This window comes from Ranitomeya imitator, chromosome 4 (assembly GCF_032444005.1).
Source record: "Ranitomeya imitator isolate aRanImi1 chromosome 4, aRanImi1.pri, whole genome shotgun sequence".
Classification (NCBI taxonomy): Eukaryota; Metazoa; Chordata; class Amphibia; order Anura; family Dendrobatidae; genus Ranitomeya; species Ranitomeya imitator.
This window is the reverse complement of record NC_091285.1, coordinates 672,176,349-672,464,706: the sequence shown is the minus strand read 5'-3', so window position 1 is coordinate 672,464,706 and position 288,358 is coordinate 672,176,349. Positions and strand designations below refer to the sequence as shown.

The window sequence follows — 288,358 nt, the reverse complement described above, 5'->3', positions numbered from 1 at the left end:
GCAAGCCAATCACTGCAATGCCCTTCTCTAAGATGGTGGGGACCAGGACCTATGTCATCACGCTGCCCACACTCTGCGTTTACCTTCATTGGCTGAGAAATGGCGCTTTTCGCGTCATTGAAACGCGACTTTGGCGCGAAAGTCGCGTACCGCATGGCCGACGCCGCACAGGGGTCGGATCGGGTTTCATGAAACCCGACTTTGCCAAAAGTCGGCGACTTTTGAAAATGAACGACCCGTTTTGCTCAACCCTAGTGGATACCAGTTGGGTTTCAATGTTTTTGATCTTGTCTTGTGTGGAGATGATCTCTTTATGTAGATATTAGTGTTGAGCATTCCGATACCGCAAGTATCGGGTATCGGCCGATATTTGCGGTATCGGAATTCCGATACCGAATTCCGATACTTCCCGCGTATCGGATACCGGAATCGGAAGTTCCCAGAATTCAAACAGAACGCAGCAGCCAATGAGGAATGATTGGAAGTGTGGGCACATCCTGTTTAGCATGGTGGGCATGTAAGTACTGGCAAGGCTGTGATTGGCTTCTGAAATGATGTCACTCTGCACTATAAAAAACGCTGCCGCCATTTTGCGCTCACTCTGCTGTGATTTCAGTTAGGGACAGGACGCTGTGTTCTAACTGAGGGCCAGTTGAGCTAGCTAATTGCTTTATTTTCCTTTCCAAAGGCTAATTTAGCAAAACGCTGTGTGTTCTTCACTGTTCACCTTGCTCTTGCCTTGCAGCGCTGTTTTAACAGCGTTCTGCAAGGTCTCTGTGTGTGTGTGTGTGTGTGCAGCTCACTCTGTAGTCTGTGTGCAGCCATATACCCGGTTGTATTCAGCTCAGGGGGGGTTCACACTGCCTCACACAGTTGTTCTTTTTTGCTCATAGTGCAGCCTGCTGCACATTTTTTCTCAAATTTCCTATTAGTGTTTTTCCACCCGTCTCCAGCTAAATTGTGGAAATACACTACATAGGATAACCTAGAGGGGGGTTTTTGGGCCTTGCAGCGCCGTTTACGGCTGTCTGCACGGTCTCCGTGTGAGCCCAGCTCGCCCTGTAGTCTGTGTGCAGCCATAGCCGGTTGGATTCAGCTCAGGGTTCGTTACTGGCTCATACCTTGAGAAAAATTTTCCTTTCTTTCAAATAGTGCAGCCTGTTTAAAAATTTTAAAAAAAATTCCCTATTAGTGTTTTTCCACCCGTCTCCAGCTAAATTGTGGAAAAACACTACATAGGATAACCTAGAGGGGGGTTTTTGGGCCTTGCAGCGTCGTTTACGGCTGTCTGCACGGTCTCCGTGTGAGCCCAGCTCGCCCTGTAGTCTGTGTGCAGCCATAGCCGTTTGGATTCAGCTCAGGGTTCGTTACTGGCTCATACCTTGAGAAAAATTTTCCTTTTTTTCAAATAGTGCAGCCTGTTTAAAAATTTTAAAAAAAATTCCCTATTAGTGTTTTTCCACCCGTATCCAGCTAAATAGTGGAAAAACACTACATAGGATAACCTAGAGGGGGTTTATTGGGCCTTGCAGCGCCGTTTACGGCTGTCTGCACGGTCTCTGTGTGAGCGCAGCTCGCCCTGTAGTCTGTGTGCAGCTATAGCCGGTTGGATTCAGCTCAGGGTGCGTTACTGCCTCATACCTTGAAAAACAATTTCCTTTTTTTCAAATAGTGCAGCCTGCTTAAAATTTTTAAAAAAAAATTCCTATTAGTGTCTTTCCACCCGTCTCCAGCTAAATAGTGGAAAAACACTACATAGGATAACCTAGAGGAGGGTTTTTTGGCCTTGCAGCGCCGTTTACGGCTGTCTGCACGGTCTCCGTGTGATTTAAACTAGCTCTGTAGCCCGATCTGCACAAAAAAAAAGTAAAGTTCACCAAACACAACTTAACACTTGTGTAGGCCACATTTGAAAAATAATAAAGTCTAGTCCACACTTTACAACATTAGTGTTTCTTACACCTGTTAGGAGGAGCATTTCAGGAATAAGCACGCTAAGGCCTTAGTACTTTTCTGCTTATCTTTATCTGTCAACCAAGATGAAGAGGGCAGGGAGTAAGGCACGTGGGCGTGGGCACGGAGCAGGGAGAGGAGCAGGGAGAGGACGTGGTGATTCTGTGCCTGCTGCGGGCGCCGGTGACTCGTCGTCACTCAGTTTCAGCAGGGAACAGTCCTTCATGCGCAGCTTTGTCGGAGAGCGCCGTGCACCGCTGCTGCGTGAAGACCAAATTGAAGCCGTTGTCGGGTGGATGGCAGCTAACGCCTCGGCATCGACTTCAGTTAGTGCCACATCCTCTCAGGCACAGAGCACTGGAGAGCAGCCATCTGTCTCTTCACCACCTGCCAAATTGGCCAGGCAGTCAGAGAGCCCAGGACAGGAGCCGTCTCTACTTCTGTTCTCTGAATCTCTTGGCTTGGAAACAGGGGGCCAGCCAAGCAGCATTGGAGAAATGGAAGAAGAGGCAGTGTGCAGTGATGCCCAACAGCTTTTTCTCTCTGACTCTGAAGAGGCAGGTGGGCCAGTGCCTCCGGTGACCACAGCGCAGTACGCATCTGATGATGAAACTCAGGTGCCGCTTTCTGATGCGTACTGTGCTGCCGAGACTACCCAGGAGGAGCAGTTGGTGGCAGAGGGTAGTGGAGATGATGAGGTCCTTGACCCATCGTGGCGTGAGGAACAGGAAGGTGGTGGGAGCAGCTCTGAGGAAGAGCTTCCCCTTACGGGCCAAAGAGGGAGAGGGAGGGGGAAGACTGCGGAGCCTGTAGCCTCCACTTTGGCACCCGTTAGGAGCCTGTCTCTTTCCAAAGCCAAAAAGGGCGCTCCCAAGACTTGCAGTGCCTGGTCCTTTTTTGACACAGTTGCAGATGACATTTGTTTTGTCAAATGCAAGCTGTGTCATCAGAAAGTAAAAAGAGGTAAAAGTGTCAGCAACCTCAATACCACAAATATGTGGAAACATGTGCGGACCAGGCACGCGGTGGAGTTACAGAAACACAGTGAAGACGTAGGCCAACCAACAGCGGCAGCTACCACCTCTTCATCTCGTGTTGCCTCTTCCTCCACTGTTGTCCAGAGACCTAGTGTAATTCCACCCACAGCACCACCTTCCCAGTCATCCTCACACTCCCAGTCTACTCTACAGCCATCGGTAGTACAGGCATGGGAGAAAAGGCGGGCATTCTCGGCCAACCACCCCCGAGCACAGGCTCTGAATGCAGGCATTGCCAAACTGTTGTCCCTGGAAATGCTCTCGTTCAGGCTGGTGGAGACTGACAGCTTCCGTGACTTGATGGCATTGGCAGTCCCACAGTACAAGGTGCCCAGCCGCTTTTACTTCAGCAGGCAGGCTGTCCCTGCCCTGCACAGGCATGTTGAGGCAAACATAAAACATGCGCTACTGAACGCCGTCAGTAGCAAGGTCCACCTCACCACCGATGCGTGGACCAGTCAGCATGGACAGGGGCGATATGTTTCCCTCACTGCCCATTGGGTTAATGTTGTTGAGCCAGGTACAGATCGTGCGAGTGGCGCATGACGTGTCCTGCCCACTCCAAGGATTGCAGGAATCCAGTCTGTACGCATCGACTCCTCCTCTTACACCAGTTCCTCAGATTCCTCTCTGCAGGATCCGTCACAGTCCACCTCCACATGGACCCGTGAACGTTTACCTATGACCGACATGAGCACAGCTGTGGCCAAACGTCAGCAGGCCGTCTTGAAACTAGTTTCATTGGGGCATCGAAGCCACACAGCGCAGGAGCTCTGGAATGCCATCAAGCAGGAGAGCGATGTGTGGTTACTGCCAGCGAATCTCCAGGCAGGCATGGTAGTGTGTGACAATGGCCGAAATCTGGTGGCAGCTTTGGCCCTTGGCAACCTCACTCACATCCCATGTCTGGCACATGTGCTCAATTTGGTTGTGCAGAGTTTTCTGAGGGACTATCCGGATCTTGATGCCCTGCTGCACAAGGTCCGCCTAGAGTGTGCTCACTTGCGGCGTTCCAGCTTGGCCAGATCCCGCATTGCTGCTCTGCAGCGCCGATTCCGCCTTCCGGAACACCGCATCATATGTGACCTACCTACCCGGTGGAATTCCACGTTACATATGTTGGAGCGGTTGTGTGAGCAGCAGCAAGCAGTTATGGAGTACCAGCTGCATCAGGTGCAAAGAAGTCGCAGTCAGCGCCGATCAGACTTCACAACCACAGAGTGGGCCACTATGAAGGACGTCTGCCAGGTTTTGCGTCCTTTTGATTATTCCACGCAGATGGCAAGTGCAGATGATGCACTAGTCAGCATGACTGTCCCCCTTATCTGCCTGCTTCAGCAAACTTTGCAAGGGTTAAGGGATGATGTTGTGGAAGAGGTGGAGGATGAGGAGTCACCTTTTCCATCAGCTTCTGGAGAGTCAGCGCCACGTGGTTCCTCACAAAGGGGTACGCAGGGGCCAATTTGTGAGGAGGATGAGGAGGAGTCAATGGAGGAGGAAGAGCTCCGTCCAGAGGAGGGAGCGACACAATTGTCCAGTGGTCAGTGTGTACAGCGAGGGTGGGGTGATGACGAGCGGGCAGAGATCATGTCTCAAGCAGGGGACAGCGTTTCTGGGCCAGTTAGCACTCTGCAGCACATGGTGGATTTCATGCTGCAGTGCCTGAGAAACGACCGCCGCATCGACCACATTCTCAACATGCCTGATTATTGGGTGTTCACCCTCCTCGATCCTCGCTACTGGGACAACGTCCAAAACCTCCTCCCTGCGTTGACCCGGGAGCGTAAATTGCGGGAGTACCATGACACACTGGTGAATTCCATCATCTTCTCCTGTCCAACTGAGAGGAGTGCTGCTAGTGCTTTACAAAGCAGCTCAGTGCGTCGAGGCAGTGGGGGAGGCTCTGCCCAAAGAGGGAGCAGAAGCAGTGCCTCTGCCCAAGGCAAGCCCAGTATGGCACAACTCTGGCACACTTTTGTGTGCCCGCCCCAAATGTCTACACCATCACCGGCGGCTCCAGTCAGCAGGAGGCAACGGTTCCGTCAGATGGTGACAGACTACATGGCTTGCCCTCTTACTGTACTCCCAGACGGCTCTTCCCCGTTCAAGTTTTGGGTCTGTAAGCTGGATACATGGCCAGAGCTAAGCCAGTATGCATTGGAGGTGCTGGCTTGCCCTGCGGCTAGTGTCTTATCGGAACGTGTCTTTAGTGCCGCAGGTGGTGTACTAACAGACCGTCGCATGCGACTATCCTCCGATAACGTTGACCGGCTTACTTTCCTGAAAATGAACCAGGCCTGGATCTCGCAGGAATTTGCCACTCCTCTGCCTGATTAAGTAATTGGGTGTCATCCAGGTCTCCTGCTGTGTTCATCTTTCTACCACCTGAACTGCTATTCCTGGGCTCCAACACCGCCAGTTGCGGCTCAGAAGTGCAGGCTGCACAGTAAAAACATACGACCCAGTGTTATTGGGTTTCAGTAACGTCAGCTGATCCCCAGCTGTGTAGCCGGCAATGTGTCCTGCGACCGCCACGCTGGCACAACAACCTAAATGTAAGGGAACCTGTGCCCCACCCACCCCCCATCGTTTGTTACTGAAAGAGCCATCTTGTGCAGCAGTAATGCTGCACAAGGAAAAGGTAGCTCTTTTTTTTTAGCTCCTTGCACACGCAGAACTTAACACATATAAAATGTGTTCACTGATACCGTTATACTGTCCCGGAGCTGGGACTTTCCTTCGCAATGTGACGCAGCACAGCCGTCATTCCTACCCCCTTGGTGCCATGCGCTGCCTCCTCAGCGTTGTTTTAAGCTGTCACGGAGCCTGCGCTGTTCTGTTATCCCTTGGGCATGCCCTATTTGCGCTGCCTGTCTTCTGACATAATTTGGTGTCAGGCTGGCTGCGCCTGTGCGGCCGCGCTGCCCGAGATCCCGCCTCGCTGTGTCTTCTGATTGAGTCACACTGCGGGCCTGGGATCCATGGCCATGCGCAGTGCATATCTTCCCCTCGGGCTCTCGCTCATTTCCCTCCGCCTTCTTTAGACTGTGCGCCGTCAGCTGATCCCTAATAGCATGCCACGGCCGTGACACCGCACAGTCTGAAGAAGAGGGAAGGAGGGGAGTGAGAGTCGAGGATATGCACTGTGCATGTCCATGGTTCCAAGGCCCGCAGTGGGATTACGTTGGACGAGACTGCGAGGTGGGATCTGGAGCAGCGTGGACGCACAGGCAGTAACAGCCTGACACCAAATTATGTCAGAAGACAGGCAGCGCTAATTGGGCATGGCCGAGGGCTAACAGAACAGCGCAGGCTCCGTGACAGCTTAAAACAACGCTGAGGAGGCAGCGCATGGCACCAAGGGGATAGGAATGTCAGCTGTGCTGTGTCCCATTACGAAGGAAATTCGCACCTCCGGGACGGTTTAACGGTATAAGGGGACACATTTTTAGTGTTTACTTCGGTGTTTGCAAGGAGCATAATTAAAAGAACCACCTTTTCCTTTTGCATCGTTAGTGCTGCACAAGATGGCTCTTTCAGCTACAAACGTCTTGGGGGGGGGGTTAAAGGTTCCCTTTCAACTTGCTCCAATCAGGCTTCGGCCTACACTCTGTTCCTCTGCTCCTCCTGCTGTCCCTGGGCTCTAACACCGCCAGTTGGTGCCTGGAAGTGCTGTGTGCACAGTCAACAGTCGCTCCTCTGTTATTGGGGTTCAGTAACGTCAGCTGATCCCCAGCTGTGTGTGCGGCAATACCTCCAATCTGCTCCTCCTGCTGTCCCGGGGCTCTAACACCACCAGTTGGTGCCTGGAAGTGCTGTGTGCACAGTCAACAGTCGCTCCTCTGTTATTGGGGTTCAGTAACGTCAGCTGATCCCCAGCTGTGTATCCGGCAACGTGTCATGCGACCGCCACGCTGGCACAACTAAAATGTAAGGGGACCTGTCCCCCCCCCCCCTAGGCGTTTGTTACTGAAAGAGCCACCATGTGCAGCACTAATACTGCACAAGGGAAAGGTCGCTCTTGAAATTATGCTCCTTGCAAACGCTGAACTACACACTCATGTAATGTGTCCCCTCACACCGTCCAACCGTCCCGGAGGTGGGACTTTCCTTTGTAATGTGACGCAGCACAGCCGTCATTGCTACCCCCTTGGCACCGTGCGCTGCCTCCTTAGCGTTGTTTGATTCCGTCATGGACCCTGCGCTGTTATGTTATCCCTTGGCCATGCACAGTTTGCGCTGCCCGTCCTCTGACATCATTTGTTGTCGTCCTGGCTGCGCCTGTGCGTCCACGCTGCCCGAAATCACACCTCGCAGTGTCGTCTAATGTGATCCCACAGTGGGCCTGGTATCCATGGCCATGCGCAGTGCATATACTAGCCTCTCACTCCCCTTCTTCACGCTTCTTCAGACTAGGCGGCGTCAGCTGATCCCTAATAGCATGCCACGGCCGTGACGCCGCACAGTCTGAAGAAGCAGGAAGGAGGTGAGTGAGAGGCGATGATATGCACTGCGCATGCCCATGGATCCCTGGCCCGCAGTGGGACTACATTAGATGACACTGCAAGGTTGGATCTAGGGCAGCTTGGACGCACAGGCACTGCCAGCCTGACACCTACATGATGTCAGAAGACGGGCACCGCTAACTGTGCATGGCCAAGGGATAACATTACAGCGCGGGCTCCGTGACAGAACCAAACAACGTTGAGGAGGTGGCGCCCGGCACCAAGGGGGTTGGAATGACGGCTGTGCTGTGTCACATTACAAAGGAAAGTCCCACTTCCGGGATGGTTTGACGGTGTGAGGGGACACATTATATGAGTGTGTACTTCAGCGTTTGCAAGGAGCATAATTTTCGGAGCCACCATTTTCCATGTGCAGTATTACTGCTGTACAAGATGGCTCTTTCAGCAACAAATGCCTGGGGGGGGGGGGGGGTTAAAGGTTCCCTTTCAACTTGCTCCACTGCAGGCTTCGGCCTACACTCTGCTCCTCTTTGATTCCCTGGGTTTCAACACTGTCAGTTGCCACCTGGAAGTGTTGTCTACACAGAAAAAACACTAGGTGATGTGTCAGTGGGGTTCAGCACCGCCAGCTGTTCCCCTGCTGTGTAGTCGGCAACGTGTCCAGCACAAGCCACGCTGGCACAACAGAACAAAAGCTGCCACCAGTGCAGGCTTCGGCCTACACTCTGCTCCTCTCCTCCTCCTGCTGACCCTGGGCTCAAACACCGCTAGTTTTTGCCCGGAAGTGCTAGCTGCACAGAGAAAAACACCAGCCAATGTGTTAGTGGGGTTCAGCACCGCCAGCTGTTCCCCTGCTGTGTAGCCGGCAACGTGACCTGCAAACGCCACGCAGGCACATGAACTGAAATTAAAGGGAACCTGGCCCCACCCCCCCAGGTGTTTCTATGTATAACAGCCACCTAGTACAGCAGTACTGCTGCATTTGTACAAGGTGGCTGACTTTTACTCCTTGCCCACGTGGAACTCAACACGTACAAAATGTGTCTCATTGAGACCATTCCACTGTCCCTGAGGTGTGACTTTCCTTTCTAATGATACGCAGCACCCCCCTTGGTAGCGTTTCCCGTCTTTTGTCATCATGGTTAGCTGGCTGCGCCTGTGCATCCGCCCTGCTAGAAACAACGCCCCTCGTTGTCATATTTATTTTGTCAGCGAGGGTGTGGTTTATGGGCACGAGCAGTGCATATGTTCGCCTGTCTTAACTCATCTCCTTCCGCCTTCTTCAGACTGTGCGGCCTCCTGGCCGTGGTAGGCGATAAGGGATCAGCTGAGGCCGCCCAGTCTGAAGCAGGTGTAAGGACATGTGTGAGCGGCAAACCTATTTACTGCACAAGGCCACGAATCACAGCCACGCAGTGTGATTTTTTGAAAACACACTGTGGGTCTGGGATTCATGTCCATCGCTAACCGCAACGGCCGACATGAAATGAGGTCAGAAGACAGGAAGCGCTCACAGCGCATGGCCAAGGGATCACAATAGCGCAGACTCCTGTACAGCAAATAACAACGCTCAGGAATCTGCGCCCAGTACCTAGGTGCAAATTTTGACACCTGTGCTGCGTCTCCTTAAAAAGACAAGTCACGCCTCCACAACTGTTTGACAGTATAATGGGCTAAATAGTGTACGTGTTTTATTCAGCGTGTGCAAGGAGCAAACTAAATAGAGCAACCTTTTACTTGTGCAGCATTAATGCTGCACAAGGTGTGGCTCTTGTACCTTGCAACACCTGAGGGGGGGTTAAAGGTAACCTTTGAAATTGGTTCAACTAGGCTTCGGCCTACACATTGCTCCTCTCCTCCTCCTGCTGACCCTGGGCTCTAACACCGCCAGTTTTTGCCCGGACATGCGAGCTGCACAGAGAAAAACACCAGTCAATGTGTCAGTGGGGTTCACCAACGCCAGCTGTTCCCCTGCTGTGTAGCTTGCATCGTGTCCAGCACAAGCCACGCTGGCACAACCGACCAAAAGCTGCCACCAGTGCAGGCTTCGGCCTACACATTGCTCCTCTCCTCCTCCTGCTGACCCTGGGCTCTAACACCGCCAGTTTTTGCCCGGACATGCGAGCTGCACAGAGAAAAACACCAGTCAATGTGTCAGTTGGGTTCAGCAACGCCAGCTGTTCCCCTGCTGTGTAGCTTGCAACGTGACCTGCAAACGCCACGCAGGCACATGAACTGAAATTGAAGGGAGCCTGCCCCCCACCCCCAGGTGTTTCTATGTATAACAGCCACCTTGTACAGCAGTACTGCTGCATTTGTACAAGGTGGCTGACTTTTTCTCCTTGCCCACATGGAACTCAACACGTACAAAATGTGTCTCATTGAGACCATTCCACTGTCCCTGAGGTGTGATTTTCCTTTCTAATGATACACAGCACCACCCTTGTTAGCGCTGCCCGTCTTTTGACATCATTGGTTAGCTGGCTGCGCCTGTGCGTCTGCCCTGCTCGAAACAACGCCCCTCGGTGTCTTATTTTTTTGGACAGCGAGGGTGTGATTGATGGGCATGTGCAGTGCGTATGTTTGCCTGTGTTCACTCATCTCCTTCCGCCTTCTTCAGACTGGGTGTCCTCATGGCCGCGGCAGGCGATAAGGGATCAGATGAGGTCGCCCAGTCTGAAGCTGGTGTAAGGACATGTGTGAGTGTCAAACATATTTACTGCACAAGGCCACGAATCCCAGCCACGCAGTGTGATTTTTTGAAAACACACTGTGGGTCTGGGATTCATGTCCATCGCTAACCGCAACGGCCGACATGAAATGAGGTCAGAAGACAGGAAGCGCTCACAGCGCATGGCCAAGGGATAACAAGAGCGCAGACTCCTGTACAGCAAATAACAACGCTCAGGAAGCTGCGCCCAGCAGCTAGGTGTAAATTTTGCCACCTGTGCTGCATCTCCTTAAAAAGACAAGTCACGCCTCCACTACTGTTTGACAGTATAGTGGGCTAAATAGTGTACGTGTTTTATTCAGCGTGTGCAAGGAGCAAATTAAATAGAGCAACCTTTTACTTGTGCAGCATTAATGCTGCACAAGGTGTGGCTCTTGTACCTTGCAACACCTGAGGGGGGGTTAAAGGTAACCTTTGAAATTGGTTCAACTAGGCTTCGGCCTACACTCTGCTCCTCTCCTGCTGACCCTGGGCTCAAACACCGCTAGTTTTTGCCCGGAACTGCTAGCTGCACAGAGAAAAACACCAGCCAATGTGTTAGTGGGGTTCAGCACCGCCAGCTGTTCCCCTGCTGTGTAGCCGACATCGTGTCCAGCACAAGCCACGCTGGCACAACCGACCAAAAGCTGCCACCAGTGCAGGCTTCGGCCTACACTCTGCTCCTCTCCTCCTCCTGCTGACCCTGGGCTCAAACACCTCCAGTTTCTGCCCGGAAGTGCTAGCTGCACAGAGAAAAACACCAGCCAATGTGTCAGTGGGGTTCAGCACCGCCAGCTATTCCCCTGCTGTGTAGCCGGCAACGTGACCTGCAAACGCCATGCAGGCACTTGAACTGAAATTAAAGGGAACCTGGCCCCACCCCCCCAGGTGTTTCTATGTATAACAGCCACCTTGTACAGCAGTACTGCTGCATTTGTACAAGGTGGCTGACTTTTTCTCCTTGCCCACGTGGAACTCAACACGTACAAAATGTGTCTCATTAGAGACCATTCCACTGTCCCTGAGGTGTGACTTTCCTTTCTAATGACACGCAGCACCCCCATTGTTAGCGCTGCCCGTCTTCTGACATCATTGGTTGGCTGGCTGTGCCTGTGCGTCCGCCCTGCCCGACACAACGCCCCTCGTTGTCTCATATATTTTGACTGCGAGGGTGTGATTGATGGGCACGAGCAGTGCATATGTTCCCCTGTCTTCACTCCCCTCCTTCCGCCTTCTTCTGACTGTGCGGCCTCATGGCCGCGGCATGCGATAAGGGATCAGCTGAGGCCGCCCAGTCTGAAGCAGGTGTAAGGACATGTGTGAGCGGCGGACATATTTACTGCACAAGGCCACGAATCCCAGCACCGCAGTGTGACTTCAGGAAAAGGCACTGTGGGTCTGGGATTTATGGCCATCGTTAACCGCACCGGCCAACATGAAATGAGGTCATAAGACTGGCAGCTCTAACAGGGCATTGCCAAGGGATAACACAAGAGCGCAGACTCCTGTACAGCAAATAACAACGCTCAGGAAGCTGCGCCAAGCACCAAGGCGTTATTTGGGACACCTGTGCTGCGTCTCCTTAAAAAGCCAAGTCACGCATCCACTACAGTTTGACTGTAGAATGGGCTAAATTGTGTACGTCTTTCATTCAGCGTGTGCAAGTAGACAAATTAATAGAGCAGCCTTTCACTTGTGCAGCATTAATACTGCACAAGGTGTGTCTCTTGTAGTTTGTAACACCTGAGGGGGGGTTAAAGGTTTCCTTTGAAATTGGTTCAACTAGGCTTCGGCCTACACTCTGCTCCTCTCCTCCTCCTCCTCCTGCTTCACCACGGGCTCTAACATCGCAAGTTTTTGCCCGCAAGTGCTAGCTGCACAGAGAAAAACACCCGCCATTGTGTTAGTGGGGTTCAGCAACGCCAGCTGTTCCCACACTGTGTAGCCGGCAAAGTGTCCTGCAAACGCAACGCTGACACAAAGCTGCCTCCAGTGCAGGCTTCGGCCTACACTCTGCTCCCCCTGCTTACCCTTTGCTCCAGCACCGCTAGTTGGGGCTCTAGGAAGACAATCTTTAATAGGCAACGCATCTGGGTTCCAGCACCGCCAGCTGGTTCTCGGCAGTGTTTTTGTCACTGGTACTCCCTCGTGCCAAACCTGGTTCCAGCACCGTCAGCTGTTTCCGGGTAGTGTCAAGCTCACTGAGACGCCTATGCTTGCCCCGTCGTGGTGCGGTCGGGTTAGCCAACTCCAGGGTGCCTCCAGTTTAGGAGCTTCCTATGTGGGCTGCGTGAACTGGTAGTCAAGGCTGGTTCTGTAGTGCCAGTAGGCCCAGCTCCCCCTGTAGGACTGTTGGGGTTCGGTAACTGCAGCTGCCTCGCAGCGTAGCTGTTCTCTCCTCTCCTGTGGGCCTTCGGGTCCACCACCTGGTTCCAGCACCGTCAGCTGGTTCCAGGCCGAGCCTTTGGCTTAGGTGCCTCCTCCTGGGTATCCGAGTTCCGCCAACGTCAGGCGGTCCTTGGTAGTGCGTTTAAGCGCGGGCACCTACAGCTTAGTAACCGGGTTCCAGCACCGTCAGCTGGTCCTCGGTCGTGCCATTGGCTCTTGCACACTGGGGCAACGCATCTGGGTTCCAGCACCGCCAGCTGGTTCTCGGCAGTGTTTTTGTCACAGGTACTCCCTCGTGCCAAACCTGGTTTCAGCACCGTCAGCTGTTTCCGGGTTGTGTCAAACTCGCTGAGACGCCTATGCTTGCCCCGTCGTGGTGCGGTCGGGTTAGCCAACTCCAGGGTGCCTCCAGTTTAGGAGCTTCCTATGTGGGCTGCGTGAACTGGTAGTCAAGGCTGGTTCTGTAGTGCCAGTAGGCCCAGCTCCCCCTGTAGGACTGTTGGGGTTCGGTAACTGCGGCTGCCTCGCGGCCTAGCTGTTCTCTCCTCTCCTGTGGGCCTTGGGGTCCACCACCTGGTTCTAGCACCGTCAGCTGGTTCCAGGCCAAGCCTTTGGCTTAGGTGCCTCCTCCTGGGTATCCGAGTTCCGCCAACGTCAGGCGGTCCTTGGTAGTGCTTTTAAGCGCGGGCACCTACAGCTTAGTAACCGGGTTCCAGCACCGCCAGCTGGTCCTCGGTCGCGCCATTGGCTCTTGCACACTGGGGCAACGCATCTGGGTTCCAGCACCGCCAGCTGGTTTTTGGCAGTGTTCTTGACACAGGTACTCCCTCGTGCCAAGCCTGGTTTCAGCACCGTCAGCTGTTTCCGGGTTGTGTCAAGCTCACTGAGACGCCTATGCTTGCCCCGTCGTGGTGCGGTCGGGTTAGCCAACTCCAGGGTGCCTCCAGTTTAGGAGCTTCCTATGTGGGCTGCGTGAACTGGTAGTCAAGGCTGGTTCTGTAGTGCCAGTAGGCCCAGCTCCCCCTGTAGGACTGTTGGGGTTCGGTAACTGCGGCTGACTCGCGGCCTAGCTGTTCTCTCCTCTCCTGTGGGCCTTGGGGTCCACCACCTGGTTCCAGCACCGTCAGCTGGTTCCAGGCCGAGTCTTTGGCTTAGGTGCCTCCTCCTGGGTATCCGAGTTCCGCCAACGTCAGGCGGTCCTTGGTAGTGCTTTTAAGCGCGGGCACCTACAGCTTAGTAACCGGGTTCCAGCACCGCCAGCTGGTCCTCGGTCGTGCCATTGGCTCTTGCACACTGGGGCAACGCATCTGGGTTCCAGCCCCGCCAGCTGGTTCTCGGCAGTGTTCTTGACACAGGTACTCCCTCGTGCCAAGCCTGGTTTCAGCACCGTCAGCTGTTTCCGGGTTGTGTCAAGCTCACTGAGACGCCTATGCTTGCCCCGTCGTGGTGCGGTCGGGTTAGCCAACTCCAGGGTGCCTCCAGTTTAGGAGCTTCCTATGTGGGCTGCGTGAACTGGTAGTCAAGGCTGGTTCTGTAGTGCCAGTAGGCCCAGCTCCCCCTGTAGGACTGTTGGCGTTCGGTAACTGCGGCTGCCTCGCGGCCTAGCTGTTCTCTCCTCTCCTGTGGGCCTTGGGGTCCACCACCTGGTTCCAGCACCGTCAGCTGGTTCCAGGCCAAGCCTTTGGCTTAGGTGCCTCCTCCTGGGTATCCGAGTTCCGCCAATGTCAGGCGGTCCTTGGTAGTGCTTTTAAGCGCGGGCACCTACAGCTTAGTAACCGGGTTCCAGCACCGCCAGCTGGTCCTCGGTCGCGCCATTGGCTCTTGCACACTGGGGCAACGCATCTGGGTTCCAGCACCGCCAGCTGGTTCTCGGCAGTGTTCTTGACACAGGTACTCCCTCGTGCCAAGCCTGGTTTCAGCACCGTCAGCTGTTTCCGGGTTGTGTCAAGCTCACTGAGACGCCTATGCTTGCCCCGTCGTGGTGCGGTCGGGTTAGCCAACTCCAGGGTGCCTCCAGTTTAGGAGCTTCCTATGTGGGCTGCGTGAACTGGTAGTCAAGGCTGGTTCTGTAGTGCCAGTAGGCCCAGCTCCCCCTGTAGGACTGTTGGGGTTCGGTAACTGCGGCTGACTCGCGGCCTAGCTGTTCTCTCCTCTCCTGTGGACCTTCGGGTCCACCACCTGGTTCCAGCACCGTCAGCTGGTTCCGGGCCGAGTCTTTGGCTTAGGTGCCTCCTCCTGGGTATCCGAGTTCCGCCAACGTCAGGCGGTCCTTGGTAGTGCTTTTAAGCGCGGGCACCTACAGCTTAGTAACCGGGTTCCAGCACCGCCAGCTGGTCCTCGGTCGTGCCATTGGCTCTTGCACACTGGGGCAACGCATCTGGGTTCCAGCCCCGCCAGCTGGTTCTCGGCAGTGTTCTTGACACAGGTACTCCCTCGTGCCAAGCCTGGTTTCAGCACTGTCAGCTGTTTCCGGGTTGTGTCAAGCTCACTGAGACGCCTATGCTTGCCCCGTCGTGGTGCGGTCGGGTTAGCCAACTCCAGGGTGCCTCCAGTTTAGGAGCTTCCTATGTGGGCTGCGTGAACTGGTAGTCAAGGCTGGTTCTGTAGTGCCAGTAGGCCCAGCTCCCCCTGTAGGACTGTTGGCGTTCGGTAACTGCGGCTGCCTCGCGGCCTAGCTGTTCTCTCCTCTCCTGTGGGCCTTGGGGTCCACCACCTGGTTCCAGCACCGTCAGCTGGTTCCAGGCCGAGCCTTTGGCTTAGGTGCCTCCTCCTGGGTATCCGAGTTCCGCCAACGTCAGGCGGTCCTTGGTAGTGCTTTTAAGCGCGGGCACCTACAGCTTAGTAACCGGGTTCCAGCACCGCCAGCTGGTCCTCGGTCGTGCCATTGGCTCTTGCACACCGGGGCAACGCATCTGGGTTCCAGCACCGCCAGCTGGTTCTCGGCAGTGTTCTTGACACAGGTACTCCCTCGTGCCAAGCCTGGTTTCAGCACCGTCAGCTGTTTCCGGGTTGTGTCAAACTCGCTGAGACGCCTATGCTTGCCCCGTCGTGGTGCGGTCGGGTTAGCCAACTCCAGGGTGCCTCCAGTTTAGGAGCTTCCTATGTGGGCTGCGTGAATTGGTAGTCAAGGCTGGTTCTGTAGTGCCAGTAGGCCCAGCTCCCCCTGTAGGACTGTTGGGGTTCAGTAACTGCGGCTGCCTCGCGGCCTAGCTGTTCTCTCCTCTCCTGTGGGCCTTGGGGTCCACCACCTGGTTCCAGCACCGTCAGCTGGTTCCAGGCCGAGCCTTTGGCTTAGGTGCCTCCTCCTGGGTATCCGAGTTCCGCCAACGTCAGGCGGTCCTTGGTAGTGCTTTTAAGCGCGGGTACCTACAGCTTAGTAACCGGGTTCCAGCACCGTCAGCTGGTCCTCGGTCGTGCCATTGGCTCTTGCACACTGGGGCAACGCATCTGGGTTCCAGCACCGCCAGCTGGTTCTCGCAGTGTTTTTGTCACAGGTACTCCCTCGTGCCAAACCTGGTTTCAGCACCGTCAGCTGTTTCCGGGTTGTGTCAAACTCGCTGAGACGCCTATGCTTGCCCCGTCGTGTTGCGGTCGGGTTAGCCAACTCCAGGGTGCCTCCAGTTTAGGAGCTTCCTATGTGGGCTGCGTGAACTGGTAGTCAAGGCTGGTTCTGTAGTGCCAGTAGGCCCAGCTCCCCCTGTAAGACTGTTGGGGTTCGGTAACTGCGGCTGCCTCGCGGCCTAGCTTTTCTCTCCTCTCCTGTGGACCTTCAGGTCCACCACCTGGTTCCAGCACCGTCAGCTGGTTCTCGGCAGTGTCTTTTGCTCTTGTACCTTCTGCTCCCCATCCTGGTTCCAGTACCGTCAACTGGTTCCGGGCAGAGCCTTTGGCTTAGGTGCCTCCTTCTGGGTATCCAAGTTCCACCAACGTCAGGTGGTCCTTGGTAGTGGTTTCGGGCACGGGTACCTCCTGCTTAGTAACCGGGTTCCAGTAACGTCAGCTGGTCCTCGGTAGTTCCATTGGCTCTTGGATCTTCGGCTACCCATCCGGGTTCCAGTACCGTCAGCTGGTTCTCGGCAGTGTCTTTTGCTCTTGTACCTTCTGCTCCCCATCCTGGTTCCAGTACCGTCAGCTGGTTCCGGGCAGAGCCTTTGGCTTAGGTGCCTCCTTCTGGGTATCCGAGTTCCGCCAACGTCAGGCGGTCCTTGGTAGTGCTTTTTAGCACGGGTACCTCCTGCTTAGTAACCGGGTTCCAGTAACGTCAGCTGGTCCTCGGTAGTTCCATAATAGTAGCCATCCGAGTTCCAGTTCCATCATCAGGTTCTTGGCATTTTCTCAGCCTTCTTGTACCTTCTGCTACATTTCCAAGTTGAAGACCCTAAAGTCGACGACCCGGAAGACCACCCCGATGACGACGACGACGACCCGGAAGACCACCCCGATGACGACAGCGGAGACGACGACGGCGGAGACGACGACGGCGGAGACGACGACGGCGGAGACGACGACGGGGTAGACGACGACCCTGGAGACGACGACCCTGGAGACGACGACATGGAAGACCGAGAAGCAGAAGAACAAGAGGCTGCAGAACAAAGAGCAGAAGAACATTAAGCATAAGACTTAATATCAGAGCAAAAGATATTATCTAAATTATATGCAGAAGAAGACTAAGCAGTGTATGGGGGTGAGTCCGTTCCTCCTCGTGGTGCCCCTGGATAAAGCCTGATGCTGCAGGCCAAACTGAACGCGGACAAATGTAACTTTTGTGACTGGCAGAACGGAAGGTGTAATCTTCCAACTTTTATAGATAACAACTACGGGAATGCCTGTCACAAATGAGAATATGATGAAAAAGTAGAATAGGAAGAATAATAACAGTGGAATAAAAAGAATATGTAGAATAGGAAGAATAATAATAGTTGAATAAAATGAATATGAAGAATGTAATACAAAAAAATAGGTAGAAGATGAAGAAGAAGATGAATAAGGTGAAGAAGAAGTTGATGTCAAAGATGCTGATGATGATGAAGATGAAAGTGTGGGAAAAGAAAAAAAAAAAAGAAAAAAAAGAAGGGGAAGGGCATGGAATAGTGAAACATCAATATCTGACAAAATAAAAAAAAAAATTTACATAGTCAATATCTTTGTCACTCCGAACGTCTTAAAAAAAAACAAAAAACATGCTATTCTATTTGATTGGGATAAACCTCTATGACTTTAATGTCTCCGCCACCTCCCCAAATACATCTGGCATTATTCTTAGTTGTTTTCCTTCATGTAGAATGAACCTACAAGGCAAGAAAGGGTTTATTTTAATTCCGATATTTTGGTCCCATTGACTTGCATTGGGATCGGGTATCGGTATCGGCGATATCCGATATTTTTTGAATATCGGCCGATCCTATCCGATACCGATACTTTCCGATATCGGAAGGTATCGCTCAACACTAGTAGATATTCTAATGTGAGAACCATAAGATTAAATGAACATTTATTTAGGATAAGTTTAAATTTACAACAAAATTCGGGAGTGTTACTGAATAGGGTGGGGCGAAGTGATACCCGCAAACCCCTGGGTATTTTTTGTGCTTTAAGATACTCCGTCAAGGTTGCCCCTTGTAGCTCGAGATTAGTGCAACGACGGAGTTCGCGTTCCAGGTCCCAGGTCGCGTTCCAGGCCATATTGAAACGTAGAGAAGCCTTCTGGATTCATGAACATAACACATTGAGTCCTAAGGGACTGAACAAAGACTATGACTTGCAGTCATTTATATAATAAGGTGCTTGTTGGCATCTCCAAAGGACACAATCATATGTATTGTATATCTGTACATTAATTGTATATATCCATAGGGCATAACTATGTATTTTATACCTTGCAGAGTCTGCGCTCATGAAGTATACTGCCTCTGTTCTTTGACACCTACATATATGCCTGCTGATATGAGGTAGTTCGTGATATATATAGTCTGAGTTCAACCATATCTCCGTTTGGCTGAACCCCATATTGGGCCATATAGTCCCTGCTGTGATTCATGTGACCTGAGTATAATTGTGTCACTATGCCGCATATTCTTGATCCGATCCGGCTGGGTAGTATATGTTTTACAAATATTTCTTATGATTGCTGTTCATCATACTAACTATTGGTCTCATCCCCAGAGCCGCCCATATTGACCCTATGATACCACCTCCTGTCACTCTGTCTGCGGTGCTGCCCCTAATCTCCACCCCCTGGAACGCACCAGCACCACCTCTTTCTCTTCCCTGGAACGCACCAGCACCACCTCTTTCTCTCCCCTTGGAACGCACCAGCACCACCTCTTTCTCTCCCCTTGGAACGCACTCTGCCTGAGACCGCTCCCCTAGATACCCGCGCGTCACTTCCGGTTCAGGACTTCCGACTTCACTCCGGTCTCAGCGCGCGCATTTTCCTTCTTATACCGAGCACTATGGACATGAGGGCAGCATTCCGGACTTGCGGTGGATCCCGCGTCTCCTCTCCTACCCTCCGGCCTGCTACAGGCGCGGTAAGTCCAATGGTTCCCAGCACTCGGATGCCAGTGACATTACTGAATCCAGCGCCACTAACCAGCTGTATTATTCTTTTTAGATCGGCTTGTTTAGCCCTCTACCCTCCAGACCCTCCTTATGTTACTTATGTTACTTATGTTAGCGCTCGGTATGTCTCTACCTTTATCTATTACACACTATACCTGCAGACCCTTAGGTCCCGGGGTTTTACTAAAATGATACCTATTCCTTTTTATAGACCGGCTAGTGTCAGCCTCTATTTTACACCGCCATTCCTGTTTACTCCAGTACCGGGTACGTGTCCTCCTCTACCCCCTCATCTATATACACCTTGTATATCAGTGTAAAATACATATACGTATCTTCTCCTGTAGATGCAAAAATCTATATATAAAGGGTGAATAACTCACACCCCCGGCTCAAAATTATAGCTATGTATTTTCCCTCACCGGTTTTTTGCCCCCCCCCCCCCCCCTTTTCGCCATTGCACACTCTGTCTAGCGCCATGACTATATTCCATCTTCACATTTCACAAATTCATATTTATAAATCGATACCATGTTCAGTTCCACGTGCAAAATGTTATGACCATGTGTGTATTATCACCTATCACCAGTCAGACATGTGAGCAATGATATTACATTATAGCTGGGTCACCATCAGAACCCAGATGACCACGAATTTAACTCCGTTTTGTATATACCTTTGTTTTTTTCTTCTTCCCTTTTATGTCTATGCAAATGATGTTGTTGTTATTTTGTTATTTTCTTTAGAGCGCACTGATGAAGGTCTTCACAGACCGAAACGTTTGTAAATATAAATACTGTATGTATTAAACACCCCCCTTTGTATCAGACTTCCTGGAGTGTGCGGAGTATATCTCTTCTATCACAGTTTAAGGTCTGGGCACCTACTGTCACTCACCTCCACCCTGGGCTGTGCTGTACATTTACTTTACTCCAACCCTAACCCCAGCCCTAACCCTAGCCCTAACCCAATCCCCAGCCCTAGCCCTAGCCCTAACCCTAGCCCTAACCCTAGCCCTTACCCTAACCCTATCCCAAACCCTAGCCCTAACCCTAGCCCTAGCCCTAACCCTAACTCCAGCCCTAACCCTAGCCCTAACCCTATCCCTAACCCAAACCCCAGCCCAAACCCCAGCCCTAACCCTAGCCCTATCCCTAGCCCTAGCCCTAACCCTAGCCCTAACCTTAGCCCTAACCCTAACTCCAGCCCTAACCCTAACCCTAGCCCTAACCCTATCCCTAACCCAAACCCCAGCCCTAACCCAAACCCAAACCCCAGCCCTAGCCCTATCCCTAGCCCTAACCCTAGCCCTAGCCCTAACCCTAGCCCTAACCCTAGCCCTAACCTAACCATAACCCTAGCCCTAACGGGAAAATGGGAATAAATACATTTTTTTATTTTTTTTTATTTTTCCCTAACTAAGGGGGTGATGAATGGGTGTTTGATTTACTTTTATAGCAGGTTTTTTTAGCGGATTTTTTCTTCTTCCCTTTTATGTCTATGCAAATGATGTTGTTGTTATTTTGTTATTTTCTTTAGTGCGCACTGATGAAGGTCTTCACAGACCGAAACGTTTGTAAATATAAATACTGTATGTATTAAACACCCCCCTTTGCATCAGACGTCCTGGAGTGTGCGGAGTATATCTCTTCTATCACAGATTAAGGTCTGGGCACCTACTGTCACTTACCTCCACCCTGGGCTGTGCTGAACATTTACTTTACTCCAACCCTAGCCCTAACCCTAGCCCTAACCCTAACCCTAACGGGAAAATGAAAATAAATAAATTTTTTTTATTTTTTCATTTTTCCCTAACTAAGGGGGTGATGAAGGGGGGTTTGATTTACTTTTATAGCGGGTTTTGTAGCGGATTTTTATGATTGGCAGCCGTCACACACTAAAAGACACTTTGTATTGCAAAAAAATATTTTTTGTGTCACCAGATTTTGAGAGCTATAATTTTTCCATATTTTGGTCCACAGAGTCATGTGAGGTCTTGTTTTTTGCGGGACGAGTTGACGTTTTTATTGTTAACATTTTCGGGCACGTGACATTTTTTGATCGCTTTTTATTCTGATTTTTGTGAGGCAGAATGACCAAAAAACAGCTATTCATGAATTTCTTTTGGGGGAGGCGTTTATACCGTTCCGCGTTTGGTAAAATGTATAAAGCAGTTTTATTCTTCGGGTCAGTACGATTACAGCGATTCCTCCTTTATATCTTTTTTTATGTTTTGGCGCTTTTATATGATAAAAACTATTTTAGAGAAAAAATAATTATTTTTGCATCGCTTTATTCTGAGGACTATAACTTTTTTGTTTTTGTGTTGATGATGCTGTATGGCAGCTCGTTTTTTGTGGGACAAGATGACGTTTTCAGCGGTACCATGGTTATTTATATCGTCTTTTTGATCGCGTGTTATTCCACTTTTTATTCGGTGGTATGCTAACAAAGCGTTGTTTTTTGCCTCGTTTTTTTTTTTTTTCTTACGGTGTTCACTGAAGGGGTTAACTAGTGGGACAGTTTTATAGGTTGGGTCGTTGCGGACGCGGCGATACTAAATATGTGTACTTTTATTGTATTTTTATTTAGATAAAGGAATGTATTAATTGGAACAATATTTTTTAATTATTATTATTATTTATTTAGGAATTTATTTATTTTATTTTTTTTATACATGTATTTTTTTTTCTTTTTTTTACTTTGCCCCAGGGGGGGGACATCACAGTAAAGTGACAGATCGCTGATCTGATACTTTGCTATGCACTGAGTCAGCTGACACCCGGCCGCGATCGGTCGTCCTCCCCCGTGAACGCGGCTGATCGCGCTGGACGTACTATTCCGTCCTTGGGAAGTAGGGCCCACCCCACATGGACGGAATAGTACGTCCAATGGCAGAAAGGGGTTAAGGAGTGAAAACTGTACGTGTGGTAAAAAAAGATGAAAATAACCAGTTAATAAAAATAATTACTACAGAATGAAAAAAGAAGACGATACTGACCCACACGGGAATCGAACCCGCAGTAAGGGCGTTATTAGCAACGCAATCTAATCACTGAGCTAACTGGCCAGCTGACAAGATGGGTAAAAAAAAAAAATATAAAGTTACATTTATTCATTTTACACACATATATATATATAGCACCATTAATTCCACAGCACTTTACAGACATTACAGTTATATGAAAAAGTTTGGGCACCCCTATTAATCTTAAGCTTAATGTTTTATAAAAATAGTTTTTTTGCAACAGCTATTTCAGTTTCATATATCTAATAACTGTTGGACACAGTAATGTTTCTGCCTTGAAATGAGGTTTATTGTACTAACAGAAAATGTGCAATCTGCATTCAAACTAAATTTGACAGGTGCATAAGTATGGGCACCCCACCAGAAAAGTGACATTAATATTTAGTAGATCCTCCTTTTGGAAAAATAACAGCCTCTAGTCGCTTCCTGTAGCTTTTAATGACTTCCTGGATCCTGGATGAAGGTATTTTTGACCATTCCTCTTTACAAAACAATTCCAGTTCAGTTAAGTTTGATGGTCGCCGAGCATGGACAGCCCTCTTCAAATGATCCCACAGATGTTCAATGATATTCAGGTCTGGGGACTGGGATGGCCATTCCAGAACAGTGTAATTGTTCCTCTGCATGAATGCCTGAGTAGATTTGGAGCGGTGTTTTGGATCATTGTCTTGCTGAAAGATCCATCCCCTTTGTAACTTCAACTTTGTCACTGATTCATGAACATTATTGTCAAGAATCTGCTGATACTGAGAGGAATCCATGCGTCCCTCAACTTTAACAAGATTCCTGGTGCCGGCATTGGCCACACAGCCCCAAAGCATGATGGAACCTCCACCAAATTTTACTGTGGGTAGCAAGTGTTTTCCTTGGAATGCTGTGTTTTTTGGCCGCCAGGCATAACGCCTTTTTGTATGACAAAACAACTCAATCTTAGTTTCATCAGTCCACAGGACCTTCTTCCAAAAAGAAATTGGCTTCTCCAAATGTGCTTTTGCATACCTCAGCCGACTCTGTTTGTGGTGTTCTTGCAGAAACGGCTTCTTTCGCATCACTCTCCCATACAGCAAGGGCATACATATTATCACAATATTTCTTTATTTTGTAATGGTAATAACATATATATATGTGCACATATTGGAGGGATATAAAAAACATATAATCACAGAGATAAAATCACAAAAATATGGACAAAAAATATATAAGTAGCTATAAGGTATGCCAAAAAAGGGGGTTAATATCAGGACTCTCATAAAAATAGTTCAGGGATAAAAAATAAAATATAATGTGTACCACTAGTGCTAAAAACGATAAAAATATAAAAATATATATCAAAAGTGAGCGTATAACACAAAAATGTCTATGGGGTTTTAGATAAAGTAACCCATGATACAATATAATCTGGCCACATGGCCAACCACCATATGAAAAAGCGCAAACAAACAATGTGGTAGATACCCAGGAAGTAACACTGCGCAAAAGTAGCAATGTGTGAACAAGAGGGTGATAAGGGGAGATGATTAGGAGAGTACCTGTACCTTAATGGCGACACTAGATCCAACCAAAGCGCACCCCGACGCGCGTTTCGGATATAAAATCCTTCGTCAGGGGGTGGCAGATGATAATATGTATACCCCTGTGTTGTGAATTCTGTGGCCAAGCTCCCTCCTGTGGTCGTGAGTGGTACTTCGGCTGGTTCTGTCTATGAGCTTCCTTTGGTGGATGAGAGTGGTACTGCGGCTTCTGAGTTTCCTTCCTCAGGTGATGAGGTTAAGTCGTTAGGTGCTGCTCTATTTAACTCCACCTGGTGCTTTGTTCCTGGCCTCCAGTCAATGTTCCAGTATTGGTCTTGCCTCCTCCTGGATCGTTCCTGTGGCCTGTCTTACTGCATAAGCTAAGTTTTGCTTGTGTTATTTTTGTTTGCTATTTTTTCTGTCCATCTTGCTATATTGGTTTTTCTTGCTTGCTGGAAGCTCTGGGACGCAGAGGGTGCACCTCCGTACCATTAGTCGGTGCGGAGGGTCTTTTTGCCCCCTCTGTGTGGTTGTTTGTAGGGTTTTGTGTTGACCGCAAGGCAATCTTTCCTATCCTCGGTCTGTTCAGTAAGGTGGGCCTCACTTTGCTAAATCTATTTCATCTCTGCGTTTGTATTTTCATCTCAACTCACAGTCATTATATCTGGGGGGCTGCCTTTTCCTTTGGGGTATTTCTCTGAGGCAAGGTAGGCTTATTTTTCTTTCTTAGGGCTAGCTAGTTTCTCAGGCTGTGCTCGAGGCGCCTAGGTCTGGTCAGGAGCGCTCCACGGCTACCTCTAGTGTGGTGTGATAGGATTAGGGATTGCGGTCAGCAGAGTTCCCACGTCTCAGAGCTCGTCCTATGTTTTTGGTAATTGTCAGGTCACTTTGTGTGCTCTGTACTTCAAGGTCCATTGTGGTTCTGAATTACCTGTTCATAACACCCCTGCCATGTCTCTTTCTTGGAGTTAGGTCACTAGTTCTGGTGGTTGGTGTTTCACTGCTTTCAAGTGGTTCCCACTTACTTTACTTGTTTTCACTGGGGTCTCCATAAGTATATATTCAACATATATTTCACCTGATATAAGTATATATTGCCCCTTTAGTGTTAACATTTTCTGTTTAACATATATACTGTGTTCTGCACAGATTCCGTTCCATGAACCTGAGCATGCAGAAGGGGTGCAAATAATTCCTTAGTAATTACCTCATTATCCAATGCCACTTTCAAAGTGGATGTAAGCTCAGATTTAAATTTGTCTAGGGGGTTATATGTCAATTTTTTGTAACATTTACCATCCCTCAATTGTCTAAAAGCCTCACTTTCATACAGTGTCTTAGGCCAGAGCACTATATTCCCACCCTTGTTAGCCGGTTTAAAAATTACATCATCCAGGGCCTGTAATTTATTTAAGGCCAATCTCTCATCTCTACTAAGATTATCTGTGTTTGGGTAGAGGGGAATCTTACCAAAGTCCCTGCTTACCGTTTTAACAAAAACATCAATTATCGGGTAGGCTGACAAGGGTGGGAATTTCTTGGGCCGTGGTTGAATCGATTTTGGAACCTTACCTCCCTGGGGTTCATCATGCTCCTCTGCCAGTTCATGTAGGGTGGTTAGTGCCTCCTGCTCCGCCTCCGTTGGGAACATTTCTAACAGATTTTCATTATGGAAGTATTTTTTAAAAACTAATTGTCTCGCAAATAGATGGAGATCTTTGACCGCGGTAAAATAATCAACTTGTGGCATGGGGCAAAACATAAGACCGCGCCCCAAGATGTCGATCTCAATGGGAGACAAATCATGGGAGCTTAAATTGTTTACCTTTAAATTATTTTTTGAGTTCTCTGGAGTGTATCCATATGGTCTTTTCGGAGGTACATAACGTGGCTCCCTTTTACGCTTGGGGGTCGAAATAGTAGAGACTATAGAGAAGGCGGAAGAGGAGGCTCCAGACACATCACATATCGGTGGGTTAGATGCGGTTGATGGGGTCTTATCCCTCACCAGTTCCTTTGGTCGGTATTTCCGACTTCTATATATCTTCCCACTAGAGAAGTCCTTCTGGTCCCTCAGGAGTTTACTGGATTGTTTCGCTTGAATGTCCTTAACCCATTGATCTATATTTTTGTCCATTTGTAGGTTAATAGACTGAATCTGTTCCACTGTTAAATTTGCCTTGGCTTTTACAAACGCTTCTTCGAGGAGACCATCAATTTTAGTTATGATTCCTAAATTTTATTTAATCAACAGCTCCATCAATTTCCTAGATGTGCCATTACATATTTCCTCCCAATTTTTTAAAAATTCATCATCGTCCACAGGAAAAGAGGGTGTAACCTGGATCCGCAACCCTCTAGGGATCAATTGTCTTTGGATGTAGTTATCTAGAAAAGCCCGGTTCCACCACGAGCGGGTTCTCTTATAAGTTAGACTCTTAATATTATTCAGTATATCATTAAATTGTAAACCATTGTCAGTATTTAACATGGTATCACCACCACAGAATACCGCATTAATTTGTCCCTGCCAGGAAACCTCTCTGGCCTTGAAGTCCACGCTCAGGTTCGTGGAATGGAATCTGTGCAGAACACAGTATATATGTTAAACAGAAAATGTTAACACTAAAGGGGCAATATATACTGATATCAGGTGAAATATATGCTGAATATATACTTATGGAGACCCCAGTGAAAACAAGTAAAGTAAGTGGGAACCACTTGAAAGCAGTGAAACACCAACCACCAGAACTAGGGACCTAACTCCAAGAAAGAGACATGACAAGGGCATACATATAATCCAGGGGCGGACATATCATTGGTGCAACCTGTGCGGCCGCACAGGGGCCCAAGAGGTAAGGGGGCCCATTTCTGGCTCCAAAGCAAGTGCAATTTTGCATTTTTAGGAGTTATCGGGCAGCAAAGGGCCCATATATTGTTCTTGCCCAGGGGCCCTTTTCTGACTGTGTCCACCAGTAATATAATCACAATATTTCTTTATTTTGTAATGGTAATAACATATATATATATATATGTGCACATATTGGAGGGATATAAAAAACATATAATCACAGAGATAAAATCACAAAAATATGGATAAAAAATATATAAGTACCGTATATACTCGAGTATAAGCCGAGATTTTCAGCCCAAATTTTAGGGCTGAAAGTGCCCCCCTCGGCTTATACTCGAGTCACGGTAGCGGTGGGGTCGGCGGGTGAGGGGGTGAGGGCGCTGGGGTATACTTACCTAGTCCCAGCGATCCTCGCGCTGTCCCTGCCGTCCCACGGGCTTCGGCGCTGCAGCTTCTTCCTCTCTTCAGCGGTCACGTGGGACCGCTCATTACAGAAATGAATAAGCGGCTCCACCTCCCATAGGGGCGGAGCCGCTTATTCATTTCTCTAATCAGCGGTGCCGGTGACCGCTGATAGAGAAAGAAGCTGCAGCGCCGAAGACAGGAGGGGACAGCGCGAGGATCGCCAGGACTAGGTGAGTATGTTATATTCACCTGTCCTCGTTCCAGCCGCCGGGCGCCGATCCATCTTCCCGGCCGGCGCCTCCATCTTCCCGGCGTCTGTGCTCTCTGACTGATCAGGCAGAGGGCGCGATGACGCATATAGTGTGCGCGGCGCCCTCTGCCTGATCAGTCAGAGCAGAGACGCCGGGAAGATGGAGGCGCCGGAACGAGACGCCGGGAGCTGCAATCAAGGGAGGTGAGTATGTGGTTTTTTTTTTTTATTGCAGCAGCGGCGGCGGCGGCAGAGATTAATGTGGAGCATCTATGGGGCACAGTGAATGGTGCAGAGCACCGTATAAGGCACAGCTAGGGGGCACAGTGAACGGTGCAGAGCACCGTATATGGCACAGCAATGGGGCACAGTGAACGGTGCAGAGCACCGTATAAGGCACATCTAGGGGGCACAGTGAACGGTGCAGAGCACTATATGGGGCACAGCTATGGGGAAATATGAATGGTGTAGAGCACTATATGGCACAGCTATGGGGAAATAATGATCTATTTTTATTTTTGAAATTCACCGGTAAATGCTGCATTTCCACCCTAGGCTTATACTCGAGTCAATAAGTTTTCCCAGTTTTTTGAGGCAAAATTAGGGGGGTCGGCTTATACTCGGGTCGGCTTATACTCGAGTATATACGGTAGATATAAGGTATGCCAAAAAAGGGGGTTAATATCAGGACTCTCATAAAAATAGTTCAGGGATAAAAAATAAAATATAATGTGTACCACTAGCGATAAAAAAGATAAAAATATAAAAATATATATCAAAAGTGAGCGTATAACACAAAAATGTCTATGGGGTTTTAGATAAAGTAACCCATGATACAATATAATCTGGCCACATGGCCAACCACCATATGAAAAAGCGCAAACAAACAATGTGGTAGATACCCAGGAAGTAACACTGCGCAAAAGTAGCAATGTGTGAACAAGAGGGTGATAAGGGGGGATGATTAGGAGAGTACCTGTACCTTAATGGCGACACTAGATCCAACCAAAGCGCACCCCGACGCGCATTTCGGATATAAAATCCTTCGTCAGGGGGTGGCAGATGTAGAGTACAAGGGGTTTATATATCTAACTGACATCAGACGCCATTGTGTAGGGCGGCGCAGGCGCCGACAGTCGAGTCCGGAGATCCCCGCCCACGACGTCACATGGTCGGACGCACAGGAGCTTCTAACTAACCGGTTATCACACAATACCATGGCCAAGCCGAACTGATGCAATCGTATGTGGCTAAATCATGGTCAATTCTTCAATCTGATCCCATTCTACAACAATATATTGGAGAATAGCCTAACATCACCTATAGGAGGTGGAGAAATCTTGGTGATGATGTTGTACGAAGCCATTATGCACATAACGCCACTCTTCCCCCTCACTTTCCATCTTGCCCTAGGTTGCAAACAGGATGCAAACCATGTGTGAAATGCGTGGCGTGCCCCAACATTCAAAGAGCTCAGGAATTCTGTAATTCCAAGGACACAACTAGATATAAGATAAAACATACCATAAATTGTACGTCCAAGGCCGTAATATACGACGCAACCTGTCCTTGTGCCCTTATCTATGTGGGACTTACCACCAGACAACTCAAAATCCGGACTAGGGAACATAGCTTAGGGATTTTGGCTGCAAAAGATGCGGAGGATATCTCCCTAGTAAAAACAATTCCTAAGCACTTCAGGATCCACCACAACTGCGATGCCGCACTCTAGAAAGTGATTGGCATTGATATGAGTAAGCCAAATGAAAGAGGGGGCAAGGTTAGTAAACCCGTGGCAAGAATGGAGGCCAAGTGGATCTGGACTTTGGATACTGTTTCCCCACTCGGCCTGAATGAAAATTTAAGCTTTGCCCCCTTTCTGTAAACCTCGGTATTTTTAACTTTACATTATATTTTTCTAATCAAGGTGTTTTTATTCATTTTCAATGATGTATGTGTATGTATGGATGTGTGTACACCGTTCTTGTGTGTGCGCACCCATGCGTATGCATGTGTTCAACTAGGTCATTTTATTCTATATTAATTTGTGCATTTTATTCCAGATCTCACTTACCTTACGTACCTTGTGGTTCTGCATTCATCGGAGTCGTGTTGTTCCTCCCTTCACAGGCGTGACCGATCTTCTTGGGACATTGGACGGTCTCTTCATCCACAGGGGAAGAATTCTTGGAATTTTTTGCTCGTACTTTCTTTCTAATTTTAATATATATGCAGAATATTTATAGGCTGTTTATATATTATTTAGTATAGGTTACATACCTACATATTCAGGAGGATTATTGACTGGTGTATTTGTTCTATTATTTTTTTATACTTTTTCTATTTTTCTATTTTTTTCTATTTTTCCTTAAACTATTCATCCAGTACTTCCTGATGCATATTATGAGGGTTAATAGTCTAATATCACTTGACATATACATTAACATATTTATTTTTGCACAATTAGTTGCTTATCCCTCCTAAAATTATTCATCCTGTACCTCCTGATGCATGTTATGGGATAATTATCACTCTTGTCTTGGAGGTTGGATGAGATAGCTTATGTTTTATGGGATTATATTATCCCTGTTTTTGTCATATTTATAATTTCCTCTTTGCATAAATTCAGTAGTATATATCTGCAGTGATTATATTTTTCATAGGCACCTTTTTGTACATTCAGTGGGCTATTATACATTTTTTTACTATCATGCTCATCCAGTCCCTCCTGATGCATATGTATACATTTTCTAATAGTTTTTTCTGGTTAGATTTCGGTGAGCAGCCTAATATATTATTATTTATTATACTTCAATGTACAATATATCAACTATACTTTTTCTTATACTTTTTCTTATCCTTTTTTGTCCTTTTTTGGTTCTTTCAACATATCAGGAGTACCACACATATGTTGCTCCTGTAACCTATCAATTAGAACACCTTATTTTATTTTTCGCCCCTTTTTGAACAAATTGTTCATCCAGTACCTCCTGATGCACATACATACACTTTTTTGCTTTAGCGTGATTGCATGTTCCATTTCATCATTATAGTGATACCTTGCTATTAGTATATTATGGGTGTACTAATATTACTTATATAGTGCCCTTTTCTTACATTATACTACAGATATGGCCATATAGCAGGTTACCTGCAGCTTGGTGATTATCCTCCCCTTCTATAATAGCCCATGGGTAAGCCGCACTCCACATGGTGAGTCAGATCTGGCCCCTTCCACTCCCTACTCACATCAGCACGCCGGAGTTGTGCGCATGCGTCCTCAGCGGTTCGCTCGTCCCTGCTCCTGTGCGTCCGACCATGTGACGTCGTGTGCGGGGATCTCCGGACTCGACTGTCGGCGCCTGCGCCGCCCTACACAATGGCGTCTGATGTCAGTTAGATATATAAACCCCTTGTACTCTACATCTGCCACCCCCTGACAAAGGATTTTATATCCGAAACGCGCGTCGGGGTGCGCTTTGGTTGGATCTAGTGTCGCCATTAAGGTACAGGTACTCTCCTAATCATCCCCCCTTATCACTCTCTTGTTCACACATTGCTACTTTTGCGCAGTGTTACTTCCTGGGTATCTACCACATTGTTTGTTTGCGCTTTTTCATATGGTGGTTGGCCATGTGGCCAGATTATACTGCATCATGGGTTACTTTATCTAAAACCCCATAGACATTTTTGTGTTATACGCTCACTTTTGATATATATTTTTATATTTCTATCTTTTTTAGCGCTAGTGGTACACATTATATTTTATTTTTTATGAGAGTCCTGATATTAACCCCCTTTTTTGGCATACCTTATAGCTACTTATATATTTTTTATCCATATTTTTGTGATTTTATCTCTGTGGTTATATGTTTTTTATATCCCTCCAATATGTGCACATATATATATATATGTTATTACCATTAGAAAATAAAGAAATATTGTGATAATATGTATGCCCTGCCATGTCTCTTTCTTGGAGTTAGGTCCCCAGTTCTGGTGGTCGGTGTTTCTTTGCACAAGGAGAAGCTGTATGGGAGAGTGATGCGAAAGAAGCCGTTTCTGCAGCACGCCACAAGCAGAGTCGGCTGAGGTATGCAAAAGCACATTTGGAGAAGCCAATTTCTTTTTGGAAGAAGGTCCTGTGGACTGATGAAACCAAGATTGAGTTGTTTGGCCATACAAAAAGGCGTTATGCCTGGCGGCCAAAAAACACAGCATTCCAAGAAAAACACTTGCTACCCACAGTAAAATTTGGTGGAGGTTCCATCATGCTTTGGGGCTGTGTGGCCAATGCCGGCATCAGGAATCTTGTTAAAGTTGAGGGACGCATGGATTCCTCTCAGTATCAGCAGATTCTTGACAATAATGTTCATGAATCAGTGACAAAGTTGAAGTTACAAAGGGGATGGATCTTTCAGCAAGACAATGATCCAAAACACCGCTCCAAATCTACTCAGGCATTCATGCAGAGGAACAATTACACTGTTCTGGAATGGCCATCCCAGTCCCCAGACCTGAATATCATTGAACATCTGTGGGATCATTTGAAGAGGGCTCTCCATGCTCGGCGACCATCAAACTTAACTGAACTGGAATTGTTTTGTAAAGAGGAATGGTCAAAAATACCTTCATCCAGGATCCAGGAACTCATTAAAAGCTATAGGAAGCGACTAGAGGCTGTTATTTTTACAAAAAGAGGATCTGCTAAATATTAATGTCACTTTTCTGGTGGGGTGCCCATACTTATGCACCTGTCAAATTTTGTTTGAATGCAGATTGCAAATTTTCTGTTAGTACAATAAACCTCATTTCAAGGCAGAAACATTACTGTGTCCAACAGTTATTAGATATATGAAACTGAAATAGCTGTTGCAAAAAAAACAATTTTTATAAAACATTAAGCTTAAGATTAATAGGGGTGCCCAAAGTTTTTCATATAAGTGTAATGTCTGTAAAGTGCTGTGGAATTAATGGTGCTATATATATATATATATGTGTAAAATGAATAAATGTAACTTTATATATTTTTTTTTTACCCATCTTGTCAGCTGGCCAGTTAGCTCAGTGATTAGATTGCGTTGCTAATAACGCCCTTACTGCGGGTTCGATTCCCGTGTGGGTCAGTATCGTCTTCTTTTTTTTTATTCTGTAGTAATTATTTTATTAACTGGTTATTTTCATCTTTTTTTTACCACACGTACAGTTTTCACTCCTTAACCCCTTTCTGCCATTGGACGTACTATTCCGTCCATGTGGGGTGGGCCCTACTTCCCAAGGACGGAATAGTACGTCCAGCGCGATCAGCCGCGCTCACGGGGGAGGATGGCCGATCGCGGCCGGGTGTCAGCTGACTCAGTGCACAGCAAAGTATCAGGTCAGCGATCTGTCACTTTACTGTGATCTCCCCCCTGAGGCAAAGTAAAAAAAAGAAAAAAAAATTACATGTGTAAAAAAAAAATAAATAAATTCCTAAATAAATAATAATAATAAAAAAAAATATTGTTCCAATTAATACATTCCTTTATCTAAATAAAAATACAATAAAAGTACACATATTTAGTATCGCCGCGTCCGCAACGACCCAACCTATAAAACTGTCCCACTAGTTAACCCCTTCAGTGAACACCGTAAAAAAAAACGAGGCAAAAAACAACGCTTTGTTAGTATACCACCGAATAAAAAGTGGAATAATACGCGATCAAAAAGACAGATATAAATAACCATGGTACCACTGAAAACGGCATCTTGTCCCGCAAAAAACGAGCCGCCATACAGCATCATCAGCACAAAAATAAAAAAGTTCTAGTCCTCATAATAAAGCGATGCAAAAATAGTTATTTTTTCTATAAAATAGTTTTTATCATACAAAAGTGCCAAAACATAAAAAAAGATATAAATGCGGTATCGCTGTAATTGTACTGACCCGAAGAATTAAACTGCTTTATACATTTTACCAAACGTGAAACGGTATAAACGCCCTCCCCCCCAAAAAAAAAGAAATTCATGAATAGCTGGTTTTTGGTCATTCTGCCTCACAAAAATCGGAATAAAAAGCGATCAAAAAATGTTACGTGCCCGAAAATGTTACCAATAAAAACATCAACTCGTCCCGCAAAAAACAAGGTGTCACATGATTCTGTGGACCAAAATATGGAAAAATTATAGCTCTCAAAATGTGGTGACACAAAAAATATTTTTTTGCAATACAAAGTGTCTTTTAGTGTGTGACAGCTGCCAATCATAAAAATCCGCTAAAAAACCCGCTATAAATAGTAAATCAAACCCCCCTTCATCACCCCCCTAGTTAGGGAAAAATTAAAAAATTGTATTTATTTCTATTTTCCCGTTAGGGCTAGGGTTAGGGTTGGGGTTAGGGTTAGGGCTAGGGTTAGGTTTGGGTTAGGGTTAGGGTTATGGTTAGGGCTAGGGTCAGGGTTAGGGCTAGGTTTGGGTTAGGGCTAGGGTTAGGGCTAGGGTTGGGTTAGGTTTGGGTTAGGGTTAGGTTTGGGTTAGGGTTAGGTTTGGGTTAGGGCTAGGGTTAGGGCTAGGGTTGGAGTAAAGTAAATGTTCAGCACAGCCCAGGGTGGAGGTGCGTGACAGTAGGTGCCCAGACCTTAAACTGTGATAGAAGAGATATACTCAGCACACTCCAGGAAGTCTGATGCAAAGGGGGGTGTTTAACCCCTTAGCGACCGCCGATACACCTTTTAACGGCGGCCGCTAAGGGTACTTAAACCACAGCGCCGTTAATTAACGGCGCTGTGGAAAAAGTGAATAGCGCTCCCCAGAGTCGGATTTTCTCCTGGGTCTCGGCTGCCGGGGGTAGCCGAGACCCCAGAGAACATGATTCGGGGGTTTTTTAACCGACCCCGCATTTGCGATCGCCGGTAATTAACCGTTTACCGGCGATCGCAAAAAAAAAAAAAACGCGATCTCTTTTTAATTTCTCTGTCCTCCGATGTGATCGCACATCGGAGGACAGAGAAAAGGGGTCCCAGGTAGCCCCCCAATACTCACCTATCTCCCCCGATGTTCCTCGTGTCTCCCGGTGGGCGCCGCCATCTTCAAAATGGCGGGCGCGTGCGCAGTGCGCCCGCCGGCCGGCACCAGGAGAATCTTTGGGGTCTCGGCTGCCGGGGGTAGCCGAGACCCCAAAGAACATGATGTTTTACCGACCCCTGTTTTGCGATCGCCGGTAATTAACTGTTTACCGGCGACCGCAAAAAAAAAAAAGTAAAGTGTAATTCTCTGTCCTCTGATGTGATCGCACATCAGAGGACAGAGAAATAGGGGGATTCGGGGAACCTAGCATACTCACCTGTGTCCCTGGGTCCTCCTGCTGCTCCTCCTGGCTGCCGGAGAAAAGAAAATGGCGGGCACATGCGCAGTGCGCCTGCCATCTGTCTCCATCTGCTGGCCGGCAGGAGAACAGCAGTTGGGGCTAAAATTAGGGTTAGGGGTAGAGTTAGGGTTAGGGGTAGGGTTAGGGGTAGGGCTAGGGTTAGGGCTAGGGTTAGGGTTAGGGGTAGGGTTAGGGTTAGGGCTAGGGTTAGGGCTAGGGTTAGGGCTAGGGTTAGGGGTAGGGCTAGGGTTAGGGCTAGCGTTAGGGGCTAGGGGTAGGGTTAGGGCTAGGGGTAGGGTTAGGGCTAGGGTTAGGGCTAAATTTAGGGTTAGGGTTGGGGCTAAATTTAGGGTTAGGCTTCTTTCACACTTACGTCGGTACGGGGCCGTCGCAATGCGTCGGCCCGACATACGGACGCACGTTGTGAAAATTGTGCACAACGTGGGCAGCGGATGCAGATTTTCAACGCAGCCGCTGCCAATCTATGTCCTGGGGAGGAGAGGGCGAAGTTACGGCAACGCATGCGCGGTCAGAAATGGCGGATGCGGCGTACAAAAAAACGTTTCATTGGACTTTTTTGTGCCGACAGTCCGCCAAAACACAACTGATCCAGTGCACGACGGACGCGACGTGTGGCCATCCGTCACGATCTGTTGGCAATACAAGTCTATGGGCAAAAAACGCATCCTACAGGCACATTTGCAGGATCCGTTTCTTGTCCAAAACTACGGATTGCGACGGATGCCAAACGACGCAAGTGTGAAAGTAGCCTTAGGGTTAGGGTTGGGGCTAAAGTTAGGGCTAGGGTTGGGGCTAAAGTTAGGGTTAGAGTTAGGGCTAGGGTTGGGGCTAAAGTTAGGGTTAGAGTTGGGATTAGGGTTAGGTTTGGATTAGGGTTGGGATTAGGGTTAGGGTTGGCATTCGGGTTACGCTTGGGATTAGGGTTAGGTTTGGGATTAGGGTTAAGGTTAGGGTTGTGATTAGGGGTGTATTGGGATTAAGGTTAGGTTTGAGGTTAGGGTTGAGATTAGGATTAGGGTTGTGTTGGATTTAGGGTTTTGATTAGGGTTATGGTTAGGGTTGACATTAGGGTTGTTTTGGGGTAAGGGTTGTGATTATCGTTAGGGTTAGTGATTAGGATTATGGATCAGGTTGGGATTAGGGTTAGGGGTGTGTTTGGGTTAGGGTTGGAGCTAGAATTGGGGGGTTTCCACTTTTTAGGTACATCAGGGGGTCTCCAAACACGACAGCCAATTTTGCGCTCAAAAAGTCAAATGGTGCTCCCTCCCTTCTGAGCTCTGCCGTGCGCCCAAACAGTGGGTTACCCCCACATATGGGGCATCAGCGTACTCGGGATAAATTGGCAACAACTTCTGGGGTCCAATTTCTCTTGTTACCCTTGTGAAAATGAAAACTTGGGGGCTACAAAATCTTTTTTGTGGAAAAATATATATATATATTTTTTTATGACTCTGCATTATAAACTTATGTGTAGCACTTGGGCATTCAAAGTTCACACCACACATCTATATAAGTTCCTTGGGGGGTCTAGTTTCCAAAACGGGGTCACTTGTGGGGGGTTACTACTGTTTAGGTACATCAGGGGCTCTGCAAACACAACATAACGCCCACAGACCATTCTATCAAAGTCTGCATTCCAAAACGGCGCTCCTTCCCTTCCGAGCTCTACTGTGCGTCCAAACAGTGGTTTACCCCCACATATGGTGCATCAGCGTACTCGGGATAAATTGGACAATAACTATTGCAGTCCAATTTCTCCTGTTACCCTTGTGAAAATAAAAACTTGGGGGCTACAATATCTTTTTTGTGGAAAAAAAAAAATTTTATTTTCACGACTCTGCATTCTAAACATCTGTGAAGCACTTTGGCATTCAAACTTCTCACCACACATCTAGATAAGTTCCATGGGGGGTCTAGTTTCCAAAATGGGGTCACTTGTGGGGGATTTCTACTGTTTAGGCACATCAGGGGCTCTCCAAACGCGACATGGCATCCGATTTTAATTCCAGCCAATTCTACATTGAAAAAGTAAAACGGCACTCTTTCTCTTCCAAGCTCTGCGGTGCGCCCAAACAGTGGTTTACCCCCACATATTGGGTATCGACGTACTCAGGAGAAATTGCACAACAACTTTAGTGGTCTAATTTCTCCTGTTACCCTTGTGAAAATAAGAATTTGTGGGCGAAACGATCATTTTTGTGTAAACAAAAGCGATTTTTTATTTTCACGGCTCTACGTTATAAACTTCTGTGAAGCACTTTGGGGTTTAAAGTGCTCACCACACATCTAGATAAGTTCCTTAAGGGGTCTAGTTTCCAAAATGGTGTCACTTGTGGGGAGTTTCCACTGTTTAGGCACATCAGGGGCTCTCTAAACGTGACATGGCGTCCAATCTCAATTCCAGCCAATTCTGCATTGAAAAAGTAAAGCAGCGCTCCTTCTCTTCCAAGCTCTGCGGTGCGTCCAAAAAGTGGTTTACCCCCACATATGGGGTATTGGCGTATTCAGGAGAAATTGCATAACAAAATTTATGGTTACATTTCTGTTTTTACACATGTGAAAATAAAAAAAATGGTTCTGAATTAAGATGTTTGCAAAAAAAAGTTAAATGTTCATTTTTTCCTTCCACATTGTTTCAGTTCCTGTGAAGCACGTAAAGGGTTAATAAATTTCTTGAATGTGGTTTTGAGAACCTTGAGGGGTGTAGTTTTTAGAATGGTGTCACACTTCGTTATTTTCTATCATATAGACCCCTCAAAATGACTTCAAATGTGATGTGGTCCCTAAAAAAAAATGGTGTTGTAAAAATGAGAAATTGCTGGTCAACTTTTAACCCTTATAACTCCCTAACAATAAAAAAATGTTGTTTCCAAAATTGTGCTGATGTAAAGTAGACATGTGGGAAATGTTATTTATTAACTATTTTTCGTGACATATCTCTCTGATTTAAGGGCATAAAAATACAAACTTTGAAAATTGCAAAATTTTAAAAATTTTCGCCATATTTCCGTTTTTTTCATAAATAATCGCAAGTAACATCGAAGAAATGTTACCACTAACATGAAGTACAATATGTCACGAAAAAACAATCTCAGAATCAGCGGGATCCGTTGAAGCGTTCCAGAGTTATAACCTCATAAAGTGACAGTGGTCAGAATTGCAAAAATTGGCTCGGTCATTAAGTACCAAATTGGCTCTGTCACTAAGGGGTTAATACATACAGTATTTATATTTACAAACGTTTCGGTCTGTGAAGACCTTCATCAGTGCGCTCTAAAGAAAATAACAAAATAACAACAACATCATTTGCATAGACATAAAAGGGAAGAAGAAAAAAACAAAGGTATATACAAAACGGAGTTAAATTCGTGGTCATCTGGGTTCTGATGGTGACCCAGTGATAATGTAATATCATTGCTCACATGTCTGACTGGTGATAGGTGATAATACACACATGGTCATAACATTTTGCACGTGGAACTGAACATGGTGTCTATTTATAAATATGAATTTGTGAAATGTGAAGATGGAATCTAGTCATGGCGCTAGACAGAGTGGACAATGGTGAAAAAGGGGGGGCAAAAAAATCGGTGAGGGAACATACATACCTATAATTTTGAGCCGGGAGGTGTGAGTTATTCACCCTTTATATATAGATTTTTGCATCTACAGGAGAAGATACGTATATGTATTTTACACTGATATACAAGGTGTATATAGATGAGGGGGTAGAGGAGGACACGTACCCGGTACTGGAGTAAACAGGAATGGCGGTGTAAAATAGAGGCTGACACTAGCCGGTCTATAAAAAGGAATAGGGATCATTTTAGTAAAACCCCGGGACCTAAGGGTGTGCAGGTATAGTGTGTAATAGATAAAGGTAGAGACATACCGAGCGCTGTCAGTAACATAAGGAGGGTCTGGAGGGTAGAGGGCTAAACAAGCCGATCTACAAAGAATAACACAGCTGGTTAGTGGCGCTGGATTCAGTAATGTCACTGGCATCCGAGTGCTAGGAACCATTGGACTTACCGCGCCTGTAGCAGGCCGGAGGGTAGGAGAGGAGACGCGGGATCCAACGCAAGTCCGGAATGCTGCCCTCATGTCCATAGTGCTCGGTATAAGAAGGAAAATGTGCACGCTGAGACCGGAGTGAAACCGGAAGTCCTGAACCGGAAGTGACGCGCGGGTATCTAGGGGAGCGGTCTCAGGCAGAGTGCGTTCCAAGGGGAGAGAAAGAGGTGGTGCTGGTGCGTTCCAAGGGGAGAGAAAGAGGTGGTGCTGGTGCGTTCCAAGGGGAGAGAAAGAGGTGGTGCTGGTGCGTTCCAGGGGACGGAGATTAGGGGCAACACCGCAGACAGAGTGACGGGAGGCGGTATCATAGGTTCAATATGGGCGGCTCTGGGGACGAGACCAATAGTTAGTATGATGAACAGCAATCATAAGAAATATTTGTAAAACATATACGACCCAGCCGGATTGGATCAAGAATATGCGGCATAGTGACACAATTATACTCAGGTCACATGAATCACAGCAGGGACTATATGGCCCAATATGGGGTTCAGCCAAACAGAGATATGGTTGAACTCAGACTATATATATCACGAACTACCTCATATCAGCAGGCATATATGTAGGCGTCAAAGAACAGAGGTAGTATACTTCATGAGCGCAGACTCTGCAAGGTATAAAATACATAGTTCTGCCCTATGGATATATACAATTAATGTACAGATATACAATACATATGATTGTGTCCTTTGGAGATGCCAACAAGCACCTTATTATATAAATGACTGCAAGTCATAGTCTTTGTTCAGTCCCTTAGGACTCAATGTGTTAAGTTCATGAATCCAGAAAGCTTCTCTACGTTTCAATAGGGCCTGGAACGCGACCTGGGACCTGGAACGCGAACTCCGTCGTTGCACTAACCTCGAGCTACAAGGGGCAACCTTGACGGAGTATCTTAAAGCACAAAAAATACCCAGGGGTTTGCGGGTATCACTTCGCCCCACCCTATTCAGTAACACTCCTGAATTTTGTTGTAAATTTAAACTTATCCTAAATAAATGTTCATTTGATCTTATGGTTCTCACATTAGAATATCTACATAAAGAGATCATCTCCACCCAAGACAAGATCAAAAACATTGAAACCCAACTGGTATCCACTACTCCGACAGAAGATTTCACCGCTCTCAAAAAGAAAATTGTCGCAAATATCACCCTACACCGGCGTGACATTGAACAAAAGAAAAGGTCCAAATACCAGCGGGATCTGGAAGACTACGACCTAAACAGAGTCTACAAATGGCAAGACAAATCCACCTCCAAAAGATCCTTCAGACAAGATGGCTACCCTTCTATGGACATCACTACATCGGATTCGGATCAAGAGAGGCCGGAAAGATATCCAAACCGAGGACATTTTTTAGGCAGACCGGGATGATCAAGCAGAAGAAGAGGACCAGACGGGGGATTCGGACAAAGAAACATGGACCTAGTACGTGTGAATCTTTCCCAGGTAGGAACTCTTTAGTGGTTAATATTTCTTCTAAATCTTTAGGTATGGCTGAGTATATTGTCCTACAGAAGGGCCTATCTTACTGCCCTAGCTACAAGAATGACACATTCACACTTGATATGGATCTACAAAAATTCTACAGGACACTTAGACTCAAATTACATTTCTCTGAGACTGACAGTAACCCCACCATCACTCCACCGGTCACGCAAACTACTAACATCTCTATATCCAGTTTGGGTCTACGCAATAAAAGTAACTATAGACCACCCTCAGGTTCTCAAGCATTAGAAACCTTCATCGACTTTGTTAATGCTTCATTTCAGAAATTACGTGTCATGTGAGGTCTTGTTTTTTGCGGAACGAGTTGACGTTTTTATTGGTAACATTTTCGGGCCCGTGACATTTTTTGATCACTTTTTATTCTGATTTTTGTGAGGCAGAATGACCAAAAACCAGCTATTCATGAATTTCTTTTGGGGGGGGGGCGTTTATACCGCTCCACGTTTGGTAAAATGTATAAAGCAGTTTTATTCGTCGGGTCAGTACGATTACAGCGATACCTCATTTATATCATTTTTTTTATGTTTTGGCACTTTTATATGATAAAGACTGTTTTATAGAAAAAATAATTATTTTTGCATCGCTTTATTCTGAGGACTAGAACTTTTTTATTTTTGTGCTGATGATGCTGTATGGCGGCTCGTTTCTTGCGGGACAAGATGACGTTTTCAGCGGTACCATGGTTATTTATATCCATCTTTTTGATCGCGTGTTATTCCACTTTATATTCGGTGGTATGCTAACAAAGCGTTGTTTTTTGCCTCGTTTTTTTTTTTTTTTACAGTGTTCACTGAAGGGGTTAACTAGTGGGACAGTTTTATAGGTCGGGCCGTTACGGACGCGGCGATACTAAATATGTGTACTTTTATTGTATTTTTATTTAGATAAAGGAATGTATTAATTGAAACAATATTTTTTTATTATTATTATTTAGGATTTTTTTTTTTTATATATTTTTTTACAAATGTAATTTTTTTTTTTTTTTACTTTGCCCCAGGGGGGGATATCACAATAAAGTGACAGATCGCTGACCTGATACTTTGCTGTGCACTGAGTCAGCTGACACCCGGCCGCGATCGGTCATCCTCCCCCCGTGAGAGCGGCTGATCGCGCTGGACGTACTATTCCGTCCTTGGGAAGTAGGGCCCACCCCACATGGACGGAATAGTACGTCCAATGGCAGAAAGGGGTTAAGGAGTGAAAACTGTACGTAAAAAAAATGAAAATAACCAGTTAATAAAAATAATTACAACAGATCGAAAAAATAAAAAAACAAAGTTGCTGGCCCATACGGGGATCGAACCCGCAATCAGGGCGTCATTATCGCCACACTCTAACCATCTGAGCTACCTGACCAGCTGACAACATGAGTTAAAAAAAAAAAAAAGTTATACTTACGCATGTTACTCATTTGTAGCACCATAAATTCCACAGCGCTTTACAGACATTATCATCGCTGTCCCCATTGGGGCTCACAGTCCAGAATCCCTATCAGTATGTCTTTGGAATGTGGGAGGAAACTGGCGAACACCCATGCAAACACGGGGAGAACATACAAACTCTTTGCAGATGTTGTTCATCCAGGATGTGGCTTGAGCCCAGGACTCCAGTGCTGCAGGGATGCAGTGCTAACCACTGAGCCACCGTGCTGCCCCGCTATTATTTTTTTGTGATTTAAGGGCTTAAAAATTACAATTTTGAAAATTGTGAAATTTTCACCAAATTTCAATTTTTTTTAACAAATACATGTAAGTCACATCACATAAATTTTACCACTATCATAAAGTACAATATGGCACGAGAAAATTTCAGAATCTCCGTGGTCCATTGAAGCCATCCAGAGTTATGATCTCAAAAAAATTTAAAGTGGTCAGAATTGTAAAAATTGGCCTGGCCAGGAAGGTGAAAACAGGCTTCGGGGTGAAGAGGTTAAAACCGCTGGTCAGAGAGCTGCAGTGCCCACATTGTTAGATGACAGCGTGAGCCTGCAGCTGTGACCGGAGGTATAAAGCTTACCTTCGGGCACAGGCGGTAGCTGATTGGACTACTACTCCCATCAGCCTACGCCTGCTGTCACTCATCACAGCAAGAGCAAGCAGCGCTGATGGGTGTCTTCATCAGTCGGCACCTGCGCTATAAATAAAATTAAATTTAAAGAAAATTATGTGGGTTCAACTCTATTTTTGATAGCCAGTCAGCCAAAACTGACAGCTGTGGGCTGCAACCCTCAGCTGTCAGCTTTAGCAAGGCTGGTTATCAAGAACAGAGAGATCCCCACGCCATTTAATTATTTAAATAAATAATTAAAAAAACGAGTGGGGTCACCCCCGATTATTGACAGCCAGGCAAGCTAAAGCTGACATCCAGGGGCTGATATTCTCAGCCAGGTAAGGGGCCATGGTTATTGGCCTCCACAGCCTAAAAATAACAGCCCGCAGCCACCCCTGAAAAGGTGCATCTACAAAATGTGCCAATTCTGGCGCTTTGTCCACCTCTTCACACTTGACCTGTGGCTGTGACAAGTGGGGCTAATATTTGTGGGGCTGATGTCACCTTTCTATTGTCCGCTGTTAATCAAGCCCGTTGCTTAGTAATGGAGAGGTGACTTAAAATGCCTATCCATTACTAATCCTATAATTATATTGTAAATAATCACACTGCCAGAATACCGGTTTTTACTTACCGGTAATAGGATTTTACAGAGTCCACGACAGCACCCACTATGAGAGAGGGGATCCGCCCACCATCAGGACTGGAACCTACAGGTTAAAATAGGGCGGTCCCCCTCGCCCTCCAGTTTGTGTTTCAGAGTATAAGGGATACCGCCAATGAATCAGTATCTTAAACAATACTAAATACCATCACCTCTATAGAGTGATCTCTAAAGGCACACCTTCCAATAGACTGCAAGCAGGGTCGGACTGACCCACCGGGATACCGGTGAAATGCCCGGTGGGCCTCGACCCAGAGAGGAGGATGAGGAAGAAAAAAGAAAAAATAAAGACGCGGGCCCTTTAAATCTTCGGGCAGTGCCGAGCGCCGCCACAACCAGGCCCCCCCCCAGTGCCAGCGCTGGCATCGGGCCCCCGTTCTAATACTCACCTCTCCTGGTTCCTGCGGCAGCTGCAGTGTCTTCAGCGCCCTCTGACTCTGCGGCGTCTCAGGGCAGAGGGCGCGATGATGTCATCACTGTGCGCGCCGCTCAGCTTCTCTGTCCTGAGCGTTGCAGAGTCGGAGAGACGCTGAATGCACCGGACCTGCGCTGGGAACGGGAGAGGTGAGGATTTTTTTTTATATAATGTCTATTCTATGGGGGCTGTGCCTGTGCTGTATTACATTCTATGGGGCCTGTACTGAATTACATTCTATGGGGGCTGTGCTGCATTACATTCTATGGGGCCTGTACTGTATTACATTCTATGGGGGCTGTGCTGTATTACATTCTATGGGGGCTGTGCTGCATTACATTCTATGGGGGCTGTGCTGTATTACATTCTATGGGGGCTGTGCTGCATTACATTCTATGGGGGCTGTGCTGTATTACATTCTATGGGGGCTGTGCTGCATTACATTCTATGGGGGCTGTGCTGCATTACATTCTATGGGGGCTGTGCTGTATTACATTCTATGGGGGCTGTGCTGTATTACATTCTATGGGGGCTGTGCTGTATTACATTCTATGGGGCTGTGCTGCATTACATTCTATGGGGGGCTGTGCTGTATTACATTCTATGAGTGCTGTGCTGCATTACAATCTATGGGGGCTATACTGTATTACATTCTATGGGGGCTGTGCTGTATTACATTCTATGGGGGCTGTGGTGTATTACATTCTATGGGGGCTGTGCTGTATTACATTCTGTGGGGGCTGTGCTGCATTACATTCTATGGGGGCTGTGCTGCATTACATTCTATGGGGGCTGTGCTGTATTACATTCTATGGGGGCTGTGCTGTATTACATTCTATGGGGGCTGTGGTGTATTACATTCTATGGGGGCTGTGCTGTATTACATTCTATGGGGGCTGTGCTGCATTACATTCTATGGGGGCTGTGCTGCATTACATTCTATGGGGGCTGTGCTGTATTACATTCTATGGGGGCTGTGCTGTATTACATTCTATGGGGGCTGTGCTGTATTACATTCTATGGGGCTGTGCTGCATTACATTCTATGGGGGCTGTGGTGTATTACATTCTATGGGGGCTGTGCTGTATTACATTCTATGGGGCCTGTACTGTATTACATTCTATGGGGGCTGTGCTGTATTACATTCTATGGGCGCTGTGCTGCATTACAATCTATGGGGGCTATACTGTATTACATTCTATGGGGGCTGTGCTGTATTACATTCTATGGGGGCTGTGCTGTATTACATTCTATGGGGTCTGTACTGTATTACATTCTATGGGGGCTGTGCTGTATTACTTTCTGTGGGGGCTGTGCTGCATTACATTCTATGGGGCCTGTACTGTATTACATTCTATGGGGGATGTGCTGCATTACATTCTATGGGGGCTGTGCTGCATTACATTCTATGGGGCCTGTACTGTATTACATTCTATGGGGGCTGTATTACATTCTATGGGGGGCTGTATTACATTCTATGGGGGCTGGCTGTATTACATTCTATGGGGGCTGTGCTGTATTACATTCTATGGGGGCTGTGCTGTATTACATTCTATGGGGGCTGTGCTGCATTACGTTTTATGGGGGCTGTGCTGCATTACATTCTATGGGGGTTGTGCTGTATTACATTCTATGGGGGGCTAACTGTATTACATTCTATGGGGGCTGTGCTGTATTACATTCTATGGGGGCTGTGCTGCATTACATTTTATGGGGGCTGTGCTGCATTACATCCTATCGGGGCTGTGCTGCATTACATTATATGGGGGCTGTGCTCTATTACATTCTATGGGGGCTGTGCTGCATTACATTCTATGGGGCCTGTACTGTATTACATTCTATGGGGGCTGTATTACATTCAATGGGGGGCTGTATTACATTCTATGGGGGTTGGCTGTATTACATTCTATGGGGGCTGTGCTGTACTACATTCTATGGGGGCTGTGCTGTATTACATTCTATGGGGTGTTCTGTCCTCACTAAATGAGACAGGCCCACGTAGCTATACAGTCAGCTAAACCGCTATACCGGGTCCAATAAGGAGACTGTGGTTGAGTCTGTGCTTTATTAAACGTAGTGGTATATTGATGCGGTGAAACTGTGAACAATTATATAAATAGAATCAGTGCATGGTATAGAACAGATACATACTACACATGAGGTACATTATGCATAACATTTAGGAAGCTAGTAACTGAACTGGGAGTACAACTGGCTAGGCTAGGCTAATATGGAGCAGAAATATCTATAGGAAGCATAAAGACATACCGGCAATGCAATCGCAAGGGGGATGAAGTGAAGCGTCTTTCCTTGAAGGCAGACTGAGGAAAGTGAAAGGAAAAATGGAGGGAAATGGAGGCTGAGCTACCATAATGCATTGCAAAGGAGGAGGAGAATCAGACATGGATAATACAAAAACAAGATTGAACTGCCAACATAACTCTGGCCGCTAGAGGGAGCCAAAGCATCACAGATGAATAAAGGCATGAATATATCAATAATGTATACTGAGGAAACTGCAATTATGCAAGCAAATAATCAGGGCAACAATATTAGATGGCGGAGACAGAACACTCCCCGTCTGGCATCAACGGATGTCACTACTCCTTTCTTCCGAAGGCAACAATAGGACCAGTTCAGATACCGGTCTGGAAAATGTCTTAGGTTCATTCCCTTTGGTCATCCTTAGCTCAACTTTGCGGACGTTGCCGTCCTTGCTCGGGAACGTTGCGGTAACTAGACCAAGTGGCCACTGGTTCCGGTGAATCTGACAGTCTTTCACAAGAACAAGGTCACCTATGTTCAGATTAGGTTTAGTAGATTGCCACTTCGTCCGTGGCTGCAGGGTAGACAAATATTGTTTGCGCCACCTGTCCCAGAAAGTATTTGCAAGACTTTGTACCTGTCTCCATTGGCGCTTGTAGAGGTCCTTCGCGTCGAATCCTCCTGGAGGGGCACTGGACAGTCCTGTTTTCTGGGTAAGTAAAGTAGCTGGAGTCAGTAACAAAGGCTCCTCAGGGTCGTTAGGAACTGGAACCAGGGGTCTTGCATTGATTATAGCTGCAGCTTCAGCCATGAAGGTGATTAGGCTTTCGTGGGTAAGCCTCGCTGCTCCTTTAGATTTTTCCATGTCACGAGTTCTGGTGGTCCCGAATGAGCGAGCTATATGAGTCAGGCAGGTAATGGCTCGAGTAAGTGACTTCCAACTTGAGAATCTGTCGAACCTGCAAGATCCAAGCTGGATAACAGAGGCCATTGTATGTAGTGTAGACACCTGAGGGCGGATTTCAGCATCTGAGTCCTCTCCTACAAGTTCGAAGGTGTCTGGAAAACATTCCTCAATGTACAATAGTTTTGGTCCAGAGAGCCACGTTGTGCTTCCTAGTCGACTTGCGTCAACTGCTCTAGTTGCATGATCTGCGGGATTCTGGTCTGTGGGTATGTAATGCCACTGCTGTGGGTGAACTGATCTCCTGATTCGTAGCACTCTGTTATTGACATAAACGTAGAATCGCCTGGTTTCGTTGTGGATATATCCCAGGACTACTTTGCTGTCTGAGTAGAACTTGGCTTGTGTCAGGTCGATATCCATTTCGGATGCGATGAACTCTGCTAACTCAACGGCTAAGACTGCGGCACAAAGCTCTAACCTGGGTATAGTGTGCTCTGGTTGTGGTGCGAGTTTGGCCTTTCCCATGACGAAACCAATGTGGCACTGACATTTGGAGTCTACAGTTTTGAGGTAGGCAACAGCGGCAATTGCTTTGACAGAAGCATCTGCAAATACGTACAGTCTTTGGCTCTGTATCTCAGTAGATGGCACAGGGGTGTATGGTCTTGGCATATGCAAGTTGGAGAGTGCCGCTAACGAGTTCTTCCACTCTTCCCACTGGATCCTCTTATCAGGTGGCAGAGGTGCATCCCAGTCAGATGTTTCCCTAGTTAAGTCTCTTAGTAGGGCCTTGCCTTGTATAGTAACAGGAGCTGCGAAACCCAAGGGGTCGTACAGACTGTTGATGGTAGACAGGACGCCTCTACGTGTGAAAGGCCTTTCTTCCTGGCTGACCTGAAGGGTGAAAGTGTCTGATTGTAGATTCCAGAGAAGCCCGAGGCTGCGTTGCATTGGTGCGGGGTCTGACCCCAGGTCCAGGTCTCTGAGACCATTACATAGGTCTTGAGAAGGGAACGCTTCCATGAGTTCTTGGCTGTTTGAGGCTATTTTATGAAGCCTAAGGTTCGAGCAGGCAAGCATGTCCTGAGCTCTCCTGAGAAGACTGATGGCAGTCTCATTTGAAGGCATGGCTTTTAGACAGTCGTCGACATAAAAGTCCTTTTCTATGAATTGTCTGACATCTGCTCCGTATTCTGGTTCTCCTTCCTGAGCTGACCTTTTGAGTCCGTAAATGGCAACTGCAGGTGAAGGACTGTTGCCAAAGATGTGCACTCTCATGCGATACTGTGTGACTTCTTTAGTAGGATCATTGTCTCTGTACCAGAAGAATCTTAGGAAGTTCCTGTCTCTCTCTCTCACAAGGAAACAATGGAACATTTGCTGGATGTCAGCGATGAAGGCAATGGAATCCTTACGGAAGCGCATAAGTACACCCAGTAGTTTGTTATTGAGGTCTGGTCCTGTCAGCAGAACGTCATTCAGGGAGACATCATTAAACTTAGCACTGGAATCAAACACGACTCTGATCTGGCCTGGTTTTTTAGGGTGGTATACTCCGAACATGGGTAGGAACCAGCATTCTTCAGAGTCTTTGAGAGTGGGAGCTAGTTCTGCGTGACGGTTTTCAAAAATCTTTGACATGAAGGAGAAAAAGTGATCTTTCATCTCTGGTTTCTTTTGCAGATTACGAATGAGAGAGGAGAAACGTTGTAATGCCTGATTTCTGTTGTTCGGTAGACGTGGTCTGTGGGTTTTGAAGGGAAGAGGTGCGACCCAGCTGTTGGTCTCATCTTTAACGAGTCCCTTGTCCATTACCGCTAAGAACAACTTGTCCTCTACCGACATTGCCACTTGGTTGTCCTGCTTAGTTCTCTGGAAGACTGTGCACCCTAACTGATCCTCATAGCTTCCCGACACTATACTGCTGTCGTGAGTAAAGTCTATTAGATGGTTGGGCAGTTGGATGCTGTGTGGCAGTTCCCTGACATGGAACTCATTGTTACAAGGTTGAAACAGAGATGGACGTCCTTTCTCCAATGTATTTGTCAGCATGCTTGTCACAGAAGATGGGGCGTGCATGCGTCCCAAGCATACGTTGCCAATTATGACCCATCCTAGGTCTAGCCTTTGGGCATAGGGAGCATTGTGGAGTCCGTTGATATGACGTCTCACTTTATGAACCTGTAGGATATCTCTCCCCAACAGCAGAATTATCTGGGCCTGATGGTCGAGTTCCGGTATGAGGTGTGCTATTTGTTTTAAGTGAGCGTGATGGATTGCTACATCTGGCGTAGGGATTTCAGATCTGTTGTCTGGGATCTGGTTACATTCGATGATCGTAGGTAGTGGTAGGCAGAATTGTCCGTCTAAAGACTCGATCTGGTAGTCAGTAGCTTTCCTGCCTGCTGTTGTCACAGTACCTGCACACGTCTTTAAGGAGTAGGGAGTGCTTGGCCCTTTGATGTTGAATAGGTCAAAGAACGTTGATCTAGCCAAGGATCGATTACTTTGGTCATCTAAGATAGCATACAGTCTTACAGCTTGGTCTCTATGGCCCTTCGGGTATACTTTGACGAGGCATATTTTTGAACAGGACCTACTGTCTATTGTCCCTTTGCAGACCTCGGTGCATTGTGAAGTGATCTCTGGCGTAGCTGTATCAGTGTTCCTTTCCTCCCCGCCATGCTCACTGTCAGCTGGCGTGTTTTGTGTACTCCATGGAGCTGGGCCAGGGTGTAGAGCGGTGTTATGATCTGTGGTGCCACATTCTGTGCATTTTACACTGACCTTGCAATCCTTGGCGAGATGAGCTGTGGACGAGCAGCACTTGTAGCAGATACCGTTTTCTTTCAGGAAGCTTCTGCGATCTGGCATAGATTTTCCTCTGAAGGCTCTGCATTTCAGGAGAGGATGAGGCTTCTGATGAAGTGGGCACTGCTTGTCAGGGTCCTGCACCTTTGTCTCTGATTGGGAGCAGCCATCAGACCTGTAATTAGAACCTGGAGAAGAAACATAAGTCTTGTGTACTTCCACAGATGTTCTGCGTGGATTTGCAGGTGGTGACGGTGTGGCATATGGTATTGCAAAGTCAAAGCTAGGATCGTTTCTAATTCTTGCTTGTTGGTGTATGAAGTCAACAAAAACGGAGAAGGGAGGAAATGGAACGCTGTGTTTGTATTTGTACGTGGAACCATGTGTGAGCCACCTCTCCTGTAGATTGTAGGGCAACTTCTGGACTATAGGATTAACACCTCTGGCTGTGTCGAGAAATGCAAGTCCCTGTAGGTCGTCCTCGTATTTGGCAACTTGGACTTCCTTTAGCAAGTCGCTTAGCTCTCTAAGTTTCTGGAGACCTTTGTTAGATATTTTAGGAAAGTCATCGATTCTTTTGAACAAGGCTCTTTCTATTACTTCTGCTGAGCCGTAACACTCATCCAGCCTTTTCCAGATCTCTTTGAGGCCAGTCTCAGGGCGGTTTATATTAATGTCTCTGATCCTTACTGCGTGTTTGACTGACTCTTCTCCCAGGTATTTTACTAACAGGTCTATCTCTTCCCTGTGTTGTAGCCCCAAGTCTCTAATGACATTTTGGAAGGAAGCTTTCCAAGCTCTGTAACCTTCAGCTCGGTCAGTGAATTTCACGAGTCCCTTGGCAACCAGTTCACGTCGTGTGAAGAACTTGGCAAATTCTGTCGTGAACCGGTTGTCAGCAGAGTATACTGGTGATGGGTCGCCCTGATAGTGATGTGAGGTGCGTTCGTACCTGTTAGTGTCCTCACGGTGGCGCCAGCCGGTGTCGTATTGCTTCGGTCTGACGTAAGGTATGTCAGCAGGGTGATTCACGTTGGTTACTTGATGAGGGGCAGGGTAGTCATTAGCAGAGTTGTTTTGCCTCACATTTTCGAGTTTGTTTCTGTCCTGAGCCTCGTGACAACTCTCGCTCACTTCGCTGGAGGTGTCGTATTCTGGTTTTGGTACTGGTTCAGGGTTATAGTTTGGATCAGGAAGGTCATTAACATACTGAGATGTGCGTTGTGGTGAGTCTTGCAGTGGGAACTCCAGACTCGACGTACTGCTTTGGCTATGCAGCTTGGGATTTTGTGCGGCTTCTAGCGATTCTGCTTCGGCGAGGGCTGCGGCAGCTTCCCTTTTTGCTGCCAGGCTTTCTAAGGCGGCATCCACACGTGCCTTCTCTAACTGCGACCTTCTCTCTTCGTCATCTAGGCGTGCTTTTTCTAATTTAAGTTTCATCTCTTGGTCAGCAAAGCTCGCTCGTATTTTGGCGGCTTCAGCATTTGCGACCGCGCTGCTGATGGATGTTGTCTTTGAGGAGACGGAAGTAACAGATCTTGTCCTATGTGATTTGTGAGACATGGTGTCTTGGGAAAGTGCTTGGCTGTGCAGAGATTGCTGTAGCTGTATTTAGTCTCTGAGTAGCCGGTGACTTGAATCCCACTAGTTGGACGGTTGCCGTTTCACTGTTCTGTCCTCACTAAATGAGACAGGCCCACGTAGCTATACAGTCAGCTAAACCGCTATACCGGGTCCAATAAGGAGACTGTGGTTGAGTCTGTGCTTTATTAAACGTAGTGGTATATTGATGCGGTGAAACTGTGAACAATGATATAAATAGAATCAGTGCATGGTATAGAACAGATACATACTACACATGAGGTACATTATGCATAACATTTAGGAAGCTAGTAACTGAACTGGGAGTATAACTGGCTAGGCTAGGCTAATATGGAGCAGAAATATCTATAGGAAGCATAAAGACATACCGGCAATGCAATCGCAAGGGGGATGAAGTGAAGCGTCTTTCCTTGAAGGCAGACTGAGGAAAGTGAAAGGAAAAATGGAGGGAAATGGAGGCTGAGCTACCATAATGCATTGCAAAGGAGGAGGAGAATCAGACATGGATAATACAAAAACTAGATTGAACTGCCAACATAACTCTGGCCGCTAGAGGGAGCCAAAGCATCACAGATGAATAAAGGCATGAATATATCAATACTGTATACTGAGGAAACTGCAATTATGCAAGCAAATAATCAGGGCAACAATATTAGATGGCGGAGACAGAACATGGGGGCTGTGCTGTATTACATTCTATGGGGGCTGTGCTGCATTACGTTTTATGGGGGCTGTGCTGCATTACATTCTATGGGGGCTGTTCTTTATTACATTCTATGGGGGGCTAACTGTATTACATTCTATGGGGCTGTGCTGTATTACATTCTATGGGGGCTGTGCTGCATTACGTTTTATGGGGGCTGTGCTGCATTACATTCTATGGGGGTTGTGCTGTATTACATTCTATGGGGGGCTAACTGTATTACATTCTATGGGGGCTGTGCTGTATTACATTCTATGGGGGGCTAACTGTATTACATTCTATGGGGGCTGTGCTGTATTACATTCTATGGGGGGCTAACTGTATTACATTCTATGGGGGCTGTGGTGTATTACATTCTATGGGGGCTGTGCTGTATTACATTCTATGGGGGCTGTGCTGCATTACGTTTTATGGGGGCTGTGCTGTATTACATTCTATGGGGGCTGTGCTGCATTATGTTCTATGGGGCTGTTCTGCATTACATTCTATGGGGGCTGTGCTGCATTACATTCTATGGGGGCTGCCTGCATTTCATTCTATGGGGGGGGGCTGTATTATATTCTATTGGGGGCTGTATTACATTCTATGGGGGCTGTATTATATTCTATGTGGGGGCTACATTATATTCTATGGGGGCTGCATTATGCTCTATCAGGGGGCTACCATATATTATATATGCAGGGGCTGCATTATACTATATGAGGGGGCTGCATTATATTCTCTGGGGGGTTACATTATACTCGGGGGGGGGGCTACAATATATTCTGTGCGGTGGCTGCATTATACTCTGGGGGGTTACATTATACTCCGGGGGCTACAATATATTCTGTGGGGTGGCTGCATTATACTCTGGCGTGGCATGACTATACTATATATGGGCTGCATTATACTGTATCGAGGACTATGGGGAATACATTATACTATATGAAGAACTATGGGGTGCATTATACTATGTGAAGTGAATTGTACTACATGGATGATGGAGGACTATGTGATTGACCATAATACTGTATGGAGCACCATGTGTTGACCATAATACTGTATGGCGGACTATGAGGTGCCCATAATACTGTATGGAGGACTATGTGATTGACCATAATACTGTATGGCGGACTATGAGGTGCCCATAATACTGTATGGAGGACTATGTGATTGACCATAATACTGTATGGAGGACTATGAGGTGCCCGTAATACTGTATGGCGCACTGTGTGGTGCCTATATTTTATACTTAATCTGTTTTTTTATCTGTGCATCAGGAATCATGGCATGTGTTAAATGGGCCCATGTAAACCTGGAGCCGACCCTGGCGACAAAGCACATCAAGATGAATGCCGGCTGCAGCTGTGAGAAGGCGCTCTGCTCTGTGAAAGGCCATGTGTTGAAGTCACATGGCAGTTTTGTTAAATGACTCCTGCAGCCTTTGATAGGCCGGCGGCCTTTCCATGTTACTGCTATGTGACCTCAGCGCGCGGCCTGTCACCGAGCAGAGCGCCCTGTCACATCTGCAGTCGGCAGCCATTGTAACGACTACGCCGAATATGAAGCCAAAAGAGGATACCAGGGAGCGTAAGAAGGTGAGAAGAATCCCCCCCTGTAGTTGGGCAAGGTAGTGGCCATAGGGATGGACATAGGGGCCCAGGGAGGGTACATTAAATAAAGGGGGCCCAGGATGAGGACATTATTATTGGAAGTGGCCCAGGGTAGGGACCTTATTAAGGTGGACATTGGGGTACAAGATGGAGACATTAAATGAAGGGGCCAAGGATCTGGCACCTTATTAAATATAGGGGTGACATAATTACTGTATTAAGGTCAGGATGAGGAACATACATTATTGGTTTATGGTGGCAAATGGGGACATAATTGCTGTAGGGACCAATCAGGGGACATTATTACTGCTGTAATTTACTTTTGATCTTACTGTCTTCCATGGAGAGAACAAAAGGGTCCTGCTACTGAGCAGGGTGGCACTATGTCTTTTTTTTCTTCATCTGACATAGTATAGAAGTCGAGGAAAATAGTGGGGAATGTGCTCTGGAAGCGATCAGCTATAGCTAAATGTGTTATTTTCTGCAGAGACGAGTCTTTGCTGGAAGAAGTAATGGCGGTCTGCACTGTATGAAGAAAAAAGACCTCAACTACAGATGTCACCAGTGAGTCAGTGTGTTGCTTTTACACTTACACTATATACTATATACAGAGCTCCTTTGTATAATGTCACTGGTGATCACTGTATTATGTGTAGACTGACACTATATACAGAGCTCCTGTGTATATTGTCACTGGTGGTCACTGTATTACCCGTACACTATACAATATATACAGAGATCCTGTGTATAATGTCACTGGTGATCACTGTATTACCTGTACACTGACACTATATACAGAGGTACTGTGTACATTGTCACTGGTGGTAATAACAGTGTTGTTAGTATTGTGGTTTGTATTCATAATCAATATTGTAGTATTCGGGCACTATGTGTTGGTAATTTGTGGTCTGGTCACGGCGTGGCAGTATTTCTCCTTTTATGTGGTATCATTTGGTCCCTATATGTTGGTAATATTTATTTTTATTTATTTTTACTCATTTATATAGCGCTACTAATTTCACAGCGCTTTTCAGACATTATTGCCAATGTCCCCGATGGGGCTCACAATCTAGATTCCCTAGCAGTATGTCTTTGTAAATGTGGGAGGAAACCAGAGACTCCAGAGGAAACTCACGTAAACACGTGGAGAACATGCATTGCAGATGTTGTCCTTGCTGGGATTTGAACCCAGGACCCCAGTGCTGCAAGGCTGCAGTGCTAACCTCTGAACCGCGCTGCCCTAATATGTAATAATGTTCGGTCACTGTGTGGTGGTAATATGTGATCTGTTCACGGTGTGGTGGTATTTGTCCCTTGTATGTAGTATTATTCGGTCACTATGTGGTCTGGTCATGGTGTGGTGGTATGTATGTGATATTATTGGTCTTGGTATAGTGGATTGTGTTGTGTATGGTGGTCATTTGTTCTCTCTGATATTAATTAGGAGAAGATTCTTTATTTCCATTAGAGTTTTAATGCTTTGTACACAGCGGCTGAGATGCACTTACAGGGGGTTTCCTGTGGAAAAAAGTAATCACCTCTCCACAGGATAAGTGATAACGTATTGATTGGTGGGGGGGTCTGACTGCTTGGACCCATTCAGCAAAATTGGGAACTTTTTATCCCCATTAGACTGGAGTGGCATGTTCGACTAGATCACTGATCCATTCATGCACTCTGTGGCTGCACTTGTTTTTTTCTGGAAGCCCCAAAGAGAATGAATGGAGCTGCGGTCAGAAATCCCACCTGCCGCTGCATTTTAAAATAGTGATAAAAGTGTCCTGTCAGGGATAATACTTCCCCATTCTTCCGATCGGTGCAGTTTCTAATGGTCGGATCTAAGCGATCACCTATCCTGTGGAGCCCATGGATCAGTGATAACTTGTTTTAACCAAGAACCCCATTAATGTACACTACCGTAATTATACATCCCAGTTATTGGGGCACACGGTAGATGTGCAGCAACAGATGGTGTTTTACAGCTGATGCTCCACTATAATGACAGATATTTGCATATAGCTGTAGGGTGGGCCCCTAGAGTCCATTCCCCTGGTGGGTCCCAGACACCCCAGTCCGACGCTGAGTGCAAGAATAAGTAATTAAATACAGGGGAGGAATGTACGGGTGCTGTCGTGGACTCTGTAAAATCCTATTACCGGTAAGTAAAAACCGGTTTTCCTATCGCCACGACAGCACCCACTACGAGAGACTTACAAAGACTATTTAACTGGGAGGGACCACAGCACTAAGTACTGAACGGCCAAAGTGAGGGCTGGAATTAGCAGATAGATCAAGGCGATAGTGCTTATAAAAGGTGGAAGGTGATGACCAAGTTGCCGCCTTACATATATCAATGGGAACATCTGTCTTCTCCGCCCAAGATGATGCCATAGCCCGAGTGGAGTGCGCTTTGATGCCCTCTGGTGGTGTCTCCCCTTTAGCGGAATAAACAAGACATATCGCATCCCTAATCCATCTAGCGATAGAACTCTTCGTGACACTTGAACCTTTCCTTCGATTCTGGAAAGAAACAAACAAAGCCCTACTCTCTCTCCAGCTTTGTGTCCTATTCAAATACTCTAATACTGCCCTTTTAACATCTAGAGTATGACATTTTTCCTCCTGTTCTGAAGCTGGATTTTCATAAAAGGATGGTAGGTAAATCTCCTGACTTCTATGAAACCTAGATGCTACTTTTGGCAAGTATGCAGGATCTGGTTTTAAGACAATCTTGTCCTGGAGAATTATTAGATAGGGAGGATCAACTGATAACGCTTGGATATCACCGCCCCTCCTAGCAGATGTTAACGCTAAAAGTAGAGCTGTCTTTAAGGTCAAAATCTTAATTGGAATAGAATCCAATGGTTCGAAAGAAGGTTCAGTTAACGCCTCGAGCACTAAATGTAGATCCCAAGGGGGCAATCTTGCAATATGGACCGGGTTACAAAGCTGACATGCTTTAATAAACCCAGCGACCCATCTATTCCCAGCTACATCACTGTTATATAAGGCCCCTAAGGCTGAAACGTGGACTCTCAGCGTGTTAACTGCCAAACCCAATTCCCAGCCCTTCTGTAGGAATTCCAGAATGGCCAGAATTGGAACTTTGTCTGCTAGTGGTTGCTGATAAAATGTAAGGAATTTCTTCCAAATTCCCTCCTGGCACACAGTGCTGGATGTCAGCTGCGATAGTCAGCTGACACCCGGCCGCGATCGGTCGTCCTCCCCCGTGAGCGCTGCTGATCGCGCTGGACGTACTATTCCGTCCTTGGGAAGTAGGGCCCACCCCACATGGACGGAATAGTACGTCCAATGGCAGAAAGGGGTTAAGGAGTGAAAACTGTACGTGTGGTAAAAAATAATGAAAATAACCAGTTAATAAAAATAATTACTACAGAATGAAAAAAGAAGACGATACTGACCCACACGGGAATCGAACCCGCAGTAAGGGCGTTATTAGCAACGCAATCTAATCACTGAGCTAACTGGCCAGCTGACAAGATGGGTAAAAAAAAAAAAAAAAGTTACATTTATTCATTTTATACATATATATGTATATATATATATATATATATATATATATATATATATAGCACCAATAATTCCACAGCACTTTACAGACATTATCATCGCTGTCCCCATTGGAGCTCACAATCCAGAATCCCTATCAGTATGTCTTTGGAACGTGGGAGGAAACCGGAGAACACCCATGCAAACACGGAGAGAACATACAAACTCTTTGCAGATGTTGTTCATCCAGATGTTGTTCATTTTCCACGAGAAAATCTCAGAATCTCCGTGGTCCATTGAAGCGATCCAGAGTTATGATCTCAAAAAAATTTTAAGGGGTCAGAATTGTAAAAATTGGCCTGGCCAGGAAGGTGAAAACAGGCTTCGGGGTGAAGAGGTTGAAACCGCTGGTCAGAGAGCTGCAGTGCCCACACTGTTAGATGACAGCATGAGCCTGCAGCTGTGACCGGAGGTAAAAAGCTTACCTTCGGTGACAGGCAGTAGCTGATGGGACTACTACTCCCATCAGCCTACGCCTGCTGTCACTGATGACAGCAAGAGCAAGCAGCGCTGATTGGTGTCTTCATCAGTCGGCACCTGCGCTATAAGTAAAATTAAATTTAAAGAAAATTATGTGGGTTCCCCTCTATTTTTGGCTGGAACCCCCAGCTGTCAACTTTAGCAAGGCTGGTTATCAAGAACAGAGGGATCCCCACGCCATTTAATTATTTAAATAAATAATTTAAAAAAACCAGTGGAGTATCCCCTGATTTTTGACAGCCAGGCAAGCTAAAGCTGACATCCAGGGGCTGATATTCTCAGCCTGGTAAGGGGCCATGGATATTGGCCTCCACAGCCTAAAATAGCACAATCCAATCCGAGAAAAACGGAAGCAAATGCCAATATAAAATTTTAGACACTTTATTGTAAACATTTTAATAACAGAAATACAAATAAGTTAAAAAATGAAGATATGAGTGCACAACATAGCCGCCTTACTGGGTAGTACACCCCTTATGTATCCTAAGTATCACCATAAGTTAACACCCATTTGGCTGAACACCACATTTATACTAAGGGCTCCTATAAATGCATATAATGCCCCACTGTGTAGGTTGCTTATGTTCAAAGTGGCTTATCTAAGCCTACAGATCTTCTATGGCTACATTTCCAGGAGGATATACGATTAATTTAGCTGTCAAAGACTATCAAAAAGCTATAAGTGATGCCAATAATGTACATGGGTAGTTGCTTATAAACTAATACCACAAGGTAAAGTGCATAGTGCTAATGTGGGGTCTATCACAAGTCATATATGATATTTAACAGGGCAAATAAAACCTCAATATAATTGCAATGTGGCAGATGCAGAAGAATCTAAAGAGTCAATTTGACATGAGTATTCAGTTGCTTCAAAGTATTTTGCATACACTAATGATAATAACACTGGCCACAAATAAAGTGTGCTGTGCTAAGTAAGGCAAATGCCAGAGTGGAATCTCAATGTGACAAACACAAATAAAGATTGCATGCGTTCAGTAAATTGGAGCATACGTCTCCAGAGTAGCAGTAATAGCAGCAACCACAAATGAACACAGGACATCAGTCTAAGTCAACATAAGAGTAGAAGGGTATACGACCTAGTTTGGCGGCGTGGGTCCCCGACGCGCGTTTCACGTTCTGCTTCTTCCTGGGGGTTTTACCATGTATGTGAGCATATCTAGCGTGCTTTTATCTACCCATAAATCAGTGGTGGCAGTGGTTTAAGCGGCACTTCCGCCTACACACCGGGCATGACGCAAGCCCCCGTCGGTGTCACGTGCTGCCAGCGTGCACACCTCCATCCGACGCGTCAAGATGAGGGGGCAGAGCCAGCAGCAGTATAGACGCGTCTCCAGGACTACCCATACCCGGAAGTCTGCAGAAGCGCTCACCGCTGCACAATGTTGAACCTATGTGTCAGTGCCCTCCACAATGCAGACAGTGATATCAATTCTAAAGTGGATATTACTACGTGAAGTCCCTAAGAACCTATCTTTTAGACATGAAAGTGAAATATATTCATGTGTATTTGTGTTTTTACTATGTTAAGCAGCAGATGTGCAACCCACCCTAAGTGTCTAAATTAACCCATGCGATATAAGTGAGTAAAGTAAAATGAATGAGTGTCTAAACTATCAATTATAATTAGTGTTGAGCATTCCGATACTGAGTTCCGATACTTTCAGTGTATCGAAAACCGGAATCGGAAATTTCCATCATGCAAACTCCCGGTTTTATTTAAATCAGTCAATGAGGAATGATTTGAAGTGTGTGCACATCCTGTTCTGCATGGTGGGCATGTAACTACTGGCATGGCTGTGATTGGCTGCTGAAATGATGTCACAGCGCCCTATAAAAGTCGCCGCCGCCATTTTGGGCTCACTCTGCTGTGAATTCAGTTAGGGACAGGACGCTGTGTCCTGACTGACAGCCAGTTTAGAGATAGCGATTTGCTTCATTGTGCTTTACCCAGGCTAATTTAGCAACCGCTGTGTGTTCACCTTGCTTTTGCCTTGCAGCGCTGTTCACAGCTGTCTGCAAGGTCTGTGTGTGTGAGTGCAGCTCACTCTGCTGTCTGTCCATAGCCACAGCCGGTTGTGGTCAGCTCAGGGTGCTTCACTGTCTCATACTGCTAAATCCGTTGTCCTTTTTTGCAATTAGTGCAGCCTGCTGCACATTTTTTCAAATATATCCTATATTAGTGTCTTTTCTTCTGTATCCTGCTAGATTGTGGAAAAACACTATATAGGATTAGATAGAGGAGCTTTGTTTGGCCTTGCAGCGCCATTCGCGGCTCTCTGCACGGTCTGTGTGAGTGCAGCTCACTCTGTAGTCTGTCCGCAGCCACAGCCGGTTGTGTTCAGCTCAGGGTGCGTCACTGCCTCATACAGCTGAATCCATTGTTCTAAATTGCACTTAGTGCTGCAGCCAGCTGCACATTTTTCCTAAAATATCCTATTAGTGTCTTTCCATCCGTATCCCGCTAGATTGTGGAAAAACACTATATAGGATTAGATAGAGGAGCTTTTCTTGGCCTTGCAGCGCCGTTCACGGCTGTCTGCACGGTCTGTGTGTGAATACTGCGCTCACTATGTAGTGTCTGTTCTGCGAAACAAACCCAAGGTTCACCAAACACTCCACTTTACTGTTGTGTAAGCCACATAAGCTCATAATAAAGTCTAGTCCACACTTCATAAAATAAGTGTTTCTTATACCTGTTAGCAGCTGTTCAGGAATAAGTACACTAAGCCGTTAGTACTTTTCTGCCTATCTTTATCAGTCTACCATGATGAAGGCAGGGAGTAAGGCACGTGGGTGTGGGTGTGGAGCAGGGAGAGGACGTGGGGATTCTGCGCCAGCTGCGGGCATCGGTGACTCATCATCCCCCAGTTTTAGCAGGGAGCAATCCTTCATGCGCAGCTTTGTAGGAGAGCGCCGTACCCCGCTGCTGCGGGATGAACAAATTGAAGCCGTTGTCGGATGGATCGCAGCTAACGCATCGACTTCAATTAGTGCCACATCCTCTCAGGAACAGAGCACTGAAGAGCAACCATCTGTCTCTTCACCACCTGCCAAATTGCCCAGGCAGTCAGAGAACCCAGGACAGGAGCCATCTCTACTTCTGTTCTCTGAATCTCTTGGCTTCGAAACAGGGGACCAGCCAAGCAGCATTAGAGAATCAGAAGAAGAGGCTGTATGCAGTGATGCCCAACAGCTTTGTCTCTCTGAATCAGAAGAGGCGGGTGGGACAGTGCCTCCAGTCACAACTTCTCAGTACGCATCAGATGATGAGACTCAGGTGCCAGTTTCTGGTGCGTACTGTGTTGCCGAGACTACCCAGGAGAAGCAGTTGGTGGAAGATGGTAGTGTAGATGATGAGATCCTCGACCCATCATGGCGTGAGGAACAGGAAGGTGGTGGGAGCAGCTCTGAGGAAGAGATTCCCCGAACGGCCGGGAGAGGGAGGGGGAAGACTGCGGTGCCTGTAGCCTCGACTTCGGCACCCATTAGGAGCATACCTCTTCCAAAAGCCAAAGTGGGCGCTCCCAAGACTTGCAGTGCCTGGTCCTTTTTTGACACAGTTGCAGATGACATTTGCTTTGTCAAATGCAAGCTGTGTCGTCAGAAAATCAAACGAGGTAGAAATGTCAGCAACCTCAATACCTCAAACATGTGGAAACATGTGCGGACCAAGCATGCGGTGTAATTACAAAAACACACTGAAGACCTAGGCCAACCTACAGTGGCACCTACCACCTCTTCAGCTCGTGTTGTTGCCTCTTCCTCCAGCTCACACACTGCTGGTTCGGGTTTCTCACAGGATCGCCATGGAAGAACCTCTGGCACTGTTGTCCAGAGACCCAGTGTAATTCCACCCACAACACCACGTTCCCAGTCATCCTCACACTCCCTGCCCAGTCTACAGCCATCAGTAGCACAGGTATGGGAGAAAAGGCGGCCATTCTCGGCAAACCACCCACGAGTACAGGCTCTGAATGCAGGCATTGCAAAACTTCTGTCACTTGAAATGCTCTCATTCAGGCTGGTGGAGACTGACAGCTTCCGTAACTTGATGGCATTGGCAGTCCCACAATACAATGTGCCCAGCCGCTTTTATTTCAGCAGGCAAGCCGTCGCTGCCCTGCAAAAGCATGTGAAGGGAAACATCAAACATGTGCTACTAAACGCCATTAGTAGCAAGGTCCACCTCACCACCGGTGCGTGGACCAGTCACCATGGACAGGGACGATACCTTTCCCTCACTGCCCATTGGGGAAATGTTGTGGAGCCGGGTACAGACATGGTGAGTGGCGCTGTACGTGTACTACCAACGCCAAGGATTGCAGGAATCCAGTCTGTGCACATTGGCTCCTCCTCATACTTCAGTTCCTCAGAATCATCGCTGCAGGAGCTGTCACGGTCTACCTCCACCTTGACCCGTGAACGCTTACCTGCTAAAACCGATATGAGCACAGCTGTGGCCAAACATCAACAGGCCGTACTTAAATTAATTTCTTTGGGGAATCGAAGCCACACAGCGCAGGAGCTCTGGAATGCCATCAATTCTGAGAGCGACGTGTGGTTTGCGCCAGCGAATCTCCAGCCAGGCATGGTAGTGTGTGACAATGGCCGAAATCTGGTGGCAGCTCTGGGCCTTGGCAGCCTCACTCACATCCCACGTCTGGCACATGTGCTCAATTTGGTTGTGCAGAGTTTTCTGAGGGACTATCCGGATCTTGATGCACTATTGCACAAGGTCCGCCTTGAGTGTGCTCACTTGCGGCGTTCCAGCATGGCCAGATCGCGCATTGCAACTCTGCAGCGCCGATTCCGTCTTCCGGGAACATCGCATCATATGTGACCTCCCCACCAGGTGGAATTCAACATTACATATGTTGGAGCGATTGTGTGAGCAGCAGCCTGCTATGACCTGGTGGTCAGGACAATAATGGACCTGGTGGTTAAGAGCACACGGAATGACCTGATAGTTACTGATAATAAGGACGAGCTCTGGGACGTGGGAACTCTGCTGACCGCAATCCCTAAACCTATCAAACACACTAGAAATAGCTGTGGATTGCGCCTAACGCTCCCTATGCAACTCGGCACAGCCTAAGAAACTAGCTAGCCCTGAAGATAGAAAAATAAAGCCTACCTTGCCTCAGAGAAATTCCCCAAAGGAAAAGGCAGCCCCCCACATATAATGACTGTGAGTAAAGATGAAAATACAAACACAGAGATGAAATAGATTTAGCAAAGTGAGGCCCGACTTACTGAACAGACCGAGGATAGGAAAGGTTACTTTGCGGTCAGCACAAAAACCTACAAAAAGACCACGCAGAGGGCGCAAAAAGACCCTCCGCACCGACTCACGGTGCGGAGGCGCTCCCTCTGCGTCCCAGAGCTTCCAGCAAGCAAGACAACAAATTCAATAGCAAGCTGGACAGAAAAATAGCAAACCAAAGAAATACAAGCTGGAACTTAGCTTCTGATGGGAAGACAGGTCACAAGAACGAGCCAGGAGTGAACAGACCAATACTGGAACATTGACAGGTGGCATGGAGCAAAGATCTAAGTGGAGTTAAATAGAGCAGCAGCTAATGAATTAACCTTGTCACCTGTGAAACTCAGAAACACCCACCAGAGGAAGTCCATGGACAGAACCAGCCGAAGTACCATTCATGACCACGGGAGGGAGCCCGACAACAGAATTCACAACACAGCCAGAAGTAATGGAGTACCAGCTGCATCAGGCGCAAAAAAGTCGCAGTGCGTGCCGTTCAGACTTCACAACCACTGAGTGGGCCACTATGAAGGACGTATGCCAGGTTTTGCGGGCCTTCGATGAATCCACGCGGATGGCGAGTGCAGATGATGCACTAGTCAGCATGACTGTCCCCCTTATCTGCCTGCTTGAAAGAACCCTGCAAGCGCTAAGGGATGAAGTGGTGGAAGAGGTTGAGGATGAGGAGTCAGAAATGCCATCGGCTTCTGGACAGTCTGCGCGACGTGGTTCCTCACAAAGGACTAGGCAGGGGACCTTTTGTGAGGAGGATGAGGAGGAGCCAATGGAGGAGGAAGACATCTTTCCAGAGGAGGGAGTTACACAAATCTCCAGTAGTCAGTATGTAGAGTGAGGGTGGGGTGATGCAGAGCAGGCAGACATCACGCCTTAAGCAAAGGGCAGCGTTTCTTGGCCAGTTGGCAGTCTGCAGCACATCGTTGATTTCATGCTGCAGTGCCTGAGAAACGACCGCTGCATCGCCCACATTCTTACCACGGCTGATTATTGGGTGTACACCCTCCACGATCCGCACTACAGGGACAATTTGCAAACCCTCATACCACAGTTGCAGCGGAAGCGTAAAATGCGGCTGTACCAAGACACACTGGTGCAGTCCATCATCTTCTCCAGTCCAATCGAGAGAAGTGCTGCGCCTGCTACTTCTAGTGCTTTACAAAGCAGCTCTGTGCGTAGAGGCAGTGGAGGAATCTCTGCACAAAGAGGGAGCAGAAGCAGTGGCTCAACACAAGTCAAGACCAGTCTGTTCTAACAATGGCAAAGTTTTGTGTGCCCGCCACAAATGTCTACACCATCACTGACGGATCCAGTCAGCAGGAGGCCACGTTTCCGTCAGATGGTGACAGACTACATGCCTTGCACTCTCAGTGTACTCCCAGACGGCTCTTCCCCCTTCAAGTTTTGGGTCTCTAAGCTTGATACATGGCCAGAGCTTAGCCAGTATGCATTGGAGGTGCTGGCTTGCCCTGCTGCCAGTGTATTATCGGAACGCGTCTTTAGTGCTGCAGATGGTGTACTAACAGACCGTCGCATGCGACTATCCTCCGATAACATTGACCAGCTTACTTTCTTGAAAATGAACAAGACCTGGATCTCACAGGAATTTGCCACTCCTCTTACCGATTAAATAATTGGTTGCCAACAGTATCCAGGTCTCCAGCTGTGTTCATGTTTCAACCACCTGAACTTTAATCCCTGGGCTCCAACACCGCCAGTTGCTGCCCAGAAGCTGCACAGACAAGACATGACCCAGTTTTATTGGGTTTCAGTAACGTCCACTGATCCCCTGCTGTGTATCCGGCAACGTGTCCAGCAACCGCCACGCTGGCACTACAACAGCAATTAAAGGGAACCTGTCCCCCCCAGGTGTTTATAACTGAAAGAGCCACCTTGTGTAGCACTAATGCTGCACAAGGAACAGATGGCTCTTTTAGTTCTGCTTCTTGCACACGCTGCACTTAACACTTATAAAACATGTGTCCCCTCATACCGTGAAACCGTCCCATAGGTGGGACTTTCCTGCAATGAGACGTAGCAGAGCTGGCATGCATACCCCCATGGTGCCGAGCGCCGCCTCCTCAGCGTTGTTTGCATCTGTCCCGGAGCCTGCTCTTTTATGTTTAACCTTGGGCATGGACAGTTAGCGCTGCCCATCTTCTGACATCATTTGATGTCATGCTGGTTCTGCCTGTGCGGCCACGTTGCCAGAGATCACGCCACGCAGTGTCTTCTGATTTAGTCACACTGTGGGGCTGGGATTCCTGGGCATGCGCAGTGCATATCTCCGCCTCTCACTCTTCTCCCTCCGCCTTCTACAGACAGTGTGGCGTCAGCTGATCCCAATTCACATGCCACGGCCGTGACGCCGCACACTCTGAAGAAAGCGGATGGAGAGTAGTGTGAGGCGAAGATATGCACTGCGCATGCCCAGGAATCCCAGCCCCGCAGTGGGACTAAATCAGAAGACACTGCGAGGTGGTCTCTCGGGCGGTGCGGCCGCACAGGCAGCGCTAACTGTGCATGGCCAAGGTTTAACATAACAGCGCGGGCTCCGTGACAGATTCAAGTAACGCTGATGACGCGGCGGCATGGGGGTATGAATGCCGGCTGTGCTTGGTCTCATCACGACAGAAAGTACCACCTGTGGGACGGTATCACGGTATCAGGGGACACATTTTATAAGTGTTTAGTTCACCGAGTGCAAGAGCATAATTAAAAGAACCACCTTGTCCACCATTAGTGGTGCACAAGTTGGCTCTTTCAGTTGCTAACGCATGGGGGGGGGGTTAAAGGTTCACTTTCAACTTGATCCAATTAGGCCTCACGTGTCAGTGGAGTTCCGCAATGCCAGCTGTTCCCCTGCTATGTAGTCGGCAACGTGTCCAGCAAAAGCCACGCTGGCACAATAACAGATATTTACCTGCCTCCAGTGCAGGCCTCGGCCTTCACTCTGCTCCTCCTGGATTCCCTGGGTTTCAACACTGTCAGTTGTTGCCCGGAAGTGCTGGCTGCACAGAAAAAACCACTCGCTCACGTGTCAGTGGGGTTCAGCAACGCCAGCTGTTCCCCTGCTGTGTAGTCAGCAACGTGTCCAGCAAAAGCCACGCTGGCACAATAACATTTACCTGCCTCCAGTGCAGGCTTCGGCCTACACTCTGCTCCTCCTGGATTCCCTGGGTTTCAACACTGTCAGTTTTTGCCCGGAAGTGCTGACTGCACAGAAAAAAACACTTGCTCACGTGTCAGTGGGGCTCAGCAACGCCAGCTGTTCCCCTGCTGTGTAGTCGGCAACATGTCCAGCAAAAGCCACGCTGGCACAATAACAGACATATACCTGCCTCCAGTGCAGGCTTTGGCCTACACTCTGCTCCTTCTGAATTCCCTGGGTTTCAACACTGTCAGTTGTCGCCCGGAAGTGCTGGCTGCACAGAAAAAAACACCTAGCTCACGTGTCAGTTGGGTTCAGCAACGCCAGCTGTTCCCCTGCTGTGTAGTCGGCAACGTGTCCAGCAAAGCCACACTGGCACAAAAACAGCAGTTAAAGGGACCCGCCCCCCCCCCAAGCGTTTGTAACTGAAAGCGCCATCTTGTGTAGCACTAATGCTGCACAAGGAACAGGTGGCTCTTTTAGTTATGCTCCTTGCAGACGCTGCACTTAACACTTCTAAAATATGTGTCCCCTCATACCTTGAAACCATCCCGGAGGTGGGACTTTCCTTCGCATTGAGATGCAGCACGGCCAGCATTCATGCCCCCATGGCGCCGAGCGCCGAATCCTCAGCGTTGTTTGAATCTGTCCCGGAGCCTGCGCTGTTATGTTTAACCTTGGGCATGCGCTGTCAGCACTGCCCTTCTTCTGAAATAATTTGGTGTCAGGCTGACTGCGCATGTGCGTACGCGCTGCCCGAGATCCCGCCCTGCAGTGTCTTCTGATTTTGTCACACTGCGGGCCTGGGATTCATGGGCATGCGCAGTGCATATCTTCACCTCCTACTCATCTGCTTCCGCCTTCCTCAGACTGTGCGGCATCACGGCCGTGGCATGTGATTATGAATCAGCTGATGCCGCATACTCATAAGAGGGCAGATGGAGAGAAGTGAGAGGTGAAGATATGCACTGCGCATGGCCATGAATCCCAGACCCAGAGTGTGACTAAATCAGAAGACACTGCGGGGCGTGATCTCTGGCAGCGCGCCAGCACAGGCGCAGTCAGCCTGACACCAAATGATGTCAGAAGACAGGCAGCGCTAACAGCGCATGGCCAAGGTTTAATGCAGCGCCCCAGATATCTGGTCGTTGCAGTATGACACTCTGCCGCTAAGGGGAGTGATGGTACATCTGATGGCACTGAAGGAATTCTACTGACCAGGTATCACCAGCACACATTACACTTCATACTCCGGTCACTAGGGGGAGAAAAAGGCTTTATTTATTGGGCCACTCCTCACACTGGTAAAACTAGGGGTTGGATAGGAAGTTAGTGAGAAGCTGACTGGGTTGGATTAAGGCAACATCCCGTGGCAGGGGGTGTTGCAGGGAGAAGACAGAGGGGGGTCCCTGTCAGGCGTGGGAACATGGCAGGTGCCTAGTGAACAGAGCAGAACGTTACGGACAGGGGTGGATTAAGGGTAGCCAGGGCCCTGGGCTGTTCAGACACTGTTCCCCCCCCCCCGGTCATGTGACGGGGGTCATGTGACGGGGGTCATGTGACGGGGGTCATGTGACGGGGGTCATGTGACGGGGGTCATGTGACGGGGTCATGTGACGGGGGTCATGATATACCCGAACCAGATTATTCCAGAAAAATGGCCAGGCCCTACTCTACTGTAACCTATTAAATATTTGTTAGAATCTGCAATACAATTTAGGTATATTTTGACCAATAATATCACATACAAGGAACAAATACCACCGCACCATGACCAGACCACAAATTACAACCACAGTGATCGAATAATATCACATACAAGGAACAAATACCACCGCACCATGTCAAGACCACATATTACCACCACTTGGTGACCAAATAGCACATACAAGGGACAAATACCACAACACCATTTCCAGACCACATATTACCACCACATAGTGACTGAATACTACAATACTGATCAGTAAAAAACAACAACACAATACTATCACCATAAGTGCCAGTATTCACAGGAGATCTGTACTTAGTATGCAGTGTCTGTGCAGAGGTAATACAGAGATCACTGGTGGTATTATACACAGGACCTCTATATAGTATACAGTGTATAGTGTCAGTGTATAGGTAACACTGACTCACCAGTGACGTCTCTAGGTGAAGTCCTTCATCTTTCAGCCAGCACAGACAGCCATCATTTCTTCCAGCCAGGACTCGTTTCTGCAGGAAATAACAGTTATCTCGACCTCCGCTTGCAGAACACATTACTTTATTTTTCACAACTTCTACATTACACCACATGAAGAAAAAAAGGCGATATAGTGTCACTCTGCACAGTAACAGGACCGACCCCCATTTAAAACAGTATACTCAAAAAATAAAATAAATACATCACTGCAGTAATAATATCCCTTAATTAGCCCCTATGGTAATAATATTCCACATCCTGGCCCCGTGTGTCTCATTCCTGGCTCCAGCCATATGTTCTCGCATCCTGCCCTCATGAGTATCCATTCTCCCCCATATGATCTCCCCATCCTGCCCCATCTGTCTCCATCGTATCCATCCTGCCCCATGATCCTATCCTGCCCCATGTCTTTCATTCTGCCCCGTGTCTCCAATCATGCCCCGTGTCTACATTCTGCCCATGCCTCCAGTCCTGCCCCCAGTGTGTCCAGAAATCTGCCCCAGTATGTCCAGCATATTGCCCCAGTGTCCAGCAATCTGCCCCAGTGTCTCCAGCATACTGCCCCCAGTGTGTCCAGCATATTGCCCCCAGTGTGTCCAGCATTGCCCCCAGACAGTGTGTCCAGCAATCTGCCCCAGTGTGTCCAGCAATCTGCCCCAGTGTGTCCAGCATATTACCCCCAGACAGTGTGTCCAGAATATTACCACCAGTGTGTCCAGCATATTGCCCCCAGACAGTGTGTCCAGAATATTACCACCAGTGTGTCCAGCAATCTGCCCCAGTATGTCCAGCATTTCCCCCAGTATGTCCAGCATTTCCCCCAGTGTCTCCAGCATTGCCCCAGTGTCCTCCAGCAATCTGCCCCTGTGTCATCCAGCAATCTGCCCCAGTGTCCTCCAGCATTGCCCCAGTGTCTCCAGCAATCTGCCTCAGTGTCCTCCAGCATTGCCCCAGTGTCCTCCAGCAATCTGCCCCAGTGTCCTCCAGCCATCTGCCCCAGTGTCCTCCAGCCATCTTCCCGTGTCCTCCAGCATTGCCCCAGTGTCCTCCAGCATTGCCCCAGTGTCCTCCAGCCATCTGCCCCAGTGTCCTCCAGCCATCTGCCCCAGTGTCCTCCAGCCATCTGCCCCAGTGTCCTCCAGCAATCTGCCCCAGTGTCCTCCAGCAATCTGCCCCAGTGTCCTCCAGCCATCTGCCCCAGTGTCCTCCAGCAATCTGCCCCAGTGTCCTCCAGCCATCTGCCCCAGTGTCCTCCAGCCATCTGCCGCAGTGTCCTCCAGCAATCTGCCCCAGTGTCCTCCAGCATTGCCCTCAGTGTGTCCACCGTTATAAAAAAAAACAAAAAAAACAAAGTCTCCTCACCTGTCCTCGCTCCAGCGACGAGCTCCCTCCAACAGAGCACACTCGCCGGCGACTGACAATGACGTCAGACGCCGGCGACGTGTGCGCCTGCGGCCGACATCAGCCGCCAGCCTCCAATTGGCTGGCGGCTGTTGTTAACTATTGACGTGCGGGCGCGTGCCCGCACATCAATAGGAAACCGCCGCAGCGCCGGAAGGGGCCCGGTGAGCAGATGAGAAGGGGCCCGATGCGGGCCCCCTCTCTCTGCCCACCGGGTACGGGCGGCAGGGGGCCGGGGCACATAAATGCCGGCGGCAGCGGCGGCCGCCGGCAGCGGCATTCACAGATGATCATCAGAGGGTCAATCTGTGCGGTAGCCCAGGGCCCCCCCAGACCACTGGGCCCTGGGCTACCGCCCATATTGACCCTCTGATAATCCGCCCCTGGTTACGGAACCACGCCTGCACACCCCGCGGCGGTATCCTAAGAAAGTGACACGAAGGGAAGGATATTGTGGAACAGTGAGAAACGAGATCAAGCACAAAGGACAGCCAGTAGGAGTCGTGCCGTGAGACCGAGGCAACATCCTACTGAGGCGCGTAGCCGGTGGCCGGAACACCGCGGGAGTAACTGACTCTAGGCCTTACTTTGAACTCTGCAGGACAGTTAATTATAGGTTGGCTGTCTACCTTAAATTTCCTACGAAGACATAGGGGGCAACGCATGGAGAGGGGCGTCTCTAGGGTCCCGGAAGAGCTCCGAGCCTTCCCGTCATACGGGTGCGTCCTAGCCATAACATACGTGGGGGACGAGAAACTAGTAACATCTGGAACAAGCGAGAGAGAATTAGAAAGAACGAACGAACGAGAACAGCAGTTGTGAGGACTATTCCGAATGCTCAGCAGGGTAGCACTACAACACACAGGCGCTAGTGGTAGGCACTGATTTCCACCTGCAAAGGGAACTCTGGAAGTGCCCATCGGATCGGCCGGTCTCAGCTAGCCCTGTTAAGCGTGCTCTGGATTGAGGATCCTGAAGTCTTCAGTAAAGAGGTAAAGAGACTGCAACCTTGTGTCCTTGTTATTGACTGCACCTCACACCATCACCATCCACCTTACTGGGAAGCCCTGGGGACATACTTCACCTGTGGGAAGGTATACCATCCAGCTGCCATTCCATCACCCCAACGGACCCCACAGCAGCATCGGTCACCCTGACCGAACACCACAGGTGGCGTCACGAATCCCTGATAGACTGTACCACCTTTATTGGACGCCCCTTAGCAGGGTCGCGGACCGGGTCTAGCCACCGTGACAGCCTCAGAACTGAACCAGAGAGGCCCGGTACCGAGAACTCGTGGCCCTGTGTCTGGGGTGCTCCATTTACCATAACAGCGCAGGCTCCGTGACAGATTCAAACAACGCTGAGGAGGTGGTGCCCGGCGCCAAGGGGGCCTGAATGCCGGCTGTGCTGCATCTCATTATGAAGGAAAGTCCCACCTCCGGGATGGTTTCTTGGTATCAGGGGACACATTTTATAAGTGTTTAGTTCTGCGTGTGCAAGGAGCATAACTAAAAGAGCCACCTTTTCCTTGTGCAGTGTTAGTGCTGTACAAGGTTGCTTTTTAAGTTGCTAACGTCTGGGGGGGTTAAAGGTTCCCTTTCAACTTGCTCCAATTAGGCCTCAGCCTAGACTCTGTCATGTATTCCCTGGGCTCCAACACCACCAGTTGCTGCTCAGAAGTGTCTTTGGCACGGGTACTCCCACCTGCCCAGCCTGGTTCCAGCACGCCAGCTGTTTCCGGGTAGTGTCAAGGTCACTTTTCCTAGAAAATGTTGTCCTGTCGTGTTGCGGTCAGGTTAGCCGACTCCATGGGGCCTGCAGTTTTGGGGCTTCCTATGTGGGCTGCGGGAAGTGGTAATCAAGGCTGGTTCTGTAGTGCCAATAGGACAAGCTCCCCCTGTAGGACTGTTGGTTTTCTGTAACTGCGGCTGGATCGCGGCCTACCTATTTTTTCTTTTCCTGTGGACCTTCTGCTGCCTGAGTTCCAGCACTGTTAGCTGGTTCTTGGCAACACAATCTTGACTAGGTCCCCCTGGTTCCGGCACCGTCAGCTGGTTCCGGGCAGAGCCTTTGGCTTAGGTGCCTCCTTCTGGGTATCTGAGTTCCTCCAACGTCAGGCGGTCCTTGGTAGTGCTTTGTGGCACAGGTACCTCCTGCTTAGTAACCGGGTTCCAGCACCGCCAGTTGGTCCTCGGTCGTGCCATTGGCTCTTCTACGTTTGGGTAGCCATCCGGGTTCCAGTACCGTCAGCTGGTTCTCAGCAGTGTATTTTGCTCTTGTACCTTCTGCTCCCCATCCTGATTCCAGCACCGTCAGCTGGTTCCGGGCAGAGCCTTTGGCTTAGGTGCCTCCTTCTGGGTATCTGAGTTCCACCAACGTCAGGTGGTCCTTGGTAGTGCTTTCAGGCACGGGTACCTCCTGCTTAGTAACCGGGTTCCAGCAACGTCAGCTGGTCCTCGGTCGTGCCATTGGCTCTTCTACCTTTGGGTAGCCATCTGGGTTCCAGTACCGTCAGCTGGTTCTCGGCAGTTCCTCGGCCTTCTTGTACCTCCTGCTACAGTTCCAAGTTCAAGAGCCTAAGCATGACGACCCTGAAGACCGAGAAGCAAAAGAACAAGAAGCTGCAGAACAAAAAGCAGAACATTGTTGTGAATTCTGTGGCTGAATTCACTCCTGTGGTCACAAGTGGTACTGCGGCTTCTGAGCTTCCTCCCTCAGGTGTTCTGGTGAGCTCGTTGGCTTCTTTGTTATTTAACTCCGCCTGATTCTGTCTTCCTTGCTCCTTGTCAATGTTCCAGTGTTGGATCTGAGCTCCTGGATTTTTCCTGTGGCCTGCAGCTCTGTTTAGATAAGTGCTTCTTTGCTTTTGTTGCTACTTTTTCTGTCCAGCTTGTCTATTCGTTTTGCTGGAAGATCTGAGACGCAAAGGGTGTACCGCCGTGCCGTTAGTTCGGCACGGTGGGTCTTTTTGCCCCCTTTGCGTGGTTTTTTGCTTTAGGGTTTTTTGTAGACTGCAAAGTTCTCTTTGCTATCCTCGCTCTATCTAGAATATCGGGCCTCACTTTGCTGAATCTATTTCATCCCTACGTTTGTCTTTTCATCTTGCTAACAGTCATTATATGTGGGGGGCTGCCTTTTCCTTTGGGGTATTTCTCTGAGGCAAGTCAGGCTTGTGTTTCTATCTTCAGGCTAGTCAGCTCCTCAGGCTGTGCCGAGTTGCATAGGTAGTGTCAGGCGCAATCCACAGCCACCTTTAGTTGTGTTTAGGATAGGTTCAGGTTTGCAGTCTACAGAGATTCCACGTCTCAGAGCTCGTTCTATTGTTTTTTGGTTATTGTCTGATCACTGTATGTGCTCTGATTTCTGGCACACTGTGTCACTGGATTGCTATCATAACAGTACAAGGAGCCTACCTAATGATTCTCAATAGAGGGAAAAAAGAAGTTTTGACATCATTTTTTTTTTTTTTTCTCAGCTCTGTGTTCAATTTTTTTTTTTTTCCCCTAGACATTTGGGTGTTTCAGGACACAGGTGTGGACATGGATATTCAGGGTCTGTGCTCTTCAATGGATAATCTCGTTACAAATGTACAAAGGATTCAAGATACTATTGATCAGAAATCTATGTTAGAACCAAGAATTCCTATTCCTGATTTGTTTTTTGGTGATAGAACTAAGTTTCTTAATTTCAAAAATAATTGTAAGCTATTTCAGGCCTTGAAACCTCATTCTTCTGGTAATCCTATTCAACAGGTTTTGATTATTATTTCTTTTTTGCGCGGCGACCCTCAGGACTGGGCATTTTCTCTTGCGCCAGGAGACCCTGCATTGAGTAATGTAAATGCGTTTTTCCTGGCGCTCGGATTACTTTACGATGAGCCTAATTCAGTGGATCAGGCTGAGAAGAATTTGCTGGCTTTGTGCCAGGGTCAGGATGATATAGAAGTATATTGTCAGAAATTTAGGAAGTGGTTTGTACTCACTCTGTGGAATGAATCTGCGCTGGCAGCTTTGTTCAGAAAGGGTCTCTCTGAGGCTCTTAAGGATGTCATGGTGGGTTTTCCTATGCCTGCTGGTTTGAATGAGTCTATGTCTTTGGCCATTCAGATCGGTCGACGCTTGCGCGAGCGTAAATCTGTGCACCATTTGGCGGTATTATCTAAGAATAAACCTGAGCCTATGCAGTGCGATAGGACTATGACCAGAGTTGAACGGCAAGAACACAGACGCCTGAATGGTCTGTGTTTCTACTGTGGTGATTCCACTCATGCTATTTCTGATTGTCCTAAGCGCACTAAGCGGTTCGATAGGTCTGCCGTCATTGGTACTGTACAATCCAAATTCCTTCTGTCCATTACCTTGATATGCTCTTTGTCATCGTATACTGTCATGGCGTTTGTGGATTCAGGCGCTGCCCTGAATCTGATGGATTTGGATTATGCTAAACGTTGTGGATTTTTCTTGGAGCCTTTGCGGTGTCCTATTCAGTTGAGAGGAATTGATGCTACACCTTTGGCCAAGAATAAACCTCAGTATTGGACCCAGCTGACCATGTGCATGGCTCCTGCACATCAGGAAGTTATTCGCTTTCTGGTGCTACATAATCTGCATGATGTGGTCGTGTTGGGGTTGCCATGGCTGCAAACCCATAATCCTGTATTGGATTGGAACTCTATGTCGGTATCCAGCTGGGGTTGTCAGGGGGTACATGGTGATGTTCCATTTTTGTCTATTTCGTCATCCACTCCTTCTGAGGTCCCAGAGTTCTTGTCTGATTATCAGGATGTATTTGAAGAGTCCAAGTCCGATGCCCTACCTCCGCATAGGGATTGTGATTGTGCTATCAATTTGATTCCTGGTAGTAAATTCCCTAAAGGTCGATTATTTAATTTATCCGTGCCTGAACACGCCGCTATGCGCAGTTATGTGAAGGAATCCCTGGAGAAGGGACATATTCGTCCATCGTCATCACCACTGGGAGCAGGGTTCTTTTTTGTAGCCAAGAAGGATGGTTCGCTGAGATCGTGTATTGATTACCGCCTTCTTAATAAGATTACAGTTAAATTTCAGTATCCCTTGCCATTGTTATCTGACTTGTTTGCTCGGATTAAGGGGGCTAGTTGGTTCACTAAGATAGATCTTCGTGGTGCGTATAATCTGGTGAGAATCAGGCAAGGAGATGAATGGAAAACTGCATTTAATACGCCCGAGGGTCATTTTGAGTATCTAGTGATGCCGTTCGGACTTGCCAATGTTCCATCTGTGTTTCAGTCTTTTATGCATGACATCTTCCGTGAGTATCTGGATAAATTCCTGATTGTTTACTTGGATGACATTTTGATCTTCTCAGATGATTGGGACTCTCATGTGAAGCAGGTCAGAATGGTTTTCCAGGTCCTGCGTGCTAATTCTTTGTTAGTGAAGGGATCAAAGTGTCTCTTCGGTGTGCAGAAAGTTTCATTTTTGGGGTTCATCTTTTCCCCTTCTACTATCGAGATGGATCCGGTTAAGGTCCAAGCCATCCAGGATTGGACTCAGCCGACATCTCTGAAAAGTCTGCAAAAATTCCTGGGCTTTGCTAATTTTTATCGTCGCTTCATCTGTAATTTTTCTAGCATTGCCAAACCATTGACCGATTTGACCAAGAAGGGTGCTGATTTGGTTAATTGGTCTTCTGCTGCTGTGGAAGCTTTTCAGGAGTTGAAGCGTCGTTTTTGTTCTGCCCCTGTGTTGTGTCAACCAGATGTTTCTCTTCCGTTCCAGGTCGAGGTTGATGCTTCTGAGATTGGAGCAGGGGCGGTTTTGTCACAGAGAGGTTCTGGTTGCTCAGTGTTGAAACCATGTGCTTTCTTTTCCAGGAAGTTTTCGGCTGCTGAGCGTAATTATGATGTGGGCAACCAAGAGTTGCTGGCCATGAAGTGGGCATTCGAGGAATGGCGTCATTGGCTTCAAGGAGCTAAGCATCGCGTGGTGGTATTGACTGATCATAAGAACCTTACTTATCTCGAGTCTGCCAAGCGCTTGAATCCTAGACAGGCCCGTTGGTCGTTATTCTTTGCCCGCTTCAATTTTGTGATTTCGTACCTTCCGGGCTCTAAAAATGTGAAGGCGGATGCTCTGTCTAGGAGTTTTGTGCCCGACTCTCCGGGTTCATCTGAGCCGGCGAGTATCCTCAAGGAAGGAGTCATTGTGTCTGCCATCTCCCCTGATTTGCGGCGAGTGTTGCAAAAATTTCAGGCGAATAAACCTGATCGTTGTCCGGCGGAGAAACTGTTCGTCCCTGATAGGTGGACTAGTAAAGTTATCTCTGAACTTCATTGTTCGGTGTTGGCTGGTCATCCTGGAATCTTTGGTACCAGAGACTTAGTGGCTAGATCCTTCTGGTGGCCATCTCTGTCACGGGATGTACGTACTTTTGTGCAGTCCTGTGGGATTTGTGCTAGGGCTAAGCCCTGCTGTTCTCGTGCCAGTGGGTTGCTTTTGCCCTTGCCGGTCCCAAAGAGGCCTTGGACACATATTTCGATGGATTTCATTTCTGACCTTCCCGTTTCTCAAAAGATGTCAGTCATTTGGGTGGTCTGTGATCGCTTTTCTAAAATGGTCCATCTGGTGCCCTTGGTTAAATTGCCTTCCTCCTCTGATTTGGTGCCTTTGTTCTTCCAGCATGTGGTTCGTTTGCATGGCATTCCTGAGAATATTGTTTCTGACAGAGGTTCCCAGTTTGTTTCAAGGTTTTGGCGAGCCTTTTGTGGTAGGATGGGCATTGACCTATCTTTTTCCTCGGCTTTCCATCCTCAGACTAATGGATAGACCGAACGAACTAATCAGACCGAGGAAACATATCTGAGATGTTTTGTTTCTGCAGACCAGGATGATTGGGTGTCCTTTTTGCCGTTGGCTGAGTTCGCCCTTAATAATCGGGCCAGCTCGGCTACCTTGGTCTCTCCATTTTTCTGCAATTCTGGGTTCCATCCTCGTTTCTCTTCAGGACAGGTTGAGTCTTCGGACTGTCCTGGTGTGGATTCTGTGGTGGACAGGTTGCAGCAGATCTGGACTCAGGTAGTGGACAATTTGACCTTGTCCCAGGAGAAGGCTCAACTTTTCGCTAATCGCAGACGCCGTGTGGGTCCCCGACTTCGTGTTGGGGATCTGGTTTGGTTATCTTCTCGTCATATTCCTATGAAGGTTTCCTCTCCTAAATTTAAACCTCGTTTTATTGGTCCGTATAGGATTTCTGAGATTCTCAATCCTGTGTCTTTTCGTTTGACCCTCCCAGACTCCTTTTCCATACATAATGTATTCCATAGGTCGTTGTTGCGGAGATACGTGGCACCTATGGTTCCTTCTGTTGAGCCTCCTGCCCCGGTTTTGGTGGAGGGGGAATTGGAGTATATTGTGGAGAAAATTTTGGATTCTCGTGTTTCTAGACGGAAACTCCAGTATCTGGTTAAATGGAAGGGTTATGCTCAGGAAGATAATTCCTGGGTTTTTGCCTCTGATGTCCATGCTCCAGATCTTGTTCGTGCCTTTCATGTGGCTCATCCTGGTCGGCCTGGGGGCTCTGGTGAGGGTTCGGTGACCCCTCCTCGAGGGGGGGGTACTGTTGTGAATTCTGTGGCTGAATTCACTCCTGTGGTCACAAGTGGTACTGCGGCTTCTGAGCTTCCTCCCTCAGGTGTTCTGGTGAGCTCGTTGGCTTCTTTGTTATTTAACTCCGCCTGATTCTTTCTTCCTTGCTCCTTGTCAATGTTCCAGTGTTGGATCTGAGCTCCTGGATTTTTCCTGTGGCCTGCAGCTCTGTTTAGATAAGTGCTTCTTTGCTTTTGTTGCTACTTTTTCTGTCCAGCTTGTCTATTCGTTTTGCTGGAAGCTCTGAGACGCAAAGGGTGTACCGCCGTGCCGTTAGTTCGGCACGGTGGGTCTTTTTGCCCCCTTTGCGTGGTTTTTTGCTTTAGGGTTTTTTGTAGACTGCAAAGTTCTCTTTGCTATCCTCGCTCTATCTAGAATATCGGGCCTCACTTTGCTGAATCTATTTCATCCCTACGTTTGTCTTTTCATCTTGCTAACAGTCATTATATGTGGGGGCTGCCTTTTCCTTTGGGGTATTTCTCTGAGGCAAGTCAGGCTTGTGTTTCTATCTTCAGGCTAGTCAGCTCCTCAGGCTGTGCCGAGTTGCATAGGTAGTGTCAGGCGCAATCCACAGCCACCTTTAGTTGTGTTTAGGATAGGTTCAGGTTTGCAGTCTACAGAGATTCCACGTCTCAGAGCTCGTTCTATTGTTTTTTGGTTATTGTCTGATCACTGTATGTGCTCTGATTTCTGGCACACTGTGTCACTGGATTGCTATCATAACAGAACATTAAGCATAAGACTAAAAATCAGAGCAAAAGATATTATCTAAATTATAAGCAGAAGAAGACTAAGCAGTGTATAGGGGTGAGTCCGTTCCTCCTCGTGGTGCCCCTGGAAAAAACCTGCTGCTGCAGGCCAAACTGAACGCGGACAAATCCAGTTTTAAATCTTTTGTGACTGGCAGAACGGAAGGTGTAATCTTCAAACTTTGATAGATAACAACTACAGGAATGCCTGATTGTCACGCATAAGATTTTGATGAAGAAGAGGAATATGAAGGAGATGATGAAGTTGAATATGAAGAAGAAGAAGAGTTGAATGAGAAGAATATGAGGAATTTTTGAAAAAAGGATAATAGGAAGAAGGTGAAGAAGATGAATAAGGTGACGAAGAAGTTGATGAAAAAGATGATGCTGCTGCTGAGGATGATGAAGAAGAAAGTGTGGTAGAAGTAAAAAAAAAAAAGGTGCAGAGCATGGAAGTAGAGAAACATAAATATCTGACAAAATCTAAAAACTTAAAGATAGTCAAAATCTTTTGGACTCCGAACGCCTTAAAAAATTAATAATTCCTGCTATTCCATTTGAATGGGCTAAACCTCTATGCCCTTAATGTCCCCTCCACCTCCTCCGATACATTCTATGTTATTCTTAGTTGTTTTCCTTCATGTGGAATTAGGCTACAAGGAAAGAAAGGGTTTATTTTAATTCCGATATTTTGGTCCCATTGACTTGCATTGGTATCGGGTATCGGTATCGGCGAGATTTGATATTTTGCCGATATCGGCCGATACCATCCGATACCGATACTTTCCGATATCGGAAGGTATCGCTCAACACTAGTCCTAATGTGCGTGTAGTACATCCTCATGGATGACGGAAGATGGCAACGCTGTGGGCTGCATTGATGGGATCTCTGACAAGTAGAAGTGTAATATCGCTTACTGATGTGTAAGAAGTCAGACAGTGATCAGACACTGCGGAAAATGATATCATAGTGTGTGTGTGATGGATAGGAAAAGAGTTCCATTTGTTTTACAGGAAAATCTATTAAAGGAATCTGCGTATAGAATTGCAAAAAAATAATAAAAACTTCTGATACAATATTGTATGTTTTAATAATATATGGATCAAAGACCAGCTTTCAGGTCAGAGCAGGCAAGCGGAGAATAACAGGAGCATTGCATGCTGGGAAGCGAGGTAAATGAAGTCTCTGCACCTATAGTGCTGGCAGGATGCTGCTGAAGAGGAACCATCCACTCAAAGAAGTTGATGGCAAGTTACAAAGGATGAGACCCTGGACAGTTCCTGGACATGTTAGACTGTTGGGTGCACCATAAGCAGTTTTTATTTGTGGGGATGAGGCCGGCCGGACCCGGCATTTCTATAGTTTTTATGTAAGGACCAGGGAATTTTTAACACTTCCCAACAGGGCGATTTTCAGTTTTGGCTCTTATTCTTTTTCCTCCCATTTTCCCAAGAGCCATAACTTTATTTTTCCGTTACTTGAAGCCGTTTGAGGAATAGTTTTTTGTGAGACGAGTTGTAGTGTGAACAACGTCATTCATTGTAACGTCCAATGTGCCGGAAACGGAGAAGAATTCCAGGTGCGGTGAGATTGGGGGAGAACTGCAATCCCACCATTGTTCTCTCAGGTTAGTTTCTCTGCCGTTCATTGTGGGGTAAAATGTCCCGGAAATAGGACTCTGCAGCTCAGGACAATTACAGCGACAACAAACTTGGAAAGTTTTAGGTTTCTTTTTATTTAAATGAAAAAAAAAAATTGTTACTTATGAAACACAAAAAAGTAGTTTTGTCTTGTTATTTCCTGCTGCTTTTATTTTTCTATGAGGGTTTTTTTTTTTTTTTAGCGTGGTAAGCTGACATCTTCAATTACCGTATATACTCGAGTATAAGCCGACCCGAGTATAAGCCGACCCCCCTAATTTTGCCACAAAAAACTGGGAAAACTTATTGACTCGAGTATAAGCCTAGGGTGGAAATGCAGCATTTACCGTTGAATTTCAAAAATAAAAATAGATCATTATTTCCCCATAGCTGTGCCTTATAGTGCTCTGCACCGTTCATTATTTCCCCATAGCTGTGCCCCATATAGTGCTCTGCACCGTTCATTGTGCCCCATTGCTGTGCCATATACGGTGCTCTGCACCGTTCATTGTGCCCCATTGCTGTGCCATATACGGTGCTCTGCACCGTTCATTGTGCCCCATTGCTGTGCCATATATAGTGCTCTGCACCGTTCACTGTGCCCCATAGATGTGCCATATATAGTGCTCTGCACCGTTCATTGTGCCCCATTGCTGTGCCATATACGGTGCTCTGCACCGTTCATTGTGCCCCATATCTGTGCCCATATACGGTGCTCTGCACCGTTCATTGTGCCCCATTGCTGTGCCATATACGGTGCTCTGCACCGTTCATTGTGCCCCATTGCTGTGCCATATACGGTGCTCTGCACCGTTCATTGTGCCCCATTGCTGTGCCATATACGGTGCTCTGCACCGTTCATTGTGCCCCATTGCTGTGCCATATATAGTGCTCTGCACCGTTCATTGTGCCCCATAGATGTGCCATATACGGTGCTCTGCACCGTTCACTGTGCCCCATTGCTGTGCCATATACGGTGCTCTGCACCGTTCACTGTGCCCCATAGATGTGCCATATATAGTGCTCTGCACCGTTCATTGTGCCCCATAGATGTGCCATATACGGTGCTCTGCACCATTCATTGTGCCCCATATCTGTGCCATATACGGTGCTCTGCACCGTTCATTGTGCCCCATATCTGTGCCATATACGGTGCTCTGCACCGTTCATATTTCCCCATAGCTGTGCCATATACAGTGCTCTGCACCGTTCATTGTGCCCCATAGCTGTGCCATATACGGTGCTCTGCACCGTTCATTGTGCCCCATTGCTGTGCCATATATAATGCTCTGCACCGTTCATTGTGCCCCATTGCTGTGCCATATACAGTGCTCTGCACCGTTCATTGTGCCCCATTGCTGTGCCATATATAGTGCTCTGCACCGTTCATTGTGCCCCATTGCTGTGCCATATATAGTGCTCTGCACCGTTCATTGTGCCCCCTAGCTGTGCCATATACGGTGCTGTGCACCGTTCATTGTGCCCCATTGCTGTGCCATATACGGTGCTCTGCACCGTTCATTGTGCCCCATAGAAATCTCTGCCGCCGCTGCTGCAATAAAAAAAAAAAACACATACTCACCTCCCTTGATTGCAGCTCCTAGCGTCTCGTTCCGGCGCCTCCATCTTCCCGGCGTCTCCGCTCTGACTGATCAGGCAGAGGGCGCCGCGCCCACTATATGCGTCATCGCGCCCTCTGCCTGAACAGTCAGAGCGCAGACGCCGGGAAGATGGAGGCGCCGGCCGGGAAGATGGAGCGACGCCCGGCGGCTGGAACGAGGACAGGTGAATATGACATACTCACCTAGTCCTGGCGATCCTCGCGCTGTCCCTCTGCCTGGTCTTCGGTGCCGCAGCTCTTCCTGTCAGCGGTCACCGGCACCGCCGATTAGAGGAATGAATAGGCAGCTCCGCCCCTATGGGAGGTGGAGCCGCTTATTCATTTCTGTAATGAGCGGTCCCACGTGACCGCTGAAGAGAGGAAGAAGCTGCAGCACAGAAGACGGGGAGGAAGGCAGGGACAGCGCGAGGATCTCTGGGACTAGGTAAGTATACCTCAGCGCCCTCTCCCCCTCACCCGCCGACCCTGCCACCCACATTGACTCGAGTATAAGCCGAGAGGGGCACTTTCAGCCCAAAAATTTGGGCTGAAAATCTCGGCTTATACTCGAGTATATACGGTATATCATTGTGGGGAAATTAAAACTTTCTGATCACTTTTATCGCATTTTTCTAAGGAGATGGCAACTGAATAAAATGCAATTCTTAGAGTTTCACATTTTTTTATTCTTTTCTTTAATTTCCCATTACAGCATTTACTGTTTGAGTTAATTAGCTTAATATTTTGTTCAGGCTTTTTCCACATGTTGCGATACCAAACATGCTGATTTTTTATTTATTTTAGTTTCTTAATAAATAAAATGTTCTGTCTCTAAGGCCAAAACCAGTTGTGTCCATCAGGGGTTAGCAGACCATTCCATGTACACTGCATTGGCTGTAGGTGATGTCGGTTATGATGTCACGGAATGTTGTGACGGTGATATATAAGCAACTGCCGAGCGGAACTCCTCTGAGGGCTGCAGATAGTGGAGAGTAAGTACCTTATATATCAGCTCCTGGTTTATGTCCTATCATCTCCCTGGTGTCTGTGACTCTCGCTCCTGATTTACAGTACAGACCAAAAGTTTGGACACACCTTCTCATTTAAAGATTTTTCTGTATTTTCATGACTATGAAAATTGTACATTCACACTGAAGGCATCAAAACTATGAAATAACACTTGTGGAATTATATACTTAACAAAAAAGTGTGAAACAACTGAACATATGTCTTATATTCTAGGTTCTTCAAAGTAGCCACCTTTTGCTTTGATGACTGCTTTGCACACTCTTGGCATTCTCTTGATGAGCTTCAAGAGGTAGTCACCAGGAATGGTTTTCACTTCACAGGTGTGCCCTGTCAGGTTTAATAAGTGGGATTTCTTGCCTTATAAATGGGTTTGGGACCATCAGTTGTGTTGTGCAAAAGTCTGGTGGATACACAGCTGATAGTTCTACTAAATAGACTGTTAGAATTTGTATTATGGAAAGAAAAAAGAAGCTAAGTAAAGAAAAACGAGTGGCCATCATTACTTTAAGAAATTAAGGTCAGTCAGTCCGAAAAATTGGGAAAACTTTGAAAGTGTCCCCAAGTGCAGTGGCAAAAACCATCAAGAGCTACAAAGAAACTGGATCACAAGAAGACCACCCCAGGAAAGGAAGACCAAGAGTCACCTCTGCTTCTGACAGTAAGTTTATCCGAGTCACCAGCCTCAGAAATCGCAGGTTAACAGCAGCTCAGATTAGAGACCAGGTCAATGCCACACAGAGTTCTAGCAGCAGACACATCTCTACAACAACTGTTGAGAGGAAACTTTGTTCAGCAGGCCTTCATGGTAAAATAGCTGCTAGGAAACCACTGCTAAGGACAGGCAACAAGCAGAAGAGACTGGTTTGGGCTAAAGAACACAAAGAATGGACATTAGACCAGTGGAAATCTGTGCTTTGGTCTGATAAGTCCAAATTTGAGATCTTTGGTTCCAACCACCGTGTCTTTGTGCGACGCAGAAAAGGTGAACGGATGGACTCTACATGCCTGGTTCCCACTGTGAAGCATGGAGGAGGAGGTGTGATGGTGTGGGGGTGCTTTGCTGGTGACACTGTTGGGGATATATTCAAAATTGAAGGCATGCTGAACCAGCATGGCTACCACAGCATCTTGCAGCGGCATGCTATTCTATCCAGTTTACGTTTAGTTGGACCATCATTTATTTTTCAACAGGACAATGACCCCAAACACACCTCCAGGCTGTGTAAGGGCTATTTGACCAAGAAGGAGAGTGATGGGGTGCTACGCCAGATGACCTGGCCTGCACAGTCACCAGACCTGAACCCAATCGAGATGGTTTGGGGTGAGCTGGACCGCAGAGTGAAGGCAAAAGGGCCAACAAGTGTTAAGCATCTCTGGGAACTCCTTCAAGATTGTTGGAAGACCATTCCCGGTGACTACCTCTTGAAGCTCATCAAGAGAATGCCAAGAGTGTGCAAAGCAGTCATCAAAGCAAAAGGTGGCTACTCTGAAGAACCTAGAATATAAGACATAATTTCAGTTGTTTCACACTTTTTTGTTAAGTCTATAATTCCACATGTGTTAATTCATAGTTTTGATGCCTTCAGTGTGAACGTACAATTTTCATAGTCATGAAAATACAGAAAAATCTTTAAATGAGAAGGTGTGTCCAAACTTTTGGTCTGTACTGTAAATTTACTGGTCTCACAGCTCAGCTCTATTACTTCTATGGCGCTGACTTACAGTACCGCACACAACCTGTGCAAAGGTGTGGCGCTGTTGTTTGGAAGAGAGCAGTTATGTGTTTCTAATCCTGTACAATCCCTTGAAGCACCATTTCATGTAAACTGGATTGGTTACAGATTTTTGTCACTTCCGACAGTTACTGTTGTTACTGGTGATCAGTAATTCACAGAATGCGGTGACATCACACGGTGACATCACGGTAAATGCCAAGGGGACACTCACTAGAGGGACGCTGTTGGAAGAAAAGTTTAAGGAGACTTTGTATTACTCTTTTTATGTCCTTTATTACGTTCTGTTACTTTCTTCTTTATCTATAGTATTAACCCTGTAAGGCCTGGACATCTCTTTCCCCTTATAGATTTTTATTCCCTTATTTAAACGGGACCCTTTATGTAGTTAATGATCTGAGGTGTCAGTAACCGACTGTTCCACATTCACTTCTTCACAAATATCAGAACAGGAAAGGAATTTGATGTCTGCTATAATTGTTCTTTTTTTCAAATCATTTTAGGATTTTATTGTTTGAGCGAGAGAAAGAGAGAGAGTTATTGGTGAGGAGAATAAGGTAAATGCTTACTTATCCTAAATCTACACTTTCTCTGATAGACTGGGGCCACTTGATGGCAGAGAGTCATCTTCCATGTCCCCATAATCTCCTGCAACTTCTCTCCTAGAGAAACATTGAGGCTCCATGTGAGTAAGGAGAATGGCGGGTGACTCCGTGTTACCGCCGAGCGTTAGGCTAAGGCAAGTGTCAGACGGTGGTAACTTGGGTGAGGAACGCAACGCAACGCTCAGACTGGCTGTCGCTCTCCCGACCCAAGCATCACAGCTACATAGAAATACATGACATTTGGATATGGGATGGACCCCGACTCCTTCTTAAAACCACCATAACTACTGTAAACCTAGGTACCAAAATAAATACACAAAACACATTATTTTGGTTGTCAAAATGGCCACAGCTTTTATTCAAATCACAGGATTAAATAATCACAGTAGGAGTCAGGTGGAGTGCTAGTACATTGGGATTCACAAGTACTACGATATCCCCAGCTGTCTGACATACAGCACCAGGACAGACAGCCATAAAGGGGCGGCACGCACTGGCTTGCCATTCAAGCAGAGCCAGTAAACTTTCAGGGCACCAATGACCCTATTATCCTCACTCCTGTGCTTAACCACTGTGCCCGCCCCTGATTGATGTTACCATTACAACGTCCTTGAGGCTGGCCACCAAAGCCGAGCCTGCTCACCACCATGAGGTTTTACATCCTCTATTAGTTAAAATGAGTCCACCTTAACTTGTCTGCAACTTCCACCTGACTCCTAAACCGCCACCAGCGAGGCCATTTGACACCTTGAATGGACTCGACCCCCATCACCCATGCCTAATAAAGTCATCAACCAGATCTGCATGCTATGGAAAGACTGTGCATATAAGGAACAAAATTCCAGGACTGCAACAGATAAATTTTAACAATGCAACACTACCAAATTATGATCGATAATATGGTAACTACAGCAAAATACCAGCCGCTAAACATCCTGCAATGTGGATCCTATAATAGGGAATGCAGAAACTAAACCATAACAAAGGGGTAGCCACAGTCTGACTATCTGTATAATGACATCTGTGATGCCTCAAAAACTATTATACTGCATGCATTGTAGCCAGCTCTAATAACTCACTAATTCACCGATTTCAGTTCAAGAAACCACCATTACATACAGTAGCTGGGCTGTGCAGTAACCAATTCTTAAACCCACTTACTATTACTACCCAAAAAGTGATGAGTGTATGTAAAGAGAAAAATACTATAAACAAAGAGTAATTAAAAGCCATACACAATATAATATCGACATTATAACCAATCATTAACTAATTTAAATAATTTCTGCAATATTTGGACATGGTAAATGAAATAAGCCTATAGCAGAAAAGTCTACAAAGAGATTATTAATAACCTTGCCACGCCATTGTTAATTGCTTTACAGGCACTTAATAACATATACCATTAACCTTCTCCAACTGGGACAAAGGCATTGGGAATAGGCACATTGCCCTTCGTGTTAATGCACTTGATGTCTTCACCCCGAGCCGCTCCCACTGGCTCAAGGGCATCGGGATGCACTTTATTACTTTTCTCATAGTCACTCCCACTGACTCCAGGACACCCATATTAGGTGCATTGCTCTTCAGTTTAATGCCCCAGATTACTGCATCGTCCAGACAACAACCTTGAAAGAAATAGGAGTTGGTCAATATAAACAGTCAAAATCTGTGCCTCAGCATTCTCAAGTCACAGGTACTATTCAGGACCTCGTCCAACACCCCAGGCATATGACCTGTCCAGGTGCTATTCAGGACGTCAGTCCAACACCCCAGGAATATAACCTGTCCAGGTGCTATTCAGGACATCAGTCCTACATCCCAGGCATATGACCTGTCCAGGTGCTATTCAGGACGTCAGTCCAATACCCCAGGCATATAACCTGTCCAGGTGCTATTCAGAACGTAGTCCAACACCCCAGGCATATGACCTGTCCAGGTGTTATTCAGGACCCCGTCCAACACCCCAGGCATATGACCTGTCCAGGTACTATTCAGGACCTCGTCCAACACCCCAGGCATATAACCTGTCCAGGTTCTATTCAGGACCTCGTCCAAAACCCAATTTGTATGCATGTAGAATATGATTGCCATGACCACAGGGACTTTACCCTAACAGGGTCTTGTAAGATATAAATGCTTCTGGAGACCAGGGGGCCATACCGTGATGGTCACTCCTCCACACCAGGGGGCCATACCAAAGATGGTTACATCTCCATTCCAGGGGGTCATACTATGAAGTACACCCCTCCATCCAGGGGCCACACCCGAGATGTTTACTCCTCCACACAAGGGGTGATACTATGATGAACACCCCCCCTAAACAGAGGGTCCATACCTGAGATGGTTACCCCTACTGACCAAATTATAATTAGCTTCAAGGACCCACTAAAAAAAGAAACAAATAAGTGCTTTTTTTTTTTTTTTTTAAATACACACCTTTATTAATACAAACATACAATAACCCAACAAAGCATAAATAACCTTAGCTAGCTGGGAGGAGTCCTTGAAGCTCATAAGATCTGGAGATTACCAAGCATAAAGTGAACATAAAATGTACGAACAATTACTCCCAGCCGTTACCCCACTGGCTCGGGAGCACCATAACCACAGGGTTCCAATGTTCACTTGAACTTCCTGAGGATCCGACAAACCTTTGCCGAAACTCCCCTCCACATTTCACCAGATCAGAACCATATTTAATACCAAAAGGAAGAATCCATATCCCAATGGATCCCCCAGACCAATTTGTAACCAACTTCAAGGAACCCCCCAACTGCCCGGCTCCAGGTAATCCACTCAGTCTGTGCTATCCACCATCTTAGGTAATATAAAATTTAGCACTAAGTGGATATACACCATTCCTGCAAATATATGAAGGGGACAATATAAGAATTAAAAACAGCATACAATAAAACATCAAAGCATAAAGAACATTAACATGCTGGGAGGAGTCCTTGAAGCTCATAAGATCTGGTGATTACCAAACAAAAAGTGAACATAAAATGTACCAACAATTACTCCCAGCCGTTACCCCACTAGCTCGGGAGCACCATAACCACAGGGTTGTGCTGTTCCATGTATGTTCCTTAGTTTCCATGTATGTTGTTATATTTTACTCTGCTGCCACCCAATGGCCTTTTTCTGTATGGCAGCTTGTTTTTCATGTATTTCTTGTGGGCATGTCTTACATCCGGTTCAGGGGTCAAATCTTCTCTTCCTCTGGCAGCCATTTCCAGTTTACTTTCTGTTGTGAGAGGACGTGCTTTTGAACTGGGCTTAGGAAGGCATCAGTCTTTCGACCACTCTCTCATGCTGCTCACACTTGCAGACACACTTGGTGCTACATCTTACTGTACCCTGTCTACCCTGCATTTCTGGAGAAAGTACTGTATTACCAGTTATACGCTGTATGTCCAGATCTACAAAATAAACAAGTCTGGATTACACAATCCCTGGAGTGCATCATCTCTTCGGACGCTGAGCAGCATTGGTCCTGTCTGCCTCATATCGAGGAAATACGAAGGTACGACTCTCTCACAACTCTTATTAGTCTGCGACACCTTCATTCGCCTCATGTGGGGACAGAACAGTCGAAAGACTGCCTTGAAGCCCGGCCACAATCATCCTTATATTCCTATCCATGTGCCCATGCTCTGCCTTCTCCCATACTGCAGCCCCGCTCTGCTAAGAAATCTCCTGCAGCATCACCTCAGACCACATTGTGCATAAAGACTCTCCGTGTATTATACCACATCGCTGCAGATTGTCAAACTGCAGAACCCCACAATTCTCCAAAAACACCTTGGGAATCTTAATAGGGGGTCGCAACTAAGCTGCACCGCAATTTCCAGCCCCCAATTCAAAGGTTCAGTTTCTTAAAGGGGCAATGCACCTTAAATCAAAATAAATGGCCGAAAAGGACCTTACGCAGTTCCCCAATGCTGAAACAGAGCAAATACAACCTGATACTGTCCATTATGAAGATCAGAAAGCAGAGCCTGCTTCCGCAGCAGACCCAGATGCACGACCAGTACATTCCATCAAGCCAACATTAAAGGTCCTTGAGAATTACTGTTCCACAAGGGATGAGTTCAATGACAACTTGGACGACCTATGGGAACGAGTCGCCTCCCTCATGTCAAGCATCCAACGCCACAAAGATGATGCAGCGAGTTTACAGGACACTATAAGACAGCTAGACACGGCTCACGGCAGATACAAGAGACTGTCCGCAAAGTATGCTGCCTTCCTAAAAGACTCTAAAATCGACGAAGCCCTATCAGAGTTAAGCAAGGCAGATTCCACAGACAGAGAAAGGGACGCCGCCGTGCAAGACGCCAAAGATAAAGCGGAGCTTCGTATCGCCCATCTGCAAGAAACTAGATCGCACAGGTCAGCCTCGTCTAAACACTCTGTTCGGTCATATAAATCATCCTGCTCAAGAACTTCAGCCCTCAGCGACAGAATTTTAGAGGCCCGTTTAAACGCAGAGTGGTCCAAACTAAGACGTTCATACACAGAAAAGAAAGCAGAAGCAGAGGCTAGAGCAAGGATTCTTCAAACAGAGGCAGAAGCGAAGAGAGCAGAAGCAGAGGCTCGAGCAAAGATTCTTCAAACAGAGGCCGAAGCGAAGAGAGCAGAAGCAGAGGCTCGAGCAAAGATTCTTCAAACAGAGGCAGAAGCGAAGAGAGCAGAAGCAGAGGCTCGAGCAAAGATTCTTCAAACAGAAATGGAGGAAGAAATCGCATTAGCCGAAGTAAAAATACTCGAGCAAGCATTGAAGCAAAACCTCGACCCGGTTTGCCTACCACCACAGGAAGAAGACGACCCAGTTGTTCGTACCAGAGACTACGTGCAGAAACAGATACCTGCAGCGCACACCTCCTCCAACGACGTTCAACCCAACATTGCGGAAACGTCCAAGTCAGCCCAACCTATGGTGCCAGTATCTCCTGCAGCCCCTACAGAGACCCAAGACCAACGCCATGATGCACCCCCTCAGGAGCAGTCATCACCGCAAGACGACCACAAGGCACACTCCAGCCCGCCTCCACAGTTCAAGCAGCAGTCATCGGAATCTCCAGAGGTTAAACCACAGCTCAACCCTGCAGCAACATCATTCTACCCGGGAACAATTCACCCTTCCACGCCACACAGCTTATATGCCCGAGGGGCACCACAAGCTACTATGGTAACAAGGAGTGAAGGATCAGACATGTCCGAGTTTGCCAGGTTCATGGTGAGCAGGGAGCTAATCAGCACTAGCCTCTCAAAATTCGATGACCGTGCAGAGAACTACAGAGCCTGGAAAGCAACCTTCATGGCCGCCATTGCTGATCTCAACCTATCCGCGGAGCAGGAGCTCGACCTCATGGTAAAATGGTTGGGCCCTGAATCCACAAACCGTATCAAGAGTCTTAGGACTGTCTATGTGGGGCAAGCTGAAGCAGGTCTCGCTGCTGCCTGGCAGAGACTCGAAAGAACCTACGGCAGCGCTGAAGCTATAGAAAAGTCCCTATTCAAGAGACTGCAAAACCTTAAGGAAGCCCACAAGCTTCTGGACTTAAGTGATCTGCTTATGGAGCTGGAACTTGCTAAAAGAGACCCTCGTCTGTCAGGACTGTGCTACCTGGACACTGCCCATGGGGTGAACCCAATCGTCTCAAAGCTGCCACATAGTCTGCAAGAGAAGTGGGCAGTGTGCGTCTCCAGGTATAAAAGGTCACATGACGTCACCTTTCCTCCGTTCATTCAGTTCTGCAAGTTCATTGACGAACAAGCCCAAATGAGGAACGACCCTAGCCTCGACTTCCTGGAGTCTAACACTGCAGCTCTAGCAACACCTTCATCAAGGTATGAGAGTGTCACACATAGACACAAGGACTCAAGGAACAGTGTAAGCGTCAGAAAGACTAACCTGCCATCTCCGGCAGTACCTGCCGATAAGCAGAACACTATTCCGTTGAGGGATAAGTCTTTCAATCGTGAGTGTCCCATTCATAAAAGACCACACTCACTGAACAAATGTAGAGGCTTCAGGTCCAAAACCATGCAGGAGCGCAAGAAAATCCTCAGCGAACTTGGGGTATGTTTCAAGTGCTGCGCTTCATCAGAACACATGGCCAAGGACTGTAAATCTGCCATTAAGTGTGAAGAGTGTCACAGCGACAGACACCCATCAGCCTTGCACTCAGCCTCAGTCACCGGCGAACCAGCAGTTGCAGTTACCTCTAGTCCCGCTACAAACCATGGCGGGGAGCCACAGAATCACACCAAGTCCACCACAGCTGTTTCCTGCTCATGTTCAGAGGTATGTGGGGAGAATCAAAGTGCTAAATGCTGTGCCAGGATATGCCTAATCAGAGTTTATCCGGAAGTGCAACCAGAGAAGGCTGTAAAAATGTATGCCATCATTGATGATCAGAGCAATCGATCCCTAGCTGGACCTAAGTTCTTTGAAGCCTTTAGAATCAAGGGACCAGCAACGCCCTACACTCTGAATACTTGCTCGGGGCGCATAGAGACTAGCGGCAGAAGAGCACAAGGTTTCATCGCTTCTCCTGTCAATGAAGACGTAGAAATACCCCTACCTACGCTAATCGAATGCGATCAAATACCAGACCAAAGGGATGAGATCCCTACCCCGGAAGCTGCTTTCCACCAACCACACTTAAGGCACCTAGCCAGCGTTATCCCACCTTTGGACACAAATGCTGAAATCCTACTTCTGCTCGGCAGAGACAATTTGAGGATACATAAGGTCCGCCAACAGTGTAATGGTCCTGACTATGCCCCCTACGCCCAGAGACTTGACTTGGGGTGGGTAGTCATAGGAAATGTATGCTTGGACCAAACAGGAGTCCATTCCTTTAAAACCTACGTACGCCGGGACGGGCGCACTACTTTCTGCAAACCATGTCCTCATCACTATGAGGTGAAGGAAAAGCTTCAAGATCCTGTACAGCTGCCTGATGTTATCCCTTCTCCCTATGCAGAAGACTTGGGAAAATCTGTGTTTCGTACCACTAAGGATGACAACAAAGTAGCCCCATCTATGGAAGACAAGGAATTTGTCAGGATAATGGACAATGAGTTCCTTAGGGACGAGACCAATCACTGGGTTTTTCCCTTACCCTTCCGAGCTACCAGGGTAAGTCTCCCGAACAATCGTGAACAAGCCTTGTCCAGATTCAACTCTCTCCAGCGCACACTAAGCAATAAACCGGAGATGAAAGAACACATTGTCACCTTTATGGGCAAAATATTCCATAACAACCATGCGGAGCCAGCGTCTCCCTTAAAGGAAAACGAGGAGTGCTGGTACCTACCCTCATTTGGAGTATATTACCCGAAGAAACCTAAACAAATTAGAGTTGTCTTTGATTCAAGCGCCAAACATCAAGGCGTATCTCTCAATGATGTCCTCCTCACAGGTCCTAATCTGACAAACAACTTAGTAGGAGTGTTGATGAGGTTCAGGAAAGAGCCCATTGCCATCACCGCCGACATTGAACAGATGTTCCACTGTTTCATAGTTCGAGAGGACCACAGGAATTTCCTCAGGTTCCTGTGGTACAAGGACAATGACCCCAGCAAAGAGATGGTGGAGTATCGCATGCGGGTGCACGTATTCGGGAACAGCCCTTCACCCGCAGTGGCAACATATGGCCTGCGGAGAACCGCACAAGAAGGAGAGTCCGAGTATGGAACAGACGCCAGAGACTTTGTAGAGAAAGACTTCTACGTAGATGATGGACTAAAGTCTCTACCTACAGAAGAAGCGGCAATCGACCTACTCAAAAGGACCCAATATATGCTGTACCGAGCTAAGCTTAGACTGCACAAAATTGCTTCAAACAGCCCGACTGTCATGAGAGCCTTTGAGCCAAGTGATCACGCACCTGGATTCAAGGACATAGACCTGGGACCAGACCGTCCGCCTGTGCAGAGAAGCTTAGGCCTGAGGTGGAACCCGTCAGCTGACACCTTCGGATTCCAAATCAACTGTGCAGACAAACCATTCACTAAACGTGGTGTCCTGTCAGTGGTAAATAGCCTGTATGACCCACTGGGATTCGTAGCACCAATTACCATACAAGGTAAATCCCTTCTGAGACAGCTATCCGAAACTGTCAAGGACTGGGATACCCCTCTACCTCCTGATAAGGAACCAAAATGGGAAACCTGGAAGCAGTCTTTGTGTGCCTTGGATAAAATCCATATAACGAGATGCTACGCTGGAATCTCACTTGCTGCTAGCACTAGGACGGAACTCCATGTGTTCTCGGATGCATCCACGGAGGCCATTGCAGCTGTTGTCTACCTGAAGGTGATGGGATCCGACAATCAAGATCATGTTGGTTTCGTTTTTCGGCAAGGCTAAGTTGGCTCCCAAGCCTGACCATACTATTCCAAGGCTGGAACTCTGTGGGGCTGTGCTTGCAGTAGAACTCACAGACTTTATTCAGCATGAGCTGGACACTCACATAGATGACGTACAATACTACAGTGACAGTAAAGTTGTCTTAGGTTACATCTACAATCAAACAAGGCGCTTCTACGTGTACGTCAGTAACCGCATTGAGAGAATAAGAAGGTCTTCCAAACCTGAACAGTGGCACTATATCCCATCTGAACTTAATCCAGCCGACCATGCCACTAGACCTATGTCTGTAAATTCCTTTGCTAACTCTTCTTGGCTTTCAGGTCCAAAGTTTTTGCTGGAACAGAAGGGAAGTGAATGTGTCCAGGAAGTCTTCAGCATCCAGGATCCGGACGATGATCCAGAAGTCCGCTCCGAAGTCTGTGCTCTGGCCACAAATGCTAAACCAACCTCCACCCTCGGTTGCCAGCGTTTCGAACGCTTTTCCAATTGGATGAAACTCGTCAAGACTATGGCAAGGTTAGTCCACATTGCGAGATCTTACCACAATTCCCATGGAGATAAAGACTGTCATGGTTGGCACGTCTGCCAAAAACCACTCTCTGCTGAGGACATTTCTCACTGCGAGTCCCTTATAATACTTTATGTCCAGCAGAGTGTATTCAGTACCGAATGGGAATGCTTATACCACAAACAGCAGATCCCTCTGAAAAGCCCTATTGCCCATTTGAATCCACTAATGGACAGCTTCGGTTTGCTGAGAGTCGGTGGTTGATTAAGTCGAGCCAAGCTAGAGTTTTCAGAGCAACATCCTTGCATCATTCCCAGTAGACATCACATCACCGATCTACTGGTTCGGCACTTTCATGAAAAAACAACACCAAGGCAGGCAGATCACAGAGGGCAAGATACGGTCTGCGGGACTTTGGATCATAGACATGAAAAGACGTGTAGCGGGATCAATACATCGCTGTGTGCAATGTCGCAAAACTAGAGGAAAACAGGTACATCAACAAATGGCCGACCTACCCTTCGACAGACTGAGCACCGAACCACCTTTCACCTACGTTGGCTTAGACGTCTTTGGGCCATGGATGGTATCTGCACGCAGGACTCGTGGAGGTCATGCCAACAGCAAACGTTGGGCCGTACTATTCACTTGCATGAGTGTCCGTGCCGTTCACATAGAAGTGATAGAATCTATGGACACATCCAGCCTGATTAACGCCCTTCGGCGGTTTCTAGCGATCAGAGGACCAGTCAAACAGTTAAGGTCCGACCGCGGAAGCAACTTCATCGGTGCATGTCGAGAGCTGGATATTGACATCAAGCCAATTCAGGATCAACTGGCAGAAAGAGGTTGCACCTGGATCTTCAATCCTCCGCATAGTTCTCACATGGGAGGTTCCTGGGAAAGGATGATCAGGATCTCACGCAACATCTTGAACTCTATGCTTATGGACATAAACTCTTCAAGACTTACGCATGAGACCTTGGTTACTCTTCTGGCTGAAGTTTCTGCCATAATCAACTCAAGACCCCTTGTCCCAGTGTCAATGGATCCTGAAACGCCAACTATTCTTACGCCAGCTACTCTTCTTACCCAAAAGATCGGGAACCCGCTAACAGTCAGTGGAGAGTTTAATCACGCAAACTCCTACCAGAAGCAGTGGAAACGCGTACAGTACCTCGCCAATTACTTCTGGAACCGATGGAGGAAGGAGTATCTTGTGGTTCTGCAAGGAAGAAGAAAATGGCAACAGAGTAAACCGAACTTGAAGGAAGGAGATATTGTGTTAATGAAGGAACAACAAGCTCAAAGGATTGACTGGCCTATGGGAATCATTAAAAAGACTTTCCCTAGTGAAGACGGTAAGGTCCGGAAGGTGGAGCTGAAAGTCCTTAGGAAAGGTGAACCTAAGACATTTCAGAGGCCAATCCACGAGCTCGTACTGGTACTACCAATCGAGGACATTCTGGTAGGATAAACTATGAACAGAACACTGCACTAGTACTTTACCCATTGGATTACAGTGGGTCAGAGATAGTTTGGCCTAGTGCGGCTTCTCTGATCCGAAGATGGGTTTTCCATTGGATTATCTCAGGAACTGACTTAATGTCTTGTTTAAAGTTATTATTGCATTACATGCATGTTTGGTTTCACTTTCTAGGTTGTTGGACTTTTTAAGGACATTGATATAGTGAAATCCCTTACGGAATTTCAGACGGGGAGTGTACTGTTCCATGTATGTTCCTTAGTTTCCATGTATGTTGTTATATTTTACTCTGCTGCCACCCAATGGCCTTTTTCTGTATGGCAGCTTGTTTTTCATGTATTTCTTGTGGGCATGTCTTACATCTGGTTCAGGGGTCAAATCTTCTCTTCCTCTGGCAGCCATTTCCAGTTTACTTTCTGTTGTGAGAGGATGTGCTTTTGAACTGGGCTTAGGAAGGCATCAGTCTTTCGACCACTCTCTCATGCTGCTCACACTTGCAGACACACTTGGTGCTACATCTTACTGTACCCTGTCTACCCTGCATTTCTGGAGAAAGTACTGTATTACCAGTTATACGCTGTATGTCCAGATCTACAAAATAAACAAGTCTGGAGTACACAATCCCTGGAGTGCATCATCTCTTCGGACGCTGAGCAGCATTGGTCCTGTCTGCCTCATATCGAGGAAATACGAAGGTACGACTCTCTCACAACTCTTATTAGTCTGCGACACCTTCATTCGCCTCATGTGGGGACAGAACAAGGGTTCCAATGTTCACTTGAACTTCCTGAGGATTCAACAAACCCTTGGTGAAAATCCCCTCTACCATTCACCAGATCAAGAACCAAATTAAATTCCAAAAAGAGGAATCGATATCCCAATGGATCCCCCGGACCAATTTATAACCAACTTCAAGGACCCCCCCCCCCCCCCCCCCAACTGCACAAGATGTGGGATAAGTTAAGATGAAAATACCATGTAAGTTTACAACCAAGGCATATTACAGGTTGATCCTGGAAAATGTCCCATCATAAGGTCAGATACATTCGATGATGGGCAATGCTGTTATATGCTGTAACAATAAAGAAGCCGCCTGCTCCTCTACAGCAGTTACAGACAGGCTCTCTAACCACCAGCTGCACATACATCATAAGAAAATATAATATGTAGGTCTAGTATAAGCCGCCTGCAGCCATAAGTGTATGTGCAGAAAACTGCAAGGTCTGTGTCCCCAGTCAGTCACACTACCTACATACAATAGAGAGACAGGGCTGAAAACTGGGCCCATGATGTGTTCTCCAGAGCAAGGTGCAGCATCACACTAGGAGTGCCCACTCACTGCCCGCCATGTGCTGAGTTATTAGTGCCCACTCACTGCCCGTCATGTGCTGAGTTATTAGTGCCCACTCACTGACCCCGCCATGTGCTGCGTTATTAGTGCCCACTCACCACCCCACCATGTGCTGAATTACTCCCCGAATAATTATTGACACCTGATAAAATATATATAGTAAGGCTCCAGGTAATCCACTCAGGCTTGTGATAAGCTGCCTGCAGCCATAAGTATATACAGAAAAAGGGGTGGATATATCAGGCAGGACAGCATGCAACATAATGAGACTAAAGGCTGCCTTATCTCCAGAAATAAAGCACGGATTTGGAAGTCATGCACAGATTATATGTGCAGCAAGGAAAATAACCTGGAGACCCAGGATCTAACATGTACTCAAAGTCTGTATACATGATAAGCATGCTGCACAGAGATGGAGCCTTTTCTCATATATCACATATAGATAGTGAGAGTAACCTGGTTATCACCGAGCATCATCAGACTGTACTGTATCAGAGATGAGGTCACATACAGGTCACCAGACTCCAGAACTGGGAAGAGGTGAATCAGCAGAAAGCAGCATGCAATGCACAGACAAGAAGTGCAGCATCTTACCCTCATGTATATAAGGTATATATATATATACCTTCCCTTTACTGCTCCCTCTCACCAGTGACTAGTCCCTGTAACTGCCCAGCTCCACGCTACCAATAGCAGACACTGTATGTGCCAATGCTCTGACCCATCACACAGATACCCAAAACTCATGAAGACTCTGTATAATACAGCAGAAATAAGACACAACAGCCATGTCTGTAAGCAGGTCACACAGGAGCTGTCTCTGCAGTGTGTGAGGTAACTTGTAACAGACCCATGAAGGAACATGGCAGCTACATGAATCTCTGAGGTAATATTGCTCCCAAATAAGATGTAAGAGCTGAGACTACACTAATACATGATGAATGTGGAGTAGTATATCAGCCATGTCTGCAGGGAGGTACACATGAGGAAACATGGCAGCCACATGAATTTCTGAGGTAAAATTGATCCCCTATATGATGTAGGAGCTGATACTACACTAATACATGAATGATGTGTGAGGTGAATGTACTCCTATCAGCTATAATGTGAGGTGATAACCCCAGTATTATACTCCCTGAAACTGCAGACATGTTTCCTCCTGTCCATCCTGTGAGGGAAAGAGAGAGAGCCAGAGTTGCCTCCCCTATATAAGCACCACCCTCCTCACAGTAATACACCAGGCACAAACATCTAAACTCCTTCCTCTTAAAGCAACATCACTCTTGTTTAAAATCTACACTGCAATACAAACAAAGGCTGCAGGAGTTCTCAGTCCACCCATCCCCAAGTCATGTCCACCTCCGTCTAGTGTCCGGTGGTTTCTGTACACGCCATCACGCTCGGGTCGGGAGAGCCGTTGGCCAGTCTGAGCATTGTGATCCTCCTCCAAGTTGTACAGCCGTCTGAGTCTTCCCCAAGGCCAAGTTCAGACATGGCAGATTTATAGTATCCAAATATTTTGAAATTAGCTCATAGGGGTGAATTCATCTTACGCTGCCTCAAAAGTTACATATTTTTATATAACACAAGGTTCCAGATACAATTTAGCGCCTTTTGACGTTTTTTTACTCCAGCCCTGACCCTGTTTAAAAACATGGGTACCGCCTAGTTGAAGGGCCAGGAAAGGCAAGGCCCAAAAAGAGTAGTTATAATATGCACCAGAAAGTGTTATAAAAGGTCGAAACTCCTTTGAAAGTTCAGTGTTTGGGGTTATGTTCAGAGGGCTGGCCATGTTGGTTTGTAGAGACATTAATGGCTTAAGAGTCCCAGTTTTGGCTACTGTAATATTGATATGTATGATATAAGTTGGGGTCTCTATTCAATAATTAACATCTATATCTGATTATTAAATCTGTCTAGTGACCATTGATGATCTTCTGTTATCAGCTATGGAGCAGATGACATCAATTCTCATTGTCTTCATACTCTTTAATAGGAGGAAGGTAGCGGAGAAGGAGGAGGACGAGGAGGAGGAAGAGGAGGCGGAAGAGGAGGAGGAGTAAGAGGCGGAGGAGGAAGAGGAGGCGGCGGAGGAAGAGGAGGAGGAGTAAGAGGAGGAGGAGGAAAAGTAAGAGGCAGCGGAAGAGGAGGAGTAAGAGGAAGAGGAGGAGGAAGTGGAGGAGGAAGAGGAGGAGGAAGAGGAGGAGGAGGAACATCTGGCTGAAATGTATGTATCTGATATAACTGCGATTATTCATTCTCCCATATTCTCCCTGTAATAATACAAAGAGATGTCTGCACTGGTTATATTAAGACTTAATAGTATGATTTCTCTTCCTACCTTTTTTGTAAATGTGTATGTGTAATATTATTCATTTTTTTTATTGTTTTTACTTTAACAGGTTGACACACAAAATGGAGAATGCAAAGCAAATATTCGGGTATTTATCTTATTCCATCTTCCTACCACATTCATATAGGAGTGGTATGTGTACCAATAAGGGGAGGCCTCCATAATGATGGCATCACCGCTCTCACTCATGGGCATTTATGTTTCTCCATGCATATGTTGTGGCTGTCACATACCCATGACACATGCAGCTGATGTGAAGAAGAGAATGACATGAAAGGGACAATACATGGAAATTGGCCGCTGAATTCAGTGTCTCCTAAGTGCCCATTTGCCCTTTTTGGCATCATTCTGGTCAGTGCCCACTGGAGGCCAATTTCCAATTTATTGCTCCTATAGCAGCTAAATGGCACAGAAGAGCACAAAGAAATGAGAAAGTGACAAGTGGACACTAAGAAGGCCAGTTATTTCTATTCTCTGCCCGGGTGCCGCCATTTAATTACCTAAGGAGCGCCCCCTACTGGAGCTGTGCAGAACTGTGCGCTCCCCTGTAAAATTCCAAATTCATCAGTAAACTCTCCCGTTCATGAATGGTGGATTTATCGTCGTCACTAGGGAGGGTTAATTGCTTCCATCACAGTCTATTTCTTACCAGGTCTTTCCAAAATCCCAGTAAAAACACTGAAGTTTTACATTGATTATGGAAAACCATTGCATAAAATGCGCCATGATCGCAAAGTGCGGACCCCTGTAACCCTCACTTATAAAGGGCTATGTCATGTGTTCAATAGTGAGGAAGAGAAAAGAGCAGAGGACGGATATGATCCAGTGTCCGAGATGAGAGAGGAGGACACCAGGGAGGAGAACACCGGACTGTAAAGGTACCTTCACACATAACGATATTGTTAACGATATCGTTGCTATTTGTGACGTAGCAACGATATCGTTAATGAAATCGTTATGTGTGACAGCGACCAACGATCAGGCCCCTGCTGGGAGATCGTTGGTCGCTGAATAAAGTCCAGAACTTTATTTCGTCGCTGGACTCCCTGGAGACATCGCTGGATCGGCGTGTGTGACACCGATCCAGCGATGTCTTCACTGGTAACCAGGGTAAACATCGGGTAACTAAGCGCAGGGCCGCGCTTAGTAACCCGATGTTTACCCTGGTTACCGGCATCGTTGGTCGCTGGAGAGCGGTCTGTGTGACAGCTCTCCAGCGACCAAACAGCGACGCTGCAGCGATTCGGATCGTTGTCGGTATCGCTGCAGCGTCGCTAAATGTGAAGGGGCCTTAAGTAGAGAGATAGTGAGAAATGCAATGGGATCTAGCTCTAATCTAATCAGTACTCTTGGGTGCCAGATATACAGTCCACAGCACAGTGTCTATCCACCGTCCTTATATACAGTGGGTGCGGAAAGAATTCAGACCCCATTAAATTTTTCTCTTTCTTTCATTGCAGCCATTTGGTAAATTCAAAAAAGTTCATTTTTCCTCATTAATGTTCACTCTGCACCTCATCTTGACTGAAAAAAAAAGAAATGTAGACTTTTTTGAAATTTTATTAAAAAAGGAAAACTGAAATCTCACATGGTCATAAGTATTCAGACCCTTTGCTCAGTATTGAGTAGAAGCCCCTTTTGAGCTAGTACAGCCATGAGTCTTGGGAATGATGCAACAAGTGTCTCACCCCTGGATTTAGGGATCCTCGGCCATTTTTCCTTGCAGATCCTCTCCAGTTCCGTCAGGTTAGATGGTGAACGTTGGTGGACGGCCATTTTCAGGTCTCTCCAGAGGTGCGCAATTGGGTTTAGGTCAGGGCTCTGGCTGGGCCGGTCAAGAATGGTCACAGAGTTGTTCTGAAGCCGCTCCTTTGTTATTTTAGCTGTGTGCTTAGGATCAAAGTCTTGTTGGAAGGTGAACCTTCAGCGAAGTTCCAGAACACTCTGGAAGAGGTTTTCATCCAGGATATCTCTGTACTTGGCCGCATTCATGTTTCCTTCAATGGCAACCAGTCGTCCTGTCCCTGCAGCTGAAAAACACCCCATAGCATGATGCTGCCTCCACCATGTTTCACTGTTGGGATTGTATTGGGCAGGTGATGAGCAGTGCCTGGTTTTCTCCACACATGCTGCTTAGAATTATCACCAAAAAGGTCTATCCCTGTCTTTTCAGACCAGAAAATCTTATTTCTCATAGTCTGGGAGTCCTTCTTGTGTTTTTTTTAGCAAACTCTATGCGGGCTTTCATATGTCTTGCACTGAGGAGAGGCTTCCGTTGGGCCACTCTGCCATAAAGGCCTGACTGGTGGAGAGCTGCAGTGATAGTTGACTTTGTGGAACTTTCTCCTATCTCCGTACTGCATCTCTGGAGCTCGGCCACAGTGATCTTGGGGTTCTTCTTCACCTCTCTTACCAAGACTCTTCTCCCACGATTGCTCAGTTTGGCTGGATGGCCAGGTCTAGGAAAACTTCTGGTGGTCCCAAATTTCTTCCATTTAAGGATTATGGAGGCCACTGTGCTCTTAGGAACTTGAGTACTGGAGAAATTTTGTTGTAACCTTGCCCAGATCTGTGCCTTGCCACAATTCTGTCTCTGAGCTCCTTGGCCAGTTCCTTTGACCTCATGATTCTCATTTGGTCTGACATGCACTGTGAGCTGTGAGGTCTTATATAGACAGGTGTGCGCCTTTCCAAATCAAGTCCTATCAGTTTAATTAAACACAGCTGGACTCTAATTAATGAGTACAACCATCTCAAGGAGGATCACAAGGAAATGGACAGCGTGTGACTAAAATATTAGTGTCGGAGCAAAGGGTCTGAATACTTATGACCATGTCATATTTCAGTTTTCCTTTTTAAATAAATATGCAAAAATTTCTACATTTGTTTTTTTTCACTCAAGATGGGGTGCAGAGTGTGACCCCTGGACGAAGCATCTCATTGCGAAACGCGTGTCGGGTGTGGTGGGTCCTCGGGTGCTCGTACATGGTAACTATACCTTTATTCTTATTATGTATTTATGGTTCACATCCTAATGGTTTAGTGCACTTCACTTGTGCCTATGTGATTTAAGATTGCTTATCAGCATCTTACCTACTTTACACATATTTATGCATGTGTTTTATGTACAGTTATTTGGTGTATATCTATTGTTAGTATTATTATTTTTTTGTATAATCCTTGTTTGTATATTATCATGTATGCTGCTAGTATTGAAGGTACCTCCGAGTGAGTCCCACTTTTGCTGCTGCACTGGTGACTACTGCCCTGTTTTATTCCTATTATATATACTCAATAAAGTTTGTACCTTTTATATACATTTGGCGGTCCCCCTTTGTGAAGGTGTTTTGCTTTGGTTTTCTTTTTTTAAATATATATGCAAAAATTTCTACATTTGTTTTTTTTCACTCAAGATGGGGTGCGGAGTGTACATTCATGAGAAAAAAATGAACTTTGTTAAATTTATTAAATGAAACAAAGAGTGAAAAATTTAAAGGTGTCTGAATACTTTCCGTACCCACGGTATAAAAGAGCCATTACCGGCACGGCAGGGAGCAGACTCGGCTCTTGAGCCCGCTTCATACAGAGATAGTGCCCCTTTTTAAGGGATTAATCGGGACCCTTCATTCAGCATATCCTACTCAAGTCTTCATATAACCCTGTGTCCTCTGGATGTCAAAAGAGATTATATATGATTTATATGACTTATTTTATGCCTCTAATAGTGAGGAAGAACAAGAGGAAACATCTGTGGAGAGTGAGAGTTGTAGTGTGAGTAGGTAAGTGGAGAGTGTGAGACCACAGATATAATGGGTGATATATGCATACAATATAGATAGTACAATATTATATACTCATAGTTATGGCACTTCCGATCACTTGGTATAAAACCCGGCTGCACATAAATAATGATAACTGATGGAGGAGACAAAAACAAAAGACCAGTGATATCAGATCCTTTATTCCTGAGCAGTTCAGTATCGTCCATAAAGTTGTTCTTCATTTCTATCCCTCCATTCTATCAAATTGCTTGCAGGCATGTGACATCAGGGAGGGGCCTAGAGCTAATTAGGACCTTTGCAGGTCCCCTTCGGCTTCCTCTCCTGCACTGATCAGTGTCGGGCAGCTCTCTTCCTGCACATGCGTCTCGCTCCTCTCCCACCTCTCAGGCCTACTTGATTTCTTGCCCCATTGCAGTCTCTGTGTCTGACACGGCTGTAGGTCTGCCCCTGCAAAGGGTCGATGAATGTCAACTCGTGAGAAAGGGTATAATGAACAGAGGGTCAGAAAAGGAGCAATAAATGATTGAAGATCATGATACTATTGAAGATGCAATGTTCTGGGAATAAGATGGAGCACCTACTGAAAATGCTCAGAACTGTACATGGTTTTTTTTTATGTTTTCTGAATTCATTTATAAAAACAGTGCAAAAAATGACCATAATTGTATTCTATGAACCCACTTATGGATTGCCCCCACATAAGTGCAATGGGGTACTCGGTACCGGGTTCTTCAGTTCCCTCAGCGAAGATGTCACGGTGGCCCGACCCGGACTGTGGCCCTATGAGGGGCGCCCAATAAAACGCAGAGTTCGTAGATAACAGTAGTGTTCGTGACGCCACCTGTGGTATTCGGTCAGAGTGACCGACGCTGCTTGGGGGTGATGTTATGGCAGCTAGATGGTGTACCTTCCCACAGGTTAAATATTTCCCCAGGGCTTCCCAGAAGTATAGATGATGATGTTGGATGATGTAAGGCACGGCGAATAACGAGGACACAATTGGTGCAGTCCCTTTACCTTTACTGTTATGATCCGGTGACCTTGGAGCAGCATGAAAACTTTCACTGGAGTAAATTGTAACAATACTGACCGCAAACCCTGATCTTAACACCGCAACTAGAAGTAGCCGTGGGGTGTGCCTAACAAACCCTAGACACCTTGTCACAGCCGAAGGACTAAATACCCCTATAGATGGAAATAGGAATACTATCTTGCCTCAGAGCAGAACCCCAAAGGATAGGCAGCCTGTTATGGTCTGGTGGCCTAGGAGCAGCATGAGATGTACTCTGGAGAAGGTGGTACCTTTACTGACCGCAAACCCTGCACTAGCAGCGCAACTAGAAGTAGCCGTGGGGGGTACCTAACACTCCCTAGACCCCTCGACACCGCCTAAGGACTAACTACCCCTAAAGACAGAAACGGGAAAACTATCTTGCCTCAGAGAAAATCCCCAAAGGATAGACAGCCGCCCACAAATATTGACTGTGAAAGGAGAGAGAAATAACATACGCAGACATGAAATCAGGATTTAGCATAGGAGGCCATACTAGCTAAAAAGGAAGAATAGGACAGAGTACTGTGCGGTCAGTATAAAAACACTAGAAAATATCCACCACAGAAAATACAAAACACCACATCTGACTAAAGACATGGAGGGTATATCTGCATCTCCAGAGACACAGCTAGGCTGCAAAAAATCCTTCACAGACAAAGCTGGACAAAACAAAACAAGAAAATACACAGACTATAAGGTCCACAGCAGGTGGACAGCAAAAACAAGGCCAGAACTTATCTTTGAAGAAATAAACAGCAGACCAGGAGAGACCAAGAATGGATGTGAATCCTCCAAAAACAATGGACAACTGGCACTGACAAAGGATAAAGCAGGACTTAAATAGCCCAGCCCAAATTACAAAAAATGGATACACCTGATAAATGCTGCGATCCAACTACCACAGCACTACCACTCATAACCACCGGAGGGAGCCCAAGAGCAGAATTCACAACAGCAGCCCCCACAAATATTGACTGTGAGTAGGAGAGGAAAGACACACACACAGGCAGAAAACAGGATTTAGCACAAGAGGCCACTCTAGCTAAAATAGGAAAGGATAGGACAGAGTACTGTGCGGTCAGTATTAAAACCCTTCCAAAAATATCCACAGCAGATTATACAAAAAATTGCTCCATCTAACTAAAGACGTGGAATGTATGTCTGCAACTCCAGAGACTCCTGCACTCAGAGCAGGAATACAATCAAAAAACAAGCACACAGCTTGTGTGCCATAGAAAAAGAAACAGACACTTATCTTTGCTGAATTGGCAGCTAAGCAGGAGAAGCCAGACAGAGATCCAACACTTCCCAAGAAACATTGACAACTGGTAAGGACTAATGAGTCCTGCAAACCTAAATACCCCAGTCAGAATAGCAATCAGCAGATACACCTGTCCAGGACTGCAGCCCAGGGACAACTGCATTACCACCTACAACCACCGGAGGGAGCCCAAAAGCAGAATTCACAACAGTACCCCCCCCCTTGAGGAGGGGTCACCGAACCCTCACCAGAGCTCCCAGGCCGATCAGGATGAGCCAGATGAAAGGCACAAACCAAATCAGCGGCATGGACATCAGAGGCAAAAACCCAAGAATGATCCTCCTGGCCATAACCCTTCCATCTGACAAGGTACTGAAGCTTCCGCCTCGAAAAACGGGAATCCAAAATCTTCTCAACAACATATTCCAACTCCCCATCAACCAACACAGGGGTCGGAGGATCAACAGAGGGAACAACGGGCTCCACATATTTCCGTAATAAAGATCTATGGAAGACATTATGGATAGCAAAAGAGGCCGGAAGCGCCAGTCGAAAAGACACCGGATTAATAATCTCAGAAATCCTATAAGGACCAATAAACCGAGGCTTAAACTTAGGAGAAGAAACCTTCATAGGAACATGACGGGAAGACAACCAGACCAGATCCCCAACCCAAAGCCGGGAACCAACACACCGACAACGGTTAGCAAAACGTTGAGCCTCCTCCTGAGACAACACCAAATTGTCCACCACATGAGCCCAAATCTGCTGCAACCTGTCAACCACAGAATCCACACCAGGACAGTCAGAAGGCTCAACCTGCCAAGAAGAAAAAAGAGGATGAAAACCAAAATTACAAAAGAAAGGCGAAACCAAAGTAGCCGAACTAGCCCGATTATTAAGGGCAAACTCAGCCAATGGCAAGAAAGCCACCCAATCATCCTGATCAGCAGACACAAAGCATCTTAAATAAGTCTCCAAAGTCTGATTAGTTCACTCGGTCTGACCATTTGTCTGAGGATGAAACGCAGAAGAAAAAGACAAATCAATGCCCAGCCTAGCACAAAAGGCCTGCCAAAACCTAGAAACAAACTGGGAACCTCTGTCGGACACAATATTCTCCGAAATACCATGCAAACGGACCAGATGCTGAAAAAACAACGGAACCAAATCCGAAGAGGAAGGCAATTTAGGCAAAGGCGCCAAATGAACCATCTTAGAGAACCAGTCACAAACAACCCAGATAACCGACATCCTCTGGGAAACCGAAAGATCGGAAATAAAATCCATAGAAATATGCGTCCAGGGCCTCTCAGGGACCGGCAATGGCAAAAGCAACCCACTAGCACGGGAACAACAAGGCTTGGCCCGCGCACAAGTCCCACAGGACTGCACAAAAGAGCGCACATCACGCGACAAAGAAGGCCACCAAAAGGACCTACCAACCAAGTCTCTGGTACCAAAAATGGCAGGATGACCAGCCAACACGGAACAGTGAACCTCAGAAATCACTCTACTAGTCCATCTGTCAGGAACAAACAGTTTCCCCACAGGACAGCGGTCAGGTTTGTCAGACTGAAATTCCTGAAGAACCCGTTGTAAATCAGGTGAAATGGCAGAAAGGACCACCCCTTCTTTCAGAATACCGACCGGTTCTAAGACCTCAGGAGAATCAGGCAAAAAACTCCTAGAGAGGGCATCAGCCTTAATGTTCTTAGAACCCGGAAGGTACGAGACCACAAAATCAAAACGGGAAACAAACAAGGACCATCGAGCCTGTCTCGGATTCAGCCGTTTGGCAGACTCGCGGTAAATCAAATTCTTATGATTGGTCAAGACCACAATATGGTGCTTAGCTCCCTCAAGCCAATGTCGCCACTCCTCAAACGCCCACTTCATAGCCAACAACTCCCGATTGCCGACATCATAATTGCGTTCAGCAGGCGAAAACTTATGGGAAAAGAAGGCACACGGTTTCATTAAGGAACCAACAGGATCCCTCTGAGACAAAACGGCCCCTGCCCCAATCTCAGAAGCGTCAACCTCAACCTGAAATGGAAGAGAAACATCCGGTTCACGCAACACCGGAGCAGAAGTAAATCGACGTTTAAGCTCCTGAAAGGCAGAGACAGCCGCAGAGGACCAATTCGCCACATCAGCGCCTTTCTTCGTCAAATCGGTCAAGGGTTTAACCACGCTGGAAAAATTAGCAATGAAACGGTGATAAAAATTTGCAAAACCCAAAAATTTCTGAAGGCTCTTCACGGATGTGGGTTGAATCCAATCATGAATGGCCTGAACCTTAACCGGATCCATCTCTATAGACGAGGGAGAAAAAATAAAGCCCATAAAAGAAACCTTCTGCACCCCAAAGAGTCACTTAGACCCTTTCACAAACAGGGCATTGTCACGAAGGATCTGAAATACCATCCTGACCTGTTCCACATGAGACTCTGTTGTGAATTCTGTGACTGAATTCACTCCTGTGGTCACAAGTGGTACTGCAGCTTCTGAGCTTCCTCCCTCAGGTGTTCTGATGAGCTCGTTAGCTGCTTCGTTACTTAACTCCGCCTGATGCTGCTATCCTTGCTCCTTGTCAATGTTCCAGTGTTGGATCTGAGCTTCTCCTGATTGTTCCTGTGACCTGCTGCTCTGTATAGCTAAGTGCTTTTTTGCTATTTTGTTGTTTTTTTCTGTCCAGCTTGTCTTTTGGTTTTGCTGGAAGCTCTGAGACGCAAAGGGTGTACCGCCGTGCCGTTAGTTTGGCACGGTGGGTCTTTTTTCCCCCTTTGCGTGGTTTTTGCTTTAGGGTTTTTTGTAGACTGCAAAGTTCGCTTTACTGTCCTCGCTCTGTCTAAGAATATCGGGCCCCACTTTGCTGAATCTATTTCATCCCTACGTTTTGTCTTTTCATCTTACTCACAGTCATTATATGTGGGGGGCTGCCTTTTCCTTTGGGGTATTTCTCTGGGGCAAGTCAGGCCTATTTTTCTATCTTCAGGCTAGCTAGTTTCTTAGGCTGTGCCGAGTTGCATAGGTAGTTGTTAGGCGCAATCCACAGCCGCCTTCAGTTGTGTTTAGGATAGGATCAGGTGTGCAGTCTACAGAGTTTCCACGTCTCAGAGCTCGTTCTTTTGTTTTTGGGTATTTGTCAGATCACTGTGTGCGCTCTGATCGCTAGGCACATTGTGTCTCTGGATTGCCTTCATAACACCTTTCATTAGCACACATAACAGTACAAGGAGCCAAACTAATGATTCTCAATAGAGGGAAAGAAAAAGTTCTGACATCATTTTTTTTTCTCTGCTCTGTGTTCACTTTTTTTTTTTCCCTAGACATTTGGGTGATTCTGGACACAGGTGTGGACATGGATATTCAGGGTCTGTGCTCTTCAATGGATAATCTCGTTATAAATGTACAAAAGATTCAAGATACTATTTATCAGAAATCTATGTTAGAACCAAGAATTCCTATTCCTGATTTGTTTTTTGGAGATAGAACTAAGTTTCTAAGTTTCAAAAATAATTGTAAGCTATTTCTGGCCTTGAAACCTCGTTCTTCTGGTAATCCTGTACAACAGGTTTTGATTATTATTTCTTTTTTGCGCGGCGACCCTCAAGACTGGGCATTTTCTCTTGCGCCAGGAGACCCTGCATTGAGTAGTGTCGATGCGTTTTTCCTGGCGCTCGGATTACTGTACGATGAGCCTAATTCAGTGGATCAGGCTGAGAAAAATTTGCTGGCTTTGTGCCAGGGTCAGGATGATATAGAAGTATATCATTTAGGAAATGGTCAGTACTCACTCAGTGGAATGAATCTGCGCTGGCAGCTTTGTTCAGAAAGGGTCTCTCTGAGGCTCTTAAGGATGTCATGGTGGGATTTCCTATGCCTGCTGGTTTGAATGAGTCTTTGTCTTTGGCCATTCAGATCGGTCGACGCTTGCGCGAGCGTAAATCTGTGCACCATTTGGCGGTATTGCCTGAGATTAAAACTGAGCCTATGCAGTGCGATAGGACTATGACCAGAGTTGAACGGCAGGAATACAGACGTCTGAATAGGCTGTGTTTCTACTGTGGTGATTCCACTCATGCTATTTCTGATTGTCCTAAGCGCACTAAGCGGTCCGCTAGGTCTGCCGTCATCGGTACTGTACAGTCCAAATTCCTTCTGTCCATTACCTTGATATGCTCTTTGTTGTCGTTTTCTGTCATGGCGTTTGTGGATTCAGGCGCTGCCCTGAATCTGATGGATTTGGATTATGCTAAACGTTGTGGGTTTTTCTTGGAGCCTTTGCGGTGTCCTATTCCATTGAGAGGAATTGATGCTACACCTTTGGCCAAGAATAAACCTCAGTACTGGGCCCAGCTGACCATGTGCATGGCTCCTGCACATCAGGAAGTTATTCGCTTTCTGGTGTTGCATAATCTGCATGATGTGGTCGTGTTGGGGTTGCCATGGCTGCAAACCCATAATCCAGTATTGGATTGGAATTCCATGTCGGTATCCAGCTGGGGTTGTCAGGGGGTACATGGTGATGTTCCATTTTTGTCGATTTCGTCATCCACCCCTTCTGAGGTCCCAGAGTTCTTGTCTGATTATCAGGATGTATTTGAAGAGCCCAAAGCCAATGCCCTACCTCCGCATAGGGATTGTGATTGTGCTATCAATTTGATTCCTGGTAGTAAATTCCCTAAGGGTCGTTTGTTTAATTTATCCGTGCCTGAGCACGCTGCTGTGCGCAGTTATGTGAAGGAATCCCTGGAGAAGGGGCATATTCGCCCATCGTCATCACCACTGGGAGCAGGCTTCTTTTTTGTAGCCAAGAAGGATGGTTCGTTGAGACCGTGTATTGATTGCCGCCTTCTTAATAAGATCACTGTTAAATTTCAGTATCCCTTGCCATTGTTATCTGACTTGTTTGCTCGGATTAAGGGGGCTAGTTGGTTCACTAAGATAGATCTTCGTGGTGCGTATAATCTGGTGAGAATCAGGCAAGGAAGAAGAGGGGACGGGAAGAAAAACATTAGACTCGAACAAAGACGACCCAGGAAAACATACTCAGAAGGGAGGTAAGAACATTTCTAAAACAATCCACAGTGAGGAGATTGGAACAAAACAAAATCCTCTAAACTGCATGCTCGCAAACGCCAGAAGCCTGACAAACAAGATGGAAGAACTAGAAGCAGAAATATCTACAGGTAACTTTGACATAGTGGGAATAACCGAGACATGGTTAGATGAAAGCTATGACTGGGCAGTTAACTTACAGGGTTACAGTCTGTTTAGAAAGGATCGTAAAAATCGGAGAGGAGGAGGGGTTTGTCTCTATGTAAAGTCTTATCTAAAGTCCACTTTAAGGGAGGATATTAGCGAAGGGAATGAGGATGTCGAGTCCATATGGGTTGAAATTCATGGAGGGAAAAATGGTAACAAAATTCTCATTGGGGTCTGTTACAAACCCCCAAATATAACAGAAAGCATGGAAAGTCTACTTCTAAAGCAGATAGATGAAGCTGCAACCCATAATGAGGTCCTGGTTATGGGGGACTTTAACTACCCGGATATTAACTGGGAAACAGAAACCTGTGAAACCCATAAAGGCAACAGGTTTCTGCTAATAACCAAGAAAAATTATCTTTCACAATTGGTGCAGAATCCAACCAGAGGAGCAGCACTTTTAGACCTAATACTATCTAATAGACCTGACAGAATAACAAATCTGCAGGTGGTTGGGCATTTAGGAAATAGCGACCACAATATTGTGCAGTTTCACCTGTCTTTCACTAGGGGGACTTGTCAGGGAGTCACAAAAACATTGAACTTTAGGAAGGCAAAGTTTGAACAGCTTAGAGATGCCCTTAATCTGGTAGACTGGGACAATATCCTCAGAAATGAGAATACAGATAATAAATGGGAAATGTTTAAGAACATCCTAAATAGGCAGTGTAAGCGGTTTATACCTTGTGGGAATAAAAGGACTAGAAATAGGAAAAACCCAATGTGGCTAAACAAAGAAGTAAGACAGGCAATTAACAGTAAAAAGAAAGCATTTGCACTACTAAAGCAGGATGGCACCATTGAAGCTCTAAAAAACTATAGGGAGAAAAATACTTTATCTAAAAAACTAATTAAAGCTGCCAAAAAGGAAACAGAAAAGCACATTGCTAAGGAGAGTAAAACTAATCCCAAACTGTTCTTCAACTATATCAATAGTAAAAGAATAAAAACTGAAAATGTAGGCCCCTTAAAAAATAGTGAGGAAAGAATGGTTGTAGATGACGAGGAAAAAGCTAACATATTAAACACCTTCTTCTCCACGGTATTCACGGTGGAAAATGAAATGCTAGGTGAAATCCCAAGAAACAATGAAAACCCTATATTAAGGGTCACCAATCTAACCCAAGAAGAGGTGCGAAACCGGCTAAATAAGATTAAAATAGATAAATCTCCGGGTCCGGATGGCATACACCCACGAGTACTAAGAGAACTAAGTAATGTAATAGATAAACCATTATTTCTTATTTTTAGTGACTCTATAGCGACAGGGTCTGTTCCGCAGGACTGGCGCATAGCAAATGTGGTGCCAATATTCAAAAAGGGCTCTAAAAGTGAACCTGGAAATTATAGGCCAGTAAGTCTAACCTCTATTGTTGGTAAAATATTTGAAGGGTTTCTGAGGGATGTTATTCTGGATTATCTCAATGAGAATAACTGTTTAACTCCATATCAGCATGGGTTTATGAGAAATCGCTCCTGTCAAACCAATCTAATCAGTTTTTATGAAGAGGTAAGCTATAGGCTGGACCACGGTGAGTCATTGGACGTGGTATATCTCGATTTTTCCAAAGCGTTTGATACCGTGCCGCACAAGAGGTTGGTACACAAAATGAGAATGCTTGGTCTGGGGGAAAATGTGTGTAAATGGGTTAGTAACTGGCTTAGTGATAGAAAGCAGAGGGTGGTTATAAATGGTATAGTCTCTAACTGGGTCGCTGTGACCAGTGGGGTACCGCAGGGGTCAGTATTGGGACCTGTTCTCTTCAACATATTCATTAATGATCTGGTAGAAGGTTTACACAGTAAAATATCGATATTTGCAGATGATACAAAACTATGTAAAGCAGTTAATACAAGAGAAGATAGTATTCTGCTACAGATGGATCTGGATAAGTTGGAAACTTGGGCTGAAAGGTGGCAGATGAGGTTTAACAATGATAAATGTAAGGTTATACACATGGGAAGAGGGAATCAATATCACCATTACACACTGAACGGGAAACCACTGGGTAAATCTGACAGGGAGAAGGACTTGGGGATCCTAGTTAATGATAAACTTACCTGGAGCAGCCAGTGCCAGGCAGCACCTGCCAAGGCAAATAGGATCATGGGGTGCATTAAAAGAGGTCTGGATACACATGATGAGAGCATTATACTGCCTCTGTACAAATCCCTAGTTAGACCGCACATGGAGTACTGTGTCCAGTTTTGGGCACCGGTGCTCAGGAAGGATATAATGGAACTAGAGAGAGTACAAAGGAGGGCAACAAAATTAATAAAGGGGATGGGAGAACTACAATACCCAGATAGATTAGCGAAATTAGGATTATTTAGTCTAGAAAAAAGACGACTGAGGGGCGATCTAATAACCATGTATAAGTATATAAGGGGACAATACAAATATCTCGCTGAGGATCTGTTTATACCAAGGAAGGTGACGGGCACAAGGGGGCATTCTTTGCGTCTGGAGGAGAGAAGGTTTTTCCACCAACATAGAAGAGGATTCTTTACTGTTAGGGCAGTGAGAATCTGGAATTGCTTGCCTGAGGAGGTGGTGATGGCGAACTCAGTCGAGGGGTTCAAGAGAGGCCTGGATGTCTTCCTGGAGCAGAACAATATTGTATCATACAATTATTAGGTTCTGTAGAAAGACGTAGATCTGGGTATTTATTATAATGGAATATAGGCTGAACTGGATGGACAAATGTCTTTTTTCGGCCTTACTAACTATGTTACTATGTTACTATGTTACTATGAGATGAATGGAAAACTGCATTTAATACGCCCGAGGGTCATTTTGAGTATCTGGTGATGCCGTTCGGACTTGCCAATGCTCCATCAGTGTTTCAGTCTTTTATGTATGACATCTTCCGTGAGTATCTGGATAAATTCCTGATTGTGTACTTGGATGACATTTTGATCTTCTCGGATGATTGGGAGTCTCATGTGAAGCAGGTCAGAACGGTTTTTCAGGTCCTGCGTGCTAATTCTTTGTTTGTGAAGGGATCAAAGTGTCTCTTTGGTGTGCAGAAGGTTTCATTTTTGGGGTTCATCTTTTCCCCTTCTACTATCGAGATGGATCCGGTTAAGGTCCAAGCCATCCAGGATTGGACTCAGCCGACATCTCTGAAGAGTCTGCAAAAGTTCCTGGGCTTTGCTAATTTTTATCGTCGCTTCATCTGTAATTTTTCTAGCATTGCCAAACCATTGACCGATTTGACCAAGAAGGGTGCTGATTTGGTTAATTGGTCTTCTGCTGCTGTAGAAGCTTTTCAGGAGTTGAAGCATCATTTTTGTTCTGCCCCTGTGTTGTGTCAGCCAGATGTTTCTCTTCCGTTCCAGGTCGAGGTTGATGCTTCTGAGATTGGAGCAGGGGCGGTTTTGTCACAGAGAGGTTCTGGTTGCTCAGTGATGAGACCATGTGCTTTCTTTTCCAGGAAGTTTTCGCCCGCTGAGCGTAATTATGATGTGGGCAACCGAGAGTTGCTGGCCATGAAGTGGGCATTCGAGGAGTGGCGTCATTGGCTTGAAGGAGCTAAGCATCGCGTGGTGGTATTGACTGACCATAAGAACTTGACTTATCTCGAGTCTGCCAAACGCTTGAATCCTAGACAGGCCCGTTGGTCGTTATTTTTTGCCCGTTTTGACTTTGTGATTTCGTACCCTCCGGGCTCTAAGAATGTGAAGGCGGATGCTCTGTCTAGGAGTTTTGTGCCCGACTCACCAGGGTTATCTGAGCCGGCGGGTATTCTCAAGGAAGGTGTCATTGTGTCTGCCATCTCCCCTGATTTGCGGAGGGTGCTGCAAAAATTTCAGGCTAATAAACCTGATCGTTGTCCAGCGGGGAAACTGTTCGTCCCTGATAGGTGGACGAATAAAGTTATCTCTGAGCTTCATTGTTCGGTGTTGGCTGGTCATCCTGGAATCTTTGGTACCAGAGAGTTAGTGGCTAGATCCTTCTAGTGGCCATCTCTGTCACGGGATGTACGTACTTTTGTGCAGTCCTGTGGGATTTGTGCTAGGGCTAAGCCCTGCTGTTCTCGTGCCAGTGGGTTGCTTTTGCCCTTGCCGGTCCCAAAGAGGCCTTGGACACATATTTCGATGGATTTAATTTCTGACCTTCCCGTTTCTCAAAAGATGTCAGTCATTTGGGTGGTCTGTGATCGCTTTTCTAAAATGGTCCATCTGGTGCCCTTGGCTAAATTGCCTTCCTCCTCTGATTTGGTGACTTTGTTCTTCCAGCATGTGGTTCGTTTGCATGGCATTCCTGAGAATATTGTTTCTGACAGAGGTTCCCAGTTTGTTTCAAGGTTTTGGCGAGCCTTTTGTGGTAGGATGGGCATTGACCTATCCTTTTCCTCGGCTTTCCATCCTCAGACTAATGGCCAGACCGAACGAACCAATCAGACCTTGGAAACATATCTGAGATGTTTTGTTTCTGCAGACCAGGATGATTGGGTGTCCTTTTTGCCGTTGGCTGAGTTCGCCCTTAATAATCGGGCCAGCTCGGCTACCTTGGTTTCTCCATTTTTTTGCAATTCTGGGTTCCATCCTCGTTTCTCTTCAGGACAGGTTGAGTCTTCGGACTGTCCTGGTGTGGATTCTGTGGTGGACAGGTTGCAGCAGATCTGGACTCAGGTAGTGGACAATTTGACCTTGTCCCAGGAGAAGGCTCAACTTTTCGCTAATCGCAGACGCCGTGTGGGTCCCCGACTTCATGTTGGGGATCTGGTTTGGTTATCTTCTCGCCATATTCCTATGAAGGTTTCCTCTCCTAAATTTAAACCTCGTTTTATTGGTCCGTATAGGATTTCTGAGGTTCTCAATCCTGTGTCTTTTCGTCTGACCCTCCCAGACTCCTTTTCCATACATAATGTATTCCATAGGTCGTTGTTGCGGAGATACGTGGCACCTATGGTTCCATCTGTTGAGCCTCCTGCCCCGGTTTTGGTGGAGGGGGAATTGGAGTATATTGTGGAGAAGATTTTGGATTCTCGTGTTTCTAGACGGAAACTCCAGTATCTGGTTAAATGGAAGGGTTATGCTCAGGAAGATAATTCCTGGGTTTTTGCTTCTGATGTCCATGCCCCCGATCTTGTTCATGCCTTTCATGTGGCTCATCCTGGTCGGCCTGGGGGCTCTGGTGAGGGTTCGGTGACCCCTCCTCAAGGGGGGGGTACTGTTGTGAATTCTGTGGCTGAATTCACTCCTGTGGTCACAAGTGGTACTGCAGCTTCTGAGCTTCCTCCCTCAGGTGTTCTGGTGAGCTCATTAGCTGCTTCGTTACTTAACTCCGCCTGATGCTGCTATCCTTGCTCCTTGTCAATGTTCCAGTGTTGGATCTGAGCTTCTCCTGATTGTTCCTGTGACCTGCTGCTCTGTATAGCTAAGTGCTTTTTTGCTATTTTGTTGTTTTTTTCTGTCCAGCTTGTCTTTTGGTTTTGCTGGAAGCTCTGAGACGCAAAGGGTGTACCGCCGTGCCGTTAGTTCGGCACGGTGGGTCTTTTTGCCCCCTTTGCGTGGTTTTTGCTTTAGGGTTTTTTGTAGACTGCAAAGTTCGCTTTACTGTCCTCGCTCTGTCTAAGAATATCGGGCCCCACTTTGCTGAATCTATTTCATCCCTACGTTTTGTCTTTTCATCTTACTCACAGTCATTATATGTGGGGGGCTGCCTTTTCCTTTGGGGTATTTCTCTGGGGCAAGTCAGGCCTATTTTTCTATCTTCAGGCTAGCTAGTTTCTTAGGCTGTGCCGAGTTGCATAGGTAGTTGTTAGGCGCAATCCACAGCCGCCTTCAGTTGTGTTTAGGATAGGATCAGGTGTGCAGTCTACAGAGTTTCCACGTCTCAGAGCTCGTTCTTTTGTTTTTGGGTATTTGTCAGATCACTGTGTGCGCTCTGATCGCTAGGCACATTGTGTCTCTGGATTGCCTTCATAACACCTTTCATTAGCACACATAACAAGACTCCCAATCATCGGAAAAAAATTAAAATATCGTCCAAATATACAATCAAGAACTTATCAATATAAGTCCGGAAAATATCATGCATGAAGGACTGAAAAACAAATGGAGCATTAGTGAGCCCGAATGGCATCACAAGGTATTCAAAATGGCCTTCGGGCGTGTTAAACGCAGTTTTCCATTCATCACCCTGCTTAATACGAACTTACATGCCCCCCGAAGGTCAATTTTCGTAAACCATCTAGCTCCCTTAATCCTAGCAAACAAATCGGTAAGCAAAGGTGAAGGGTATTGAAACTTGACCGTGATTTTATTCAAGAGGCGATAATCAATATAGGGTCTCAAGGAACCATCTTTTTTAGCAACAAAAAACAAACCCGCTCCCAACGGTGAAGAAGATGGCCGAATCTGCCCTTTCTCCAAAGACTCCTTAATATAGCTCCGCATGGCGGTATGTTCAGGCACAGACAGGTTGAAAAGTCGACCCTTAGGAAACTTACAGCCTGAAATCAAGTCAATAGCACAATCGCAGTCCCTGTGCGGTGGAAGGAAACTGGACTTGGGCTCGTCGAAAACATCCTGAAAATCAGACAAAAACTCCGGAACTTCAGAAGAGGAAGAAGAGGAGATCGACATCAAAGGAACATCATTATGAACCCCCTGACAACCCCAACTAGTCACAGACATGGACTTCCAATCCAACACAGGATTATGTACCTGCAACCACGGAAAACCCAGCACGATAGCATCTTGCAAATTATGCAACACCAGAAATCGACAATCTTCCTGATGGGCTCGCACCATGCGCATGGTCACCTGTGTCCAAAACTGGGGCTTATTTTTAGCCAAGGGTGTAGCATCAATGCCCCTTAAAGGAATAGGGTTCTGCAAAGGCTGCAAGGGAAAACCACAACGCCTGGCAAACTCAAAGTCCATTAAGTTCAAGGCGGCGCCTGAATCCACAAACGCCATGACAGAAAATGATGACAATGAGCAGATCAAGGACACAGATAACAGAAATTTAGGTTGTACAGTACTGATGGTAAATGAACTAGCGATCCTCTTTGTCCGCTTAGGGCAGACTGAAATGACATGAGAAGCGTCGCCACAATAATAACACAACCTATTCTGACGTCTGAATCCTTGTCGTTCCGTTCTAGACAGAATCCTATCACACTGCATTGGCTCAGGAATCTGCTCTGAGGACAATGCCACAGCGCGCACAGTTCTGCGCTCCCGCAAGCGCCGGTCAATCTGAATGGCCAGAGACATAGAATCACTCAGACCGGAAGGCGTGGGAAACCCCACCATAACACCTTTAACGGATTCAGAAAGACCCTTTCTGAAAATTGCCGCCAAAGCATCATTATTCCATTTAGTCAACACAGACCATTTTCTGAATTTCTGACAATACAATTCTGCCGCCTCTTGACCCTGAGACAGGGCCAGCAAGGTCTTCTCAGCTTGATCCACAGAATTAGGTTCATCATATAATAATCCTAAAGCCTGAAAAAAGGAGTCTACATTAAGCAATGCCGGATTCCCAGATTTCAGGGAAAACACCCAATCCTGCGGGTCGCCACGCAGCAGGGAGATGACGATTTTAACCTGCTGAATGGAATCACCGGAGGATCGAGGTCTCAAAGCAAAAAACAGTTTACAGTTGTTTTTAAAACTCATAAATTTGGACCTGTCACTAAAAAACAAATCAGGAGTAGGAATCTTCAGTTCTAAAACAGGAGTCTGAACAATATAATCAGAAATACCCTGTAGCCTAGCAACAAGCTGGTCTACACGAGAAGCTAATTCCTGAACATTCATGCTAGCATAAGGCTCCTCAGCCACCCAGAGATAAAGAGGGAAGAGAAGATAAAGCAGACTGAAGAAAAAAAAATGGCTCAACACCTTTCTTCCCTTCTTCTGAGATGCATTTAACTCATTATTGGCCAGTTGTACTGTTATGATCCAGTGACCTTGGAGCAGCATGAAAACTTTCACTGGAGTAAGTGGTAACTATACTGACCGCAAACCCTGATCTTAACACCGCAACTAGAAGTAGCCATGGGGTGTGCCTAACAAACCCTAGACACCTCGTCACAGCCGGAGGACTAAATACCCCTATAGATGGAAATAGGAATACTATCTTGCCTCAGAGCAGAACCCCAAAGGATAGGCAGCCCCCCACAAATATTGACTGTGAGTAGGAGAGGAAAGACACACACAGGCAGAAAACAGGATTTAGCACAAGAGGCCACTCTAGCTAAAATAGGAAAGGATAGGACAGAGTACTGTGCGGTCAGTATTAAAACTCTTCCAAAAATATCCACAGCAGATTATACAAAAAATTCCTCCATCTAACTAAAGACGTGGAACGTATGTCTGCAACTCCAGAGACTCCTACACTCAGAGCAGGAATACAATCAAAAAACAAGCACACTGCTTGTGTGCCATAGAAAAAGAAACAGACACTTATCTTTGCTGAATTGGCAGCTAAGCAGGAGAAGCCAGACAGAGATACAACACTTCCCAAGAAACATTGACAACTGGCAAGGACTAATGAGTCCTGCAAACCTAAATACCCCGGTCAGAATTGCAATCAGCAGATACACCTGTCCAGGACTACAGCCCAGGGACAACTGCATTACCACCTACAACCACCGGAGGGAGCCCAAAAGCAGAATTCACAACACTTTACTGAAGGCTTCAACATCCACAGTCCAGAGTTCCGGATGACAGGGTAGGCAGGGTCCGGCCGGTCTGATGACAATTCCAGAGTCCCCTTATCCAGGTGGAAATCAGTAGCCTTCCTTCTAGCGCTCGTGCATTGTAGAACCCCCCTGCTGAGCAACTCGGTAAGGTCCTCACAACTTTTGTGGATGTTATGTCTTTCTCTCTCTGTGTCCCCCAGATGGAAAGGACAAACCCGTATGATGGTGATGGCCTGAGGCTATTTTATAGGTACCCTAGAGACGCCCCTCCTCTACAATTGCCACCATGTCTTGTTAGGTGTTTAGGTCGGACAGCCAACTTGGAATTGACTGCCCTGCCAGTCTCTGAAGTAAAGCGTAGAGTCTATTACTCCCTCGGTGTTCTGGCCACCGGCTCATGCTCCAGAAGGAGGCAGCCTCTCTTAGGACAGGACTCCTTCTGGTCTTTGTTCTCCTTTTGCTGTGACTTCGTGGCTCACTCCCTACAACACAATTCCTTTCATGTCCTTTCTTAGGATGCTGCCGCTTGGGTTGCAGGCGCAGCTCCGTGTACTTTCTGTCCTCCTCAGACCACAGTCTGGATCTGACTGGAGATCACTCCAGCCAGCTCGACCTGGAGACCTTTCCTCGTCGGTCTCCAGCCAGTAACTCCCCTACTTCCTCCCCAACCAATCAGTTTTACCCTAATGTGAGGAGTGGCCTAGTAGATAGAACCTTTTGCTCCCCATGGTGGACTGGAGTGTGAAGTGTGTTGTGTGTTTTGTGATACCTGGTAAGGTGAACCCCTTTGGTGCCATCAGACGTAACATCACTCCCCCCTCGTGGAAGAACGACATTACTGCAACGACCAGGACTCTGGGGCGCTGCATATATACTTCATATGAAAGAGCGATTACAAGAATTGTAATTTATGTGAGTGCTACTGCATATAGTCTGTGTTTTATGTCCAGTAGTGAGGGAGAAGTGGTCGTGAATGTGATAACACCAGACATAAGCGAGGAAGATGACGGCAGTGAGAGCACCGAACTGTAAGTAGAGAGACAGTGACATGTACAGATATTATAGGGCGTCCACCACCGTAGATGTTTGATAGTAACTGATGAATGACTTGTTATGGTACAGACTGAAGAAGGTTCAGGCCGGGCTTTGTAGGAGGTCACACATGGCAGACACAGTACATATATGGTACAATATTATATACTCATAGTTATGGCACTTCCGATCGCTTGGTATAAAACCCTGCACATAAATAATGATAACTGATGGAGGAGACAAAAACAAAAGACCAGTGATGTCAGATCCTTTGTCCCTGAGCAGTTCAGTATCGTCTATAAAGTTGTTCTCCATTTCTATCCCTCCATTCTATCAAATTGCTTGCAGGCATGTGACATCAGGGAGGGGCCTAGAGCTAATTAGGACCTTTGCAGGTCCCCTTCAGCTTCCTCTCCTGCACTGATCAGTGTCGGGCAGCTCTCTTCCTGCACATGCCTCTCGCTCCTCTCCCACCTCTCATGCCTACTTGATTTCTAGCCCCATTGCAGTCTCTGTGTCTGACACGGCTGTAGGTCTGCCCCTGCAAAGGGTCGATGAATGTCAACTCGTGAGAAAGGGGATAATGAACAGAGGGTCAGAAATGGAACAATAAATGATTGAAAATCATGATACTATTGAAGATGCAGTGTTCTGGGAATAAGATGGGGCACCTACTGAAAATGCTCAGAACTGTACATGTTTTTTTTTATGTTTTCTGAATTCATTTATAAAAACAGTGCAAAAAATGACCATAATTGTATTGTATAAATCCACTTATATGGATCGCCCCCATGTAAGGGCAATGGGGTACTCGGTACCGCGTCCTTCAGTTCCCTCAGTGAGGATGTCACGGTGGCCCGACCCGGACCGTGGCCCTATGAGGGGCGCCCAATAAAAGGCAGAGTTCGTAGATAACGGTAGTGTTCGTGACGCCACCTGTGGTATTCGGTGAGAGTGACCGACGCTGCTTAGGGGTCCGCTGGGGTGATGTTATGCCAGCTAGATGGTGTACCTTCCCACAGGTGAAGTATTTCCCCAGGGCTTCCCAGAAGTGTAGATGATGATGGTGGATGATGTAAAGCGTGGCGAATAACGAGGACACAATGGGTGCAGTCTCTTTACCTTTACTGAAGGCTTCAACATCCACAGTCCAGAGTGCCGGATGACAGGGTTGGCAGAGTCCGGCCGGTCTGATGGCAATTCCAGAGTCCCTTTATCCAGGTGGAAATCAGTAGCCTTCCTTCCAGCGCTCGTGCATTGTAGTACCCTCCTGCTGAGCAACTCGGGAAGGTCCTCACAACGTTTGTGGATGTTAAGACTTTATCTCTCTGTGTTCCCCAGATGAATAGGACAAACCCGTATGACGGTGGTGGCCTGAGGCTATTTTATAGGGACCCTAGAGACGCCCCTCCTCCACAATTGCCACCGTGTCTGTTTAGGTGTTTAGGTCGGACAGCCAACTTGGAATTGACTGCCCTGCCGGTCTCTGAAGTAAAGCGTAGAGTCTATTACTCCCTCAGTGTTCTGGCCACCGGCCCGCGCTCCAGAAGGAGGCAGCCTCTCTTAGGACAGGACTCCTTCTGGTTTTTGTTCTCCTTTTGCTGTGACTTCGTGGCTCACTCCCTACAACACAATTCCTTTCATGTCCTTTCTTAGGATGCTGCCGCCTGGGTTGCAGGCGCAGCTCCGTGTACTTTCTGTCCTCCTCAGACCGCAGTCTGGATCTGACTGGAGATCACTCCAGCCAGCTCGACCTGGAGAACTTTCCTCGTCGGTCTCCAGCCAGTAACTCCCCTACTTCCTCCCCAACCCACCAGTTTTACCCTAATGTGAGGAGTGGCCTTGTAGATAGAACCTTTTGCTCCCCCTGGTGGACTGGAGTGTGAAGTGTGTTGTGTGTTTTGTGATACCTGGTAAGGAGAACCCCTTTGGTGCCATCAGACGTAACATCACTCCCCCCTGGTTGAAGAACGACATTACTGCAACAACCAGGACTCTGGGGCGCTGCATATATACTTCATATGAAAGAGCGATTACAAGAATTGCAATTTATGTGAGCGCTACTGCATATAGTCTGTGTTTTATGTCCAGTAGTGATGGAGAAGTGGTCATGAATGTGATAACACCAGACATAAGCGAGGAAGATGACGGCAGTGAGAGCATACGACTGTAAGTAGAGAGATAGTGACATGTACAGATATTATAGGGCGTCCACCACCGTAGATGTTTGATAGTAACTGATAAATGACTTGTTATGGTACAGACTGAAGAAGGTTCAGGCCGTGCTTCGTAGGAGGTCACACATGGCAGACACAGTACATAGATGGTACAATATTATATACTTATAGTTATGGCACTTCCGATCACTTGGTATAAAACCCGGCTGCACATAAATAATGATAACTGATGGAGGAGCCTAAAACAAAAGACCAGTGATATCAGATCCTTTATTCCTGAGCAGTTCAGTATCATCCATAAAGTTGTTCTTCATTTCTATCCCTCCATTCTATCAAATTGCTTGCAGGCATGTGACATCAGGGAGGGGCCTAGAGCTAATTAGGACCTTTGCAGGTCCCCTTCAGCTTCCTCTCCTGCACTGATCAGTGTCGGGCAGCTCTCTTCCTGCACATGCCTCTCGCTCCTCCCCCACCTCTCAGGCCTACTTGATTTCTAGCCCCATTGCAGTCTCTGTGTCTGACACGGCTGTAGGTCTGCCCCTGCAAAGGGTCGATGAATAATAATAATAATAATATTTTTTATTTATATAGCGCCAACAAATTCCGCAGCACTTTACAATTAAGCGGGAACATGTACAGACAATAAATTCAGTACAAGTTAAGACAATTTAAACAGTGACATTAGGGGTGAGGTCCCTGCTAGCAAGCTTACAATCTACAAGGAAATGGGGGGACACAATAGGTGAAAAGTGCTTTTTATTTCAGGTCTGGCAATCATAATAATTAGGGATTTTCATATAAAGCTGCATGATCCGGTCATCAGCCCGTGTGTTTAAGTACAATAGTCAATTATCAAGTGCAGTTATCGTGTGCATGGAGGGTGTGGAGACAGATGAATAGTAGGGTGCAGATTCACATGCAGATAATATTTGGAAGGAGGGAACAGGGCAAAGTTAGTTTACAGAGTAGTTGATTTGGTAGGCTTGTTTGAAGAGATGGGTTTTTAAAGCGCGCTTGAATAGGTTGTGGCTAGGTATCAGTCAGATTGTATGGGGAAGTGCATTCCAGAGAGCTGGCGCAGCACGAGAGAAGTCTTGAAGATGGAGGTGCGAGGTTCGGATGAGGGGCGATGTGTTGTGAATTCTGTTGTCGAACTCCCTCCTGTGGTCGTGAATGGTACTTCGGTGAGTTCTGTCCATGGACTCCCTCTGGTGGCTGTGAGTGGAGCTGCTGCTTCTGAGGTTCCTTCCACAGGTGACGTGGAATTCGATGTTAGAGCCTAGAATTCCTATTCCTGATTTATTTTCTGGGGATAGATCTAAGTTTCTGAATTTCAAAAATAATTGTAAACTGTTTCTAGCTTTGAAACCCCGCTCCTCTGGTGACCCTGTTCAACAAGTAAGGATCATTGTTTCTTTGTTACGTGGTGACCCTCAAGACTGGGCATTTTCCCTTGCGCCAGGAGATCCGGCATTGCGTGATGTTGATGCGTTTTTCCTGGCGCTTGGATTGCTTTATGACGAACCTAATTCAGTGGATCAGGCAGAGAAAATCTTGCTGGCTCTGTGTCAGGGTCAGGATGAAGCGGAGATATATTGTCAGAAGTTTAGAAAGTGGTCTGTGCTTACTCAGTGGAATGAATGTGCCCTGGCAGCAATCTTCAGAAAGGGTCTCTCTGAAGCCCTTAAGGATGTCATGGTGGGATTTCCCATGCCTGCTGGTCTGAATGAGTCTATGTCTTTGGCCATTCAGATCGATCGACGCTTTAATGAGCATAAAGCTGTGCACCATTTGGCGGTACTATCTGAGCATGGGCCAGAGCCTATGCAATGTGATAGGACTTTGACCAGAGCTGAACGGCAAGAACACAGACGTCGGAATGGGCTATGTTTGTACTGTGGTGATTCCACTCATGCTATCTCCGATTGTCCTAAGTGCACTAAGCGGTTCGCTAGGTCTGCCACCATTGGTACCTTCCGGGCTCTAAGAATGTGAAGGCTGATGCCCTGTCAAGGAGTTTTGTGCCTGACTCTCCGGGTGTTCCTGGGCCGGCGGGTATTCTCAAAGAGGGGTAATTTTGTCTGCCATCTCCCCTGATTTGCGGCGGGTGCTGCAAAAATTTCAGGCTGATAGACCTGACCGTTGCCCAGCGGAGAAACTGTTTGTCCCTGATAGATGGACTAGTAGAGTTATCTCTGAGATTCATTGTTCAGTGTTGGCTGGACATCCTGGAATCTTTGGTACCAGAGATTTGGTGGCTAGATCCTTTTGGTGGCCGTCTTTGTCACGGGATGTGCATTCTTTTGTGCAGTCCTGTGGGACTTGTGCTCGGGCTAAAAACTGCTGTTCTCGTGCCAGTGGGTTGCTTTTGCCCTTGCCGGTCCCGAAGAGGCCCTGGACGCATATTTCTATGGATTTTATTTCGGATCTCCCCGTCTCTCAAAAGATGTCGGTCATTTGGGTGGTTTGTGATCGCTTTTCTAAAATGGTCCATTTGGTACCTTTGTCTAAATTGCCTTCCTCCTCTGATTTGGTGCCATTATTTTTCCAGCATGTGGTTCGTTTACATGGTATCCCGGAGAACATCGTTTCTGACAGAGGTTCCCAGTTTGTTTCGAGGTTTTGGCGATCCTTTTGTGCTAGGATGGGTATTGATTTGTCTTTTTCCTCGGCTTTCTATCCTCAGACAAATGGCCAAACCGAACGAACTAATCAGACTTTGGAAACATATCTGAGATGCTTTGTTTCTGCTGACCAGGATGATTGGGTGTCCTTTTTGCCGTTGGCTGAGTTCGCCCTTAATAATCGGGCCAGCTCGGCTACTTTGGTTTCGCCGTTTTTCTGCAATTCTGGTTTCCATCCTCGTTTCTCTTCAGGGCAGGTTGAGTCTTCGGACTGTCCTGGTGTAGATACTGTGGTGGATAGGTTGCAGCAGATTTGGACTCATGTGGTGGACAATTTGACATTGTCCCAGGAGAAGGTTCAACGTTTCGCTAACCGCCGGTGCTGTGTGGGTCCCCGACTTCGCGTTGGGGATTTGGTTTGGTTGTCGTCTCGTTATGTTCCTATGAAGGTTTCCTCTCCTAAGTTTAAGCCTCGTTTCATTGGTCCGTATAAGATTTCTGAGGTTATCAATCCTGTGTCATTTCGTTTGGCCCTTCCTGCTTCTTTTGCCATCCATAATGTGTTCCATAGGTCGTTATTGCGGAGATGCGTGGCGTCTGTGGTTCCATCCATTGATCCTCCTGCACCGGTATTGGTTGAGGGGGAGTTGGAGTATGTGGTGGAGAAGATTTTGGATTCTCGTATTTCGAGACGGAAACTCCAGTACCTGGTCAACTGGAAGGGTTATGGTCAGGAAGATAATTCCTGGGTTTTTGCCTCTGATGTTCATGCTGCCGATCTGGTTCGTGCCTTTCATTTGGCTCATCCTGGTCGGCCTGGGGGCTCTGGTGAGGGTTCGGTGACCCCTCCTCAAGGGGGGAGTACTGTTGTGGGTTGTGTTTTCGGGCTACCTCCTGTGGTCGTGAATGGTACTTCGGCTGGTTCTGTCCATGGACTTCCTCTGGTGGGTGTTTCTGAGTTTCCTTCCTCAGGTGACGAGGTTAATTCGTTAGCTGGCTGCTCTATTTAACTCCACTTAGATCTTTGCTCCATGCCACCTGTCAATGTTCCAGTATTGGTCTAGTTCACTCCTGGATCGTTCTTGTGACCTGTCTTCCCAACAGAAGCTAAGTCCTGTTTGTTTTTCTTTGGTTTGCTATTTTTCTGTCCAGCTTGCTATTTTTATTGCTGTCTTGCTTGCTGGAAGCTCTGGGACGCAGAGGGAGCGCCTCCGCACCGTGATTCGGTGCAGAGGGTCTTTTTGCGCCCTCTGTGTGGTCTTTTTGTAGGTTTTTGTGCTGACCGCACCGCAACCTTTCCTATCCTCGGTCTGTTCAGTTAGTTGGGCCTCACTTTGCTAAATCTATTTCATCTCTGTGTTTGTATTTTCATCTTTACTCACAGTCATTATATGTGGGGGGCTGCCTATTCCTTTGGGGAATTTCTCTGAGGCAAGGTAGGCTTTATTTTTCTATCTTTAGGGCTAGCTAGTTCCTTAGGCTGTGCCGAGTTGCATAGGGAGCGTTAGGCGCAATCCACAGCTATTTCTAGTGTGTGTGATAGGATTAGGGATTGCGGTCAGCAGAGTTCCCACGTCCCAGAGCTCGTCCTTATTATCAGTAACTATCAGGTAATTCCGTGTGCTCTTAACCTCCAGGTCCATTATTGTCCTGACCACCAGGTCATAACACTGGGGGCTCTGTTGAGGGTTCGGTGACCCCTCCTCAAGGGGGGGGGGTACTGTTGTGAATTCTGTTGTCTAACTCCCACCATGGTACTTCGGTGAGTTCTGTCCATGGACTCCCTCTGGTGGCTGTGAGTGGAGCTGCTGCTTCTGAGGTTCCTTCCATAGGTGACATGGTTTATCCTTTGGTTGGCTGCTCTATTTTACTCCACTTAGATCGTTACTCCATGCCAGCTGTCAATGTTCCTGCATTGGTTCAGTTCGCTCTTGGATCTCTCTGGTGACCTGCCTTCTCCTGCAGAAGCTAAGTTCCTGATAGTATTTAATTTGTTCATTGTTTCCTTGTCCAGCTGGATATCATGATTTTGTCTTGCTAGCTGGAAGCTCTGGGATGCAGAGTGGCATCTCCGCACCGTTAGTCAGTGCGGAGGTCTTTTTGCACACTCTGCGTGGTCTTTTGTAGTTTTTTGTGCTGACCGCAAAGATACCTTTCCTATCCTCTGTCTGTTTAGTAAGTCTGGCCTCCCTTTGCTGAAACCTGTTTCATTTCTGCGTTTGTGACTTTCATCTTTACTCACAGTCAATATATGTGGGGAGCTGCCTTTTCCTTTGGGGAATTTCTCTGAGGCAAGGTAGGCTTTATTTTCTATCTCTAGGGCTAGTTAGCTCTTAGGCTGTGAAGAGGCGCCTAGGTAGAGTCAGGAGCACTCCACGGCTATTTCTAGTTGTTGTGATAGGATTAGGGGTTGCGTCAGCAGAGCTCCCACATCCCAGAGCTTGTCCTGTGTGAGTTTTAACTATCAGGTCATTCCGGGTGCTCCTAACCACCAGGTCATAACAGGGATGTTAGTCTTAGGTCATTTGTAGAACGGAGGGCACGTGTAGGGTGATAGACGGAGATGAGAGAGGAGATATAAGGCAGTGCAGAACTGTGGAGAGCTTTGTGGGTGAGAGAGATGAGTTTATACTGGACCCTGTAGCAAATGGGTAGCCAGTATAATGACTGGCACAAGATGGAGGCATCAGTGAAGCGGCTGGACAGAAATATGACCCTGGCTGCCGCATTTAAGATGGATTGGAGAGGAGAAAGTTTGGAAAGAGGGAGACCGATCAGAAGAGAGTTGCAGTAGTCCAGACAAGAATGAATAAGAGCGACAGTAAGAGTCTTAGCAGTTTCAAAGGTGAGAAAAGGTCGGATTCTGGAGATGTTTTTTAAGATGCAGGTGACAGGAGTGAGTGAGTGATCAGATATAGGGAGTAAAGGAAAGTTCGGTGTCGAATATGACCCCAAGACAGCGGGCATGCTGCTTGGGAGTTATGGTTGAACCCTCCAGGGTAATGTTGTTGGTTCAACCCTCCAGGGTTGATGAATGTCAACTCGTGAAAGGGAGAGATCACTCCAGCCAGCTCGACCTGGAGACCTTTCCTCATCGGTCTCCAGCCAGTAACTCCCCTACTTCCTCCCCAACCCACCAGTTTTACCCTAATGTGAGGAGTGGCCTAGTAGATAGAACCTTTTGCTCCCCCTGGTGGACTGGAGTTTGAAGTGTGTTGTGTGTTTTGTGATACCTGGCAAGGTGAACCCCTTTGGTGCCATCAGACGTAACATCACTCCCCCCTGGTGGAAGAACGACATTACTGCAACAACCAGGACTCTGGGGCGCTGCATATATTCTTCATATGAAAGAGCGATTACAAGAATTGTAATTTATGTGAGTGCTACTGCATATAGTCTGTGTTTTATATCCAGTAGTGAGGGAGAAGTGGTCATGAATGTGATAACACCAGACATAAGCGTGGAAGATGACTGCAGTGAGAGCACCGGACTGTAAGTAGAGAGATAGTGACATGTACAGATATTATAGGGCGTCCACCACCGTTGATGTTTGATAGTAACTGATGAATGACTTGTTATGGTACAGACTGAAGAAGGTTCAGGCCGGGCTTTGTAGGAGGTCACACATGGCAGACACAGTACATAGATAGTACAATATTATATACTTATAGTTATGGCACTTCCGATCGCTTGGTATAAAACCCGGCTGCACATAAATAATGATAACTGATGGAGGAGCCAAAAAAAAAGTCTAGTGATATCAGATCCTTTATTCCTGAGCAGTTCAGTATCGTCCATAAAGTTGTTCTCCATTTCTATCCCTCCATTCTATCAAATTGCTTGCAGGCATGTGACATCAGGGAGGGGCCTAGAGCTAATTAGGACCTTTGCAGGTCCCCTTCAGCTTCCTCTCCTGCACTGATCAGTGTCGGGCAGCTCTCTTCCTGCACATGCCTCTCGCTCCTCTCCCACCTCTCAGGCCTACTTGATTTCTAGCCCCATTGCAGTCTCTGTGTCTGACACGGCTGTAGGTCTGCCCCTGCAAAGGGTCGATGAATGTCAACTCGTGAGAAAGGGGATAATGAACAGAGGTTCAGAAATGGAGCAATAAATGATTGAAGATCATGATACTATTGAAGAAGCAATGTTCTGGGAATAAGATGGGGCACCTACTGAAAATGCTCAGAACTGTACACGGTTTTTGTTATGTTTTCTGAATTCATTTATAACAACAGTGCAAAAATGACCATAATTGTACTGTATGAACCCACTTATATACTTCCTATGAAAGAGCGATTACAAGAATTGTCATTTATGTGAGCGCTACTGCATATAGTCTGTGTTTTGTGTCCAGTAGTGAGGGAGAAGTGGTCATGAATGTGATAACACCAGACATAAGCGAGGAAGATGGCGGCAGTGAGAGCACCAAACTGTAAGTAGATATCATAGATTGTATGCCATTGTAGATGTTTTATTAGTAGATGGGGAATGACTTGATATCACTGGGTAAAGACTGAGGAGGATATAAAACATGGCCGTACATATCCCTGGGTATCAGAGGATGATTGGGGTAATGATTAAGGAGTCGCCTACAACAGGAATGTAGTAAGCACAATTTTTGGGGCCCTTGGTCTTGGCTGATCTGTCCCACCTCTCCAAGGTGGCCACAGGGCTCTAAGTTCTTACAATTTCATTTATTAGAGTCTTTGGTTCGCCTTTCATTTTGCAAAGTCTCTGCAAGAAATCACCATGATTGGATTGTAAGAACTTACTGTATCACTTGCTAATAAAGGAGCAAGTGACAGAAATCTGCCCCACCTACAGCCTGTTTGGCCCTTTAGTGTCCTCCTGGATGACAATATCCAGGTTTTTTCTCATATAGCTGAAAAAAGAGAATGGACAGCACCTCCAAAAACCATACAATGATCTAATGCCTCTAGGCAAAAATATATATAACTGAACATGAGGTTCTTAGTTTAACTTTCCCATCAGACTGTATGAAGCCCACTACCATGTCACGTCAAACCTCGTAGTGTCCAAACCTCGTAGCGGGTCCTACCGCCCTTGAGGAGCGGAGCCGTGCGCCGACCATCGTTACAGCGGCAATGTACCAGCAAGGTAGACGGTCTGGTGCCCCACAGCACCCACCCATACTGCAAGACTGTGTCCCCATGACTCCAGACCGCGTCGCCCCACCAGCACAAAACCACAGCAACAATGGCCGCCACACAGTACCCACACTCTCTCATATAGCACCAAAATGGCACAGAAGAGCATTACAATGAATCTGTTACTAGGATCAACCTTCCTAAGCCGTCCATATGGGCAAAATGACACCTTGATATCTACCATCCGATGTCTTATCGCAGAGAAATCCACATTTTTCTTACTTGTAAATGAGCTGTTAAGATCTATGGGCCGGACATAGATCTCCCTAACAATCTGCCTCCAGAGCTTATATTGCATGAATGTAGGAGTTACCAGTGTGAGACATGCAGTGACTGACAGTCTGCTCTCCTGATCTCACTGAAGAGCTGTGTGTCATTATAGCTGACACATCTGTCGGTTCCTCTCAGCTCCAGCCTCCATCTCAGAGGCAGGCTTTCCTCAGCCTGGCTAGCAGTGGTAAATCATGCAGCTGAGGTGATGAAAACTAAATCTCCAAACACAAACAAATACTCAGAAATCACCGGAGCGTGCTCGGGAAAACCCAAGCAATGAGTATACTCGCTCATCACTAATTGTAACCATACAGCAGAGCAGTGAGAGCTGCCCCTGCTAACGTGTTCAGATCTACTGTCCTCTTATTAAAAATAAGCTCTGGAGGCAGATTCTCTCAGAGATCTATGTCCGTCCCATAGCCTGGATCAGATCATTTACATATAAGAAAAATTCCCCTGGTATAAGAGTCAGACGGCAGTAAAACTCAGATGGCGGTCACAACGAAATGTCCGAACTGGCCGCTTGTCGCTGTTACGCTTGGGTCGTGAGAGCGGCCGGACAGTCTGAGCATTGGTGATCTTTGTCCGAGTTATACAGCCATCTGACTCTTCCCTATGACATCAGATTGCAGGTATCAAGGTTTCATTTTATTCAGCTTCCGATGACAAACATGTCCTTATAAACGGCCCACGAGGATTCCTATTAATAAGCCAAGAATGAATGACAAGTGGGCATTAAGGAGGAAATGATTTTTGTGCCAGTTTGGCAATTATTCCCCCTTTAATTATACCATTGATTTCTATTCAGTGCCCGAATGTCCTCATTTAATCACCTGAAGCTCATGATGACTGACTTAGACTTTGCACTTGTGGAGTCCTTCTTGGCCAGAGAAGTAGAAGGCTGCTGTAGTTTTTGGTCTTACGCCCTAACTCCTATGCCAGCAGGCACAGACCGGCATGATGTCATCATTGCACTCACCGGACATAGATCTCCCCGAGAATCTGCCTCCAGAGCTTATTATACATGAAAGGGAGCATCACCAGTGTGAGACATGTACTGACTGCTCTCCTGATCTACATATCTCTCACTAATAACCCCTTTTATTAAAAATAAGCTCTGGAGGCAGATTCTCGGGGAGATCTATGTCTGTTCCACAGATCTTAACAGCTCATTTACATATTAAAAAAACGTGGATTTCTCTGGAATAAGACATCGGGTCCCAGACATCAAGGTATCATTTTATCCAGCTTCCTATGACCTACATGCCCATATACACGGCTTAGGGGGTGGATCCTACTAACAGATTCCAATTTAGTCATTGAATTTATACAATATAGATGATATTTTCTAAGTATCTCTAATGAAAACCCAATTTTATTATAGGCCAAAAACAAATGAAGTAAAGACAGTGTGGGCCAACACAAAGCCAATCCCATAAGTAATGAACTCAATCATGGTGGCATTTACTTTAATGAGACCTTGTACTTTGGAAAGTTGACGTCATACAGGGACATAAGGCCCGGACATTACAGAGCATGATATCGCTGTATATATCCTCAGAATGATATGGGGAACTGTCTGTATCTCAATTGGTTTATTTGGATTTTTTTTAGACCCAAACGTAAATGGTGGATACCAAAGTGCTTCAGGAAAACCAGCAAGAACAAAGTCAGGAACATGTATTTGTAGGTTCTTTATCTTCTTCCCACAAATGGACGCTCCCTTATGTCCAAATTAATGTGTTCTAGATAGAAAAAAGTATTTAATGGTCCATTCTGATAGTTACAGACAGAAGAAATGACAGTGACGTGTATACAATGAGCTATTACCGTATATACTCGTGTATAAGCAGAGTTTTTCAGTACATTTTTTTGTGCTGAAAATGCCCCCCTCGACTTATACATGAGTCATTGTCCCAGTTTATGGCGGGGGAGGAGGAGCGGCAGAGCGGTGGGTCACAGGAGGCAGGAGCCAGCGGCTGCGGCTAAAGCCGGTGCTCACTGCTAAAGAGAAATTAATATTCACTGCACTGGCAATGAATATTAATTTCTCTTATAGCATACAGTTACATCCACAGCTGCCGACTTCCAGTAGATAAAAAAATTCTACTTAGCTTCCCTGCGCGCCTTCGCAGCATCTCGCTCCGGTTTCCAGCAGCACCTGCGGCGGAGCAATTACGTGTCACCGCTCATTAAGGGAATGAATATTCATTATCTTAATGAGTGGGGACACGTGATCTCATAGCCGCAGGAGCTGCTGGATGCCAGAACGAGATGCTGCGAGAGTGCGCAGGTAAGGTAAGTAGGATTTTTTTTATGCTTTTCTAATGGGGGCCATACATACAAGGATGGGGATAAGGAGCCATGCAGACAAGGATGGGGATAAGGAGCCATGCATACAAGGATGGGGATGAAGAACCATGCATAACAGAATAGGGATTAGGGGACAATGCATACCCGACTTATACTTGAGTCAATAAATGTTCCCAGTTTTTCGAGGAAATTTTAGGTGATTCGGCTTATACTCGGGTCGACTTATACACGAGTATATACGGTGATTAATAATGACATCTACCTATATCATGTGGAGATTACATGAGACGTGTCCTCCATCCTGGTTATTGTCGGTGTCCGGACCGGACCAGGATTTGCTCCTTATTATTATTTTACATTTATTTGTGATTATTTCTTCTATTTCTCTATCAACAGAAATGACAGCGATGAAACAGCGCAGCGTCCATCAAAGTAAGGAAAAGCTTCCCCCATTGTTGTATGTCACCTGTTGTTACACTGAGGCTGATAATATTAGGGGCAGATCCACGTTATGTCTTCCCTTCACACTTTAATACGATAGTGAAGAAATCCAACCAGAGCCAGTATATGGATACAAGCAAGATAAACACCAGACAGGAATTGTATATTAAAAGACGCCTTTATTGAATACAGTGGCAATTAGATGTATATTTTACATATTCATAAAAAATCCGCATGAAAAAAGACAAAAATAATAATGTATAAAAGAATTTAAAAAAATGTAGAAAAAACCTGAAGTAAAAGGCTGACCCCAACAGTATATATAAGCCGCAAGGGGTGTAGCTCCCACAAAATGTATGTAGCCCAACTAAAGCCTTAAAAATAATAAGCAGCACAAGAGTATCCGTATATAGATGTATGCTGGACTACTAAAGTGCAATGTGCCCAAGTATGTTAAAAAATGTACAAAAAAAGAAACACAAATATCAGCAGTGTGCAAAATATAAATAAAGTGTCAATAGTGCAACAATATTTACCAAAATTGGTGAAAGGATAAGCAAAGAAGATGCTGCCTATACAGACTAGCAAATTACTCTTAAAAAAACACAGAACACAAGGTGCCAAGGTGCAATATAGCCAGATACGGCCGAAAATGTGCACAGCGCAATATTAAATATGGGCAATGATACTACTCTATTAGTTGGAGGCCGTGGGAATCACTAATTTGTTTAAACTTTAATACGATAGTGTATATTTCTAATGGCAGAAACCAATCTTTCACTGTCTATATATACATCCCATAGTGAGAGAAAAGCATTTCCCTCTTCAGTTCCCGACCTCTAAACTCACTAAGCCTCCCGTCCATTCTTCTTTATACTGAACACTGTTTCGCCATTTCTTGGCTTCCTCTTAGGCTCCTCAGAGTATTTTTTATGGTGCTGTACCATAAAACTGGCAGAGTAAAAAAAAAGTAAGTCTTTTTCTTAAATATTTTTTATTGAATGATTTTAAGATTTGCAAAATCTGTTCAGTATCATCATAAATTTTCAATAATTATCAGATAAACAGTCGGGTGGTGACAAATTAGTTTTGTTCTATAATTTATTATATACTATATATAAATATTTACTATATTTTATTTATTATCTATCTATTATTATTTCATGTTGTTATTTATTAAGAAATCAGTTTTTTTTCTTAATTTTTTTCTTCACTCCTCACCACCCAAATTCACCATCCATTCTTAAAACTGATAAAATCTGTATTGCTCAATACAAGATGGACTGTCAGGTCACTGAGGAATCAATTTTCATTTATAAATTGACAGGGAAGGAAGCAGAAAGGCGGTGCTGGATTCACATCTACACTGCTCACTACTACTATATAATGTCCTCCATGCTGCTGCAGCTTCTGGACATGTGCTACATAGAGACAGGAAAGGAATAATTCATCCTTCATGTCTGTGTTTGTTGTGTATGGGACGCATCATGCACTACTAGCTCATCGACAACTGAAAATGAGTGAAAGTGCAGAATACAAGACATATAGTGGGCAGAAATTGTTATTCCTCTTCAGAGCTGAAATCTACACCTGGTTGTTTGTGGGCACAAAGCTTTCCTTTGGTGATAAGTAATCTGGAAAGTGCTATTAATTAAACGCCTGGCTCTCTATAATAATCGGATGTAGCAAAATGTAAAATCTCCTGTTATAGGAGTTCATCTAAGACGCCTCTTAAAATAAAACTAGCAGAATTGTGAATGCAGCTCTGGAAAGTAGCATTTCACTTCTTTTTATCCTTTTTTTTGCCTTCCTAATAATTAGGCTACAAAGACTGCCGGGCCAATACCAGTGGAGAAGAAGGACGTCCCGGTGGTCCGGCAGTTATTTAATAGCTACCTGAGTCAGTTCCACCTCGCTCTGGTCATGGATAAAGAGGATATTTCGCATTGTTCTTTCCCTCAGGATAACATCATTGATACGTTAATGGTACAGGTAAGTCTCTGAATCTTGTTGGTGCCTTGATCAGACCTTATCTTGTTGGTTTAACAGAGAGGGGTCTCCCCATGTCACCCATGAGCTGATCGCTGTGACTAGTCTCCATATGAAGACACATGTCCCCGATCCATAGGATGGGTTTCAGATTTGTGATCGCTGAGGGGCCGTCCACTCGGACTGTCACTAATCAGGCCAGGTGCCCACGTTTTCCAGTATGAATGAAGCGTTGCTGAGCATGTGCGAACACTGTCTATAGGAGTGGTGGTTGCACATGATCAGTAATTTTTCCTTTAAACAGGGACCTTTAGCACCCCTGCTTTTGTGATTGATGGGGGTCCTAGCAAATGGAAATCTATCTGTCCTTTCAACTAGTGATACATGTTAATTTTAGGATAAGTTCACAATTCTGCTGGTTTTCTGGTACCAGTATGGAAACTGGCAATAAATGGGTATTCCTCAGTAAGTGATGGCTTCTAGGTCATCACCTAATGATTACTGGTTGATTGGCCTCTGGGACCCCAAGTAATCCCAAGGTTTTTTTTGTGTCTAGAATAGTGGAGGTTTGACCCCCAGTAATCCCAAGATTGGAGGGGGCGCAGCGCTACATCCTCTTCATGGGTGGTCCCAGAGATCGGATAACCACGATTATTCCATGATGACAGATCTTACAGGAATCCCACCATTAAATCAGTATTCAAAAATTATCTAGTGAAGAATGACATTAATTTACATTGTATGGCGCCACCTGTTGTTGACCGTGTAAGGCAGTGTGCACGTACACGTGCTGAGCTGAGAGTCGGTGGTCACACATGCTCAGTCACTCTCCCTGCAGCTCGGTGACTGCACAGTGACAGTACCCTTAGAGCCATTTGATGACTGCACAGTGACAGTACCCTTAGAGCAGCTTGGTGACTGCACGGTGACAGTACCCTGAGATCAGCTTGGTGCCTGCACAGTGACAGTACCCTGAGATCAGCTTGGTGCCTGCACAGTGACAGTACCCTTAGAGCAGCTTGATGACTGCACAGTGACAGTACCCTGAGAGCATCTCGGTGACTGCACGGTGACAGTACCCTGAGATCAGCTTGGTGCCTGCACAGTGACAGTACCCTGAGAGCATCTCGGTGGCTGCACAGTGACAGTACCTCAGGGCTCAGTGCCTGCTTGTCAGGGAAGGAGCGGAGCCTCTGCAAGAACCTATCAGGGTGGCTGAGAAGACTTCTTCTGTGGGTGAAGAAAGGACATAGGACTATGTTGTCAGCTACCAGAGGAGGAGGAATGGGGGACAAATGAAAGCAAATGGAAACTTTTTTTTGTATGCTAGAAATGCTATAGATGACTTTAAAATAGCAGCAGAACATGAGAGGTACGTGAAAGCAAAGAAAGATACACAATCCTTATGCTAGAAACATGCTAAAACATACTGGTAGCTGCCTTTTTTTTTAACGAAAGTTAATAACTGCCAGAGGTGGAAGGTGAATGATTTTGTCCAGTGTGTTGCACTAAGAGCACAGATTAGCAGCTGCACTAATTGGGACACATGGAAGCAAAACATGATGAAAAATGAATTATTTTTTAGAGAAACGTTACAAGTTACTTTAAAATGATTAATAATGATGCCCATGAGGCCCCCTTGTTCTTTGAGAATTATCTGTGCTTTTTTATCTTCTTTTTTTAAGGTCGGCCTGGTGCTACAGTAAACTTCGCCATAGTAGACCGCCTCCGTCATTCCACGTATGGGTCAAGAGTTGTTCTTCAGGAGAGACAAGCACAAAGTGAAGAAGATGCTGGAGTCACCAGGTGGTGTGAAGGAAGGAGGCAGCGGCCTGGGCAGCTCTGCCACCACACAGACCGCGTACAGCATCGTGGCCATCTCCTCCTGGCGCACATTCAGGGCTCAAAGCAGCAAGAAAAATCTGTTCTACAGAGAGAAAATACAGAAGAAACATTTCTTCCAGCTTGGGGAGATTGAGCTCTACAAGGACAAGACAGATCATTTTCTCTTCTCGTCACCAGTGTTTGGATTTGTCTTTTTTACGGATCGGACTGAGGATTTCATGGGAAACAAACTTTTCAGATTTGGCAATGCAGCTTCAAATGCAGCATCTCAATCGTGTGAATATCAGAGGGACAAAAATAAGATGCTGTACAACGGATTTCTGGACATTTCTAGCTCCACTGCCGGTAACACTAGCTTCCTTCCTGTTTTATGCTTTTGAAGGTTTCTTGTGTAATTAAATACTGTAAATCAGTCACCACGGCTGGGGAATGGTCAGTCCGTGGAAAACCTGCCGGGAAATGGTCAGTCCAAGGAAACCCGCTGGGGAATGGTCAGTCCCAGGAGAACACTCTGGGGAACAGTCAGTACCAGGAGAACCCACTGGGGGACGGTCAGTTCAAGGAAAACCCACTGGGGAATGGTCATTCCAAGGAAAACCCACTGGGGGACGGTCAGTCCGAGGAAAACCCACTGGGGGACGGTCAGTCCGAGGAAAACCTACTGGGGAATGGTCAGTCCCAGGAGAACACTCTGGGGAACAGTCAGTACCAGGAAAACCCACTGGGGGACGGTCAGTCCAAGGAAAACCCACTGGGAGAATGGTCATTCCAAGAAAAACCCTCTGAGGAACAGTCAGCCTGAGGAAAATCCGCTGAGGAACAGTCAGCTTGAGGAAAACCCTCTGGGGAATGGTCAGTCCAAGGAAAACCCACTGGGAAACAGTCATTCCGGGCTAAACCCACTGGAGAACAGTCAGTCTGAGGAAAACCCACTGGGGAATGGTTAGTTCGAGGAAAACCCACTGAGGAAGGGTCAGTCTTAGGAAAACTGGCTGGAGAGCGGTCAGCCTTAGGAAAACCCACTGGAGAGGCGTCAGCCTGAGGAAAACCTGCTGGAGGGGGGTCAGCCTGAGGAAAACCCGCTGGGGAATAGTCAGTCCAAGAAAAACCCACTGCGGAATGGTCAGACTGAGGAAAACTTGCTGGAGAATGATCAGTCTGAGGAAAACTGTCATGATCCCAATGGCAGGGGACCACAAAAGAACAAGCGCAAAAAACAAAACGAGCTCTAGGGTGATGGAAACTGAGCTGACCGCGATCCTGAACCTAAACACACAACTAGCAGTAGCCGGGGAACGTGCCTACGATGATTCCTAGACGTCTCGCGCCAGCCGAAGGATTAACTTCCCCTATTAGAAGAAACACAGACCTCTCTTGCCTCCAGAGAAACACCCCACAGAAATAGCAGCCCCCCACATGTAATGACGGTGAAATGAGAGGAAAGCACATACGTAGTTATGAAAACAGATTCAGCAAAATGAGGCCCGCTAAAGCTAGATAGCAGAGGATACAAAAGTGAACTGCGCGGTCAGCGAAAAACCCTACAAAAAACCATCCTGAAATTACTTGAACTCATGTGCCAACTCATGGAACATGAGGAGTAATATCAGTCCACTAGAGCAACCAGCAAAAAGGAATCACATATCTGCAAGCTGGACTAAGACTAAAATTAAGCAAAACGTGGAACAGAAAAATCAAAACTTAGCTTGTCCTGAAGATAACAGAAGCGGGAAGCAGAGGTAACAAGACACACTGATTACATTGATAGCCGGCGAGGAAATGACAAGAAGGCCAGGTTAAATAGGAAACTCCCATATCCTGATAGAACAGGTGGACACCAGAGACAGCAGAGAACACAAGTCACCCAGTACCATCTGTAACCACCAGAGGGAGCCCAAAAACAGAATCCACAACAGTACCCCCCCCTTGAGGAGGGGTCACCGAACCCTCACGAGAACCACCAGGGCGACCAGGATGAGCCCTATGAAATGCACGGACCAAATCAGCAGCATGAACATCAGAGGCAACCACCCAAGAATTATCCTCCTGACCATAACCCTTCCACTTGACCAAATATTGGAGTTTCCGTCTGGAAACACGAGAATCCAAGATCTTCTCCACAACATACTCCAATTCTCCCTCCACCAGCACCGGAGCAGGAGGCTCAAGCGAAGGAACAACAGCTACCTCATACTTCCGCAACAACGACCGATGGAACACATTATGAATAGCAAACGATGCCGGGAGATCCAAACGAAACGACACAGGGTTAAGAATTTCCAAGATCCTATAGGGACCGATGAACCGAGGCTTGAACTTAGGAGAAGAGACCTTCATAGGAACAAAACGAGAAGACAACCACACCAAGTCCCCAACACGAAGTCGAGGACCCACGCGGCGATGGCGATTAGCAAACTGCTGAGCCCTCTCCTGGGACAACTTCAAATTGTCCACCACATGACTCCAAATCTGATGCAACCTATCCACCACCATGTCCACTCCAGAACAATCAGAAGGCTCCACCTGACCAGAGGAAAAACGAGGATGAAACCCCGAATTACAAAAGAAAGGAGAAACCAAGGTAGCAGAACTAGCCCGATTATTAAGGGCAAACTCGGCAAGCGGCAAAAAGGTAACCCAGTCATCTTGATCAGCAGAAACAAAACACCTTAAATAAGTTTCTAAGGTCTGATTAGTTCGTTCCGTCTGGCCATTCGTCTGAGGATAGAATGCAGACGAAAAGGACAAATCAATGCCCATCTTAGCACAGAACGTCCGCCAAAATCTAGACACAAACTGGGATCCCCTGTCAGAAACGATGTTCTCCGGAATCCCATGCAAACGAACCACGTTCTGAAAAAACAGAGGGACCAACTCAGAGTTGGAAGGTAACTTAGGCAAGGGTACCAGATGAACCATCTTAGAAAAGCGGTCACACACAACCCAGATGACGGACATCTTTTGAGAGACAGGGAGATCCGAAATAAAGTCCATGGAAATGTGCGTCCAAGGCCTCTTCGGGATAGGCAAAGGTGACAACAATCCACTGGCCCGAGAACAGCAAGGCTTAGCCCGAGCGCAAATTTCACAAGACTGCACAAAAGAACGCACATCCCTCGACAAGGAAGGCCACCAAAAAGACCTGGCCACCAAGTCTCTAGTACCAAATATTCCAGGATGACCTGCCAACACAGAAGAATGGACCTCGGAGATGACTCTACTGGTCCAATTATCCGGAACAAACAGTCTTTCAGGCGGACAACGATCAGGTTTATCCACCTGAAACTCCTGCAAAGCACGTCGCAAGTCTGGGGAGACAGCCGACAAAATCACCCCATCCCTAAGGATACCAGTGGGCTCAGAATTTCCAGGAGAGTCAGGCACAAAACTCCTAGAAAGAGCATCCGCCTTCACATTCTTTGAACCTGGCAGGTATGAAACCACAAAATCGAAACGGGAGAAAAACTGTGACCAACGAGCCTGTCTAGGATTCAGACGCTTGGCAGACTCAAGGTAAATCAGATTTTTGTGATCAGTCAAGACCACCACACGATGTCTAGCACCCTCAAGCCAATGACGCCACTCCTCAAATGCCCACTTCATGGCCAAAAGCTCCCGATTACCAACATCATAATTCCACTCAGTGGGCGAAAACTTTCTAGAAAAGAACGCACATGTCTTCATCACTGAGCCATCGGAGCTTCTCTGTGACAAAACCGCCCCCGCTTCAATCTCGGAAGCATCAACCTCAACCTGAAAAGGAAGCAAAACATCTGGCTGACGCAACACAGGAGCAGAAGAAAACCGGCGCTTAAGTTCCTGAAAGGCCTCCACAGCCGCAGGAGACCAATCAGCAACATCAGCACCCTTCTTAGTCAAATCCGTCAAAGGCTTAACAACACTAGAAAAATTAGTTATGAAACGACGATAAAAATTAGCAAAGCCTAAGAACTTCTGTAGACTCTTAAGAGATGTAGGCTGCGTCCAGTCACAAATAGCCTGAACCTTGACGGGATCCATCTCAATAGTAGAAGGGGAAAAAATATACCCCAAAAAAGAAATCTTCTGGACTCCAAAGAGACACTTTGAACCTTTTACAAACAAAGAATTGGCCCGCAGGACCTGAAACACCTTCCTGACCTGCTGAACATGGGACTCCCAGTCATCAGAAAAAACCAAAACATCATCCAAATACACAATCATAAATTTATCCAGATATTCACGGAAAATATCGTGCATAAAGGACTGGAAGACAGAAGGAGCATTAGAAAGTCCAAAAGGCATCACCAAATACTCAAAATGGCCCTCAGGCGTATTAAATGCGGTTTTCCACTCATCACCCTGCTTTATCCGCACAAGATTATACGCACCCCGAAGATCAATCTTAGTGAACCATTTAGCCCCCTTAATGCGAGCGAACAAATCAGTCAACAATGGCAAAGGATACTGATATTTGACTGTAATCTTATTCAAAAGACGGTAATCTATACAAGGCCTCAAGGAACCATCTTTTTTGGCCACGAAAAAAAAACCTGCTCCCAAAGGGGACGAAGATGGACGGATATGTCCCTTTTCCAAGGACTCCTTAACATAATCCCGCATAGCAGTATGCTCTGGCACTGACAGATTGAACAAACGACCTTTAGGAAATTTACTGCCAGGAATCAAATCTATAGCACAATCGCAATCCCTGTGAGGAGGAAGCGAATTGAGCTTAGGCTCCTCAAAAACATCCCGATAATCAGACAAAAATACAGGAACCTCAGAAGGAGTAGATGAAGCGATAGAAATCGGAGGTGCATCATCATGAACCCCCTGACATCCCCAGCTTAACACATTGTTTTCCAGTCCAAGACTGGGTTATGAGTTTGTAACCATGGCAGACCAAGCACTAAGACATCATGTAAATTATACAGTACCAGGAAGCGAATCACCTCCTGATGAACGGGAGTTATACGCATGGTCACTTGTGTCCAGTACTGAGTTTTATTCATAGCCAAAGGTGTAGAGTCAATTCCTTTCAAAGGAATAGGGACTTTCAGAGGCTCCAGACTAAACCCACAGCGGTTGGCAAATGACCAATCCATAAGACTCAGGGCAGCGCCTGAATCCACATAGGCATCGACGGAAATGGCTGATAATGAACAAATCAGAGTCACAGACAGAATGAACTTAGACTGTAAAGTACTAATGGCTACAGACTTATCAACCTTTTTTGTGCGTTTAGAGCATGCTGATATAACATGAGCTGAATCACCACAATAAAAACACAACCCATTTTTCCGCCTATAGTTTTGCCGTTCACTTCTGGACTGAATTCTATCACATTGCATTGTCTCAGGTGCCTGTTCAGAAGACACCGCCAAATGGTGCACAGGTTTGCGCTCCCGTAAACGCCGATCAATCTAAATAGCCATAGTCATAGACTCATTCAGACCTGTAGGCGCAGGGAACCCCACCATAACATCTTTAATGGCCTCAGAAAGGCCATCTCTGAATTTTGCAGCCAGGGCGCACTCATTCCACTGAGTAAGCACCGACCATTTCCGAAATTTCTAACAATATATTTCTGCTTCATCTTGCCCCTGAGAGAGAGCCAATAAAGCTTTTTCAGCCTGAATCTCTAGGTTAGGTTCCTCATAGAGCAAACCCAATGCCAGAAAAAACGCATCCACATTGAGCAACGCAGGATCCCCTGGTGCCAATGCAAATGCCCAATTCTGAGGGTCACCCCGCAGGAAAGATATAACGATCTTGACCTGCTGAGCAGGGTCTCCAGAGGAACGAGATTTCAAAGAAAGAAACAACTTGCAATTGTTCCTAAAATTCAGAAAACTAGATCTATCTCCAGAAAAAAACTCTGGGATAGGAATTCTAGGTTCAGACATAGGAGCATGTACAACAAAATCTTGTATATTTTGAACCTTAGCAGCAAGATTATTCAGGCTGGAAGCCAAACTCTGGACGTCCATGATAAACAGCTGAGGTCAGAGCCATTCAAGGATTAAGAGGAGGTAAGAAGCAGCCAGGCTGCAATTAAGGCTAGGCAGCAAACACTGAGGGGGAAAAAAAAAAAAAAAACTTCCTCAGACTACTTTTCCTCCTACTTCAGCCAATACGATTACCACATTTTGGGCCGGCTATACTGTCATGATCCCAATGGCAGGGGACCACAAAAGAACAAGCGCAAAAAACAAAACGAGCTCTAGGGTGATGGAAACTGAGCTGACCGCGATCCTGAACCTAAACACACAACTAGCAGTAGCCGGGGAACGTGCCTACAATGATTCCTAGACGTCTCGCGCCAGCCGAAGGATTAACTTCCCCTATTAGAAGAAACACAGACCTCTCTTGCCTCCAGAGAAACACCCCACAGAAATAGCAGCCCCCCACATGTAATGACGGTGAAATGAGAGGAAAGCACATACGTAGTTATGAAAACAGATTCAGCAAAATGAGGCCCGCTAAAGCTAGATAGCAGAGGATACAAAAGTGAACTGCGCGGTCAGCGAAAAACCCTACAAAAAAACATCCTGAAATTACTTGAACTCATGTGCCAACTCATGGAACATGAGGAGTAATATCAGCCCACTAGAGCAACCAGCAAAAAGGAATCACATATCTGCAAGCTGGACTAAGACTAAAATTAAGCAAAACGTGGAACAGAAAAATCAAAACTTAGCTTGTCCTGAAGATAACAGAAGCGGGAAGCAGAGGTAACAAGACACACTGATTACATTGATAGCCGGCGAGGAAATGAAAAGAAGGCCAGGTTAAATAGGAAACTCCCATATCCTGATAGAACAGGTGGACACCAGAGACAGCAGAGAACACAAGTCACCCAGTACCATCTGTAACCACCAGAGGGAGCCCAAAAACAGAATCCACAACAGAAAACCCACTGGGGAATGGTTAGTTCGAGGAAAACCCACTGAGGAAGGGTCAGTCTTAGGAAAACTGGCTGGAGAGGGGTCAGCCTTAGGAAAACCCGCTGGAGAGCGGTCAGCCTTAGGAAAACCCACTGGAGAGGGGTCAGCCTAAGGAAAACCTGCTGGGGAATAGTCAGTCCAAGAAAACCCCACTGCGGAATGGTCAGACTGAGGAAAACTTGCTGGAGAATGGCCAGTCTGAGGAAATCCCTCTGGGGAATGTTCAGTCTGAGGAAAACCTGCTGGGGAGCGGTCAGTCCAAGAAAACTTGCTGTAAAACGGTCAGTCTGAGGAAAACTTGCTTGAGAACGGTTAGTCCGAGGAAAACATTGCAGGATCTGTATAACTGGAAAGCTAAAATCTTGTTAGTGACAGAGGAATGAGTAGATGCACGGCGAGCGAGTGTGACGTTGGAGGAAATCCGATAAGAACATTCATGGTGTCATCGCAGTGTCGCCTTCTCATCCACTTCCCTTTCAAAAGTATTACTTCCTTTCAGAACTTTAAGTAAAGCATATTTGAAATAAAAAGATAAAAATGTCACTTTCTTGTTGACTATTACTATAAAGTAAGACTGTCAAAGCCTGCATTAGATGATTTTCTGTGACTGTGTCCCCATGACAACCCGTCTTGTCCCCATGCTAAAGGCAGTGCTTTATCTTTGGGCGTCATAGAAGACAAATACATCTGAGTAAAAAAATAAATAAATCTTTATTATTATTATTATTTATTTATACCACACCATTAATTCCATGGTGCTGTACATGAAAAAGGGGTTACATACAGAGATATAGATATCGTTTACAGTAAACAAATTTACAATGACAGACTGGTACAGAGGGGAGAGGACCCTGTTCTTGTGGACTTACATTCCATGGGATTATGGGGAAGAGACAGAAGGTCGGGGGTGCGGCAGCTCTGGTGGAGGTGTGGTGGCAGCTTGGGTGGTGGTGAGGCGGCTCCTTGGGTGATGGTGAGGCGGCAGCTCGCGTGGTGGTGGTGAGGTGGCAGCTTGGGTGGTGGTGAGGCGACAGAATGGTTATTGCAGGCTGTAGGCTTTCCTGAAGAGATGGGTTTTCAGGTTCCGTTTGAAGGAGCCGAGGGTGGTGGATAATTGGACGTGTTGAGGGTTGGAATTCCAGAGAATGGGGGATATTAGGGAAAAATCTTGGAGGTGGTTGTGTGAGGAACGAATATATCTGGATTCTTATTGGCAACAATGAGGCCCTGTGTTACTGTCAGATGGCCAGGAAGTGTTATCATGGGGATACACATGGTATCTTATCATAGGATGGATTGTGGATGTTGTGAGTTCTGTGTTAAAGAGAACCTGTCCTCTCACTTGTGCTGTCTGATCCAGGGGCAGAATGAATCAGTCACTGTGTTACTGCAGCCGTGTAGTTTTTAATCTGAAATGCTGCGGCGTCCGAGAAAACATAGTTTGAGAAGTCGTCCGGGGACCATGTGCCTGAGATGACTAGTCCAAGGCAGGTCCTGGAGGCTTCTGCCCTCTCCAATCCTTTTGACAAGTCTCTCCCTATATACACACATAGTGAGACCTGTCAGTCTAGGGGAGCAGGGTGAGGAGTCCGACAATTGGACTAGTCATCTGAGATACTCAGTCCCCGGCCGATGTTTTTTCTGCCAACGCCTCATTTCACAGTAAAACCTACACGGCTGCAGTAACACAGTCATCACGGGATCTGCAGACTTGAGGTCACATCCTGACTAGATTCGCAATGGCTACTCTCAATAGAACACTGAGAGAAGAGGATGAGAATGTAGTTGCCAAGTAACTGCAGATATCGAAATCACATTATTTCAGTGACAACATGACTGCGGAAACCAAGCGGAGCTGAATCCTCACAGTGTGTATGTAAGGGGTTACAAAAGACGGCATTATTCCTCACACTCATCCCGGTAAATTGATCATTCTTGTCTTACTTTATAAATAGTGTTGTATACTGTATACTGTAAGATATACATTATGTTGTAGCTTAGGGAGAATGCAGTTAGTAGTTAGGACAGTACATGGGGCACAATAGTGTATATAGTTAACTAATAGGAGGAGTCTGCTGTGAGTAAGCCAGGAGCATTTCCTCAAAGTTGGCACAAGGGCCAGGGAGTCCAAGGCATCCTGTAGGGCTCTAGAGCCTAGGACAGAGCAGTGACTCCGCATTGTTCAAGTTAAGGGCCCAGTTGGTCCAGGGCTGGATAGTGCCCAAAGGTTACAGCAGAAGTGACAGCAGAACAGAAACGCAGGTCAATGAGGAGCTGTGACAGGTTATATCCATTTTTTTCTAGTCTGCTGCTCCATAATACACAGGAATCCATCTTATATTCTTTGTATATTTACATCTTTCAGCTCCGCTCTCTCATGTGTTTCCATGATATTTCTAAGCTCAGATGCAGGAAGTGCCACACCACTGTTGAGATAGTGAGACTGCAGAGAGCCTCAATTATGTCTTCATATCTTAAAGGCAATAGATTTTCTACTAAATTAGTTAGGTTTTTTATTTTTTACATTTCCTAAACATATATACAGTGTTTTTGCAAAAGTTCTAGGCAGGTGTAAGAATGCTTAAAAATATCTATCTATTTAAAAATAGACCCCAAATCTTCTGTGTACGAGACTTGTACAGATCTTTCTGTGTCTTCATGTGGTCCCAGACAGACTGGATGATGTGTGATCAGGGCTCTGTGGGGCTGTATCTTGACCTCCAGGACCCTGAAGATACTTTTTAAGTGCGCATCTGTTTTATCATAAACGATTGCCAATCAGCAAAACTGTGGCCGACAGGCAGCTGATTAGTGATTGACCGTTTCATTTTCCTTGGTTCCATTATTAATCACAGAGTCGGAACGACAGCAGAGATCAAACATGGAATAGCACTGGGGAGTGCAACTATCATGAATGTGGAACAAACATGGAAGAAAATGAACGTCTCAATCACGATCAAACAAAAGCTGATCACTGTAATTATGATCCTGTCAGATCCCACCTATCGGTGTGTCTAGAAGCAGTGAGTGATAGTTCAGCCGTCAAATATAATACAGGGATGTGCTGAGCTGTCACTTTGGTGATGGACAGCTCAGTCGTCCAATCGGAGGCTGGGGAGTGCTTAGCTGTCAGTGTGTTGAGTGACAGTTAAGCTATCCAATCAGGACCCGGATGTGCCGGGACTTCCTCGAAGTGTCAACTATTCAAGTGATTACCTGGCTATTTAGCTGATTCTTTGTCTCCAGTTAGTGCCAGTTGTAGCTTTTTAAAATGATGTGTGCTAATTCTGTTTTTCTGTATTCCTGTATTTGATCTCTGTTGCCCGACTTTGGACCTTGCCTTTGACCATTCATTTGCCTTGCCCTTTTGTCTTGATCTGCTACCTTTCCGGAATTCTGACCTCGAACTGTGACCTGACTATGCCTTTGCCTTACCCCTTTGTACTGTATATGACAAGCCTTCTTGGTATTCTACCCCACACCTCTTGACTACCTAAGCCTTATGGCTTGTCCGTGACTGGTGGTAAGACTCGGACACTCATAAAAACAGACAGAAGAAAGATTGATCCTTTTGAGTTGTGGTGCTGGAAAGTACTTATCTGTATCCCATGGACATCTAGCATCAACAAAAAAGATGATCTTGATTACATAAACTAAGACGTTTATCACACGTTCATTTGTTGTGCCAAAGCTAGAAAGCCAGAAGAAGTATGGTAAGTAAGGATGGACTTGTGCATCACCTACCCGTTGGATAAAATTCTGGCTTATAGTTTGTATTGAAATACTACTGTTCTTTTGTGAAGTCTATTGCTGAGTTGGTGTTAATGAGAGGATAGCGTCATTATTCTGTTGTTGGAATACCAGAGAGCAGGGGCATCTTCCTTGTCCTTCACGCTAGGGTCTCCATGAAATAAAGATGGTCTTGGGCCTAAGTGTGTTGTACATTGGCCTGTGAAAGGCTAAAGAGATACGGCACACAGCCCTGATGGCCAGAAAACAGTTCCAGCAGATGACTACTTCTAAGAGATGTGGTACTTACAAGGGGCCCTCATCAGAACTTTGTATGTATGCTCTGCTGCAATATGGCTGAAACAAAGAGATTATATCTGTGTGAAGGAATTGCTGCTGAAGTACTTGCCAGCATTTGGCCGCAAGTATTAGCAAAGTGTCAACACTGTTAGCTCGTTGCTGTGCTAAGATTTTGGAGTGAAGGGACAGAATATTCATAGACTTTGTTTCGATTTAATAAGATAAATTCCCTTTCGCTGTTGCCTGCCAGCATTGCTTTTGCCATTTCTTAGTGAGGAAACAACTCTCTCCAACATGGGCTAGTGCCTGCTGATCACTTAGAGAGGTCACACACTGTCCCGGCCATTACTTATGAGCTGGAGACTGAGTTGATGGCCACAGCAGCCAGAAAGATGACTCGCTTAGGACCGCAGGTCTACTCATGTGCTCTTTGGTCATGTCTACCTTATCTGGACATTACTGGGCTGATATTTTGTGGAATTGTATAGAAATTAGTTTTGTTCTGTGCTTTTCAAACGTGAGTAAAAAAAAAAAGAATATAGAACATGCTTAATATTATTCAATAAAATGAATTTAATGATTAGGAAATAAAATCTTTATTGTCAGATAAAATATCACATGAGAACCAGAGCAATAGAGACACAAGTGTGATGTTCCTATGAAGCACAGCCATTAAGCTCCAGGGCATCAGAAAGTTCCTCGAAATCGTCACACTGCTCTCGGTTTTCGGCATTTTGGCACTCTCTCTCATTGGGCCACCATTCGATCCATGTATCGCGTCCAATAATGTAGGAAAAACTAAAAAGAGGCAAAAATAAAATATGGAACATGCAGTGTATATCTACAGTAGAGTATGAAGTCCACACTACAGGAAAGGAGACTATTACATTCCTAGCACACAACATCATAGAGAGGACTTCCGGCCTGTACTGTGTCTATAGTTACATTCATAATTCTGCAGACATCAGAGCTGAAATCTCACAACATCTCCTGCTTGTAGAGTGTTTGCGCAGAGCAGGAGATTTCCATAGCGGTTTATGATTCTTTTATATCAGACACTACACTAATGGGAGACAAGAAAAATAACTATTGATCCATCATAGCAGGCCATTAACACATCAAGTGAATGCACCAGCAGAACAGTGAGTGCAACTCCGGAGTATAATACAGGATGTACACAGTGACTGCACCAGCAGAATAGTGAGTGCAGCTCTGGGGTATAATACAGGATGTAACTCAGGATCAGTAATGTAATGTATGTACACAGTGACTGCACCAGCAGAATAGTGAGTGCAGCTCTGGAGTATAATACAGGATGTAACTCAGGATCAGTAATGTAATCTATGTACACAGTGACTGCACCAGCAGAATAGTGAGTGCAGCTCTGGAGTATAATACAGGATGTAACTCAGGATCAGTAATGTAATGTATGTACACAGTGACTGCACTAGCAGAATAGTGAGTGCAGCTCTGGGGTATAATACAGGATGTAACTCAGGATCAGTAATGTAATGTATGTACACAGTGACTGCACCAGCAGAATAGTGAGCGCAGCTCTGGGGTATAATACAGGATGTAACTCAGGATCAGTAATGTAATGTATGTACACAGTGATTGCACCAGCAGAATAGTGAGTGCAGCTCTGGAGTATAATACAGGATGTAACTCAGGATCAGTAATGTAATGTATGTACACAGTGACTGCACCAGCAGATTAGTGAGTGCAGCTCTGGAGTATAATACAGGATGTAACTCCGGATCAGTAATGTAATGTATGTACACAGTGATTGCACCAGCAGAATAGTGAGTGCAGCTCTGGAGTATAATACAGGATGTAACTCAGGATCAATAATGTAATGTATGTACACAGTGACTGCACCAGCAGAATAGTGAGTGCAGCTCTGGGGTATAATACAGGATGTAACTCAGGATCAGTAATGTAATGTATGTACACAGTGACTGCACCAGCAGAATAGTGAGTGCAGCTCTGGGGTATAATACAGGATGTAACTCAGGATCAGTAATGTAATGTATGTACACAGTGACTGCACCAGCAGAATAGTGAGTGCAGCTCTGGGGTATAATACAGGATGTAACTCAGGATCAGTAATGTAATGTATGTACACAGTGACTGCACCAGCAGAATAGTGAGTTCAGCTCTGGGGTATAATACAGGATGTAACTCAGGATCAGTAATGTAATGTATGTACAAAGTGACTGCACCAGCAGAATAGTGAGTGCAGCTCTGGGGTATAATACAGGATGTAACTCCGGATCAGTAATGTAATGTATGTACACAGTGACTGCACCAGCAAAATAGTGAGTGCAGCTCTGGGGTATAATACAGGATGTAACTCAGGATCAGTAATGTAATGTATGTACACAGTGACTGCACCAGCAGAATAGTGAGTGCAGCTCTGGGGTATAATACAGGATGTAACTCAGGATCAGTAATGTAATGTATGTACACAGTGACTGCACCAGCAGATTAGTGAGTGCAGCTCTGGAGTATAATACAGGATGTAACTCCGGATCAATAATGTAATGTATGTACACAGTGATTGCACCAGCAGAATAGTGAGTGCAGCTCTGGAGTATAATACAGGATGTAACTCAGGATCAATAATGTATGAACACAGTGACTGCACCAGCAGAATAGTGAGTGCAGCTCTGGGGTATAATGCAGGAGGTAACTCAGGATCAGTAATGTAATGTATGTACACAGTGACTGTACCAGCAGAATAGTGAGTGCAGCTCTGGAGTATAATACAGGATGTAACTCAGGATCAGTAATGTAATGGATGTACACAGTGACTGCACCAGCAGAATAGTGAGTGCAGCTCTGGGGTATAATACAGGAGGTAACTCAGGATCAGCAATGTATGTACACAGTGACTGCACCAGCAGAATAGTGAGTGCAGCTCTGGGGTATAATACAGGATGTAACTCAGGATCAGTAATGTAATGTATGTACACAGTGACTGCACCAGCAGAATAGTGAGTGCAGCTCTGGGGTATAATACAGGATGTAACTCAGGATCAGTAATGTAATGTATGTACACAGTGACTGCACCAGCAGAATAGTGAGTGCAGCTCTGGGGTATAATACAGGATGTAACTCAGGATCAGTAATGTAATGTATGTACACAGTGATTGCACCAGCAGAATAGTGAGTGCAGCTCTGGGGTATAATTCATTTATAAAGTAAATAATTTGGCCTGAATTAAAGACAAAAATACAATAAAAGTAGCAGGTCTGCACTGAATACCCCTCTGTCTGTATGTCGCCTGCTCTGGGAGTAGCGCTGCCTAGAACCCTTTCCCCTTGCGGACAGTGATCGGCAGCGTGTGGTGTATTGCAGTCAGTTCCTGGGGTGATCGTAGACACGGTGTCCTGTGAAGCATGGCTTTATCACCTGTATAGTGGCTATAGGATCAGGAGTCCTGTATAATGCAGATTGTCTCTGTATCCATTGTCTGTGGTACAATGTACAGTAATGGGAATATTTGGTTATGGTAATAACCGCGATTCTACCATATTGTGAATATATTGCTCCTATCACTCACCCAGAAGGTTGGTCCCAAAGATCAGTCCTCACTCCCCATATCAGGTAATCGCGCCCTTTTTTCAGATCTAACGCCTTGCGGCACTTTACGTGGCTGACAAAACTCTTCTGTTTGTTCAGAACATTTACGTCTGTTCCTATTAACGAGATGAAACATGGAAAATAAAACACTGACGCACTGGAGGCAAATGTATGTACGACGAATGCCACAGATGTAACTTATGGGTGAGTGAGCTCATGGGCCCTAAAGCAAAATTCCCTACAGGGCCCCCAACTTCCATAGATGCTTTGTTCTGCTACTTAGTTGGGGTCCAAAGATTTGGGCCACTGCTGATCACACACTCATTACTGTGGAATCTAAAGCCCCCCATATATATTAGCCCAACGTCATCCGAACCTGCCGTGATCAGTGGGCTCGGCTGATAGTCTAAAGTGTACGGGGGCTCCCCGGTAATCCCTCAAGAATTGATATCAGGGCAGATAGGGATCTAACATGTCCGATTTCAGTGTGCCGACCCTTTTATTTTCTCGTTGAGATAAGCTGCCGCCAGAAGAATCTGGCAGTGGCTCTTTCTTAAAGAACGAGAACAAGCACTTCTGTGTATGGCGGAGTAAGGAGAGTAAAAACGGGGATTGAATGATAAAAATGTTATTGCTCTTGAAAGCAGGGAAGGAAAAAATGAAAACGAAAAAAAGGAAAATCTCACAGGAGTGAAGGGGTTAAAAGAAAGAAAGAAAACACTTTTCTAATTAAAAATGCATAGGCAATGACTTTAATAATATAATTATTTTAGGTCTTTTGCCCACAGGAAAATCGCTGTAAAAATAAGTTAGAAAATAGACAACAGTGCTATAATTTCTGTTAATTCCACCTCCCAAAAACACATAAAAAGCGTCCAAAATGTCACATTCCAAAATGGTAAAGAGTTAACTCTTTCCACCTGAAAAATTGATAGCTCTGCTAACAGAAAAATACAAGTTTCTGTCTTCAGATTGAAAAAAAAGTAAAAAAAAATTTTGTTGAAAAGTATTTTTCATGGAAAAAAGTAGAATTGTTGCCATAATCCGTCTGACCCAAAGATAAAAGGTAAATAGATAAAAGAACAATAATATTACTTAATATTTACCTTCCTTAATGACGCTGATTATCGTCATCACGTAATTATCATAGTTATCATTCTCTTGTATTTCGTCCAGGCGAGTCTTGTAAACTATAGCAGGAAATAACATAAAAAAGATATAATGGACGGGTTAGTGAGCGACTTGGCAGTTATTCTAACAAGTAGCCAACTGGTGAGGTCAACAGAGAAACCATTGATGTGTGTACTCAGAAGTGTGTGCTCCTCACCATAGTCCACTCCTGGTGCGCAGGCTTTCTCATATCGTGCTTGAGCATTTATTCTCCCTTCCAGCTGTTGCTTCAAGAAACAATTCTCTAAAAGACAAAATACAATAAAAAAAATAATTTCAAGACGTTTCAAAGTCAACCAACAAAAATTTGATTTTTCTGTACCTCAACGTGCACAAATCCTGTGCTCCTGAATCCCTTTCATCAATCAATGCATCATCCAAACCAGATCTCCACTTTGCACTGACGAGGGGCAGTACCCCGAAACACAGTGTCTGCAAATTGAGATTCTGGTTTGGCTATTATCCTAAGTCATGTGACAAGGCTCGTTAAAGGGTCAACATTGACTTGTAGGATTGCTACTTCCAATAGGTGGCACTAGAGTTCTAGTTCTCTTCCTCTCTCAAGAGACAATTTGCATATTTCCCATAGGAGCATTGGGGCTTTAAGTCTCCTCATCTCGACACGCTTAACATCTCACTCTCTGCAAGGAGAAACGATACTTCTTGGATCCCGGTCAGACGCCTCTCAATCAGCCAAACCAGATCTCCACTTTGCACTGACGAGGGGCAGTACCCCGAAACACAGTGTCTACAAATTGAGATTCTGGTTTAGCTGGAGTCACACATAATGATATCGTTAACGATATCGTTGCAACGTCACGCTTTTGGTGACGTAGCAACGATCCCGCTAACGATCTCGTTGTGTGTGACAGTGACTAACGATCAGGCCCCTGCTGGGAGATCGTTGGTCGTTGGGGAATGATCAGGACCTTTTTTTGGTCGCTGATCACCCGCTGTCATCGCTGGATCGGCGTGTGTGACGCCGATCCAGCGATGTGTTCACTTGTAACCAGGGTAAATATCGGGTTACTAAGCGCAGGGCCGTGCTTGGTAACGCGATATTTACCCTGGTTACCATTATAAAAGTAAAAAAAAAAACAGTACATACTCACATTCTGATGTCTGTCACGTCCCATGGCGTCCACAGGGTTAAAACTGCTTTCGGCAGGAGCACTGCTAATGCACGCGCTCCGGCCGAGAGTTTCCCTGCACCCCACTGACCATAAGAGCTTACACTCTACAGGAGAGAGAGGACCCCACTGACCATAAGAGCTTACACTCTACAGGAAAGTGAGGACCCCACTGACCATAAGAGCTTACACTCTACAGAAGAGAGAGGATCCCACTGGCCATAAGAGCTTACACTCTACAGGAGAGAGAGAGGACCTCACTGACCATAAGAACTTACACTCTACAGAAGAGAGAGGACCCCACTGACCATAAGAGCTGACACTCTACATGAGAGAGGACCCCACTGACCATAAGAGCTTACACTCTACAGGAGAGAGAGGACCCCACTGACCATAAGAGCTCACACTCTACAGGAGAGAGAGGATCCCACTGACCATAAGAGCTTACACTCTACAGGAGAGAGAGGACCCCACTGACCATAAGAGCTCACACTCTACAGGAGAGAGAAGACTCCACTGACCATAAGAGCTTACACTCTACAGGAGAGAGAGGACCCCACTGACCATAAGAGCTCACACTCTACAGGAGAGAGAAGACTCCACTGACCATAAGAGCTTACACTCTACAGGAGAGAGAGGACCCCACTGACCATAAGAGCTCACACTCTACAGGAGAGAGAAGACTCCACTGACCATAAGAGCTTACACTCTACAGGAGAGAGAGGACCCCACTGACTATAAGAGCTTACACTCTACAGGAGAGAGAGGACCCCACTGACCATAAGAGCTCACACTCTACAGGAGAGAGAAGACTCCACTGACCATAAGAGCTTACACTCTACAGGAGAGAGAGGACCCCACTGACCATAAGAGCTTACACTCTACAGGAGAGAGAGGACCCCACTGACCATAAGAGCTTACACTCTACGGGAGAGAGGACCCTGCTGACCATAAGAGCTTACACTCTACAGGAGAGAGAGGACCCCACTGACCATAAGAGCTTACACTCTACAGGAGAGAGAGAGAGGACTCCACTGACCATAAGAGCTTACACTCTACAGGAGAGAGAGGACCCCACTGACCATAAGAGCTTACACTCTACAGGAGAGAGAGGACCCCACTGACCATAAGAGCTTACACTCTACAGGAGAGTGAGAGGACCCCGCTGACCATAAGAGCTTACACTCTACAGGAGAGAGAGAGGACCTCACTGACCATAAGAGCTTATACTCTACAGGAGAGAGATGACCCCACTGACCATAAGAGCTTACACTCTACAGGAGAGAGAGGACCCAACTGACCATAAGAGCTTACACTCTACAGGAGAGGACCCCACTGACTATAAGAGCTTACACTCTACAGGAGAGAGAGGACCCCACTGACCATAAGAGGTTACACTCTACAGGAGAGAGAGAACCTCACTGACCATAAGAGCTTACACTCTACAGGAGAGAGAGGTCCCTGCTGACCATAAGAGCTTACACTCTACAGGAGAGAGAGGACCCCACTGACCATAAGAGCTTACACTCTACAGGAGAGAGAGGTCCCTGCTGACCATAAGAGCTTACATTCTACAGGAGAGTGAGGACCCCACTGACCATAAGAGCTTACACTCTACATGAGAGCGTGAGAGGGCACCATTAACTATAAGAGCTTACCCAGTAACTCTGGAGATGGAAAATGACTCATACAAACTGGCTTCGCTGGGAACTGGCAATCTGTGATGGCCCAAATACTGACCAACACTGTACAAGGTATGATAATCTGCTAGATGTCATAGCTGAAGGACATTATGTGGAGGCACTCTTGGCTATGCAAAATGACAATGGCCTACTTTCTAATGTCTCACCAAGGTGGTGAAATATTTATTTTCAAATCGAATCTCACAAGATTTTACTTTAAATATGGAGACCACGATCAGTGCTCTCTCCATTTTTGATTCTTCCACTGTCGGAAAATCTTGGAAGCGGTTTCCCCTGCCACTCTGGGAATAGCTGCAGTCTATCACTGTTGAATCCATAACAAAACGAGAGTTGTGCCTCAGGCAGCACAACTATATCAGGTGAGCAAGTTTCCTTATACAACTCATCTTTTACAACTTGACCTAAACTTACTGCGCTTAGATTTCAGAAAATTCAACTTAAACTCGATTCTCTGTGGATGGATCTGCTCATCTTTACTACTGGACTGTATTTAGGTATATCACTGTCACTTATGTGTTTTGCTTTATTTTAATTTAATCTTTTATTTTCCTATAAGTAAGTAATGAACCATTGGATGATTCATACAATTCACAGGTGATGTCTATTCGATGTGATGATGTGAATATACCTCACTTACGGTATGTAGAATTTTAGAATTTGACTTAATCTTGATCCTTTGCTTCTGTTGTAATTTATTTTGTACTTTAGCAGTTTGAGGACTTACCCTCCGCACACCGGCACACATCATTCTGACAGATCTTGCCCAATAACTTGCTGTTCTTATCCACATGGTAGAATTTAGTGCAGCGATTTTCTACAAAGGTGAGAAAAGTAAAATATAAATTAATATATATATATACTGTATACTCGCATATCAGCGACTGTCCGTTTGTCTTCTTTAACCTCATGTTCTTTCTTTATCTGGCAGTGACTTTTTCTTTTCTGAAATTGCGCTTCTTATGTCTCTTTTCTGTAATTGGTGACCTGAACTTCCTATTACTTCTCAGTTTCTGGCACTGCATTAACTCCAGAGCAGCACTCCGTCTGTTTTGTTCTTAGACAGTATTTGATTCCAGTCATTCTTTCTCTCCATACACCCAATCACTCGCATGCTCTTGTCCCTTGCACCTTAAAACATTACCAGAAACTGCCCTTTTCTTACCATAAGAACAAAATCTCCTTCATCGGATTCATTCGCATCCTGATTATTGTAACGTACGTCTAACCAGTCTTCCCCTTTGTAAACTCTTCCCTCTCCAATCTGAGTCAGATCTCTGTCCAGCCGTTACACCGATGCCTCCTCTTGTGCTTTTGCTAATATGGCTGCCCATCCGCTATAGAATACACTTTAGACTTATCACTCTCAACGACAAAGCTCTTCACACTTCTGACCCCACCCAACAACTCCACCGTTATCTGTCTACCTTCTTATCTGTGCTCTTTATTCTGCTTAACATCTAAAGCCAACGTTTTTCATAGTCCTAAACCTCCTATTTCCATCTTCAAGACTTTTCTTGTGCTGCACCAGCTCTCCGGAATGCACTACCCAAACCACTTAGGTTAATTAAAAATTTCTACAGTTTTAAAGGTAACCGTACAATGGACACATTCTGCTCCAACCGCAGGCGACCTGTATCATACACAGGCTATATGTTTTCAGTCATCTGTATTTTAGAGGAAAACATACTGTAAAAACCAACGGGTGACTACTAGTCGAAAAGGCTGGTCCCCTGTGGCTCTCACCACCTGCTGCCGTTGACTGACTCTCCCTATGAACGTACAGTATGTAGAGAGGGATTTGTCACTCGTGGGAGGTGGAGAAGAGAAGCTGCTAGGGATTCATCTTTCAGACCTGTCTTCCATGTGGCTTGGTCATTTTAAACAATGTTTTTCATGGAAACGTTGTAGATTCAAACACACATGGCCAAAGCTGATACAGGCTGTCCGCGGTTCCCTTTAGGCAATCCCTAAAAACTCTAATTTCAGAAATTTCAGTAATTTAATTAGTCTCTATTTCCTATTTCTTCTATTTTCTTTAAAGGGAATTTATCAGCAGGTTTTTTGCTATGTAATGTAACAGCAGGATGACGTAGTAAGAGAGACCCTAATACCAGTAATGTATTACTTAGCTCACTGGGTGCAGCAGTTGTAAAAGAACCACAGTTTTGTCTGCTGCAGGTCTAGCAGAGCTCAGAATGCTGAGCTGATGTATTACCCCGCCCACACCACTGATTGTATCAGTATAGAAAGCTAATGCTAATCAGTGCTAGAGGTGTGGCTGGACTAGGAAGCATGAGACAGCTAGTCTTTTCATCATAAACTCTTGCTAATAAAACGCTGATTATATTGAAATCTCAAAACATTGCCCAGTAAGTGACACATCACTGGAATCAGGCTGTCTTCCCCTTCCCCGTAGCACTCTCAGATTACTTATCAAAACCCTGCTGACAGATTCCCTTTAAAACCAGGTCTTCTCTGTCAACAACTTCCCACACACACTCCATGCACTTCATAACACCTCATATTAGAGTAGCAAGTCGTTTCGAGGTTGGCAGCCATTTTGCTGAGAACCAGGAAAGGAGGTGAAATAATTATACTCAATTATCCATTCACCTGCTGTCCAGTTCTATCCGACCTCATTCTGCACTGGGGTTTTCGTGGCTGAGTCAGCTTCTGACGGTACAATGTGAGTTGTGATGTAGGAGGCCGCTACGCATCAGAATCCTTGGCAAAGAGTGAAAATACCCAAGAGGATGTTGTGTGCTGAAGCAAAGAGGCTGAACCTAGCCAAGGGCCAGAGAAGAGGCTCCAGAAGTAGCCGGGCAGGTTAGCCCAAAGGTGAGTAGTAATTTTCTTTATTAACACCCTGTGTTCATTATTCTCTGGGGTCTGTACAGACTTGGAGACAGTATAGACCACTTTTTATGTCTTTTTGTAATTCCCATTTTGCCACAGATCGTAAACTCTTACAAGCAGGACTCTCGATCCTCGTACATATTGTTGAATATTATTTTCTCTGTAATGTACCCTCTGAATTGTAAAATGCTGAACTACAATAATAGGGATATTGGTTTTATTAGATCAAAGTCTTCTTTGTCACCTACCGGGGGTGTAATAGTCGTAGACAGTGACAGATGCCGGTTGAATGAGGCCAACTTTAAAGATCTGTTTAGCAGTGAACTTGATGCATTCCTCTCGTTTATGTGAAATCTGTCCAAGAAAGGAGAAGAAAAGTCAGTAGATCATTGAGCAACGATTGAAAATCAACTGATATCGAGTTCTTTTTCGTGATGAATACGACATGTAACATATTTTCTAAGATCATCACTTCTGTTCACAAACATCACTGACTTGACCAAGGAGTTTCAATATCTCATTATCTCCAGAAGATCTAGAAAGTATATTCTGCAAGAAACGTAAAACTATCCACAGACAATTCTCACCATGTACAACGACAAAGAAAGGTGTGTTGGAATACCGGCCCACTTTCAACATTTGAAGGCCCATAAAAAATAAACCCCAGCACCAGGTGATTGCCTCCACTGCTCTACATTCGGGACTATCATTGTTTAATGTTTCCTTCTCATTCATGATGGTTGTTAGTCCTTTGACGAGCTAGTCCAACCCTAAATGTTCATATTATTTTATATTGTACAAGTACGTGAACCTTTGTGCATTTTCAAGTGTTTTACATTTGTGATATTGGAATTTTATCAGTTGTGAAGATCATCCACCAAATAAGATCTCATGGTGAAGTAATCCCCAATACATGGTCCCATCCCATCGCTAAACTTCCTCAAATATTGAGAATTTCATCTATATTTTGAAGAATGTTTAAAATATTTGACGTCAATTTCCAAGATTTCTTTACGTGGTCCAACAAAAATGTGGATTCCTGATTATCGGATTGTGGCAACAAGTCATCGATCACCTGCTTGACATGATCTTGTTCATTGGCTGATTGGACTATTTATGCCCACATGAAAATTACCATTGACTACATGCATGCTGTATGGGTTCATTCCTATAAATGAGCGCCAATCTAGTTCATCATTGCTCATTTATGGGCAGAAATATGTCCATCTAAATGAACCCTCACACACTTATGTATCAGTTAACCTTAATCCTGAGAGTATTGGTAAGACTACGACACTTCATACCTTGTCCAGGTAGATGATGAGTGTTCCTTTATCAGTGGATTCCTTGTTAATCTCAAACTTGGAGATATATTTGTCCACTCCCTTCGACAACTGTTCAAAAGAAGAATATAAAATTAGATTTCATTCATAAAGACACTTTATAGATATTTAAAAATATGTCATCTAATAATCTCACTTTATTCAGACTTTCAACATCAGGAGCGAATCCAGTCATCATGGAAACATCGAAGATAGACATGGTAGCATCACTGTCTTTAAGATGTCTGAGGAAAAATTACAATATTAGATTCATATCAGGTGAGTACAACATCTGGATGAATTGCAGATATCTCATGTGACGTGCTAGGTTTATAATCGAAACAACACGTGATTATAGACAGTAGATATTAGATGTTACCATTGACTCCCTATTAAAACGGTTTTGGTTTACAATGGACTTTTTTGCTGATGCAATTGATGCAAACGAGGTTTAATAAGAAGTAGCCCGGGAATATTCTTTAAAATTGTTGTCCTCCATGGACATTTATCACAAATCCACATCTAAGGTAATACATTTTTGACCTCTAGGGTCCTACAATCACTGAAATGGGCAGTCTGAGCCTCTTTTTTCTAACTACCCAACTCTAATAAGGAATGTTAGCGTGACCCTCACTCCAGCTTAGAAGTTTCTACGATTCGGCCACAAATTTCATGTAAAAGCTACTCCTTGTAGCCTCTCAACTTAAGTTGGCCATACACATTAGACTTATTTAGACCAAACTCTTGCATGGTAGCACCGGCCAAATGGTGTTCGGGAGTGATGTTGATCGGGCATTTCCAATTTTGGACTTCTAATTGAATTCTCCTGCGATAAGCAGCTGGCCAATGTGTCAGTTGTCAGCTTTCTCATAGGGAACACAGGAGCACTTGGCCTAACGAGCACTACTGTGTAGTGAAGAGTCTGCAGATATGGCTGTCAGCTGAACAATCTTTCAGCCGACCGTCATCTAATGTGTATTGCCAGCTTTAGTCACATCCCACATCAGATTCTTAATTTGTCTCGTTCGTTTCTTACTCTATTAAGAGGCATTTGAATGTAATAGAGGGTTAACACGTGTCGCGCTCCTTCTTTTATGGGGTTGACAAAAAAAACAAGGGTTGTACTTGGCTGTCTCTGTCAGTCTCATAGTCTTTGAATGGAGTGGCAATACACATGCTCAGTCCATTCAACCATCTCCTCACTTTTTCTTTGAAGAAGAAGTGAAGAAGAACAAGGGGCTTTGAACCATTATTCTAGTGATCAAAGAGCTCTCCCCAAAAGCATACATTTCCTGTCTATCCTGTGAAGAAATCCTAAATGATTATTTAGTATAATCATTTTACATTTTTTTTTACTGCTTCATTATATTATTTCATTTATACATAAAACATTTTATTTGTGTGTAAAAGTTAATTTTGGAAAACAATTGTAGTGAATGTGCCAATATTATTGTTTTAAGAGGACCTTTCAATGGGTCAAAAGTGGTCAGTTTTTGCTCTTATTTTATTCCTGCCGAACTCCTGAGTACAAGCATCACCAGTTTACAAACTAGATGAATTCTGTAGCTTTTATTGTTACCGAATACTCACCTGACCGATTCACCTGCCCGGTTGGCTGACACTCACCATCAGGTCCTCTTCTTTCCACCTTTACATGTCGCATCTCCATCCTCTTCACTATAGACAAGGATTTCTTGGTACATCCAGGCCTTGGAGCTTACAGCGCATCATAAGGTCACAATTGTCATGATCCCAATGGCAGGGAATCACAAAAGGACAAACACCAACGAGCTCTAGGGTGATGGAACCTGAGCTGACCGCGACCCTAAAGCTAAACACACAAATAGCAATAGCCGGGGAACGTGCCTACGATGATCCTAGACGTCTCGCACCAGCCGAAGATCTAACTTCCCCTATTAGAAGAAACACAGACCTCTCTTGCCTCCAGAGAAATACCCCACAGAAATAGCAGCCCCCCACATATAATGATGGTGAAATGAGAGGAAAGCACATACGTAGTATGAAAACAGATTCAGCAAAATGAGGCCCGCTAAAGCTAGATAGCAGAGGATACAAAAGAAAACTGCGCGGTCAGCAAAAAACCCTTCAAAAAACCATCCTGAAATTACTTGAACTCATGTTCCAACTCATGGAACATGAGGAGTAATTACAGCCCACTAGAGCAACCAGCAGCAAAGAATCACATATCTGCAAACTGGACTAAGACCAAAATTAAGTAAAACGTGGAACAGGAAAAACAAAAACTTAGCTTGTCCTGAAGATTACTGAAGCCAGTAGCAGAGGTAACAAGACACACTGATAACATTGATAGCCGGCCAGGAAATGACAAGAAAGCCAGGTTAAATAGGAAACTCCCATATCCTGATGGAACAGGTGGAGCCCAGAGACCGCAGAAAACACAAGTCACCCAGTACCACCAGTAACCACCAGAGGGAGCCCAAAAACAGAACTCACAACACACAATGTCAACAACAGGACCTTATGATGCAGAGGGATCTCTGGAGACTGGACATGGCTGGAAGTCTTAGAGATTTGGAGTGTGATGATGGAAAGAAGAGGAGGGCAATGGCCGGAGAGGCGAGTATTAATTTTTTTATTGAATACTTGCCACTTCAGCCGCCCCCTGCTGTTCGCTGCCTGGTCCTCTTCTTTCTGTCGTTGGATGTAGTGCATCTTCGGCTTCTTCACTATAGGCCAGGATGGAACTCACTGCACGTTATAAGAATATGATGAAATGACCTCATGATGTGCAGTGAACTCTGGCCTGGGTCGGCCGGCAGTCCTGCCCTACAGTGAAAAGGCTGGAGACGGGGTGCATTATGGTGAAAAGAAGAGGATCAGATGGCAGCAAAGAGGTCAATGGTGTGGTGAGTATTACATTTCTTTTTGAGCATTCGTATTTAGGAGGCATCCATAAGCCAAAGTTTCTTTAGTCGGGGACAGCCAGTATTTAGTGATTTTCTTTTTTTTTTTCAAATCTGCCATAGGATTTCAGAGAGATGGCCCTTTTCAGTTAGTGCTAATTTTTAATAGTTTTACCAAAGGGGCATTGCTCACAGGATTCTCTGGGGAAGTTTCTTAAGGGCTACTTTACATAATTACCTTGTAAGCAAAGCCCCCTTTTTAAGGACCACAAAAATTAGCACTAAATAATAAGGCTCATATTTCTGTAACTCTATGGCGGATTTAAAAAAAAAAAAAAAAAACAACAACGAAAACCGGTATAGTCAGGGGAGCAGTGGGAATAAAAAGAAAGAGCAATAACTGTCCACTTTTGACCGGGTGACAGGTCCTGTTAAAACATTCCTTAATTTTTCTTTCTTGATCATGTAATAATGCTAATATAACTTTCTATTAGTCCCAGTGAATCAATTAAAAATTAGTACATTTAATTTTTTAAAGGAAGTATTTGCTTACTTTGCACATATCTCGATGGATACTTTTGTCAAAAAATTTTCTTCGCCCTTATTGTCTAAATAAAAAAAAAATGCATTACTCGTATTCAACACTGTTCCCTATATTACAACCTATCCTATACCCCAACACATATCCTTCATAGCACTGCTGTCCTAATCTGACAGAGGGCCAAAGGGCTCAATATAGTCAAGCATAGTCAGACTCTAGCAAGAACAAAATAACTGAAAAATAAACCCGATGCTCTTCCTCTAAGGTCGAGAAGGCTCGCAGTTTGGATACAGGAAGCACTTATGTTTGAATTACTTACCATTCGCTATTTCCTTTACTGTAACTGTAAGGTCAAAGTTTTGGCACTCCTTTTCTTTCTCTGTCACAAGAGCGTGATAAACCGACATCACGTAGAAAGTCAACGAATCAAATTGACCAGGGGTGTCAAACTGCATTCCTCGAGGGCCTCAAACCATGCCTGTTTTCAAGATTTCCTTAGCATTGCACAAGGTGCTGGAATCATTCTCTGCAGGTGATTAAATTATCACCTGTGCAATGCAAGGAAATCCTGAAAACATGACCTGTTTACAGCCCTCGAGGAATGCAGTTTGACACCCCTGAAATTGACCACACCACAACCATTGGGTATGGGGAGTAAGGGAGCTTAGATCTGAACCACCTAACCAAATATTGAGACCTGCTTTTTGTAACGTGCACTTTCTTTAAATACTTTATTGATTTGCTTCCCTGTGTAACTAAGGCCTCCAAATCATATATTTTGAATTGTGGTATGGAGTCGTCTACATTCAGTATCTGCTCAGTTTCTTCTCAGACATTGGGATGTTCTTTTTTAACTATTGCTGAAGGCCATAATTTGACACAACCATTTCCACCAGGCCTCTTCTTTGCAGCCCAATTACCATCTGACTGCACTGTAATGCCTCTAACACCTTAAGGAGAACCTGTCAACAGCATTTTACTAAGTACAGTACACGCAGGTCCAAATTGGCGCTGTCATACCGATTAAAATGATACCTCAGGTGAACAAATCTGGTTTGTAGATTTTCTTTAATCATTGTTTGAAGTTTGCTTGTATTCATATCTTCGAGCTTTGAGGCGGGCATGTGGGCGGGACTATTGGTGGGGTCTCCAGCTTTGTTCTGTCCCCTCAACTATGTGTAGGTGTATTTTCTCCTAATTTATTTAAAATTTTGCGTGCTTGAGCAGACTGAGCCCTTGGAAGTCTTCAGGAAAATGGCGTCGTTGGCTGCACATGCGTAGATTGCTCAGTTCCACAGGTGCCATTTTACAGAAGCCTGCCATTAGTCCTAGTCACGGGCAGTGCTTGCACAGATTGAGCTCTTGGAAATCTTCAGGAAAATGGTGCTGGTGGCTGCGCATGTGTAGATTGCTCAGAACCTCCATTTTACTGAAGCTCACCACTAGTCTCAGCTGTGGGCAGCACTTGTGCAGATTGATCTAATGGTGGGCTTCAAAAAAATGGTGCCAGTGGCACGGAGCAATCCACACATGCGCAGCCGCCACCGACATTTTCCTGAAGACTTCATAGAACTCAAAAGCAGAAGCGCCGCCTCCCGCTCAGAGTGTACCAGGGCAACATTTTAAGTAAATTAGAAGAAAATACATCCAGACACAGTGGAGGGGACGAAACAAAGCTGATGACCCTACCATGCAGGCCCATCCACAGGCCTACCGACAGGTCCACCCACAGGTCCTCCCACAGGTCCGCCCCGAAGCACGAAGATAAGACCACGAGAAAACTTCATGCAAGGATTAAAGAAAATCTACAAAATGGATTCCGTCAACTGAGGTATCATTTTAATCAGTATGACAGAGTCAATATGGACCTGTCTGTACTTTACTAAGTAAAATGTTGCTGACAGGTTTTTTTTAAGGGATTATTTATAACCTTTTGTTTTTGCCACATTTTTTTCCACACGTTTTTCATGGCCAAAAAAAGCCATCTGCAGCACGACTTTAGAACGCTATTAACCAGCAGATTAACCCCAAATGTGCAGGTTAATAGCATTTTTTTTTAACATGACAGGTTCCCTTTAAAGTCCCACACTTGCCTCAGAGGAGGCACCTCTGCTGAGTTAAAGGGAACCTGACAGGTCCGTATGCCATGCAACCCACCAGCATTTGCATTTTCCTTGATAAATACCCTGCCTAACAAGCTGTTTATCTTGAATGGCACATAAGCAGGTACAGTATAAAAATTTGCTCTTTTTACAGTCCATTTTTAATATGCAAATTAATCTTTTGACTAGTTGATGGGATGTTTGTTTCCTCAGACTATTGGTCTCACTCCACTTGGCATGTTCTCAAGCCCCTGTGGGTCAGATAACTTGAATTGAAGGAGCCTGGGCCATTGCCGGCCCTGTGCAAATCTTATGCCTGCCTGAGGCTTTCCTAGATGTCACTGCCCTTCTGAAGCCAGGTGAACGCTTCCCAGCTTCAGAGGCGCACTGCACATGTCCAGAAGAGAAGAAGATGGCTGACATCCACGAAGGAGCCGAGGATCAAGCCTCCTCTTTGTTTTGTGGATAAGTCCTATAGCAATTCTGAAGGGTAAGGAGTGTACCTAAAGGGACTGACACATCTTTTTAAATGGGAACGATTGCAAAAAAACAAACTTTGGCATTTATCTCTTATTATAAATCCACTTCGTGCCAAGGCAGTCTATGCACACTGTGTAATCTGCTATACGTCACCCATAGCGCATTGTTTACTTTCGAACGAGCGCCACTTGGTAAATGTTTAGTGTTCGGCGGTCATATTGTGCCGCCGGTCCGTCTGTCTAAACAGACTCCTTAGTTTTAGTAATTATGCTCGCTGACTGCACGTATGAACTTACCGTCAGTGTACCTTGTCCTTTGCCCTTGGCTTTCACAACAAACTCTTTATTCAGTTTGGTCTGTAAAGTGGAGTCACATAAATACATTTATTTTATTCTGCACAGAAAAAAAATGTTCTTAGTATTTAATTTCTTGAAGTTTATCATTTGCAATTTATCCCTTTTATATTACATGTCTTGAGATATTTGCTGATGTTTTTGGCACAAAATACTTAGCAATGGCGCACAGAGTTTATGAATATGGTGCAAACTTAACAATGCACTTTTTTCACATTTGACCAGTTTTTTTTTATGACTTTTTAGCAACAAAACTTTCATATTCTTTAAAATAAAAGTCGCCAGATTGAAAACTCCTCTAGAAATCTTACTCCATGGAGGGACTGGAATGAGATGTGCCAAAAAAATGTCACTTTTGGAAAAAGGTCATATTTCAGGAATCTGTTTAAAACTTCAGGATAAGGAAAACGCTCGAAGAAAAATAAAAAAAAGGGGGTGACTTAAAAAGTACAAGACATACAGAGAATAAGGCAAAGATACTAAAGAGGAGAAATTTACTTCAGAAAATTTGAGAAATAGCATTGATGAATCGAGGGCATGTGTGTCTCGACTGATTAATCCAAGACAGGTCACTCTCCTGCCCATCTTCAGATGGCTGCTAGAAGAATAGACATTTGGAAGGGATCTGGTGGGGAAAAGTCGAATAGTCTAGTCCTTCAAGACACATAGGAGCTGATTCATCAAAGCTGTTACATGTTGCCGAGTTGCAAAATAAACATGTGACTTTTGGTGTCTTCACGCCACTTTGAATCAGCTCTGTCAAAATGGTCAACGTGGGGCAGGAGCCAGGGTGAGATGGGTTGCCCACACATCTTATTCATGAAAAGTTAAAAAAAAAATTATGCCAAAAATGTTACTCCAATAAGTGACTGGAGTAGCATTTCTGACATAAGCACGGAGGTGCATGCCTCTTAATGAATTACGTGTTTCTTCTACTCCATCAAGACTGCTGTCCTCTATGCCAGTCTTGATGAATCAGCCCCAATGTTCCCGACACTCAGTTCTCAGTGTTTCAGAGTGAACCATTCCCATCTGCAATCGCTCAGCCATCTTTTGATTCATTCTGCCCTCGATTCGGGCATCATTCCTCTAATGATAGGCTCCCTTTAAATGTTACAATGCCTTTTTTACTTGCCCCAATCCAACTGTTAATGAGAAATAGAAGTCATTTAGCCAAGAGGGGATATATAACATGACCAAATGAAGACTTTTGTTAACCCTAAAAGAATCATGGAAACGAAGAACAAGCCAAATTAGAGCAACTAGATCAAAAAATGTAGATTTCCAAATTTAGGCAAGATTGGGATAAATTTGGCCAAACCCCCTGTCCATAGTTGGATACCTTAACTCAGGACAGGAAGCCATGTTCTTAAATGAAAAGACACTAGATCTACAGGGATCAAGATGATATTATGACCTCATGTCATCAGAGTGACACTCAACACCAAACTCTCTGCATTCACTTTTAGAACGGTTTGATGTAGAAACCATCCTTATCCACAACAACTCTCACAATTTTATTGTACCTCACCATTATATTTCTTTCTTTTCTTTCATACAAGTGGAGTATCCTCAACATCGTGAACACCACAATGCTCACCTCAGAAGAACGTGAAAGCATAGCATTGTCTGCGTTGATGCGATAATTCAGTGGAGTAGACCTTCCTGGCAGATTGATGGAAACATCAAGGTCTAACTCGTTTAGAGCTGGGATGTCTATCTGATATTGCGCCAAAGCTTGGAACATCATGATGGTGGCCTACAGAACACAAAAACATCAGGAAACAATAAATATCATGAATGATGAGCAAAGAAATTGAAGAAAAGAGAGCTACGGACTAAAGGCAAAGCCTACATGACCGGGTTTGGAGAGAAAAAAAATTGGAAGAGCTCAAGCTTGGCGGATCAGACCACATTTGGAGGTGACAGCAGATATAAAGGTGGGGCTTGACAAGGCTGAGGTGCCGTTTGTGACATATTAGAATGGAGTAGTATAGGAGCAGATGGTTTATTTTCATGTTTCATAGCAGCTTTTGGAAGAAGGGGGTCTTCAGAGTTAATTTAGAAATATTGATATTGGAAGTTTGCGAGAGAGGGGTCCAAAATATGGTTTTGGACAGCAATGATCTTTGGTCCAGGGGGGAATGGCGTCCCGCTGGCCAGAAGTTGGTGAAGCAAGAACACACATGCACACGAACAGATGCCTTCGAGATGGAGTTAATCAGCTGAAGGTAGCAAATAAAGTTTCTCAACCTACAGAAATATGTAGACTTTGAAGATCACCGCCATTAACCATTGTCCAGTTCAATTTGGTAGTTTGGGAGGGAACTTGAGGTTACGAGGTCTATGTATTATTAAATGTGTTTGATGTCATGATCAAATGAACTCAATCCATTGTCACAACATTGTCAAATGGGAGTGGGTTGAATGGTAAAGAATCGACAATACCCTTTTCCTGAATTATTGACACGACTTACTTGAGTAGATCCATAAACTGCTCCGTAATATCTTTGCTCCGTTATCCAGCGCACAATTCGTCCAGTTAGATCATATTCCTTCAACCGCAAGAGAGCCAGAAGAGCGTAAGATGTGGCCTCGATAGTGATAAAACGGGATCCTGCCTCCCAATGAGTTTTGTCTTGTGAAGACAAAAAAAGTCACATAAAAAAAACTTAAAAATGTAATCATCTTTTTCTGAGTTCCTCTCAACCGATTTATGATGACAATGTTCAGTTCATCTTTAATGTCATCATAAATCAACTAAAAGGCAAAGACAAAATGATCGTTCTTTACCAGATTACTTACTAAAGCTAATAAAGAATGTTCATCGGAAGAACTATTCCCTATTATCAGTCCATCTAAAAAGGGCTGAAATGGGCTGAAAGGACAAAAATAAGATACCCGTTTGCTGGAAGCAATGATTAACACAGCTTAAAAATCATCATCATTGACTGAACGTTGTCTTTTTGTAAATCGGAGACGTGGTGCTGATAACATGATGACCTAAATCCACAGAACGATCATATTAATGATTGTTCTGCTTCGTTAGAATGTTTATTGGAGTGTAAAAACAGGTCAGTAAATGACAACATTTTATCTTGCATGCAGTTCAACATCTGTCAATAAACAGTCCGGTTTGTCCAGCTTAAAAAGACAGTGCAACACAAAGGCAAATGATGTAAAATTTTGAGAGCGTTCATATCTTTTAGGTAAAGGGTCTCAAAGAAGTAGTCCTTGAGAAGCATTCTGCAGCCTTCTGGGACCCCCAAATCCAGGGCTTATTTTCTACTGAATGTGTGTCCTCAGAAGGACATTCAATTAAAATGTATCTCGTCACAGACACCAGCTCTTTGCACCGCAATACCCACATTAGCCACCAGCCAAACAGAGGCCGGCAGCTGACATGGGTGTGCTCATCGTGGAAGACATTATTACAGGATGGGAGCCAGAATGGTGGACATTGCTACAAGATGGATAAAAGCATCTGGGACATTACTACAAGATGGATACCAGCATCTGGGACATTGCTACAAGATGGATACCAGCACCTGGGACATTGCTACAAGATGGATACCAGCATCTGGGACATTGCTACAAGATGGATACCAGCACCTGGGACATTGCTACAAGATGGATACCAGCATCTGGGGCATGGATACAAGATGGGGACAAAATGGGAAGTAGTATGGAGGAATTGGGGGGGGGGGGGGGGAATTACTACATGATGGTAACAAGGGTGAGGGACATGGCTACAAAATGAGGACCAGGATGGCGGACATTACTAGAAGATGGGGACAAGGATGATGCACATTACTACATGGTGACATTATAACAAAATGGGGATCACAAGGAGAGACCTTACTACAAGGTGAAGACAAGGATGAAGGACATTACTACACGATGGTGACATTATAACAAGATAGGGATCACAATGGAAGACATTACTACAAGGTGAGGACCAGTGTGGGAGACATTACTACAAAATGGTCACAAGGATAAGGGACAACACTAAAAGATGAGGACCAGTATGGGGGGCATTACCACATGATGGGGTCAAGATGGAGGACAATAATACAAGATGAGGATCAGGATGGCAAACATTACTACAAGATGAGCACCAGGATGAGGGATATTAGTACACGATGGATACCAAGATGGGGACATCACTAAGTGATGGGGACCAGTATGTGGGACATTACTACATGATTGGGTCAGGATGGAGGACATTACTACAAGATGAAGACCTGAATAAAGGATATTACTACAAGATGGATACCAGGAAGTGGGACATCGCTACAAGATGAGGTCCAGGATCGGCACATTACTAAACGATGGGGACCAGCATAGGGGACATTATTACAAGATGGAGACTAGGATGGGGAACATTGCTACTAAATGTAGACAAGGATGGGGTGAAATTACTACAACATGAGTACCAGGATGGGGACATTACCACAAAATAGGGACAAGGATTCGGGACACTATCACAAGATGAGGCCCATAATGAGGATGATTATTACAAGATGGCAGCCAGAATTACTACATGTGAATAATTTTATGACACTATTACTGTACAAGGTCAATTGAAGGACAAACCAAAGGAAAAAAGTACCATTATAAAATGTACATATAAAAATAAAGTATGAAAAAAAATGGAAAAATATTTTGCCACTAAAAATGCTGTTTTATGTGCAAATTACAGTAAACAAAAAAAAAAGTACCGTATGTTTGTCATTTCCGCATCAATATCGACCCAAGTTATAGAATTGTACCATAACCCATATGATGAATGCCATTAAAAAAAATATTTAAAAAACTTATCAAAAAGTTATATTGAAAAAGATTGGTATAACTGAAAATGTCCTCTTGTCCTGCAAAGAATGCGGCCCATAAAGTTTACATTTTTCTTTGTGCAGCCCATTTATCCTGCTGCGTTTGAGACCCCTGCTTTAGGTTATCCTCACGCACAGGGAGCCTCGTTATTATCCATGATGGCATGTGCTACAAGTTTTAGCCTAAAATGATTTAATCTTAAATCCCTAAAATCACATTTTATACATTGATTTACTGTATTAATAAAGTAAGGTCGTTATATAGTTTTTGGCAAGTTTTGGTACCTGTGGATGCAGAAAGCAGCATCGCTGGTGAGTCTATTGCCTCGGCCATAACAAGAGCATATGAGGTAATGGCGATGGTGTATGGTTTTTTCTGCACTGGTAACTGACCCAGCAGGAAGCTGGTGGCTTTTTCAATACTGACCTTCAGGCTCTATGATAAATTATTGAAGACAAATTTTACGTGAATACGGTCATTTGTGGTTCCATTAAAAGTTGATGGAGATAGGAAACTCACGTCGACATGTGGCGTACAAGTCTTCACACTTTGCAACAAAGCAATAAGGACAAAGGCAGTAAGAGAAACATCTTCTGATGAGCCTTTAATATCTCCCTGGAGGGAAAAAATTGTAAGTATAATGCCACACTTTAAAGAACACTAAAACCAATCAAGTTAATGTGAAGGAAGTCCTCTGCCGATACATACCACCATCTTTTGTTGAATAACTGGGGCATCTTCTTTGAACATTCCATCCGGTTTCTGTTTATGAAGTATCAACCATTTGACTGCTCCACACAAAACATTGCTTTCAATATCCACCAGTGGTTGAGCCATTGCAAAAACTTTGACTACGTAAGCAGTTAGCCTGGTTGTAAAGAAAAGGTATTATCCAAATAGTAAAATGTTTACAGTATAAAATTTATCATCCTAAGCCTTATTGAACAGTGATGTCTTCTCATTATCTAGATTCACCAGAACGTTGCTGCTGCATTTCCTGCTTCTGCTTTTATGCAGGCTTTAATAATATCTCCTGTTTGGCTGTGCTATATGCTAATTGCAAGTCATTATGGGTGAAAACGTGATTCCAGCTCACCTAGTAGCTCTATGCCCATCCACCTGGGCCTCAGACACCGGCCTCACATCAAGAAAAAATATAAAAAATTGGAGTCCAGCTCAACAGGACTAGATTTTCCTTTTCAATTTATTTTTAAAAAGAAAATATAGTGCATATATAAGAAAAATTTACATGGTCGACATGACCCAGTCGATGCGTTTCGACTACACTAAGCAGTCCTGTTGAGCCGGACTCCAATATTTTCTATTTTTCCATTATGGATGAACCTACTTATGGTGATGTGCGTTGTGAATTCTGTTGTCGGGCTCCCTCCTGTGGTCATGAATGGTACTTCGGCTGGTTCTGTCCATGGACTTTCTCTGGTGGCTGTGGGTGTTTCTGAGTTTCCTTCCACAGGTGACGAGGTTAATTCGTTAGCTGGCTCCTCTATTTAACTCCACTAAGATCTTTGCTCCATGCCACCTGTCAATGTTCCAGTATTGGTCTAGTTCACTCCTGGATCGTTCTTGTGACCTGTCTTCCCAGCAGAAGCTAAGTGACTGCTTGTTTTTCTCTGGTTTGCTATTTTTCTGTCCAGCTTGCTATTTGGATTGTTGTCTTGCTTGCTGGAAGCTCTGGGACGCAGAGGGAGGTTTTTGTGCTGACCGCAAAGCTACCTTTCCTATCCTCAGTCTGTTCAGTAAGTCGGGCCTCACTTTGCTTAATCTATTTCATCTCTGTGTTTGTATTTTCATCTTTACTCACAGTCATTATATGTGGGGGGCTGCCTTTTCCTTTGGGGAATTTCTCTGAGGCAAGGTAGGCTTTATTTTTCTATCTTTAGGGCTAGCTAGTTCCTTAGGCTGTGCCGAGTTGCATAGGGAGCGTTAGGAGCAATCCACGGCTATTTCTAGTGTGGTTGATAGGATTAGGGATTGCGGTCAGCAGAGTTCCCACGTCCCAGAGCTCTTCCTATATTATCAGTAACTATCAGGTCATTCCGTGTGCTCTTAACCACCAGGTCCATTATTGTCCTGACCACTAGGTCATAACAGTACAGGTGGCCCAAAGTACTAATGCATCTCAATAGAGGGATAAGACAAGTTCTGAGACCATTTTTTTTTCTTTGCAGTGTGTTTTGTTTCTCTTTTCCCCTTTACATCTGGGTGGTTCAGAACACAGGTGTAGACATGGACATTCAAGGTCTGTCCTCTTGTATGGATAATCTCACTGCAAGGGTACAAAACATTCAAGATTTTGTGGTTCAGAATCCGATGTCAGATCCTAGGATTCCAATTCCTGATTTGTTTTTTGGTGATAGATCTAAGTTCTTGAATTTCAAAAATAATTGTAAATTGTTTCTTGCCTTGAAACCTCGCTCCTCAGGTGACCCTGTTCAACAAGTAAAGATCATTATTTCTTTGTTACGTGGTGACCCTCAAGACTGGGCATTTTCCCTTGCGCCAGGAGATCCGGCATTGCGTGATGTTGATGCGTTTTTCCTGGCGCTTGGATTGCTTTATGACGAACCTAATTCAGTGGATCAGGCAGAGAAAATCTTGCTGGCTCTGTGTCAGGGTCAGGATGAAGCGGAGATATATTGTCAGAAGTTTAGAAAGTGGTCTGTGCTCACTCAGTGGAATGAATGTGCCCTGGCAGCAATCTTCAGAAAGGGTCTCTCTGAAGCCCTTAAGGATGTCATGGTGGGATTTCCCATGCCTGCTGGTCTGAATGAGTCTATGTCTTTGGCCATTCAGATCGATCGACGCTTGCGTGAGCGTAAAGCTGTGCACCATTTGGCGGTACTATCTGAGCATGGGCCTGAGCCTATGCAATGTGATAGGACTTTGACCAGAGCTGAACGGCAAGAACAAAGACGTCGGAATGGGCTATGTTTTTACTGTGGTGATTCCACTCATGCTATCTCCGATTGTCCTAAGCGCACTAAGCGGTTCGCTAGGTCTGACACCATTGGTACGGTACAGTCTAAATTTCTATTGTCCGTTACTCTGATTTGTTCTTTGTCATCCTATTCTGTTATGGCATTTGTGGATTCATGCGCTGCCCTGAATTTGATGGACTTGGAGTATGCTAGGCGCTGTGTTTTTTTCTTGGAGCCCTTGCAGTATCCTATTCCATTGAGAGGATTTGATGCTACGCCTTTGGCCAAGAATAAGCCTCAGTACTGGACCCAATTGACCATGTGCATGGCTCCTGCACATCAGGAGGATATCCGCTTTCTGGTGTTGCATAATCTGCATGATGTGGTCGTTTTGGGGTTGCAATGGCTACAGGTTCATAATCCAGTATTGGACTGGAAATCTATGTCTGTGTCCAGCTGGGGTTGCCAGGGGGTACATGGTGATGTTCCATTTTTGTCTATTTCGTCTTCCACTCCTTCTGAAGTTCCAGAGTTTTTGTCGGATTATCGGGATGTATTTGATGAGCCCAAAGCCAGTGCCCTACCTCCCCATAGGGATTGCGATTGTGCAATTAATTTGATTCCTGGTAGTAAGTTTCCTAAGGGCCGATTGTTCAATTTATCTGTGCCAGAACACGCCGCTATGCGGAGTTATATAAAGGAATCCTTGGAGAAAGGCCATATTCACCCGTCGTCATCACCGTTAGGAGCAGGGTTCTTTTTTGTGGCCAAGAAGGATGGTTCTTTGAGACCTTGTATTGATTACCGCCTTCTCAATGAAATTACAGTCAAATTTCAGTATCCTTTGCCATTGATGTCTGATTTGTTTGCTCGTATTAAAGGGGCTAGTTGGTTCACCAACATAGATCTTCGAGGGGCGGATAATCTTGTGCGTATTAAACAAGGCGATGAATGGCCCGAGGGCCATTTTGAGTACCTGGTTATGCCATTCGGGCTTTCCAATGCTCCATCAGTATTTCAGTCCTTTATGCATGACATCTTCCGAGAGTACCTGGATAAATTCCTGATTGTGTATTTGGATGATATTTTGGTCTTTTCGGATGATTGGGAGTCTCATGTGAAGCAGGTCAGAATGGTGTTCCAGGTCCTTCGTGCGAATTCCTTGTTTGTGAAGGGGTCAAAGTGTCTCTTTGGAGTTCAGAAGGTTTCATTTTTGGGGTTCATTTTTTCCCCTTCTACTATCGAGATGGACCTTGTTAAAGTCCAAGCCATTTACGATTGGACTCAGCCGACATCTGTGAAGAGCCTGCAAAAGTTCCTGGGCTTTGCTAATTTTTATCGGCGCTTCATCGCTAATTTTTCTAGTGTTGCTAAACCGTTGACTGATTTGACCAAGAAAGTGCTGATGTGGTCAATTGGTCTTCTGCAGCTGTAGAGGCTTTTCAGGAGTTGAAGCGTCGTTTTTCTTCTGCCCCTGTGTTGTGCCAGCCAGATATTTCGCTCCCGTTTCAGGTTGAGGTTGATGCTTCTGAGATTGGAGCTGGGGCTGTTTTGTCGCAAAGAAGTTCTGATGGCTCGGTGATGAAGCCATGTGCTTTCTTTTCTAGAAAGTTTTCGCCTGCTGAGCGCAATTATGATGTTGATAATTGAGAGTTGTTGGCCATGAAGTGGGCATTCGAGGAGTGGCGTCATTGGCTTGAAGGAGCCAAGCATCGCGTGGTGGTCTTGACAGATCACAAGAATTTGACTTATCTTGAGTCTGCCAAACGGTTGAATCCGAGACAGGCTCGATGGTCGTTATTTTTCTCCCGTTTTGATTTTGTGGTTTCGTACCTTCCGGGCTCTAAAAATGTGAAGGCTGATGCCCTGTCAAGGAGTTTTGTTCCTGAGCCGGCGGGTATTCTCAAAGAGGGGGTAATTTTGTCTGCCATCTCCCCTGATTTGCGGCGGGTTTCAGGCTGATAGACCTGACCGTTGCCCAGCAGAGAAACTGTTTGTCCCTGATAGATGGACTAGTAGAGTTATCTCTGAGATTCATTGTTCAGTGTTGGCTGGGCATCCTGGAATCTTTGGTACCAGAGATTTGGTGGCTAGATCCTTTTGGTGGCCGTCTTTGTCACGGGATGTGTGTTCTTTTGTGCAGTCCTGTGGGACTTGTGCTCGGGCTAAGCCCTGCTGTTCTCGTGCCAGTGGGTTGCTTTTGCCCTTGCCGGTCCCGAAGAGGCCCTGGACGCATATTTCTATGGATTTTATCTCGGATCTCCCCGTCTCTCAAAAGATGTCGGTCATTTGGGTGGTTTGTGATCGCTTTTCTAAGATGGTCCATTTGGTACCTTTCCATCCTCAGACAAATGGCCAAACCGAACGAACTAATCAGACTTTGGAAACATATCTGAGATGCTTTGTTTCTGCTGATCAGGATGATTGGGTGTCCTTTTTGCCGTTGGCTGAGTTCGCCCTTAATAATCGGGCCAGCTCGGCTACTTTGGTTTTGCCGTTTTTCTGCAATTCTGGTTTCCATCCGCGTTTCTCTTCAGGGCAGGTTGAGTCTTCGGACTGTCCTGGTGTAGATACTGTGGTGGATAGGTTGCAGCAGATTTGGACTCATGTGGTGGACAATTTGACATTGTCCCAGGAGAAGGCTCAAAGTTTCGCTAACCGCCGGCGTTGTGTGGGTCCCCGACTTCGTGTTGGGGATTTGGTTTGGTTGTCGTCTCGTTATGTTCCTATGAAGGTTTCCTCTCCTAAGTTTAAGCCTCGTTTCATTGGTCCGTATAAGATTTCTGAGGTTATCAATCCTGTGTCATTTTGTTTGGCCCTTCCTGCTTCTTTTGCCATCCATAATGTGTTCCATAGGTCGTTATTGCGGAGATACGTGGCGCCTGTGGTTCCATCCGTTGATCCTCCTGCCCCGGTGTTGGTTGAGGGGGAGTTGGAGTATGTGGTGGAGAAGATTTTGGATTCTCGTATTTCGAGACGGAAACTCCAGTACCTGGTCAAGTGGAAGGGTTATGGTCAGGAAGATAATTCCTGGGTTTTTGCCTCTGATGTTCATGCTGCCGATCTGGTTCGTGCCTTTCATTTGGCTCGTCCTGGTCGGCCTGGGGGCTCTGGTGAGGGTTCGGTGACCCCTCCTCAAGGGGGGGGGTACTGTTGTGAATTCTGTTGTCGGGCTCCCTCCTGTGTCAAATTTTTATTAATTGTATACAATTTAAAAAAAATGCCATTGGCTTTGGGTGAATGGCTTACAATGACCACTACCATTTTAAACATTAAGCCACAGTAGGATTACATCTGTTATGACCTGGTGGTCAGGACAATAATGGACCTGGTGGTTAAGAGCACACGGAATGACCTGATAGTTACTGATAATAAGGACGAGCTCTGGGACGTGGGAACTCTGCTGACCGCAATCCCTAAACCTATCAAACACACTAGAAATAGCCGTGGATTGCGCCTAACGCTCCCTATGCAACTCGGCACAGCCTAAGAAACTAGCTAGCCCTGAAGATAGAAAAATAAAGCCTACCTTGCCTCAGAGAAATTCCCCAAAGGAAAAGGCAGCCCCCCACATATAATGACTGTGAGTAAAGATGAAAATACAAACACAGAGATGAAATAGATTTAGCAAAGTGAGGCCCGACTTACTGAACAGACCGAGGATAGGAAAGGTTACTTTGTGGTCAGCACAAAAACCTACAAAAAGACCACGCAGAGGGTGCAAAAAGACCCTCCGCACCGACTCACGGTGCGGAGGCGCTCCCTCTGCATCCCAGAGCTTCCAGCAAGCAAGACAACAAATTAAATAGCAAGCTGGACAGAAAAATAGAAAACCAAAGAAATACAAGCTGGAACTTAGCTTCTGATGGGAAGACAGGTCACAAGAACGATCCAGGAGTGAACTAGACCAATACTGGAACATTGACAGGTGGCATAGAGCAAAGATCTAAGTGGAGTTAAATAGAGCAGCAGCTATCGAATTAACCTAGTCACCTGTGAAATTCAGAAACACCCACCAGAGGAAGTCCATGGACAGAACCAGCCGAAGTACCATTCATGACCACAGGAGGGAGCCCGACAACAGAATTCACAACAGTGGAGGACTAGTGGAAGGACGGACCGCAGACAGGCTTCGAAGGCCTAACATAATAAAAATGGGCTGTAGGCACTTTATAATTGTTTTCAGGGGTACACGGGCAGCAGTAGACAGGTCAGTTTAGGCTTAGTGGAAGGAGGGACCGCAGACAGGCTTCGAAGGCCTAACATAATACAATTGGGCTGTGGGCACTTTAAAATTGTTTCCAGGGGTACACGGGCAGCAGTAGACAGGTCAGTGGAGGCCTAGTGGAAGGAGGGACCGCAGACAGGCTTCGAAGGCCTAACATAATACAATTGGGCTGTGGGCACTTTAAAATTGGTTCCAGGGGTACACGGGCAGCAGTAGACAGGTCAGTGGAGGCCTAGTGGAAGGACGGACCGCAGACAGGCTTCGAAGGCCTAACATAATACAATTGGGCTGTAGGCACTTTAAAATTGGTTCCAGGGGTACACGGGCAGCAGTGGTCTGGTCAGTGGAGGCCTAGTGGAAGGAGGGACCGCAGACAGGCTTCGAAGGCCTAACATAATACAATTGGGCTGTGGGCACTTTAAAATTGGTTCCAGGGGTACACGGGCAGAAGTAGTCAAGTCAGTGGAGGCCTAGTGGAAGGACGGACCGCAGACAGGCTTCGAAGGCCTAACATAATAAAAATGGGCTGTAGGCACTTTATAATTGTTTTCAGGGGTACACGGGCAGCAGTAGACAGGTCAGTTTAGGCCTAGTGGAAGGAGGGACCGCAGACAGGCTTCGAAGGCCTAACATAATACAATTGGGTTGTGGGCACTTTAAAATTGGTTCCAGGGGTACACGGGCAGCAGTAGACAGGTCAGTGGAGGCCTAGTGGAAGGACGGACCGCAGACAGGCTTCGAAGGCCTAACATAATACAATTGGGCTGTAGGCACTTTAAAATTGGTTCCAGGGGTACACGGGCAGCAGTAGACAAGTCAGTGGAGGACTAGTGGAAGGACGGACCGCAGACAGGCTTCGAAGGCCTAACATAATAAAATTGGGCTGTAGGCACTTTATAATTGGTTCCAGGGGTACACGGGCAGCAGTGGTCTGGTCAGTGGAGGCCTAGTGGAAGGAGGGACCGCAGACAGGCTTCGAAGGCCTAACATAATACAATTGGGCTGTGGGCACTTTAAAATTGGTTCCAGGGGTACACGGGCAGAAGTAGTCAAGTCAGTGGAGGCCTAGTGGAAGGAGGGACCGCAGACAGGCTTCGAAGGCCTAACATAATAAAATTGGGCTGTAGGCACTTTATAATTGGTTCCAGGGGTACACGGGCATCAGTAGACAGGTCAGTGGAGGCCTAGTGGAGGGAGGGACCGCAGACAGGCTTCGAAGGCCTAACATAATAAAATTGGTCTGTAGGCACTTTAAAATTGGTTCCAGGGGTACACGGGCAGCAGTAGACAGGTCACTGGAGGCCTAGTGGAAGGAGGGACCGCAGACAGGCTTCGAAGGCCTAACATAATAAAATTGGGCTGTAGGCACTTTATAATTGGTTTCAGGGGTACACGGGCAGCAGTAGACAGGTCAGTGGAGGACTAGTGGAAGGACGGACCGCAGACAGGCTTCGAAGGCCTAACATAATAAAATTGGGCTGTAGGCACTTTAAAATTGGTTCCAGGGGTGCACGGGCAGCAGTGGTCTGGTCAGTGGAGGCCTATTGGAAGGAGGGACCGCAGACAGGCGTAGTAGGCCTAACATAATAAAATTGGGCTGTAGACACTTTGAATTCTCTTGCAGGGGTACACAGGCAGCATTGGTGTTGTCAGCGGAGGCCGATTGTAATGAGTGTCTGCCAGTTAGTAGTCCCAAATAGGGTTGAGCGAAACGGGTCGAACATTTTCAAAAGTCGCCGACTTTTGGCTAAGTCGGGGTTTCATGAAACCCGATCCGACCCCTGTGCGGGGTCGGCCATGCGGTACGCGACTTTCGCGCCAAAGTCGCGTTTCAATGACGCGAAAAGCGCCATTTCTCAGCCAATGAAGGTAAACGCAGAGTGTGGGCAGCGTGATGACATAGGTCCTGGTCCCCACCATCTTAGAGAAGGGCATTGCAGTGATTGGCTTGCTGTCTGCGACGTCACAGGGGCTATAAAGAGGCGTTCCCGCCGACCGCCATCTTACTGCTGCTGATCTGAGCTTAGGGAGAGGTTGCTGCCGCTTTGTCAGAAGCAGGGATAGCGTTAGGCAGGGTCCATTAACCACAAAACCGCTTGTGCTGCAGCGATTTGCACTGTCCAACACCACCCTCGGTGTGCAGGGACAGTGGAAGTTTTTTTTTTTTTTTTTTTCCCCTCAGCGCTGTAGCTCATTGGGCTGCCCTAGAAGGCTCCCTGATAGCTGCATTGCTGTGTGTACGCCGCTGTGCAAACCAACTGCTTTTTTCAAAGCACAAATCCTCTTGTTCCTTCCTTTCTGCACAGCTATCTTTTTTGTTTGTCCACACTTTTTATTTCATTTGTGCATCAGTCCACTCCTTATTGCTGCCTGCCATACCTGGCTGAGATTACTGCAGGCAGGGAGATAGTAGCTGCCTGCCATACCTGGCTGAGATTACTGCAGGCAGGGAGATAGTAGCTGCCTGCCATACCTGGCTGAGATTACTGCAGGCAGGGAGATAGTAATTGTAGGACATTCCCTGTTTTTTTTTTTGTTTTTTTTTTGGTGGGAGATTAAGATTGGCAATTTGGCATTTCTGCTAGAGTGCCATCCCTGTGTGTGCCATCTCTCTCACATAGTGGGCCATAGAAAGCCTTTTCATTTTTCTGTATTTTTTTTTGTGGGGTGTATAAATTCTCCCTGATAAAAATACAGTGGGAGATTAATATTGGCCTTTGGGCTTGTGTGCCAGTCCTGAGTGTGCCATCTCTCTCACAAATAGTGGGCCATAGAAAGCCTATTTTATTTTTTTGGGGGTTTTATAAATTCTCCCTGAAAAAAAGGGAGATTAATATTGGCCTCTGGGCTTGTGTGCCAGTCCTGAGCGTGCCATCTGTGCCAGCCCTGAGCGTGCCATCTCTCTCACAAATAGTGGGCCATAGAAAGCCTATTTATTTATTTTTTTTGTTTTATAAATTTTCCCTGAAAAAAGGGAGATTAATATTGGCCTCTGGGCTTGTGTGCCAGTTGTGAGCGTGCCATCTGTGCCAGTCCTGAGCGTGCCATCTCTCTCACAAATAGTGGGCCATAGAAAGCCTATTTAAATTTTTTTTTTGTTTTATAAATTTTCCCTGAAAAAAGGGAGATTAATATTGGCCTCTGGGCTTGTGTGCCAGTTGTGAGCGTGCCATCTGTGCCAGTCCTGAGCGTGCCATCTCTCTCACAAATAGTGGGCCATAGAAAGCCTATTTAAATTTTTTTTTGGTTTTATAAATTCTCCCAGAAAAAAAGGGAGATTAATATTGGCCTCTGGGCTTCTGTGCCAGTCCTGAGCGTGCCATCTGTGCCAGTCCTGAGCGTCCCATCTCTCTCACAAATAGTGGGCCATAGAAAGCCTATTTTATTTTTTTTGGGGGTTTTATAAATTCTCCCTGAAAAAAAGGGAGATTAATATTGGCCTCTGGGCTTGTGTGCCAGTCCTGAGCGTGCCATCTGTGCCAGCCCTGAGCGTGCCATCTCTCTCACAAATAGTGGGCCATAGAAAGCCTATTTTTTTTTTTTTTTTGTTTTATAAATTTTCCCTGAAAAAAGGGAGATTAATATTGGCCTCTGGGCTTGTGTGCCAGTTGTGAGCGTGCCATCTGTGCCAGTCCTGAGCGTGCCATCTCTCTCACAAATAGTGGGCCATAGAAAGCCTATTTAAATTTTTTTTTGGTTTTATAAATTCTCCCAGAAAAAAAGGGAGATTAATATTGGCCTCTGGGCTTCTGTGCCAGTCCTGAGCGTGCCATCTGTGCCAGTCCTGAGCGTCCCATCTCTCTCACAAATAGTGGGCCATAGAAAGCCTATTTTATTTTTTTTGGGGGTTTTATAAATTCTCCCTGAAAAAAAGGGAGATTAATATTGGCCTCTGGGCTTGTGTGCCAGTCCTGAGCGTGCCATCTGTGCCAGCCCTGAGCGTGCCATCTCTCTCACAAATAGTGGGCCATAGAAAGCCTATTTATTTTTTTTTTTTGTTTTATAAATTTTCCCTGAAAAAAGGGAGATTAATATTGGCCTCTGGGCTTGTGTGCCAGTTGTGAGCGTGCCATCTGTGCCAGTCCTGAGCGTGCCATCTCTCTCACAAATAGTGGGCCATAGAAAGCCTATTTAAATTTTTTTTTGGTTTTATAAATTCTACCAGAAAAAAAGCGAGATTAATATTGGCCTCTGGGCTTCTGTGCCAGTCCTGAGCGTGCCATCTGTGCCAGTCCTGAGCGTCCCATCTCTCTCACAAATAGTGGGCCATAGAAAGCCTATTTTTTTTTTTTTTTGGGTTTTAGAAATTCTCCCTGGAAAAAAAAAGGGAGATTAATATTGCCCTTTGGGCTTGTGTGCCAGTACTAAGCGTTCCATCTCTCTCTCTCTCTCTCTCAGTCAGTGGGCCATAGAACGCCTATTTTTGGTTTTATTTGTTTTCTAAATTCTCCCTGAAAAAATCATTTTATTTTATTTGGTTTCTAAATTCTTCCTGATAAAATCACATTTTTTTTATTATTTTTTTTTCTAAAGTCTCCCTGAAAAAAAAAAAAAAAAACAGTGGGAGATTAATATTGGCCTTTCTGCTTGTGTGCCAGTCTTGACTCCTGGGTGCGTCATCTCTCAGTCAGTGGGCCATAGAACGCCTATTTTTGGTTTTATTTGTTTTATAAATTCTCCCAGAAAAAATCATTTTATTTTATTTGGTTTCTAAATTCTTCCTGATAAAATCACATTTTTTTTATTATTTTTTTTTCTAAAGTCTCCCTGAAAAAAAAAAAAAAAAACAGTGGGAGATTAATATTGGCCTTTCTGCTTGTGTGCCAGTCTTGACTCCTGGGTGCGTCATCTCTCAGTCAGTGGGCCATAGAACGCCTATTTTTGGTTTTATTTGTTTTATAAATTCTCCCAGAAAAAATCATTTTATTTTATTTGGTTTCTAAATTCTTCCTGATAAAATCACATTTTTTTTATTATTTTTTTTTCTAAAGTCTCCCTGAAAAAAAAAAAAAAAAACAGTGGGAGATTAATATTGGCCTTTCTGCTTGTGTGCCAGTCTTGACTCCTGGGTGTGCCATCTCTCTCTCTCTCTCTCTCTCTCTCTCTCTCTCTCTCTCTCTCTCTCCAATTGTGGTCCATAGAAAGCCTACATTTTTTTTCCTTGATTTGGGTTCCAAAATCTACCAGAGAAAATAACTCCATCAATCATTGGTAGAAAAATATTGGCCTCTGGGCTTGTGTGCCACTCCTGATTCCTGTGTGCGTCATCTCTCACTCAGTGGCCCATAGAAAGCATATAGTTTGTTACATTTGTTTTCTAAATTCTCCCTGCAAAAATCTTTTTTTTTTTTTTGGGGGGGGGTTTCTAAAGTGTTCCTGAAAAAAATAAAAATAAAAAAAAAATAATAGTGTGACATTAATATTAACATTTGTGCTTCAGTGACAGTCCTGCGTGTGGGGCATCTCTCTAATTTGCAGCCACCAAAAAAAGAGTGTGTAACATTGGGCCTGATTTTCGCTGTGGTCTCACCAACCTGTAAAGGGGTAGCTAAATCATACTGAAGTTATAGCTCACCGTGTAAGTTGTGTGACTGCAACAAATAACGTTAGTTTGGTTACGTTTTTAAAACAATGAGGAAGTCTAGTGGAAGAGGTCGTGGCCGGGGGCGTTCATTGTCAGCTGGTAATGAGGGTAGTGGTAGTGGTGGAGCATCAGGTGGTCGTGGGGGAAAAAATATTGCACCTAAGTCTGGAGCTGTGGAGCCAGGTTCGTCGTCCGGCTACACAAGGCCTCGAACGCTCCCTTTTCTGGGATTAGGAAAACCGCTTTTAAAGCCGGAGCAGCAAGAGCAAGTTTTGGCTTATCTTGCTGACTCAGCCTCTAGCTCTTTTGCCTCATCTCGTGAAACTGGTAAAAGTAAAAGCAGCGCGTCGTTAGTGGATGTTCACGGTCAGGGACAAGTCACTTCCTTGTCCTCTTCAGCAAAAACAACAACAGAGAAGAATGCAGCAGGCGACACAACGGGTTACTCCATGGAGCTCTTTACACATACCGTCCCTGGCTTAGAAAGTGAAGCAGTTAACAGTCCATGCCCATTACAAATTGAATCTGACATGGAGTGCACTGACGCACAGCCACAGCCAGACTACTATGCTGGTCCTTTGACTCAGACCACAACATTGCCCTCGCAGGGTGCTGATCAAGAATCAGACCCTGATGAGACTATGTTGCCCCATCACGAACGCTATACCACCGAACGACACGGTGACACAGACGAAGTTGCGCAGTAGGTACAAGAAGAGTTATTAGATGACCCAGTTCTTGACCCCGATTGGCAGCCATTGGGGGAACAGGGTGCAGGCGGCAGCAGTTCTGAAGCAGAGGAGGAGGAGGGGCCGCAGCAGGCATCAACATCGCCACAGGTTCCATCTGCCGGGCCCGTATCTTGCCCAAAACGCGTGGCAAAGCCAAAACCTGGTGGAGGACAGCGTGGCCATCCGGTTAAAGCTCAGTCTGCAATGCCTGAAAAGGTATCCGATGCTAGAAAGAGTGCAGTCTGGCATTTTTTTAAACAACATCCAATTGATCAGCGCAAAGTCATCTGTCAAAAATGTTCTACTTCCTTAAGCAGAGGTCAGAATCTGAAAAGTCTCAATACTAGTTGCATGCATAGACATTTAACCACCATGCATTTGAAAGCTTGGACTAACTACCAAACGTCCCTTAAGGTTGTTGCACCCTCGGCCAATGAAGCTAGTCATCAACGCAACATCCCTTCCGGCAGTGTAGGACCACCATTTAGCGCACCACCTGCTGTATCTGTGCAGGTATCTTTGCCAGGCCAAAGCAGTCAGGGTCAGGGAATCACCAGTTTCGTAGTAGGAAACACTGCATCTAGGGCACCGGCGGCAACAATACCATCTCCCACCGTCTCTCAGTCTGCCATGTCCACCGGCACCCCCGCTAGTTCCACGATCTCCAGCTCTCCAGTCCAGCTCACCCTACATGAGACTATGGTTAGAAAAAGGAAATACTTAGCCTCGCATCCGCGTACACAGGGTTTGAACGCCCACATAGCTAGACTAATCTCGTTAGAGATGATGCCCTACCGGTTAGTTGAAAGCGAAGCTTTCAAAGACCTGATGGACTACGCTGTACCACGCTACGAGCTACCCAGTCGACACTTTTTTTCCAGAAAAGCCATCCCAGCCCTCCACCAGCATGTTAAAGAGCGCATCGTCCATGCACTCAGGCAATCTGTGAGCACAAAGGTGCACCTGACAACAGATGCATGGACCAGTAGGCATGGCCAGGGACGTTACGTGTCCATCACGGCACACTGGGTAAATGTGGTGGATTCAGGGTCCACAGGGGACAGCAAGTTTGGGACAGTTCTGCCTAGCCCACGGTCTAGTAAACAGTTGTCTGTAGCCGTTCGCACCCCCTCCTCCTCCTCCTCCTCGTCCTCCTGCAGAAGCAAGAGCTCGTCCACAGACCGCAGTCGCACAAACACTCCATCCGCACCTGCCACTGTTGCACACCAGGTCTCCCATTATGGGGCAGCTACTGGCATACGTCAGCAGGCTGTATTGGCTATGAAGTGTTTGGGCGACAATAGACACACCGCGGAAGTTCTGTCCGAGTTCTTGCAGCAAGAAACGCAGTCGTGGCTGGGCACTGTAGATCTTGAGGCAGGCAAGGTAGTGAGTGATAACGGAAGGAATTTCATGGCTGCCATCTCCCTTTCCCAACTGAAACACATTCCTTGCCTGGCTCACACCTTAAACCTGGTGGTGCAGTGCTTCCTGAAAAGTTATCCGGGGTTATCCGACCTGCTCCTCAAAGTGCGTGGACTTTGCGCACATATCCGCCGTTCGCCTGTACACTCCAGCCGTATGCAGACCTATCAGCGTTCTTTGAACCTTCCCCAGCATCGCCTAATCATAGACGTTGCAACAAGGTGGAACTCAACACTGCACATGCTTCAGAGACTGTGCGAACAGAGGCGGGCTGTTATGTTTTTGTGGGAGGATACACATACACGGGCAGGCAGTAGGATGGCAGACATGGAGTTGTCAGGTGTGCAGTGGTCGAAGATTCAAGACATGTGTCAAGTCCTTCAGTGTTTTGAGGAATGCACACGGCTGGTTAGTGCAGACAACGCCATAATAAGCATGAGCATCCCCCTAATGCGTCTGCTGATGCAAAGTTTGACGCACATAAAGGATCAGGCGTCTGCACCAGAGGAAGAGGAAAGCCTTGATGACAGTCAGCGATTGTCTGGTCAGGGCAGTGTACATGACGAGGTACCGGGCGAAGAGGAGGTGGAGGATGAGGAGGATGATGGGGATGAGTATATTTTTAATGAGGAAGCTTTCCCGGGGGCACGGGAAATTGGTGGCGTGGCAAGGCCGGGTTCTGGTTTTTTGAGGGACACAAGTGACGTAGATTTGCCTGCAACTGCCCCTCAACCAAGCACAACCGCAGATTTGACAACGGGAACTTTGGCCCACATGGCGGATTATGCCTTGCGTATCCTCAAAAGGGACACACGCATTACAAAAATGATGAACGATGACGATTACTGGTTGGCCTGCCTCCTTGATCCTCGCTATAAAGGCAAATTGCAAAATATTATGCCACATGAGAACTTGGAACTAATATTAGCAACAAAACAATCAACTCTTGTTGACCGTTTGCTTCTGGCATTCCCTGCACACAGCGCCCGTGATCGTTCTCACACGAGCTCCAGGGGCCAGCAGACCAGAGGTGTTAGAGGGGCAGAAATCAGAAGTGGCGTTGGCCAGAGGGGTTTTCTGACCAGGTTGTGGAGTGATTTTTCTATGACCGCAGACAGGACAGGTACTGCAGCATCAATTCAAAGTGACAGGAGACAACATTTGTCCAGTATGGTTACAAACTATTTTTCATCCCTTATCGACGTTCTCCCTCAACCGTCATTCCCATTTGATTACTGGGCATCCAAATTAGACACCTGGCCAGAATTGGCAGAATATGCATTGCAGGAGCTTGCTTGCCCGGCAGCTAGTGTCCTATCAGAAAGAGTATTCAGTGCTGCAGGTTCAATACTAACAGAAAAAAGGACTCGTCTGGCTACCCAAAATGTAGATGATCTAACCTTCATTAAAATGAACCACAACTGGATTTCAAAATCTTTTGCCCCACCCTGCCCGGCTGACACCTAGCTTTCCTATGAAAAGGTCTTGCCTGTGGACTATTCTGAATGACTTTTCCAATCTCGTAATTTTCTTCACCTGATTGTCCAGCATACGACATGTTTCCACCTCACGAAATGGCCAAACTCCCCACACGGGGCCGTGCTATCGCCACTTTGCGCTTGGACCCTTGAGAGTGCTGTTTGTCTGAAGAGGTGGGTGTGGCCGCTTTTGGTCGACGGCACTGCCACTGGGTCCCTCATAGTACAATAAAGTGTCTCTGGCGGTGGTGGTGCGCACCCAACGTCAGACACACCGTTGTAATATGAGGGGCCCTGTGCCTGTAACGCCGGCCACAAGACAGTTCCCCCCCCCAGCTCAAACAGTGCTCTACCACTAGCAAAATTATCTCTCACAGCTTCACCAATGTGTAGTCTAGGCGCTGACATCCTTCAATGCCTGGCACTGACAATACCATTGTTTTGACATTTTTGTTATGTTAGGCCTTCGAAGCCTGTCTGCGGTCCCTTCTTTCTACAACTACTACACTGACCAGGCCACTGCTGGCCGTGTTACCCTGGAACCAATTTAAAAGTGCCTACAGTCAGCCCAATTTTGTTATGTTAGGCCTTAGAAGACTGTCTGCCGTCACTCCTTCCACTAGACTTCCACTGACCATACACTGCTGCCCATGTACCCCTGGAACCAATTTAAAGTGCCTACAGCCAGCCCAATTTTGTTATGTTAGGCCTTGGAAGCCTGTCTGCGGTCACTCCTTCCACTAGACTTCCACTGACCAGACCACTGCTGCCCGTGTACCCCTGGAACCAATTTAAAAGTGCCTACAGCCAGCCCAAGTTTGTTATGTTAGGCCTTGGAAGCCTGTCTGCGGTCACTCCTTCCACTAGGCCTCCACTGACCACACCACTGCTGTCCGTGTACCCCTGGAACCAATTTAAAATTGCCTACAGCCATGTGTTATTATTTTAGGCCTTCGATGCCTGTCTGCGGTCACTCCTTCCACTAGGCCTCCACTGACCACACCACTGCTGTCCGTGTACCCCTGGAACCAATTTAAAATTGCCTACAGCCAGCCCAATTTTTTTATTTTAGGCCTTCGATGCCTGTCTGCGGTCCATTCTTTCAACTACTACTACACTGACCAGGTCACTGCTGCCCGTGTACCCCTGGAACCAATTTAAAATTGCCTACAGCCATGTGTTATTATTTTAGGCCTTCGATGCCTGTCTGCGGTCACTCCTTCCACTAGGCCTCCACTGACCACACCACTGCTGTCCGTGTACCCCTGGAACCAATTTAAAATTGCCTACAGCCAGCCCAATTTTTTTATTTTAGGCCTTCGATGCCTGTCTGCGGTCCATTCTTTCAACTACTACTACACTGACCAGGTCACTGCTGCCCGTGTACCCCTGGAACCAATGTAAAATTGCCTACAGCCATGTGTTATTATTTTAGGCCTTCGATGCCTGTCTGCGGTCACTCCTTCCACTAGGCCTCCACTGACCACACCACTGCTGCCCGTGTACCCCTGTAACCAATTTAAAATTGCCTACAGCCAGCCCAATTTTTTTATTTTAGGCCTTCGATGCCTGTCTGCGGTCCATTCTTTCAACTACTACTACACTGACCAGGTCACTGCTGCCCGTGTACCCCTGGAACCAATTTAAAATTGCCTACAGCCAGCCCAATTTTTTTATTTTAGGCCTTCGATGCCTGTCTGCGGTCCATTCTTTCAACTACTACTACACTGACCAGGTCACTGCTGCCCGTGTACCCCTGGAACCAATTTAAAAGTGCCTACAGCCAGCCCAAGTTTGTTATGTTAGGCCTTGGAAGCCTGTCTGCGGTCACTCCTTCCACTAGACTTCCACTGACCAGACCACTGCTGCCCGTGTACCCCTGGAACCAATTTAAAAGTGCCTACAGCCAGCCCAAGTTTGTTATGTTAGGCCTTGGAAGCCTGTCTGCGGTCACTCCTTCCACTAGGCCTCCACTGACCACACCACTGCTGTCCGTGTACCCCTGGAACCAATTTAAAATTGCCTACAGCCATGTGTTATTATTTTAGGCCTTCGATGCCTGTCTGCGGTCACTCCTTCCACTAGGCCTCCACTGACCACACCACTGCTGCCCGTGTACCCCTGGAACCAATTTAAAATTGCCTACAGCCAGCCCAATTTTTTTATTTTAGGCCTTCGATGCCTGTCTGCGGTCCATTCTTTCAACTACTACTACACTGACCAGGTCACTGCTGCCCGTGTACCCCTGGAACCAATTTAAAATTGCCTACAGCCATGTGTTATTATTTTAGGCCTTCGATGCCTGTCTGCGGTCACTCCTTCCACTAGGCCTCCACTGACCACACCACTGCTGTCCGTGTACCCCTGGAACCAATTTAAAATTGCCTACAGCCATGTGTTTTTATTTTAGGCCTTCGATGCCTGTCTGCGGTCCATTCTTTCAACTACTACTACACTGACCAGGGCACTGCTGGCCGTGTTACCCTGGAACCAATTTAAAAGTGCCTACAGTCAGCCCAATTTTGTTATGTTAGGCCTTCGAAGACTGTCTGCCGTCACTCCTTCCACTAGACTTCCACTGACCATACACTGCTGCCCATGTACCCCTGGAACCAATTTAAAGTGCCTACAGCCAGCCCAATTTTGTTATGTTAGGCCTTCGAAGCCTGTCTGCGGTCACTCCTTCCACTAGACTTCCACTGACCAGACCACTGCTGCCCGTGTACCCCTGGAACCAATTTAAAAGTGCCTACAGCCAGCCCAAGTTTGTTATGTTAGGCCTTGGAAGCCTGTCTGCGGTCACTCCTTCCACTAGACTTCCACTGACCAGACCACTGCTGCCCGTGTACCCCTGGAACCAATTTAAAATTGCCTACAGCCAGCCCAATTTTTTCATTTTAGGCCTTCGATGCCTGTCTGCGGTCCATTCTTTCAACTACTACTACACTGACCAGGTCACTGCTGCCCGTGTACCCCTGGAACCAATTTAAAATTGCCTACAGCCATGTGTTATTATTTTAGGCCTTCGATGCCTGTCTGCGGTCACTCCTTCCACTAGGCCTCCACTGACCACACCACTGCTGCCCGTGTACCCCTGGAACCAATTTAAAATTGCCTACAGCCAGCCCAATTTTTTTATTTTAGGCCTTCGATGCCTGTCTGCGGTCCATTCTTTCAACTACTACTACACTGACCAGGTCACTGCTGCCCGTGTACCCCTGGAACCAATTTAAAATTGCCTACAGCCATGTGTTATTATTTTAGGCCTTCGATGCCTGTCTGCGGTCACTCCTTCCACTAGGCCTCCACTGACCACACCACTGCTGTCCGTGTACCCCTGGAACCAATTTAAAATTGCCTACAGCCATGTGTTATTATTTTAGGCCTTCGATGCCTGTCTGCGGTCCATTCTTTCAACTACTACTACACTGACCAGGGCACTGCTGGCCGTGTTACCCTGGAACCAATTTAAAAGTGCCTACAGCCAGCCCAAGTTTGTTATGTTAGGCCTTCGAAGCCTGTCTGCGGTCCATTCTTTCAACTACTACTACACTGACCAGGTCACTGCTGCCCGTGTACCCCTGGAACCAATTTAAAAGTGCCTACAGCCAGCCCAAGTTTGTTATGTTAGGCCTTGGAAGCCTGTCTGCGGTCACTCCTTCCACTAGACTTCCACTGACCAGACCACTGCTGCCCGTGTACCCCTGGAACCAATTTAAAAGTGCCTACAGCCAGCCCAATTTTTTTATTTTAGGCCTTCGATGCCTGTCTGCGGTCCATTCTTTCAACTACTACTACACTGACCAGGTCACTGCTGCCCGTGTACCCCTGGAACCAATTTAAAATTGCCTACAGCCATGTGTTATTATTTTAGGCCTTCGATGCCTGTCTGCGGTCACTCCTTCCACTAGGCCTCCACTGACCACACCACTGCTGTCCGTGTACCCCTGGAACCAATTTAAAATTGCCTACAGCCATGTGTTTTTATTTTAGGCCTTCGATGCCTGTCTGCGGTCCATTCTTTCAACTACTACTACACTGACCAGGGCACTGCTGGCCGTGTACCCCTGGAACCAACATCAGAAAATATAAAAATAAGTATTTTGCTTATAAAAAAGAAAATACTGGTGAGATATCAAATGCAGACATTTTAACATTAAAAACAAACACACAACTAAAATCTGGTACAGTACTAAAAATGGCCACCAGCTACAATTACTTTCTCCTGCAAGTAGTTAACTGAAAGTTTTTTTAAATTGAAAACACACATATGGCATCCACCGAGTGTTGTCCTGTCGCGTCTTCTTTATATTATTGCCGAGAAGATGCAAAATAATGAAAATAATAAAATCATTAATTACCAAAATAATAGAGAAAGTCAACACCACATTGCAAATAAACATTCATTCCAAATAAAGAAGCAGGGCGCGTCCGAGGGTGAGTATATACCTAATAAGAATCTAATCACCCTCGGACGCGCAATGCTTATTTCCAACAGCCTTCCTTCCTAAGAATCATCCCTTCCGTGGTGTAGAGAGACGTTGTGTTACACTCCAAGGTGTTCCCCAGGTTGCCTTTCCTGAGCTTCGATCTACCGGCTCTCGTTTAGTAGTTGTTGGATACTACGCTGCATTAGGCCTTCAAATTGGGTATGGGGTGTAGAGAGATGGTGTGTTCCACTCCAAGGTGTTCCCCAGGTTGCCTTTCCTGAGCTTCGATCTTCCGGCTCTCGTTTAGTAGTTCTTGGAAACTACACTGCATTAGGCCTTCAAATTGGGTATGGGGTGTAGAGAGAGGGTGTGTTACACTCCAAGGTGTTCCCCAGGTTGCCTTTCCTGAGCTTCGATATTCCGGCTCTCGTTTAGTAGTTATCGGAAACTACGCTGCATTAGGCCTACAAATTGGGTATGGGGTGTAGAGAGAGGGTGTGTTACACTCCAAGGTGTTCCCCAGGTTGCCTTTCCTGAGCTTCGATATTCCGGCTCTCGTTTAGTAGTTGTCGGAAACTACGCTGCATTAGGCCTACAAATTGGGTATGGGGTGTAGAGAGAGGGTTTGTTACACTCCAAGGTGTTCCCCAGGTTGCCTTTCCTGAGCTTCGATCTTCCGGCTCTCGTTTAGTAGTTGTTGGAAACTACGCTGCATTAGGCCTTCAAATTGGGTATGGGGTGTAGCGAGAGGGTGTGTTACACTCCAAGGTGTTCCCCAGGTTGCCTTTCCTGAGCTTCGATCTTCCGGCTCTCGTTTAGTAGTTCTTGGAAACTACACTGCATTAGACCTTCAAATTGGGTATGGGGTGTAGAGAGAGGGTGTGTTACACTCCAAGGTGTTCCCCAGGTTGCCTTTCCTGAGCTTCGAAATTCCGGCTCTCGTTTAGTAGTTGTTGGAAACTACACTGCATTAGGCCTACAAATTTGGTATGGGGGAAACATTGGCGCATCTGCGGTCCCTCCTTCCTCTAGGCCTCCACTGACCTGTCTACTGCTGCCCGTGTTCCCCTGGAACCAATTTTAAATTGCCTACAGGCAGCCCAATTTATTATGTTAGGGCTTCGAAGCCTGTCTGCGGTCCCTCCTTCCACTAGGCCTCCACTGACCTGTCTACTGCTGCCCGTGTACCCCTTGAACCAACATCATAAAATAAAAAAAAAAGGATTTTGCTTATAAAAAAGAAAATACTGGTGAGATATCAAATGCAGACATTTTGACATTAAAAACAAACAAACAGCTAAAATCTGGTACAGTACTAAAAATGGCCACCAGCTACAATTACTTTCTCCTGCAAGTAGTTAACTGAAAGGTTTTTTAAATTGAAAACACACATATGGCATCCACCGAGTGTTGTCCTGTCGCGTCTTCTTTATATTATTGCCGAGAAGATGCAAAATAATGAAAATAATAAAATCATTAATTACCAAAATAATAGAGAAAGTCAACACCACATTGCAAATAAACATTCATTCCAAATAAAGAAGCAGGGCGCGTCCGAGGGTGAGTATATACCTAATAAGAATCTAATCACCCTCGGACGCGCAATGCTTATTTCCAACAGCCTTCCTTCCTAAGAATCAGCCCTTCCGTCGTGTAGAGAGACGTTGTGTTACACTCCAAGGTGTTCCCCAGGTTGCCTTTCCTGAGCTTCGATCTTCCGGCTCTCGTTTAGTAGTTCTTGGAAACTACACTGCATTAGACCTTCAAATTGGGTATGGGGTGTAGAGAGAGGGTGTGTTACACTCTAAGGTGTTCCCCAGGTTTCCTTGCCATTGCTTCGGTCTTCCGACTCTCGTTTAGTAGTTGTAGAAAAGTACACTGCATTAGGCCATACAAAATGGGTATGGGGTGGAGAGAGATGGTGTGTTACACTCCAAGGTGTTCCCCAGGTTGCCTTTCCTGAGCTTCTATCTTCAGGCTCTCATTAAATTGTGGTTAAATGGAACAACTGCATTTGGCGTACTAGTTGGTTTGGGGCCTACTATCGGTGTCTGCCACTCCTTGCTGTTCTCCTCCACTGAACAAAGCTGTGCCGCCTGTTTACTACGGTTGCCAATTTTGAACTGCATTTCGACTACTTACTGATTTGGCCCTACTCTCTGTGTCAGCCTCTCATTCCAGTTGTCCTCCACTGCAATGCCCCCTGGTTATTCCTGTGTTACCAATTTTGAACTGCATTTAGCCCACTTTCTTCTTTGGGCCTATATCTGTGTTTCCACTTCATCGTGCCCATTGCCCAGCCAGTGATAGATGAGTCTGCTGGTACATTGACCCATAACGCAACATTCCCCGTGCACGCTACACAACAACATTGTGACCCTGCTGAAAGTCAGGTTGCTCTTCCCGCATACCATACCACCTTACACGGGGACAAAGAGGAAGGTGCAGATGAAAGTGCAGGTTCCTTCATCAGGTGGGGGGAGGAATACTAGTTGGCGACGTCACTGGCACAGGGCCTCTCATAGTACGCAAAAGTGTTGCTGCCGGTGGGAGGCGCCCCCGCCGTGCAAACACACCGCTGTACTTTGAGGGGCCCTGTGCCAGTGCCAATGCCAACGAGTGGGCCCCCCCTGCTTGCTCAGGTTCACAGCACTTGCAAAGTTGAAATACTTACCTCTCCCTGCTCCACTGCCGTGACGTGGTCCAGATTTCCTGGGCCCACTAATTACTTGAACCAGCCCTACCCCCCACAACTTTAGCCAAATGACCCCCAATTTCAAATGCCTTCCAATTATTATAAGGTAAATTACGCTTGACAAGCTTCATTAAGAAGAATGGATGGTTTTGACATTAAAATGGGCACTCTAGGTGTTTTCCTGGCCCCCACTCACTGCCGACTATGCTGCCCCATTGACTTGCATTGGGTTTCGTGTTTCGGTCGATCCCGACTTTACGTCATAATCGGCCGATTTCACTCGACCCGACTTTGGACATAGTCGGGTTTCGCAAAACCCGGCTCGACTCTAAAAAGGTCAAGGTCGCTCAACTCTAGTCCCAAACAATAAATACATGTTAATGTCTCGCATTACAACAAAACGAAAACACAAAAGGGTGCAATCATTAGGTACAGGGGTGGGCTCTTCTGCGTAGTTTCAGACCTAGTAATTTGGCGCAAAGTATTTACTTGGGTAAATATAGGACACTGCCCCTGACTATGTTAAGTACCATCATACATGTCAACACAATGGTATGTCAGCGCATAGACTAAACATTGGTGGAACTGTGAGAGATAATTGTGCAAGTGGTAGAGCAATGTTTGAGCTGGGGGTGGGGGAACTCTCTTGTGGCCGGCGGTACAGGCCCAGGGCCCCTCATGTTACAACAGTGTGTCTGACGTTGGGTGCGCACCACCACCGCCAGAGACACTTTATTGTACTATGAGGGACCCAGTGGCAGTGCCGTCGACCAAAAGCAGGCACACCCACCTCTTCAGACAAACAGCACTCTCACGGGTGCTTGCGCCAAGTGGCGATACCTCGGCCCCGTGTGGGGAGTTTGGCCATTTAGGGAGGTGTAAACATGTCGTATGCTGGACAATCAGCTGCTGCAAATTACGAGATTGGTAAAGTCATTCAGAGTAGTCCACAGGCAATACCTTTTCATAGGAAAGCTAGGTGTCGGCCGGGCAAGGTGGGGCAAAAGAATTCGAAATCCAGTTGTGGTTCATTTTAATGAAGGTTAGATCATCAACATTTTGGGTAGCCAGACGAGTCCTTTTTTCGGTTAATATTGAACCTGCAGCACTGAATACTCTTTCTGATAGGACACTAGCTGCCGGGCAAGCAAGCTCCTGCAATGCATATTCTGCCAATTCTGGCCAGGTGTCTAATTTGGATGCCCAGTAATCAAATGGGAATGACGGTTGAGGTAGAACATCGATAAGGGATGAAAAATAGTTAGTAACCATACTGGACAAATGTTGTCTCCTGTCACTTTGAATTGATGCAGCAGTACCTGTCCTATCTGCGGTCATAGCAAAATCACTCCACAACCTGGTCAGAAAACTCCTCTGTCCAACGCCACTTCTGATTTCTGCACCTCTAACACTTCTGGTCTGCTGCCCCCTGCAGCTCGTGTGAGAACGATCACGGGCGCTGTGTGCTGGGAATGCCTGAAGCAAACAAGAGTTGATTGTTTGGTTGCTAATATTAGTTCCAAGTTCTCATGTGGCATAATATTTTGCAATTTGCCTTTATAGCGAGGATCAAGGAGGCAGGCCAACCAGTAATCGTCATCGTTCATCATTTTCATAATGCGTGTGTCCCTTTTGAGGATACGTAAGGCATAATCCGCCATGTGTGCCAAAGATCCAGTTGTCAAATCTGCGGTTGTGCTGGGTTGAGGGGCAGTTTCAGGCAAATCTACATCACTTGTGTCCCTCAAAAAACCAGAACCCGGCCTTGCCACACCACCAATTTCCAGTGGCCCCGGAGAAGCTTCCTCATTAAAAAAATACTCATCCCCATCATCCTCCTCCTCCTGTTCGCCCACTACTTCGTCCTGTACACTGCCCTGACCAGACAATGGCTGACTGTCATCAAGGCTTTCCTCTTCCTCGGCTGCAGATGCCTGCTCCTTTATGTGCGTCAAACTTTGCATCAGCAGACGCATTAGGGGGATGCTCATGCTTATTATGGCGTTGTCTGCACTAACCAGCCGTGTGCATTCCTCAAAACACTGAAGGACTTGACACATGTCTTGTATATTCGACCACTGCACACCTGACAACTCCATGTCTGCCATCCTACTGCCTGCCCGTGTATGTGTATCCCACAAAAACATAACAGCCCGCCTCTGTTTGCACAGTCTCTGAAGCATGTGCAGTGTTGAGTTCCACCTTGTTGCAACGTCTATGATTAGGCGATGTTGGGGAAGGTTCAAAGACCGCTGATAGGTCTGCATACGGCTGGAGTGTATGGGCGAACGGCGGATATGTGAGCAAAGTCCGCGCATTTTGAGGAGCAGGTCGGATAACCCCGGATAACTTTTCAGGAAGCACTGATCCACCAGGTTTAAGGTGTGAGCCAGGCAAGGAATGTGTTTCAGTTGGGAAAGGGAGATGGCAGCCATGAAATTCCTTCCGTTATCACTCACTACCTTGCCTGCCTCAAGATCTACTGTGCCCAGCCACGACTGCGTTTCTCTCTGCAAGAACTCGGACAGAACTTCCGCGGTGTGTCTGTTGTCGCCCAAACACTTCATAGCCAATACAGCCTGCTGACGCTTGCCAGTAGCTGGCCCATAATGGGACAACTGGTGTGCAACAGTGGCAGCTGCAGATGGAGTGGTTGGGCGACTCCGGTCTGTGGACGAGCTCTTGCTTCTGCAGGAGGAGGAGGAGGAGGGGGTGCGAACACCTACAGCCAACTGTTTCCTAGGCCGTGGGCTAGGCAGAACTGTCCCGAAATTGATGTCCCCTGTGGACCCTACATCCACCACATTCACCCAGTGCCGTGATGGACACGTAACGTCCCTGGCCATGCCTACTGGTCCATGCATCTGTTGTCAGGTGCACCTTTGTACTCACAGATTGCCTGAGTGCATGGACGATGCGCTCTTTAACATGCTGGTGGAGGGCTGGGATGGCTTTTCTCGAAAAGAAGTGACGACTGGGTAGCTCGTAGCGTGGTTCAGCGTAGTCCATCAGAGCTTTGAAAGCTTTGCTTTCAACTAACCGGTAGGGCATCATCTCTAACGAGATTAGTCTAGCTATGTGGGCGTTCAAACCCTGTGTACGCGGATGCGAGGATAACTACTTCCTTTTTCTAACCAGAGTCTCATGTAGGGTGAGCTGGACTGGAGAGCTGGAGATCGTGGAACTAGCAGGTGTGCCGGTGGACATGGCAGAATGAGAGACGGTTGGAGACGGTATTGTTTCCGCCGGTGCCCTAGATGCAGTGTTTCCTACTACGAAACTGGTGATTCCCTGACCCTGACTGCTTTGGCCTGGCAAAGAAACCTGCACAGATACTGCAGGTGGTGTGGAAAATGGTGGCCTTACACTGACGGCAGGGATGTAGCGTTGCTGACTAGCTTAATTGGCCGAGGGTGCTACAACCTTAAGGGACGTTTGGTAGTTAGTCCAGGCTTGCAAATGCATGGTGGTTAAATGTCTGTGCATGCAACTTGTATTGAGACTTTTCAGATTCTGACCTCTGCTTAAGGTAGTTGAACATTTTTGACAGATGACTTTGCGCTGATCAATTGGATGTTGTTTAAAAAAATGCCAGACTGCACTCTTTCGAGCCTTGGATCCCTTTTCAGGCATTGCAGACTGAGCTTTAACCGTATGGCCACGCTGTCCTCCAACAGGTTTTGGCTTTGCCACGCGTTTTGTCCCTTCTACGGGCCCGGCAGATGGAACCTGTTGCGATGTTGATGCCTGCTGCGGCCCCTCCTCCTCCGCTTCAGAACTACTGCCGCCTGCACCCTGTTCCCCCAATGGCTGCCAATCGGGGTCAACAACTGGGTCATCTATAACCTCCTCTTCTAGCTCGTGCGCAACTTCGTCTGTGTCACCGTGTAAGTCGGTGGTAGAGCGTTCGTGACGGGGCAACATAGTCTCATCAGGGTCTGATTCTGGATCAGTACCCTGCGAGAGCAATGTTGTGGTCTGAGTCAAAGGACCAGCATAGTAGTCTGGCTGTGGCTGTGCATCAGTGCACTCCATGTCAGATTCAACTTGTAATGGGCATGGCCTGTTAACTGTTTCACTTTCTAAGCCAGGGACGGTATGTGTAAAGAGCTCCATGGAGTAACCCGTTGTGTCGCCTGCTGCATCCTTCTCTGTTGTTGTTTTTGCTGAAGAGGACAAGGAAGCGACTTGTCCCTGACCGTGAACATCCACTAACGACGCGCTGCTTTTACATTTACCAGTTTCAAAAGAGGAGGCAAAAGAGCTAGAGGCTGAGTCAGCAAGGTAAGCCAAAACTTGCTCTTGCTGCTCCGGCTTTAAAAGCGGTTTTCCTACTCCCAGAAAAGGGAGCGTTCTAGGCCTTCTGTAGCCAGACGACGAACCTGGCTCCACAGCTCCAGACTTAGGTGCAATATTTTTTTTCCCACCACCACCTGATGCTCCACTACCACTACCATCATTACCAGCTGACAATGAACGCCCACGGCCACGACCTCTTCCACCAGACTTCCTCATTGTTTTAAAAATGTAACCAAAGTAACGGTATTTGTTGCTGTCACACAACTTACACGGTGAGCTATAACTTCAGTATGATTTAGATATCCCTTTACAGGTGGGTGAGACCGCAAGGAAAATCAGGCACAATGTTACACACTCTGTTTTCGGTGGCACCAAATGAGAGAGATGCCACACACGCAGGACTGTCATTCAAGCACAAATGTCAATATTGATCTCCCACTTATTTTTTTATTTTTTTTTTTTTAGGGAGACTTTAGAAACAAAATAAAATAAAATGATTTTTTTTCTCCAGGGAGAATTTAGAAACCAAATAAAACAAATTGATTTTTTCAGGGAGAATTTAGAAACCAAATTAAAAAAATTGATTTTTTCAGGCAGAATTTAGAAACCAAAAAAAAAAAAAAAAAAGGCTTTCTATGGCCCCCTATTTGAGAGAGAGAGATGGCACACCCAGGAGTCAAGACTGGCACACAAGCAGAAAGGCCAATATTAATCTCCCACTGATTTTTTTTTTTTTTTCAGTGAGAATTTAGAAAACAAATAAAAAAAAAATAGGCTTTCTATGGCCCACTATTTGAGAGAGAGATGGCACACCCAGGAGTCAGGAGTGGTACACAAGCGGAAAGGCCAATATTAATCTCCCACTGATTTTTTTTTTTATTTTTTCAGGGAGACTTTAGAAACCAAATAAAAAAAATGATTTTTTCAGGGAGAATTTAGAAACCAAATAAAAAAAAAATAGGCTTTCTACGGCCCACTATTTGAGAGAGAGAGATGGCACACCCAGGAGTCAGGAGTGGCACACAAGCAGAAAGGCCAATATTAATCTCCCACTGATTTTTTTTTATTTTTTCAGGGAGACTTTAGAAAACAAATAAAAAAAATTGATTTTTTCAGGGAGAATTTAGAAACCAAATTAAAAAAATTGTTTTTTTCAGGGAGAATTTAGAAACCAAATAAAAAAAAAATAGGCTTTCTATGGCCCACTATTTGAGAGAGAGAGATGGCACACCCAGGAGTAAGGAGTGACACACAAGCAGAAAGGCCAATATTAATCTCCCACTGATTTTTTTTTATTTTTTCAGGGAGACTTTAGAAAACAAATAAAAAAAAAATAGGCTTTCTATGGCCCACTATTTGAGAGAGAGAGATGGCACACCCAGGAGTGAAGACTGGCACACAAGCAGAAAGGCCAATATTAATCTCCCACTGATTTTTTTTTTATTTTTTCAGTGAGAATTTAGAAAACAAATAAAAAAAAAATAGGCTTTCTACGGCCCACTATTTGAGAGAGAGAGAGAGATGGCACACCCAGGAGTCAGGAGTGGCACACAAGCAGAAAGGCCAATATTAATCTCCCACTGATGTTTTTTTTATTTTTTCATGGAGACTTTAGAAAACAAATAAAAAAAATAGGCTTTCTATGGCCCACTATTTGAGAGAGAGAGATGGCACACCCAGGAGTCAGGAGTGGCACACAAGCAGAAAGGCCAATATTAATCTCCCACTGATGTTTTTTTTTATTTTTTTCAGGGAGACTTTAGAAACCAAATTAAAAAAATGATTTTTTCAGGGAGAATTTAGAAATAAAAAAAAAAAAAAAAGGCTTTCTATGGCCCACTATTTGAGAGAGAGAGATGGCACACCCAGGAGTCAAGACTGGCACACAAGCAGAAAGGCCAATATTAATCTCCCACTGATTTTTTTTTTATTTTTTCAGGGAGACTTTAGAAACCAAATAAAAAAAAATTGATTTTTTCAGGGAGAATTTAGAAACCAAATTAAAAAAATGATTTTTTTCAGGGAGAATTTAGAAAACAAAAAAAAAGGCTTTCTATGGCCCACTATTTGAGAGAGAGAGATGGCACACCCAGGAGTCAAGACTGCCACACAAGCAGAAAGGCCAATATTAATCTCCCACTGATTTTTTTTTAATTTTTTCAGTGAGAATTTAGAAAACAAAAAAAAGGCTTTCTATGGCCCACTATTTGAGAGAGAGAGATGGCACACCCAGGAGTCAAGACTGGCACACAAGCAGAAAGGCCAATATTAATCTCCCACTGATTTTTTTTTATTTTTTCAGTGAGAATTTAGAAAACAAATTAAAAAAAATAGGCTTTCTACGGCCCACTATTTGAGAGAGAGAGATGGCACACCCAGGAGTCAGGAGTGGCACACAAGCAGAAAGGCCAATATTAATCTCCCACTGATTTTTTTTTATTTTTTCAGGGAGACTTTAGAAAACAAATAAAAAAAAATAGGCTTTCTATGGCCCACTATTTGAGAGAGAGAGATGGCACACCCAGGAGTCAGGAGTGGCACACAAGCAGAAAGGCCAATATTAATCTCCCACTGATTTTTTTTTATTTTTTCAGGGAGACTTTAGAAACCAAATAAAAAAAATGATTTTTTTCAGGGAGAATTTAGAAACCAAATAAAAAAATAAATTTTTTCAGGGAGAATTTAGAAACCAAATAAAAAAAAAAAAAAAAAAAGGCTTTCTATGGCCCACTATTTGAGAGAGAGAGATGGCACACCCAGGAGTCAAGACAGGCACACAAGCAGAAAGGCCAATATTAATCTCCCACCGATTTTTTTTTATTTTTTCAGGGAGACTTTAGAAACCAAATAAAAAAAATTGATTGTTTCAGGGAGAATTTGGAAACCAAATAAAAAAAAAGATTTTTTCAGGGAGAATTTAGAAACCAAATAAAAAAAAAAAGGCTTTCTATGGCCCACTATTTGAGAGAGAGAGATGGCACACCCAGGAGTCAAGACTGGCACACAAGCAGAAAGGCCAATATTAATCTCCCACTGATTTTTTTTTTTTTTTCAGGGAGACTTTAGAAACCAAATTAAAAAAATGATTTTTAAGGGAGAATTTAGAAACCAAATAAAAAAAATTGATTTTTTCAGGGAGAATTTAGAAACCAAATAAAAAATAAATAAGGCTTTCTATGGCCCACTATTTGAGAGAGAGAGAGAGATGGCACACCCAGGAGTCAATGTTAGGAGTCAAGTTTCCTCTGCTGCACAGGGGGAATCTCGATCCGTCTCCGCTGCGGTCTCCCATTCTCCTCCAGCCGCAGTGGAGTCTGCTCAGCAGGGACCTCAATCCCAGCGTCTCGCTCAGTCTGACTCTGTGAGAAGAGTTACTGCTGCTTCTCCAGCTTCTGCCTTTAAAGCCAATACTGGTCAGCAGCGAGCGGACTTCTCTGGGACTAAGTCCTTATCTGCACACACTGAGCATGCCCAGGGCAAGATCTCCCGTTGGAGATCGAGGGTCATGTGCTCAGGCTCTGCGGCACATTCCATTGGTCCTCTTGGCAGGTCTTGGAAGGGCAAAAGTTCTGTAACCACTTCCTGTGCTGCAACTATATAAACTGCGCATGACCGCACGGCCATGCACTAGTATTGTCTCATAATGTTATATGTGTGTGTGTAGATGAATGTATGTCGATGGATGAAAGCTCCTAAATATCCCTCCCTAGAGTTGTTGTCTGCTCACGGATGTTGGTAGCTATCTAGCGCCCGACTAATCATCTGCACGATACACACATTACAGCGTCCTCTTGCTGTGTCCGCCTGTACGGCGCCGTGCGCTTGCCTAGCGCTTTCCATACCCAAGCCTGTGTGGTTGGTGGCGTCCGTCAGTGCGGCATTGCTCGCACTCCTGTGCATTTATATATTTATATTTAGTTTCCTTTCACACCCTGTTGCGGTGTAGTGCCAGCGAGGGTCTAATCGGACTTCAATCCCAGTTGGGGTTAAGTACGCTGACTACTCGCTCGCGCTTTAGGTGCGGTACCGCGATCCTGTGACACAACAGGATTGCTCCCTTCACGCTGGGTGAGGTTGAACCCACGTGTATATACTTTAGTGTACCGCCACATAGTCTGTATTTACTAGCAGCAGGTTTTCACCTGTACGGTGGACCCCGGACTGCGAACGCATCTATATCACCTTTCTTGGTGCGTTCCGCCAGTCCTAACAGAATACTAGCGCCAGGGTCTGGCTAGTAAATGATGGACGATCAGCGTTCACAGCGGTACATCCAGCAGCTGGAGGGAAGGTTGGCGGCTCTTGAGCGTTCAACCTCAGCTGTGGATGTCACTGCTGTCGCTGTTCAGGCTGCTAGTGTTGCTGCAGCCACCTTGTCCACTGCCGCTCCTGTCCCGACTCTAACTCGCCTCCCGCTTCCAGAGAAATTCTCTGGTGACAGTAAGTCTTGTAGGGGTTTCGTGAGTCAGTGCTCTATCCATCTCGAGCTTCTGGCCTCTCGTTTCCCAACAGAGCGGGCTAAGGTGGGATTTATAGTGTCTCTTCTGTCGGACAGAGCGTTGCAGTGGGCTACGCCGCTATGGGAGCGTAGCGATCATGTGGTGCAGAGTGCTCCGTTGTTTCTGAGCACTCTGAAACAGGTCTTTTTGGGACCTCGTGTCACCCATGATACGGCGCTCCAATTGTTGGCATTGACTCAGGGCTCGTCCTTGGTCAGTCATTTTGCCGTCCACTTCCGCACCTTAGCATCTGAGCTGGAGTGGTCGGATAAAGCCCTCATTCCAATATTTTGGAGGGGGCTGGCTGACCACGTTAAGGACGCCCTGGCCACTAGGGAGATTCCCGCCACACTGGAGGAATTAATAACTCTATCCACTCGTATTGATCTCCGTTTTCACAAGCGGAGGTTAGAGCGAGCCCAGTGTAGGCAGAGGTTTCGGCTGGCTCCCACCTTCGCCAAACCTTTGGAATCTCCAGACCAGGCTCCTGAGCCCCATGAGCCTGTGGTAGAGTCTCGAGCAGAATCTAAGTCCCGGACCGCTCGTGCACTTCAGATTTGTCATCTTTGTCAACAGTCTGGACATCTTGCCTCCAGATGTCTCCAGCGGTCGAGGAAACGTCAGCGTCTAGTGGTAGTTGGTGGAGGTGCACTAGACACGGCGACGTTTGCCTCCAAATTGTCCTTTAAGGGGACAATAACATTAGGCTCATCCTCCCACTCGATAGAGCTCTGCGTGGATTCTGGGGCGGAGGGCAATTTTATGTCTTCAGCCTTCGCCCAACGTCACGCAATTCCTCTGGTCATGCTATCTCAACCAGTAACGGTACGAGTGGTGAATGGGTCGACACTGCCCACACAGATTACACATCAAACTATCCCTTTTACTCTGTCCATGTCACCATCTCATCAGGAGATTATATCTCTACTCGTCATTCCTGAGGGAATTGATGAGGTTCTCTTGGGGATACCTTGGTTACGGTACCACTCTCCTCACATCGAGTGGTCCTCAGGCAGAATTCTGGGATGGGGTGAATCTTGTGGGAACAGGTGTCATCGAGAGTGCGTTCAGGTTACTACTACAGAGGTACCCGCAGATCTCTCCTCTCTCCCCAAGCAATATTGGTCTTATGCAGACGTGTTCTCCAAAAAGGCAGCGGAGACTCTTCCGCCCCATCGCCTCTAAGACTGTCCTATTGATCTCTTGCCTGGTGCTGAGCCTCCCCGGGGTCGAGTCTATCCATTATCTCTCCCGGAAACGGAGGCAATGTCTCAGTACATACAAGAGAATTTGGCAAGAGGGTTCATCAGGAAGTCAGTGTCACCTGCTGGGGCAGGGTTCTTTTTCGTGCAGAAGAAGAATGGAGAACTACGTCCATGCATAGACTACAGGGGTCTTAATGCTATCACAGTTAAGAACAAGTACCCTTTGCCGTTGATATCTGAGCTTTTCGATAGGCTTCGGGGAGCTAGAGTGTTTACTAAACTAGATCTGCGGGGTGCTTATAACCTGATTCGCATCCGTGAGGGGGACGAGTGGAAAACGGCATTTAACACCAGAGATGGGCACTATGAATATCTGGTGATGCCCTTCGGGCTCTGTAATGCACCTGCCGTGTTCCAAGACTTTGTCAACGATATCTTCCGGGATATGCTTTCCACCTCGGTTGTAGTCTATCTGGATGATATTCTCATCTTTTCTCCAGATATTGACTCCCACCGGAGAGATGTTGGCAGAGTCTTCGATCTCCTAAGGGCAAACTCTCTTTATGCAAAGTTGGAGAAGTGTGTGTTTGAGCAGGAGTCCTTACCTTTCATGGGCTATATCATCTCCGCCCAGGGATTGGCTATGGATCCTGCCAAACTACAGGCTGTGATGGACTGGCAAGAGCCCCATTCTCTTAAAGTGGTGCAGCGCTTTATGGGGTTCATAAACTATTACCGCCAGTTCATTCCCCACTTCTCAACTCTGGTAGCTCCCTTGGTAGCCCTCACCAAGAAGGGAGCGAATCCCAAATTGTGGTCGGAAGAGGTCTCCAAGGCCTTCACTTCTATTAAGTCCCACTTTGCTAGCGCTCCCATCTTACATCGTCCCGATGTGGATAAGCCATTCCTAATGGAGGTGGATGCCTCGTCCGTTGGTGCTGGAGCAGTCCTCTACCAAAAGGATGCTCAGGGTCGGAAGCATCCATGCTTCTTCTCTAAGACCTTCACGCCAGCGGAGAGGAACTACTCCATCGGGGACAGGGAGTAGCTAGCAATGAAGTTGGCCTTTTCGGAGTGGAGACACCTTCTGGAAGGTGCGCGGTTTCCCTTCCAAGTTTACACGGACCACAAAAATTTGGTCTATTTGCAGACAGCCCAGCGGCTAAATTCTCGCCAGGCCAGATGGTCCCTGTTCTTCTCCCGGTTCCACTTTTCTCTTCATTATCTCGCCGGGGAGAAGAATATCGAGATCGCTGCTGAGTCACAAGTTTTGTGACGCAACAGCGATCTCAGTAGCGATCTCGCTATGTGTGACACGTACCAGCGATCAGGCCCCTGCTGTGAGATCGCTGGTCGTGTCGGAATGGCCTGGGCCATTTTTTGATCGTTGAGGTCCCGCTGGGTAGCACACATCGCTGTGTTTGACACCTTACCAACGACCTCACTGACAGGACGTCCCATTGAATCATCATGAAATAGCATCGTTCTACAGGTCGCTACAGTTCGCCGCATCGCTGCTGCGTCGTTGGGGAGATCGCACTGTGTGACATCTCACCAGCGACCACATAGCGACGCTTGAGCGATCCCTGACAGGTCGTATCGTTGTCGGAATCGCTCAAGCGTCGCTATGTGTGACGGGGCCTTTAGTCCCAGAGAAGTCCGCTCGCTGCTGACCAGTATTGGCTTTAAAGGCAGAAGCTGGAGAAGCAGCAGTAACTCTTCTCACAGAGTCAGACTGAGCGAGACGCTGGGATCGATGTCCCTGCTGAACAGATCCCACTGCGGCTGGAGAAGAATGGGAGACCGCAGCAGAGACGGATCGAGATTCCCCCTGTGCAGCAGAGGAAACTCGACTCCTAACACACTGTTTTTTTTTTTTCAGGGAGAATTTATAAATCCCAAAAAAAAACAACAGAGAAATAAAAAGGCTTTCTATGGCCCACTATGTGAGAGAGATGGCACACACAGGGATGGCACTCTAGCAGAAATGCCAATCTTAATCTCCCACAACTTATTTTTTTAGGGAGAATTAAAAAAAAATAACAGGGACTGTCCTACAATTACTATCTCCCTGCAGTAATCTCAGCCAGGTATGGCAGGCAGCAATAAGGAGTGGACTGATGCACAAATTAAATAAAAAGTGTGGACAAACAAACAAGATAGCTGTGCAGAAAGGAAGGAACAAGAGGATTTGTGCTTTGAAAAAAGCAGTTGGTTTGCACAGCGGCGTACACACAGCAATGCAGCTATCAGGGAGCCTTCTAGGGCAGCCCAATGAGCTACAGCGCTGAGGAAAAAAAAAATGTAGCTTCCACTGTCCCTGCAAACAAAAGGTGGTGTTGGACAGTGGAAATCGCTACAGCACAAGCGGTTTGGGGGTTAATGGACCCTGCCTAACGCTATCCCTGCTTCTGACGAAGCGGCAGCAACCTCTCCCTAGGCTCAGATCAGCAGCAGTAAGATGGCGGTCGGCGGGAACGCCTCTTTATAGCCCCTGTGACGCCGCAGACAGCAAGCCAATCACTGCAATGCCCTTCTCTAAGATGGTGGGGACCAGGACCTATGTCATCACGCTGCCCACACTCTGCGTCCACCTTCATTGGCTGAGAAATGGCGCTTTTCGCGTTATTGAAACGCGACTTTGGCGCGAAAGTCGCTTACCGCATGGCCGACCCCACACAGGGATCCGGTCGGGTTTCATGAAACCTGACTTTGCCAAAAGTCGGCGACTTTTGAAAATGAACGATCCGTTTCGCTCAACCCTAGTGATTAGCTCTCCAAGATGTTTTGAAATTTCTTCCTAAACTGTGTGTAAGTGTATAGGTGATATGTCTTCATGTAGTACTGGCTTTAAGAAATTAAAATGCCTAAAATAAAATACAATTTTCTTGTTTATAGTGCTGAAGATCTGTAAATATCCCACATCAGTACAAATGGTGCTCACCATGTGCTGGCTGGCCTCTGTACAAAAGCTGCATAGGATCCATCTGCTTTACGGTAGACTAGTTGCTGTACATAACCTAAACAGAAAGATATGTCAAAAATATCCTGCAGCATAATTAGTAGATATTTCGGCTTTTAAATACCAATATGTTATCACAAATCTATTAACCCTGTTGTTGTCTTCGGTCAAAAACGACCGACTTTGAACTTCAATATTCTTTAAAATATTCAAGATGCGGCTCTGAAACCCATGGCCGACCGACCCATCCTCATTTAAGTCAATCAACCACAAGTTTCAGAACCGCATCTTGAACACCCCCAAAAATACCAAAGTTCAAAATCGGTCTCCCCAGACAACAGCAGGGTTAAAGGGGTGGTCCATTACTCGGCAACCCCTTCGCAATCAATATGTTTTCCCACTTGTAAAATAATACATATACTCGCCTCTGGTGCCAGTACTGTTCCAGCGAGGTTAACAATGTTTTTCATTGACTGCTTTGACATATATACAACTTTTTGATTGTGTTGTACTGCATTACTTTTCTTGAGATGCAATGACCAAAAAACACAATTCTGTCTTTTAGATTTTTTTCCTTTTACGTTTGTTTTTTTTTTAAACTGATCAGTTTAACTTTATATTTTGATAGATCACACATTTACGGACACGGAGATACCAAATATGTAGTCTTTTTAAATCTTGAATGTGTGATCATTTCACCAATTATAAAAATCACTATCTCATATGAAGACCATGGTGGTCTTCAGAACCCACAGTAACCAATGGCACCTTGTATTTGCGTCATGAGGGTTATGAGGGAACCACAGGCCTCATGGTTTTAATACCACTGCCAGAGATTGACAATGGCATTTAACAGGTCAATAGCCTGGCTCCACTCACTGTTGTGAGAGGTAAATAATAGCTAAATAGTGTGGTCATCATCTGCTGGGAATAATGCAGGCTCACCTCTTGAGCCTGCTCTGCACACTCACTCATAAAGAGCACCGTACATATACTGTGTCTCTCATTAAGGGGTTAAACGGCCATTTTGTTTGTTTCTGTATTGAATTTTGAAAACTATTTTTTGTTATTACAATGTCTTAGTATTTTTTGTCCATATAGTATAATATCACAAACCTTGAATAACGAATAGTGTTGAGCGATACCTTCCGATATCGGAAAGTATCGGTATCGGTTTGGATCGGCCGATATTCAAAAAATATCGGATATCGCCGATACCGATACCCGATCCCAATGCAAGTCAATGGGACCAAAATATCGGAATTAAAATAAACCCTTTCTTTCCTTGTAGGTTCATTCTACCTGAAGGAAAACAACTAAGAATAATGTAGGATGTATGGGGGAGGTGGCGGAGACATTAAAGGCAATGAGGATTAGTCCAATCAAATAGAATAGCATGTTTTTTTTTTTTTTTTAAAGAAGTTCGGATTGAAAAAGATATTGAGTATGTAAATTTTTTTTATTTTGTCAGATATTGATGTTTCACTATTCCACGCCCTTCCCCTTCTTTTTTTTCTTTTTTTTTTTTTTCTTTTCCCACACTTTCATCTTCATCATCATCAGCATCTTTGACATCAACTTCTTCACCTTATTCATCTTCTTCTTCATCTTCTACCTATTTTTTTTTTTATTACATTCTTCATATTCATTTTCTTCAACTATTATTATTCTTCCTATTCTACATATTCTTTTTATTCCACTGTTATTATTCTTCCTATTCTACTTCTTCATCATATTCTCATTTGTGACAGGCATTCCCGTAGTTGTTATCTATAAAAGTTGGAAGATTACACCTTCCGTTCTGCCAGTCACAAAAGTTACATTTGTCCGCGTTCAGTTTGGCCTGCAGCATCAGGCTTTATCCAGGGGCACCACGAGGAGGAACGGACTCACCCCCATACACTGCTTAGTCTTCTTCTGCATATAATTTAGATAATATCTTTTGCTCTGATATTAAGTCTTATGCTTAATGTTCTTCTGCTCTTTGTTCTGCAGCCTCTTGTTCTTCTGCTTCTCGGTCTTCCATGTTGTCGTCTCCAGGGTCTTCGTCTCCAGTGTCGTCATCTCCGCCGTCGTCGTCTCAGCCGTCGTCGTCTCCGCCGTCGTCGTCGTCGTCGTCATCGGGGTGGTCTTCCGGGTCGTCGTCATCGGGGTGGTCTTCCGGGTTGTCGACGTTAGGGTCTTCAACTTGGAAATGTAGCAGAAGGTACAAGAAGGCTGAGAAAATGCCAAGAACCAGCTGATGGAACTGGAACTCGGATGGCTACCCGAAGGTTCAAGAGCCTATGGAACTACCGAGGACCAGCTGACGTTACTGGAACCCGGTTACTAAGCAGGAGGTACCCGTGCTAAAAAGCACTACCAAGGACCGCCTGACGTTGGCGGAACTCGGATACCCAGAAGGAGGCACCTAAGCCAAAGGCTCTGCCCGGAACCAGATGACGTTACTGGAACCAGGATGGGGAGCAGAAGGTACAAGAGCAAAAGACACTGCCGAGAACCAGCTGACGGTACTGGAACCCGGATGGGTAGCCGAATGTCCAAGAGCCAATGGAACTACCAAGGACCAGCTGACGTTACTGGAACCCGGTTACTAAGCAGGAGGTACCCGTGCCTGAAAGCACTACCAAGGACCACCTGACATTGGTGGAACTTGGATACCCAGAAGGAGGCACCTAAGCCAAAGGCTCTGCCCGGAACCAGCTGACGGTACTGGAACCAGGATGGGGAGCAGAAGGTACAAGAGCAAAAGACACTGCCGAGAACCAGCTGACGGTGCTGGAACCAGGTGGTGGACCCGAAGGCCCACAGGAGAGGAGAGAACAGCTAGGCCGCGAGGCAGCCGCAGTTACCGAACCCCAACAGTCCTACAGGGGGAGCTGGGCCTACTGGCACTACAGAACCAGCCTTGACTACCAGTTCACGCAGCCCACATAGGAAGCTCCTAAACTGGAGGCACCCTGGAGTTGGCTAACTCGACCGCCCCACGACGGGGCAAGCATAGGCGTCTCAGTGAAGTTGACACAACCCGGAAACAGCTGACGGTGCTGAAACCAGGCTTGGCACGAGGGAGTACCTGTGACAAGAACACTGCCGAGAACCAGCTGGCGGTGCTGGAACCCGGATGCGTTGCCCCAGTGTGCAAGAGCCAATGGCACGACCGAGGACCAGCTGACGGTGCTGGAACCCGGTTACTAAGCTGTAGGTGCCCGCGCTTAAAAGCACTACCAAGGACCGCCTGGCGTTGGCGGAACTCGGATACCCAGGAGGAGGCACCTAAGCCAAAGGCTCGGCCCGGAACCAGCTGACGGTGCTGGAACCAGGTGGTGGACCCCAAGGCCCACAGGAGAGGAGAGAACAGCTAGGCCGCGAGGCAGCCGCAGTTACCGAACCCCAACAGTCCTACAGGGGGAGCTGGGCCTACTGGCACTACAGAACCAGCCTTGACTACCAGTTCACGCAGCCCACATAGGAAGCTCCTAAACTGGAGGCACCCTGGAGTTGGCTAACTCGACCGCCCCACGACGGGGCAAGCATAGGCGTCTCAGTGAAGTTGACACAACCCGGAAACAGCTGACGGTGCTGAAACCAGGCTTGGCACGAGGGAGTACCTGTGACAAGAACACTGCCGAGAACCAGCTGGCGGTGCTGGAACCCGGATGCGTTGCCCCAGTGTGCAAGAGCCAATGGCACGACCGAGGACCAGCTGACGGTGCTGGAACCCGGTTACTAAGCTGTAGGTGCCCGCGCTTAAAAGCACTACCAAGGACCGCCTGGCGTTGGCGGAACTCGGATACCCAGGAGGAGGCACCTTAGCCAAAGGCTCGGCCCGGAACCAGCTGACGGTGCTGGAACCAGGTGGTGGACCCCAAGGCCCACAGGAGAGGAGAGAACAGCTAGGCCGCGAGGCAGCCGCAGTTACCGAACCCCAACAGTCCTACAGGGGGAGCTGGGCCTACTGGCACTACAGAACCAGCCTTGACTACCAGTTCACGCAGCCCACATAGAAAGCTCCTAAACTGGAGGCACCCTGGAGTTGGCTAACTCGACCGCCCCACGACGGGGCAAGCATAGGCGTCTCAGTGAAGTTGACACAACCCGGAAACAGCTGACGGTGCTGAAACCAGGCTTGGCACGAGGGAGTACCTGTGACAAGAACACTGCCGAGAACCAGCTGGCGGTGCTGGAACCCGGATGCGTTGCCCCAGTGTGCAAGAGCCAATGGCACGACCGAGGACCAGCTGACGGTGCTGGAACCCGGTTACTAAGCTGTAGGTGCCCGCGCTTAAAAGCACTACCAAGGACCGCCTGGCGTTGACGGAACTCGGATACCCAGGAGGAGGCACCTAAGCCAAAGGCTCGGCCCGGAACCAGCTGACGGTGCTGGAACCAGGTGGTGGACCCCAAGGCCCACAGGAGAGGAGAGAACAGCTAGGCCGCGAGGCAGCCGCAGTTACCGAACCCCAACAGTCCTACAGGGGGAGCTGGGCCTACTGGCACTACAGAACCAGCCTTGACTACCAGTTCACGCAGCCCACATAGGAAGCTCCTAAACTGGAGGCACCCTGGAGTTGGCTAACTCGACCGCCCCACGACGGGGCAAGTATAGGCGTCTCAGTGAAGTTGACACAACCCGGAAACAGCTGACGGTGCTGAAACCAGGCTTGGCACGAGGGAGTACCTGTGACAAGAACACTGCCGAGAACCAGCTGGCGGTGCTGGAACCCGGATGCGTTGCCCCAGTGTGCAAGAGCCAATGGCACGACCGAGGACCAGCTGACGGTGCTGGAACCCGGTTACTAAGCTGTAGGTGCCCGCGCTTAAAAGCACTACCAAGGACCGCCTGGCGTTGGCGGAACTCGGATACCCAGGAGGAGGCACCTAAGCCAAAGGCTCGGCCCGGAACCAGCTGACGGTGCTGGAACCAGGTGGTGGACCCGAAGGCCCACAGGAGAGGAGAGAACAGCTAGGCCGCGAGGCAGCCGCAGTTACCGAACCCCAACAGTCCTACAGGGGGAGCTGGGCCTACTGGCACTACAGAACCAGCCTTGACTACCAGTTCACGCAGCCCACATAGGAAGCTCCTAAACTGGAGGCACCCTGGAGTTGGCTAACTCGACCGCCCCACGACGGGGCAAGCATAGGCGTCTCAGTGAAGTTGACACAACCCGGAAACAGCTGACGGTGCTGAAACCAGGCTTGGCACGAGGGAGTACCTGTGACAAGAACACTGCCGAGAACCAGCTGGCGGTGCTGGAACCCGGATGCGTTGCCCCAGTGTGCAAGAGCCAATGGCACGACCGAGGACCAGCTGACGGTGCTGGAACCCGGTTACTAAGCTGTAGGTGCCCGCGCTTAAAAGCACTACCAAGGACCGCCTGGCGTTGGCGGAACTCGGATACCCAGGAGGAGGCACCTAAGCCAAAGGCTCGGCCCGGAACCAGCTGACGGTGCTGGAACCAGGTGGTGGACCCGAAGGCCCACAGGAGAGGAGAGAACAGCTAGGCCGCGAGGCAGCCGCAGTTACCGAACCCCAACAGTCCTACAGGGGGAGCTGGGCCTACTGGCACTACAGAACCAGCCTTGACTACCAGTTCACGCAGCCCACATAGGAAGCTCCTAAACTGGAGGCACCCTGGAGTTGGCTAACTCGACCGCCCCACGACGGGGCAAGCATAGGCGTCTCAGTGAAGTTGACACAACCCGGAAACAGCTGACGGTGCTGAAACCAGGCTTGGCACGAGGGAGTACCTGTGACAAGAACACTGCCGAGAACCAGCTGGCGGTGCTGGAACCCGGATGCGTTGCCCCAGTGTGCAAGAGCCAATGGCACGACCGAGGACCAGCTGACGGTGCTGGAACCCGGTTACTAAGCTGTAGGTGCCCGCGCTTAAAAGCACTACCAAGGACCGCCTGGCGTTGGCGGAACTCGGATACCCAGGAGGAGGCACCTAAGCCAAAGGCTCGGCCCGGAACCAGCTGACGGTGCTGGAACCAGGTGGTGGACCCCAAGGCCCACAGGAGAGGAGAGAACAGCTAGGCCGCGAGGCAGCCGCAGTTACCGAACCCCAACAGTCCTACAGGGGGAGCTGGGCCTACTGGCACTACAGAACCAGCCTTGACTACCAGTTCACGCAGCCCACATAGGAAGCTCCTAAACTGGAGGCACCCTGGAGTTGGCTAACTCGACCGCCCCACGACGGGGCAAGCATAGGCGTCTCAGTGAAGTTGACACAACCCGGAAACAGCTGACGGTGCTGAAACCAGGCTTGGCACGAGGGAGTACCTGTGACAAGAACACTGCCGAGAACCAGCTGGCGGTGCTGGAACCCGGATGCGTTGCCCCAGTGTGCAAGAGCCAATGGCACGACCGAGGACCAGCTGACGGTGCTGGAACCCGGTTACTAAGCTGTAGGTGCCCGCGCTTAAAAGCACTACCAAGGACCGCCTGGCGTTGGCGGAACTCGGATACCCAGGAGGAGGCACCTAAGCCAAAGGCTCGGCCCGGAACCAGCTGACGGTGCTGGAACCAGGTGGTGGACCCGAAGGCCCACAGGAGAGGAGAGAACAGCTAGGCCGCGAGGCAGCCGCAGTTACCGAACCCCAACAGTCCTACAGGGGGAGCTGGGCCTACTGGCACTACAGAACCAGCCTTGACTACCAGTTCACGCAGCCCACATAGGAAGCTCCTAAACTGGAGGCACCCTGGAGTTGGCTAACTCGACCGCCCCACGACGGGGCAAGCATAGGCGTCTCAGTGAAGTTGACACAACCCGGAAACAGCTGACGGTGCTGAAACCAGGCTTGGCACGAGGGAGTACCTGTGACAAGAACACTGCCGAGAACCAGCTGGCGGTGCTGGAACCCGGATGCGTTGCCCCAGTGTGCAAGAGCCAATGGCACGACCGAGGACCAGCTGACGGTGCTGGAACCCGGTTACTAAGCTGTAGGTGCCCGCGCTTAAAAGCACTACCAAGGACCGCCTGGCGTTGGCGGAACTCGGATACCCAGGAGGAGGCACCTAAGCCAAAGGCTCGGCCCGGAACCAGCTGACGGTGCTGGAACCAGGTGGTGGACCCCAAGGCCCACAGGAGAGGAGAGAACAGCTAGGCCGCGAGGCAGCCGCAGTTACCGAACCCCAACAGTCCTACAGGGGGAGCTGGGCCTACTGGCACTACAGAACCAGCCTTGACTACCAGTTCACGCAGCCCACATAGGAAGCTCCTAAACTGGAGGCACCCTGGAGTTGGCTAACTCGACCGCCCCACGACGGGGCAAGCATAGGCGTCTCAGTGAAGTTGACACAACCCGGAAACAGCTGACGGTGCTGAAACCAGGCTTGGCACGAGGGAGTACCTGTGACAAGAACACTGCCGAGAACCAGCTGGCGGTGCTGGAACCCGGATGCGTTGCCTTGCCTATTAAAGATTGTCTTCCTAGAGCCCCAACTAGCGGTGTTGGAGCAAAGGGTAAGCAGGGGGAGATGAGTGTAGGCCGAAGCCTGCACTGGAGGCAGCTTTGTGTCTGCGTTGCGTTTGCAGGACACTTTGCCGGCTACACACTGGGGGAACAGCTGGCGTTGCTGAACCCCACTAACACAATGGCGTGTGTTTTTATCTGTGCAGCTAGCACTTGCGGGCAAAAACTTGCGATGTTAGAGCCCGTGTTGAAGCAGGAGGAGGAGGAGAGGAGCAGAGTGTAGGCCGAAGCCTAGTTGAACCAATTTCAAAGGAAACCTTTAACCCCCCCCTCAGGTGTTACAAAGTACAAGAGACACACCTTGTGCAGTATTAATGCTGCACAAGTGAAAGGTTGCTCTATTAATTTGTCTACTTGCACACGCTGAATGAAAGACATACACAATTTACCCCATTCTACAGTCAAACTGTAGTGGATGCGTGACTTGGTTTTTTGATGAGACGCAGCACAGGTGTCCAAAATAACGCCTTGGTGCTTGGCGCAGCTTCCTGAGCGTTGTTATTTGCTGTACAGGAGTCTGCGCTCTTGTGTTATCCCTTGGCAATGCCCTGTTAGCGCTGCCCATCTTATGACCTCATTTCATGTTGGCCGGTGCGGTTAACGATGGCCATAAATCCCAGACCCACAGTGTCTTTTCATAAAGCCACACTGCGGTGCTGGGATTCGTGGCCTTGAGCAGTAAATATTTTTTTGGCCGCTCACACACGTCCTTACACCTGCTTCAGACTGGGCGGCCTCTGCTGATCCCTTCTCGCATGCCGCGGCCATGAGGCTGCACAGTCTGAAGAAGGCGGAAGGAGATGAGTTAAGACAGGCGAAGATATGCACTGCTCGTGCCCATCAATCACACCCTCGCAGTCAAAATAATTAAGACAACGAGGAGCATTTTATTCAGGCAGGGCGGACGAACAGGCGCAAGTAGCCAACCAATGATGTCAGAAGACGGGAAGCGCTACCAAGGGGGGTGCTGCGTATCATTAGAAAGGAAAGTCACACCTCAGGGACAGTGGAATGGTCTCAAAGAGACACATTTTGTACGTGTTGAGTTCCACGTGGGCAAGGAGAAAACGTCAGCCACCTTGTACAAATGCAGCAGTACTGCTGTACAAGGTGGCTGTTATACATAGAAACACCTGGGGGTGGTGGCCAGGCTCCCTTCAATTTCAGTTCATGTGCCTGCGTGGCGTTTGCAGGTCACGTTGCAAGCTGCACAGCAGGGGAACAGCTGGCGGTGCTGAACCCCACTAACACATTGGCTGGTGTTTTTCTCTGTGCAGCTAGCATGTCCGGGCAGAAACTGGCGTTGTTTGAGCCCAGGGTCAGCAGGAGGAGGAGAGGAGCAAAGTGTAGGCCGAAGCCTGCACTGGTGGCAGCTTTTGTTCTGTTGTGCCAGCGTGGCTTGTGCTGGACACGTTGCCGACTACACAGCAGGGGAACAGCTGGCGGTGCTGAACCCCACTAACACATTGGCTGGTGTTTTTCTCTGTGCAGCTAGCATTTCCGGGCAAAAACTAGCGGTGTTTGAGCCCAGGGTCAGCAGGAGGAGTAGAGGAGCAGAGTGTTGGCCAAAGCCTAGTTGAACCAATTTCAAAGGTTACCTTTAACCCCCCCCTCAGGTGTTGCAAGGTACAAGAGCCACACCTTGAACAGCATTATTGATGCACAAGTCAAAGGTTGCTCTATTTAATTTTGCTCCTTGCACACGCTGAATTAAACACGTACACTATTTAGCCCATTATACTGTCAAACAGTAGTGGAGGCGTGACTACTAGTCTTTTTAAGGAGACGCAGCACAGGTGTACAAATTTACACCTAGGTGCTGTGCGCAGATTCCTTACCGTTGTTATTTGCAGTACAGGAAACTGCGCTCTTGTGTTATCCCTTGGCAATACCCTGTTAGTGCAGGCCGTCTCATGACCTCATTTCATGTTGGCCGGTGCGGTTAACGATGGCCATAAATCCCAGACCCACAGTGGCTTTTCCTAAAGTCACACTGCGGTGCTGGGATTCGTGGCCTTGTGCAGTAAATATGTTCGCCGCTCACACATGTCCTTACACCTGCTTCAGACTGGGCGGCCTCAGCTGATCCCTTATCGCATGCCGCGGCCATGAGGCCGCACAGTCAGAAGAAGGCGGAAGGAGGGGAGTGAAAACAGGGGAACATATGCACTGCTCGTGCCCATCAATCACACCCTCGCAGTCAAAATATATGAGACAACGGGGGGCGTTGTGTCGGGCAGGGGGGACGCACAGGCACAGCCAGCCAACCAATGATGTCAGGAGACGGGCAGCGCTAACAATGGGGGTGCTGCGTGTCATTAAAAAGGAAAGTCACACCTCAGGGACATTGTAATGGTCTGTAATGAGACACATTTTGTACTTGTTGAGTTCCACGTGTGCAAGGAGAAAAAGTCAGCCACCTTGTACAAATGCAGCAGTACTGCTGTACAAGGTGGCTGTTATACATAGAAACACCTGGGGGGGTGGGGGGCAGGCTCCCTTCAATTTCAGTTCATGTGCCTGCGTGGCGTTTGCAGGTCACGTTGCAAGCTACACAGCAGGGGAACAGCTGGCGTTGCTGAACCCCACTGACACATTGACTGGTGTTTTTCTCTGTGCAGATTGCATGTCCGGGCAAAAACTAGCGGTGTTAGAGCCCAGGGTCAGCAGGAGGAGGAGGAGAGGAGCAAAGTGTAGGCCGAAGCCTGCACTGGTGGCAGCTTTTGGTCGGTTGTGCCAGCGTGGCTTGTGCTGGACACGATGCCGGCTACACAGCGGGGGAACAGCTGGCGGTGCTGAACCCCACTAACACATTGGCTGGTGTTTTTCTCTGTGCAGCTAGCATGTCCGGGCAGAAACTGGCGTTGTTTGAGCCCAGGGTCAGCAGGAGGAGGAGAGGAGCAAAGTGTAGGCCGAAGCCTGCACTGGTGGCAGCTTTTGTTCTGTTGTGCCAGCGTGGCTTGTGCTGGACACGTTGCCGACTACACAGCAGGGGAACAGCTGGCGGTGCTGAACCCCACTAACACATTGGCTGGTGTTTTTCTCTGTGCAGCTAGCATTTCCGGGCAAAAACTAGCGGTGTTTGAGCCCAGGGTCAGCAGGAGGAGTAGAGGAGCAGAGTGTTGGCCAAAGCCTAGTTGAACCAATTTCAAAGGTTACCTTTAACCCCCCCCTCAGGTGTTGCAAGGTACAAGAGCCACACCTTGAACAGCATTATTGATGCACAAGTCAAAGGTTGCTCTATTTAATTTTGCTCCTTGCACACGCTGAATTAAACACGTACACTATTTAGCCCATTATACTGTCAAACAGTAGTAGAGGCGTGACTACTAGTCTTTTTAAGGAGACGCAGCACAGGTGTACAAATTTACACCTAGGTGCTGTGCGCAGATTCCTTACCGTTGTTATTTGCAGTACAGGAAACTGCGCTCTTGTGTTATCCCTTGGCAATACCCTGTTAGTGCAGGCCGTCTCATGACCTCATTTCATGTTGGCCGGTGCGGTTAACGATGGCCATAAATCCCAGACCCACAGTGGCTTTTCCTAAAGTCACACTGCGGTGCTGGGATTCGTGGCCTTGTGCAGGAAATATGTTCGCCGCTCACACATGTCCTTACACCTGCTTCAGACTGGGCGGCCTCAGCTGATCCCTTATCGCATGCCGCGGCCATGAGGCCGCACAGTCAGAAGAAGGCGGAAGGAGGGGAGTGAAAACAGGGGAACATATGCACTGCTCGTGCCCATCAATCACACCCTCGCAGTCAAAATATATGAGACAATGGGGGGCGTTGTGTCGGGCAGGGGGGACGCACAGGCACAGCCAGCCAACCAATGATGTCAGGAGACGGGCAGCGCTAACAATGGGGGTGCTGCGTGTCATTAAAAAGGAAAGTCACACCTCAGGGACATTGTAATGGTCTGTAATGAGACACATTTTGTACTTGTTGAGTTCCACGTGTGCAAGGAGAAAAAGTCAGCCACCTTGTACAAATGCAGCAGTACTGCTGTACAAGGTGGCTGTTATACATAGAAACACCTGGGGGGGTGGGGGGCAGGCTCCCTTCAATTTCAGTTCATGTGCCTGCGTGGCGTTTGCAGGTCACGTTGCAAGCTACACAGCAGGGGAACAGCTGGCGTTGCTGAACCCCACTGACACATTGACTGGTGTTTTTCTCTGTGCAGATTGCATGTCCGGGCAAAAACTAGCGGTGTTAGAGCCCAGGGTCAGCAGGAGGAGGAGGAGAGGAGCAAAGTGTAGGCCGAAGCCTGCACTGGTGGCAGCTTTTGGTCGGTTGTGCCAGCGTGGCTTGTGCTGGACACGATGCCGGCTACACAGCGGGGGAACAGCTGGCGGTGCTGAACCCCACTAACACATTGGCTGGTGTTTTTCTCTGTGCAGCTAGCATGTCCGGGCAGAAACTGGCGTTGTTTGAGCCCAGGGTCAGCAGGAGGAGGAGAGGAGCAAAGTGTAGGCCGAAGCCTGCACTGGTGGCAGCTTTTGTTCTGTTGTGCCAGCGTGGCTTGTGCTGGACACGTTGCCGACTACACAGCAGGGGAACAGCTGGCGGTGCTGAACCCCACTAACACATTGGCTGGTGTTTTTCTCTGTGCAGCTAGCATTTCCGGGCAAAAAATAGCGGTGTTTGAGCCCAGGGTCAGCAGGAGGAGTAGAGGAGCAGAGTGTAGGCCGAAGCCTAGTTGAACCAATTTCAAAGGTTACCTTTAACCCCCCCCTCAGGTGTTGCAAGGTACAAGAGCCACACCTTGAACAGCATTAATGATGCACAAGTCAAAGGTTGCTCTATTTAATTTTGCTCCTTGCACACGCTGAATTAAACACGTACACTATTTAGCCCATTATACTGTCAAACAGTTGTGGAGGCGTGACTTGTCTTTTTAACGAGACGCAGCACAGGTGTCAAAATTTGCACCTAGGTACTGGGCGCAGATTCCTGAGCATTGTTATTTGCTGTACAGGAGTCTGCGCTCTTGTGTTATCCCTTGGCAATACCCTGTTAGTGCAGGCCGTCTCATGACCTCATTTCATGTTGGCCGGTGCGGTTAACGATGGCCATAAATCCCAGACCCACAGTGGCTTTTCCTAAAGTCACACTGCGGTGCTGGGATTCGTGGCCTTGTGCAGTAAATATGTTCGCCGCTCACACATGTCCTTACACCTGCTTCAGACTGGGCGGCCTCAGCTGATCCCTTATCGCATGCCGCGGCCATGAGGCCGCACAGTCAGAAGAAGGCGGAAGGAGGGGAGTGAAAACAGGGGAACATATGCACTGCTCGTGCCCATCAATCACACCCTCGCAGTCAAAATATATGAGACAACGGGGGGCGTTGTGTCGGGCAGGGGGGACGCACAGGCACAGCCAGCCAACCAATGATGTCAGGAGACGGGCAGCGCTAACAATGGGGGTGCTGCGTGTCATTAAAAAGGAAAGTCACACCTCAGGGACATTGTAATGGTCTGTAATGAGACACATTTTGTACTTGTTGAGTTCCACGTGTGCAAGGAGAAAAAGTCAGCCACCTTGTACAAATGCAGCAGTACTGCTGTACAAGGTGGCTGTTATACATAGAAACACCTGGGGGGGTGGGGGGCAGGCTCCCTTCAATTTCAGTTCATGTGCCTGCGTGGCGTTTGCAGGTCACGTTGCAAGCTACACAGCAGGGGAACAGCTGGCGTTGCTGAACCCCACTAACACATTGGCTGGTGTTTTTCTCTGTGCAGCTAGCACTTCCGGGCAAAAACTAGCGGTGTTTGAGCCCAGGGTCAGCAGGAGGAGGAGAGGAGCAGAGTGTAGGCCGAAGCCTGCACTGGTGGCAGCTTTTGTTCTGTTGTGCCAGCGTGGCTTGTGCTGGACACGTTGCCGACTACACAGCAGGGGAACAGCTGGCGGTGCTGAACCCCACTGACACATCACCTAGTGTTTTTTTCTGTGTAGACAACACTTCCAGGTGGCAACTGACAGTGTTGAAACCCAGGGAATCAAAGAGGAGCAGAGTGTAGGCCGAAGCCTGCAGTGGAGCAAGTTGAAAGGGAACCTTTAACCCCCCCCCCCAGGCATTTGTTGCTGAAAGAGCCATCTTGTACAGCAGTAATACTGCACATGGAAAATGGTGGCTCCGAAAATTATGCTCCTTGCAAACGCTGAAGTACACACTCATATAATGTGTCCCCTCACACCGTCAAACCATCCCGGAAGTGGGACTTTCCTTTGTAATGTGACACAGCACAGCCGTCATTCCAACCCCCTTGGTGCCGGGCACCACCTCCTCAACGTTGTTTGGTTCTGTCACGGAGCCCGCACTGTAATGTTATCCCTTGGCCATGCACAGTTAGCGGTGCCCGTCTTCTGACATCATGTAGGTGTCAGGCTGGCAGTGCCTGTGCGTCCAAGCTGCCCGAGATCCAACCTTGCAGTGTCATCTAATGTAGTCCCACTGCGGGCCAGGGATCCATGGGCATGCGCAGTGCATATCATCGCCTCTCACTCACCTCCTTCCTGCTTCTTCAGACTGTGCGGCGTCACGGCCGTGGCATGCTATTAGGGATCAGCTGACGCCGCCTAGTCTGAAGAAGCGTGAAGAAGGGGAGTGAGAGGCTAGTATATGCACTGCGCATGGCCATGGATACCAGGCCCACTGTGGGATCACATTAGACGACACTGCGAGGTGTGATTTCGGGCAGCGTGGACGCACAGGCGCAGCCAGGACGACAACAAATGATGTCAGAGGACGGGCAGCGCAAACTGTGCATGGCCAAGGGATAACATAACAGCGCAGGGTCCATGACGGAATCAAACAACGCTAAGGAGGCAGCGCACGGTGCCAAGGGGGTAGCAATGACGGCTGTGCTGCGTCACATTACAAAGGAAAGTCCCACCTCCGGGACGGTTGGACGGTGTGAGGGGACACATTACATGAGTGTGTAGTTCAGCGTTTGCAAGGAGCATAATTTCAAGAGCGACCTTTCCCTTGTGCAGTATTAGTGCTGCACATGGTGGCTCTTTCAGTAACAAACGCCTAGGGGGGGGGGGGGGGACAGGTCCCCTTACATTTTAGTTGTGCCAGCGTGGCGGTCGCATGACACGTTGCCGGATACACAGCTGGGGATCAGCTGACGTTACTGAACCCCAATAACAGAGGAGCGACTGTTGACTGTGCACACAGCACTTCCAGGCACCAACTGGCGGTGTTAGAGCCCAGGGACAGCAGGAGGAGCAGATTGGAGGTATTGCCGCACACACAGCTGGGGATCAGCTGACGTTACTGAACCCCAATAACAGAGGAGCGACTGTTGACTGTGCACACAGCACTTCCAGGCACCAACTGGCGGTGTTAGAGCCCAGGGACAGCAGGAGGAGCAGATTGGAGGTATTGCCGCACACACAGCTGGGGATCAGCTGACGTTACTGAACCCCAATAACAGAGGAGCGACTGTTGACTGTGCACACAGCACTTCCAGGCACCAACTGGCGGTGTTAGAGCCCAGGGACAGCAGGAGGAGCAGATTGGAGGTATTGCCGCACACACAGCTGGGGATCAGCTGACGTTACTGAACCCCAATAACAGAGGAGCGACTGTTGACTGTGCACACAGCACTTCCAGGCACCAACTGGCGGTGTTAGAGCCCAGGGACAGCAGGAGGAGCAGAGGAACAGAGTGTAGGCCGAAGCCTGATTGGAGCAAGTTGAAAGGAAACCTTTAACCCCCCCCCCCAAGACGTTTGTAGCTGAAAGAGCCATGTTGTGCAGCACTAAGGATGCAAAAGGAAAAGGTTGCTCTTTTAATTATGCTCCTTGCAAACACCGAAGTAAACACTAAAAATGTGTCCCTTTATACCGTTAAACCGTTCCGGAGGTGCGAATTTCCTTCGTAATGGGACACAGCACAGCTGTCATTCCTATCCCCTTGATGCCGTGCGCTGCCTCCTCAGCGTTGTTTTAAGCTGCCACGGAGCCTCCGCTGTTCTGTTAGCCCTTGGCCATGCCCAATTAGCGCTGCCTGTCTTCTGACATAATTTGGTGTCAGGCTGTCAGTGCCTGTGCGTCCACGCTGCTCCAGATCCCACCTCGCAGTCTCATCTAACGTAATCCCACTGCGGGCCTTGGAACCATGGGCATGCACAGTGCATAACCTCGACTCTCACTCCCCTCCTTCCCTCTTCTTCAGACTGTGCGGTGTCACGGCCGTGGCATGCTAGGGATCAGCTGACGGCGCACAGTCTAAAGAAGGCGGAGGGAAATGAGCGAGAGCCCGAGGGGAAGATATGCACTGCGCATGCCCATGGATCCCAGGCCCGCAGTGTGACTCAATCAGAAGACACTGCGAGGCGGGATCTCGGGCACCGCGGCCGCACAGGCGCAGCCAGCCTGACACCAAATTATGTCAGAAGACAGGCAGCGCAAATAGGGCATGCCCAAGGGATAACAGAACAGCGCAGGCTCCGTGACAGCTTAAAACAACGCTGAGGAGGCAGCGCATGGCACCAAGGGGGTAGGAATGACGGCTGTGCTGCGTCACATTACGAAGGAAAGTCCCAGCTCCGGGACGGTATAACGGTATCAGTGAACACATTTTATAAGTGTTAAGTTCTGCGTGTGCAAAGAGCTAAAAAAAAAGAGCTACCTTTTCCTTGCGCAGCATTACTGCTGCACAAGATGGCTCTTTCAGTAACAAACGACGGAGGGGGGGGGGGGGAGAGGTTCCCTTACATTTAGGTTGTTGTGCCAGCGTGGCGGTCGCAGGACACATTGCCGGCTACACAGCTGGGGATCAGCTGACGTTACTGAAACCCAATAACACTGGGTCGTATGTTTTTACTGTGCAGCCTGCACTTCTGAGCCGCAACTGGCGGTGTTGGAGCCCAGGAATAGCAGTTCAGGTGGTAGAAAGATGAACACAGCAGGAGACCTGGATGACACCCAATTACTTAATCAGGCAGAGGAGTGGCAAATTCCTGCGAGATCCAGGCCTGGTTCATTTTCAGGAAAGTAAGCCGGTCAACGTTATCGGAGGATAGTCGCATGCGACGGTCTGTTAGTACACCACCTGCGGCACTAAAGACACGTTCCGATAAGACACTAGCCGCAGGGCAAGCCAGCACCTCCAATGCATACTGGCTTAGCTCTGGCCATGTATCCAGCTTAGAGACCCAAAACTTGAACGGGGAAGAGCCGTCTGGGAGTACAGTAAGAGGGCAAGCCATGTAGTCTGTCACCATCTGACGGAACCGTTGCCTCCTGCTGACTGGAGCCGCCGGTGATGGTGTAGACATTTGGGGCGGGCACACAAAAGTGTGCCAGAGTTGTGCCATACTGGGCTTGCCTTGGGCAGAGGCACTGCTTCTGCTCCCTCTTTGGGCAGAGCCTCCCCCACTGCCTCGACGCACTGAGCTGCTTTGTAAAGCACTAGCAGCACTCCTCTCAGTTGGACAGGAGAAGATGATGGAATTCACCAGTGTGTCGTGGTACTCCCGCAATTTACGCTCCCGGGTCAACGCAGGGATGAGGTTTTGGACGTTGTCCCGGTAGCGAGGATCGAGGAGGGTGAACACCCAATAATCAGGCATGTTGAGAATGTGGTCGATGCGGCGGTCGTTTCTCAGGCACTGCAGCATGAAATCCACCATGTGCTGCAGAGTGCCAACCGGCCCAGAAACGCTGTCCCCTGCTTGAGACATGATCTCTGCCCGCTCGTCATCACCCCACCCTCGCTGTACACACTGACCACTGGACAATTGTGTCGCTCCCTCCTCTGGACGGAGCTCTTCCTCCTCCATTGACTCCTCCTCATCCTCCTCACAAATTGGCCCCTGCGTACCCCTTTGTGAGGAACCACGTGGCGCTGACTCTCCAGAAGCTGATGGAAAAGGTGACTCCTCATCCTCCACCTCTTCCACCACATCATCCCTTAACCCTTGCAAAGTTTGCTGAAGCAGGCAGATAAGGGGGACAGTCATGCTGACTAGTGCATCATCTGCACTTGCCATCCGCGTGGAATAATCAAAAGGACGCAAAACCTGGCAGACGTCCTTCATAGTGGCCCACTCTGTGGTTGTGAAGTCTGATCGGCGCTGACTGCGACTTCTTTGCGCCTGATGCAGCTGGTACTCCATAACTGCTTGCTGCTGCTCACACAACCGCTCCAACATATGTAACGTGGAATTCCACCGGGTAGGTAGGTCACATATGATGCGGTGTTCCGGAAGGCGGAATCGGCGCTGCAGAGCAGCAATGCGGGATCTGGCCAAGCTGGAACGCCGCAAGTGAGCACACTCTAGGCGGACCTTGTGCAGCAGGGCATCAAGATCCGGATAGTCCCTCAGAAAACTCTGCACAACCAAATTGAGCACATGTGCCAGACATGGGATGTGAGTGAGGTTGCCAAGGGCCAAAGCTGCCACCAGATTTCGGCCATTGTCACACACTACCATGCCTGGCTGGAGATTCGCTGGCAGTAACCACACATCGCTCTCCTGCTTTATGGCATTCCAGAGCTCCTGCGCTGTGTGGCTTCGATGCCCCAATGAAACTAGTTTCAAGACGGCCTGCTGACGTTTGGCCACGGCTGTGCTCATGTCGGTCATAGGTAAACGTTCACGGGTCCATGTGGGGGTGGACTGTGACGGATCCTGCAGAGAGGAATCAGAGGAACTAGTGTAAGAGGAGGAGTCGATGCGTACAGACTGGATTCCTGCAATCCTTGGAGTGGGCAGGACACGTCCTGCGCCACTCGCACGATCTGTACCTGGCTCAACAACATTAACCCAATGGGCAGTGAGGGAAACATATCGCCCCTGTCCATGCTGACTGGTCCACGCATCGGTGGTGAGGTGGACCTTGCTACTGACGGCGTTCAGTAGCGCATGTTTTATGTTTGCCTCAACATGCCTGTGCAGGGCAGGGACAGCCTGCCTGCTGAAGTAAAAGCGGCTGGGCACCTTGTACTGTGGGACTGCCAATGCCATCAAGTCACGGAAGCTGTCAGTCTCCACCAGCCTGAACGAGAGCATTTCCAGGGACAACAGTTTGGCAATGCCTGCATTCAGAGCCTGTGCTCGGGGGTGGTTGGCCGAGAATGCCCGCCTTTTCTCCCATGCCTGTACTACCGATGGCTGTAGAGTAGACTGGGAGTGTGAGGATGACTGGGAAGGTGGTGCTGTGGGTGGAATTACACAAGGTCTCTGGGAGGAAGCCAAACCAGCTGTGCGTGAGCTGGAGGAAGAGGCAACACGAGCTGAAGAGGTGGTAGCTGCCGCTGTTGGTTGGCCTACATCTTCAGTGTGTTTCTGTAACTCCACCGCGTGCCTGGTCCGCACATGTTTCCACATATTTGTGGTATTGAGGTTGCTGACATTTTTCCCTCTTTTTACTTTATGATGACACAGCTTGCATTTGACAAAACAAATGTCATCTGCAACTGTGTCAAAAAAGGACCAGGCACTGCAAGTCTTGGGAGCGCCCTTTTTGGCTTTGGAAAGAGACAGGCTCCTAACGGGTGCCAAAGTGGAGGCTACAGGCTCCGCAGTCTTCCCCCTCCCTCTCCCTCTTTGGCCCGTAAGAGGAAGCTCTTCCTCTGAGCTGCTCCCACCACCTTCCTGTTCCTCACGCCACGATGGGTCAAGGACCTCATCATCTCCACTACCCTCTGCCACCAACTGCTCCTCCTGGGTAGTCTCAGCAGCACAGTACGCACGAGAAAGCGGCACCTGAGTTTCATCATCAGATGCGTACTGCGCTGTGGTCACCGGAGGCACTGGCCCACCTGCCTCTTCAGAGTCAGAGAGAAAAAGGTGTTGGGCATCACTGCACACTGCCTCTTCTTCCATTTCTCCAATGCTGCTTGGCTGGCCCCCTGTTTCCAAGCCAAGAGATTCAGAGAACAGAAGTAGAGACGGCTCCTGTCCTGGGCTCTCTGACTGCCTGGCCAATTTGGCAGGTGGTGAAGAGACAGATGGCTGCTCTCCAGTGCTCTGTGCCTGAGAGGATGTGGCACTAACTGAAGTCGATGCCGAGGCGTTAGCTGCCATCCACCCGACAACGGCTTCAATTTGGTCTTCACGCAGCAGCGGTGCACGGCGCTCTCCGACAAAGCTGCGCATGAAGGACTGTTCCCTGCTGAAACTGAGTGACGACGAGTCACCGGCGCCCGCAGCAGGCACAGAATCACCACGTCCTCTCCCTGCTCCTCTCCCTGCTCCGCGCCCACGCCCACGTGCCTTACTCCCTGCCCTCTTCATCTTGGTTGACAGATAAAGATAAGCAGAAAAGTACTAAGGCCTTAGTGTGCTTATTCCTGTAATGCTCCTCCTAACAGGTGTAAGAAACACTAATGTTGTAAATTGTGGACTAAACTTTATTATTTTTCAAATGTGGCCTACACAAGTGTAAGTTGTGTTTGGTGAACTTAACCTTTTTTTTGGTGCAGATCGGGCTACAGAGCTAGTTTAAATCACACGGAGACCGTGCAGACAGCCGTAAACGGCGCTGCAAGGCCAAGAAACCCTCCTCTAGGTTATCCTATATAGTGTTTTTCCACTATTTAGCTGGATACAAGTGGAAAGACACTAATAGGAATTTTTTTTTTCAAATTTTAAACTGGCTGCACTATTTGAAAAAAAGGAAATTGTTTTTCAAGGTATGAGGCAGTAACGCACCCTGAGCTGAATCCAACCGGCTATGGCTGCACACAGACTACAGGGCGAGCTGCGCTCACACAGAGACCGTGCAGACAGCCGTAAACGGCGCTGCAAGGCGCCCAAAAAAACCTCTAGGTTATCCTATGTAGTGTTTTTCCACAATTGAGCTGGAGACTGGTGGAAAGACACTAATAGGAATTTTTTTTTTTTTCAAATTTTAAACAGGCTGCACTATTTGAAAAAAAGGAAAATTTTTCTCAAGGTATGAGCCAGTAACGAACCCTGAGCTGAATCCAACCGGCTATGGCTGCACACAGACTACAGGGCGAGCTGGGCTCACACGGAGACCGTGCAGACAGCCGTAAACGGCGCTGCAAGGCCAAAAAACCCTCCTCTAGGTTATCCTATATAGTGTTTTTCCACTATTTAGCTGGATACGAGTGGAAAGACACTAATAGGAATTTTTTTTTTCAAATTTTAAACAGGCTGCACTATTTGAAAAAAAGGAAAATTTTTCTCAAGGTATGAGCCAGTAACGAACCCTGAGCTGAATCCAACCGGCTATGGCTGCACACAGACTACAGGGCGAGCTGGGCTCACACGGAGACCGTGCAGACAGCCGTAAACGGCGCTGCAAGGCCCAAAAACCCCCCTCTAGGTTATCCTATGTAGTGTTTTTCCACAATAGAGCTGGAGACTGGTGGAAAAACACTAATAGGAAATTTGAGAAAAAATGTGCAGCAGGCTGCACTAAGAGCAAAAAAGAACAACTGTGTGAGGCAGTGTGAACCCCCCCTGAGCTGAATACAACCGGGTATATGGCTGCACACAGACTACAGAGTGAGCTGCACACACACACACACACAGAGACCTTGCAGAACGCTGTTAAAACAGCGCTGCAAGGCAAGAGCAAGGTGAACAGTGAAGAACACACAGCGTTTTGCTAAATTAGCCTTTGGAAAGGAAAATAAAGCAATTAGCTAGCTCGACTGGCCCTCAGTTAGAACACAGCGTCCTGTCCCTAACTGAAATCACAGCAGAGTGAGCGCAAAATGGCGGCAGCGCTTTTTTATAGTGCAGAGTGACATCATTTCAGCAGCCAATCCCAGCCTTGCCAGTACTTACATGCCCACCATGCTAAACAGGATGTGCCCACACTTTCATTCATTCCTCATTGGCTGCTGCGTTCAATTTGAATTCTGGGAACTTCCGATTCCGGTATCCGATACGCGGGAAGTATCGGAATTCAGTATCGGAATTCCGATACCGCAAATATCGGCCGATACCCGATACTTGCGGTATCGGAATGCTCAACACTAATAACGAATCTAAGTTCGAAATATCAAAATTAAAAAAACATTTCTAGGCAAAATCCAAAAGCGAAGATTGAATTGTCTAGTATGTGTAAAAATGTATTGGCATCTTACTAACTTTGGAATTTAGTGAAAGATTTTTTTTTTACATTGTTAATTTAAGTTTCAAGAGAAACATGGAATTTTTGTTCCTGAATTCGCTAATGACTAGAAAAAAACATTTACAATTTGAATTTCCAGACTTTTAATATAATGTCATGAAGAAGAATTTCAATACAAAAAAATAAGATAAAACATGGAAGATATTTCAAATTTATTATCTAGTTCTTCCATTAATAATTTTTTTCTTTACTTTTTCCATTACTTACCCTGCCTGATGTTCTTGATGGCTTCATTTCTACGGTTCATACCGATTCTCTCCCATTGGTTGGTGGCATCAAGGTAAATGGTTGCTATTACACTGGGAGTCATAGAGATCATGTTTTGTTCTCCACATCCACGCGGAACAACAATCAAAGGGTTGAGATTAGAGCCATCAATGGCATCCTCCACTATTTGAGCGATTGAGTTTCCTGAATTATTGTATGAGAAAGAAAAATTAGACATGACGTAGTAAGAAAATTCTAACCTAAAAATTCTAACTCATGTTAAGGGTAAGGTGTAATATCCTGGAAAAAAAATATAGAATTAACCACTACATATTCGAAGACAATCTATCTTGAGACTTGTCTTCTTTCCACTGCTCAACTGCATAGACTAATGTAATACTCATTGTATCGTTATCTCCATTTTTAGCTTTTACTGGTACTGGTTAATCAAGTTATTTTCTAATAATGAAAAAGGTTGAACTCGATGGACCTGTCTTTTTTCTACCCATGTAACTATGTGAATATAAAAGGCCAGAAAGTCAACTTCTAGGTCGCCTAGTTTTCAGTTTAATAAACAGGGTTAAAGTGGAGGCTAGAAGATATTCTACTAGACTTTTTCCCAAGTACTGCTAAAGACAAAACATAGATCTCAAAGTAATAAAAAACTTCAGAGTAGAAGTTGATGTAATCTATAATATAACGCTGGGAGCGTCACTCTGTCTGAAGCCTTTATAGACTGCGCAAGCGCAAGCGCCAGCGCAGTTGGAACCTCACAGAGTGACGCTCCCGGGAGATCGCGGTATGCGTAAACACTGAATGCACACCGCGATCTCCAACAGAGAAGCAGGGACCGCCAGGAGGGTGTGTATCGGCTATATTCACCTGTCCTCCGTTCCACCGCTGTGCGCCGCCATCTTCCCAGTCCTCGGCCTGTGACCATCAGTTCAGAGGGCGCGATGACGCGCTTAATGCGCGCCGGCGCCGCCCTCTGACTGACCAGTCACAGCCAGAGGACCGGGAAGATGGCGGCGCACAGCGGTGGAACGGAGGGCAGGTGAATATAGTACGTGCTGGGGGGCCTGAGCTGGTGGCGATACCGGCACCTGACCCCCACAGCTCGCCGGTGTCCCCGCCTGCTCAGGCCCCCCATCACTCGGCGCCAAGTGGGTCAGAGGCAGCGGGGCCGAGTGGGTCAGAGGCAGTATGGGGACGCAGGATGGAGCAGCACATGACAGGATGGGGACACAGGATGGAGCAGCACATGACAGGATGGGGACGCAGGATGGAGCAGTACATGACAGGATGGGGACGCAGGATGGGAGCACATGACAGGATGGGGACGCAGGATGGGAGCAGCACATGACAGGATGGGGACGCAGGATGGAGCAGCACATGACAGGATGGGGACGCAGGATGGGAGCAGCGCATGACAGGATGAGGACGCAGGATGGAGCAGCACATGACAGGATGGGGACGCAGGATGGGAGCAGCGCATGACAGGATGGGGACGCAGGATGGGAGCAGCACATGACAGGATGGGGACGCAGGATGGGAGCAGCGCATGACAGGATGGGGACGCAGGATGGAGCAGCACATGACAGGATGGGGACGCAGGATGGAAGCAGCACATGACAGGATGGGGACGCAGTATGGGAGCAGCACATGACAGGATGGGGATGCAGGAAGAGAGCAGCGCATGACAGGATGGGGACGCAGAATGGGAGCAGCGCATGACAGGATGGGGACGCAGGATGGAGCAGCACATACCAGGATGGAGACCATATACCAATATAAATGCTCGCCACCCGGGCGTAGAACGGGTTCAATAGCTAGTTTTCATATAATGGTTAATGTTGGTTAGAAGCTGGTGGTCCTTGATGTTTGGCCACTAGGATGTTTTCTTGTTGTCTTCAAAAAAGAAGTGGATAAGTAGCCATCGGATAAGTACATGTTTTAGTGTGTGTTTGACCAAACCTTGTCTGTTGTTGGGGCATTGTAGGGGACAAGTGAGTCTCATCCAATGATATTATCTGATAGGGTTCCACAGATCATTGTGGCTTAGATACATTATAGCAGGGCACATGGGATAGCATGGTCAAGGAGGGTGAAGACATAAAGGTTAATTAAATGCAAATGTTCTCACCTTGTATGGTCACGATCGTGTCAACATCTGTCCTCGGTACAATGTTTACCTCATCCAGTGCAGATACAAGTTCTTCCTGAACACCATCTATTGAAGGAACACAGATCAGACTATAACTAGTAGTGTATACATGCCTACTAAAAAAAAATCATATATTTCATGTTGTAAAATCATTACTAGGGTCATTTAATGACTTAAGGAATGATTGTATTATTGGTAGCTTTTAAGATATAAAAGAATAAAAGTATAGAGAGCAGTCTGAGATGGTTTAGTGACTCCTGCATTGAGCAGGGGGGTTGGACATGATGACCCTGGAGGTCCCTTCCAACTCCGACATCCTATGATTCTATGACTTGGGTCTCACTCAAGTCCATCTTGTAGGTCCATCATCAGACAACAAAATACTAAGAATTATATACTCCTACTCTTAAGATTTTTACCTCTCCTAATACTAAATTAGATGCACAATCTAGCAGCCAATTGACATTCTTCAGATAAATCTACAATATGAATATGAAGAGACATGGCAAATAGTTTTTATTAGTAACATTCTACCATTACATGATTAGAGCTCTGGTGGTGACCTATGATTTTTCATGGTAACAGACAAGAAATAAACCTAATGTGTAATCTGATTCAAATCAGTCATGTAATATTCAACTCCTTTTGCCTTCTCGATCATTTATAACCGGGAACATTGGATTCACCTTTTCCTTTCGTTTGCGGTTCCAGCGTCACTTGTTTTATATTCTTCGTCAAACGAATACCTTCTGGCTGAAAGACAGTATAACATGTATACATAAATTGTGTCCTAATGGATGAGTAATGCAATGAGATATGAAAAATATCTTAGCTGTCTAATTACACTGATCTACTAGTAGGATTTGCTCCACTCGATTTTCAACAAGGACAATACGACTTCTTGGTTTTCTTTTTATGTCTCTGACCACTTGGCTCCTCAGAGTTTAGTCATTGGTGGTTTCCAGTTTTCTTTCTATAAACTATGCACTGATTTATCTTCCAGCACCATCTCTTTGGAGTTGACACCTAATTATATTTTATTTCTGGTGACATCTATTTCACACAACTACACACACACACAACTACACAGTAGAGTGGTGATTGTTCGACATCATATGTTGCGCTATCTGAAGCCAAATGTCATGGTTTGGACAGGGTTAATGCCATGCCCTCTCAGGGTTAATTGTTGTTGCCTCCTTTTAGATCTGAGAGGGATATTTATACCCAGGCTGGACTAGGATTCTCTCTCAGTTATACTTTAATTTTGTCTTTGTGCCTGACCCCATGGTTTTTCGTGTGCATACTGTGTTGTTTGTTTGCTCTCCGTTCTCAACTGACAATCCTTCTGCCTCGATTATCTCCCGGTTATTGACCTCTGCACGTTTGACTACTCTCCATCGCCGTTCGCCTCCTTTGCACCCCGGCACCTGGCTCCGTCCCCGGCCACTTTCCCTCTGTCACATGATTCAGGTCCTGTTTGCTACCCAGAGAGTTCCCCGCCATTCTGGTCTGGGCTCCCTTACTGCAGCGTGTAGTCTCCCAGCAGTAGTTTCACCCGGGATCTTTGACACCAAGTTTTTTTAAAACCTAACATTTTTTGTACTTACCTCTTGAACTATTCAAGGTGTAACTATTATAATATGAAAGTGTTGCTGATTGGTGGGGGTTTGGTCCTGAGACTCCCACTAATCTGAAGCCCGCAGCTCCTGCATTAGGCTACGTTCACATTTGCGTTGTTGGGCGCAGCGTCAGCGACGCAACCAACAATGCATGTACACAACTCAGCGTTTTGCGACGCATGCGTTGTCATAAGATCGTAAAGATCAGGAATTTCGGCGCAGGGAAAACGCTACAAGTAGCGTCCTCTGCGCCCTGTAATGTGCGTCAATATGACACATGCATCGTAACACGCATTACAACGCATACCGGCGCATGTCCATGCGCCCCCCATGTTAAAGATAGGCGCGCATGACGCATGCGTCAGTATGCGTCGACGCTGCGCCCAACAACGCAAATGTGAACGTAGCCTTAGCTGTAAGAACAGACCTGTGTCCAGACTCAATAGTAAGTCTACAGATCCCTAGATTCAATCTTAAAGGGGTGTTTATGGTCAATATCCTTACTATGGAGCCTCCAGACAATGCTGTGAGTGCATCTCATGCAGGAGCTGTGGACTTCAGAGTGGTATTTTGACTGACTGGTGGGTGCCTCAGGCCCCAGGCCCCCATGATCAGCAGCAAAGTGAAGTGCCTGTTATATACAAAAACTTTACTATAATGACAGCTACTTTTTAAGCCTGATGTTTCCTTTTTGGAGGTACATTGGGCTACATGCCCGTTGTTTTGGGTATCTTTTTAGTTACGAGGCTAAAATAATTTTGATTGAACATAATTTGGAATGGATGATAATGATTTTTTTTAGCAAGACCTTTATATGTTTTTAAGATAGAGTTCATTGTTATTCGTAACCACCCACCCCTCAAAACAGATTAATTTTACGTGGATTATAATTAGTGAATACATTTAACAATACATTTACCTCATGCTTTATGCAGTGTGTATTCACCAGCTTCATGCTTACTTACCACAACTTTCAGCTTCTTTTTGATACCATCTGACACAAACTGTCCAAACACTGCAGCCTTCACCTCTACGTCATGAGAACCCAAGCTTAAGGGGACAATAATGAAAGAAACAGCTACAGAAGACTGAGATCTAATTTCTACAGTCTGGCGGAATTTTGCTTTGGCCGTAGAAAGACTGCAAAACTCTGGATTGTGGGTTAGATCCACTCGCACCTAAGATGAAAACATGAAAAGTTAAGAAAATCTGAAAAAGAATACAAGAATGCAAAGATTGTGTATATAGACGTTTTGTAATAGCATACTCTGTGTGTGGAATACTAGAAACATAGAGAACAGTGGATCTGCATCCGGTCATAACATAAGTGTTACCATACTACATTTAATCTAAAGAGAATGTATTACACATTAGAAGTAGACATGAGGGAAACAATATCAGGTTAATTTCATTTGCCTCGAATTTGTAGATTTGCCTGGAATATTACATACAATTTAGATTCTACTGAATCAATTTTTGTGTGAGTTGTTTTGTGTGAATCAAGCAAAATGGTTCCTAAATTGTAGAGGGTTGGGAAAGTAGAGAAAAAAATAAAAATATGACTTCACCATGTGCATTGTCCGAAGCCCAGTGACGAAAGTTGTGAAATTGTGTGACGAAAGTTGTGAAAATTGCCTCATCGTGACTTTAGGAACTTTGTATGTTCCAGAAGCCCCAAAGTGAAGATGGTGGAAGTTGATGTCAGGTTTTATGGAGAAGGAAAGAAGAGGCTGGAGCTGCCCCGGAATGACAGGTGAGGAATGAAATGAGTATTTTTTTATATATATTTTACTCTATGTTCATTATGTTCTAGGATTTGGAAAGACCCCAAAGTACAATATGGCACTTTGGATTTGCATCTCATAAATGTAATGTGAATAGAATTTTGTGGCCAAATTTAAATGAAAGTTCAAATTTGAATTTCGGGCGCCTCTTTTATCACAAGTTAAAAGGAAGAGGAATTTTCTCCATTATCATCTAATAAGTAATGCTGACTAGTAAAAGTTAGGCGTTGCTGGTATAGACATGGCATCCGGGGAAGTAATTTCTTACCTTGATCTTGTCCTGGCCATAGTTGTAGAGTATGGCTCGAATTTCTACCTGCTCATTTCTCACTACCGAGTATGGGAGCTTCAGGTCAATAAAGAAGTCCTTCATTGCTTGGATTTCATAAGGTTTGGCTATACAGATACCTGAAATGCAGAAAACCTGGTGATACTTGAAGTCTACTGTACATTAGTACAAACTCAATCTTACTCTCAGGAACACTTTATTCTATACTTTGATCAGGACTCACATATTGATGACCCAGCCCTAGGACGGTGGTATGTTCATAATCGGTATGGTGGTATTATTTTATTACTCTATTTATAATCATTTTGGTTTTAATCCAATCTTAGTCAGATTAGTACATGTATTTCTGGGATGCCACATAAGTTATTTTGCAGCCCATCATGTGCGATATCCTTTTGTGTTAGCCAACTGAGTGAATTCAAGATGTAGGCTTTGGAGACATCTTAAGTCTGGTTGTTAAATATTTTGTGACCTTAAGATTAAATTGATTAAATTCAGGGTTATCCAGTTCTGGATACAATATGTGATGAGTACTATTGGCCATCACTTTCTCATGTATTTGATATTGATATTATGAGCATGAGACATATCAAATCGGTTAGAATTGGGAGTGAGTTTTCCCAACCAAATATATTTTTGTGATCACTGCCTGATATAATAATTTGCATAAATAGATATTTAGATTTACTATCTCAACATTTCACTTAATCATTCAGTTGTATATAACTAGTCATATACTGTCATTTTGTGCTATCTCACGGCCATTACAAACAATAACAAACACAACAAGGTCCTCCCACCTTTGTTTTGAGAGAGACTGACAGCCAGGACCTCCCAAGTAGTGATCGAATCTTTCAAAAAGATGTTAAGCACCTTGGTCGAAATTCTACAGACACAAAAGAAATCAGTGGTAACGAAATTATCAAATGACCAGTATATAATTTTTGATGCTAATGTTCTTAAAAGTTAAAAGAAATCTGTCAGCAGGGTTTCACCTTTCACCCCCAAAACTATTTATATGTGCTTGTAGCTCTTTCAAAGCCAAGTCCAGTAATGTCTTTACATTGCCAGTCTGCTCCTCCATTGTTGAGAACTCAGCATTTGAATTGATATGGAAATAAGGCTGTGATCTGAAGCCTTTGTCACTCCAGCTCTATTCCCACCTAGCATCGGGGAATGGAGCTTGATTGAAAACCTCTATGGCGTGTGACTTCTAATTAAGGAGCTGTCAGTCAAGCAGGAGGAGGCAAAACTATGCTGGGCATAGAGCTGGAGTGACACAGGTTTTCAATATACTAAAAATCTTTCAGCCTAATTTGCATAATAATTCAATCAATGATTTCTCAGTAACGGAGGAAAGGACTGACCATGTGAAGTTATTACTGGACATGTCTATGAAAGAGCTACAAATAGTTTGGGGTGTGAAATCCTGCTGACAGATTCTCTTTAAATTCTCACATTACCTTTATTTATAACATCTAGTAACAAGATAAAGGCCAGTTGGCGGTTCTCGTGTGTACCCTTTTGTAAAAATGAGTCCCAGAAAACAGAAATCAAGGAGGATTATTGGATGCATAAAAAAAAATCAATAGCGTAGCGTAATGGTTGTAGGGAGCACAGAAGTGAGGCTCTCCGAATCTAGCTTCTTCCAAGGGCCTACGTACCATAGAGATAGCCCATTTAGCGGGCAACATGGCCCATCGAGATAGAAGCACATCTCAAATCTTTCTCATCCTCCATGCCTGTCATTGACACCAAGCTGTATTGGAATTTACAGAAGAATTACCCATTATTATCAGGTCTTTCTGTCATCTGTTCTATCTTCCAAAACCATGACTCTGGAAACTCGGTTCTGGAAAGAATATCTGCATCTGGGAGATATTCTTCATCTTCATCACCTGGAAAATATAACACATCACGCTTATAGGACATTTTAAGTACTATGTCATGTAGAAATCAAAGTTCTTCACCTGGATAAAACTTAAATAAAGAAGGGTTTAAGTCTCACCTGAGATAAACTATGGTAGTTGCTATGGACTTGGTGTCTGAACGCACCATTCACAATATTGTGTTAGCTAGATCAGTTTCTTAGGTGTCTTAGGTTGTGTTCACATCGTACCTTTTCCCAGGCATCAAAAAAAATCTATTTTTCAAACTGAAGAAATTCCTGGAATTGCTCTATTTTGCTTGAATTTTTTTTTTTTTTTGAACCGTCTTTTTATTTAGCATGTTTTGGTCATTTCCTGTGTGATACTTCGATGTTTTTTTTCCCATGTGTATTTTTCAGCATTCTATGGGTGTCTTTTTACCGATATTTTAAAACTGTTAAAAAACGAAGAAAATGCTCTTGCGTAAGAAAAAACACTGGCAAAATGCTCAAAAAGGTGACGGAGAGCCTTCTGTGCAGCCTTCCCATTGACTTCTATTGTAAAGTATTGGGCATCTTCCTAGTAGAATACGCCAGAAGAATGGTCTCTTACTACTTTTCAACGCTTGGCATCTTTGAAAGCCTGATGTATTTAAAAGATGTTCAAAAACCAGAAAAAAAAACTAAAAACATAATTTTTTTCATACAAATTAATAAAAATATTTGTTTATCGTTAACGCGTTTTCTTTTATTTTTTCTGCCCCCTCAAAAAACAGTAGAAAAAAAAATCAGCAAAAACATACACATAAATATCATAGATAATAATGATTGACCATTACGTTTATCTAGAATAAACTGGAAAATTTCTGCTTTCTAACATATTGGCAATGTTTTGTACTATAAATTTAGCATTTTTGCATCAATCTGGAAGTTATCTTTAAGTCACAGTTTTATATATTTTCAAGTTTAAGACTTTGTTCTTTGTATTTTAGTTATAACAGATTTGTTGGGAAAATCAATTTGTGGCATGTATTAATATAAGTATTAATGGTTCTTCTTCTGTGACTGTTAGTGCAGATTCTTTCACAGTCTGAATAGCTCTCCTGTCGTAAAAAATGACAATTGATGGAGGCACATGTGACCAGATCTGTCCTTCAGCCCCCTCCAATTAAAAAAGCAATAAAAAAGGATTTTGGGGGTATGTCAAAAGCAAAAGGGGAAATTGCTGATCCACTAGTCAGAATCTTTGAAAAATCTTGGAGAACAGAAATCAAAAGATTGCAGAAGGGCAAATATTGTCCCTATCTTCAAAAAAGAAAAGAATACGGAGCCAGGAAATTACAGGCCAGTGAACCTTACTTCTATACCAGGAAAGATCTTTGACCAAATTATTAACCAGCATCTATGTAAGTACTTGTAGAGGAATACTGTAATTTACCAGAGCCAGCATGGGTTTGGTGCAAGTCATGTCAGACTAATCTAGTTTCCTTCGATGATGGAATCACTGATGGGGTGGATCAGGGAAATACAATAGATATAGTATATCTTGACTTCAGCAAAGCATTTGATAAAGTATCTCATACTATTCTCATTGAAAAAATGACCAAGTATAGGATTGACAAGGCTACGGTAAGGTGGATTCATAACTGGCTCAGTGGTCATACTCAAAGAGTGGTTGTACATCCAATTGGAAGAGTGTTTCCAGTGGGGTAGCACAAGGCTCTGTCCTAGCCCCAGTGTTGTTCAACTTTTTTTTTTATAAAGGATTTAGATAAGGGAACTGAAGAAAAATTAATCAAATTTGCAGACGATGCAAAGCTAGGTGGGATAGCTAACACTAAAAAAGTTAAAGGATTCAGAAGGATCTAGATAAGCTTGAACAATGGGCAGCGACTAATAGAATGGTAGTTAACAGGGAGAAATGCAAGATTCTACAATTGGTCAAGAAAAACGGAAATTACATCTACAAAACTTGAGGAATAGAACTAACCAACAGCACGTGTGAAGTAGACTTTGGCATACTAATAGATAACAGACTGTACATGAGTAAACAGTGTGATGCAGCAGCAAAAAATCCAAACAGTTCTGGGATATAATAAGAGAAGTATAGAGTCTACATCACGTGAAGTAATTATCCCCCTCTACTCCTCTTTGGTCAGACCTCATCTGGAATACTGTGTCCAGTTCTGTGCACCACATTTTAAAAAATACATAAAAAAACAGGAGCAAGTTCAGAGAAGAGCTACCAGGATGGTGAGCTGACTGCAAAGTATGTCCTACAAGGAACTGTTAAAGGATCTGAGAATGTTTTGCTTGCAAAGAGGAGACTTAATAGCTGTCTACAAATATCTGAAAGGATGTCACAGTGTAGAGGGATCATGCTTATTCTCATTTGCACATGGAAACATGAGAAACAACTAAATGAAACTGAAAGAGAGAAGATACAAATTAGATATTAGAAAAACTTTTTGACAGTGAGAGAGATCAATGAGTGGAACAGGATGGAACAAGAAGTGGCGAGTTCTCCTTCAATGGAAGTCTTCAAACAGAGGCTGGACAGACAAATGTCTGATATGGTTTACTGGGTCCTCCATTGATCATGGGGTTGGGCTTCATGACCCTGAACGTGCCTTTCCAACTCTAACATTGTATGATTGTATGAAAAGTGGCCCATGTGAAGTGTTGTTCAATTGGAGGAGGCTGATGGACAGGTCTGGTCACATGATCCTCCATCAGCTGCTATTTTGAAAATAGGGGAACTTTGCTCTGAGTCTATGAGTAAGACTGCATTAACAAGCAGGCAAGTGCTGAACCTGTAATGCTAAAATTTTGCTAAGTGCCAAAACAATACATTTGTTAAAAGTATGAAAAAGTGGACAATCGGATTTAAGCATTTACAACCACATTTTGAAGGAGGTATCCCCAATTAACATTAGTTCCATATTTTAATTGAAAGATTTCTCTCGCTCACTTCGATGTTTGATGGCGAGGAGCGCCAATGATGCTGCGTTGGCAGATACCTGACAGGGTGAGTCCATGATTGGCAGGTATGATGCACCTGTCCTATTCATTAGGATAGAACATGGTCAAGACACCTGCAAGCTTGGGCAGGTATCTGCTGATTCAGTGTCATGGACAATGCTCACCTTCCCATATAGAAATGAGCCCCTTTAAGAAATTTTGAAAAAAAAAAACAATATCAAGATTTTGGACAAATCTTGATTCTAGAAACTAAAAAAAAAAATACTGGTGAGCTGTAAGATTAGGCATATTTAACAGGGAAAATTGAAGGTAAGTTAATATGATCTGGGAACTCTCTTACTAACTATGTTACTATGTTACTATACTCGCCTCACCACTCACCTCTCCAACTGCCCTTGCTGCTTGCCGTACGAACCTTCATGCATCTTCTTTTCACCTTTATTCATCTTCTTCAGCCTACTTCACTCTATGCTTGGCCTTCAGGTGACAACTAATCATTAAGACAATGACTAGGCCTCTACTGTGATTATGCGTTGTGCCATCACAACCTATGCCATGAAGTCACTACACCTCGGTGGATGACAAGCCAAGCAGTGATGTCAAAGGCTTCATTGGTGTCGAAAGTCCCGGCATAAAGTGAAGCAGGTCAAAGAAAAGGAGAAAAGAAGGATCAAGGAGGACCATACTGCAGGTTGTGGGGGAGATAAGACAGGTAACCAGTGAGGTGAGAATTATTATTATTTTTCTTACATTTTGGTGGCACTCAATGGTTTAGCAAAATGGCCGCTGCAGTTGGCCACGACTGTGCAGACTTTACATGGAGCAAATTACAAAACAAATCTGTATTCTGTAGAAAACAACTTTTTGAAGACTTTGGACAGAATTTACATTCACTCATCACTAATAACCCATTGTTATAGCTTTGAGGGCCATTTTAATAGACTCACTTAGGAGACCATTTTGTCAAAATCAGTTATTCAGAACAATGGAACAGTTGCAGAAATTTCTGCTACTTGTGAACATACCCTTATAGAGCATATAGCTTTATTAAAAGACTACATCCTACTGTGAATTTTTCATATAGCGCTTCTTACTTCTGCTCATATTATCCCCATCTTTTGCAGCCCTCTCCTCCTCTCTCTTCTTTTCGATGTATGTGCAGCAGTCAATGAAAGCGTCCACGCATTCTTTGCCTTCCAAGATGTTTAATGCTCGTCTTTCGCAGTTGTCACCCATTGGATTTTCCTGCATGCCATCAGTGCAGCATTTCCTTGCTGATTCCTTGTACTTAGAGGCTGAAAAAATATATTTTTATTCATATCCACGCAAAAAATGACAGCCACATTCACAAATATGATTAGATGATTCATTTTATAATGACAGCGATGGAGCAAATGCCAACTAAGATCTGTGTCAGGTACAACATTTTTTAAATTTTACTTTTTTTTACTACTATTGTTAATGGTGGTGTGAACTCACATAAGTTTTAGCCTTGAACTATTTGTCTTTATTAACTACATTTTACTTGAAATAATTAATGAATACCTATAATATGCAAAAATAAAAAAAGAAAACTTGAATAAGAAAAAAAAGCAGAAATAGTCCATCTAGGACAACCTTCTAACCTTCATTGTTACAGAAGGACAAACATGAAGTATGAGTTGTAGGCCATTTTTCATTATCTGTGGTACTCTCTACCCAGAAGAGACAGCTTGGTACGTGTCTTGGCCTAAGCAACTTAATTTAAGTAGATCAGATAATTTGCCCAATCAAAGGCTTAAATTCTACAAGAAAAAAAACAATTTGCTGACCACATCACATAATCGTTGCGCGTTACCACTCTTCTTACCGTATGTAGTCTTTAGTTCAACCAGTTGTGCCGTGGAACGGCGCCTTCGAGCCGCACGAACTTCACATTGTAGTTCTGAAAAAGTTTTAAAAAATGATTAATATGTATTATAGACAACAAATGCATTTTTAATGCAGAAATTAGTAATTAGCTTTCATATAAAAATCTAAAATAGCTAAAAATGACCATTTCCAATGTACCTAGAAAGATTTATTAGCAGGGCTCCTCCTTCACCCTTCACTTATTGCCTCTCTTTCAATGCTTTTTCATCCTTTACTCATTATCTCTCCATATATCAATAATTCTTCCCTCTTCTTTTTTAGCCCCATCAAATTCTCACCTTTAAGACTTCTACATCTCTTGACCCCTCATTTTCTTATTCTTATGATCATTTCATACCATCATAACTTCTCAAATGCCCTCAACCTCTTTGCATTAACTTTTTAAAAGAAGTCTGTCACCGCCAAAAGTCAAATGGATCTTTCTAGACATTCATATAGGAGACGTAGCCCCTGTAATAATTATACTGTAGATTGTACTGATTTCTTTTTAATGAACAGGCTTCAGTTTTTGGTGTGAATAAAGGCTCAGTGCACCATTCTGCTCCCCTCAGCTACCATCCTTCACTATTCCTTTATGCGATGGGCGAATCCGAACAATAAAGTTCAGGGTCCGATCAAACAACTACTGTTTGGGCACAGACCCGAACACCGACTTCTCCAGGAAGTGCATGTTATTGTTCGGGTCTGGCACCCTGAACATTGGGTGTTTCCTACAGCGTCATGCAGAGAAACACCGGCAGCTATAATAAGCAGTAAGATTATTACCGCCATTCAGAGCGCCAGCGTCTCTGACGGCGGTAAAAAGTTTACTCCTGGTCACAGAGACGTCAGTTGATGTGAGTAGTACGCACAGTGAACTGAAATTTCTCATGGTGAACTGCAGTAAACTGACTGAGCTCAGCACTGCACCATGAGACTTTTTCTCACGGTGCTAGCGGTCATCTCACTGAGTTCACCACAGTTCATCGATCCAGCTGACAGTAAAGCCTTAGTCACCGGCGGTAACTCGATGGCGTTACCGCTTTTCACTGATGCTGGCTTCAATGGAATAGGCACGGATGATATCCACAAAAATCATTTATATGGCTATCAAACATAGAAAGACCTCATGCAATTTTATTTTACAATTTATATATTTATAGCGCAGACATTATTAGCGGTAGCAGGCGTAAGCTGATGGGAGTAGCACTCTCTCATCAGCCGATGCCTCTGTGACCTGAGGTGAACTTTTTACCTCCGGTCACAGCTGCTGGCTCACGCTGTCATCTGACAGCATGGTAATCACAACTCTCTGACCTGAGGTAATAAGGTTACCGCCGATCAGTGGCAGTGTTTGCTGCGCTGTCATGCAGATGACAACATGGCAAAAAAATGGATGTTTGGGCCCCTATTCATCTGAATGGGGCCCGGGTTCAGGTTTGGGTACTGTTCTGGTACCTGAACTGAACTTTATTAACTGTTCGGCCGAACCCACCGGACCCGAACATCCAGGGTTTGCCCATCACTACTTATGACAATTCAAAGTGTTCGCTTTGGGGTGCTGCCCATTTTAAATCTCCAGACTTGCACAAATTGACACTTCTGGGGCAGTGTATACCCATTGTCAGTGTGTACAGGAGCATTATCATCCCTCTCCTGTGTGTGCGGCTGCTCGCTGCAGACAAGATCACACAGCAGTAGGCAACCGATGCTGGCAGGAGATGGAGATGAGAACTCACACAATATCAGTTTGTTCACATTCTCACCTCTCCATCTGTCAGCATTAGTTGCCTACTGCATTGGGATCTTATCTCCAGCGAGCGGACAGAACACACAGGAGAGGGATGATAATGCTCCTGCACACACTGACACTGTTTCTGCTCTCAGCCTCAGAAGTGTCAGTGTGTGCATGGACTTAAGGCTACTTTCACACTTCCGTTTTTTTTAATCTTTCACAATGCGTCAGCTTGACGGATGCGTCAAAAATAGTGAAAAACGGATGCAACGCATCTAGTATTTTGACAGATCTGCTAGACGGTTCCGTCGAAAAACTGGATCCGTTGCATCCGTTTTACCATCCGTTTCATCCGTTTTTTGGACGGATCCGTTTCCATGCCTAAAAATGGGAGTCTCCCAAATGTGATTGGCTACTGGAAAATAGGGAAACCAATATATTGACTGGCTGGCTGTCTTCAGGCTGGCAGGAGTCTTGCTGGCACATTTGGAGTTGATGCCCCAGGCCAGGTGTTAGGTCTCGAGTTCCCACTTCTGCACAGGGGGAATCTCGGGCCGTCTCCGCTGCGGTCTCCCATTCCTATCCAGCCGCAGTGGAGTCTGCTCAGCAGGGACGTCGGTCCCAGCGTCTTGCTCGGTCTCGCTCTGTACAGAGAGTTACTGCTGCTTCTTCAGCTCCTGCCATTAAAGTCAGTGCTGGTCAGCAGCGAGCGGACTTCTCTGGGACTAAGTCCTTATTTGCGCACACTGAGCATGCCCAGGGCAAGATCTCCCGTTTGAGATCGAGGGTCATGTGCTCAGGATCTGCAGCGCATTCCATTGGTCCTCTTGGCAGGTCTTGGAAGGGCAAAGTTTCTGTGGCCACTTCCTGTCCTGCAACTATATAAACTGCGCATGACCGCACGGCCATGCGCTAGTGTACAATTATTATGTGTGTGTGTAGATGGATGTATGTCGAAGGATGAAAGCTCCTAAGTATCCCTCCCTAGAGTTGTTGATTGCTCGCGGATGATGGTAGCTCTCTAGCGCCCGACTATCCATCTATATGTTACACACATCACAGCGTCCTTTTGCTGTGCCTGCCAGTACGGCGCCGTGCGCTTGCCTTGCGCTTTCCATACCCAAGCCTGGGTGGTTAGTGGCGTCCGTCAGTGCGGCATCGCACGCACTCTTGTGCTCATACATTACTGTTAAGGTTCTTTTCACACCCAGTTGCGGTGTTGTGCCAGCAAGGGTCTAATCGGACTTCAATCCCTTTTGGGGTTAAGTTCGCTGACTACTTGCTCGCGCTTTATGTGCGGTACCGCGGTCCTGTGACTTAACAGGATCGCTTTCTTCACGTTGGGTGAGGTTTAACCCACGTGTTTATACTTTTAGTACCGCCATATAGTCTGTCATTTACTAGCAGCGGGTTTCGCCTGCACGGTGGACCCCGGACTGCGAACGCATCTATATCATCTTTCTTGGTGCGTTCCGCCAGTCCTAACATTACACTAGCGCCAGGGTCTGGCTAGTGATGACAGACAAACAGCAATCCCTCCGGTATATCCAGCAGCTGGAGGGTAGGTTGGCGGCTCTCGAGAGCGCAACCTCAGCTGTGGATGTTACCGCAGTTGCTGTACAGGCTGCCAGCGTGGCTGCAGCAACTTTGTCCATTGCCACCCCTGTTCCGACATTTTCTCGCCTCCCGCTGCCAGAAAAATTTTCTGGTGATAGCAAATTTTGTAGGGGATTTGTGAGTCAGTGCTCTATTCATCTTGAGCTCCTGGTTGCACGCTTCCCCACAGAGCGGGCTAAGGTGGGATTTATTGTATCTCTATTGTCGGACAGGGCGTTGGAATGGGCTACGCCGCTGTGGGAGCGTGGCGATCATGTGGTGCAGAGTGCTCCGCTGTTTTTAAGCACTCTGAAACAGGTCTTTTTAGGACCTCAAGTCACCCATGATACTGCGCTCCAACTGCTGGCATTAACTCAGGGTGAGTCCTTGGTCAGTCATTTTGCCGTCCAATTCCGCACTTTAGCATCTGAGCTGGAATGGTCGGATAAAGCTCTTATCCCCATATTTTGGAGGGGCTTGGCTGACCACGTAAAGGACGCTCTGGCCACTAGGGAGATTCCTGCCACACTGGAGGAGTTAATAACAGTCTCCACTCGAATTGATCTCCGTTTTAACGAGCGGAGGTTAGAGCGAGCCCAGTGTAGGCAGAGGTTTCGGCTGGCTCCTACTTTCGCCAAACCTCTGGAATCTCCGGTCCTGGTTCCTGAGTCACATGAGGCCAGAGAAGTGTCACAAGCAGGATCTAAGTCCCGGACCGCTTGTGCACTCAGGGTCTGTCATGTTTGCCAGCAGTCAGGACATCTAGCCACCAGATGTCCTCAGCGGTCGAGGAAACGTCAGCGTCTAGTGGTCGTAGGTGGAGGTACACTAGACACGGCGACGTTTGCCTCTAAATTGTCCTTTAAGAGGACAATTACTATAGGCTCATTCTCCCACTCGATAGAGCTCTGCGTGGATTCTGGGGAGGAGGGCAATTTTATGTCTTCTGCCTTCGCCCAACGTCACGCAATACCCCTGGTTATGTTAGCTCAACCTGTAACGGTACGAGTGGTGAATGGGTCGACACTGCCCTCACAGATAACACACCAGACCATCCCTTTTACTCTGTCCATGTCGCCATCTCATCAGGAGAATATTTCTCTGCTCGTCATTCCTGAGGGAATTGATGAGGTCCTGTTGGGAATACCTTGGCTACGGTACCACTCTCCTCATATCGAGTGGTCCTCAGGCAGAATTCTGGGATGGGGTGAATCTTGTGGTGGTAGGTGTCAGAGGGAGTGTGTTCAGGTTGCTACAACAGAGGTGCCCGCAGATCTATCCTCTCTCCCCAAGCAGTATTGGTCTTATGCAGACGTGTTCTCCAAAAAGGCGGCGGAGACCCTTCCGCCCCATCGCCCCTATGACTGTCCTATTGACCTCTTGCCTGGTGCTGAGCCTCCCCGGGGTAGAGTCTATCCGCTATCTCTCCCGGAGACGGAGGCAATGTCACAGTACATCCAGGAAAATCTGGCAAGAGGGTTCATCAGGAAGTCAGTGTCACCTGCTGGGGCAGGATTCTTCTTCGTGCAGAAGAAGAATGGGGAATTGCGTCCATGCATAGACTACAGGGGTCTTAACGCCATCACCGTTAAGAATAAGTACCCTTTGCCTTTGATATCCGAGCTATTCGATAGGCTTCGGGGAGCAAGGGTATTTACTAAATTAGATCTGCGGGGTGCTTACAACCTGATTCGCATCCGTGAGGGGGACGAATGGAAGACGGCGTTTAACACCAGGGATGGGCACTATGAATATCTGGTGATGCCCTTCGGGCTCTGTAATGCCCCAGCCGTTTTCCAAGACTTTGTGAACGATATCTTCCAGGATATGCTTTCCACCTTGGTCGTAGTCTATCTGGATGATATTCTCATCTACTCTCCAGATATTGACTCCCACCGGAGAGATGTTAGCAAAGTCTTCGATCTCCTACGGGCAAACTCCCTCTATGCCAAGTTGGAGAAGTGTATGTTTGAGCAGGAGTCCTTACCTTTCCTGGGCTACATCATCTCTGCTCAGGGATTGGCTATGGATCCTGCCAAACTACAGGCTGTGATGGACTGGCAGGAACCCCATTCTCTTAAAGCGGTGCAGCGCTTTATGGGATTCATCAATTATTATCGCCAGTTCATCCCGCACTTCTCAACTTTGGTAGCTCCCTTGGTTGCCCTCACCAAGAAGGGGGCGAATCCCAAATTGTGGTCTGAGGAGGTCTCCAAGGCCTTTATCTCTATAAAGTCACACTTCGCTAGCGCTCCCATTCTACATCGCCCCGATGTTGATAAGCCATTTATCATGGAGGTGGATGCCTCTTCTGTTGGTGCTGGAGCAGTCCTCTTCCAAAAGGATGCTCAAGGTCGGAAGCATCCTTGCTTCTTTTTCTCCAAGACCTTCGCACCAGCAGAGAGGAATTATTCCATCGGGGACAGGGAGTTGCTAGCCATGAAGTTGGCTTTCTCGGAGTGGAGACATCTCTTGGAGGGAGCACGTTTTCCCTTCCAAGTCTTCACAGACCATAAAAATTTGGTGTACCTGCAGACAGCTCAGCGGTTGAATTCTCGCCAGGCCAGATGGTCCTTGTTCTTCTCCCGGTTTCATTTCACCCTCCATTTCCTTTCTGGGGAGAAGAACATTCGGGCCGACGCTCTCTCTCGCTCCGTTGTGTCATCTGCGGAGGAGGAGGAGGAGCCTCGGCTTATTGTCCCCACCGAGAGCTTGAGAACTGTGGCTCCGGTTTCGCTGGAGTCTGTGCCCCCGGGCAAGACTTTTGTTCCATCCAATTTGCGACCGGAGGTTCTTTCTTGGGCGCACTCGTCCAGGGTGGGTGGACATTTTGGTACTAAAAGGAAATCTGAGTTACTGGTGAGGACATACTGGTGGCCGTATATGGCCCGTGATGTCGCGGAGTATGTTCGGGCGTGTGTCTCTTGCGCCAGGAACAAGACTCCTCAGCAACGGCCAGCTGGTTTGCTTTATCCTCTGCCCGTGGCGGACAGGCCCTGGGAGATGGTCGGGATGGACTTTGTGGTGGGCTTGCCCAAGTCTCGTAACTGCACCATTATCTGGGTGATCACCGACCATTTTTCCAAAATGGTGTATTTGGTGCCTCTTCCACGGCTACCATCTGCACGGGCATTGGCTGTCTTGTTTATCAAGCATATCTTTCACCTACACGGTATGCCAGACAAAATTGTTAGTGACCGGGGTCCCCAGTTTGCGTCTCGATTCTGGAGAGAGCTTTGTCGTCTACTCAGTATTGAGTTAAATCTCTCTTCGGCATATCATCCAGAGACGAATGGGTTGGTTGAAAGGGCCAACCAGACCTTGGTCACATATTTGCGACATTTTGTTTCTGCCAGGCAGGATGACTGGGCATCCTTGCTACCGTGGGCAGAGTTTGCACTTAACAATGCCGTAGCCGACTCCACCGGTCAGACTCCATTCCTCTTAAATTACGGCCAGCATCCGCGTGTTCCTGTGCCCATGCCTCTGTCTTCCGCTGACTCCAGGGTGGCAGACTGGGCTGTGGAAGCACGGGACATTTGGGACCGCACTCAGGATGCCATTCAGGCCTCCAAGGAGAGAATGAGGTCCTCCGCCGATGAACTTTTGCCCCTGGCGACTTGGTGTGGCTCTCCGCCCGTAACATCAGGCTGCGAGTTGAGTCCACTAAGTTTGCTCCTCGCTACTTGGGTCCCTTCAAGGTTCTCGAACAGGTTAATCCCGTGGTCTACTGTCTGGCTCTTCCTCCACGCTTGGGTATCACCGACACCTTTCACGTGTCCCTCTTGAAACCCGTATACATGTCCCGGTTTTCCGAGTCATCTGCCGGGACATCGGGTTCGTCTACGGACGATTATGAGGTGAACGCTATTTTGGGGTGCAAGGTGGTATGCGGCAAAAAGTTCTATTTGGTGGATTGGAAGGGTTATGGCCCAGAGGACAGGTCATGGGAATCTGCTGAGAACATTCGGGCCCCACAGCTCATTGCTGCCTTCGAGCGTAGCGAGGCCCAAGGAGGGGGGGGCCCTAGGAGGGGGGGTAATGTTAGGTCTCGAGTTCCCTCTTCTGCACAGGGGGAATCTCGGGCCGTCTCTGCTGCGGTCTCCCATTCCTATCCAGCCGCAGTGGAGTCTGCTCAGCAGGGACGTCGGTCCCAGCGTCTTGCTCGGTCTCGCTCTGTACAGAGAGTTACTGCTGCTTCTTCAGCTCCTGCCATTAAAGTCAGTGCTGGTCAGCAGCGAGCGGACTTCTCTGGGACTAAGTCCTTATTTGCGCACACTGAGCATGCCCAGGGCAAGATCTCCCGTTGGAGATCGAGGGTCATGTGCTCAGGATCTGCAGCGCATTCCATTGGTCCTCTTGGCAGGTCTTGGAAGGGCAAAGTTTCTGTGGCCACTTCCTGTCCTGCAACTATATAAACTGCGCATGACCGCACGGCCATGCGCTAGTGTACAATTATTATGTGTGTGTGTAGATGGATGTATGTCGAAGGATGAAAGCTCCTAAGTATCCCTCCCTAGAGTTGTTGATTGCTCGCGGATGATGGTAGCTCTCTAGCGCCCGACTATCCATCTGTATGTTACACACATCACGGCGTCCTTTTGCTATGCCTGCCAGTACGGCGCCGTGCGCTTGCCTTGCGCTTTCCATACCCAAGCCTGGGTGGTTAGTGGCGTCCGTCAGTGCGGCATCGCACGCACTCTTGTGCTCATACATTACTGTTAAGGTTCTTTTCACACCCAGTTGCGGTGTTGTGCCAGCAAGGGTCTAATCGGACTTCAATCCCTTTTGGGGTTAAGTTCGCTGACTACTTGCTCGCGCCTTATGTGCGGTACCGCGGTCCTGTGACTTAACAGGATCGCTTTCTTCACGTTGGGTGAGGTTTAACCGACGTGTTTATACTTTTAGTACCGCCATATAGTCTGTCATTTACTAGCAGCGGGTTTCGCCTGCACGGTGGACCCCGGACTGCGAACGCATCTATATCATCTTTCTTGGTGCGTTCCGCCAGTCCTAACACCAGGTTTATATAGATTTGGGGCCTGTCTGGCCAATTGGCTACAAATTCCTGATTCTGAGCATGTTGAGTGTGAAAAAACGGATTCCAGCGCTGGATTCCGTCATACGACTTGTCACGACGGATCCTGCGTCCATAGGCTTCCATTCTAGTCAATGACGTATGCTGCAGGATCCGTCACGACACGTTTTCCCGACGCAGACAAAAAACGTTGCATTGAACGTTTTTTCCAGATAACAGTCCGCCAAAACACGATGGATCTGTCGCACGACGGATGCGACGTGTGGCCATCCGTCACAATCCGTCGCTAATACAAGTCTATGGGAAAAAAACGGATCCTGCGGGCACATTTGCAGGATCCGTTTTTTTCCCAAAATGACGCATTGCAATGGATCTGAAAAGACGGAAGTGTGAATGAGGCCTAAGGGGTGTAACAGTGCACTGAGCCTTTGGCCACACCAACATTGCACTGAAGGCCCCTCATTTACATATGTAATAAAACTGTATCTATAGAAAACTAAATTAGTAAATTCTACAGTACCATTATGACCTTTATATGAAGATCTAAATAGTTCAATTTGATCTTTGAGAGTGAAAGACTACCACAAAAGGACTAACCCTTTTTCATTGGAAGTTACCCTATTGCCTCTCCTTATATTTCATCATAATATTTTTTTCCCTCCAAGATATTTCCATTGCCTTTTTTCCTTTCCAGATCCTCAACATCATATTCAAAGCATCTCCCTACTTGCCTCTTCTAATGAAATGTTTACCCTTTATCTTCACGACCTACTCCACACCCTACTAATTTCCTCTTCATACTCTCATCTTCTGGATATTTTCAATCTCACTCCTATACTCTACTCTCATTTTGATTTCATACCAGCTCCTCGAGGACTCCTCTTATAAAACATTTCTTTTTTTAATAACAAGAGATGATCTCCATTACCTGATCTCTGTTGGGTTGTTCTCTGGAAACTTGATTGCAGGGCCAAACCAGCATCATAAAACACCCCCATACTATTGGCACCACTCCCAGGCGTGCAGCCAATGTCTGATTTCTCCACCGAGTCCCACACCTAGACAGGCAAGGCAGACATGGATGATGTTTAACCTTAATAATGCATCACTTGCACAATTTTCTATAATTATAGTTTTTAATGCAATTTTACACATGGGCTCCTCACCTTTTTTTGGGAAATCTTATATTTTTTATTCAGCACAAAGACACCTTTGTCTACGGCCACCAGTCCCACATAGGCCTTGTGATCTGCTTGCAGTTTCAATTTCATAGAAGAACCAGGGCTTTGCACTTTGTTGTCTCTTTCCGCATTGCCGGTCACCAACAGCTATTTCACAGTATAACATAGGTATATTAGTAAACCTTTTCTCTATAGTAAAATTACTTCCGTGAACAGTTTGAAAATCAACAAACCTCTTCAAAAATCTCATACCTCTTGTCTCTCTTTATTTAATAATAACTGAAGATTATAAAATCACGTGGAAAGTCAACAACCTTTATATTGTAGGTATGATGCTCACCGTTCCCATGCACGAGTCTGTTACGTCCACCCAGATGGAATCTGAGACAATCTCATTTCTAACAATGTAATATGCAACTATACGGAAGGATGGAATAAATTCTTCTGTGATGGGGAGAGACATGGTAACCAAGGTCTGACCCTGCAACCGAGGTTGCTTGTCCACTTTAAGTATCCTGCCCTTGTTCATGACCTAAAAAGCATGAAAACAGTAGATAATACCTGAACTTGAATCCATCTGATCACACAACATATCTTACACTTTAGTTATAGTAGCCATACAAACTACTTTACACCTATCAATCATAAACTTAACCCTCTCTTGATCTTCTCACACCTCACCAACCTCACTTTTAATATCTCCCATTCTTTTGGTGTCCCTCAAGGTTCTTTCCTGAGACCACTACTCTTTTCCATTTATGCCTCATAAAATGATCGGATAAGGCAACTTTTCCTGTTTGCTTTAATTTTTTGGGGAATTTTAATTTGTAGAGAAGTTTTTCTCTCTAGATCCCAGTACATGATAAACATAACATAATAAAAACACTGCCAAAAGTACCAATGCCTGGTTTAAAAACAACAGTATGAGAGACACCAGACCCAACAATGCAGATGGGCTGAAGGCTGCTATCTAAGCAACCTGGGCTGCCATAACCCCTCAGCAGGGCCACAGGCTGATAGCCTCCATGCCACGCCACACTGATGCAGTAATTGATGCAAAAGGAGCCCCGACCAAGTATTGAGTGCATTTACTGAACATACGTGTCATTAGGCCAATATTTCGGATGTTAAAATTATTTTTCAAGCTGGTGTTATAAAGAATTCTAATTTACTGAGATAATGACTTTTGGGTTTTCATTGGCTGTAAGCCATAATCATCAACATAAACTGGTGTTTACCAGGTAGGTGAAGTGCCGGATCTGGTTCTGTAAGGCTGCGTTGTTATTACGAATATTGAAGTTTACAGCAAGATTATCTCCAGGCTTGACTTCTGCGGAGGTGATACCAATGTGCAAGTAATTTCCTCCTGACTGGTAAGCAGTGGCTGTCATTGATTCTGTGGCTTGCCGGGCAGCAGGGAGCAGAGGACTTGCTGTTTTCACCTGTAATCAGTAAAGATTGCAATAATGCAGGGTACATTGAGTCACCAAGGAAAAAAAACGAATATTCCTTCTGGTCAAAATCTAAAGATTCTTTTATTACAGCCTATTTCCACTGATCACCGGATGCCATACATTGAATCATCACGACTATAGACCTAGGACTAAAGGTTCTTTCACATTGAGTTCAGGCACCCGTTCAGTGGCCCTATTGGGGCTTGCGTCTGCACCAAATGCAAAATGGGATTTGAATGAATGCGCCGCCAAAGCCTTAGACTATAATGCGCATGTGCGCTCTGCCATGCATCATTATCGGGCATGTACATAAATCTTACTCATCGCTGTCAAAGGTGCCGCACACTATGCCCCGGCGCGTGTTTTGCGTAGGCTTCTTCCGCGTGCTGTTGTGCGTCGGGGCAGAGTGTGTGGCACCTTTGACAGTGATGGGTAAAATTTACATGGGGTTATGACCTGGTGACATTTCAGCGAGGGACAGGCAGTATCTTTACACCTCACTTGGGTATTTACTATGTCTTTGCTGATATGATCTCTGGGACCCCTTTCTTTACCTTATCTTTGCACTGGCACTTTATGTATATTAAGAGTATACTTGAATCATTCTGTCACACTATTGGTGCTGCAATTGTGTTGCACTGGTGTCTCTTATCAGTATTCTGTCTTAATATTTGCCTCTATGTTTGTTTAAAACCTTTGTGAAATTATTACGGATAAATATATTGATTGAATTTTATCAGTGGATTTGCACTCCGTTTTCTGGCATGTTTACAAATATAGTGGGCGTTATTCATTGCTAGTGCTATTGGTGGTTTGGATGTTTTGACCTAGCACCACCATTTGAGATTATGTTTCCTCTTACTGGGATTTTGTATTTTATGTCTAAGTGTCTGCCTCCAGTAGGCGTACACTCCCAAAAATGATGCATGACAGGACGCACGTTTGCTCTGTTGGCACGCCTATAGTCTATGGTCCCGTCGGCACACATTTTGAGGGGGGTGCGGACGCAAGACCCGATAAGGCCAAGGAACACACGCCTGATCGCAGTGAGAAAGCACCCTAAGGCATTAAACAATTGGCTTACAGAAACTGAGAATACTCTTGTAAAATGTCATCGAATAACATACAAGGTTAAGGTTAAGAACCTGAAGACCCACCTCTTCCGACAAGCCTACAACCTGCAGTAACCACCGATTGACCAAACCGCTGCGTGACCAGCTCTATCCTCACCTACTGTATTCTCACCCATCCCTTGTAGATTGTGAGCCCTCGCGGGCAGGGTCCTCACTCCTCCTGTACCAGTTATGACTTGTATTGTTCAAGATTATTGTACTTGTTTTTATTATGTATACCCCTCCTCACATGTAAAGCGCCATGGAACAAATGGCGCTATAACAATAAATAATAATAATAAAGGTGTAAACTATCCCTATTGCCAGGTTAGCATAATTCCCAGACAAGGACATTTTAGACTTAATTTTGAACTGTTTATTATAATTTCCAAAAATCAATTTACAATATACAATCGTCATTATTTTTTCTATATCAGTCCCAATCGTTGACCCTTCCCTGTCTTCAGGAACAAAATATGTAACAAAAAATAGAGTAGAGAATTTTTTTTCCATGCTAATATATATTAAAGGGAACCTGTGATGGATTCATGGTGCTGCATAAATCAGAGCCTGGCCACACAATCACAGCTAGTTATTTTTCTCGGAAACATTCAAGTGTTTCAGAGAAAATAAACTTTAATGCTCCATCACCGGCGGCTTCTCCAAGTGTCACTGCAAGTGATTGACAGCTCCCTCTGTCATCTAAGTGTATGGAGAGAGACCTGTCAATCAACTGCATCAGCACTGAGAAGAGCTAGAACTTTACAGTACATTGATATTCATGTAAAGTCCATGTGATACACGGAAGTTCTGAGGCATCGTCAGGGCGTTTCTCTCTTTTTATCAGTTAATAACATAATAATTTGCTGATACTCACGGTAATTTTAAGTGAACTTATACTTGAGGCCGTGTTCAATGTCAGCTTGGCCGTTCCCTCTGGTCCCGTCATGCCCTCCACTTTTATTGGTTCAGTCACGACTGGGACGCGAATTGCTGGAGAACCATCAGGGTTTGTCACAAACACCTTGGGAAATAAAAAGATAGGTACAATAAATATTTCTAGAGTAAAAACCATGGAAATTGTTCCTTAGGTCATTATTAAAATTGAAGGCACATGAGAATGTAAAAAACAAAACAGGCCTGCAAAGTGACCTGCATAGAACCAACTTAGGAACCATAGTCTTCTCCAGGAGAAGAACCGATCTGAGATAATTTATGAAATAGAACTGTAAATCTGATCCTGCTTTATTATGAGTAAGTGAATCATTCTTTAGTTTCAACTCTTCATGGATAAAAAATATTAATTCTAGACAAAAGTATGATTTCATCCGTATACATCCTTTAATAATATGTATATTCGGTGGAACCAAGGACTCCAACCTGTGCAGCTCCAAATCATTTATAAATATGATTTATAACATTGGTTGAACAGCCTGTGTTTTCCAGAGATCTGTAGGTTAAAGTCCTCTTCTTTTTAGAACATTTACGAGGCTTTGTTCTTGAGTTGCCGATTCCAGAGTAGAGACTCACATCTTTTGCATATCCTTGTGATTGTGCCATTAATGTCCAAGATGGCGGTGAGGAATGTATTTTGGTATCATCACACACACGTATGAATTATGGACTTACTTCCATAAATATAGATCAACAAGGGTTACATACCGTAAAGTCGAAGGGCATTCCAGGCTTGAAATATTTGGCGGTTTTGGTAAATAGAATTTTAAATGGTGATTTCACAATGTGAATGTCTTCCAGTTCACTTTCCACAATTTCACTGCCTAAAAGAAAGATTGGAGTTCAGGAGGTGAATGCAGGACTTCATTGAGGGATGAAAATTCATCTCTTAAAAAGTAGATTTGAGAACATTGTTCAAAATGTGGTTCCGATTACGATCGGGGGCGAATAATTCACCGAACAAAGCCGAATGTCATTGGAGTCAATAGAAGTGTTCAGAATTGATCTTCAAACCTAAATTTGGCACGAGGTACCAATATGGCATGAATATGGCAAATTCAGATTCGGTCACCGAATCCGTACAATAAAGTGTAACCATCTTTTTTTTTTTTTGATAAATCAATAGCACATCTGAAAATAAGAAACGCTGTAATATATCTTATGCAAGAAATCTGCTGCTTTCTCAGGCAGGACTTATCTTTCATTCTCAATTTACAGGTAAAATTTGTGACCATTGATATTCGCAGCAAAAAGACAGGAGACGACAGTGATACTAATGAGATTCTATGGAGAGCGGGGGAGGTGGGATGAGCTCCGTCTTAATACTCCACCTTTCCTCGTCTTCATAGAATCTCATCAGCCGTAACCTTCTTCTATCTCAGTAATGGAACAATCTGTTTTCACTGAATACAGATTTTACCTGTGATTTGAGAATTTTGAGAATGACTGATCAGTGATCAGTCCAGGAGGAGAAAGAAGCAGATTTCCTTGATAAGATATATTGGAAACTTGCTTATTTTCATGTATAATATTGATTTATAAAATACAAGTTAAAACAATGGTTACTCTTTAAATGACTATTACGTGTAATTTGTAATGTCCTAAAAAGTCTAACCTGTTAATTATCTGCATAAAATATCTAATCAGTCACTGTTTATAAGAACCTCATTCTGGGTCACTTTTATAGGAAGCCAATTAGCCTATTAGAAAACATCTTCATTGTTACTTTTAAGACCCAGGGTGATGCAGAAAAAAAAAATAACCTATACTCCGCTCCCAGACAGATTCCATTCCATTGCTCTGATACGGGCTTCCTTCTTTTAGGCAGGAGGAATCACTGTTTTTTTCCGCTCAGGCAGAACGTTAAGGATTCAATTAATCAGTCGTCTCTCGTTGGCTACAGCAATCATGTGACTATTCCTGCCAGAAGAGGAATCCAAAATCTCAGAAGGGGGTATGCCAGCCGCCGGGCAGAGAAGTGGCACTTGACAAGTAGATGAGAAAGTGTTTTTAATTTTTTTTATACTTTTCCCTCTCTGCGTCTAATCATAAAGAATTTAAAAGTAGTGGACAACCCACCAATTTCTCATTAAATACATAAATTATTGTGACAAGCTAGCAGTACCCTTTATAGGCTGATATTATCAATGGTCCAAATCGGGATGTTCTCCAGTACCAAAAAATATAGTTAAAACTCAGCCTTTACTCAAATAACATTAAAAAATGGCAAAATGTGCCCCTGTTAAACAATCTGATAATGCTTATGGAGCGCCCCCACGGGCTAGGGGTTACTCGGTACCGGGCCCTTCGGTTCTCGTCAGGGATGTCACAGTGGCTGACCCGGTCCATGGCCCTAGGGGGACGTCCGTTGTAAAATGGGGGAAAGGTCTTTAAAGGGTTAATGTTCGTGATGCCACCTGTGGTATTTGGTCAGGGTGATCGATGCTGCTTTGGGGTTTGCTGGGGTGATGTTATGGCAGCTAGATAGTATACCTTCCAACAGGTGAAGTATATCCCCAGGGCTTCCCAGTGTGTAGATGGTGGATGATGTAAGGTGCAGTGAATAACGAGGACACAAGGTTGCAGTCTCTTTACCTTTGCTGAAGGCTTCAGCATCCACAGTCCAGGGTAGGGACCACAGGGTAGGCAGAGTCCGGCCGGTCTGAAGGCAAATCCAGAGTCCCCTTATCCAGGTGGAATTCAATAGCCTTCCTCTAGTGCCTGAGTGTTGTAGTCCCTCCCTGCTGAGCAACTCGGTAAGGTCCTCACAACTATTGTAGGTGTTAAGTCTCTTTCTCTCTGTCCCCCTGACGGATAGGACAAACTGATGACTGGTGGCATGAGGCTTTTTATAGGGACCCTAGAGAAGCCCCGGCCCCCACAAGTTGCCACCGTGCCTCCTGGGTATACGGTTGGGCAGCTAACTGTTATGACCTGGTGGTAAGGACAATAATGGACCTGGTGGTTAAGAGCACACGGAATGACCTGATAGCTACTAATAATATAGGACGAGCTCTGAGACGTGGGAACTCTGCTGACCGCAATCCCTGATCCTATCACACACACTAGAAATAGCCGTATATTGCTCCTAACGCTCCCTATGCAACTCGACACAGCCTAAGAAACTAGCTAGCCCTAGAGATAGAAAAATAAAGCCTACCTTGCCTCAGAGAAATTCCCCAAAGGAAAAGGCAGCCCCCCACATATAATGACTGTGAGTAAAGATGAAAATTACAAACACAGAGATGAAATAGATTTAGCAAAGTGAGGCCCGACTTACTGAACAGACAGAGGATAGGAAAGGTAACTTTGTGATCAGCACAAAAAACTACAAAAAGACCACGCAGAGGGCGCAAAAAGACCCTCCGCACCGACTCACAGTGCGGAGGCGCTCCCTCTGCGTCCCAGAGATTCCAGCAAGCAAGACAAAAATCAAAATAGCAAGCTGGACAGAAAAATAGCAAACCAGAGAAAAACAAGCAGGAACTTAGCTTCTGCTGGGAAGACAGGTCACAAGAACGATCCAGGAGAGAACTAGACCAATACTGGAACATTGACAGGTGGCATGGAGCAACGATCTAAGTGGAGTTAAATAGAGCAGCCAGCTAACGAATTAACCTCGTCACCTGTGGAAGGAAACTCAGAAGCCGCAGCTCCACTCACAACCACCAGAAGAAGCCCATGGACAGAACCAGCCGAAGTACCATTCATGACCACAGGAGGGAGCTTGACAACAGAATTCACAACAGCTAACGTGGAATCAACTGTCCTGCCAGTCTCTGAAGTAAAGCATAGAGATCCTTACTCCCTCGGTGTTCTGTCTACCGGTTACTGTGCTTCAGGAGGAGGCAGCCTGCTTCTAGCTGGTCTCCCCTGATGTTCCTCTCCTTTTGCTATGACTTCGTTTCTCACTCACTGCAACACAATTCCTTTCAATGTCTCTTTCTTTGGAAGCTGCCGCAAGTGGGGCAGGCGCAGCTCCGTGAACCCTCGTTCTCCCACAGACCTCCATCTGCTCTCCTCTCCTCTTTCTCACTAACTTTCTCTCCCGACTACCAGTTTTACCTAATTGTGAGGAGTGCCCTAATAGATAGAAGCATGCCTCCCCCTGGCGGCCTGGAGTGTGAAGTGTGTTTTGTGGTTGTGATACCTGGACAGAAGATCTCCTTCATTGCCCTCAGACATAACATCACTCCCCCTGGTGGAAGAATAACATTACTGCAACGACCAGGACTCTGGGGCGCTGCACTTACATGTTTCGGCAGAAAAACTCTTAATAATAGATCTACCCAAAACGCAAGAGCATTATGTTTTTTTTTTAAACATGTGCACATTCTACCAATTCTTTTATCCTATATGATTAAGGCAATCTGTCGGCACACTTGTGCTATGTAATCTGAAGACAGCATTCTATAGGGGTTAAAACACAGATTTTATCGATGCCTCTCCTATCAAGCTCCAAGGTTTGGATTACTTAGAATGATAGTTATAGCAGGAGCTTATTATTGCTGGGACACAGCAGGGTAGTCAGACATGCCCCCTCCTGTGATAGCCTCCTCACTGTCTATGGACATTGTATATACAAAGCCTAGACTGGGCGGGGTTTGCTTCCACAGCTCTGCTGCATTGCTAAATCTAAAAACTCTGATTGTGTCAGAACCACTAAACCCGTAAAGTGATGCATTGGCGCTTTCAGCTTCTCTTTGTCTACATCAGGCTGCTCACAGATGATGTAGCAAAGACCTGCTGACAGATTACCTTTAAAGGCTTTCCTTTGGGGCTGGAGAACATTCCTTTTCGGACCATTAAGAGCTATTTGACCCTGAAGTCAGACCAGAGCATTCTCCGTATACCACACATAGACCATGGGTTGTCTACCCTTGAAGTCTCCTGAGATACTTATCGCTAACACATAACTGATGGGCTGAATTGTCACTTTTTCAATTTTTTTTTACATTTTCAATGTCTAACACGAAATAACTTTTTAAATAAAGTTAAATAAGTAAATAAGAATATTTTTTTAAAACTCGGGAATGAAAAAAAAGGTTTTCTTTTCAGTGAGAAAATACTGTGCCGAAGCAATGCTGATAAATGAACAAAATGCTTAGTCTTCTACAAGTGGCCTATAAACAGACATGAAGATATGCCTGTACAAATATGTACCGTCCTTAAATAACTGTGATATCTAGGTTCGTTACTTCGGTATTTTAATGATCCCCCTCCACATACTCACCAGAATCAGTGATAAGAGTAACCGACATATATAAGGTATATTGCAACATATCATCAGCGTTGATAAAGCTCTTCACAAGATCTTCTATTTTCAGCGTAGCAGTCCCTACACCATCTTCAATCTAATGGACCGATGAAGGTCATCGAGAACGAAGATAAACAACACAGGCTTTTAAGCAGATTAAGAAATTTCCTGCAAGAATCTTAAAATATTTTTCGAATCTAAAACTTTACAAATTCCTTCTAATATAAAAAAAAGAAGGAAATACGATCTTGTCTAGATTTAGAAATATTTTTTCTTACGTGAATCCGTCTCAAGGTATTGGGTAGACTGGTCCTTACATCGTCTTTCTTCACCCCAAATATTACAAAGGCAGTACCTTCTACAGACTTCCCATAGAGGAACCTGGTGTTAAGAGCAAAACAGAGAAGCCAAATATCATAACCCATGGAGTTGTGAGAAGGTGCAAATATTCAGGTATCAGAATCACTTGTACTCAAACACCGTGGTCAGGCCACCGACATGAGATGACTTTTCAGTCACAACTCCACCATTTACAGTCATATGTGGCTAACATGAAGATTCTAACTATTTTATCGAGATGAACAGGTATCAGGCACCTCCCCTGCTCATTTTTGTGTTAGTTAAGGATCTGATGTATAAAATTCCAATTTTTGGGTTTTGTCAAATGAAAATCATTGAAGGACCCTTGCTTCAACACTAACATATCAATGGATAGACTGAAAGAAGATTCTTTAAATTGAACTATCTAGAATGTTGGCTTTCAAGAACCATGAATTGTATACCCCATCTACTTTTTTAACAGCTGAAAAGTCTCATTCTTAAACTCATTGTTTTCTTACTGAGATACAAGCTTTAATAATCTGGAGATAAGTGACACATAAAGTAGTTGTCCAGCGTTGAAAAATGTTCTGCTTTCAGGTATAGGTCTATCGAGGATAATAATCAGTGGAATACTCATCACCTAAAACCCTTGTGGATCCAGCACTGGATCCATGGGAGTGTCCGGCATGGCACATCGGATGATGAGCTGTTCTAGTCATCTGACCACTGCAGCCAATCACACAGAGCGAGAGAGCAATGTAATCCACCGGAAACTGTTGCATTCTGATAACCCAGGCACAGGCCACCACCGTACAAGATATGATAATCTGCTTGATAAACTGTGGTTGACCATGTGATGCCATAGCTTTACGGGCATTACGGGAAGGCCCATGTGGTAACAGAAAAACTGTCATTAGTCTTCTGTAGCAGAATGGGAAATGGTGCTGGGCATGTTTTTTTTGCGATCCTCACGACTTGAATCTCAAAGTGTTCAAATTCGCATGGAAACATGACTTTCAGGAAATTCTGCTCATAGTAAGTCCTTCGTGAATCGATATGTTCATCTCTAGCCAACACCATTGAAGATGGTTCTGGACAACTTCGGTGCTCCTACACTCCTCTGATGCTACAGAAGCAAAGCTGCCTCTGATAGCAGCATGGGAGAGCACGTAATTTGAGTCAACACTGCAACCATGCTGCTAGCCTGAACTGTGAGTCATCAGTAACATGCTGTCCCATGGCTATTGGGAAGCCAAGAAGCAGTGGAGTGGTGTGCTGCGAAAGATTGATCATGAGATAAGGCTGGATACGCATACAATGGTTTATAGAAAAATCCAGTAACCAAGGCACCAGATGTCCTCCTTTAGGTTACTTGATTGGTACATAAAAAACTCACATGTGACGTTTTGGCCACGCAGGGCCAAGTATGAGCTCTATAGCTTGATAAATGCCCTGCGCAGCCGAAATGTCGCATGTGAATGCTTTGTGTATCAATAAAGTAACCTAAAGGTGGACATCTGGGGGCTTGTTTCCTGGATTTTTCTGTTCTGATACAACCTTGTGGAGGGCTGCACAAGGTGCACGGATTACAGAGTGGTGCATGGGATTAATCTGCGACACCTACAATGGTTTATGGCTGAACTCCTCCTCACCACTCAACACACATGAGAAGTGAGTAATATGCCTCTGCCAGACTCTAGCAGATGCTTATCTCTGTCCAGAACCAACCATTCATTTATTTTCTTTATTTCCCAAACGAAAGCCAGATAGACTTTTCACATTTCCTGATTTGGCCAACTTTTTTTCTTAGATTTTTTTGTAAGGAATTGTTTTAAATTAGAATATATATTTTCTTTTTCCAACAAGAAGTTGAATGTTGTCGTTTTAGATCTGTGTGTCATTTTCCAATCAAGCACTCCAATATTTCATCCATACTTAACTTACTTTGCTGTAATGTCCACTCTAAATTCAGGATCATCAACATAAAAGTATTTCTGCTCCGGAATCAGCAATATCTCAAATGTTGGTAGGACTGTAAGGAGGAAAATTAGACATTGATAGTAATACTTGAAGGACGCACTGTAAACTGCTATTACACTTATGTCTATTAATATTCTCTTACCATATTCTTTCACCTCAAAGTTTGTGGTATAATTTTGTAGCGGAGAATCTTCATATTTTGCTGATATGGTCCATACACCCACACTGGAGGGGTAGATCAATATGGCATTATATTATACGAGTGCTGTCTGGCACTTTCATTCATAACATGCTTTATATTAGCATCATATGTATTATTAATATGTGCTGTGTATGCCATTCTTTATAGAAACACTGTAAGTACTGTGACTAAGTCACTTGTAAAGTACTGGAGAGGAGATATGTGTCACTACGCTTAATGACGTCAGTGATATAAAGCCAGAGTACTTTTCTCCAGCACACTAAAGTGTTGTGAGGCTTAAACTAAAAGTTGGTTTTATGTGGACATTCATTGAGCGGGTGGGAGAATGTCCACCTTATCTCCACCTGCAGAGCCTGACAGGACCGGTGTGATGTCACAATTATGTGATCAGTCACATGATGATGGCGTCACATGGTCTTCGGTTTAAGTTTGGGGCTTTCAAGGAAAACAGGGGTGTTGTGTGTCTGGAGAGAGGATTCTCCAGTGGTTTGTGTCCTGAGGAGGAAGGACTGTACTTTGAGCTACAGTTTTTGTTTAACATTGCTGTTTTTGCCCAGAGGGCAGTGCTTATTTTGTGCTAACCTTGATTCACTGTCAACCACAAACTACTCTAAAGCCTCCAATTGCCGTTTCTCTTTTCCTTTCTAAACTCTACACACAAATATTCTTTAGTGCTGTGCCCTCACACTTATTATTTGTACAGTTTCTTCAGTTTTCTATGGCTGTAGCTGAGCTGTGAAGTCTTATGACTATCCAGATTCACTCCAAAATGGCAGCTGTGTTCCCTGCATTTGCTTTTATACAGGCGATATTAGTCCTACCGATTGTCTGTAATTTACAACGTGACATGATATCTGTAAGTCAGCCCAGCTGTGCCCAAAGTCAAGTGATCCTTTCCCTGCTGATGTAATCTACTGCAATGTGTAAAATGACGATGGGCCTTTTGGATGATTTATTATAAATGAATCACAAATTGTTTGACTTCACCGGGTTTAACGAATTCTTTAAAATTCAGCACAAATTGAATTCACATTAAATTGGTCTGCTCATCTCTACTGATTAGTAATAGCAGTTATTAGATCAGACAAGGATTTAACTTTTTCTGCAAGTTATAGAAAATATACATTTCCATGTATGTATTCGACTTGGCCAGGATATAGTTCCAAATGCTCCACCACATTTGTTCATAGTCTTTCTTTTCTATAGTAAACTAGCTGAAGAGCCCGGCGTTGCCTGGGCATTGTAAATATCTGTGGTTAGTTATAGCACCTCACTTCTCTTATTTTGCCATCACGCCTCTCATTTTCCCCATCACATCTTTCATTTTCCCCCTCACATCTCTCATTTTCTCCCTCCACCTCTCATTTTCCCCCTCACTCCTCTCATTCCCCCTAACACTTGTCATTTCGACCTCACATCTGTCATTTTCCGATCACTCCACTATTTTCCCTCAGTCCTCTCATTTTGCACTCACACCTTTTCATTTTCACCTCACACCTCTCATTTTCACCTCAGTATATACATGTTTGTCATCTCCCTTATATATAGTATACACCTGTATGTCATCTCCTGTATATAGTATATACCTGTATGTCATCTCCCCTGTATATAGTATATACCTGCTGTGTGTTGTCTCCCCTGTATATAGTATATACCTGTATGTCATCTCCCTTGTATATAGTATATACCTGCTGTGTGTCATCTCCCCTGTATATAGTATATACCTGTATGTCATCTCCTCCTATATATAGTATATACCTGTATGTCATCTCCTCCTCTATATAGTACATACCTGTGTGTCATCTCCCCTGTATATAGTATATACCTGTATGTCATCTCCTCCTATATATAGCATATACCTGTATGTCATCTCCTCCTGTATATAGTATATACCTGTAGGTCATCTGCTCCTGTATATAGTATATACCTGTGTGTCATCTCCTCTTGTATATAGTATATACCTGTATGTCATCTCCTGTATATAGTATGTGCCTGTATGTCATCTCCTCCTCTATATAGTATATACCTGCAGGGCCGGCTCCAGGTTTTTGAGGGCCCCGGGCAAAAGAGTCTCAGTGGGCCCCCCCTTTAACACATACCACGATTCATGATCGCATATAACACAGCCATGTAGTATATAATACAGCCCACGTAGTAAATAAGACAGCCACATAGCATATAACACAGCCATGTAGTATATAACAGCCCACGTAGCATATAACAGCCCATATAGTATATAGCACAGCCCACGTAGTATACAGCACAGCCCACATTACATATAACAGCCCATATATTATATAGCACAGCCCACGTAGTATATAGCACAGACATGTAGTATACAGCACAGCCCCCCTCCCCCCAAGAATGGCCCCATAGTCCAGTACTCACTGTTATAGTTACAAAAAGAAAACACTCCTCACCTCTCAATGTGCCCGCGCTGCTCCCTGCTCCGGTGTTATGATAGGCAATTCAGTAACACAATGTACATAGCGATCAGAGCACATACAGTGATCTGACAATAACCCAAAATAATAGAACGAGCTCTGAGACGTGGGAACTCTGTAGACCGCAATTCCTGATCCTCTCCAAACACAACTAGAGGCAGCCGTGGATTGCGCCTAACGCTCCCTATGCAACTCGGCACAGCCTGAGAAACTAACTAGCCTGAAGATAGAAAAATAAGCCTACCTTGCCTCAGATAAATACCCCAAAGGAAAAGGCAGCCCCCCACATATAATGACTGTGAGTAAGATGAAAAGACAAACGTAGGGATGAAATAGATTCAGCAAAGTGAGGCCCGATATTCTAGACAGAACGAGCATAGAAAAGATAACTTTGCGATCTACACAAAACCCTAAGGAAAACCACGCAAAGGGGGCAAAAAGACCCTCCGTACCGAACTAACGGCACGGAGGTACACCCTTTGCGTCCCAGAGCTTCCAGCAAAACAAATAGACAAGCTGGACAGAAAAAATAGCAACAAATAGCAAAGAAGCACTTAGCTATGCAGAGCAGCAGGCCACAGGAATGATCCAGAGAAACACAAGTCCAACACTGGAACATTGACAGGAAGCATGGATCAAAGCATTAGGTGGAGTTAAGTAGAGAAGCAGCTAACGACCTCACCAGATCACCTGAGGGAGGAAACTCAGAAGCTGCAGTACCACTTTCCTCCACAAACGGAAGCTCCCAGAGAGAATCAGCCGAAGTACCACTTGTGACCACAGGAGTGAACTCTGCCACAGAATTCACAACAGTACCCCCCCCTTGAGGAGGGGTCACTGAACCCTCACCAGAGCCCCCAGGCCGACCAGGATGAGCCATATGAAAGGCACGAACAAGATCGGGAGCATGGACATCAGAGGCAAAAACCCAGGAATTATCTTCCTGAGCATAACCCTTACATTTAACCAGATACTGGAGTTTGCGTCTTGAAACACGAGAATCCAAAATCTTCTACACAATATACTCCAATTCCCCCTCCACCAAAACCGGGGCAGGAGGGCAACAGATGGAACCATAGGTGCCACGTATCTCCGCAACAATGACCTATGGAATACGTTATGTATGGAAAAAGAATCTGGGAGGGTCAGACGAAAAGACACAGGATTAAGAACCTCAGAAATCCTATATGGACCAATAAAATGAGGTTTAAACTTAGGAGAGGAAACCTTCATAGGAATATGACGAGAAGATAACCAAACCAGATCCCCAACACGAAGTCGGGGACCCACACGGCGTCTGCGATTAGCGAAACGTTGAGCCTTCTCCTGGGACAAGGTCAAATTGTCCACTACATGAGTCCAAATCTGATGTACAAACCTGTCCACCACAGTATCCACACCAGGACAGTCCGAAGACTCAACCTGTCCTGAAGAGAAACGAGGATGGAACCCAGAATTGCAGAAAAACGGCGAAACCAAGGTAGCCGAGCTGGCCCGATTATTAAGGGCGAACTCAGCCAAAGGCAAAAAGGACACCCAGTCAGACTGATCAGCAGAAACAAAGCATCTCAGATATGTTTCCAAGGTCTGATTGGTTCGTTCGGTCTGGCCATTAGTCTGAGGATGGAAAGCCGAGGAAAAAGACAAGTCAATGCCCATCCTACCACAAAAGGCTCGCCAAAACCTCGAAACAAACTGGGAACCTCTGTCAGAAACAATATTCTCTGGAATGCCATGCAAACGAACCACATGCTGGAAGAACAAAGGCACCAAATCAGAGGAGGAAGGCAATTTAGACAAGGGTACCAGATGGACCATCTTAGAAAAGCGATCACAGACCACCCAAATGACTGACATCTTTTGAGAAACGGGAAGGTCAGAAATAAAATCCATAGAGATATGTGTCTAAGGCCTCTTCGGGACCGGCAAGGGCAAAAGCAACCCACTGGCACGAGAACAGCAGGGCTTAGCCCGAGCACAAATCCCACAGGACTGCACAAAAGTACGCACATCCCGCGACAGAGACGGCCACCAAAAGGATCTAGCCACTAACTCTCTGGTACCAAAGATTCCAGGATGACCAGCCAACACCGAACAATGAACCTCAGAGATAACTTTATTCGTCCACCTATCAGGGACAAACAGTTTCTCCGCTGGGCAACGATCAGGTTTATTAGCCTGAAATTTTTGCAGCACCCGCCGCAAATCAGGGGAGATGGCAGACACAATTACTCTTTCCTTGAGGATACCCGCCGGCTCAGATAAACCCGGAGAGTCGGGCACAAAACTCCTAGACAGAGCATCCGCCTTCACATTTTTAGAGCCCGGAAGGTACGAAATCACAAAGTTAAAACGGGCAAAAAACAACGACCAACGAGCTTGTCTAGGATTCAAGCGCTTGGCAGACTCGAGATAAGTCAAGTTCTTATGATCAGTCAATACCACCACGCGATGCTTAGCTCCTTCAAGCCAATGACGCCACTCCTCGAATGCCCACTTCATGGCCAGCAACTCTCGGTTGCCCACATCATAATTTCGCTCAGCAGGCGAAAACTTCCTGGAAAAGAAAGCGCATGGTTTCATCACTGAGCAATCAGAACCTCTCTGCGACAAAACAGCCCCTGCTCCAATCTCAGAAGCATCAACCTCGACCTGGAACGGAAGAGAAACATCTGGTTGACACAACACAGGGGCAGAAGAAAAACGACGCTTCAACTCCTGAAAAGCTTCCACAGCAGCAGAAGACCAATTGACCAAATCAGCACCCTTCTTGGTCAAATCGGTCAATGGTTTAGCAATACTAGAGAAATTGCAGATGAAGCGACAATAAAAATTAGCAAAGCTCAGGAACTTTTGCAGACTTTTCAGAGATGTCGGCTGAGTCCAATCATGGATGGCCTGGACCTTAACAGGATCCATCTCGATAGTAGAAGGGGAAAAGATGAACCCCAAAAATGAAACCTTCTGCACACCAAAGAGACACTTTGATCCCTTCACAAACAAAGAATTAGCACGCAGGACCTGAAAAACCGTTCTGACCTGCTTCACATGAGACTCCCAATCATCCGAGAAGATCAAAATGTCATCCAAGTACACAATCAAGAATTTATCCAGGTACTCTCGGAAGATGTCATGCATAAAGGACTGAAACACTGATGGAGCATTGGCAAGTCCGAATGGCATTACTAGATACTCAAAATGACCCTCAGGCGTATTAAATGCAGTTTTCCATTCATCGCCTTGATTAATTCGCACCAGATTATACGCACCACGAAGATCTATCTTTGTGAACCAACTAGCCCCCTTAATCCGAGCAAACAGATCAGATAACAATGGCAAGGGGTACTGAAATTTAACCGTGATCTTATTAAGAAGGCGGTAATCTATACAAGGTCTCAGCGAACCATCCTTCTTGGCTACAAAAAAGAACCCTGCTCCTAATGGCGATGATGACGGGCGAATATGCCCCTTCTCCAGGGATTCCTTCACATAACTGCGCATAGCGGTGTGTTCAGGTACGGATAAATTAAACAATTGACCTTTTGGGAATTTACTACCAGGAATCAAATTGATAGCACAATCACAATCCCTATGCGGAGGTAGGGTATCGGACTTGGGCTCATCAAATACATCCCGGTAATCAGACAAGAACTCTGGGACCTCAGAAGGGGTGGATGACGAAATTGACAGAAATGGAACATCACCATGTACCCCCTGACAACCCCAGCTGGACACCGACATGGATTTCCAATCTAATACTGGATTATGGACTTGTAGCCATGGCAACCCCAACACGACCACATCATGCAGATTATGCAACACCAGAAAGCGAATATCCTCCTGATGTGCAGGAGCCATGCACATGGTCAGCTGGGTCCAGTACTGAGGCTTATTCTTGGCCAAAGGTGTAGCATCAATTCCTCTCAATGGAATAAGACACTGCAAGGGCTCCAAGAAAAACCCACAACGCTTAGCATAATCCAAGTCCATCAAATTCAGGGCAGCGCCTGAATCCACAAACGCCATGACAGAATATGATGACAAAGAGCATATCAAGGTAACGGACAGAAGAAATTTTGACTGTACAGTACCAATGGTGGCAAACCTAGCGAACCGCTTAGAGCGCTTAGGACAATCAGAGATGGCATGAGTGGAATCACCACAGTAGAAACACAGACCATTCAGACGTCTGTGTTCATGCCGTTCAACTCTGGACAAAGTCCTATCGCACTGCATAGGCTTAGGTTTAATCTCAGGTAATACCGCCAAATGGTGCACAGCTTTACGCTCATGCAAGCGTCGACCGATCTGAATGGCCAAAGACATAGATTCATTCAGACCATCAGGCATAGGAAATCCCACCATGACATCTTTAAGGGCTTCAGAGAGACCCTTGCTGAAAATCGCTGCGAGCGCAGATTCATTCCATTGAGTGAATACAGACCACTTTCTAAATTTCTGACAGTATACCTCTATCTCTTCCTGACCCTGACACAGAGCCAGCAAATTTTTCTCTGCCTGATCCACTGAATTAGGCTCATCGTACAGCAATCCGAGCGCCAGGAAAAACGCATCAATATTACCCAATGCAGGATCTCCCGGCGCAAGGGAAAATGCCCAGTTTTGAGGGTCACCACGCAAAAAAGAAATAATAATTCTCACTTGTTGAGCTGGGTCACCAGAGGAGTGAGGTTTCAAGGCCAAAAACAGCTTGCAATTATTTTTGAAATTCATAAACTTGACTCTATCACCAAAAAACAAATCAGGAATAGGAATTCTTGGTTCTAACATAGGCTTCTGAACCACCAAGTCTTGAATCTTTTGTACATTTATAACGAGATTATCCATTGAAGAGTACAGACCCTGAATATCCATGTCCACACCTGTGTCCTGAACCACCCAAATGTCTAGGGGAAAAAAAAAAAGACAAAACACAGTGCAAAGGAAAAAAAATGGTCTCAGAACTTCTTTTTTCCCTCTATTGAGAAACATTAGTACTTTTGGCTTCCTGTACTGTTATGATAGGCAATTCAGTAACACAATGTACATAGCGATCAGAGCACATTCAGTGATCAGAGCACATACAGTGATCTGACAATAACCCAAAATAATAGAACGAGCTCTGAGACATGGGAACTCTGTAGACCGCAATTCCTGATCCTCTCCAAACACAACTAGAGGCAGCCGTGGATTGCGCCTAACGCTCCCTATGCAACTCGGCACAGCCTGAGAAACTAACTAGCCTGAAGATAGAAAAATAAGCCTACCTTGCCTCAGAGAAATACCCCAAAGGAAAAGGCAGCCCCCCACATATAATGACTGTGAGTAAGATGAAAAGACAAACGTAGGGATGAAATAGATTCAGCAAAGTGAGGCCCGATATTCTAGACAGAACGAGGATAGAAAAGATAACTTTGCGATCTACACAAAACCCTAAAGAAACCCACGCAAAGGGGGCAAAAAGACCCTCCGTACCGAACTAACGGCACGGAGGTACACCCTTTGCGTCCCAGAGCTTCCAGCAAAACAAATAGACAAGCTGGACAGAAAAAATAGCAACAAATAGCAAAGAAGCACTTAGCTATGCAGAGCAGCAGGCCACAGGAATGATCCAGAGAAACACAAGTCCAACACTGGAACATTGACAGGAAGCATGGATCAAAGCATTAGGTGGAGTTAAGTAGAGAAGCAGCTTACGACCTCACCAGATCACCTGAGGGAGGAAACTCAGAAGCTGCAGTACCAGCTTCCTCCACAAACGGAAGCTCCCAGAGAGAATCAGCCGAAGTACCACTTGTGACCACAGGAGTGAACTCTGCCACAGAATTCACAACACTCCGGTTTCGGCGGCTTCCGCTGCACTGCCTGACACAGCGAGTGCGCGATTACGTCATCACGCACCCGCAGTGTCAGAGGCAGAGTGGGGAATGATGGGAGAGGGAGCGTCAGGTGATGCTCTCTCCTCCATCATTTGCTTTGAACTTTACCGGCAGACGCCGGTATAGTTCAATACGGCGGCGTGGGAGCTGGCGATAGGCGGGCCCCCTGCCTCACAGAGGCCCCATAGCGGCTGCATGTTGTGCCGCTAGCTGAGGGCCCCTGGGGGAGTGGGGGACCTAGGCAGCTGCCTGCCCCTAACGCCGGCCCTGAATGGGCCCCCCTGTCTCGCCAGGGCCCTGGAATTTGCCCGGGTACGCCGGGTGCTGACGCCGGCCCTGTATACCTGTGTGTCATCTCTCCTGTATATAGTATATACATGTGTGTTATCTCCCCTGTACATAGTATATATCTGTATGTCATCTCCTCCTGTATTAGACTTCGTTCACACGTTATTTGGTAAGTATTTTTACCTCAGTATTTGTAAGCTAAATTGGCAGCCTGATAAATCCCCAGCCAACAGGAAGCCCTCCCCCTCGCAGTATATATTAGGTCACGTATACACATAATAGACAGGTCATGTGACTGACAGCTGGCGTATTTCCTATATGGTACATTTGTTGCTCTTGTAGTTTGTCTGCTTATTAATCAGATTTTTATTTTTGAAGGATAATACCAGACTTGTGTGTGTTTTAGGGCGAGTTTCGTGTGTCAAGTTGTGTGTGTTGAGTTGCGTGTGTCGACATGCACGTAGCGACTTTTGTGAGATGAGTTTTGTGTGGCGACATGCATGTAGCAACTTTTGTGAGATGAGTTTTGCGTGGCGACATGCGTGTATCAACTTTTTGTGTGTCGAGTTGCATGTGACAGGTTAGTGTAGCAAGTTGTGTGAAGCAAGTTTTGTGCATGGCGAGTTTTGCGCATGGCGAGTTTTATGTGTGGTGCCTTTTGAGTATGTGCAAGTTTTGTGTGAGGCAACTTTTGCATGTGTTGCAACTTTTGTGCATGTGGCAATTTTTCCGCAGGTGCAAGTTTTGCGTGAGCCTAGTTTTGCACGTGGCGAGTTTTGCGCGTGGCGAGTTTTGAGCGGTGACTTTTGTGTTTCGACTTTTATGTGGCGAGGTTGGTGCATGTGTGGTGAAATGTGTGCTGAGGGTGGTATATGTGTTCAAGCACGTGGTAGTGTGTGGCGCATTTTGTGTGTGTTCATATCCCAGTGTGTGGTGAGTATCCCATGTCGGGGCCCCACCTTAGCAACCGTACGGTATATACTCTTTGGCACCATCGATCTCACTCTTTAAGTCCCCCTTGTTCACATCTGGCAGCTGTCAATTTGCCTCCAATACTTTTCCTTTCACTTTTTCCCCATTATGTAGATAGGGGCAAAATTGTTTGGTGAATTGGAAAGCGCGGGGTTAAAATTTCACCTCACAACATAGCCTATGACGCTCTCAGGGTCCAGACGTGTGACTGTGCAAAATTTTGTGGCTGTAGCTGCGACGGTTCAGATGCCAATCCCGGACATACACACATACACACACACAGCTTTATATATTAGATGGGGTTGTGAAAATCTTTTCCTATGTCAAACTCTAATATCTCAAAATTACAAGTCTGAGAAAGAAATGTGATATTTACCTCACTAGTTCTGGTAGTTTGTGGGATAAGGAAATGATACCAGATTCTCCTTCAGTTTTGACTGTATCTTTCTTAACAATTATGTTTTCAGGCGTCTATATAGAAGACAAGAAAGTGAAGCAATTAATGTAATGGATGTAAAAGTAATATAATCTGCGACAATTTGCCTCATATAGAAAACGAACATAACTAAGTAATAATAGAAATGATCATATTGTCATTATCAGATTATACTTAGTAATTTGGTATATGCAAAGGATTCTGGGAATATGTTTTAAGAATGTGGAACCAGAAATGGTCTGGGCAGATTCCAATGTTCAAGGGCATCCCATGACCACCTTCCTCCACCATGCCTGACTTATCCTTAATTTACGGTAAGTGTGTTTAACACTAGAACTACCGGAGGGGTCATTTTGACCCTTTTGCTATTTCTTTTTCCTATAATTTCTAAAATTTTAACAAATGAGTTCTGAGTTTTTGTGACTTTTATTTAGTCATGGTAGTGTATATTTTAGGACACCACAATGAATTGAAACTTTTTCAGGGGCCCGGATTTTTCAATTTGACCCCATACATAAAAGTAGTAGTAGGCAAGTCTCCTAATAACAAATACATATGAGACTACTCTGATGAAGAATGGTGACATCACTCTTAGGCCGGCTTCACACTCAGCGTATGAAAATACGGTCCGTATATTACGGCCGTAATACGCTGAAAAGTCCCGAAAATAGTGGTCCGTAGCTCCTCCGTAGGCAGGGTGTGTCAGCGTTTTTTGCGCATGGCATCCTCCGTATGTAATCCGTATGGCATCCGTACTGCGTGGTTTTCTCGCAGGCTTGCAAAACCAACATACCGCTATAGAAGTGATCCATGTGTCCCAAAAAGAAAAATATATATATATATACTGTCCATATATATATATATATATATATATATATATGTCAGTAGACACATATATGTATGTATATTAATATTTTTTCAAGCGCTATACAGCTTGAAAGCCGGTAATTCAATTACCGGCTTTTTCTTTCTCCTTCCTAAAACCCGACATGATTTGAGACATGGTTTACATACAGTAAACCATGTCTTCTCTCTTTTTTTTTTGCAGATTCCACACTACTAATGTTAGTAGTGTGTATCTGCAAAATTTGGCCGTTCTATCTACTAAATTAAAGGGTTAAATGGTGGAAAAAATTGGCGTGGGCTCCCACACAATTTTCTCCGCCAGAGTAGTAAAGCCAGTGACTGAGGGCAGATATTAATAGCCTGGAGAGGGTCCACGGTTATTGCCCCCCCCCCCCCCCCCGGCTAAAAACATCTGCCCCCAGCCACCCCAGAAAAGGCACATCTGGAAGATGCGCCTATTCTGGCATTTGGCCACTCTCTTCCCATTCCCGTGTAGCGGTGGGATATGGGGTAATGAAGGGTTAATGCCACCTTGCTATTGTAAGGTGACATTAAGCCTAATTAATAATGGAGAGGCGTCAATTATGACACCTATCCATTATTAATCCAATTGTAGTAAAGGGTTAAATAAAACACAAACACATTATTTAAAATTATTTTAATGAAATAAAAACAATGGTTGTTGGAGTATTTTATTCTACGCCCAATCCAGTCACTGAAGACCCTCGTTCTGTAAGTTAAAAAAACATAATAAACCAACAATATCCTTACCCTCCGCAGATCTGTAACGTCCAACGATGTAAATCCATCTGAAGGGGTTAAAATATTTTGCAGCCACGAGCTTTGCTAATGCAATGATGCTCATGGCTGCAAAAACCCCGGAAAATGAAGGTAAAGTAGGTCAATGAGCTATATTTAGCTTCATTTGCGGTAAGGCGCCCTCTGCTGGCTGTTCCTAGATCGGGGGACTTTCCTAGAAAGCTCCCAGGCTTTCTAGGTAAGTTCCCACGATCTATGAACAGCCAGCAGAGGGAGCCTCACCGCAAATGAAGCTAAAGATAGATCATTGACCTATATTTAGCTTAATTCCCCGGGGTTTTGCAGCAAGGAGCAGCCTGCATTAGCGGAACTCCTTGCTGCAAAATGTTTTACCCCTTCAGAAGGATTTACATCGTTGGACGTTACAGATCTGCGGAAGGTAAGTATATTGTTGGTTTATTATGTTTTTTCTTTTACAGAACGAGGGTCTTCAGTGATTGGATTGGGCGTTAAATAAAATATTACAACAACCTTTGTTTTTATTTCATTAAAATAATTTTTAATAATGTGTGTGTTTTTTTTTAACCCTTTCATTCAATTGGATTAATAATGGATAAGTGTCATAATTGACGCCTCTCCATTATTAATTAGGCTTAATGTCACCTTACAATAGCAAGGTGGCATTAACCCTTCATTACCCCATATCCCACCGCTACACGGGAATGGGAAGAGAGTGGCCAAGTGCCAGAATAGGCGCATCTTCCAGATGTGCCTTTTCTGGGGTGGCTGGGGGCAGGTGTTTTTAGCCAGGGGGGGCCAATAACCGTGGACCCTCTCCAGGCTATTAATATCTGCCCTCAGTCACTGGCTTTACTACTCTGGCGGAGAAAATTGTGTGGGAGCCCACGCCAATTTTTTCCGCCATTTAACCCTTTAATTTAGTAGATAGAACGGCCAAATTTTGCAGATACACACTACTGACATTAGTAGTGTGGAATCTGCAAAAAAAATGGAGAGAAGACCTGGTTTACTGTATGTAAACCAGGTCTCATATCATGTCGGGTTTTAGGAAGGAGAAAGAAAAAGCCGGTAATTGAATTACCGGCTTTCAAGCTGTATAGCGCTGGAATAAATATTAATATATATACATATATGTGTCTCACTGACATATATATATATATATATATATATATATATATACCTATTCTATGTGCACACATTTATTCTACCTATTGGACTGGAAGCTGTCAGTGTGAATTTACTGTACACCGCACTGAATTGCCGGCTTTTCTCTCTAACAGCACTGCGTATTTCTCGCAAGTCACACTGCTTGTCCGTGTGTAATCCGTATTTTTCACGCTTCCATAGACTTTCATTGGCTTATTTCTTGCGCAGTACGGTGACAAACGCAGCATGCTGTGATTTTGTACGGCCGTAGAAAGCCGTATAATACTGATCAGTAAAATACGGCAGATAGGAGCAGGGGCATAGAGAATAATTGTGCCGTATTTTTTGTGAGTTTTACCGACGTAGTTTCTGCGCTCTTACGTCCGTAAAACTCGCAAGTGTGAAGCTGGCCTTACAGTTTACCAAGGTAAGCCAAATAACAATGTCATTTTGCTCAGTAGTCTTCACCCAGATGTAGCAGTTGGAAACGACAAGAAAAAAACCCGGAAACGGTACAATTTTACAATAAAACAAAGGTTGGAGTGGACACAATAGACCAGATGGCTCGAAAGTACACCACAAAATCTGGAAGCCACCGATGGCCTGTTCAAGTGTTTTGTAATGTACTTGATTTAGCAGCTATAAACACAACTATACTCTATAAAACAGCAACTGGGAGTAAAATTAGCAAACGGGAGATCATTCTTCAGCTTCATGCTATGACCATGTAAAAGGAAAATGCGTGCTGTACTTGATCTTAACACTGTTCCTACTAAGTTAAAATAAATGTTCTTTAATTTGTTGGCAACAAAAAAGTTTTTTTTACTCCAGAGTCAGTACTTTTCAATGGGGGTCAAAATGACCCCCTAATGGTAGTTATAGGTATTATGAAACCTGCGGTAGTTCTAGTGTTAAATATATTCAAGGTCTTCACATTGTTTTTGTGGCTTTACCCAAAATCAAGATCAGAATACTACGAGGCGATGTTCTTCTACTGCTGGATTTAATTTCCATAAAATGTGTTTTTTGTACAGTTCCGGCTTTGGTGGCACAGTTGTGTCGTGACATTACTGCCTTTCTGTCTTCTGCTTGGGAACTTTTGTTTCTTGGATGTGCAGTATTTGTGATCAGAAATAGGAAAAGGACACCGTGACCTTACCAGAAACTCAATGATGACAGCCTTGTTGACAGGAGACATCTTGTAGTTCATAGAGAAGATGCGGTAGAGAACTGTGGAATAAATACGGAAAAATTAAAATAAATGGCACCAAGGAGGCTGCATTGCTTTCTTTTCTAGCAGTGCTGGTGAACCATTGTATTTCGGCAGAGGTAAGCAATGTATCACCGCTGTGGCTAGTGCAGCTGTTAAGGACAGAAAGTGAAGAGACCGGCAGGGAACAAGGAGGTGCATCAAGGTTGGTTATATGAGTCGCTTTTTTATTTAATGTTTTTTTTTTAACTTATTGGTTTTTGTCATCCCCTTTAGACAACAAAAATGAAAAGACCCCTTTAGGAAAACAAATACAGTGACTTTCAAAAGTATTCCAGCCCACTTCCCCCCCCCCCCTCCTTTGCATTGTCCATGTTTTGCTACCTTAGAGCCTGGAATTTCGCAGATTTTTTTTTGAGGGTTTGCATCAGTTCATGTAAAGAGCATGCCTACAACTGTGAATATTTGGTTTTCTTTTAATTGTGAAGCAAACAACAAAATAAGTGAAAACTTTTGCGTGCGTAACTATTGACCCCCCTACAGTAAATGCTTTGTAGAGTCTCATTTTGTAGCATAAACAGCTGCAAGTCACTTTAGATAAGGCTATGAGCTCTCCATATCTTGCCCCTGGGATTTTTGTCTATTCCTCAAGGCAAAACGGCTTCAGCTCCTTCAAGTTAGAAGGTTTCCCCTAGTGAACAGCAATCTTCAAGTCTGATCACAGATTCTTGAAGAGTTTCATTTTCTTTGATTAAGGTGACAATGTTGGATTAAGTTCTGGGCTTGTAGCTAGGCTGCTCCAAAATGTTTAAGCGTTTCTCCTTAAACCACTCAAGTGTTGCTTTAGCAGTATGTTTTGGGTCAATGTCTTGTTGGAAGGTGAACCTTCATCTCAGTCTCATCATCTGACTGACTGAAACAGGTCTTGTTAAAGAATATCAATGTACTTCACGCCATCTATCTTCCCCTCAACTCATACCATTTTCCCTGCCCTGCTGCCGAAAAACATCCCCTCAGTATGATGCTGCCACCATGTTTCACTATTGGAATGGTGTTTTTGGGGTGATGAGCTGTGTTTGTTTGGCATAGACATAGGACCTTTATCAAAAGAAAAAAAAACAAATGAAATGCATTGTGAACAAAAAAAAACCTTATTTTCATCATCATTTCTGAAGAATTGATTTACTCCAGCAGCGCAGACCCCCTACGTGTTCATCCAACTGGATTTATCCTCTAGTCATGGAGCCGCAGCTGTTTTTGTTCCTGGCTACATAGTAGTTTTGCCTGTCACAACTCCAGCACTCGCCTACTCTCTCTCCATAGGGTATCACCCTATTATGGGCTCTATTTCCCTCTTCTAGACTTATTCATGCTCCAGAATTTGGGCATTTTTTTTGTAGCACGTTATTGCATAATAATGCTTTGCCCCTTTTAAATAAGCCATGTCCCTTTCCTGCAAGACTTAAAATACAATTTTTTATTGCAAAATTTGCTAAATAGCTCATTGATCACCCACACTGCCTCATCTACAGTGAGCAGTACTGAACGGTAGCTGCACTACCATGATCTAAAAAATCCAGTGTTTTTACCTGTAGACGCGGGCGTGTAGATTGTTTTATCAGTTTGGAGGACAATATATCCGCTCTGATATCCGAGCAGGACAACTTTTTCCATATTGCACACCGGAGACTTCAACGTCACATAAACATATTGTTTAGTTTTTGGGTCTTTAGCTACATCTTTAGATGGAATCTGTCAAGAAACGAAAGAAGAAAATAATAATAATAATAATTTTTATTTATATAGCGCCAACATATTCCGCAGCGCTTTACAAATTATAGAGGGGACTTGTACAGACAATAGACATTACAGCATAACAGAAATACAGTTCAAAACAGATACCAGGAGGAATGAGGGCCCTGCTCACAAGCTTACAGACTATGAGGAAAAGGGGAGACACGAGAGGTGGATGGTAACAATTGCTTTAGTTATTCAGACCGGCCATAGTGTAAGGCTCGGGTGTTCATGTAAAGCTGCATGAACCAGTTAACTACCTAAGTATGTAGCAGTACAGACACAGAGGGCTATTAACTGCATAAAGTGAATGAGAACATGATGCGAGGAACCTGTTTTTTTTTTTTTTTTTTTATATAAATAGGCCACACAGGGATCGTTAGGTTAATGCATTGAGGCGGTAGGCCAGTCTGAACAAGTGAGTTTTTAGGGTACGCTTAAAACTGTGGGGATTGGGGATTAATCGTATTAACCTAGGTAGTGCATTCCAAAGAATCGGCGCAGCACGTGTAAAGTCTTGGAGACGGGAGTGGGAGGTTCTGATTATTGAGGATGCTAACCTGAGGTCATTAGCGGAGCGGAGGGCACGGGTAGGGTGGTAGACTGAGACCAGGGAGGAGATGTAGGGTGGTGCTGAGCCATGGAGTGCTTTGTGGATGAGGGTAGTAGTTTTGTACTGGATTCTGGAGTGGATGGGTAGCCAGTGTAATGACTGGCACAAGGTAGAGGCATCGGTGTAACGGTTGGTGAGGAATATGATCCTGGCAGCAGCATTCAGGACAGATTGGAGTGGGGAAAGTTTGGTAAGAGGGAGGCCGATTAGTAGAGAGTTACAATAGTCCAGACGAGAATGAATAAGTGAAACAGTAAGAGTTTTTGCAGAGTCGAAAGTAAGAAAAGGGCGAATTCTAGAAATGTTTTTGAGATGCAGGTAAGAAGAGCGAGCCAGTGATCGGATGTGGGGGGTGAATGAAAGGTCAGAATCAAGGATGACCCCAAGGCAGCGGGCATGTTGCTTTGGAGTAATGGTGGAACCGCACACGGAGATGGCAATGTCAGGCAAAGGTAGGTTAGTAGAGGGAGAGAACACGAGGAGTTCAGTTTTTGACAGGTTTAGTTTCAGATAGAGGGAGGACATGATGTTAGAGACAGCGGTAAGACAATCACTGGTGTTTTCTAAAAAGGTCGGTGTGACAACAGGAGAAGAGGTGTATAATTGGGTGTCGTCAGCATATAGATGGTACTGGAAACCAAATCTACTGATTGTTTGTCCAATAGGGGCAGTATACAACGAGAAGAGGAGGAGGCCTAGGACTGATCCTTGAGGAACCCCAACAGTAAGGGGAAGGTGAGAGGAGGAGGAACTAGCAAAACATACAGTGAAGGATCGGTCAGAGAGATAGGAGGAGAACCAGGAGAGAACGGTGTCCTTGAGGCCACCAAGAAAATAACAAATGTTCTATAAAGAGTCTGATGAAGGATCAATATCAAATGTACAGGGTGGGCCATTTATATGGATACACCTGAACAAAATGGGAATGGTTGGTGATATCAACTTCCTGCTTGTGGCACATTAGTATATGGGAGGGGAAAAAACATGGCCGCTATGGTCACCACCCATCTTGAAAAGTTTTCCCCCTCCCATATACTAATGTGCCACAAACAAGAAGTTGATATCACCAACCTTTCCCAGTTTATTTAGGTGTATCCATATAAATGGCCCACTCTGTATATTATGTGTTAGTACCGGTTGCCTCATACCATAATTTTACCTTGACTGTGGCTGTGCCCAGGAATCTGTTGCCATTATTCAGGGAGATTTTCTGCTTTGCTAAACTTGAAACTCTCTTAGGAAAATCATAAATCTCAACTTCAGCCTCGAAAGCTTTGTTGTGTCCATCTACAACGATGATTTCATCACTTTCCAGTCGTAGCACGTTAGGTGTAATGAGAGTGCATCTGTCGTAGGTACAAAAATAAAGACATCAGTCAAAATGTTCAGAACAGACATTAAGGAGTATGGGGCCCCTGGATAGAACTTTTGGGGAGCTAATTTTCTATTGTTTCCTACTTTGGAGAAAGGGAAATGGAGGTTGATACTGCCATAATACGTCCATGATAGGTATTCTACACAGTGCCTAAAAACTAAAACATGCAATGCTGAATTGTATAGCCATACAGGAACAGGGCCTAAATTAAACTCTATAGATAAAACATATAGTGCCATAATGTGCTTCCATAATACTACCACAGATTTCCTACATCATAATGCCATTTAATTCCTAATCAGTCAAACTATATATTAAATATGGCATAGCCTTAATAAACAATACCACAGTGGACACCATGACCTAAGTCTCCACCATTGGGGTGGACACGCCAAGAATGATTTCCCCTTAACTTATGCTATATCCAATTGGCATAAATACTTAATGGCAAGTTGAAACAATCATAGATCTAGCTTGGATCTACAGTGGTGTGTAAAAGTTTTGGCACCCCTAGTTAATATTTCTGTTATTGCGAACAGTTAAGCAAGTTGAAGGCGAAATGATCTCTAAAAGGCCTAAAGTTAAAGATGCCAGATTTTCATTGCATTTTTGGCAAAAAAAATAGTCTTTCTTTCCATTTTAAAAATTTCAAAAAGAAAAATGGGCCAATGCAAATGTTTGGGCACACTTGGAGATTTGTGTGCTCAGATAGCTTTGACCAAAGTTTCAGACTTTAATTATCCTGATAGGATTATGGCTTGTTTACTATCATCGTTAGGAAAGGCCAGGTGATGCAATTTCCCAGCTTTGTAAAAACCCAGCCTCCTTTACCCTTGTGCCAAGAAACAGCAGCCATGGCTTCTTCTAAGCAGCTGCCTAGCACTCTGAAAATGGTGGAGGCCCACAAAGCAGGAGAAGGCTATATGAAGATAGCAAAGTGTTTTCAAGTTGTCCTTTCCTCAGTTTGAAATGTAATTAAGAAATTACAGTTATAGAAACAGTGAAGGTCAAGATAAGGTTTGGCAGACCAAGCAAATTTTCAGTTAGAGCTGCTCGTAGGATTGCTAGAGAGTTAAATCAGAACCCCCGCTTTACTGCAAAAGACCTTCAGAAAGATTTAGCAGACTTTGGAGTTGTGGTACATTGTTCTACTGTTCAGAGACAAATGCAGAAATATGGCCTTCATAGAAGAATCATCAGAAAAAACCCTCTACAGCCTCCTCATTATAAAATTCAGCTTCAGAAGAATGCAAAAGAACGTCTAAACAAGCCAGATGTATTTTTGAAAGAAGTTCTGTGGACTGATGAGGTTACAATAGAACTCTTTGGCCACAATGATCAAAGATATGTGTGTCGAAAAGAGGGAACAGAATATCAGGAAAAGATCATCTTGCCAACCATTAAGCATGGGGATGGATCAATCAAGCTTCGTGGTTGTGTTGCAGCCAATGGCACTCGGAAGATTTCACGGATAGACAGAAGAATGGATTCATCGAAATTTCAATAGGTAATGATCCAAAACACATGTCAAAATCCACAATAGACGACCTCAAAAAGCACAAGCTGAAGGATTTACAATGGCCTTCACAGTCCTCTGATCTGAACATCATTGCAAATCTGTGGGTAGACCTCAAAATAGCAGAGGATGCAAGACGACCCAGGAATATCACAGAACTGGAAAAATTTTCCAAGGAAGAAAGTATGAAAATCCCTCAAATAAGAATTGAAAAACCTGTTTGGCTACAAAATAGTGTTTACAAGATGTGATACTTTCAAAAGGGGGCACTTCTAGGTACTAACCATGCAGGGTGCACAAACTTTTGCAGTGGCCAATTTTCCTTTTTGTAATTTTAAAAATGAAAACCGTGAAATTATATAATTAAGTTGCTTTGGTCGCAACAACATAACAATAAAACATCAAAACATCGTATCTGCCCCAAAATAGAATCAATAAAAATGTCAGCTTGGTGCATAAAAAATAAGCCCTCACCCAACCCCAGATTCCCAAAAATTGACACGCTACGGTTTTTTTTATTTACACAGTTATGAATCCTTTTTCACCGCTTAAATAAAAAATAATTTATACATGTTTGGTATCTGCAAACTCATAATGACGTGATGAATCATAATCTCAGGTCAGTTTTAGCATTTAGCGAACATGGAAAAAAAAACACTAAAAAACCTATTGTGGAATTACACTTTTTTTGCAATTTCATCGCATTTTGATTTCATTTCTCATTTGCCAGTACACGATATGGTAAAACCAGTTGTGTTTTTCAAAAGTACAACTCGTCCCACAAAAAAAAACAAGCCTTCACATTTATATATTGACTGAAAAATAAAAAAGTTATGGCACTGGAAAAATGGGCGCAAAAATTTTTGACCAGGGTTGCTCAAACTTTTACATGTCCCTGTATATTGCAATGCTGATTTTTTGACTTTGACTCTTTACCATATATACCATTTTCCTAAATCTTTTTGCTCCTGAAATGCTGAACAGTAAGTATGCCTAGAACTCAGTATCCACTGCAGCACTGTTGTGTAGTATTAAAATAACCACAGCGTCCTGTATAATTCAGATACAAGCTGCATTGACTTTAAAAGAGACCAGGTCAAAAATAACTAGTTTTGGTTCTTATTTTATTCTTCCTGCCCCTCTGGATATTTTGGTGTTTGATTTTTTTCAAATTCGCCATATGGTTTCAGACATACAGGCCTTTTTACTTACTGCTGATTTTATGGCGTACACCAAGAGGGCGCAAAGGACAATAATACAGAATATCCTGAAGACATGCCCCCTGAGAAACCTGTGAGCCATGCCCCATTTTAAAATACCATAAACATGAGCGCTAAATAAAAAAGTCCATATTTCTGTAACCATAAGGTATATTTAACTGAAAGCAGAAACGGTATAATCAGGGGAGTAGTGAAAATAAAATAAGAGCAAGAGCAGGCCACCATTGAACTCATGACAGTTTCCAATTAATCCTGTTATCTATCTTGCAATCTTTTCTGACGAAGACCAAATAGACCGAAATGTCCCATTTTGTGAATGCAACTGATTGCCGCCCCAAAAATAAAGTTTCAAAAACTCTTGCATCTACACTAGAGCATCAAGTACTTTGCTCACCATGTCTGTGGAGTGGAATCCTCCTTGAGCTCAAATCCCGAAGCCATGCATACCATATTTATTTGTAAAGAATGAAGCAAAAATAAAAATCATTATTTCAGTTTTTAAATTCATTCCGGCATTGCCCATCCCCCCTAAAAAACTGTATTGCAATATTTGAATGATAGTGCCCTGTGAACTTCTGACATGGCTAAAAGCTTTGGTGCTTATTTTGCATGCCGACACCTCCTGTTATGTTGACTTAAGATAAAACTGTTGCATGAGTACATTGATCCTTTGTAGGACTGAATGTCACTCTATCCTTTCTGCTGACATCACTTACTATATAGACATAGAATATAGAAGTGAGTAAGCACATCACTCTTTTCACGCTGCTGACATCCCACAGATATAGCTCAGAAGCCAGCATTGTCAACAGAAAAGAGAGAGTGATGTGTATACTTGCTTCTCCGATGGTTAATATCAGCAGAGAGGAGAGAGTGATGTGTATACTTGCTTCTCTGATAGTTAATATCAGCAGAGAGGAGAGTGATGTGTATACTTGCTTCTCTGATAGTTAATATCAGCAGAGAGGAGAGAGTGATGTGTATACTTGCTTCTCCGATGGTTAATATCAGCAGAGAGGAGAGAGTGATGCGTATACTTTCTTCTCCGATGGTTAATATCAGCAGAGAGGAGAGAGTGATGCGTATACTTTCTTCTCCGATGGTTAATATCAGCAGAGAGGAGAGAGTGATGCGTATACTTTCTTCTCCGATGGTTAATATCAGCAGAGAGGACAGAGTGATGTGTATACTTGCTTCTCTGATAAATAATAGCAGAGAGGAGAGTGATGTGTATACTTGCTTCCCTGATAGTTAATATCAGCAGAGAGGAGAGTGATGTGTATACTTGCTTCTCCGATGGGTAATATCAGCAGTGAGGAGACAAGTTATGATGGCAGAGAGCAGAGTGTACGCTCACGCCAACACAGAATCAAGCATTTATTTTCATACATTGCTGGCTCTGGACTAATCAGCACTTTCAATCGACAAAGAAGGAGGCGGTAGCTTTCTATAAAACTGTGTGGTGCATTCAGGCATTTAGCCACACCTATTGTGCATCGAGCACTCTCATTTGCATATTTCAATAAAATAATTTTTGCTTCTCCGATGGTTAATATCAGCAGAGAGGAGAGAGTGATGTGTATACTTGCTTTTCTGATGTTCAATATCAGCAGAGAGGAGAGAATGATGTGTATACTTGCTTCTCCGATGGTATCAGCAGAGAGGAGAGAGTGATGCGTATACTTGCTTCTCCGATGGTTAATATCAGCAGAGAGGAGAGAGTGATGTGTATACTTGCTTCTCTGATGGTATCAGCAGAGAGGAGAGAGTGATGCGTATACTTGCTTCTCCGATGGTTAATATCAGCAGAGAGGAGACAGTGATGTGTACACTTGCTTCTCTGATGTTTAATATCAGCAGAGAGGAGAGAATGATGTGTATACTTGCTTCTCTGATAGTTAATATCAGCAGAGAGGAGACAGTGATGTGTATACTTGCTTCTCCGATGTTTAATATCAGCAGAGAGGAGAGAATGATGTGTATACTTGCTTCTCCGATGGTTACTATTAGTGTTGAGCGAAAATACTCGTTGCTCGGGTGGTCTCCGAGTATTTGTGACTGCTCAGAGATTTAATTTTCTTCGCCTCAGCTGCATGATTTATGGCTGCTAGCCAGCTTGATTACATGTGGGGATTCCCTAGCAACCAGGCAACCCCCACATATACTCAGGCTGGCTAGCAGCTGTAAATCATGCAGCTGTGTCAACAAAAACGAAATCTCCGAGCAGTCACAAATACTCGGAGACCACCCAAGCGTGCTTGGGAAAACCCGAGCAACGAGTATATTCGTTCATCACTAGTTAATATCAGCAGAGAGGAGAGAGTGATGTGTATACTTGCTTCTCCGATGGTTAATATCAGCAGAGAGGAGAGAGTGATGTGTATACTTGCTTCTCCGATAGTTAATATCAGCAGAGAGGAGAGAGTGATGTGTATACTTGCTTCTCCGATGGTTAATATCAGCAGAGAGGAGACAGTGATGTGTATACTTGCTTCTCCGATAGTTAATATCAGCAGAGAGGAGAGAGTGATGTGTATACTTGCTTCTCCGATAGTTAATATCAGCAGAGAGGAGAGAGTGATGTGTATACTTGCTTCTCCGATGGTTAATATCAGCAAAGAGGAGAGAGTGATGTGTATACTTGCTTCTCCGATAGTTAATATCAGCAGAGAGGAGAGAGTGATGTGTATACTTGCTTCTCCGATGGTTAATATCAGCAGAGAGGAGAGAGTGATGTGTATACTTGCTTCTCTGATGGTATCAGCAGAGAGGAGAGAGTGATGCGTATACTTGCTTCTCCGATGGTTAATATCAGCAGAGAGGAGACAGTGATGTGTACACTTGCTTCTCTGATGTTTAATATCAGCAGAGAGGAGAGAATGATGTGTATACTTGCTTCTCTGATAGTTAATATCAGCAGAGAGGAGACAGTGATGTGTATACTTGCTTCTCCGATGTTTAATATCAGCAGAGAGGAGAGAATGATGTGTATACTTGCTTCTCCGATGGTTACTATTAGTGTTGAGCGAAAATACTCGTTGTTCGGGTGGTCTCCGAGTATTTGTGACTGCTCAGAGATTTAATTTTCTTCGCCTCAGCTGCATGATTTATGGCTGCTAGCCAGCTTGATTACATGTGGGGATTCCCTAGCAACCAGGCAACCCCCACATGTACTCAGGCTGGCTAGCAGCTGTAAATCATGCAGCTGTGTCAACAAAAACGAAATCTCCGAGCAGTCACAAATACTCGGAGACCACCCAAGCGTGCTTGGGAAAACCCAAGCAACGAGTATATTCGTTCATCACTAGTTAATATCAGCAGAGAGGAGAGAGTGATGTGTATACTTGCTTCTCCGATGGTTAATATCAGCAGAGAGGAGAGAGTGATGTGTATACTTGCTTCTCCGATAGTTAATATCAGCAGAGAGGAGCGAGTGATGTGTATACTTGCTTCTCCGATGGTTAATATCAGCAGAGAGGAGACAGTGATGTGTATACTTGCTTCTCCGATAGTTAATATCAGCAGAGAGGAGAGAGTGATGTGTATACTTGCTTCTCCGATAGTTAATATCAGCAGAGAGGAGAGAGTGATGTGTATACTTGCTTCTCTGATGGGTAATATCAGCAGAGAGGAGACAAGTTATGATGGCAGAGAGGAGAGTGTACGCTCGCGCCAACACAGAAACAGGCATTTATTTTCATACATTGCTGGCTCTGGACTAATCAGCACTTTCAATCGACAAAGAAGGAGGCGGTAGCTTTCTATAAAACTGTGTGGTGCATTCAGGCATTTAGCCACACCTATTGTGCATCGAGCACTCTCATTTGCATATTTCAATAAAATAATTTTTGCTGGCAACAGAGGAACAGATTTGAAAACTAAAAGAACAAATTGTTTTTGCTGCTTCGTCCCCTACAATGCTACATGAATGAACTAAAATAAAATTGTTGGATTAAAGTCTCCCTTTAAGACGTGATATGTTTACACCCAGCTTTAACCATGAAGCCATAACAGAGTAAACATTTTTCTCCCATACTTTCCTTCTTTATATGATAATTATCGTATCTGTTTTTAAATAATAATTTTGAAAAAAAATTGAAATAATAATTCAGCTTGCATATCACCATCATAGTATTATTAATTACCAGACACTTAATCAGGGTTGCCAACTTGACTTTTTATTATTTCTCGACGCCTTATCAAAAACTCAGAAACACAACATTTTTCCTGACTCATTGTAAACAATAATACAATTATAGGTGATTTATGTCTCCACTCTCCAGTCCTCATATGAAGACATTCGCTGCATCCAATGATGATTACAGTCATAATAATCTTTACAAGCTTCTCCAGCACAGATGCATCAAATTCTTTAATGGACAGTAGGAAAAATATTGCCTTATTTTTACTGATTGTCCAGGCACGCCTGGCTGGTTGGCAAGCCTTAACATAACCCCACTGTGCTAGATTGAAATATTATCAAATGTCCACATAATACTATTTTAAATCACATATAGAATATTGCCCTAAAATTCCAATGTAATGCTACAAATCAATGCCCCTAAACACGGTTATTTACTGTTGGGTGATTTTTTTTGCTTCCTCGAATTGATATCTGCAAAGCCCCCATAGCTAATTGGCATAGAGCCCGTTCGTCACTCGCCCTGCCTAAAAATCTTACAATCTTCTGACTCCTCAGTCTGTATAACATATAATATCTAGCAAATACATCTTACTTACGGTTGTCCAAAGCAACCGGCCAGTAGGGCGAGGAGGGTCAGACACAGAAGTCTGCACCCCATGGTGTATCCAGGATGCTATGCAGGTTCTCCTGGCCGGTGGAGTTTTATATCATCTCTGGTATGGACAGAGCAAACACTCTCTAATCAGTAACAAGGAGGAGCTGGAGGGATTTGCAAACTTTGTAATTTCCAGTAAAAGCTGCAGATACTGAAAAATACACAGAGGTTGTGTCCTTCACACTCGATGATCTGCAAGAATTCATCAAGCTTGGGGAAATCGAAACAAAGAATGAGAAACTTCACAGTGATCAGTGATGAGAAGATCTATACTGGGGGCCCTAAATGTCATGTAACCATTTGTAAAAAAAAGGTTGGTTTGTTATGTGGAAAAGAGGATCCAATAGTTTCCGAGAGAACCTGCAAAATTTCCATCTACTGATACATAAGTCAATCCTATCTATTTATCGGAAAGATGAGTGACCATAATGAAGCCATGATTGACTCTTCCTATAGAGTTGTCATTTCAAAACTAGTTGGTTGATCCCACTTCTATTTTGCTGCAAGACAAGGCAGATGTTAGGCTGGATCTTCAAAGCGAAACATCTGGGTGGGCGTCAGTGGAGAAGGCAAGTGAGGCATGCAGAAAACAAGTAGCAAAGGTCCTATAAACAGTAGGTGGATAGGAGACTGGGAAGAAGGTAGCAGAGGTTCTGGAGACCTCAGTCGCATAGGAGACTGGGAACAGGTTGCAGTGGTCCTGTAGACTGCATATAGGTAGCAGAGGTCCTGAAGGTTGTAGGCCGACAAGAGATTGTGAACAGGTAACAGAGGTCCTAGAGACAGGTGAAAGTGGTCATGGAAACCACAGGCAGACAGTAGGCCAGAAACAGGTAGCAGAGGTCCTGGATACCTCAAACAGGTAGCAGAGGTTCTGGATACCTCAAACATGTAGCAGAGGTTCTGGATACCTCAAACAGGTAGCAGAAGTCCTGAAGACTGCACGGACAGAGGACTAAGGAGGACTTAGAAGCCTTCATATCAATGCCCATGTGTGTATATTAGTAGGCCTTATGTAGGCCCAGGTAGATGATCAGATGGAAAGATGCGGGGCCGTCTGAAAAGCTTGACATGGAGTACAGTCAGCGGACTGTGGACTGGGTAACAAACCCTGGATCCGGAACACATGTGTAACAGCAGCTAAGCCAAATCAAATCTTGGAAAAGCTATGTAAAAAACAACTTTATGGGAGCTGTGATAGTGGCCATTTTG

The 288,358-nt window shown here is 45.8% G+C and overlaps 1 protein-coding gene across 1 annotated transcript; it reads right to left on the bottom strand.

Annotated features, from left to right (window-relative positions):
* Positions 1–147,736: 147,736 nt before the first annotated feature.
* Positions 147,737–287,179, bottom strand: LOC138677281 (A.superbus venom factor 1-like). Its single transcript, XM_069767312.1, has 41 exons — positions 287,088–287,179; positions 279,396–279,582; positions 277,419–277,581; positions 275,779–275,849; positions 271,788–271,882; positions 261,769–261,851; positions 261,591–261,678; positions 259,604–259,706; positions 259,302–259,422; positions 254,777–254,892; positions 253,992–254,138; positions 251,787–251,990; positions 250,889–251,080; positions 250,534–250,695; positions 250,296–250,425; positions 240,958–241,032; positions 240,203–240,403; positions 236,046–236,157; positions 235,060–235,145; positions 234,239–234,378; positions 233,152–233,364; positions 231,254–231,320; positions 230,547–230,633; positions 228,404–228,607; positions 206,574–206,649; positions 170,825–170,984; positions 170,636–170,731; positions 170,401–170,551; positions 167,761–167,921; positions 166,884–167,042; positions 165,227–165,286; positions 162,668–162,758; positions 162,361–162,415; positions 159,080–159,167; positions 158,905–158,994; positions 157,849–157,954; positions 155,469–155,558; positions 152,069–152,155; positions 151,848–151,931; positions 150,722–150,857; positions 147,737–147,954 (listed from the first exon to the last, which is right to left on the bottom strand). The coding sequence occupies exons 1-41, from the start codon at positions 287,147–287,149 to the stop codon at positions 147,813–147,815; spliced, it is 4,941 nt and encodes a 1,646-aa protein (XP_069623413.1). The 5' UTR covers positions 287,150–287,179; the 3' UTR covers positions 147,737–147,812.
* Positions 287,180–288,358: the final 1,179 nt, after the last annotated feature.

Coding starts and splice junctions, on each gene's coding strand:
- LOC138677281 (XM_069767312.1), bottom strand. CDS start 287,149: ATGGGGTGCAGACTTCTGTGTCTGACCCTCCTCGCCCTACTGGCCGGT. Junction 254,139..254,776: donor GAATGCCCTTCGACTTTACG/GTATGTAACCCT, acceptor TTATTTCCCAAG/GTGTTTGTGACAAACCCTGA. Junction 159,168..162,360: donor TCCATCGAGATATGTGCAAA/GTAAGCAAATAC, acceptor ATTTTTCCTCAG/ACATCTTAAAGACAGTGATG.